The sequence below is a fragment of the Hemitrygon akajei genome, chromosome 13 (genome assembly GCF_048418815.1).
Source record: "Hemitrygon akajei chromosome 13, sHemAka1.3, whole genome shotgun sequence".
NCBI classification, from domain to species: Eukaryota; Metazoa; Chordata; class Chondrichthyes; order Myliobatiformes; family Dasyatidae; genus Hemitrygon; species Hemitrygon akajei.
In genome coordinates this window covers 8,852,501-9,081,119 of record NC_133136.1, presented here as the reverse complement: position 1 = coordinate 9,081,119, position 228,619 = coordinate 8,852,501, and the positions used below count along the sequence as shown (strand labels likewise).

General features: G+C 43.4%; 1 protein-coding gene across 5 annotated transcripts; it reads right to left on the bottom strand.

Moving 5' to 3' along the window:
* Positions 1–8,775: 8,775 nt before the first annotated feature.
* Positions 8,776–172,020, bottom strand: rab27b (RAB27B, member RAS oncogene family). 5 transcript variants are annotated; one of them, XM_073064106.1, is made up of 7 exons: positions 171,572–172,020; positions 125,326–125,486; positions 56,561–56,732; positions 40,341–40,426; positions 32,858–32,961; positions 22,067–22,190; positions 8,776–16,239 (listed from the first exon to the last, which is right to left on the bottom strand). In XM_073064106.1, the coding sequence occupies exons 3-7, from the start codon at positions 56,711–56,713 to the stop codon at positions 16,050–16,052; spliced, it is 657 nt and encodes a 218-aa protein (XP_072920207.1). In that variant the 5' UTR covers positions 56,714–56,732; positions 125,326–125,486; positions 171,572–172,020; the 3' UTR covers positions 8,776–16,049. The 5 variants fall into 5 exon arrangements, with proteins under 5 accessions (XP_072920207.1, XP_072920206.1, XP_072920208.1 ...); XM_073064105.1 differs by having other exon boundaries at positions 125,336–125,486; positions 171,572–172,017; XM_073064107.1 differs by lacking the exon at positions 125,326–125,486 and having other exon boundaries at positions 171,572–172,019.
* Between the last annotated feature and the right edge of the window lie 56,599 nt (positions 172,021–228,619).

The following is a 228,619-nucleotide window of genomic DNA, read 5'->3' as shown; positions in this document are numbered from 1 at the left end:
GAACTGGAGGGATGGGTTAGTAAATTTGATGATGACACAAAGGTTGGAGGTGTTGTGGATAGTGTGGAGGGCTGTCAGAAGTTACAGTGGGACATTAATAGGATGCAAAACTGGGCTAAGAAGTGGCAGATAGAGTTCAACACAAATAAGTGTGAAGGGGTTCATTTTGGTAGGTCAAATATGATGGCAGAATATAATATTAATGGTAGAACTTGACAGTGTGGAGGATCAGAGGAATCTTGAAGTACGTGTCCATAGGACACAAAGCTGCTGCACACGTTGGCTGTGTGGTTAAGAAGGCAGATGGTGCATTGGCCTTCATCAACCTTGGGATTGTGTTCAACAGCTGAGAGTTAATGTTATAGCTGTATAGGACCCTGGTCAGACCCCACTTGGAGTACAGTGCTCAGTTCTGGTCACCTCACTACAGGAAGGATGTGGAAACCATAGAAAGGGTGCAGAGGAGATTAACAAGGGTGTTGCCTGGATTGGGGAGTATGCCTTATGAGAATAGGTTGAGTGAACTCGGCCTATTTTCCTTGGAGTGATGAAGGATGAGACGTGACCTGATAGAGGTGTATAAGATGATGAGAGGCATTGATCATGTGGATAGTCAGAGGCTTTTTCCCAGGGCTGAAATGAATAGCATGAGAGTGCACAGTTTTAAGGTGCTTGTAAGTAGGTACTGAGGAGATGTCAGGGGTAAGATTTTTATGCAGAGGGTGGTAAGTGCATGGAATGGGCTGCCAGTGATGGTGGTGGAGGTGGATATGATATGGCATTTTAAGAGACTCCAGGAGAGGTACACGGAGCTTAAAAAAATAGAGGGCTATGGGTAACCCTAGATAAGTACGTGTTCGGCACAGCATTGTGGGTCGAAGAGCCTGTATTCTGCTGTAGGTTTTCTATGTTTCTATGTTTCTAAATTGCTATGCAGATTAATTGGGTTAAAAAAAGGTGTATGGTGCATTGGCCTCCAATAGCCAGAGGATTAAGCTCGAAAGCCATGAGATTATGTTGCAGCTCTACAAAATGCTAATTAGACTACTCTTGGAATAATGTGTTTAGCTCTGTTATCCTTACTATAGGAAGGAGTGGAAGCTTTAGAGAGGGTGCAGAGGAGATCTACCAGATTCTGCCTGGATTAGAGAGCTTTCCTTATTTGGAAAGGTTGAGTGAGTGTACGCATAACTAGGACTTGTGATGTCTGCCTGCTGCTCATGCATCCATCCATCATGTACTCCCCTGGCTTCACATGATCCTGATCGGTGGAGGGGGGGAGTGGCTCCACAGGTGCTACACCTTGCCCAAGGGTGACTTAGGGGCTAGCCAAGGGAAGGAGCACCTTACACCTCCTTTGGTTGAGATGTATCTCCACCCTGCCACCCATAGGGAAAGTTCAGTGCACATGAACCATGATGTTTATGAGGTAGATTGTGAGGTCAAGAGTTCATTCATATAAGAGGTCTGTTCAAAGAGTCCAATAGAAGGACAGGGGTGTGGGAGGTAGAAGCGGTCCTTAAGCCTGATGGCACCTGCTTTCAAGCTTTTGTATCTTCTCAAGCAAACACGAGGAAATCTGCAGATGCTGGAAATTCAAGCAACGCACACAAAATGCTGGTGGAACACAGCAGGCCAGGCAGCATCTATAGGGAGAAGCACTGTCGATGTTTTGGGCCGAGACCCTTCATCAGGACTAACATTCTGCCCGGTTGGAGAGAGGACAAGCGAATATATCTGGGGTTCGTGGGGTTTTTGATTTCTGTGGCAGTGAGAAGACTAGGCTGAGTCCACTGAGGGGAGGTTGGTTTCTGTGATGTACTGAACTGTGTCCAAATGTTTTTGCACTTCCTTACAGAACAGTTGCCAGATCAACCCATGATGCTTACAGATAGAATATTTTCCACAGTGCAGTGAAAAAAATTGGTAAGCATTGATGGTGATGTGTCAAATTTGCTGAGGAAGTAGAGGGTAAGCTTTCTTGGCCATAGCATCCACATATTTGAACCAGGACAGGCTATTGATGATGCTGATTCCTGGGAACTTGAAGGAGCTGATTATTGACTTCAGGAGAAGGAAACCAGAGGTCCAGGATTGAGTCTTCATCAGAGGATCAGAAGTGGAAAGGAGCAGCAACTTTAACTTCCTTGGTGCTATTATCTTGGGGGAACTGTCCTCAGCCCAGCACATAGAAACCATGGCAGTGCCTCTATTTCCTTAGGAGTTTGCAAAGATTCGACATGACATCTTAAACTTTGACAAACTTCTATTGATTTGTAGTGGATGGTATATTGACTGGCTGCATCATAGTATGGTATAGATACACCAATGGCCTTGAATGGAAAATTCTGCAAATTGTAGTGCATCACAGTTAAAGCCCTCCCCACCAATGACCACACCTACATGAATGCTATCACAGCCAAACAGCGTCCATCATCAGCAACCTCCAGCACTCAGGGCTTGTTCTCTTCTCACTGCTGCCATCAGGAAGAAGGTACAAGAGCCTCAGGACTCACACCATCAGATTCAGGAACAGTTACTATCCCTCTTCCATTAGGCTCTTGAACCAAAGGGGATCATTTCACTCAAAATTCACTTGCCACATTATTGAAATGTTCCAACAACCGATGGATTCACTTTCAAGGTCTCTTCATCTCATGCCCTAAATATCTATTGCATAATTATTACTATTATTTCTTTCTTTCTGTATTTGCACAATTTGTTCTCTTTTGTACTGTAGTTGAACACCCAAGTTGGTGCGGTCTTACATTGACTCTATAGATTTGTTGAGTATGCCCACAAAAAATTAATCTTAGAATTGCATATGGTGACATATATGAGTTTTGATAATGAATTTACTTGGAAGTTTTGAGCTCTCACCCCTCACAAGCACAATGTTGTTAATGTGAACAGGAGCATGTGCACCACAACCCTTTCTGAAATCAATGACTGGATTGCAATGAAGGTAAATTAAACCAGCAGGAGTGTTGATGTCACCGCGAGTGCAGAAGGACAAGGGGTTGCTGGTAGTTAGGGAGAGGAGCTCAGCGGTTCATCAATATCTACAGCTCTGAGTCTGAATCTATCCACGCCAGTTGTGTTGCCCAGTGAGCGAAACCCATTTGCCTGTATTTAGCCTCAGCCCTCTTCACCCCTCCTATCCATATACTTACCCAGATGACTTGCGTCAGGAGTCATGACACAGTGGGGTCAAAGACTGAGGCAGCTGGTGATTTCAATGAAGTGAGGATGCTTTCTGAAGATTAAAGATTTCTAAAGATTAGTATTGCTTGTCAAATGTATATCAAAACTACAGTGAAATATGTCATTTACATGTACAACCAGCACAGTCCAAGGATGTGCTGAGGGCTGCCTGAAAGTGTAGCATGCCCACAACTTAGTAACAGAGTGGTCAGCACATTTATTTTACAGTAATCAACGTCCAGGGTTCATTCCCGCCCTGTCTGTATGAGTTTGTGCATTCTCCTCATGACTCTGTGGCTTTCCTCCCACATTCCAAACGTTAAGGCTAAGGTTAGTGAGTCGTGGGCGTGCTATGTTGGCTCTGGAAGTGTGCCCAAACTCGCAGACTGTCCCCAAAATCTTCAGACTTTGTTGGTCGTTGATGCAACATGACGCATTTCACTGTATGTTTTGATGTTTCAATACACCTTTGAAAAATAAATAAATCTAATCTAGCCAGTATATCTTTGGAATGTGGGAGGAAATATGGGTTGGAACACATGCGGTTATGGGAGAATGTATAAACTCCCTAGGACACCAGCGGCAAATTGAACCTGTGTCACTGGTGATATAAAGTGTAACACTAACTGATACACTATTCTTTGATCTGTGTTCTGTGTTGAAGCAATGAGTTTCTTCGCACATTACAACAAACGATGGGATTCATAAAATGTAAAACTGATGTCCCGGCAGGAGATTTTAAATCATGTTTGATTCATTACTTTCAGCATGATGTGCTCTGGTTGGATCAGTCAGGTGGATTGAAACCTTTTGATCCAGAATATGTCAGCGAGAAACTAAAGAACACTGTGCACTTTAATCGTCACGTGTAGTGTATGCCTCGGGAAATAATACCTCGCACCAGCAAGTGCTCTATCTCATCTTCCAATGGACAGACATCATCAGAAAGTCAGTGTAAGTATTTTGAGACATTTGTGGCATGCTTTATCGTTATGATTTACACATTAAACAAGGATATGCTAATATGTCGAGCAACTGACCACGTTTGTCTGATCTTCATAGTATTTCAAGCAGTGACAGATTTTTTCATTACATACTTGAAAGTAAAACATTGGCACACCAGTTCAGGTCATTTAGCCCAACAACGCGATTAGGGTGGAGCTTAGGAGATGATGGCACCTAAAGGCGACTCCTTTGCTTGCATTTTCAGAAACAGCTTTATTTCTACCTTTAATACTTTTGTTTTTCCCTTTCAGGGTTCTTTCGAGGACCCTGACCTGGAGTTAATCGCTGACTTTGGTTCTTTGTGGGAGTGGGGCCCGCTCTTGGGGACTCAGGAGTGGCCGCTATTCGATATACCAAGGACGTGGCCTAGAAGACCAGCGTGCCTTTAGGGTTCCGGGATTTTGTGGCTCTGAAAGCAAGCGGACTTGAGGTCAGTGCCTCTGTAGGAAGCTGGTGTGTCGTGGGAGAACACGGAAGATTGAAAGCAGTGAGCCCAGAGACACGAGATCTTTGGGCAGAGAGCTCAGAAAAAGGGAAACAACAGACTTTTAACATCGTAAATCAGCAAGTTGTTTGTTATGTCTCCCTTCTCGCTGTGGAGCGGAGACACCTCTTTTTTCCTTATTAGGGAGAGAGAGAACCTGTGGTATGTCAAATTACTGGGTGAACGAATAGTCTTTGGGGTACTGCATGTCTGCCTTTATTGATATGCTTTGCTGCACGCTTGAGTGCTCGGTGGGGGGTGCTGATGCTTTCTTTTGCTGGTGGGGGAGGGGGGTTCATTGCTTTTTTGCTCCTTACGCATGGGAGGGGGGAGCTTTGGGGCTCTAAGATTTAACTGTCATTCATTCTTTGGGACACTCATCTATTTTCGAGGATGGTTGCAAAGAAAAGCATTTCAGGATGTATATTGTATACATTTCTCTGACATTAAATGTACCTTTGAAACATGCTGATCTTTTAACCTACTCTTAGGTCAGTCTAACCCTCCCTTCCCACATACCCTCCATTTTTCTATCATCCATGTTCCTATCTCTTAAATGTCTCTAATATTTCTGGCTCTACCACCACCCTTGACAGGGCATTCCATGCACCCACCACTCTCTGTGTAAAAATCTAACACCTCCCCCCCCCCCCACTTTCTTTCAATCACTCTAAAGTGATAAGACCATAAAACATTGGTGCAGGACTAGGCGATTCAGCCCATCGAGTCTGCTCTGCCATTTCATCATAGCTGATCCATTTTCACTCTCAACCCCACTTACCTGGCTTCTCCTCATACCCTTTCACACCCTGATGAATCAAGAGTCTTTCAATCTCTGCCTTAAATACATCCAGTAACCCGGCCTGCAAGTGTGGAACGAGCTCTCAGCAGAAGTTGTGGATGCAGACCTGATTTCAACATTTAGGCGGAATTGTGCACATGCGTCGGCCGTGCAAGCAGCCTGTTACAGTCGCTCCGACTAGTTTTCAGTCTATCTGTCTGTCTGTCTGTCTGAATTTTAATAGGTACTGGGCTATGGAGGTCTATGGTCCAGGTACAGATTGATGGGACTAGGCAGGTTAATTGCTTGGCACAGACTAGATGGTCCAAAGGGACTGTTTCTGTATTGCAGTGTGCTTTAATTCTAGTGTATGATTCTAATAAAGGTTTCGCATTACTTTTCCTAATTGCTGAACAGTAGCTGTTACTGAACCTGGTGGTGTGGGTCTTCAGGCTTCCATCATTCCTGCCCAATGGTAGCAGTGAGAAGATGGCATGGACCAGATGGTAGGGATCTGTGGTGATAGATGCCAGTTTCCTGAGGAAGTACCTCATAGAGATGCTTAGAAACATGAGTTACTTAGCAGAATAATAGCTCGCCATGGACCAGATGTGCCAAATGATAGATGTGTCAGGAGTCCTGACGAAGGGTCTCGGCCCGAAATGGCGACAGTTCTTCTCCCTATAGAGGCTGCCTGGCCTGCTGTGTTCCACCAGCATTTTGTGTGTGTTGCTTGAATTTCCAGCATCTGCAGATTTCCTCGTGAGATGTGCCAAATGGTCGGTTTTTCTGCTCTGACAGTCTATGACTCTATAAAGGCAATCTTCAGACAACAATATGTTGTAGTCAGTGGGTCATTAGGTCATAAGAGCATAGTAACCTTCGAATTAGAAACTGGAGTTTGCCGTTTAACCCTTCATTTCAGCCAAAGGATGGTGAATCTGTGGAATTTGTTGCCATAGATTAGCAGGCTGTGGTGGCCATGTCAATTGGTGTATTTAAGGCAGACATTGATAGGTTCTTGATTGCAATGGGGTTAACGGTTATGGGAAGAATGTGGGAGAGTGCAGTTGACAGAAAAAAATGGCAATGATTGAACAGCAGAGCAGACTCAATGGGCTGAATGGCCTAATGCCACTCCTATAATTTATGATCCTATGATCTTTGAGTCTGCTCTGTCATTCATAAACATCATAACTTATTTCTGTCTGGAATAAGACATAGGAGCCATCAAGCATTCCACAAGACCATAAGATATAGGAGCAGAATTTGGCCATTTGGCCCATCAAATCTGCTCTGCTATTTCATCATGGCTGATCTATTTTTCCTCTCAGCCCCAATCTCCTGCCTTCTCCCCAATCAAGAATCTATTAACATCTCCCTTAAATATGCATAAAGCCAGAGTTAAGATGGTGCTCAATGGTGACTGCTTTGGCTTCATCTACATAAACAGCTTAATTTCTACCTTTGATGTCTCTTCTTTTCCCTTTCAGGATGGATGGGGTTCTTTTGAAGACCCTGACCTGGACTTACACTCAGACTTCTGTCCTTTGCAGTGTTGGGATCCAGGGGCTCATGACTAGCTGCTTCTTGATACCCCAAGGGTGCAGCCTGGAAGACTGGCGCACCTTCGGGGTTTCGCGGTCCTGTGGACGGGCTGATTCTAAGCTGGTGCTGCTAACCGAAGCATCTCAGGAGAAAACAGAGCATTGGGAACAGCAGATCAGCTGTCAGTGGCTCTGTACTCAGTGAATCATGCTCCATCTCTCTCCCTCTTGTCAGTGGGGAAGAGATTGTTGCCGATCCTCAGAGAGGAGCACTCGGGGGAAAAAAAGCAGTGTGACAGACTTTTAACACTGTAAATCAGCGAGTTGTCCTCTTAGGTCTCCCCTTCTGCTGTGAAAGGGGACATGTCTTTCTTCCTTTATTAGGGAGAAAGTGCCTGTGGTGTGTCGAATAGTTAGGCGGACAATTAGTTTTTGTCGTACTGCAGATAAGGGTCTTTCACGGGGGCTTTGCTATTGCTTGCTTGGTAGTGGTGAATGCTGATGCTTTTTTGGCAGAAGTGGGTTGGAGTGGGGGAGGCTCATTGCTTTGTTACTGCTTGTGTGTACGAGGGAGCAGAGGGGGGGCTTTGGGGTTCCAATATTTTAATTATCACTCATTCTTTGGGGCACTCTTCTGTTTTCATGGATATCTGTGAAGAACAAGAGCATCAGGGTGTATATTGCATACATTTATCTGATAGTAAATGGACCTATTGAACTACTGATGACTTGGCCTCCACAGCCACCTGAGACAATGAATTCCCACAGATTCACCATACTCTGGCTAAAGAAATTCCTCCTCGTCTCCATTCTAAAAGGATGCCCCTCTATTCTGAGGTTGTGTCCTCTGCTCCTAGGCTCTCCCACCAAAGGAAACATCCTTTCCACTTCCATTCTGTCAAGGCCTTTCAGCATTCGACAGGTGTCAATTAAGTCACCTCTCATTCTTCTGAATTCTAATGAACACAAGTCCAAAGCCAACAAATGTTCTTCACATGACAATCCTGGAATCTTCTTTGTGAACCTCCTTTGAACCCTCTCCAGTGTCAGAAAATCCTTTCTAAGATAAGGGGCCCAAAACTGCTCACAATACTCCAAGTGCAGTCTGACCAATGCTTCATAAAGCCACAGCATCACATCCTTGCTTATCACTACCATAGATTTCATTGAGAATATGTTTGAGGAGATGCTTTGTGGAAGAGGAGGTAATGTGAGAGAGTATATATTGAATGGAAGGATACTGAACTGTGGGACAGGGTATGATTAACCTATCCTTTAGCTCTCCTTTATTCTTCTAAGTTCCAGCAAATACAGGCCCAGTGCCTTCAAACACTCCTATACATTAACCCTTTCATTCCCCCAATCAATCTTGTGAACCTCCTCTCCAAAGGCAGCACCTTTTCTAAGGGGTCCAAAACAGCGCATAATACTCCAAGTGCAGTCTGACCAATGCTTTATAAAGCCTCAGCATTACACCTTTGCTCCAGAGGAGAATTAAACTATTCAGCCTATCCATTCTGTTCCATACCTGACACCACGGTAGTGTAGTGGTTAGCACAATGCTATTACAGCTTGGGACATTCCGGAGTTTAGAGTTCAATTCTGGCGCTGTTCTTTAAGGAGTCTCTGTACGTCCTCCCCTTGGAGTGTGTGGGGTTTCTCCAGGTCCTCTTGTTTCCTCCCACAGTCCAATAACCTTTGACATTCTGTGCATCATCACTAACCAGAAATCAAGCAACACTGTAACAAAGAGGTTTAGGATAAAGTTGTTTTTATTCCTTTTCATCCATTTAAATATTTGCATTTAATAAGGAATATGGAAGATATCGTAAAAGGAAATGATGTGGAAGCTAAGCAGAGCTCAACAGTACAAAGCAGGTGAATATGTCGAAAATGGGTCCGAGTGCTATGTTTGTCAAGCATTTCCAATGAGGATACATTCATTGACGTTTCTCTCTGTGTTACAAGAAACAACTCCCATACATTCATGAGTTTCTCTGGTGTATATCCATTAGATACTAAAGTGATACCTTAATATATCAAGTGTTTATGTCACATTTTTATATTGTATCACATTTTTGTATCACTCTGGCTGGTTGGTTGAAGACTAACTTAATGTAAATCTTACATTGTAAAATCGATAAAGGGCCCACAGTTCCAAAACTTGCAAAGCTCAAGTAGAAGACAGAAGCTAAAAAATGAGAGAAGAATAGCAACTGAGAGTTGATGTCTCAGAAAAAAATGAAGAAATAACAGAACCAACAAAATATAATCACAAGAGTTTCTTCAGATGCTGAAAATCCAGAATAATGCACACAAAATGCTGGAGCAACTCAGCAGGTCAGACAACATCGAGGGAAAGGAATTTTGCTGGTATAGCCCTGATGATGTTGCGGCCTGAAATGTTGATGTCTTGTTTCAAGACCCCTCATCAGGACTTTACTAACAAGACACAATACATTCTGCAGATGCTGGAAATTCAAAACAGCACACACAAAATGTTGGAGGAACTCAGCAGGTCAGGCAGCATCTATGGAGAGGAATAAGTAGTTGACATTTCAGGCCGAGACACTTCATCAACACTGGAAAGGAAAGGGTAAAATGTCAGAATTAAAAGTGGGGGGAGAGGGGAGGGAGTACAAACTAGATGGTGAGAGGTGAAGAAGGGTGTCGGCCTGAAATGTTGACTGTTTATTCATTTCCATAGATGCTGCCTGACCTGCTGAGTTCCTCTAGAATTGTGTGTGTGTTGCAAATTATAGATGAAGCCAGGTGGGTGGGGAAGGAAGGGGGGCAATGTAAGAAGCTGGGTGGTGATAGGTGGAAAAGGTAAAAGGCTGGAGAAGGGATCTGATAGGAGAAGAGAGTGGACCATGGGGGGAAATAGAAGTAGAAGGGGCACCGGTGAGAAGGGGCAGTTGAGGATAAAGGGTAAGAGGCCAGAGTGGGAACTGAAGAAGGGGGAAGGGGAAGAACACTAACTTCTTATCGGATTGTGCACTTGGTGTCTGCCTTGCTTACAAGCTTCATTCATACATTTGCCATTTGTCAAGTTTATGGGAGCTTTCAACTTACCTTCAAATAGCGAGATCATATCTGAAATCACAGCATAGTATGTAGCATAATGCGGTGAGATGTTATCTACATATCTTCAATATAAAGTAGTCCCTGCTTGGAAAGTCACTGATGTCTGAGCTGACAGATGGGCTCAACAACAGATTACTTGATGATCCAAGTTCTGATGAAAAGGCATTGACCTGATTGGATAATTCTGTTTCCCTATAAAAACCGTGAATGATCTGCCTGAGGTCCCATCATGTTCAAGAACAGTTATTACTCGACAACCATCAGTCTGCTGACCTAGAGTAACTAACTTCACTCACCTCAATGTTGAGCTGATTCTACAACCTACAGGCTCACTTTCAAGGCCTCTTTACAACTCGTCCTCAGTGTTTTTATTTGCACAATTTGTCTTCTTTTGCACATTGGTTGGTTGTCAGTCTTGGCTTATGTATAGTTATCTCATAAATTCTATTGTATTTCTTTTATTTCCTGTAAGTGCCTACAAGTAATGAATCTTCAGATAATATATGGTAGGATATATATACACTATCTTCCTCTGGCTTTTTACCTCTTCATTTCCCGTCTTGATGAAGGGGCTTGGCCACAGATGCTGCCTGACCTGCTGAGTTCCTCCACCATTTTGTGTATGGTACTTTGATACTAACTTTAATTTTGATTCTGAATATTTCTACAATTCTCTGATTTTCAGCATCTATAGATTTTGCTTTTCAACTACATGATTGTTAGCCTGAGCAACCAACATCAGTTAACAGTGATGCAGAGATAATTGATCAGGATTTCAAGTGTTAGTTGGCGGGATCAATAATGGCTTGACCTCCACAGCAGTCTGCAGCAGTGGTTTCCACAGATTCACTACCCTCTGCTTAAAGAGATTCTTCCTCATCTCATTTCTAAGTGGATGACCCTCTATTCTGAGGCTGCGTCCTCTGGTCAGTTCTCCCAGGCAGTTTCAACATAGCGGCCATATTAAAGCTTCCCTAAAAGCAATATTGTTATTATTAACACAAGAGATTTTGCAGATGCTGGAAGCCCAGAGAAACACACACAAAACATTGGAGGAGCTCAGCAGGTCTACAGTATATTCATTTCTATAGATGCTACCTGACCTGCTGAATTCCTCCAGCATTTTGTGTGTGTTGTTATTATTAAAGTTTGTAAGTTCAGCTTTCAAAGTACATTTATTATGAAAGTATGTATACCATATACAACCTTGGGATTTGCTTTCTTGCAGGCACTCACAAAAAGAATGCAATAGAATCCATGAAAAACCCCACACAAAGAAAACGTCTGATGTGTGGATAACAAGATCAAATATTACATATGAAAATTACACTTTCTGGAATGATGGTCTGAGAAAGGCAGTTTGTACCTGTATGCTCATACAGGTACAAACTGTATAGTTGTATGTATGTATATAGTTGTATGTATACAACTATACATACCTGTACCTGTAGAGTCATTTGCTAGATAATCTACATGGGCCAGAAAATAATATTTAAAAAAATTCGTTATTGGGTTTGATGTTTAATGGACTTTTTCAATTTATTGAAAAGAATGTCCTCAGATAGTGTCAATGACTCTCCAGACTGCACTGTTTCTAAAGATTAGCTTTATTTGTCACATGTGCAGCTAAACATACCGTGAAATGCGTCACTTGCATCGGGGATGTGCTGGAGGAAGCCTGTCAGTGTCATCACACTTCCAGTGCCAACATAGCATGCCCACAACTTTCTTATCCTAACCCGTACTTCTTTAGAATGTGGGAGGAAACCTACACCATTGCTGGGAGTACGTGCAAACTCCTTACAGACAGTGGTGTGAATTCAGCCCTGGGCTTACAGCTGGAACTGACCAATTTACTTGTTAGTGTATTTATCTATTATATAAGCAGAAGTGACAGAAATTCTAAATTGTTCTTTCCCATTTGGGCAGCGACCAATGAAAATGGAAAAAAAAACCCAAATGATATAAATCTAGAGGTTTCATAGACAATACAGTTCAGGAACAGACCCTTTGACCCACCTAATCTATGCTTAACCAATTAACTCAGTAATCAAATGGCCAACTAAACTAATCCCCTCTATCTACAAAATATCCTTATCTTTTAATTTTCCTCATATTTATGTGCCTATCTAAATATCTCTTAAAAGTCCCTAATGTAAACACTGCTACCACCATCCCAGGCAGCGCATTCCAGGCATCCACCAGTCTTTGTGTAAAAAATCTTGCCCCTCACATCCCCTTTGAAATGATCCCCTCTCACCTTCATTGTATGTCCTCTGATATCAGACATTGCTATCCTGAGAAAAATATACTGTCTGCACTTTCTGTGCCTCTCATCTTATAAACCTCTATCAGATCTCCCTTCAGCCTCTGCCACTCCAGAGAAAACAGCATAAGCTTGTCCAGACCCTTGATTTAGCACACACCCTCTAATCCAGGCAGCATTCTGGTAAACCTCTTCTGCACCCTCTCCAAAGCCTCAACATCCTTTCTACAGTGCAAGGACCAGAACTGAAAGTCTCCACAGGTTAGGCAGCATCTACAAAGGAGAAACTGAGATAACATCAAACTTTTTGACTGAAATATTAGCCCTGTTTCTTTTTCCACAGACACTGCCTGACCTACTGATTATTTTCCAGCATTTCCAGTGGCCTAGTTGAATGCCCTAGTGGATTATCTTTCATTGATTCTGTAATGCTTATTATTCTGAAGATTTGTTGAGTATGCCCACAAGAAACTGAATCTCAGGTTTGTATATGTTGACATATATGTAGTTTGATAATAAATTTACTTTGAAATTTAAATTTTGATTTCCTACTTTGTTATGGATGTCAGTTAGCTGCATGAATTACTCAGAAAGCAAAAATTATATCACACTGATAGAAATATGGTATTCCATTTGTTGTAGGGGAAAAATTAGTTAGGGTTAATAACTAGTAAATAGTGATGTGGGTTGAGCTAATGTGGTAACAGGAAACTGTAGACAAAAATAGAGACATGGAATGCAGCAACAATGATACCCAAGTTCATTTATCATTTTATAGCTTGCACCGATCGTTGTAACAGAAAACTGGATTTATTGTTAGACCTGTGGATATCATTTTATTCTGTAATCAGGACCTTGTCTGTTACTTTATTAAGTCTTCCTGTTGCCACCATTCTGTGCAGTGATGGGGGTGTTGTGGGGGAAAGAATAGCAAGGGCAGGTAATGACCAGTGAATAGTAAATGCTGGAGGAACACAGCAGGTCAGGCTGCATCTATGGAAGTGAATAAACAGTTGAAATTGCAGGCCGAGACCCTTCATCAGGACTGGAAAGGAAGGGGGATCCAGGGGGAAATAATAGGCAGGTGAGAAGAGGTAAGGGGCCAAAGTGGGGTTAGCAGAGGGGTAGGAATTTTTTTTTTACCAGAAGGAGAAATCAAGATTCATTGGTTGAATAGAATGTGAGTTGTGCTAGTATGACAACAGGGAACAGCAGATACAATAGAGATATGGAATGCTGCACTGACGACATCCACATTTCAAAAACTTCTTTAATCATATTATAGCATGCACCCAGTGTTGTAAAAGAAAACAGGATTTACTGATGGACCTGTGGATAATCATTTTATTCTGTAATCAGGACCTAGTCGGTGACTTAATCACGCCTTTCTGTCACCACCATTATGTAGCACCACCACTGCTGATCTCGTCAGCTGAACTCAGGTAGATCAGCTGTGACTGGTCACCTGGTGTGCACCGGTTTTTAATAAATCACCCATTATTTTGAACACCAGCTTCATGTGATCTTGCAGTTTGCTCCTGCAAATTTCTAACAAGTGGTCAATATTCCATGCAGAAAAACATCCAGATGTATAATTGAGAATGGAAAGTCAATCACTGGACAAAGTCTGCTATCCACTATGTTCTGTGCACCGAAGCTTTTGTTTGGCGAGATCAACACACAAAATACTGGAGGAAATCAGCAGGTCAGGCAGTTTTTCTATGGAGTGTATAAACAATCGGCGTTTCAGGCTGAGGCCCTTCTTCAGGACTGGAAAAGAAAGCAGAAGAAGCCAGAATAAGAAGGTGGGGGGCACGGGAAGGAGTACAAGCTGGCAGGCGATAGGTCAGGCCAATTGATGGGAAGGTGGGTGAGTAGGGGAGGATAGATGAAGTGAAAAGCTGGGAGGTGAAGGTGGAAGAGGTAAAGGGCTGAACAGGAAGGAATTGGATAGCAGAGGAGAGTGGGCCATGGAAGAAAAGGAAGTAGGAGGGGCACCAGAAGCAGGCTATGAAGGGAGCCAGAATGAAGAATAGAAAGAAAAAGAGTGAAGGGAGAAGGGGGTTAAAATAAGGCATTTGGAGACATCAACGTTCATGCCGTCAGGTTGGAGGCTACCCAGACTGAATGCGGGCTTTGCTTCTCCAGCCTGAGAGTGGCTTCATTGTGGCTAACTTCTGGATGTCTTACAGGTATTGCAAGATGGAAACTTCACAATAATTGTGATCTTTCCACTGAGGTGAAATGCTCCAATCACATTTACCACCTCCCCAACTGAGGAGGGATGATTGGAGGTCAAAGCTTTTTGTTAAGAGGGAGCTAAGGGATGAAAAATATTGATTACACTTCTGAAGAAAGCACTATATCTAGAAAGAACAGGAAAACTCAGAATATCCATGTGATCATGGATATTTCCTCAGTCATTTGATTGAATTGTAATTTACCCTCAGTGGCCACTTTATTAGGTACACCAGTACACTTGCTCAATAATGCAAGTAACTAATCAGTCAATCACGTGGCAGCAACTCAATGCATAAAAGCATGCAGACATGATCAAGAGGTTCAGTTGTTGTTCAGACCAAACATCAGAATGGGGAAGAAATGTGATCTAAGTGACTTTGACTGTGGAATAATTTTTGGTGCCAGATGTGGTGGTTTGAGTATCTCAGAAGCTGCTGATCTTCTGGGATTTTCACACACAACAGTCTCCAGAGCTTACAGAGAATGGTGTGAAAAACAAAACAAAAATCCAGTGAGTAACGGTTCTGTGAGTGAAAAAGCCTTGTTAATGAGAGAGATCAGAGGAGAATGGCCAGACTGGTTCAAGCTGACAGGAAGGCAACAGTAACTCAAGTAACCACACGTTACAACAGTGGTTTGCAGAAGAGCTTCTCTGAATGTACAACTCATCGAACCTTGAAGTGGATGGGCTACAGCAGCAGAAGACCACACTGGTTCTACTCCTGTGGCCAGTTTATTAGGTATTTATTTATTTAGAGATACAGCATGGAATAGGCCCTTCCTAGCTAATGACCCCACCACTCAGTAACCCACCCCCCTACTTAACACTAGCCCAATCACAGGACAATTTATAATGACCAATTAACCTACTAAAAGGTACATTTTTGGGTTGTGGGAGGAAACCGGATCACCTGGAGGAATGTAAGAATGTAAGATCTCTTTACAGATGAATTGAAATCTGAATTCCAGAACGCCCTGGGCTGCATGAGCTTTGCACTAACCGCTACACCACTGAGGTGCCCAATGAGGTACACTCCTGTACCTATTAAAGTGGCCACTGTGTGGATTTTGCAAGTGAATTGGCCTTTGTAACTTGCTGGCCTTCCTTTTCACTCTTGAGCCATAAGAAAATTCAAGTTTCTTGTAATTATTTGGCAATATCAGTATTTGGCAGGAAGCATCTCTGTGCTATTATTATGGCTGGGGTGGATAATCTTGTGTAGTGAGGTATACATTTATAGATAAACTCTTCCAATTAAAATACTCAATTGTCATTTTCTGCAATACCTAAATAGTCTTATCTACATCAATATCCCCTAGTTACAGTGAAGATGACCGGCACAAGTGTTTAAAAAAAAACAATGAGATAGGAAAATAAACTTTCTGGAGAACCATTTACATGCAAAACTTCTTTAGCTGGGATGACCCGTGCTTCTAGCAGGCACACTTTTTGTCGTTTGGATTGGCATCTTCAAGTTTCTGGCCTGAGCTTCCAGTGACTGATTCAGGTATTTGGCTCTTGTCAACACACTCCTCCATGCGTTTCATTATTAAGTCCAGCAAGGCAATTACAGAGTCATCAATGCCGGTCCCGGTAGCAGCACTCGTTTCATAGTATGGAATCCTGTGGAATGAAGAGAAGATCAGGTGAGCTTCCACTTTTCTTGTGAGAGGCTGGATAAATTGGGCCTCTCTAGACCGTCAGAGGCTAAGGGAAGATCCGTTAGATGTTAACAAGATTATGAGAGGCATTGATAGAATGAACTGAGTATCTGTTTCCCAGGGTTGAAATGTCTAATACCAGAGGGCATGCATTGAATGTGAGAGCGGGTAGGTTCAAGGGAAAGGTGAGGGGTAAGAGTTTTACTCAGAGAGTGGTGGATACCTTGCATGCCTTGCCTGGTATGGTGTGTTATGAGTGATGAACAGACCTGATGGACAATGGGGTGAAGGGTTAACCATTCCCAACCCCACCTCCTGAGAACCACGAACTATTACTGTTGTTATGCTGACCATGAGAAAGAGAGACGAAAAACAGGCAAGAACATCTGCGACAGATAAGAGAGAGAGGGAAATTGCTGATTAACTGTATTATGACTTCTGCAAGGGTTATTTATCTTCTACTATTTTGCTCATAAACATTCCTCAGTGGCCTGATTTGATGGACACAGTCATTCAGAATTGATGGATAGCTGAGACCCTGTTAGTAGGGATAAAAAGACAGGTCTGGAGAGACACCCTCCAGACACACCAGTGGACACTGATTGAAAGTTGGAACCCATAAGAAAGGTGGGGGCTTCGGAGACCGAACCAGGAGATCGGTCAGTAAAGCTCATAGTGTTACAGCAGGGCTGGTGGGGGCTTGTGTGTGTGTGTCCACTCATGCCAGAGTGACGAGTCCACCACAGAAGAACGGTCTGGCTGAAGACCAGAGGGGTCATAACTGAATGACCACAACGATACGACGGATTAAGAAAGCAAAGGAAGGTTTGGCTGTTGTAGCTGTTACATCTCACTCTCGCTCTCTCTCTCTCTCTCTCTCTCTCTCTCTCCAACAATTACAACTCAACAAGCATAACTACCTCAGCACTCATGAACTGAACTTTATATTCTGTGACAATTCATTTACCCCAGACATCGATAGAGCTTGTTTATTATTGATTATTATTATTATTCCTACACTTTTAGGTTTATTACTGCTACCTTGTGTTATATGTATATTTGCATTATTGATATGGTTTTGCTTATTTTTATTAATAAACACCTTTAGTTTGGTACCACCAGACTCCAACGGATACTTATATCTCTGCTGGTCTGACACCCAGTTACGGGGTACGTAACAGGTGATAGAGGCAAATATATTAGAGGCTTTTAGGAGACGTTTGGACAGACATGTGGATGTAAGGAAGGCGAAGGGATACGGATGTGGTTTCACAGGAGGGATTAATGTTTGGGTGTTCTTGATTTGTTTTTTAGCTGGCTTGGCACAACATAGTGGGCCAAATGGCCTGTTTTTCTACTGTACTATTCTATGTTGTATGTTCTAAACAAAATGTACAAGGAAAAGAAATAAAATAGCAAAGATTTATTTATTATTTCATCAAGTGGAGGCCCAATCTGTTCTCAATCAAAGTTGAAAATGCAAAGTAAATTTCAAAGTTCAAATTCAATTTACTATCAAAGAATGTACACTTGATGGACACTTTATAAGACCAGACATAGAAACAGAATTAGGCCATTTGGCCCATTGAGTCTGCTCCGCCATTTCATAATGGCTGATCCATTTCCCTCTTAGCACCAATCTCCTGCCTTCTCCCCGAGTCCCTTCAGGCCCCGAATAATCAAGAATCTATTAACCTCTGCCTTAAATATACATAATGACTTGGCCTCCAAAGTTGCCTGTGGCAACAAATTCCACAGACTCACCACTCATTATAAGGTACAAATATCTGATCAGCCAAGCATGTGGTAGCAACTCATTACACAAATGCACACAGACATGGTCAAGAGGTTCAGTTGTTGTTCAGATTAAACATCAGAATGGAGAAGAAATGAGATCTGAGTGACTTTGACTGTGGAAAGATTGTTGGTGCCAGATGGGGTAGAGTATCTCAGAAACTGCTGATTTCCATTGTTATGGGGTTTTGATTTTGCTTTAGATTAGAATAAAATATACCTTTCCAATATTATGGTTAACTTACTGTACATAGATATGGGGATTTCAACCTTGTTTCTGTTTCCATAATATCATAATATATTTTGGAAACAGTCTATGCATGTAATTAATAAAAAAATTGAAAAAGGAACTGCTGATCTCCTGGCTCTTCATGCACAACATTTTCTAAAGGTTACAGAGAATGTGGCGAAAAACAAATAACATCCAGTGAGCAGCAGTTCTGAGGGCAAAAACACTTTGTTAATGAGAGAGGTCAGAGCGGAATGGCCAGGCTGACAGGAAGGCAGCAGTATCTCAAATAACCGCACAATGCAGAGGAGCATCTCTGAATGCACAACATGTCAAACCTTGAAGTGGACGCTCTACTGCAGCAAAAGACTACATACCTGCACACACAAACAGTGGCCACTCCAATAGGTATTTAATAAATTGACAACTGAGTGTATGCCACTATATTCCATCCTGAGATTCATTTTTTGCAGCTGTTCACAACAGAAGGAAGAAATACAACAAAATCAACGAATAAAAATTCAGCTGCAGAACTTGCCCTGGTGTCGCTCGATTCCTCTCACTTTCTCTTTATTCTGTGCATAGCCGTGGGAACTGACATGGGCTCACAACAAGCCTGTCTCATTGTTAGAGATGTGGAGTGGAGTCCTGTCCCGCCAATAAGATGGAGTTTTGACTTCACAATCGACCTCAGGATGGCCCTGCACTTTATTGTCTAACTGTATTGTACTTTCTCCGTAAGTATAACACTTTATCAAGGATTAGCTTTATTTTCCATATACATATTTTCCATAATGTGGATTAGAAATTTACCAAGGTGTGTAGTTCAGGGTGTGAAATGCAACAAAAAAAAACCCAAAATTCAATAATTACAAATAATAATGGTTTATATAAAAATTAAAGTTAGGTTAAAGGATTTATTTGTAATAAACTTTACATAACTACATAAGTACCAGAATGTATTTAGAATGTGGGGTATTTTGGGTGTCCAGGGAGGGGTAGCACCTCTGGTAAAGGGGCTTGTTGTGTCCATTCCAGGGCAGCCCACTCATCTTTGGTCCCCACTGGATACTCAGCTCTCAACTGTGGTTCCAATGCATGTGACAGTGGCCATACCATGGTACACCGCTTCAGCAGGCAGGCTAAACCACATCAGAGTAGCTGGCGGCCTCACACTCTGGTAAGATAGCCACATGCCTGTGCAAGCATGTGGTCAGCTCTGGTGGACTGGGTGGGTGAGATCTCCAATGAGGATGCAGAGCTGGGCTGTAAAGTGGCAGATGGAGTTCAACCTGGGAAAGTTTGAAGTAATTCACTTTGGGACATCGAACCTAAAGGCAGAATACAGGGTTAATGGTAGGATTCTTAGCAGTGTGGAGGAACTGAGGGATCTGGCGGGGTCCATGTCCTTAAAGTTACCAAGGAAATTGGGGTGACTCGGTAGCATAGTGGTCAGCACAATGCTTTACACTACAGGCGACCCAGGTTCAATTTCCTCCACTGCCTGTCAGGGGTTTGTACATTCTCCCCGGTTTTCCTCCGGGTGCTCAGGTTTCCTCCCACAATCCAAACATGTACCGGTTGGTAGGCAAATTGTCCCATGATTAGGCTAGGATTAAATCAAGGGATTTCTGGGCGGTGTGGCTCGAAGGGTCAATTCTGTGCTGTATCTCAATAAATCAATAAATAAAATGGTGGTGCTGGATAAGTAAAAACCAATCTAATGACTATGTGGTGACACTAGCTGGTTCCCCCAGCACATTCCTGGATGGTTATAAACACGAACCACTGCTTTCACTGTACTTTTTGATGTATGTGTGATAAATAAATCTGAATCTGAATCTCATTGAAACCTATCAAATATTGAAAGGCCTAGATAGACTGGAGGTGGAGAGGATATTTCCTATGGTGGGTGAGTCTGGGACAGAGGACACAGCCTCAGAAGAGAGGGACATCCATTTAGAACAGAGACAAGGAGGAATTTCTTTAGTCAGAGAGTGCCATAGACGGCTGTGGAGGCCAAGTCACTGGGTACAGTCGGCCCTGCTTATCCGTAGATTCCATATGCGCAGATTCAACCAACCGCGGATTGGGAAAACCCGGAAGTTCTCTCTCCAGCACTCGTTGCTTGAGCATGTACAGACTATTTTTTCTTGTCATTATTCCCTAAACAATACAGTATAACAACTATTTACATAGCATTTACATTGCATTAAGTATTATAAGTAATCTAGAAATGACTTAAAAGTACAGGCAGTCCCCGGGTTATGAATGAGTTCCATTCCTGAGTCCATCTTAAAGGCGGATTTGAAGTTGGAACAGGTACATCTGGTATTATTTAGCGTCAGTTAGTCAAATGTTTTTCTTAGTATATAGTACATATTTTACCTTTCTATGCATATAAAACACTTAAGAAACATACGTATTTCAATAATTTAACCACTGCGTTGCTTAGTAATAATTGTAGCTTTCATTGGGGCAGGGCCTTTCACATTCTCCATTAAAATTGTCCCGATCATTGACCAACTGTAGCATAACGTTTTTCCAATGACCGATGGCGTTTCACCTCTTTCCGATTGCTTAATTACTTCTACCTTATTTTCAATCACGATCGTGATTATTTTTGTGAACAGAAACACTGCGGATTCAGAGCTGCGCCGCCAGGTTCGAATGTCCATCGCACAGAGACAGGTTAAATAAAGTCCGGGATTCTGCTGGGTCCTAAAGACCACCGCACTGATCCATGTTAAATAAGGGACTTGAGCATCCGCGAATTTTGGTATCCGCGGGGGGTCCCAGAACCAATCCCCCGCAGATAAGGAGGGCCGACTGTATATTTAAAGCAGAGGTTGATAGATTCTTGATGAGTCAGGGTGTCAAAGGTTAGGGGGAGAAAGCAGGAGAATGGGGTTGAGAGGGATAATAAATCAGCCATGATGGAATGGTGGTGCATATTCGATGGGCCAAATAGCCTAATTCTTAAAATGAAATGGTCATTTGAATCTCATCCTGCCTGAGCCCCCAGAGAGTGACAGACAGACTGACAGACATACTTTATTGATCCCGAGGGAAATTGGGTTTCGTTACAGCTGCACCAACCAAGAATAGTGAAGAAATATAGCAATATAAAACCTTAAATAATTAAATAATAATAAGTTAATCATGCCAAGTGGAAATGTCCAGGACCAGCCTATTGGCTCATGGTGTCTGACACTCCGAGGGAGGAGTTGTAAAGTTTGATGGCCACAGGTAGGAATTACTTCCTATGACACTCAGTGTTGCATCTCAGTGGAATGAGTCTCTCACTGAACGTACTCCTGTGCCTAACCAGTACATTATGGAGTGGATGGGAGTCATTGTCCAAGATGGCATGCAACTTGGACAGCATCCTCTTTTCAGACACCACCGTCAGAGAGTCCAGTTCCATACCCACAACATCACTGGCCTTACGAATGAGTTTGTTGATTCTGTTGGTGTCTGCTACCCTCAGCCTGCTGCCCCAGCACACAACAGCAAACATGACAGCACTGGCCACCACAGACTCGAAGAACACCCTCAGTATCGTCCAGCAGATGTTAAAAGACCTCAGTCTCCTCAGGAAATAGAGATGGCTCTGACCCTTCTTGTAGACAGCCTCAGTGTTCTTTGACCAGTCCAGTTCATTGTCAATTCATATCCCCAGGTATTTGTAATCCTCCACTATGTCCACATTACCAAAATAATACCAAAATACCAAAATAAAAAGCTTTAGTGAGCAAATACTCACCCGTATTTTTCTGCTAGCTCTTTCGCTTGTTTCTCCTCTACCTCCCTCTGATCGGATAAATCTGCTTTGTTCCCGATTAGCACCACATCAGGATTCTCACAGTATGCATTTGCTTGGAGCTGACCTGAATAAAAGCAGCATTAAAAATGTCAATAACTCAAGAAACCTGGAGGTGGCAGTAAAGAGTCTGAGATGCTTTGAAGCAGGAAGCTCAAGCACTGAGAGCAGTAAGTTTAAAAAGCAACCCACGCAAATTGCCGGAGGAACTCAGCAGGTTTCAGTCGACGTTTCAGCCCTTCTTTAGGACTGGAAAGGAAGGGGAAGTTGCCAGAATAAAAAGGTGGGGGGAGAGGAAGGTGGATAGCTAGAAGGTGATAGGTGAAGCCAGTTGGGTGGGAAAGGTAAAGGTCTGGAGAGGAAGGAATATACTGGGAGTGGAGAGTGGACATTGGGAGAAAGGGAAGGAGGAGGGGGACCAGAACAGCTGATAGGCAGGGGAGGAGAAGGTAAGAGGTAAGGAGAGGGGGTGATGCAGAGTGGGGAATTGAAGAAGAGGGGAGGGGGAGGAGTTAAATTACCAGAAGCTGGAGACGTCTATGTGCAGGTTGGAGGCTACTCAGACAGAATATCTGTTGCTCCTCCAAGCTGATAGATAGATAGATAGATAGATAGATACTTTATTCATCCCCAAGGGGAAATTCAATGTTCCTCCAGTATGATATCACATAAACACAAGACAGACCAAGACTAACTGACCAAAAAAAATCACATAATTATAACATACAGTTACAACAGTGCAAAGCAATACCATAATTTGATAAGAGCAGACCATGGGCACGGTAAAAAAAAGTCTCAAAGTCCCAGATAGCCCGTCATCTCACGCAGATGGCAGAAGGAAGAAACCTCCAACGTGGCAAAACTTCCCGATGCAGCCTCTGGAAGCACCCGAGCACAGCCAACTGTGAGTCCGTCCGAAAACTTCCGACAACTTCGTGCCTCCGACCAGCCCTCCGACACCGAGCACCGAGCACCATCTCTGCCGAGTGCTTCAACCCCGGCTCCGGCCACCAAGCAACAGGCAAAGCCGAGGATTCGGGGCCTTCCTCTCTGGAGATCTCTCCGATCGCTCAGTAGCAGCGTCAGCAGCACAGGCATGTCAGAAGTTTCGCCAGATGTTCCTCCGTGCTTCACACATCCGTCTCAATCAAATCAGGATTGTGCACGGCCCCTACTTACAGATAACGGATATTCCTTACTGGAGTGGCCGCTGCGCCCTGCGTCGTCGCGCCGCCATCTTGATGTGACCTCATGATGGTACAATATGACATATCAGAGTGGAAATGGGGACTGAAATCTTGTGTTTGGTGGATGGAGTAAAGGTGTTCGACCAAGCGATCCCCAATCTATGTTGGGTCTCACCCATGTAGAAACAGTACAAATGTCCAGTGTCCATTTCACTTCATAGATGTTGCCTGACCTGCCGAGCCCCTCCAGCAATTTGTGTTTTGCTTCAGACTTACAGTATCTTTTGCAGCCTCACAATATATGTGCATCAGTGCATCTGCTTTTCACCATAGGATACAATTTCTGGAACTTCCAGTTTAATGGCAATTAGGTGGAAAGTGTTTTACAACATAAAAACATAAGAATACAAAATAATAAGAAAACAAAGACCATAAGATATAGGAGCAGAAGTACATCATTCGGCCCATCGAGTCTGCTCTGCCATTCAATCATGGGCTGATCCAATTCTTCCAGTCATCCCCACTCCCCTGCCTTCTCCCAAAACCCTTTGATGCCCTGGCTAATCAAGAACCTATCTATCTCTGCCTGAAATACACCCAATGACTTGGCTTCCACAGCTGCTCATGGCAACAAATTCCACAGATTTACCACCCTCTGACTAAAGTAATTTCTCCACATCTCTGTTCTAAATGGACGTCCTTCAATCATGAAGTTGTGCCCTCTTGTCCTGGATCCCCCTACCATGGGAAATAAGTTTGCCAAATCTAATCTGTTCTGGCCTTTTAACAGTCAGAATGTTTCTATGAGATTCTCCCTCATTCTGCTGAACTCCAGGGAGTACAGCCCAAGAGCTGCCAGATGTTCCTGATATGGTAACCTTCTCATTCCTGAAATTATTCTCAGGAATCTTCTCTAAACACTCTCCAATGTCAGTATACCCTTTCTAAAACAAAGAGCCCAAACCTGCACACAATACTCTAATTGTGGTCTCACGAGTGCCTTATAGAACCTCAACATCACATCCCTGCTCTTATACAAGTATCTGGGAGTACAGTTAGATGAGAAGCTAGACTGGACTGCCAACACAGATGCCTTGTGCAGGAAGGCACAGAGTCGACTGTACTTCCTTAGAAGGTTGGCGTCATTCAATGTCTGTAGTGAGATGCTGAAGATGTTCTATAGGTCAGTTGTGGAGAGCGCCCTCTTCTTCGTGGTGGCGTGTTGGGGAGGAAGCATTAAGAAGAGGGATGCCTCACGTCTTAATAAGCTGGTAAGGAAGGTGGGCTCTGTCGTGGGCAAAGTACTGGAGAGTTTAACATCGGTAGCTGAGCGAAGGGCGCTGAGTAGGCTACGGTCAATTATGGAAAACTCTGAACATCCTCTACATAGCACCATCCAGAGACAGAGAAGCAGTTTCAGCGACAGGTTACTATCGATGCAATGCTCCTCAGACAGGATGAAGAGGGTAATGCTTTTTGAGATAGTGATTTAGATGCATATCATATTTTTTACTGAGTTAAGTATTGTATGTAATTAGTTTTGCTACAATAAGTGTATGGGACATTGGAAAAAAAAGTTGAATTTCCCCATGGGGATGAATAAAGTATCTATCTATCTATCTATCTATCTATCTATGAAATGAATGCCAACATTGCATTTGCTTTCTTCACCACCGACTCAACCTGGAGGTTAACCTTTAGGGCATCCTGCACAAGGACTCCAAAGTCCCTTTGCATCTCTACATTTTGAATTCTCTCCCCATCTAAATAATAGTCTGCCCGTTTATTTCTTCCACCAAAGTGCATGACCATACACTTTCCAACATTGTATTTCATTTGCCACTTCTTTGCCCATTCCCCTAAACTCTCTGCAGGCTCTCTGTTTCCTCAACACGACCTGCTCCTCCACCTACCTTTGTATCATTGGCAAATTTAGCCACAAATCTATTAATCCCATAGTCCAAATCATTGACATACAACATAAAAAGCAGTAGTCCCAACACCGACCCCTGTAGAACTCCACTGGTAACCAGCAGCCAGCCAGAATAGGATCCTTTTATTCCCACTGTCAGTTTTCTGCCAACCAAACAATGCTCCACCCATGCTAGTAACTTCCCTGTAATTCCATGGGCTCTTATCTTGCTACGCAGCCTCATGTGTAGCACCTTGTCAAAGGCCTTCTGGAAATCTAAGTATACCACATCTACTGCATCTCCTTTGTCTACCCTGCTTGTAATTTCCTCAAAAAATTACAGTAGGTTAGTCAGGTAGGATTTTCCTATCAGGAAACCATAGAACCATAGAACATTACAGCACAGAAACAGGTCCTTTTGGCCCTTCTTGGCTGTGCTACACCATTTTTCTGCCTAGTCCCACTGACCTGCACCTGGGCCATATCCCTCCAAGCCCCTCTCATCCATATACCTGTCCAAGTTTTTCTTAAATGTCAAAAGTGAGCCCGCATTCACCACTTCATCTGGCAGCTCATTCCACACTCCCACCACTCTCTGCGTGAAGAAGCCCCCCCCCCATGTTCCCTTTAAACTTTTCCCCCTTCATCCTTAACCCATGACCTCTGGTTTTTTTCTCCCTTAGCCTGAGTGGAAAAAGCCTGCTTACATTCACTCTATCTATACCCATCATAATTTTATTCACCTCTATCAAATCACCCCTCATTCTCCTACGCTCCAGGGAATAAAGTCCTAACCTATTCAACCTTTCTCTGTAACTCAGTTTCTCAAGTCCCGGCAACATCCTTGTAAACCTTCTCTGCACTCTTTCAACCTTATTAATATCCTTCCTGTAATTAGGTGACCAAAACTGCACACAATACTCCAAATTTGGTCTCACCAATGCCTTATACAACCTCACCATTACATTCCAACTCTTACACTCAATACTTTGATTTATAAAGGCCAATGTACCAAAAGTATCCTGCTAGTATCCCTTTCCAGTCCACTTTGGCAAGTGTCCCTCTCATGCCATTTTAATTTCCTTTATTCCACTAAAATACCGACACATTGGAATTTAGTTTCTCCTTCTCAAATTTCAAAGTGAACTCAATCATATTGTGATCACTTTGATCATATCGTGGGACAGGAGTGGGCCATTCGACCCATCAAGTCTGCCCCACTATTCAACGCAATTAGGTTTGATCTGATCTCCACCTCATCTCCTTTTCTGTGTTATAGCTGTCAATTTGAACATTAGAACATTACAGCACAGTACAGGCCCTTTGGCCCATATAGTTTTGACAACCTTTGAGCTACTTCAAGATCTTTTTAATCCATCCCTTCCACAAAACCCTCCATGTGCCTATCTAAGAGTTTCTTTAATTTCCCTAATGTATCTGCCTCTACCACCACCCCTGTCAGGGTATTCCATACATCCACCACTCTCTGTGAAAAGAAAACTTACTTCCGGCACCCTCCCCATCATAGTATCCTTAAAATTATGCTCTCTCCTATCAGCCATTTCTGCCTGGGAAAAGGGATTGTCTATCCACTAGATCTATCATCTTGTACACCTCTATCAAGTCACCTGTCATCTTCCTTCACTTCATGAAAGAACCTTTATACTTTACTTTATTGTTACCAAACAATTGATACTAGAGCGTACAATCATCACAGTGATATTTGATTCTGCGCTTCGTGCTCCCTGAAGTACAAATCAAAGTAAATATAGTATAATAAAAATTTTAATTATAAATCATAATTAGAAAGTGGAAAAGGGAAAGTAAGGTAGTGCAAGTCAGGTCTGGATATTTGGAAGGTACGGCCCAGATCCAGGTCAGGATCCGTTCAGCAGTCTTATCACAGTTGGAAAGAAGCTGTTCCCAAATCTGGCCGTACGAATTTTCATGCTCCTGAACCATCTCCCGGAGGGAAGAGGGACAAAAATATATATTATATATATAATTATAATATAATTAGAATATATAATATAATTAATATATAATTATACCTTACAGCATAATACAGGCCCTTCAGATCAAATTGTTGTTCCGATCTTCCCCAATCTTTCTAAAAATGAACTTGTCTTCTCAACCTCTCTCAAACTTGGCCTGCCCTCAGACCAGGAATGGAGACATTTTGTTTGTACAGTTGTAAAAGGTCTATCTGGCTTGATTAGCATCTTCAGAGGAGGATACTGCCCCACCTGATCTAGCTTTGCATCTAACTTCAGTGTTACACGGCTGACTCAGTGCCCTTGAGGAGACTGCATGCTGGTTCTAACCACTGCCTTGACAGGCTTACCAGCATTCCAACAACTAAATAATAAATACTATGTCAGCTATTTGTCTGCAGTACACAGGACATATGTAGTCAGAATCAGAATCAGGTTTATTATCACCGGCATGTGACGTGAAATTTGTTAACTTAGCAGCAGCAGTTCAATGCAATGCATAATCAAGCATAGAGTGAAAAAAAACAATAAATAAAATAAAATATAATAATAAATGAACAAGTAAATTAATTGCATATATTGAATAGATTATTTGAAACTGTGTAAAAACAGAAATACTGTATATTAAAAAAAGTGTCCAAAGCTTCAATGTCCATTTAGGAATTGGATGGCAGAGGGGAAGAAGCTGTTCCTGAATCACTGAGTGTGTGCCTTCAGGCTCACCCATGGTACAAGATTTCCACGTGTTCAAAGTAAATTTTTATTATCAAAGTTCATATATGTCATCATATACTATCTTGATATTCCTTATCTTGTAGCCATTCACAGTAAAGAAATACAATAGAATTAATGTAAAACTACACACAAAGACTGAAACCGTATGTGCAAAAGACTAACAGTGCAAATATGAATAAGTAAATAAATATTACTGAGAACACGAGTTGTAGAGTCCATGAAAGTGAGTCCATAGGTTGTGGAATCAGTTCAGAATAGAGGTGAGTGAAATTATCCACGCTGGTTCAGCAGTCTGATGATTGTAGGGTAATAACTGTTCCTGAACCTGGTTTTTCAGGTCATAAGGCCATAAGATATAGCAGCAGAATGATGCCATTTGGCCCATCGAGTCTGCTCCATCATTTCATCATGGCTGATCCAATTTTCCTCTCAGGCCCGATCTCCTGCCTTCTCCCCATATTCCTTCATGTGCTTAGCCAATCAAGAATCTATCAATCTCTGCCTTAAGTATACATAAAGACTTGGCTTCCAATTGGCTTGTGGCAAAGAATTCCACAGATTAACTACACTCTGGCTAAAGAAATTCCTCCTCATCTCTATTCTAAAAGGATGCCTCTCTATTCTAGGACTGTGTCCTCTGGTTTTAGACTCTCTCACCATAGGAAACATCCTCGTCACATCTACTCTATCAAGACCTTTCAGCATTTGATAGATTTCAATGAGGTCACTCCCCATTCTTCTGAATTTTAGTGAATGCAGATCCAGGGCCATCAAACGCCCTTCATATGACAAACCATTCAATCCTGAAATCATTTTAATGAACTTCCTTTGAACCCTCTCCCGTGTCAGCACATCCTTTCTAAGGCAAAGGGCCCAAACCTGCTCACAATACTCCAAGTGAGGCCTCACCAGTGCTTTATAAAGTCTCAACATTATGTCCTTGCTTTTATATTCCTGTCCCCTTGAAATTAATATTGCATTTGCCTTCCTCACCACACACTCAACTTGCAATTAACCTTTAGGGAATCCCGCATAAGGACTCCGAAGTCCCTTTGCACTTCTGTTTTTTGTACTTTAGTCAACCATTTCATTTCTTCTACCAAACTGCATAACCATACACTTCTTGACACTGTATTCCATCTGCCACTTCTTTGCCCATTCTTCTAATCTGTCTAAGTCCTTCTGTAGCCTCCCTACTTCCTCAAATCTAACTGCCCTTCCACCTACCTTCATATCGTCTGCAAAGTTTGCAACAAAGACATCAATTCCGACATGCAAATTATTAACATATAACATAAAGAGAATCAGAGCCCTGTGGAGCATCACCAGTCACCGGCAGTCCATCAGAAAATGCTCCCTTTATTCCCACTCTGTGCCTCTTGCCAATCAGCCAAAGCTTTACCCATGCTAGAATTTTTCCTGTGATAACCTAAGGCTCTCCTGTCTCTGGCCTGATGGAAGCAGTGAGGAAAGAGCATGGCCTGGATGGTGTGGGTCCCTGATAATTGATGCTGCTTTCTCGTGGCACTACTCCTTGAAGAGGTGCTCAACAGTAAGGAGGGCTTTGCCTGTGATGGACTGGGATTCTACACCAGGCTGTGACAATTCTGTGGAATTTTTCCATTACCATAAAGCTGCAATAATGACTGGCTGACATAGGGGTGCGTTTCAACCTGAAAGATGGGAACTCAGAGAAAGCAAGCCTTGAAATTATCCAGCGAACACTACTCGTGATGAGGGTTCACAGACTGAAACGGTGACTGTTTACTCCCCTCCCTCGATGCTGCCTGAACCATTGAGGTTCTCCAGCATTTCCAGCATCTGCAGAATCTCCTGTGATTATTGATACGTTTTGTATCTTCAAACTAATTCAAAGGAAGACACGGGAGTCCGAAATGCAGGTCTAACTTTATGTTTACTTTAAGTGAGGTGCGCACATACCACCGGGTAGCATGACGTCGTGTGCAATTTACATGAATTATTTTAATGAATAAGAATACTGATTCAACAAGATAACAAGATTACTCAAATATTACTGAAATGATAAATATACAACATTTATAATTACCAATGAACTTTGTTTCATTAGCTTGCATTAGGACAGGATTCTTTCGCATGATTGACGATATTCCCATTTTTATAATGGGCATTGTTAAGGACTGCATGCATTCTGAATGATTGTACATACTTTAAAGCTGCTCATTATAGCCTTTTCTTAAAAATGGTGACGTCTTCATCATAAACAAGAGAAAATCTGCCGATGCTGGAAATCCAAGCAACCCACACTAAACTGCCGGAGGAACTCAGCAGCCAGGCAGCATCCATGGAAAAGAGCACAGTCAACATTTCGGGCTGAAACCCTTCAATCATTATTGAATGCATACAGGCTTTTTCCCCTCAGGCCGGGTGAGACTAGAACAATGGGTAGACACAAAAAATGCTGGAGGAACTCAGAAAGTCAGGCTACAAATATTCCTGATGAAGCATCTCAGCCCGAAACTTCGACTGTTTATTCCTTTCTATTGATGCTGCCTGACTTGCTGAGTTCCTCCTGCATTTTGTGTGTGTTGTTGCGTACAAGACTGTGAAAGAAATAGGGGGGTTATGGTCCTGTGTAGGAGGGAATGGTTCGATTTTTCATGAAGTGGGTTAAAAGGTCAGTACAACATTGTGGGCTGAAAGGCCTGTACTGTTCTATGTTCTAATAAATGAAATGCCAAATAAGTACCAGTAGATCATAGGTAAAGCCCTCCTAACCATTGTGCACATCTGTCATAGGAAAGCAGATTCCATCATCAGGTACACAACCCAGGCCATGCTCTCTTCTCGCTGTTACCATCAAGTCGAGGGAACAGAGCCTCAGGACTCAAGCCACCAAGTTCAGGAATACTGTAGTTATTACCCCTCAATCATTAGGCTCTTGAATCACTCAACTTCACTTGCCCTATCAGTGAAATGTTCCCACAACCAATGGACTCACTTTCAAGGACTCTTCACCTCAGTTCTCCAAATTTATTGCTTATTTATTTATATTTGCATTTGCACAATTTGTTGCTTTCTGTACTCTGGCTGACCATCTAGTTTTTCCATTCATCCTGTTATTATTCTATAATTCATTGAGTATGCCCACAAGAAAATAAATCTCAGAGTTGTATATGGTGGCGTATATGTACTTTGATAATAACGCTTACTTTGAACTTTCAACCAGTTAAACCGTGACCTCTGTCATCTGGCAACCAATCGGTTTCCTAGTTTGCTTCAATTTCATGAGTATCAACATTAGCTTTCGTCACAACCCCAGAGTCTTCTGTGTGGTTTGCACACCCCTGTAGGCAGGCTGTGGAATGGACTTGGCAATCACGCTCATGAATAGCAATGCTCCAGCCCACTCATCTTTCATTGTAGTGGTATTTAACTCCCTTCGTCTCATTCCAGTCTTGTCGTTTATGATGGGCTTCATGAAAACTATACAATGGTCTCAACAAAGGCTTGCAGAGTTCCTCCAATGTTTTGTGTGTGTTGCTCTGGATTTCCAGCATCTGCAGAATATCTTGTGCTTATACAAATGCGCTCTGTTATCTCCTTTCATAGTTGCCTCTTCAAAGAATTCGATGTGCTCATCAGGCAAGACATACACTTGATGAAGCTCTGTGTAATCAACGGGAAGCAATGCACTTCTTCCATCCCAGTTATCAGTCTAACAATATCCTCATGACAGAATGAATGATTGAATGCCTCCACTTTCTGAGGAGGCTGCAGAGAGCTGGACTATGCCCATCTTTGCTCAGTTCATTCTGCCGATGCGCAGTAGAGAGCTTTCTAACAAGCATCCTCTTATGGTATGGAAGCTGCGCCGCAGTGGACAGAAAGGCTCTGTAACAAGTAGTCAAATCAGCTCAACAAATCACAAACACCGTACCAGCACATCACTTTAAAACTTTGGAAGCTTATGGTTAGGACATCTGCAAGATTTCTACTAACTTGTTTAAAGACAATAAGACATAGGAGCAGAATTAGGCCATTTGACCCATTGAGACTGCTCTGCTATTCAAACATGGTGATTTATTTTATTTTATCATTTATTTATTGAGATAGTGTGGAGTAGGCCCTTCCGGCCCTTCAAACTGTGCCTCCCAGCAATCTCCCAATTTAAATTAGCCTAATCACGGGGCAATTTACAATAACCAATTAACCTACCAACCGGTGTGTCTTAGGACTGTGGGAGGAAACCGGAGCACCCAAAGGAAACCTACATGGTCATGGGGAGAACGTACAAGCACCTTACAGGCAGCGGCGAGAATTGAACCCGGGTTGCTTGGTATTGTAAAGTGTGGTGCTAATCATCATGCTACCATGTCCCTCAAAACACCATTCTCCTGTCTGCTCCTTGTAACCATTGGTGCTCTTACCTAGCCTATCAACCTATCAACCACTGCCTTACTTGAACTCCACAGCTGTCTGTGTCAACGAATTCCACAGATTCACCACCATCTGGCTAAAGAAATTCCTCCTCATCTCTGCTCTAAAGGGATGTGCCAAGTGACAATCATCTGGCCTTGTTGATCACTTACTCTTCAGTAATATATTCTTCATTACTGTTGCTTACGTTAATTTTGATGTGTGTTTGCCCTTTGGGATGACAAGCTATACATTCCATGCAGTGGCCATCTGCACACCAGTTTGTGAGTACGGATTAACACATGGTGTTTAAACAATGAAGTTATGAAGTTTCCAAAAGTACATTGATGGAAAATTCCAACTCACAATTACCTAAAGCATGCACACTTATAATTTCTCAGAATTCTTACATTTCTCAATGTAGAGGGACAGGTTATTTGAGTTTCCAATACACTCCACCCTTTGAAAACATAATTTCAATCAGAAAAATTTGAGTTCTGTAACTTACTTATCCAGTTCCTCACATTCAGGAAACTCTGCTGACTTGTCAGGTCAAAGACCAGTAAAAATCCCATTGCATCTCTGAAGAAGGCTGTGGTAAGACTTCGAAACCTACCGGAACAAAATAGATGCCACACCAATTCAAAAATGCATACCTAAGTTATGTAAACAACAGTTACATCTATCACTGCAGCCAACCATAGAAGAATGCCAAGTATACAGTACGCTGTTTTAAGAACCAGCTCCTCCCTACAATGACAAATGCTTTCTTGGAATTAAGATAAGGGATCCCAGAAAAATTTGGATGATTCACATTCAATGATTTGTTATTTAGGAACAGTTTCTTCCCCTTCACCATTTCTGAATGGTCCACAAACCCATCAACATTACTTTGATATTCCTTTAGTTAGCACTATTCATTTACTTTTTGATTTATGTTGAACAATTAATTTCATAACAGTTATTACCCTTTGAGCAACAGGCTCCTGAATTAGCATGGATAACTTCACTCAACACTGAACTGATTCCACACCCTATGTCACTTTCAAGGGCTCTACAACTCATGTTCTCACTATTACTTATTTACATTTTTTTTTTGATTTACACAGTTTGTCTTTTGCACATTAATTGTCAGTCTTATGCGTAGTTTTATGTAAATATATAAATTATATATAATTGGGCACCACAGTAGCATTGCGGTTAGCACAACGCTATTACATCTCGGGATGTCAGAGTTTGGAGTTCAATTCCGGTGTCCTCTGTAAGGAGTCTCGGGATGTCCTCCCTGTGGAGGAACCCAGGGAGTAGGTTTTCCCTGGGTGCTCCAGTTTCCATCCACAGTTCAACGACATACTGGGTGGGTTAGTTTGTCATTGTAAGTTGTCCTGTGATTAGGTTAAGGTTAAATGGGTTATTGGGGGGTTGCTGGGGTGATGCATCTCAAAGGGCTGGAAGGGTCTATTCTGTGCTGTGTCTCTAAATAAAGAAAGAAATATATTTTATAATTTCTAAACTTCTAAGTTAATTTATCATCAAAGTATAGGTATGTTACCAAACTTGTTTTCTTATTGAGATTTATTTTCTTGCAGGCATTCACAGTAAAATAATGAAATACAATAGAATCAAAGAAAAGCGCAACACAAAGACTGACAAACAGGCAAGTGCAAAAGAAACTCGCACAAAATGCTGGAGGAACCCAGCAGGCCAGGCAGCATCGGGCCCGAAACGTCAACTGTATTTTTTTCCACAGATGCTGCCTGGCCTGCTGGGTTCCTCCAGAATTTTGAGTGCGTTGCTCCGATTTCCAGCATCTGCATATTTTCTCTTGTTTGTACTGTGCAAAGAAGACGATATGTACAAATATAAAAACTATACTAAATAAATAACATGAGTTGTAGAGTCCTTGAAAGTGAGTGCGTAGGTGTGGAATCAGCTCAGTGTGGAGGTGAGTGAAGTTACCCACTCTGGCTCAGACATCCGATGGTTGAAGAGTAGTAACTCCCATAAATACCTGGACGGAAGTGAATCTCAGGGTAGTACACAGTGAAATATAGGTACTTTGATAATAAATTAATTTTGATTCTAATCTGAGTTCAGTAACACATGAAGGGGAGAAAATAGAATTCTGTTCATCGTGAAGAAATGGTTACAAATTATAATAGGCCTTCATTTATACTACAAGACTAAGAGGGAACACCCTGTTAAGTATGTGTTTAGGTTTCAGTTTAAGCAATTTAATCATACAGAACTCATGAATGTGCTCAAAGCAAAACATTTCTTGATTAGCTTGTCAGCAGTGAATAGCGGACCAATAGGAGCTTGAAGGGGACATCCTGCTGTTTGCTCATTATCTCACTCTAAAACCAATGACACACATTTGTACAAAAACACCATTTTCCAAACGTTGTAATTCAGAAAGAAACACAGAAGCAAACTGTAGAAACACACAGCTGGTCAGGTACTGAAGTAATGAGGGAGGAGTAGCTCTGAAGGGAATGGGGGGGGCGGGGGTGAAAGAGGAGTGCAGCAGGGATAGGGGATTCCATAGTTAGGGCAGCTGACAGGAGATCCTTTGGACGTGATAAAGACTCCCAGAAGGCATTTTGGCTCCCAGGTGCCAGGTTCAGGGATGTCTTGGAAAGAGTCCACAGCATTCTAAAGGGGGAGGGTGAACAGCTGGAGGTGATGGTACATACTGGTACCAATGACACAGGTAGGAAAAGGGATGAGGTCCTGAAGAGAGAATACAGGGATTTGGGTAGAAAGCTGAAAGTAGGACCTCCAGGGTAGTAATCTCTGGCTTGCTGCATGTGCCACACACCACTGAGGGCAAGAATGGGATGATTTAGCAGATGAATAGGTGCCCAAGGAACAGATGCAAGGAGCGGAGTTTCAGATTTCTGGATCATTAAGATCTCTTCTCAGGTAGGTATGCCCTGTACAAAAAGGATAGGTCACACTTGAACCTGAGGGGGACCAATATTTTTGTGGGCAGGTCTGCTAGAGCCATTGGAGAGGGTTTAAACTAATTTGGCAGGGGGATGAGAACCACAATGATAGGGCTGAAGATGAGGTAGTTGGTTTGCAAGTAGATACACTGAATAGTGAGCCTGTGAAGAAGACAGGCAAATAATGGGGCAAAATTGCAGTCAGTGGGATGAGTTGGAGTGTAACATGGGGGCAAAATCAATTGACAAAGGTGTTGTATTTTAATGTATGCAATATATGAAATAAGATAGATGATCTTGTAGTGTAGTTAGAGATTGTGTGAGCATTACTGAGTCATGGCTGAAAGAAGACCATGACTGGGAGTTTAATATCGAAGTATACACATTGAATTGGAAGGACAGGGAGGTAGGCAGAGGGGGTGGAATAGCTCTGTTGGAAAGAAAAATGAAATTAAATCCTTAGAAAGAGGTGACATAGGATAGTAAAATGTAGAATCCTGTGGACAGAGTTAAAAACCTGCAAGAATAAAAAGATCCCAATAGGAATTGTATACAGGCCTCTAAATAGTAGCTAAGATTTGGGATACAAATTACAACAGGAGATAGAAAGGCACATAAAAAGGAGCAATGTTATGATCGTCATAGGGGAAATTCAATATGCAGGTAAATTGGGACAATCAGACTGGTGCTGGATCCCAAGAGAGGCAATTTGTAAAATGCCTATAAAATAGCTTCTTAGTGTGGCTTATGGTCGAGCCATCTGCTGAATGGCAAATCTGGATTGGGTGTTGTGTAATGAACCAGATTTGATTAGGGACATCAAAGAAGAGGCTGTAATCATAATATGTTAGAATTCACCAAACGGTTTGCCATGCAGAAGATAAGGTCAGGTGTATCAGTATTACAGTGGAGAAAAGGGGTTTGCAGAGGCATGAGAGAGGAGCTGGCCAAAGTTGGTTGGAAGGGGACACTAGCAAGGATGATGTCAGAACAACAATGTCTGTTGTTTCTGGGGACAATTGGGAAGGGTGCGGAATAGGTACATCTCAAAGATGAAGAAGTATTCTAATAGGAAAATGAGGCTGCCGTGGCTGACAAAGGAAGTCAAATATAGCATGATAACAAAGGAGAGGGCATACAATTATAGTAAAAATTAAAGGCACGTTATAGATTGGAATGCTTTTTGAAAACCACAGAGGGCATCTAAAAAAGCCATAAGGGGAGGAAAAAAAATATGAAGGGAAGCTATCAAATAATATTAAAGACGATACCAAATGTTTTTTCAATTATATAAAGAGTAAAAGAGAGAAGTGAGTGGATATTGGAATGCTGGAAAATGAGGCTGGAGGTAGTAATGGGATACAAAGATATGGCAGAGAAATTAATAATTATCTTCCACGAGTCTTGACTGTGCAAGACACTAGCAGTATGCCAGAAAATCAGGTGTGTCAGGGGGCAGAAATGAGTCTTGTTGCAATTACTAAGGAGAAGGTGCTTGGGCAGTTGAAAGGTCTGGAGATAGATAAGTCACATGGACCAGGTGGACTACACCAGAAAGAGGTGGCTGAAGAGCTTGTGGAGGCACTAGTAATGATCTTTCAAGCATCAATAAATTCTGGAATGGTTCCGGAGGACTGGGAAATTGCAAATGTCACTCCACTTCAAAAAGGGAGAGAAGCAGAAGAAAGGAAATTATAGGCCAGTTAGCATGAGGTTGGAACAATTTTAGAATCCATTATTAAGGATGAGGTTATAAGGTACTTGAAGATACATGATAAAAAAAAGGCCAAAGTCAGCATGGTTTCCTTCAAGGGAAATTTTGCCTGATGAATCTGTTGGAATTTCTTGAGGAAATAATGGAAGATAAACAAAGGAGAGTCAGTGGATGTTGTTTACTTGGATTTCCGAAGGCCTTTGACAAGCCATACATGAGGCTGCTTTACAAGATCTGTTATTGCAGGAGAGATACTGGCATAGATAGAAAATTGACCGGCTGGTAGGAGGCGAAGAGTGGAAATAAAGGGAGCCTTTTCTGTTTGGCTGCAGGTGGTGAGTGGTGTTCCACAGGTTGGTTTTGGGTCTGCTTCTTTCCACCTTATACGGTATGTGAATGATTTGAACGATGGAATTGATGGTTTTGTGGCCACGCTTGTGGATAATGCAGAGATAGGTGGAGGAGCAAATAGTGTTGAGAAAGCAGGGAGTCTGAGAAGGACTGAGACAGAATGGGAGAATGGGAAAAATATGACAAATGGAATGAAGCATAGGGAAGTTACGGTCATGCACTTTCATAGAAGGAATAAAGGCACAGACTATTTTCTAAATGTGGAGCAAATTCAAATATTACAGGTGCAAAGGGACTTGGGAATCCTCATGCTGAATTTCCTAAAGATTAACTTGCAAGTTGAGTCAGTGGTGAGGAAGGCAAATGCAATGTTAGCATTCATTTTGAGAGGACTAGAATATAAAAGCAAGTATGTAATGATGAGGCTTCATAAAGCATTATTCAGGTCACACATGGAGTATTATAAGCAGTTTTGGGTCCCTTATCTAAGAAAAGATGTCCTGACATTGGAGATGATCCAGACAATGTTCACAAGAATAATTCTGGGAATGAAAGGGTTAACATTTGAGGAGTGTTTGATTGTTCTGGGCCTGTACGCGCTGGAGTTTAGAAAAATGAGGGGGAATCTTATTGAAACCTATCAAATATTGAAAGGTTTGAATAGAGTGGGTGTGGAGAGGATGTTTGTATAGTTGATGTGCCTAAGATCAGAGGGCACAGACTCAGAATAGAGAGGCATCCATTTAGAACAGAGATGAGGAGAAATTTCTTTAGCCAGAGGGTAGTGAATATGTGGAATTCATTGCAACAGGCAACTGCGGAGGCTACGTCATTAAGTAGATTTAGAGCAGAGGTTGAGAGTTGCTTGATTAGTAAAGGTATTAAAGGTTATGGGGAGAAGGCAGGAGAAGTATGTTGAAATAAATAATAAATCAGCCATGATAAAATGGCAGAACAGACCCAGCAACAAACTGCCAGTTTCTGCTCCTCTATCTTATGAATGGTCCTTCATCAGAAATGAAACAAGGTTGGTTAATTGGTTTACTCTTGTCACAATGAAAAGCTTGTTTTACACACCAACATTCAAAGTTCAAACTACATTTATTATCAAACTAAATATACTAACATGAGATTCATTTTTGTAGGCATTCACAATAAAAAAATGGAAATACAATAGAATCTGTGAAAATCTACACAAAAACAAAGACTGCCAAACAACCAATGTGCAAAAGAAGATAAACTATTTACAAACATCGCCGCTATACGTTCTTCCCCACACTTTAAAGTTATACCTTTCTGCCCTGGAGAAAAAGCCTCTTACTGTCCACTCGGTCTGTGACTCTTATCATCTCGTACACTTTGACCAATGGACCTCTCATCTTCCTTTTCTCCAATGAGAAAAGACCTAGATCTTAGATAGATAGATGTGGAAGCTATGGAGAGGGTGCAGAGGAGATTTACCAGGATGTTGCCTGGTTTGGAGAACAAGTCATATGAAGCAAGGTTAGCAGAGCTGGGACTTTTCTCTTTGGAGCATAGACAAATGAGAGGGGACTTGATAGAAGTCTACAAGATTATGAGAGGCATAGATAGGGTGGATAGTCAGTACCCGTTTCCCAGGGCACCAACAGCAAACACCAGAGGGCTTATGTACAAAATTAAGGGAGGGATGTTTAGGGGAGACATCAGGGGTAAGTTTTTTACACAGAGGGTTGTGAGTGCCTGGAATGACTTGCCAGGGATGGTGGTGGAGGCTAAAACATTAGGGGTATTTAAGAGCCTCTTGGATAGGCACATGGATGAAAGAAAAATAGAGGGTTATGGGGTAGTGTGAAGTTAGTACTTTTTTTAAAGGATTATATGGGTCAGTACAACATGGAGGGCTGAATGGCCTGTACTGTGCTGTAGTGTTCTATGGTTCTATCACTCAACCTATCCTCATGGGACATGCTTTCTAATCGAAACATCATTAGGATGCTATGGTAGTGTAGTGGTTAGCACGGTGTTGTTGCAGCTCGGTGCATTGGAGTTCAGAATTCATTTCTGGCCTCCTCGGTAAGAAAGTTTGTATGTTCTTCCCATGTGCACATGGGTTTCTCCTGGGTGCTCCAAAGATGTACCGGTTAGTATGTTAATTGGTCATCGTGATTAGACCAGGATTAAATTGATTGCAGGATGATGCAGCTCAGTGGGCCGGTTGGGCCTGTTCTGTGCTGTATCTCTAAATAAATTAATAAAATAAACATTACCCTGGGTCTTGATCTAAACCCTTCAACTAATGAAGGCCAACACACCATATGCCTTCTTAACTACCCTATCAACTTGTACTGCAACTTTGAGGGATCTCCTCCCCACTGCCAAGAATTCTGCCTTTAACCCTGATTTCTGCCTTCAACTTTGACACTCCAGGTTTCACGGATTGAACTACAACTGCTACTTCTCAGCCCAGCTCTGCATCCTATAAACATCCCTTTGAAACCCTTGACAACCCCCTAGATTATCCAAATCACTACCAACTTTCATGATGTCTGCAAACTACAAATCTACAAGAAAGCAGCATCCATCATCAAGGATCCCAACAGCCCAGCCGATGCACTTTTCTTACTGCTGCCATCAGGAAAGAGGTAGAGGAGCCTCAGGACCCACACCACCAGGTTCAGTTACTACCACTCCACCACCGGGCTCCTGAACCAATGTGGTTAACTTCACTCACCTCAACACTGAACTGATTCCACAATCTATGGCCACCCTTTTAAGGGCTCCACAACTCGCATTCTCAATATGGATCTCCAGGTTGTATAATATATACATACTTTGATAATAAATGTACTTTGAACTTTGAACAGTCCAGAGCTCTGGTTAACATTATGAGACATGGTTATGTCTTTGTCTAATGGCCTCTGTCTTAGTTTGAGAAAAGTAAATCAATCATTGTACAGAATATAAGGTAACTCCAAAATTATTATCTGAAACATTACCTTTCCTGCCCAGCTGTATCCCACAGCTGGAGATGGATTCTAAGCGGGTTTCCTGTTTTATCATTTGAGCCTCCCACGTGGTGTACCTAAAATGTAAATAAAATCTTTCAGTGGTTTTAATTTGGCAGGTCAAAGATGGCTTGTTGCAGACAACTATTGAAATAAATAATTATCCACATCAACCTATAATTATTAAACACAAGAGATTCTGCAAATGCTGGAAATCCAGAGCATCACATACAAATAGAGGAACTCAGCAGGTTAGACAGCATCTGTCAATATCATCATTATGAGCCATGTCATATAATGTGGTCTTTCCATGACCATGATTGTTCTTGGAAATGTTTTCAACAGCAGTGGTTTGCCATTGCTTTCTTCTAGGCAGTGTCTTTACAAGACAGGTCACCCCAGCCTTTATCAATACTCTTCAGAGATTGTCTGCCTGGCATCAGTGGTTGCATAACCAGGACTTGTGATATGCACCGGCTGCTCATACGACCATCCACCACCTGTTGCCATGGCTTCATGTGACCCTGATCGGGGGGATAAGCAGGTGCTACACCTTGCCCACGGGTGACCTGCAGGTTAATAGAGGGACAGAGTGCCTTACACTTTCTTTCATAGAGACATACCTCCACCCACCATCCATCTATGGAAATGTAAAAATAGTTGGCATTTTGGGCTGAAACTCTTCAACAGGACTGAAAAGGAAGGGGCCAGAATAAAAAAGGTAGGAGAGAAGGAGTACAAGCTAGAAGGTGACAGGTGAAATCTGGTAAGAGGGAAGGGGGGCTGGAGGGAGGAATGAAGTAAGAAGCTGGGAGGTGATAGATGGAAAAGGTAAAAAGGCTGAAGAAGGAGGAATCTGATAGGAGACTAGAATGAATCATGGGAGAAAGGGAAGGAGGAGGGCATCAGAGGGAGGTGATGGGCAGGTGAGGAAAAGAGGGAGGACAGTATGGGGAATAGAAAAAGAGAGAAAGGGAAGGGGTAGAAGTTATTGGAAGTCAGATAAATTGGTGTTCATACCATATGGTTGGAGGCTACCCAGACGGAAAATGAAGAGCTTCCTTTCCAACCTGAAGGCATGAATATCAATCGTAATTGTAGGGGAGGCTGTGGATTGATATGTCAGAATTGGAACCATCATATTTGTAGCCTGGAGATATTGGATGAAAAATGCAGAGACTGCAGGGGAACATTTCCTGTTGGAGTATTTCCGTTTAACCCAGAAGACGGTGCAGTAAAATCAATATCCCCATCCTACTGCCAGAGCAATACTCAGGCTCATTGCAAATTCCTGCACATCTCCCTCATCTGCCTTTGCCCCACCACGACCCCATTCCCGACTGCAGTATTCCTACCACCAGTCACAGACCCATTCTTCTCCTTACCCACCAGATTGACAGCTTTCCTGTCTGTCCCTATTGGCAAGATGGCTCCCTGTGCTGCTGAAGGTCTAGCCACATGCTAATGATGTACAACTCTCAGGATGATTCTGATCAATGATCACAGTTCATGCAGATCCATTCCCACACCTCTATGGCTTAGTTATGTAAACTTTCTTAAAGCAATCTGCAACATCCTTTCTCCTTAAACAGACATTTCAAACAGATTCATCTGTGGAAATACCACAGTAATTTTGGAGAGTTACTACATTGAGTGAAAGGGAGAAGACACTTCCAATAGAAAAATGGATGGCAATCTAAAAGGGAGTGGTTAGATTGATTTTGCAGTAGGTTAAAGGTCAGCGCCACATCATGGGCTGAAGGGCCTGCGCTGTTCTGTAATGGTCAATGTTCTAGAACATAGAACATACAACTTACAGCATACAACAGTACAGCATATTACAGACCATTTGGTCCATAACATTGTGCTGACCTTTCCAAGAGCGAATCTAACCCTTCCCTCCCACATAACCCACCATTTGTCTATCATCCACGTGCTTATTTAACAGTTGATTAATGTACCTGCCTTTATTACCATCCCTGGCAGTGTGTTCCACGCACCCACCACTCTGTACAAAATCTACCTTTGACATCCTCATATACTTTCCTCCAATCACCTTAAAATGGTATTGTATTAACTATTTCCACCCTTGGAAAAAGTTCCTGACTACACACTTGATCATGTTTTATGAACAGCTTTTTCCCCTCTGCCATTTGTTACATCTTGTAACTCCAAAACATATAATTAATTGAAAGGAAAGCAAAGGAGTCCAAAGTGTGCATCTAACTTTACGTTTTCTTTAAGTGGGTGTACATGGTAACGTGATGACGCATGCAATTCATGTATTTATATATTTAACCTGGAATGAATAACTTAAACAAACAAGAATGCTTAATCAACTATATTTACAATATTACTCAAATATTAAATACACAACACTCCTCCCTGCTTAGTTACAATCTCTAATTCAATAGAGAATGCATCTCAACTATATACACAACATACTATATAATATAACTATTATACAGATATCCACAGCATAGTAAATTTCAAATTGTCCAATTCAGGACTAAAGATTTAATCACTGTAAAGGCTTTCTTACTCATGTTGGATAATGTCTTTCCTGACAAGGGAGGTTACTCTGCTTGGCAGGTGAGACGTATGGATGTGAGGACAATCTCAGGTTCTGGGGCATCCTCAGTGGTAGTTCTAGCAGCTGATTCTGAGACTGCAAGAAATTGTTTGTACAGCTCTGGACACCTTTCTTCTCCTTTTCAACTTCTTGTCTTTCTTTTTCTCACCTTTTTCTTCTTCTAGTGAATGTCTCAGCATTTGCTAATTTCTCAAGAATTTAGGCCTTGTTTATCCTCTTCCACTCCTGTAGGACTAAAGTCATCTTCCTTTTTCATTTCCTTTATGTACTTTCTATTGATCGTGGGAAGGTACTTTTAGTTCACTGGAGTATTCTGTTCTTAATCCTCTTACTGCTCCCTCTATGATCTGATCTCTTCCCTTGGCGTCCTCATCCACAACATCATGTGACAAATCCTCTGTTTTCATATCTCCACAGTGAATGACTCTTCATCTCATGTTCTTGATATTTCTTGCTTATTTATTATTATTATTTGTTTGTTTATTTTTTTTCTCAGCTCAAGCTGGTATAACCTGAACTACAGGCACAGCCAAACACACTCATTTGTCAATTGCTAGGAACTTTCGGACAGTTCTAGTGGAGTTTAGTATTGCGGCTTTCTGAAAATTTACATAGATATTGCTGTGTAGTCCTAATTGTTGAATGCTATTGCGTAGTGACTTTGGGATGACACCAGTTGTAGATGTTACTATTGGGACATGTTCATTATCATTATTACTTATTCTTTTTCTTTCACTTTGTCTTTTGCAAACTGGTGGTCTGCTCTGTTGGTGCAGACTTTCATTGATTTTGCTATGGTTATGGAGGTACATGATAAAATAGGCCATAGTCAGCATGATTTCCTCAAAGGAAAATCTTGCCTGACAAATCTGTTGGAATTCTTTGAAGAAGTAACAAGTAGGATAGACAAAGGAGAATCGGTTGATGTTATGTAGTTGGATTTTCAGAAGGCCTTCAACAATATGCCACACATAAGGCTGCCTAACAAGCTATGAGCCCATGGTATTACAGGTAAGATTCCAGCATGGATAAAGCAGTGGCTGATTGGCAGGAGGCAAAGAGTGGGAAGAAAGGAGCCTTTTCTGACTGGCTGCTGGTGACTAGTGGTGTTCCACAGGGGTCTGTGTTGGGACTGATTCTTTTTAGGTTATATGTCAATAATTTGAATAACGGCTTTGTTGCAAAGTTTGCAGGTAATATGAAGACAGGTGGAGGGGCAGGTAGGTTTGAGGAAGTAGAGAAGTTACAGAAGGACTTGGAAAGGTTAGGAAAATGGGCAAAGAAATGGCAGATGGAATACAGTATCTTTGGTAGAAAAAATGAAAAGGTTGATTATTTACTAAATGAAGAGAAAATACAAACAACTGAGATGCAAAAGGACTTGGGAGTCCTTGTGCAGGATTCCCCAAAGGTTTATTTACAGGTTGAGTCTGTGGTGAAAAAGGCAAATGAAATATTAGCATTCATTTCAAGAGGACTAGAATATAAAAGCAAGGAGGTCATGTTGAAACTTCATAAAGCACTGATGAGGCCTCATTTGTAGTACTGTGAGCAGGTTAGGACTCGTTATCTTAGAAAAGATGTACTGAAACTGGTGAGAGTTCAAAGGAGGTTGATGGCTTGTCATATGAAGAACATCTGTTGGCTCTGGGCCTGTATTCAATAAAATTCAGTAGAATGACGGGTGATCTCATTGAAACCTATTGAGTGGTGAAAGGTCTGGATAGAGCCTGAAGACACACAGTCAGTGATTCAGGAACAGCTTCTTCTCATCTGCCAACTGATTTCTGAATGGATATTGAAACCATAAACAGTATCTCACAACTTTTTAATTTCTGTTTTTCCACTACTTATTATTGCATTGTACTGCTCCCACAAAGTTAACAAATTTCACAGCATTTGCTGGAGTTATTAAACTTGATTCTGAACCAGCCTGGCCATTCTCCTCTGACATCTTTCATTAACAAGGCATTAACAAGGTGTAGTGTTAGCCTACTGTTCCAATGACCTAGGTTCAATTCTGATGCTGTTCGTGAGGAATTCATACATTCTCCCCATGGTTTCCTCCCACATTCCAAACAGGTACAGGTTAGTAGGTTAATTGTTCACATGGGTGTCGCTGGCTCTTTGGGCCTGAAGAGCCTGTTACTGTGCTGTATCTAAGATTAGATAAGATTAGCTTTGAAAAAGGATCTAGTGCTTTTATATGAAGAATAAACTCCTCTCAGGCTTCCAGCCGGGTACAGGAATTCATTTTAACAGATGTTTTGATGACAAACTCTGCCACCTTCATCAGGGTTGATGCCTGGGCATGTCTAGTCCGGTGGTACTTGTACCCCTGTCGTGTCTCCCTTCTGATTGGTTAGTCCTCATCCAATCAGGTTTCTGCTGTCCCACCTTGTTTACAATGGAATTCCAGTTCTTACAAATACAAAAAGAAAAATACTGTATATTTAAAAAAAAAGTGAGGTAGTGTCTAAAGATTCAATGTCCATTTAGGAATCGTATGGCAGAGGGGAAGAAGCTGTTCCTGAATCACTGAGTGTGTGCCTTCAGGCTTCTGAACCTCCTTCCTGATGGTAACAGTGAGAAAAGGGCATGTCCTCGGCACTGGGGATCCTTAATAATGGACGCTGCCTTTCTGAGACACTGCTCCCTGATAATGTCCCGGGTACTTTGTAGGCTGGTACCCAAGATAGAGTTGACTAGATTTACAACCATCTGCAGCTTCTTTCGGTGCTGTGCAGTAGCCCCTCCATACCAGACAGTGATGCAGCCTGTCAGAATGCTCTCCACGGTACATTACAAAAGTTTTTGAGTGTATTTGTTGACATGCCAAATCTCTTCAAACTCCTAATTAAGTACAGCTGCTGTCTTGCCTTCTTTATAACTACATTGATATGTTGGGGCCAGGTTAGATCCTCAGAGATCTTGACACCCAGGAACTTGAAACTGCTCACTCTCTCCACTTCTGATCCCTCTATGAGGATTGGGATGTGCTCCTTTGTCTCACCCTTCCTGAAGTTCACAATCAGCTCTTTCGTCTTACTGATGTTGAGTGTCAGGTTGTTGCTGTGACACCACTCTACTAGTTGGCATATCTCACTCCTGTACGCCCTCTCGTCACCACCCGAGATTCTACCAACAATGGTTGTATCAGCAAATTTATAAATGGTATCTGACCTATGCCTAGCCACACAGCCATGTGTATATAGAGTAGAGCAGTGGGCTAAGCACACACCCCTGAGGTGTGCCAATGTTGATCATCAGCAAGGAGGATATGTTTTCATCAATCCACCACAAATTATGGTCTTCCGGTTAGGAAGTCGAGGATCCAGTTGCAGAGGGAGGTACAGAGGCCCAGGTTCTGCAACTTCTCAGTCAGGATTGTGGGAATGATGGTATTAAATGCTGAGTTATAGTCGATGAACAGCATCCTGATGCAGGTGTTTGTGTTGTCTGGATGGTCTAAAGCTGTGTGGAGAGCCATTGAGATTGCATCTGCCGTTGACCTATTGTGGTGATAAGTAAATTGTAATGGGTCCAGGTCCTGCTGAGGCAGGAGTTCAGTCTCGTCATGACCAACCTCTTAAAGCATTTCATCACTGTCGATGTGAGTGCTACTGGGCGGAAGTCATTAAGTCATTATTCTTCTTAGGCATTGGTATAATTGTTGCCTTTTTGAAGCAAGTGGGAACTTTCGCCCATTGCAGTGAGAGGTTGAAAATGTCCTTGAATTCTCCTGCTAGTTTGTTGATACAGGTTTTCAGAGCCTTACCAGGTACTCCATCGGGACCTTCTGCCTTGCGAGGGTTCACTCTCTTTAATGACAGCCTAACATCGGCCTCTGAGACAGAGATCACAGGGTCATCAGGTGCAGCAGAGATCTTCACAGCTGTAGTTGTGTTCTCCCTTTCAAAGCGTGCACAGAAGGTGTTGAGTTCATCTGGTAGTGAAGTATCGCTGCCATTCATGCTATTGGGTTTCGCTTTGAGGGGAGCAATGTCTTGCAGACCCTGCCAGAGTTGCCATGCATCCAATGCCACCTTGAACCTCGTTTAAAATTGTCTTTGTTAAAACTCTTTTCCTCTAGTTTTACTTCAATGGTTTCCTTTACTATATGATCCCAAAGGTCATTCGTGCAGCACAGTAGTTTTGTGCCAATAAAGTCAATCCTATGGCCATTGTGAATGCAATGTTCTACTCACACCAGTTTCTCTGGGTAACCCAAGTGGATACACCTCCTGCTCTCCTTGATGTGGGTTTCCACCGTGCATCCTGTCTGGCTTTTGGGACTGCCCTGGTGGAAGGCAGCCATTGAAATAAAACCAGTACATGGCTGAATGCCTGAGAAGAGTTTATTCTTCAAGATTAGCTTTATTTGCCACATATGCATTGAAACATCAAAACCCACAGTGAGATGCAATGTCTGCATCAAATCAAATCAGTAAGAATTGTACTAGGCACCCCACAAGTATTTCCATGCTCCTGCTGCCAACAGAGCTAACTAACCCCAACTGTACGTCTTTGGTAGGAAACCCGAGCATCCAGAGGAAACCCATGCTGTTAAGGGTAGAAAGTTCAAAATGCTTACAGGCAGCAGTGGGAATTTGACCCCGATCTGTGATGACTTGATGCTGTAAAGCCGAGGTGTCGAACTCAATTGCACATGGGGCCAAAACTCAAAGCACACTTTAGGTCGCGGGCCGAACAGGATAAACATTTATTGAACACACTAAAACTAAACATTTTTTGAACATAAATATGAATAAAAACAGACAGGAATATTATTCCAGAAAAAATAAACTAAAACTTTAAATAACTTAAATATTTTGCTCTCCATAAAAATATCTCCTGTCAGTATTATACAAGTTAGAAATATGAGCATGCTGCAAAAAAACCCTGAAAATATAAATAAAATTTGTGCTTTTCAGCAAAAGTTAAAACAACAACAAATCAAAACACTCAGTTTTCTTTGCTCTTATGCCGTTTTGTCAGAGCTGGATGCTTGGCATCTTTTCTTGGCAATAAGTTCGTTTAGGTTTGGTGTAAGGTTCTGTGTTGTGGAGATTCTCAGGATGGACTGCAGGTGTTCATCAGTGAGACGACTCCTGTGTGATGTTTTGTTAATCTTCATCACCGAGAAAAGCTTCTCACACAGATATGTGCTACCAAACATGCACAAGGTTCGATCCGCATGTAGACGAAGCTGAGGCATTGCTTCAGGAATGGAGCGAATAAACTGTACGGGCCCTGCAGTGTCGTACTTTGCCTTTGTGTCCCATTACACTGCAGCTCTATCAGCTCCATCTGAATCTGTACAGGTGCAGTTTCCACGTCGACGGCAAATGGGTTGCAAAGCAGCACGAAATTAATTTTTTGTGCTTCAAAGTCACCAAAGCGCCGTGCGAACTCAGTGCGAAGTGCGCTCAGTTTATCAGCAAAGTGCGCATTTGGGAACATCATTGCACCGACCTGGTTCAACATTACTTGGCAACAGGGAAAATGAGGCAAGTTGCACTGGTGCATTTGTGTCTCCCATAAGAGCAGCTTCACTTGAAATGCCTTCACTGCATCATACATGTCAGTGATCATGCGGTCACGTCCCTGGAGCTGAAGGTTTAAGACGCCTATCGGCAGCTGTTGTGCTGCATTATGGGATCTGTAGTTTGTGTGTTATCAGTGCTTCATATCGCCGGGCCATTAATAATTAAAATAATAGATCTATCTAAAATGATCTCGCGGGCCGGATATAATTGTACGCCGGGCCGGATATGGCCCGCGGGCCTTGTGTTTGACACCTATGCTGTAAAGTAAAGCGCTAACTGCCACAAGTCTAAAAGCAGAGAGAAAATGTGGCAGAGGTAAACAATAAAATGCAAAATCATAGCGAGGCAGATTGTGAGATCAAGAGTCCATCTTATCATACTGGGGAGCAATTCAACAGTCAGGTAACGGTGGGACAGAAGCTGTCCTTGAGCCGAGAATTATATATATACTTCAAGGCTTTTGTATCTTCTGTCCACAGTTTTTCTCTCGGGGTTGGGGAATCAAGAACTAGATTAATATCGGTACTGGGAGTTAGTTTTCTCATTTTTATTGATTTATTCATTCATTCATTTATTTAGATGTAGCATGGAATAGGTCCTTCTGGATCTTTATGCCACCCAGCAGTCCCACAGTTTAATCCTAGTTACATTACGGGACAATTAACAATGACCAATTTACCTACTAATCAGCACATTTTTGGACTATGGGAGGAAACCTGGAGGAAACACAAGCTGTCATGGGGAGAATGTACAAACTCCTTTCAGACAGCTGCAGGAATTGAACCTGGGTTGCCCGTACTGTAAAGCGTTGTGCTAACCACTACACTACCATGCTGCCCTTTATTATTGTCTCACACACACTGTGAAAAGCTTGTCTTGCACACTGTTCATATAGACCAATTCATTACACCGCACATTGAACTAGAATAAGGCAAAACAAGAACAGAATTCAGAATAAAGTGGAAAAGTGCAGTGCAGGTAAACAATAAAGTACAAGACCATAACAAGGTAGATTGTGAGGTCAAAAGTCCAACTTGTCGTACAGCATCCGGACGGTAGTTGTTGCAGACCCCCTCCCCAGTAATTGCTAGGCAGAAAACAAGTGGTATTATGGTTGACAGCACATTTCTGCAGCTTTGATGGACTCAGGGTCTGGACTATGTACGCGGTATATTTTATAGATAGCTGTGTTTTACTGATATCCTGTATGTGCTTGCTATCTTGTATGTGCGAGGACTAGGCCTCCCGTTCTGGTGTCGCCTATTTACAGCCAAGAGAGAGGCATCAGAGCTGTGGTACGCTACCAGGGGCGTTGTGGCACGGTATTCAGGCTGGAGTTGGTGCTACCCCCCCCCCCCCCCCCCAGTGTTTGCTTGGCAGAAGACGAGCCCCGTTGTGGTTGTCGGCAGGTTTCTGCCACTTGGGTCAGGACTTTTTAATTGCACGGCTGTATCTTAATGAAATCGTTATGCGCTTGCTATCTCGTATGTGCTTTGTGCTGTGTGACTGTTGGTAATGTGCTCTGCACCTGGGCCCGGAGCAAACACTGTCTCATTTGGCTGCATTCATGAGTATTCATATATGGCAGAATGACAATTAAACGTGAATTCAATTGAAGAGGTCCAGTCAAGAGTATGACAACTGGGTTATTAATGATTAAAAATTAATTTTCAGTGCAGGCTTATAGCAAGGTAAATGCCTGTGCTAATATAAAGCTCACATGGATTGTGAATAGAACAAACTTTATGCAGTGTGTAATGGTTGTGAACACCTTATGATGAAATTCACCATGGGTAACGTCAGGAGATTTCTTATGGTTTTCCAGGTATAGACATCTACACTACATCACATTCTCTTCTGGGAGCTTTATGTAAACTGAGACAGGAAAATGTCTCAATTCACATTCATATTTTAAAATAACCATACTGATGTTCTTTAAGGTAGTCATAACCCAAGGGAGTAATGAGGATAAGATCCCATTATCTATTAAATGCTCCCAATGGAGTGCATCTCAAATAGCCTCTCATAAGCAAGAGCAGCTCCCGGCCTTCACGTGTGGCTTAGCTACTAAGCCCAATGGAACCATCTCTACTGACTGGAGAAGGGGAAAAGGTGGGCTACTGGGGCTTTAAAACCAGCATCACCTTAAAACCAGTGGCTTTGGCCAAATGGGGGTCATCAGGATATGGCTGGCAGCTCATTGAGGAGAGGGAAATCTCTGATCTCAAACCTCTGCTGCCTTGCAGCTATACCCACTCATGGGAAAGGCTTCGGGAGGAAACCCCAATGAAGAATCTGCAGCTGAATCACCCAAGGAAGCCCAATGTTGAGTTCAATGCTGAATGGTAACTTCTGTGATGCCAGTGGTGCCAAACTGTATCGATCGCTGCCGCTTCTTTGAACTCATCAGCTGCGTGGAGAGAGGGAGCCTGCTGCCAGGGCAACAGCTTGCTCTCTATATCATTTTACCCTGGCTTGTGTATTAAATATAGAAGTGAGGTGCAGCATCCATAGTGGACTTCATCCAACAGAGGACCTCTCTCAAAACTGTACTGAAATATTTGAGGCCTGGCAACCTTTTATTCAATATTTTCATATGATTTGATTTATTGCTCTTCCAGTTACTTTCTCGAAACGTTGGATTTGATAAGAAAGTCTCTCTTTTTTCTTGCTTTCACTCCCAGTATGAGCTGCCCAGTTCCTTTTTTTTTCCATTTTGTTTTTTTTTGTTTACTGGGGTTTTTTATGTACATAAAAATTATAAAAGTTTCTTTATCTTATTTCTTCTTTTCATGGAATGATAAGAGGAAAATCAATGAGCTTAATCTTTATTATATACTATTAGATTAATACTATGTACAGTCTTGATAATGTTTATTTTACCTTTTATATAAACTTATCGATATAGATATTTGAGATAATTCTCCTCTTGTCTATATATATGTACTTTTTTTCTAATGAATAAAGAGATTGATAAAGAAAAGAAAATAAATATTTGAGGCCATCTATCCAAAGAATTATGGGAGAGCAAGATTTGCATTGCAAATTTGGGAATAATGGAAGTTCTTCTATTACCATTTCTTAGGGATAACGAGGCAAATTGTTATGGCATTGATATAATCCATGTTCCATGAATGGATAAAAAGGGCCACAGCTGACAGAGTCCTGAGCACCATAGACTATTTTATAAATGCAGAGAAAATTAAAAAATCTGATGTGCACTCCTTCTGCACAATTACCTAATGGTTAATTTGCAGGTTGAGTTGGTGGTGAGGAAGGCAACTGCAATATTAGCATTCATTTCGAGAGGATTAGAATACAAAAGCAAGGATATAACATTGAAGCTTTATAAGGTGCTGGTGAGGCCTCATTTAAGACCATAAGATATAGGAGCAGAGCCAGGCTATTCGGCCCATCGAATCTGCTCTGCCATTCAATCATGGCTGATCCAATTCTTCCAGTCATCCCCACTCCCCTGCCTTCTCCCCATACCCTTTCATGCCCTGGCTAATCAAGAACAGATTTCTGCCTTAAATGCGCTCAATGTCTTGGCCTCTACAGCCGCTCGTGGCAACAAATTCCACAGAGTTGCCACCCTCTGAGTAAAGTAATTTCTCCACATCCCAGTTCTAAATGGACGTCCTTCAATCCTGAAGTTGTGCCCTCTTGTCCTAGAATCCCCTACCATGGGAAATAACTTTGCCATATCTAATCTGTTCAGGCCTTTTAACATTCAGAATGTTTCTATGAGATCCCCCCCTCATTCTCCTGAACTCCAGGGAATACAGCCCAAGAGCTGCCAGACATTCCTCATACAGTAACCCTTTCATTCCTGGAATCATTCTTGTGAATCTTCTCTGAATCCTCTCCAATGTCAGTATATCCTTTCTAAAATAAGGAGCCCAAAACTTCACACAACACTCTGATTGTGGTTTCACGAGTGCCTTAGAGCCTCAGCATCACATCCCTGCTCTTATACTCTATACCTCTAGAAATGAATGCCAACATTGGATTTGCTTTCTTCATAACCGACTCAACCTAAAGGTTAACCTTTAGGGTATCTTGCATAAGGACTCCCAAGTCCCTTTGTATCTCTACATTTTGAATTCTCTCCCCATCTAAATAATAGTCTGCCAGTTTATGTCTTCCACAAAAATGCATGACTATACACTATCCAACATTGTATTTCATTTGCTACTTCTTAACCCATTGCCCTAAACCAGCTAAGTCTCTCTGCAGGCTCTCTGTTTCCTCAACACTACCTGCTCCTCCACCTATCTTTGTAGCATTGGCAAATTTAGCCACAAATTCATTAATCCCATAGACCAAATCATTGACATACATCGTAAAAAGCAGCAGTCCCAACACCGACCTCTGTGGAACTCCACTGGTAACCAGCAGCCAACCAGAATAGGATCCCTTCATTCCCACTCTCTGTTTTCTGCCAACTAGCCAATGCTCCACCCATGTTAGTCTGAAAATCCAAATACACTACATCTATTACATCTCCTTTGTCTACCCTGTTTGTAATTTCCTCAAAAAATTGCAGTAGGTTAGTCAGGCAGGATTTTCCTTTCAGGAAACCATGCTGGCTTTGGCCTATTTTGTCAGATGCCTTCAGGTACTCCATAATCTCATCCCTAACGATTGATTCCAACAACTTCCCAACCACTGATGTCAGGTTGACAGACCTACAGATTTCTTTCTGCTGCCTCCCACCCTTCTTAAATAGCAGAGTAACATTTGCAATTTTCCAGTCATCTGGTACAATGCCAGAATCTATCAATTCTTGAAAGATCATTGTTAGAGCCTTTGCAATCTCTGAAGCTACTTCCTTCAGAACCTAAGGGTGCATTCCATCAGGTCCAGGAGATTTCCCCACCCTCAGACCATTATGCTTCCTTGGCACATTCTCAGTCATAATTTTCGCTGCACATACTTCACCTTCCTGACATTCCAGAATGTCCAAATGTCAGGTATACTGCAGATGTCTTTTCCATTGTGAAGACTGATGCAAAATACACATTCAGTTCCTCTGCCATCTCTGCATTTCTCATTATGATATCTCCCATGTCATTTTCTATTGGTCCTATATCTACTCTCAACTTTCTTTTACCCTTTATATATTTATATACTCCAAATATATTTGGAATATTGTGAGTAGATTGTGGCGCATTATCTAAGAAAGGATGTGCTGACATTGGAAAGGGTTCAAAGAAGGTTCACAAAAAATGATTCTGGGATTGAAAAGCTTATCATATGAGGAGTGTTTGTTGGCTCTGGGCCTGTACTCACTGGAATTCAGAAGTATGAGGGGTGACCTCATTGAAACCGATCAAATATTGAAAGGCCTAGATAGAGTGGATGTGGAGAGGATTTTTCCTGTCATGAGTGAATCTGGGACTAGAGGGCACAGGCTCAGGAACAGAGGGGTGTCAATATAAAACAGAGATAAGGAAGAATTTCTTCAGCCAGAGGATAGTGAATCTGTGGAATTCATTGTCGGTGATGGCTGTGGAAGCCAAATCATTGAGTATATTTAAAGAGGAGGTTGATAAGTTCTTGATTAGTCAGGGTGTCAAAGGTTACGGGGAGAAGGCAGAAGAATGGGGTTGAGAGGGATAATAAATCATCCGTGATGGAATGGCGGAGCAGACTCGATGGGCTGAATGGCGTAATTGTCCTATGGTCTATTTCCAACAAGAGTCTAAATACCAACTGTGGCCATTCACTGAGGTTAAGACTCTCATCTTTTGTTCTTTCTTGTCCAATTTTATAAGCAGCGAGTGTTGAACCATCTTTCTGGACACTGCCAATTATCAGAGAACATAGATCAATATAGCACTGCATAGGCCATTCCGCCCACAATATTTTGCCAACCTTGTGAACTACTTTAAGAACAGTCTCACCTTTCCCTCCCACATAGCCCTTCATATTTTCTTTCATCCATGTGCCTGTCTAAGAGGTTCTTAAATGCCCCTTTTGTACCTGTGTTTACCACCACCCCTGGCAGCATGCTCCACCAACATCCTCTGTGTAAATAAATCTATCTCCAACATTCCTTCTATGCTTTCCTCCCAACACCTTAAAATTATGCCCTCCTGTATTACCAATTTCAGCCCTGGGAAAATGTCTGTTATTTCTTATTTTAACTTAAGAGTTTTTTTTAATATATTGCAATGCTATGCTGCGCAAAACAACCAACTTCACAATTTCAGTGATAATAAACCAGATTCTGATTCCGATTCCCAGTCCTTTCTGCTTGCAAACCCCTCGATACCCTTAGTGAATGATCACCTTTCCCTGTTCTGAAAGCTCCCTGTAGACCAGTCCAGTCAATCCCACCCCTTTTCCATTACACCTAACCTAAATAATGCTCTTCCTCAGCTTATACAATAGAACATTAACCCGGCACAGCATCGTAGCGATTAGCATAATGCTTTATAACATGAGCTCTGTGTTCAATTCCCGCCATTGTCTGTGAGGGGCTTGTCCACTTTCTTTGTGACAGCATGATTTCCTCCGGGTGCTCGAGTTTCCTCCCACATTCCAAAGACATACGGGTTAGAGTTAGTGAGTTGTGAATCATGACGACACTTGCAGGTTGCCCCAGCACATCCTTGGTCTGTGTTGGTCATTGATGCAAACAATGCATATGATTCTATGTTTTGATGTTTATGTGACAAATGAAGATAATCTTTAATTTTTAACCCGGTTGTAAAACCTGATTGATTCTGTTTCCTCCATTTTTATAAGCAATGGTTCTTGGACCACTTTTTAGTGTAGTTTCGATCTGTCTGTGTACTGTCTAATTAGTTGACAATCTTATGATAAAATCAAAATATAGCTTTTTTTTGTCATTTACTTGAAGATATAGCACAGAACAATGAGCTGCCTTGCACAGTTATGCACCTATTTAAACCTAGCTTAATCATGGGGCAATTTACAACTACCAATTAACCTACAAACCAGTATGTCTTTGGACCATGGGAGGAAATCAGAGCACCTGAAAGAAACTCACTTGCTTATGGAAAGATGTACAAACTCCTTACAGAGGATATTGGAATTGAACTCTGAACCTCGATGCCCTGAGCTGTAATAGCATGATGCTAACTGTTACGCTACCATGGCCCCTCAAGTACATTTAGTTACATCTTCCTTCTTTAATCTAGATTTTGGCATTTCAGGTTGAGTATTCCTTAACAGAAATTCCAAAATCAGAAAACATTCAAAATCCGAAATTCTGTTGAGCACCGACATGTGATCACAAATGGAAAATTCCACAAGGTGCTGGAAAAGTTCCCAGGCAAAGCACAGGTATGAAGTGATATGAAGATCTCGATCGTGTATTGAAAGAGTGGATTCATCAGTGTCAGAGTGAGCACGTGCCACATAGTGGTATGCTGATCATGAAACAAGCAAACATCTATCACGATGCAACGAAACTGAAAGTAATTGTGAATATTCAACAGGATGGTTGCAAAACTTTAAGAAAAGGCACGGCATTAAATTTTTAAAGATTTGTGGTGATAAAATGACTGCTGATCATGAAGCAGCAGAGAAATTTAGTGATGAGTTTGCCAAGATCATTGCTGATGAGAGTCTAGCACACCGAACAGCTGTTCTGTACATACTGTATGTGTGATGAACAAGTGTAAGAGAAAGACTGCTGACCAGAAGCACATAAATTCAGAAACAGAAATGATAGCGATCCCAAGCTATCTCATTATATAGTGCCCATTAAAAACTACTCACTCCCCTTGGAAGTTTTCTTTTTTTTTTACAACATTGAATCACGGTGAATTTAATTTGGCTTTCTTTGACACTGATCAACAGAAAAAGACTTATCGAGTCAAAGTGAAAACGAAGCTTTACAAAGTGATCTAAATTAATTACAAATATAGAACACTTTGTAGAGATTTGTTTTCATGGAGGTGGGTGTGAATACTTTTTATAGGCACTGTATATTTCAAAATCCAGAAAATTTCAAAATCCTAAGCACTTCTGGTCCTAAGCATTTCAGATATTCGATTACACCTGGAACAGTGGGAAAATAAGCAATTACTTACCAGTCTCTTTTCCCGGAAGTCAATCCCGACTGTGGTGACAAACTTGGGGTTGAATTTATTCTCTGTGTACCTATAGAGAAAGGTGGTCTTGCCAACCCCTGTATCTCCGAGAGCTAGAAGCTTGATCAGATAATCGTAGTCCCCATCAGTCATAGTGCTAGCCTCGTTAATCCTGTACAAAGCAAGTCAGAAAGTACTGGTGTTGAGAAACAGAATACTTCAATGCAAGACAGAACATTCATTCTTTAGCATTCATCCTTATATTCATTAATAAATACGATGGATTTGATTCATAGGGACACATCAGGACCAGTACATTTTGGCCCAACTAAACAGCTGCCAAAATTAGCTGAAGCTTCATGGAAAGAGTTTTAAAAAAAGTGATAAACTACTCTCGAACTGAGAAACAACTTCTGTGTTTAAATAAAATAGAAAACAAGTTAAAATGCTACCAATACCTCTACAGTACTATAAAACTGTGCATTAGGTTCTAATAGTTATTGAGGAAAGAATTCATTCGCTGTGTTCTTTTGATTGACTGTAAATGAACAAAATCAGTGCAGACTCCTGGTGCAGAAATGGACTGCCTACATACAATGCCTTTGCATCCTCCAAACCTTCATTTTCATTGTAACATTCGAGATGACATGGAGGAAGGTAGAAGATTGGGTTTGGGAGGGAAAATGATGGAATGGCAGGTGGGCCAGATGAGCTAATTCTGCTCCTATATCTTATAGTCTAACAGTCAAAGATTCAGGAATAGCTTCTTCTCCTCTACCATCAGATTTCTGAATGGATGTAAGACTTATGAACACCACCTCACTGCTTTTTTTTCTCTCTTTTTGCACTATTTCTATAACCTTTTTTAAATATAAATATAGTAAATGTAATTTACAGTTTTTATTATATGTATTGCAATGTACTGCTGCAATGCATAACAACAACATTTCATGAGATATGCTGATATTAAACCTGATTCTGTTTCTGATTGTCAATACCTTTGTAATTCCTAACTTGTTGAAGTAGTGAAATCATTTCATTTTCACTCCTGGCCATTTCTGGCATCTCCAAGCCTGAAAGCTTGAAACCACAGTGAGCAAAACGGTTCTGAATTGCCTTGTTGCTTATTTCTCGCCAACCATCGGTGGCAATCATCACTGTGTTTTGAACTCAAAGACACATAGCTGAAGCTGTTTAAAAACTGATCACTCTAAGCTTGGTGTAGTGTTTAACAGTCACACACATGCACACAACAAACGTTAGTTAGAAACTGTTCAGCACCAGTCTCCTGCCCCAGTTAAGCAGCATAATAGTCCAAATAAATGAAGGAAAGCCCGGATATTTTCTCTATTTAGTTTTTTGTTCTTTTAAGAGATCTCCCAAATAAATGACTGCCCCAATTAACCAATTATCTGGAATCCACTGTAATTACAAATTTCACTTGCTGACAAAGATATACGGTCACTTGCCCTAGGAGCTACAATTTTTTTCAGATAGAGGAGAGGGCATGGTACACCCTGCCAGGGATGGTGGTAGAGGCAGAATAGGAGGGGGTGATGTCAGTGGTCAGGGTTTTACACAGAGTGGTGGGTGCATGGCTTGTCGGGGTAAGGCACACCTGAGAACGTGAGCTGGGGTGAGGCACACTGAGAACGTGAGCTGGGGTGAGGCACACCTGAGAACGTGAGCTGGGGTGAGGCATACTGAGAACGTGAGCTGGGGTGAGGCACACTGAGAACGTGAGCTGGGGTGAGGCATACTGAGAACGTGAGCTGGGGTGAGGCACACCTGAGAACGTGAGCTGGGGTGAGGCACACCTGAGAACGTGAGCTGGGGCGAGGCATACTGAGAACGTGAGCTGGGGTGAGGCATACTGAGAACGTGAGCTGGGGTGAGGCACACTGAGAACGTGAGCTGGGGTGAGGCACACCTGAGAACGTGAGCTGGGGTGAGGCATACTGAGAACATGAGCTGTAGAAACCAGGAAAGCGAGTCCACAGGTTGTGGAATCAGTTTAGTGTGAGTGAAGTTATCCATGCTGGTTAAGGAGCCTGATGGGTCAGGGGTAATAACTGTTCCTGAACCTGGTGGTGAGCGTTCTGAGGTTCCCGTACCAACTTGCTGATGGCACCGTGCCTCAGTGGTGGGGGTCCCTGATGATGGATGCTATCTTCCTGTGCCAGTGCTCCCTGTAGATGTCCTATTGCTGCAGGGTTTATTTTTACATACTTCTTTGAACAAAGTTATAACATCAGTAGTTCTCCAATTATATGCCTCAATTCCCTCAAAATGGGGGTGTAACATTATTTCTCTCTCCATAAACGATTCACATCTTAATTTCTTTATCCATTTTGCCCCCAAACTCTCTGAGCCAGGTCTTTGACTGATTGTGGCGAGCCACTTCCTAGCGCACTCGAACCGGCTCACAAATAGCCAGCGCGCCGGCACAAAGGCCAGTCCCAAAAGGGCGCCAGGTCTGCTTCACCAACAAAGGGAAAAGCCCCGGCGGGACTGAGAATACGTGCCCCCTACAGCATCTGCGCCCGGGGAGGGTGGGATCAGGGAGGCTTTAAAGCAAGGCCACGAAGTTCGAATAAAATCTTTTTTAACTGCAGTTTACCAACTCCATGTCGTTATTTCAGCGCTGCGTGTAGCACACCGCTACAATTGGTGACCCCGATGGCCCAAACGATATTTGGACCAGAGATGAACGACGCCGCATCTGTTCATGCAGTTTCATTAAAACTGCCAAGCTTCTGGACGCTGCGACCTCACCTATGGTTCCAGCAAGCAGAAGCCCAATTCCACGTTCGGCAGATAACTTCAGAGGACACATGTTACTACTACGTGGTGAGCTCCCTCGACCAGGAAACAGCCGCCCAGGTTGAGGAGTTCATACAGTCGCCCCCAGTGGACGGCAAATACACGGAATTCAAAGCCGTGCTAATAAGGACTTTCAGACTCTCACGGCGCGAGCGGGCTGCCCATTTACTGCACCTGGATGGTTTGGGGGACAGGCCACCGTTGGCTTTGATGAATAAGATGCTGTCCCTGGCTGGAGGACACAAGCCCTGCCTCATGTTTGAGCAGGCATTCCTGGAGCAGCTGCCTGAGGACATACGCCTGCTGCTGTCCGATGCGGATTTCAGCGACCCCCGGAAGGTGGCAGCCCGGGCGGACTTGTTGTGGAACGCCAAGAAGGAGAGTGGGGCATCCGTCACACAGATCACCAGGCCACGCTCCCAGCAGCAAACCAGACCTGGCCAGGCCACAGAGCCTGCTAACCCCAGAGGCAGGGGTGAGGAGACCAATGAACAATGCTGTTTCTACCACAGCGGTGGGGCGCAGAAGCCCGCCGCTGTCGCTCGCCCTGCAAGTTCCTGGGAAACACCAGGGCCAGCTGCCGCTGATGGCTACGGCAGCTGGCCATCGGGATAGCCTCCTGTATGTGTGGGACAAGAGGTCGGGACGCTGTTTTTTGGTCGACACCGGTGCCGAGATCAGCGTCTTACCTCCGACGGGTTACGACATCTGCAACAGGGCACCGGGTCCCACCCTGAGGGCCGTGAATGGCAGCACAGTGTGGACCTACGGCACCCGTACGGTGCAGCTACAGTTCGGCTCCAGCTGGTTCACGTGGGACTTCACACTGGCCGCCGTAGCCCAACCGCTTCTGGGTGCGGATTTTTTGCGGGCTCACAGCCTGCTGGTCGACCTGCCGAGGCAGAGGCTGGTCCACGCCGAGACCTTTCAGACGTTCTCCCTGGGAGAACGTCTCCCAGTTGCCAGCCCCTCACCTCGACTCCATCACGCTGTCCGACAACGACTTCACCAGAGTCCTGGCAGATTTCCCATCGGTTCTGGCACCGCAGTTCACGGCAGCCATGCCCCGACACGGCGTACAGCACCACATCCTGACCCAGGGACCACCCCTCCACGCCCGTGCTCGGCGGCTTCCCCCGGACAAGCTCCGACTGGCGAAGGAGGAGTTCAAGAGGATGGAGGAATTGGGGATCATACGGCGGTCGGACAGCCCATGGGCCTCCCCCCTGCACATGGTGCCCAAAGCGACAGGGGGCTGGAGACCATGCGGCGACTACCGCAGGCTGAACGAGGCTACAACACCGGACCGCTACCCTGTGCCGCACATTCAGGACTTTGCAGCAAACCTGCACAGTGCACGGATCTTCTCCAAGGTAGACCTCGTCCGAGGATACCATCAAATCCCGGTGCACCCTGAAGACATCCCCAAAACAGCACTCATCACCCCGTTCGGTCTTTTCGAGTTCCTCCGCATGCCGTTCGGCCTGAAGAATGCCGCACAGACGTTCCAGCGGTTAATGGATGTGGTGGGACGCGACCTGGACTTCGCTTTCATCTATTTGGACGACATCCTCATAGCCAACAGCAGTCGTCAGGAGCATCTGTCCCACCTCCGTCAACTCTACGCCCGAATGAGTGAATACGGTCTAACAATCAACCCGGCCAAATGCCAGTTCGGGCTTGACACCATCGACTTCCTGGGCCACAGGATTACTAAAGACGGGGCAACCCCTCTGCCTGCTAAGGTAGACGCAGTCCGCCATTTCCCCCGACCCAACACAATCAAAGGCCTTCAGGAATTCGTGGGTATGGTAAATTTCTACCACCACTTCCTCCCTTCAGCTGCCCGAATCATGCGCCCCCGTTCGCCCTGCTGTCGGGTCCGGGCAAGGACATTACCTGGGACGAGGAGTCCGCAACCGCTTTCATTACAATGAAAGAAGCCTTGGCAAATGCCGCGATGCTAGTGCACCCCAGAATGGCTGTCCCTACCGCCCTCACAGTGGACGCATCTAACACGGCAGTCGGTGGGGTACTGGAGCAGCTCATCGCGGGTCGCTGGCAACCCCTGGCGTTTTTCAGCAAACACCTGCGACCACCTGAGCTCAAATACAGTGCTTTCGACCGGGAACTGTTGGCGCTATACCTGGCAATCCGGCATTTCAGGTACTTCTTAGAAGGTAGGCCCTTCACCGCGTTCACGGACCATAAGCCGCTTACCTTTACGTTCACGAAGGTGTCCGATCCCTGGTTGTCCCGCCAGCAGCGCCATCTGTCCTACATCTCTGAATACACAACGGATGTCTGGCACGTCTCGGGTAAGGACAATGTCGTGGCGGACGCGCTCTCTCGCCCTAACATTCACGCCCTTTCCCAAGGGGTAGACTTTGAGGCGCTGGCAGAGGTGCAGCAGGCAGACGAGGAGATCCCTAGTTACAGAACCGCAGTCTCCAGTTTGCAGCTCCAGGACCTCCCTGTAGGCCCAGGTGAGAGGACCCTACTCTGTGACGTCACCACTGGCCAACCCCGCCCCATCGTCCCAGCAGCCTGGCGGCGACGCGTTTTCGACTCCATTCACAACTTAGCGCACCCCTCCATCAGGACAACCGTCCGGATGGTAGCCAACAGGTTCGTTTGGCACTGACTCCGCAAGCAGGTCAGTGAATGGGCCAGAACGTGCATGCACTGCCAGACGGCCAAGGTGCATCGGCACACCAAAGCTCTGCCGCAGCAGTTCCAACCCACCCACCAGTGTTTCGACCACATTCATGTGGATATCGTGGGCCCCCTGTCAGTGTCGCGTGGAGCGCAGCACCTCCTCACTATCGTGGACCGGTTCACAAGATGGCCAGAGGCGATTCCACTCACCGACACCACCTCCGAATCTTGCGCCCGGGCACTGATCGCCACCTGGGTGTCCTGCTTTGGTATACCGGCCCACATTACCTCTGACAGAGGCGCCCAGTTCACCTCCAGCCTGTGGTCAGCTATGGCCAGCCTTTTGGGGACACAGCTGCACCACACAACTGCTTACCACCCACAGTTGAACGGCCTGGTGGAGCGTTTCCACCGTCACCTAAAGTCGGCTCTCATGGCCCGCCTGCGAGGAGCTAACTGGGCGGACGAGCTTCCCTGGGTCCTGCTCGGCGTCCGCACGGCGCCCAAAGACGATCTGCACGCTTCGTCGGCCGAGTTGGTGTACGGCGCCCCCCGGTCATCCCCGGGGAGTTCATACCAGCCCCAAGGGGGCACGACGAAGAACCCGAAGCAGTCCTGGGCAGACTACGCGAGAGGCTCGGTGACCTGGCCCCCATACTCACTTCGCAGCATGGGCAGAACCCCACCTGCGTACCCAAAGACCTGCAGAACTGTAAGTTTGTGTTTGTACGAAGGGGCGGGCATCAGCCACCGCTGCAACGGCCCTATGAGGGGCCGTTTACAGTGATCAGGAACAATGGGTCCACGTTCGTGCTGGACGTTGGGGGGAGAGAGGAGGTTTTCACGGTGGACCGACTCAAACCGGCCCATGTGGACGTGGCGCAACCGGTCGAGTTTCCGGCACCGCGGCACAGAGGCCGACCTCCCAAACAGGGTCCGGCCCAGACTGAGGACATTGAGGGGTGTATCGCTGGCTCTGGGGGGGGGGTTCTGTGGCGACCCACTTCCTAGTGCACTCGAACCGGCTCACAAATAGCCAGCGCGCCGGCACAAAGGCCAGTTCCAAAATGGCGCCAAGTCTGCTTCACCAACAAAGGGAAAAGCCCACGCGGGACTGAGAATACGTGCCTCCTACAGCATCCGCGCGTGGGACAGAACTGTGAATACGTGCCCCCTACAGCATCCGTGCCTGGGGAGGGCGGGATCAGGGAGGCTTTAAAGCGAGGCCGCGAAGTTCGAACAAAATCTTTTTTAAATGCAGTTTACCGACTCTGTGTCGCTATTTCAGCGCTGCGTGTAGCACACCGCTACATGATAATGAGTTGCCATCCTGTCACACATTGCCTCGTTTTGCACTCTTTCTCTCTTTGATCTCCCTGTGGTCAGATACAATCGACCACAACAGGAGCACCTGAATCCTTGGGGGCATGAACTGCTACGTTGAGACTGAGGAGGCCCACCAGAAAATTGTACACTGCAGCCATATGAATGAATACGCACAGTTCGGAGGGGTGCCGCGGTAGTGTTGCAGCTAGTGCCACGCTGTCATGGCTCAGGGCATCGGAGTTTGAAGTTCAGTTCCGAGTTCATATGCTCTCCCTGTGGAACATGTGGGTTTCCTCCAGATGCTCCACTTTCCTCCCACAGTCCAAAGACATGTGGGATAGTAGATCATTGATTAGCTGGCTGGTGGTATAACGGCATCCGCACCAGACTTCAAGGCAAGTGCTCCAGGATTCGAATCTGGATGGCTCTTTGCATGCTTCCATGCTGGGTCGAGTAGCAATGATCCTGTGAGTATGAGGCTCTCCCCACTGGTCGGGGTGCCCATCAATATTGTGTAAAGCTGTCTAGGTGATGCATAAGCCAGGGCAGTATGATATGGAGAGCAAGCCGTTGCACATGCAGTAGGCTCCCCCTCTCCATGAAGCCGATGAACCCAAAGGAACAGAAAAGACCGATGATGGTTTGGCACCAATGGCTTTGCAAGGGTTGCCCGTCAGTATTGGGCTGCCTTAGCGACTCCAGCTCCGGATTTTTCCTCTGGGCTTACACCTGAAGCCTTCCCCATGAGCGGGTATGGCAGCAAGGCGGTAGAAACAGTTCCACCCGGCTTAGTAGCTAAGCCTCACATGAAGGCCAGGAGCTGGACGTGGTTGTTAGAGGCTACTTGAGATGTGTGTCATTGAAAGCATTTAATAGATAGTGAGAGCTTATCCCCCCTAAACCCAACCCCAGCTACGACAACCTTAAGGAACTTATCCTCTAATTAGGTTAGGGTTAAATCGGTGGGTTGCTGGGTGGTGTGGCACGTTGGGTCGGAAGGGTCTGTTCTGCACTGCAAAAATAATGAACTTACCTAGCAGTGTATTGCTGACATCCACAGACGGCTTCAGCCTTCAACACTCCCCTTCAGTACAAAGTGAACTTACAGAAAACTCAGCTTGAAGTGCTGATGAGTCAGGATGGCATAATATTAGCAACACTCAGTGGGCACTTTATTGCTTACAACTTGTAGCTAATAAAGCGGCCACTGAGTGTATGTTCGCGCTGTTGCCCATCTGCTTCAAGGCTTAACATCTTGTGTGTTCAGGGATGCTCTTCTGCATTACTGTTGTAACAAGTGGTTATTTGAATTCCTGTCAGCTTGAACCAGTCTGGCCATTCTCCGCTGACCACCCTCATTAACAAGGCGTTTTTGCCCAAGAACTGCTGCTCTCTAGATGTTTTTTCTTGCTTTTCACACTATTGTCTGTGAACTCTAGAGACTGTTGTGTGTGAAAATCCCAGGAAATAAACAGTTTCTGAGATATTCAAACCACCCCATCTATCATTCCACAGCCAAAGTCACTTAGATCACATTTCTTCCCCATTCTGATATTTGATCTGAACAAAAGCTGAACTTCTTGACCATATTTGGATTCTTTTATTCATTGAGTTGCTGCACTTGGTTGGCTGAATAGATATTTGCACTAATGGACAGGTGCATAGGTGCACCTAATTAAGTAGCTACTGGGTGCATATAAAGATTGTACTGTCAGCACAATACGCCAGCTTACCCACAGAATAAAACAAATCAGATTGATTTCAGATTTCCAGAGGCCGAGATAAACTGCACTTCACTTAGCCCCACAAAGCCTTGATTCTACAGGAGTGTTCCAAGTCAAGAGATCCACTCTGGTTCAATGAAGCATTGAAAATACCACAAAAGAGATAGCACCAAAACTACTAAAAATCAAGTCCATGAGCCAGTCCTCATTAGAGGACAGAGGTGGAGAGGGTCAGAAGCCTTAACTTCCTTGGCATTAACATGTCAGAGGATCTGCCTTGGGAACAGAACTGAAGTACCATCACAAAGATTCAAGATTTAAGATACAAGATTCAAGATTCTTCAGTACAAGAGTGTAAAGGAGAACAGAACTATTGCTATACCAGATCTGACACAACATAAAAAACACTATAAGCATAAAAACCACAATAAATATAAACCTAAAAGCAATCCTATAAAACACAATGTACAAATAACTGTAGACAGCGCCTCTACTTCCTTAGAAGTTTGCAAAAGTTTGGCATGTCATCAAAACTTTGACAATCTGGTATAGATGCACAGTGGAGAATATCCTGACTGGTTGTATCATGGGCTGATATGGAAACACCAATGCCCAGGAACAGAAAAGTCTACAGAGAGTGATGAATATAACCAATTCCATCACAGGAAAAGCCGTCCCATTACTGAGTACATTTACATGAAATGCTGCAAAAAGCATCCATCATCGGCGGCCTCTTACATCCAGACCAAGCTCTCCTCTCTCTACTGCCATTGGGCAGGAAGTACAGAGGTCTTAGATCTTGAGTTTCATTGTCACTTAACTTCACAAACCAAATCTGTCTGCAGCCACTCCCCCGATATGGATTATCAGCCTGTATTTTGTAAAACTTTTTAATCCCCCGATATATATATCATATATTCACTCTCATCTCTCTTTTATTCCTTACATACAGTACTTGAAAAAGCTTTTACTATCCACTGTGATATTGTTTGCTAACTTGCTTTCACATTCCATCTATTCCCTTCTAATGATTCTTCTAGTTGCTCTCTGTAGGGTTTTAAAAGTTTTGCAGTCCTCGGACTTCCCACTAATTTTGGCTTTGTTGTATGCCCTTCCTTTTGCTTTTACATTAGCTTTGATTTCCCTTGACAACCATGGTTGTACTACTTTGCCATTTGAGAATTCCTTTGTCTTTGGAATACATCTATCCTGCACCTTCCTCATTTTCCCCACAAACTCACACCATCGCTGTGCTGCTGTCATCCCTGCTGGCATCTCCTTCCAATTTACTTTAGCCAACTCTCTCTCACACCACTGTCATTTCCTTTCTATGTCAGACTTTATTTTCTCCCTATCAAATTTCAAGTTGAACTCTATCATACTGTGATCACTGTCTCCTAAGGGTTTCTTTACCTTAAGCTCCCTAACCACCTGCAGTTTATCACGTAACACCCAATCTATTTTAGCTGATCCCCTAGTAGATTCAATGACAAACTGCTCTAAAAATCCATCTCGTAGGCATTGAACAAATTCACTTTTTTGTGGTCAATTACCAACTTAATTTTCCCAGTCTACCTGCATGTTAAAATTTCCCCTGGATATCATAATATTGCCCTTTTGACATGCCTTTTCTATTTCCTATTACAAACTGTAGTCTACGTTCCAGCCACTGTTTGAAACATAGAAACATAAAATCATGGAAATCTACAGCACATTACAGGCCCTCTGGCCCTCAATGTTGTGCCAACCATGTAACCTACTCTAGAAACTGCCTAGAATTTCCTTACTGCACAGCCCTCTATTTTTCTAAGCTCCATGTACCTATCTAAGAGTCTCTTCAAAGAGCCATGTGTATCCACCTCTACCACCTTTGCTGGCAGTTTATTTCATGCACCCACCACTCTCTGTATGAAAAATTTATCCCTGACATCCCTCTTGTACCTACTTCCAAATACCTCAAAACTATGCCTCCTCATGTTAGCCATTTCTGCCCTGGGAAAAAGCCTTTTGGCTATCCACATGATCAATGCCTCTCATCATCTTATTCACCTCTATCAGGTCATCTCTCACCCTCCCTCACTCCAAGGAGAAAAGGCCAAGTTCACTCAACCTATTTGCATAAAGCATGCTCTCCAATCCAGATAACATCCTTGTAAACCTCCTCAGCATTCTCTCTATAGTATCCACATCCTTCCTGTAATGAGGTGACTAGAACTGAACACAGTACTCCAGGTGGCGTCTAAATAAGGTCTTGTATAGCTGTAACATTACATCGCACTCTTGAACTCAATCCCACAGTTGATGAAGGCCAACACGCCTTCTTATCAACACTGTCAACCTGTGCAGCAGCTTTGGGTGTCCTATGGACACAAACCCTAAGATGTTGCTAATTCTCCACACTGCCAAGAGTCTTACCATTAATACAATAATATGTCTTCAAATTTGATCTACCGAAATGAACCAATTCATACTTATCTGGGTTGAACTCCATCTGCCACTTCTCAGCCCAGTTCTGCATCCAATCGGTGTACCACTGTAACCTCTGACAACCCTCCAGACTATCCACAACGCCCCCAATTTTTGTGTCATCAGCAAATTTACTAACCCACCCTTCTACTTCCTCACCTAGGTCATTTATAAAAATCACAAAGAGGAGGGTTCCCAGAACAGATCCCTGCAGAACACCACTAGTCACCATCCTCAATGGAAAATGCAGAGCATCCACAACCACCCTTTGTCTTCTATGGTCAAGCCAATTCTGGATCCACAAAGCAAGGTCACTTTGCATCCCATGCCACCTTACTTTCTGAATGAGCCTCACATGGGAAACCTTATCAAATGCCTTACTGAAATCCATATACACTACATCCACTGCTCTACCTTCAGCAATTTTTTTGTTACATTCTCAAATAATTCAATCAGGTTCATAAGGCATGACTGCCCTTGACAAAGTCATGCTGACTATCCTTAATCAGATTATGTCTCTTCAAATGCTCATAAATCCTGCCTCTCAGGATCTTCTCTGACAACTTGCCCACCACTAAAGTAAGACTCATTGGTCTAAAATTTCCTGGGTTATTTCTACTCACTTTCTTGAACAAGGGAACAATGCTTACAAATTTCCAATTCTCTGGTACTTCTCCCATCCCTATTGATGATGCAAAGGTCATTGACAGAGGCTCAATAATCTCCTCCCTCGCTTCCCACAGTAGCGTGGGGCATATCTCATCTGGTCCCAGTGACTTATCTAACTTAATACCTTTCATAAGCTTCAGCACATCCTCTTTCTTAATGTCTATACACTCAAGCATTTCATTCCATTGTAACTCATTCCCATAATTGCCAACCACCGGTGAATACTGAAGCAAAGTATTCATTAAGTACCTCCGCTACCTCCTCCAGCTCCATGCACACATTTCCACTATCACACTTGATTGGTCCTATTCTCACGTGGCTCATCCTCTTGCTCTTCACATACCTGTAGAGTGCCTTGGGGTTTTCCTTAATCCTGCTCTCCAAGGCCTTCTCCAGGCCCCTTCAAGCTCTCCTAATTTCTAGAGCTCTAACAGTACCTAACTTCTTGAACCTTTCATAAACCTTTCTTTTCTTAATTAGATGTTCTACATCCTTTGTACACCATGGTTCTTTTACCCTGCCTCAATGGAACATACCTTTGCAGAACTCCATGCACATGTTCCCTCAACATTTGCCACATATCTGTTGTGCATTTCTCTGAGAATGTCTGCTCTCAATTTATGTTCCCAAATTCCTGCCTAAAAGCATGATATTTCCCCCACCTCCAATTAAAAGTTTTCCCAAATTGTCTGCTCCTATCTCTCTCCAGCACTGTGATAAAGGAGATAGAGTTGTGGTCGCTACCTCCAAAATGCTCTCCCACCGAGAGTTCGGACCGTTTGACCAGTCTGACCAGAAAAATGTACAGTCGACGTTTTGGGCCGAGACCCTTTGGCCAGACTGCTCGAAGTCGACTGTACCCTTTTCCATAGATGCTGCCTGGCCTGCTGAGTTCTTCTGGCATTTTGTGTGTGTTGCTCTGATTTCCAGCATCTGCAGATTTTCTCTTGTTTGTGCTCTGGAATGTCTGAACATTCATGAAGCTCTCTTTTTATACTAGTTTGGAGGCCTGTATATAATTACCATCAGGGTCCTTTTACCCTTGCAGTATCTTAACTTAACCCACAAGTATCCAATACTGTATCTTCCGATCCAATGTCACATCTTTCTAATGATTTCATGCCATTCTTTACCAGCAGAGCCACACCTCTCCCTCTGCCTGCCTCCTTCTCCCTCTGATACAATGTGTAACCTTGGAATTTCAGCTCCCAACTACAACCATCCATCAGCCATGATTCAGACGACCACAACGTCACACCTGACAATCTGTAAAAGTACAACAAAATCATCCACCTTATTTCTTATACTTTGTGCATTGAGATATAACATTTTGAGTACTGTATTTAGTACCCTTTTTGATTCTGCAACCCTAATACACTGATATTCACCCTGCTGGATATGAACTCATTTCAATTGGAAACTTGAGAGAGCTCATGAGGATTAACATTCTATTTCTAAATCAATGAGTAATTCTTGTCTCTGAGGCATTCTTCAACTATGTTAATTAAAGTACGCTGATTACTGCTGTGTGGTGTTGGCCACAAAATGAGATTTATTGAATATCTTAGATTAATATATATAACATATAACAATTACAGCACGGAAACAGGCCATCTCGGCCCTTCTAGTCCGTGCCGAATGCTTACTCTCACCTAGTCCCACCAACCTGCACTCAGCCCATAACTCTCCATTCCTTTCCTGTCCATATACCTATCCAATTCTTTTTTTAAATGACAATATCGAACCTGCCTCTACCACTTCTACTGGAAGCTCGTTCCACACAGCTACCACTCTCTGAGTAAAGAAGTTCCCCCTTGTGTTACCCCTAAACTTTTGCCCCCAGCTCTCAACTCATGTCCTCTTGTTTGAATCTCCCTGCCTCTCAATGGAAGAAGCCTATCCACCTCAACTCTATCTATCCCCCTCATAATTTTAAATACCTCTATCAAGTTCCCCCTCAACCTTCCATGCTCCAAAGAATAAAGACATAACTTGTTCAACCTTTCTCTGTAACTTAGGTGCTGAGAACACGTCTGAGAACATTAGAGAATGTCTCATGAAAATAGGCTGAGTGAGCGAAGGAGGGAAGAAGAGAGGGAGAATGAGAGGTAACTTGATAGAGGCGTACAAAATGATCAGAGGTATAGATCGAGTGGACAGACAGAGACTGTCCCAGGGTGGAAGTGGCTAATACAAGAAGGCATAATTTTAAAATATGAACAGAAGAAAATCTGCAGATGCTGGAAATCCAGAGCAACAGACACAAAATGCTGGAGGAACTCAGCAGGTCAGGCAGCATCTATGGAGAAGAATAAACAGTTGAAGTTTCGAGCCAGGGAGTGTACTGATGGTGGGTCTCAGTCTCAAACGTCAACTGTTCAAACGTCAACTGTTTACTCTTTTCCATAGATGCTGCCTGACCTGCTGAGTTCCTCCAGCATTTTGTGTTTATAATTTTAAGGTGATTGGAGGAAAGTATAAGAGGGGCGTCTGAGGCAAGTTCTTCCACACAAAGAGTGACAGGTGTTGTCCTGGCTGGTCGGATAGGTATTACATTACGGACATTTAAGAGACTCTTAGACAGGCACATAGATGACAGAATAAGTGTGCTTTGTGTGAGGGAAGGGTTAGATTTATCTTTGAGTAGGTTAAAAGGATGGCACAACATCATGGGCCGAAGGACCTGTACTGCATTATATTGCCCTTTGTTCTTCAGTTATTGTAAGTACTACTTTTTTTATTGGTTCTCAATTTAATTTTAGAAATTTTTATTATTTAGAGGTGCAGTGCGGATGAGGTCCTTCCGGCCCTCTGAGCTGCACCACCCAGTAACCAACTGGGGCACAGTTTGGCACCGGCAGCATTGAACTTAATGCAGTACTGTCTTAGATCTCCAGCTCAAGATTTGTCCTTTGCTTCACTCTTGAAGCCTTCCCCATGAGTGGGCATAGCCACAAGGCAGCGGAGGTTTGAGATCAGAGTTTTCCTTCTAGATGACCCTAGCCTACTCACAGGACAATTTACAATGACCAATTAACCTACAAACCAGTATGTCTTTGGACTGTGAGAGGAAACCGGAGCACCCAGAGGAAACCCACTTGGTTCACGGGGTGAACTTACAAACTCCTTACAGACAGCGCTGGAATTGAACTTCGAATTCCAGACTGCCCCGAGTTATAACAGCATTGCACTAACTGCTATGCAAACATGGTGCTCAACAATGTTATATCGCTTAGTCTAATAAACTCTCTCAGCATACTTTGAAGGAGCATTATGAAATAATACTTGACCCAGGCAGGTGAAGGAGCTGGTAGCACTGGGTGGATTGTTCTGTAAAATGATCAATGCACTCTGAGTGTTCAAGAGCTAACTGCTTTCAAGGGATACTCATTCACTGCTTAGCATTTGCAGTTATGCTATAGACATATCCAACTCATTTTCTACTGAGGATAATCATAAAGAGAGGTGCATTTATGAAGAGGATATTAAAGACATAAGAAGGTGTCATTGATCTCAACAAGGGATAAAATTGATGTATTTCTTTACTTTCCTGTAAATGCCTGCAAGAAAATGAATCTCAGGGTGATATATGGTGACGTATAGTGTATATTTGGTGGCCCTCCGCTGGTTGGGGTCAGCCATGGATATCGCGTACTAGCTGTCTATGTGAAAGGCAAGACAGTACGATAAGGAGAGCAAGCAGTTGTCCATGCTGTAGGCTCTCTCCGATGAATCCAAAGGAACAGCGGAGAGCAACACAGTTTGGCACCGGCAGCATTGAACTTAATGCAGTACTGTCTTAGATCTCCAGCTCAAGATTTGTCCTTTGGTTCACTCTTGAAGCCTTCCCCATGAGTGGGTGTAGCCACAAGGCAGCAGAGGTTTGAGATCAGAGTTTTCCTTCTAGATGAGTTGCAAACCAGGGCTGATGAGACCCATCTTCTTAAAGCAACTAGTTTTAAGGCTTCTTAAGGTCCCTTAAAGTTCTCATAACTGGGCAAGTAGTGTGGATAAGCTCCCACTACATATTAAATGCTTCCAAAGGTGTGTTTCTCAAATAGTTTTTGACAATGAAGTCCAGCTCCTGACTTTCACATGTGGCTTAGCTGCTAGGCCTGATAAACGGTTTCTACTTCCGGAGCAGGGCCAAAGGGAAGTAGGTAACATATGCAAACTACTTTGAACTTTCACTGGCTGGAGTCACAAGGGACTGCAGATGCAATAAGCATTCTGCTGGAGGAACTCAGTGGGTCGAGCAGCATCTGTCAGGGGGAAAGGAACTGTCGATATTTCAAGTCAAAATGCGTCATTATTGGAAGGTACAAAGGCCGGCGTAGAGAGGAGAAGCAAGTCACCAGCTTCTGCTTTGATTAAGCTATGTGTTTATAATTACAACCTCCAAAAGGACCACAACCTTGTTGTGATTTGGGGACTTGCATGCCTCAGTGACTCGGAGATCTATGCACGCTGGAGTCAGGGCTTTGTGCTTTGGCTCTTGGTGGAGTCACCCATCCAAACAGGTCAAAGGGTAGAGGCCAGAATAAGAGTGGTCCACTGGTCCTCCAGGTTTGAGGATCAGCTCAGGGCTAACAATTCTCGCTGGTCAAATAAACCTGTTACGGAAACAGCAATGAAGAATCTTTCCACATCTGACTGCAAGTGTATTCCTGAGTCTGCACCCGGGCCTTGCATTACCGACAGCAGCAAAGACAGAGAGGGAGCTACTGACATGATGAAGGAAGCCCTGAACACCACCAGAGATGAAGGACCTTCATTGCTGCCTCAAGTGCTAGCGGCGTAACAGGCAGTAATTAAGTAAGGTATAATTACAGATGTGAATAAATCTGCGGATGCTGGAAATCCAAAGCAACACACACAAAATGCTGGAGGAACTCAGCAGGTCAGGCAGCATATGTGGAAAAAAGTGAAACAGTTGACATTTTGGGCTCAGACCTTTCATCAGGACTGGGAAAAGGGGGGAAAAGATGCCAGAATAAAGAGGTAGGGGGAAAGGAAGGAGGAAAGCTAGAGATGATAGGTGAAGCCAGTTGGGTGAGAAAGGTCAAGGGTGGAAAGTAAGGAATCTGATTGGAGAGTAAGGAGTCTGATAGGAGAGGAGAGTGGGCCAAAGGAGAAAGGGAAGGAGGGGACCCAGGGGGATGTGATAGTCAGGTGAGAATCTGTCTTTTATACTCCAGTCCTGCTGAAAGGTCTCAGCCCAAAATGTTGGCTGTACTCTTTTCCATAGATGCAGCCTGGCCTGCTGAGTTCCTCCAGCATTTTGAGTGTGTTGCATCTATTTTTAATAAATTGTTTTTATCCCCTATATTTCTATAGGAGCAGAGGTTAGATTGATTTTATGCAGGTTATTTATTTGTATGTTCAGTGATTGCTAATAGGTAATTGGAGAGGGTCAGTCAATTTAAATACATTGGCATTAGTTAACCTGTACGAGGATTGGTCCTGTGACCAGCATAGAAGGCATAATAGTTCCTCTACTTTCTCAGAAGTTGGCACATGTTTGGTATGTCACTAAAAGGTTTGACAAATTTCTATAAATGCACAGTGAAGAACATCCTAACTGGCTGCATCATAGCCTGGTATGGAATCATCAATGCCCAGGACCATAAGAGGATACAGAAAATGGTCAATACAGCCCAGTCCATCTCGGACAAAGCCCTCCCCACCACTGAGTACATTTACATGGTGCACTACCACAAGACAGCACATCCATCATCAAGCCATGCTCTCTTCTTGCTACTGCCATCACAAAGCAGGTACAAAAGCCTTAGGACCAACACCACCAGGTTCAGGAACAACTATTATCCTACAACCATCAGGCTCCTGAACTGCTGTAACTCTGAACTGATTCCATGAATCATAAAGTCAAAGAAAAGCACAGCACAAAAAAAGGCCTTTTGGCCAACCTAGTCCATGCTGTAACCATGCCAGCCTACAGACTCACTTTCAAGGATTTCTTGCAATTTGTTCTCAGTATTTTTGCACAATTTATCTTCTTTTGCATAATGCTTGCCAGTGTTTTTAATGTATTTGTTGCACAAATTCTATGGTATTTCTTTATTTTGCTGTAGAAGCCTGCAAGAAAATGAAGTTTAAAATACTATATGGTAACATATATGCACTATGATGACAAATTTACTACTTTGAACTTTGAGGAAAGGATGAACAGATTCAAGTTCCTGGGTGTCAACACCTCTGAAGATCTAGCCTGAGTCATACATATTAATGCAGTTCTGACGAAGGCACACCAGTGGCTATTTTTTATTAGTGGTTTGAAGAAATTTGTATGACACCAAACCTGAGCAAATTTCTACAGATGTACCATGAAGTGCATTTTGACAGGTTGCAGAACTGGTAGCACTCATGCACAGGACTGGAAAGAGCTGCACAGGGTTGTGAACTCAGCCAACTCCATCATGGGCAGTAACCTCCCCACTATCAAGAACACCTCCATAAAGCAATACCTCAAGAAGGTGGCATCCATTACTAAGAACACTTAACATCCAAGACTTTCCCTCCTCTGATAACTACGCTCAGGGAGTGGGTAAAGGAGTCTGAAGGTACACATTCTACAATTTTGGGAACAACTTCTTCCCTTTTGCTCTCAGATTTCTGATCAAACTATGAACACTACCTCATCCTTTGTCTCCCTTGCACCGTTCATTTTCTATGTGTTTTGTTGTATCTTATAGTAATTCTGCACTGCACCAGAGTTAAAACAAATTTAATGACATACATATCAGAATCAGAATCCGGTTTAATATCACCGGCATATGTTGTGTAATTTGTTGTTATGCAGCAGCGGTACATTGCAATACACACTAAAAACTAAATTACAGTAAGAAGTACATATATATTTAAAAAGTTAAATTAAATAAGTAGTGCAAAAGAGAAAATAAAACAGTGAGGCGGTGTTCATGGGTTCTATGTACATTCAGAAATCAGATGGTAGAAGAGAAGAAACTGTTCCTGAATTGTTGAGTGTGTGTCTTCAGGCTCCTGTACGTCCCCCCTGATGGTAGCAATAAGAAGAGAGTGTGTCTTGGGGTGATGGGGGTCCTTAATGATGGATACTGCCTTTCTGAGGCATTGTTCCTTGAAGGTGTCCTGGATGTTGAGGAGGCTCTTGCCCAGAATGGAGGTGACTGAGTTCACAACTTCCTGCAGTTTATTTTGATCCTGTGCAGTGCCTCCCACTGCAACAGATGGTGATGCAGCCAGTTGGAATGGTCTCCATGGTACAGCTGTAGAAATTTGCAAGTGTCTTTGGTGACACATCAAATCTCCTCAAACTCACTGCCGTGCCTGCTTTATTAATGCATTGTTGGATCCTCAGAGACGTTGAGACCACAAACTTGAAACTGCTCACCCTCTCCACTCCTGATGCCTTGATGAGGACTGGTGTGTGTTCCCTCGTGTTACCTCATAGTTTTGATCAGCTGGCTGGCTGGTGTCACAGCAACAACCTCACACTCAATGTATAAAACATGAGTACAGTAACATTTTATATATTGTACTGTACTGCTGCCACGGAACAACAAATTTCAAAGATAATAAACTTAGTTCTGATTCTGACATAGCCTGCCAATTGTGTACGTCAGGGCTTTACCAATTTAGTCAGGAGACATGCAATTGACTCATTCTGGAACTGATTTAAATAGCACTCTTGTTCCTGGAGGCACATCCTGACTGCTAAGTAAAATATCAGTGTACGACATAAAAAAAGCTTAAAACAAGTCAATTAACCTTTATTATGTTGACTGTACTTTTGTGTACGCCCTGAGCTGAGGTATTTTGCTCTACTTTGAGACAGTAAAAGGTATTAGTTTACTTAGTGGTTTATTATTGCCATAGGTACTGATTCATAAGTTGGTAATGGGGGTAAACTCCCACGGCCTATCAAATGCTCCCAATGTCTCAAATAGCCTCTGACAACCAAGTCCAGCTCCTGATCTTCACATGTGGCTTAGCTACTAAGCCCAGAGGAACTATTTCCCCCTCCCCTATCTCTATTACTGGGCTTCGGCCCTCTCTTCCCCCCCCATTCCTGATGAAGGGTCTCAGCCCGAAACGTTGCCTACTCTTTTCTCACGGATGCTGCCTGACCTGCTGAGTTCTTCCAGCATTGTGTATGTATTCTTTGATCCACAGCATCTGCAGTTGTATTTTTGTGTTTTGAACCATTTCTACTGACAGGAGAAGAGGTAAAGTGGGTTACTGGTGCTGTAAAACCAGTCACTTTGAGCAAATGGGAGTTGTCAGCTGTGGTTACGGCTCATCTAGAAGGAAAACTCTGATCTCAAACCACCGCTGCCTTGCGGCTATACCTAGACACGGGGAAGGTTTTGGGAGTAAACCCCGAGGGAGAATTCTGGATCTGGAGTCCCTAAGGCAGTCCTACATTCAACTTAGTGCTGACTGCAACTGCTGTAATGCTGCTGGTGTCAAACTGTATCAGTCTCTGCTGTTCCTTTGGATCCAGCAGTTGTGTGGAGAGGGGAGCTTCTACAAGGGCAACAGCTTGCTCTCTATATTGTACCTCCCTGGCTTGAGTATCTAGACAACAAGGATGCAACATCCATGGTCGACTCTGAATGACAGGCTCCAGAAACTGAGGTACAGTCAAACATAGAACATAGAAATTTACAGCACATTACAGGCCCTTCAGCCCACAATGTTGTGCCGACCATGTAAACTACTCTAGAGACTGCCTAGAATTTCCCTAGCACATCGCTCTCTATTTTTCTAAGCTCCATGTATCTATCTAAGAAGCTCTTAAAAGACCCTATAGTGACTGCTTCCACCACTGCCGCCGGCAGTGCATTCCACGCACCCACCACTCTCTGTGTGAAAATATTACCCTTGACATCCCCTCAGTACCTATTCCAAAGCACCTTAAAACTATGCCCCCTCATGTTAGCCATTTCACCCCTGGGAAAAAGTCTCTGACTATCCACATGATCAATGCTCCTCATCATTTTATACACCTCTATCAGGTCACCTCTCACTCTCCATTGCTCCAAGGAGAAAAGGCCAAGTACACTCTACCTATTCCCATAAGGTATGCCTTCCAATCCAGGCAACATCCTTGTAAATCTCTTCTGCACTCTCTCTATAGTATCCACATCCTTCCTGTAATGAGGGGACCAGAACTGTACACAATATTCCAAGTGGGTCTGACCAAGGTACTGTATAGCTATAACATTACCTCACGGCTCTTGAACTCAGTCCCATGGTTGATGAATGCTAACACACCATACACCTTCTTAACAACACTGTCAACCTGCGCAGCAGCTTTGAGTGTCCTATCAACATGGATCCCAGGATCTCTCAGCTCCTCCACACTGCTAAGAGTCTTACCATTAATATTATATTCTGTCTTCATATGGGACCTACCAAAATGAACCACTTTACATTTATATGGGTTAAACTCCATCTGCCACTTCTCAGCCCAGTTCTGCATCCAATCAATGGCCCACTGTAACCTCTGACAACCCTCCACACTATCCACAACACCCCCAACCTTTGTATCATCAGCAAATTTACTAACCCATCCTTCCACTTCCTCATCCAGGTCATTTATAAAAATCACAAAGAGTAGGGTTCCCAGAACAGATCCCTGCGGAACACCACTGGTCACTGACCTCCATGCAGAATATGACCTGTCTACAATCACTCTTTGCCTTCTGTGGGCAAGCCAATTCTGGATACAAAAAGCAATGTCTCCCTGCATCCAATGCCTCCTTACCTTCTGAAGGAGCCTTGCATGGTGATCCTTATCAAATGCCTTACTGAAAGCAAAGCGAAGCAGAATTACCTGATGACCAACCATTTTAATTCCAGTTCCCATTCCCATTCCAACATGGCCTCCTTTACTACTACAATGGTGGAGCAATGCCTCATATTCTGTCTGGGTAGCCTCCACCTTGGTGGCATGAACATAATATTCTTCAACTTTCAAAAGATTTCCCCTTCCCCTTTCCTTCTTCTTCCATTCCTCACAGGCTTCCCTCTTACCTCTTCCCTTCTCATCACCTGCTTATCATCTCCCACTGGTGCCCCTCCCCTTTCCCCCATGGTCCACTCTCCTCTCCTATCAGATTCCTTCTTCTTACCTTTTCTACCTATCACCTCCTAGCTTCTCACTCCATCTCCCTTCCCCTTCCCCACCCTCCGACCTTTCTCCTCACCTGGTTTCATCATCTCCTTTTAGCTTGTACTCCTTCCCCTCCCTCTCATTTACTTATTCAGGCTTCTTCTCCCTTCATTTCCAGACCTAATGAAGGATCTCAGCACAATATGTTTTTTCCCTCTCCATCATTGCTGCATACCCTGTTGACTTCCTTTAGCATTTTATGTGCTTTGTGAGGTCAACAATCTATCTTATCGTACCAGGGAACCATTCAATGGAGAAACTCAGTAGGTCAGGCAACATGTATGGAATCGAGCAAATAGTTATGTTTCAGCCGAAACCCTTCTTCAGACTGAGAAAGAAGGGGGAAGATGCCAGAATAAAAAAGATGGGGGAGGGGAAAGAGGTTAGCTGGAGGGTGATAGGCGAAGCCAGCTGGGTGGGAAAGGTTGAGGGCAGGAGAAAAAGGAATCTGATAGGAGAGGAAATGGACCATAGGAGAAAGGGAGGGAGGAGGAATGCCAGGGGGAGAAGATAGGCAGGTGAGAAGAAGGAAATATTTAAGAGGGGAGCCAGAGTGGGGAATTGCAGAAGATGGAAGAAGAGGGAAGGCAGAAGGGAAAACTACTGGAAGTTAGAAAGGGGGAGATGATACGGGTGAGGAGAGGCAAGAGGCCAGAGTGGGGATTAGAGGAGGTGGGTGGGGATTTTTTAACTGGAAGGAGAAATTAATATTCATGCCATCAGGTTGGAGGAAACCTAGATGGAATATAAACTGTTGCTCCTCCACCCTGAGGGTGGCCTCATCTTGGCACAAGAGGTGGCCATGGACTGCATAATGTCCAGAAAAAGAGTACTTTATGATCACAGATAGAATCTGATCTACATAACAAAGAACAGAAACTTAAAACTCCACTGAGCCCACGTTGATCACTATCAATGACAGCCTCTATCTAATAAAAATGTGCAAAAATAGAACTACTGTATATTAAGAAAAGTGAGGTAGTGTCCAAGGGTTCAATGTCCATTTAGGAATCTGATGCCAGAGGGGGAGAAGCTGGTCCTGAATCACTGAGTGTGTGCCTTCAGGCTTCTGTACCTCCTACCTGATGGTACAGGCAATTGGTCTATACAGCTTCACCAGAGCCCTGTTGGCCATCCTTACCCATTCCCACGTCTCATGACATGGACATACGGTTGGTCTTGGAGCGGCCATGTGCCTACCTAAATATCTATTAGAAGTCCCTAATATGTCTGCCTCTACCACAATCCCAGGAAGGACATTCCTGGCGCCCACCACTCTCTGTGTAAAAATACTTCCTACTCTCACCTTAAATGATTGCCCTCTGGTATCATAAATTCCAGTCCTGGGAAACAGATACTCTCTGTCCACTCTGTCTATGCTTCTCATAAACTTATAGACATCTATCGGATCTCCCCTCAGCCTCTGCTGCTCCAGAGAAAACAACCCAAGATGATCCAACCTCTTGTTGTAGTACGTGCCCTCCAATCCATGCAGGACTCTGATAAACATCTTCTGCACCTCTGCAGAGCCTCAACATCCTTCCTATAATAGGGCAACCAGAACTGCATGTAATACTCCAATGTGGCCTAACTAGAGTTTTATAGAGCTGCAACATAACTTTCTGAGTTTTAAACTCAATGCTTTGACATTTACACAGGGTGTTGTTGCAGTGTTGATGTGTCCTGAGTAACTGCATCACTGCCTGGTTCGGAAATTGTACCATCTCGGATCGCAAGACCCTGCAGCGGATAGTGAGGTCAGCTGAGAAGATCATTGGGGTCTCTCTTCCATCTAGTCTCACCCATCCTCAGTGGAAAAAGCAACAGATACAAAATGCTGGAGGAACTCAGCAGGCCAGGCAGCATCTATGGAAAAGAGTAAACTGCCAACATTTTGGGCCAAGACCTTTCTTCAGGGAAAGCCCGCTGGCTTTTAGCATTGTAAGATTATTTCATCGGCAAGAATGAAGTGTGTCTTAATCATATTTCATGATCTTAAGGCTTTAGCTCTTCAAGGCATCAGCGAAGAAAGGCTTCTCTCAGAGAAAGCAAAGGAAAGAAAAGTTCATTTTTTCCCCTTCCCTTCTTTATATCTGGTCATTTAGGATTGAGGAGATGACAGGCAGAATAGTTGAATGCTCCTCTTGCGGGATGTGGGAAGGCAGTGAGATCTCCAGTGTCTCTGATAACTACAACTGTGAGAAATGCAGCCAACTGCAGATTCTAACAAACCCCGTAAAGGAGTTGAAGCTGGAACTGGATGAACTCCAGATCATTTGAGAAGCTGAGCGGGTGATAGATAGGATATATAGAGAGGTACTTACACGCTGGGTGCAGGGCACGGGAAACTGGGTGACAGTCAGGAAGGGGGAAAGCAGTTAAGGAGCCACTGCAGAGCACTCCTGTGGCCATCCCCCTCAACAACAGGCATATCACTTACTGTCAGGAGGGATGGCCTTACAGAGGAAAGTCACAGTGATCGGGTGTCTGGAACCGAGTCAGTTTCTGTGACTCAGAAAGGGAGAAGAGCCACACTGTAGTTCAAAGGTTCAAAGGTCCAATTTAATGTCAGAGAAAAGTATACAATATACATCCCGAAATGCTTTTTCTTCACAGACATCCATGAAAACAGAGAAGTGCCCCAAAGAATTAACAACAAATAAAAGTAACAACCCCAAAGTACCCCCCCCCCAGCTCCCCCCCCCCCCACGCGTAAGCAGCAGCAAGCAACGATCCCCCCCTCCTCTCACCGGCAAAAAAGATGCAAGTATCAGCACTGCCACCGGGCACTCAGCGTGAGCAAAGCCACAGAAAAAACACAGACTTGCAGTTACCCCCAGAGACTTCCTGTTACACCTGGCATTCGACATACCGCAGATTCTCTCTCTCCCTAATAAGGCAGAAAAGGGTGTCTCTGTTTTTTTCCCCAGCGAGTGGGGAGGCATAACAAACAACTCACTGGTTTACAATGTTAAAAGTCCATTATGTCACTGTTTTTGAGCTCTGTGCCTGAAAATCACATAGATCACGGGTCTTCGGTCCCACAACAGATATGCCAACGGCACACGGGTCTCCTGCGTGTCATTGACCCTCGATCTGCCCGCTTCCAGAGCCCTGAGACCTTAGGCTTCCAAATTCGAACCAGAACCAGCTGAACTCTCGGTGTGCCGAACAACGGCCAGTCCTGAAACCCCGAGAGTGGATCCCATTCCCGCAAAGAACTGAAGCCAACATGTAACTCCAGGTCAGGGTCTTCAAAAGAACCCTGAAAGGGAAAAATAAAGATACCAAAGATGGAAATAGAGCTGTTTCCGAAGATGCAAGCAAAGGAGTCGCCATTTAGCACCTAGTGATAGGGGATTGGATAGTTAGGAGAATGGACGGGAGGTTCTGTGGGCAAGAACAAGATTCCTGGATGGTATATTGCCTCCCTAGTGCCAGGGTCCGGGATATTTCGGATCAGGTCCTCACAGTCTTAAGTGGGACGATAAACAGCCCGGTCCATGTAGATACCAATGAGATGAGTAGAATGAGTGACGAGGTTCTGCACAGGGAGTTCTGTGAGTTAGGTGCTAAGTTAAAGGCCAGGACCTCCAGGGTTGTGATCTCAGAATCGCCTCCCATGCCACATGCAAGTGAGGCCAGAAACAGGACGATTATACAGTTCAATGTGTGGATAAGGAGTTGATGTAGGAGGAAGGGCATAAGATTTTTGAATCATTGGGTTCTCTTCCAAGGAAAGTGGGACCTGTACATAGGGACAATTTGCACCTGAACTGGAGCAGGACTAACATCCTAATGGAAATGTTTCTTTATGCTGCATGATGGAATTGCAGAGGGATGGGAAGCAGAGAGCCAGAACAGTTAGTGGAGAAGTTGTGGAGGCAGAATGGTAAGACAAAGTCAGGAATCAAAAGGTTGAGCATGGTGTGACTAGTGACCTGAGCTGCCTATATTTCAATGCAAGAAGTATCGTAGGAAAGGCTGATAATAGTTCGAAGATGAGGGGGCTGGATTACAAACAAAGGCAATGTGTAATGAGGAAAGGCTGTTGACAGCGCAAAATTGAAAAGGGTGAACAGAGGACTGAAGGTGCTGTATTTGAATGTGTGTAGTATACGGAATACGGAATATGAACGTGTAGCTCTGTTGCAGACTGGCAGCTATGATGTTAAGAAGTTAAGGATGGAATACAAAAGCAAGTTAGTCAATAATATTCTTCATATTCTTCTGATACATAAAGTTTAAAAGAGAGCTGAGAGTGGATAGTGGACTGCTGGAAAATGATGCTGGAGAGGTAGTAATGGGGGACAAGGAAATTAATAAGTATTTCGCATCAGTCTTCACTGTGGAAGATACTAGCAGTTTGGTTGAAGTTCCAGGTGTCAGGGGGCATGAAGTGCGTGAGTTTACCATAACTAGAGAGGAGGTTCTCAGGAAACTGAAAGGTCTGAAGGTAGATAAGTCACCTGGACCAGATGGTGTACACCCCAGGGTTCTGAAAGAGGTGGCAGAAGAGATCATGGAGCATGGTCTTTCAAGAATCAATAGATTCTGGAATGGTTCCAGAAGACTGGAAAATTGCAAATGTCACTCCACCATTCAAGAAGGCAAGAGAGGCAGAAGAAAGGAAACTATAGGCAGTTAGTCTGACCTCAGTGGTTGGGAAGGTGTTGGAGTTGATTAAGGACGAGGTCTCAGGGTACTTGGAGGCCTGTAAGATAGGCCATAGTCAGTATGTTTTCTCAAGGGAAAATCTTGCCTGACAAATCTGTTGGAATTCTTTGAAGAAATAACAAGCAGGATAAACAAAGGAGAATTGGTTGATGTTTGTACTTGGATTTTCAGAAGGCCTTTGACAAGGTGCCACACGTGAGGCTGCTTAACATGCTACAAGCCCATGGTATTACAGGAAAGATTCTAGCATGGATAAAGCAGTGGCTGATTGGCAGGAAGCAAAGAGTGGGAATAAATGGAGCCTTTTCTGGCTGGCTGCCGGTGACTAGTGGTGCTCCACAGGGGTCTGTGTTGGGACCAATTCTTTTCACGTTGTATGTCAATGATTTGGATGATGGAACTGATAGCTTTGTTGCAAAGTTGCAGACAATATGAAAATAGCTGGAGGGGCAGGTAGTTTTGAGGAAGTAGAGTGGCTACAGAAGGACAAAGACGGATTAGGACAATGGGCAAAGAAATGGCAGATGGAAACAGTATAAGGAATTGTATGGTTATGCACATTGGTTAAAGAAATGAAAGAGTTGGAGTTGACTATTTTCAAAAAATAGAAAAAATATATTTAAAAAACTGAGGTGCAAAGGGTTTTGGGAGTCCTTGTGCAGGATTCCCTGAAGGTTGAGTCTGTGGTGAGGAAGGCAAATGCATTGTTAACATTCATTTCAATAGGATTAGAATATAAAAGCAAGGATGTAATGTTGAAACTATATAAAGCACTGGTGAGGACTCACTTGGAGTATTGTGAGCAGCTTTGAGCCCTTTATCTTAGAAAGGATATGATGACACTGGAGAGGATTCAAAGGAGGTTCACAAAAATTATTCCAGGATTGAATAGCTTGTCATATGAAGAGTGTTTGATGGCTCTGGGCCGATATGACGTACAGTGGACTGAAAAGCTTGAGCATGTAGATATTTAGAAAGAGGATGTGCTGGAGCTTTTGGAAAGCATCAAGTTGGATAAGTCACCTGGACTAGATGAGATGTACCCCAGGCTATTGTGGGAAGCGAGGGAGGAGATTGCTGAGCCTCTGGCGATGACCTTTGCATCAGCAATGGGGATGGGGGAGGTTCCGGAGGATTGGAGGGTTGCGGATGTTGTTCCATTATTCAAGAAAGGGAGTAGATATAGCCCTGGAAATTATAGACTAGTGAGTCTTACTTCAGTGGTTGGTAAGTTGATGGAGAAGATCCTGAGAGGCAGGATTTATGAACATTTGGAGAGGCATAATATGATTAGGAATAGTCAGCATAGCTTTGTCAAAGGTAGGTCATGCCTTATGAGCCTGATTGAATTTTTTGAGGATGTGAAGGTAGAGCAGTAGATGAAGTGTATATGGATTTCAGCAAGGCATTTGATAAGGTACCCAATGCAAGGCTTATTGAGAAAGTAAGGAGGCATGAGATCCAAGGGGACATTGCTTTGTGAATCCAGAACTGGCTTGCCCACAGAAGGCAAAGAGTTGTTGTAGACGGGTCATATCCTGCACGGGGGTCAGTGACCAGCGGTGTGCCTCAAGGAACCGTCCTGGGACCTCTACTCTTTGTGATTTTTATAAATGAGCTGGAAGAAATCCTACCACTAACCAACAGACATGATATTTAGCCAGAGAGTGGTGAATCTGTGGAATTCTTTGCCACAAGTCTTTATGTATATTGATTGGTCTAATATATTGATTCTTGATTGGTCAGGACATGAAGGGATACGGGTAGAAGGCTGACTGGAAAACTTGATCGGCCATGATGAAATGGTGGAGCAGGCTCAATGGGACAAGTGGCCTAATTCTTCTCCTATGGTTTTGTATTTCATATGCAAAATATGCCAAATATTCCTATTCATAAATTCTGCACTCACAGATAATGGCTTTAATTAATGTGCCGACAAGGCTTCTGTGTGGGAAAATGCCATTACTGCAGATCAGGGTTTCCTAACATTTTTTTAATCCATGGATGCTTATCATTAACTGAGGGGTCTGTGGATCCCAGGTTGGGAACCCCTGGTGCAGAGGGACAAAGATAATGTTAATGCTACAGCTCTATAAAAGGCTGGTCAGACCACACTTGGAACATTGTGTGCAGTTTAGTCACACCATTATAGGATGGATGTAGAGGAGATTTACCAGGTTGCTGCCTAGATTATTATGATTGGTTGAATGAGCTAGAGCTTTTCTGTTTTTAGCCAAAGGTGGGTGAGAGGCAACTTGATAGAAGTGTACAAGATAAGAGACAGATTGGGCGGACAGCCAAAGACTCTTTCTCAGGGTGGATATGGCTATTACCAGGGGACATAATTTTAAGGTGATTGGAAGAAAGCAAAGGTGGGAGGTCAGCGATAAGTTTTTTTACCCAGACAGTGGTCAGTGCTTGGAGTACAATTTTAAGGGTGATGGTAGAGACAGATACCATCTGCCTCTACAAATCTCTGGTGAGACCGCACCTCATTATAGGAAGGATGTGGAAGCTATGGAGAGGGTGCAGAGCAGATTTACCAGGATGTTGCCTGGTTTGGAGAACAAGTCATATGTAGCAAGGTTAGCAGAGCTGGGACTTTTCTCTTTGGAGCGTAGAAGAATTGGAGGGGACTTGATAGAGGTCTACAAGATTATGAGAGGCATAGATAGGGTGGATAGTCAGTACCTGTTTCCCAGGGCACCAATAGCAAATACCAGAGGGCATATGTACAAATTAAGGGAGGGAAGTTTAGGGGAGACATCTGGGGTAAGTTTTTTTACACAGAGGGTTGTGAGTGCCTGGAATGACTTGCCAGGGATGGTGGTGGAGGCTAAAACATTAGTGGTTTTAAGAGCCTCTTGGACAGGCACATGGATGAAAGAAAAATAGAGGGCTATGGGGTAGTGTGAGTTTAGTACTTTTTTTTAAAGGATTATATGGGTCAGCACAACATGGAGGGCTGAAGGGCCTGTACTGTGCTGTAGTGTTCTATGGTTCTATGGTTCTATACATTAGGGACATTTAAGAGACTCTCAGATAGATTCATGGGTGACAGGAAAATGGAGGGTTGTGTCAGAGGGAAGGGTTAGATTGATCTTACAGTTTCTATAGATCATAATCTATACATGTAGAAACTTCTATAGCTGCACAGTTGAGAGGAGTTTGACTGGTTCATCATTGGCTCGGTATGGCAACACCAATGCACAAGAATGGGAAAGCTTACAAAATGTGTTGGATGCAGCCTCATCCATCACAGGTAAAGCCCCACCCCACCCCCCCACCACCACTGAGTACATTTCCCAGGAACACTGCCACAAGAAAGCAGCATCCACCATCAACAAAATGATGATGCAAGAAAATTAATGTTTGTGTTGTATATGCTGGCATATGCATACTTAGATAATAAATTAACTTTGAAATTTAAACACCCTGCAAGGGTTGGTGGTAGAGACAGATACATTAGGGATGTTTAAGAATCTCATTGATTCACACATGGATGAAAGCAAAATGGAGGGCTATGTGTGAGGGCAGGGTCAAATTGATCTTGGAATAGTTTCTAACTTTTATTTAAGTATATTACAAAATACATTATAGAGGCCCGTAATTATTTGTGATCTGGTTTGGCACATTTTAGAGGCTGTACATTGTGTACATTGAGTAAACAGTCGACGTTTCAGACACAGACCCTCCATCAGGACTGTAAAGGGAGGGGAAAGAAGGCAGAATGAGGTGAGAGAAGGGAAGGAGTACAAGCCTGAAGGTGATAGGTGAGACCAGGTAAGGGGGAAGGTGGGGGCTGAAGTAAAAAGCTGGGAGCAGATAGGTGGAAAAGGTAAAGGGCTGAAGAAGAAGGAATCTGATTTGAGAGGAGAGTGTATCATGGGAGAAAGGGAAAGAGGAGGAGCACCAGAGGGAGGTGATGGGCAGTTGAGGAGAAGTGAAGGGGTAAGAGGTGAGCCAGAATGGGGAATGGAAAAAGAGAGAAGGGAGAGGTAGGATAGATGTTGCAAGGAAGAAATGGTGAAACCCTCAGCTGTGAGAAGTGTTGCTTGGAACTGCGGCCTAACTGGGCTGGTGAGTGCGATTCATTACTGGGGACAGGCAGTGCCTTCCTCATGTGTTGGCAGACTGCCCAGATCAGACAACCACTCCTACCACTAACCACTAGACATGATAGAACCAGCTGCCTTTCCCTTCTATGCATCTATTCACAGTTTGAGCAGAACCAAATGGCAAGACACCACCTACCCTGACAGACTCCAGGGCACCTAAATCTATAGTCACCGTCATAAACCTAAGATCAGTCTTCCAGAGGGTGAATCCACAGAAAGTGCTGTGAAATTTGGTGTTATGCAGCAGCAGTACATTGCAATACATAATAATAAAAACTATAAATTAAAATAAGTTTATGTATAGTACTGTGCAAAAAGTCTTAGGGTATATACATAGCTAGCGTGTCTAAGACTTTTGCACAGTTCTGTAACTTCCTTTATTTCACTGTAACTGCTGCCGCAAAAAAAACAAATTTCGTGATACATGTGAGTGATGATAAACCTGATTCTGATACGGGTCTCTATTGTGGACTGAGAGTGGGAAGGGGGCAGGGAGAGGGGAGGGAACGAGAAGCACTAGAGAGGCCTTTTGCAATGATCAAAAAATTAGTTGTTTGGAATCAAATGACCTCGCCTGGTGTCTCAGGGCTGAGTGTATCTGCTCCCGTGCCATCCACCACCCCTGGCACTCCTCCTCTGCCACCTGTCCCACACCCCTCCCGTGGCACTCCACCCTCGCCATTTCCAACATCCTTTGCTCCCGTCAGATTTACAAACTCACCCTTTGCTCCATGTTGACAAATACAGTTCAGCTCAGAAGTCTTAGGCACCCTAGTTACATATATGTGCCTAAGGCTTTTGCACAGTACTACATATATAAAAAAAAATTAAATTGATTAAATAATGCAAAAAGAGAGGGAAAATATAGTGAGCTACTGTACATGGATTCTCTGTCCGTTCAGAAATCCAATGGTGGACGGGAAGAAGCTGTTCCTAAAATGTTGAATGTGTGTCTTCAGGCTCCTGTACCTCCTCCTTGACAGTAGCAATGAGAATTGGACATGTCCTGAATGATGGGGGTCCTTAATAATGGATACCTTTTTGAGATATCACTTGATAGAAAACAAAATGAGATAACATGCCTCAGTGACTGCTGCCCAGTGGCTCTGACACCTACCATCATGAAGTGCTTCGAGACGCTGGTCATGGCACACATCAGCTCCAGCCTCCCAGACAGCACATGGCAAACTGTGTACCAGAGAAACAGGTCTAATGTGAATACCATCTCCCTGGCCCTACACTCATCTCTGGCGTATCAGGACAGTAAAGTCATCTATGTCAGACTACTGTTCATTGACTACATTACTGTGATTCCAAGCAATGTCATCACCTAACTCCAGACCCTGAAAGTTAATGCCTCCTTCTACAACTAAATGTTTGCCTTCCTGACCACTGACCACACTCAGAAATGTTAGCCAACAACATCTCTGCAAGATTATTCCCAACACTGGCACTGCACAAGGTTGTGAGCTCAGCCCCCTAGCTCTACGCTCTGTACACGCATGACTGTGTGGCCAGATTCTGCTGCAACTCCATCTACTAGTTTACAGATGAGACCACTGTAGTGGGCTGAATCTCAAATAATGATGAGTTGGTGTACAGGAAGGAGATAGAGAGCCTAGTGACATCATGTCATGACAATAATCTGTCACTCAATGTCAACAAAACAAAAGAGATGGTCATTGACATCTGGAGGACGGGAAGTGCACATGCTTTTGTCTATATCAACTGTGTTGAGGTTAAGAGTGTCAAGAATTTCATTTTCTAGGTGTGAATAATCGCACCAACAGCATGTCCAGGTTCAACCACATTGCCAAGAAAGCTCACCAACACCTCTCCTTCCTCAGGATACTAACGGAATTCAGCACGTCCCTGTCTACCTTTACCGATTTTATCAGTGCACCTTAGAAAGTAGAATGTCTGGATGCATAATGGCTTGTACGGCGACTGCTCTGCATGTGGCCGCAAGGAATTGCAGAGAGTTGTGGACACATCACGGGAACCATCCTCCTGTCTATTGACTCTGACTATCTTTCTTGCCCTCAGTAAAGCAGCTAGTATGTTCGAAGACCCACCCTGGACATTCTCTCCTATTGGAAAAAGATACAAAAGCCTGAAAGCATGCACCAGGCTCCAGGACAGCTCCATAGCATTGTTAACAGACCCTTGAACAGACCTCATGTATGACAAGGCCTCACAAGACCCTTGCCCTCACAATAAACCTCATTATGATGTTGCACTCTGCATGGCACTTTTTTGGTTTCTAATAATACAAACCGAACTAGGTTCATCTCAACAGCTCACCAACAGAATCACTGAAATGTGAACAGGCGACATGGTAGCTTAGCGGTAGTGCGACACTATTACAGCTCAGGCTGTTGGAGTTCAGAGTCAATCCCGGTGTCTCCTGTAAACACGTTTGTATGTTCCTGCCCTTGTGTGTGGGTTTCCTCCGGCTGCTCCGGTTTCCTCCCACAGTCCAAAGACATACGGGTTAGTAGTTTAATTGGTCATTGTAACTTGTCCTGTAATTAGGCTTGGGTTGGGTTGGTGGGTTGCTTGCTGGCATGGCTTGAAGGTCTGGAAAGCTCTGTTGTGCACCGTATCTTTGAATAAAATAGATAAAAATAAACTATACGGAAGCCAACCCTCCTGCCCAGCAAATTTGCACCAGCCATTAACTGGAATTGGTTTATTATTGTCATATGTTCTGAGACGGCGTAAAGCTTGTCTTGAAGTACAGACCATACTTTCCATGTAATAAGAAACAGACAGAGCTTCTGGAATTAGAACCCTCTCTGGTAACTTAAGCCCCTGTTCACTGATCTGTGTGTTTCTTCTATTTAAGTCCATCACCTTCACTGGGGCAAAGGCTGCTGACAGCAGCTCACCACAGTCCTCCGTCTTGGGCCATTGGCCCTGTGGCTTCCGCTTTCACCACATGACTTCATACATCTTCTAGGCGAAGATCCTTCTTCTCTCAGGGAGGAGGTCTTTGGAGCTTCTGTTGATGCTCCTTTAGCTCTGGGTTTTAATGGGGTGAGATGCTAGCCGTATGCTCAACTCTCATGCTTTTGCAGCCAGACTTGGACCCATCCTTAGCAGAGTTTGATCTGTGCACTACTGGTCCTTAAAGCTGGCGCGAGCTCCTGCCTCGTCCATCGTGCAGTCACCCCAACAGTGAACTACCGAGGCAGTGGGGAGAGGTTACTGTGAGGCCTGGGGCAAGCACTGAAATGTGATTGCCCACTGCTGCACCTTCGTGGGCAATGCCGGAGACTGACAGAGCCAGAGTGCCCAGGAACTGTGGTCTGGGCTATCTTCCCAGATAGTGACACTCAGCTCTCACCAGTGGCTCCAAATTGCTGTCTGCATGCAACAATTGCCACATCCTGGTACACCGTGTTGACAGGTGGGCTAAACCAGGTGAGGGTAGCCAGTGAACCTCATACCCCAGTGACAGAGACGCATGCCTCTTCTCTTATTTCAGATTTCCAGCAACAGTGGTGTGCTTTTCAATTTCACAAAAACGGTTTACTGACACTTTAATTACAAGGGTAAAATCTGCAGTATACGAAGTCTGCAGTAAAGTAATGCCATTTAAAAGAACTTTGGACATGTATGTGAATAGGAAAGGTTTATAGGGATCTGGGTTAAACATAGGCAAATGGGCAACACACACAAAATGCTGCTGGAACTCAGTAGGTTAGGCTGCATCTATGGAAAGGAATAAGGGTCCTTAGCAACGATCCTTCCCAACTGCCCAACAATCTTTTTGACCCTCTATCATCAGGCAGGAGGTCCCGGAGCATTAGGACAAGAACTGTTAGGATGGGAAACAGCTTCTTCCACCAGGCCGTAAGACTACTGAACTCCTGCCACCACCCAGGTCTCATTACATATGAAGCACCAGTGGAAATACCTGTATACTGTTTACTTATTAATTAGTATTGTATATGTGCCTTATTATTTGTTAATTTATCTGTGGTAATATTACTTTATGCGTATTGTTTGCAAGTTATATGTACTTGTGCTCCTTGATCTGGAGGAACGATGTTTCATTTGGTGGTATACGTGTGTATGGATGAATGACAATAATGTGAACTTGAATAAGTAGCCGATGTTTCGGGCCGAGACCCTTCATCAGGGCAATGTGACTAGCTTAGGTAGGCAACTTGTTCAGCATAGATGGGCCAAAGGGCCTGTTTTCTAAGCTGTATATGTGCCTGACTCTAAATGCTGCCAACAGCATATCACTGTTAACCATATAACAATTACAGCATTGAAACAGGCCATCGCGGTCCTTCTAGTCCGTGCCGAACTGTTCTTTTGAAGATTAATGCATTTTTGGCATTGAATAAGGAAGCATCAAACTGCATTAAATCTGGTTTGGCAACTCTTGTGTGCTTACACTAAAAAATGTCCCACCCTTCTATCATGTACATTCCATCTGATACTTAACAATGAAACAGAAAGTCATTAAAAAGTAATCTCGCAGCTGATTGTCACATACACTGCAGGAACAGTGCACATTTCTCTGAAATTTAGATTTGCACATGATTGTTGGAGAGAATTTATTCCGGCTGCTTCCAGATAATCCGTAGCATCTATCACATTTATTCAGAAGGTCCCTGATACAAAACTAAATGACCAGAACTATGAGACCCATTTGTAAAGAGCTTTTTTGAAACAACCCACGCAGTTTTTCAATAGACTTAGAGTAAAATTTTCACGACATTGATAGTTGATTGAAAGCATAACAATCCCACTACTTCCTCAGGAGGCTAAAGAAATTTAGCATGATCCTTACCAATTTTTACCTTCTGTTCCTCCCAGCAACCCACCGATTTCACCCTAGCCTCATTACGGAACAATTTACTATGACCGATTATCCTGCTGTCTCCGGAATGTGGGAAGAACCTGGAGCACCCAGAGGAAACCACTACACTACCGTAGCATGAGGAAAATAACACGGGAAAGGAACCCATAACAAGAAGAGAAAGCAAAATGACAACCAACACAAGAAAATGTGTGATTTTATCACCAGTAGGTTGCACCCATACTTGTGTAAATACTCTGATTTTAAGACTGATTAGAACTTAGAACACAGAACAGTACAGCACAGCTGACCCAGGATGTTGTGCTGACCTTTAACCTCTTCCAAGTTCAATCTAACCCTTCTCTCCCACATAGCCCTCCATTTTTCTATCACCCTTCTAAGGGGCATTTAAATACCCCTAACGTATCTGCCTCTGCCACCACACCCAGCAGCATTCCACGCACTCACCACTCAGTACAAAACCTACCTTTGGCTTTCCTAGAATCATCTTAAAATTATGCACTCTCAAAATGGCCATTTTCATCCTGGATAAAGTTGCTGGCTGTCCACTCTGTGTTTTAGTAACAGCTTTTGCCCTGCACCATCAGATTTCTGAATGGACAATGAAACCATAAACACGTTGGATTCCTTCTTCTCCAGCCCTTGCCTTTTGCCACACACCTAGCTTCACCTATTGCCTTCCAGTGAGCCTCTTTTCCCTCCCCCCACCTTTTTATTTAGGCATCTTTCCCCTTCCTTCTCAGTCCTGATGACGGGTCTCAGCCCAAAACGTTGACAATTCCTGTTCATAGATACTGCCTGACCTGCTGAGTTCCTGCAGTATTTTGTGTCTGTTGCTTTGAATTTCCAGCATCTGCAGATTTTCTCCTGTTTATGATTCTCTTTTTGATCTCTTCTTGCATTACTTATTTAACTTTTTACACACAGTATATAGTTCTTATTATAATTTATAGTATTGTAATTGCATTGTACTGCAATACATGATACTGTGCCAGCCTTTCAACCTATTCAAGTATCAATCTAACTTTTCTCTCTCGTGTTACGTGTTCTTCCTGAATGAATACTGTGTTTTTGCATTATTAAGTAAGCCATACACAAGTTAAGGCCTGTCAGATTTCAAAGTGCTCTGATTTAAGTTCAGATTCTTTCTAAATTGCACAGCTTTCAACTAATCATGGAAGATCACCACTTTGGGCACAGAAGAATCCACAGACACACCAACAGTGCTACACATTAATCAGTAAATATTGTAAAGAGGTGTGCAGGGCTTCCTGAAGCAACAGCTGGTTCAGTCCCTCAAGTGAAACTTTACACAGGTAGAAACAAGTCTTCCACACACAAAAAAATATTTTAACGGCCCATGTGGGTGCGAGTTCAGAGCAAACTGGCTGTCCCAGCAGAAATATCAACAACCTTCGGGATATTTAAGATAAAGACTTACTTACCGTGTCTAGGATCACTCTTGTTCGTTTGCTTGTCACTCTGTGAGTGGGAGAAGTGTAAGAGCCCCGCCCCAGACCGGGCAGTGATCGCTACCTGACTGCACAAAGGGGAGGTGTGGCCTGCTGTGGCTGCAATTTGAGAAATTTACCCAGGGCCAATTTTTTTTTAAAAAAGAACTAAGGTAAATTAACCTGAGTGAAGAAAGCCAAGTACGAGTTGAATATTTCTTCAAATATTTGGGCAATGTTGCCCACCCAAACCTTGCCACAATAAATTAAGAACCCAGGTGTTTAGATAAAATGTAAAGATTAGCTAATAGTCATATGTACATCAGCACATAAGGGACATTTAAGAGACACTTAGATAGGACCATATGATATAGGAGTTAGGCCCCTTGGCTCATTAAGTCTGTTCTGCCATTTCATCATGGCTAATCTATTTTCCCCTCAGCCCCAATTTCCTGCCTTCTCTCCCATTTCCCTTCATGCCTTGACTAATCAAGAACCTATCAACCTCTGCCTTACGTATACCCAATGACTTGGCCTCCACAGCTACCACAGGCAACAAATGCCACAAAGTCACTGCTCTCTGGCTAAAGAAATTCCTCCTCATCTCCATTCTAAAAGGGAAGGGTTAAATTGATTGTAGATCAGGTTATATATTTGGTACAACATTGTGGGCTGAGGAGCCTTTACTATGCTGTAGAGTTCTGGGCACCACGGTACCGGTCAGTGCAACATGTTGATTTGCTATTTATTTGTAGGTGAATCTTTTGCATGACAATGGTAGCATAGCGGTTAGTATGACACTATTACAGCACAGGGTGTCAGAGTTCGGAGTTCAATTCCGGTGCCATCAGTAAGGAGTTTGAACGTCCTCCCAGTGACTGCACGGCCAATGTTCCCTCTAAGGTGCGCAAATATGCTCATGCACACATCTTTTGCTACTAGTGTACAAAGGAATTTAAGCTGCACCCAGAAGGTTGTCACCCTCTACCTCATTGGCATGTTAAGTATATTTCACCATCGTACACAATCACATTTCCTTTTTCAGTGTCTGATATGGACGGTGTTGACAACATGGAGTTTGCAATGATTTGTCTGCAGATTTTAGAACTGGTTTATTTGTACTGTTTTTATTGAAGACATTATTGTTGTGCCGTGCAGTTGTCACTGGGCAAAAAACTGCACAGCACAATGCATTTACACACACTGGTCACTGTATATTAGAGGGATCATAGCACATGGGTTACCTCCGGATGCTCCGGTTTCCTCCCACACTCCAAAGACGTACCAGTTAGTAGATTAATTGGTCGTTGTAAATTGTCCTGTGATTAGGCTGTTGTTAAATAGGTGGGTTGCTGAGTGTGGGGCTTATTGGGCCAGAAGGGTCTGTTCCACACTGTATCTCTGAATAAATAAATAAGTACATTCCATGTTCAATGTAACATCAAACCATAGAGTGAAATATGTCGTTTGCATCAATGACCAACAGAGTCCAGGGATGTGCTGCGAGCAACCAACAAGTCTACTCACCATGCTTCCGACATGTCTAAAACTTGCCAGCCCTAACCCATGCACCTCTGGAATGTGGAAGAAAGCGGAGCACCAGGAGGAAACTCGCTCAGTCAGGGCGAGAACATACACGTTCTTTACTGACAGTGGTGGGAATAAACCCAGGTCACTGAATTGAATTGAATTGACTTTATTACTTACATCCTTCATATACATAGGAGTAAAAATCTTTACGTTTCGTCTCTGTCTAAATCTGCAATTTGCAATTATAGCAATTTATAATAAACATTATGCACAACAGGACAGTAAATATAACATAGAAATACAGTTGCATCAGCATGAATTAATCAGTCCGATGGCCTGGTGGAAGAAGCTGTCCCACAGCCTGTTGGTCCTGAATTTTATGCTGCGGTACTGTTTCCCAGATGGTAGCAGCTGGAACAGGTTGTGGTTGGGGTGACTCAGTTCTCCAATGATCCTTTGGGCCCTTTTTACACACCTGTCTTAGTAAATGTCCTGAACAGTGGGGAGTTCACAACTACAGATACGCTGGGCTGTCCACACCACTCTCCGCAGAGTCCTGTGATTCAGGGAAGTACAGTTCCCATACCAGGCAGTGATGCAGCCAGTCAGGATGCTCTCAATTGTGTCCCTGTAGAAAGTTCTTAGAACCTGGAGGGGCCATACCGAAGTTCTTCAACCGTCTGAGGTGGAAGAGACACTGCTGTGCCTTTTTCACCACACAGCCAGTATGTACAGACGATGTGAGATCCTTGGTGATGAGCATGCAGAGGAGCTTAAAGCTCTCAACCCCAGATCCATTGATGCCTGTCTCCATACCTCCTGTAATCCACAACAAGCTCCTTTGTTTTTGCAACATTGAGGGAGAGGTTGTTTTCTTGACACAACTGTCAGGGTGATGACTTCCTCTCTGGCCGTGTAATGTTTTATGCTTACTGCTACACTATATTGCTACCCTATAACTGATTAGAATTTTTATCATTGGGATCATTTAACAAAATGGTTTACATTTTTGCTACAACTCAAGAGCCCGCAAGACACTTGATTTCCCATTCAGATTCATTTGTTTATCGTGTTTTATGTGATTTCACATGTACATGAAAAATATAGAGTGAAAGCTGTTGTTTGCATTTACAACCAACACAACTGAAGCATGTGCTGGGGGCTGCCGGCTAATGCTCCCACATATTCCAACACCAACATAACACACACACAATCTTCATCAGAAGAATTGAAAGTTCCAAGAGACAGTTGGTGAGACGGAGTTTGTGAGAGGGAGTTTGTGAAAGAGAGGGTTTTTGAGAGAGATTGTGAGAGTTTGTGAAAGGGAGTTTGTGAGAGACAGTTTCTGAGAGAGAGGTTCTGAGAGAGAATTTGCGAGGGAGAGTTTTTGGGAGAGAGTTTGTGTGAGAGTTTCAGAGGAAGTTTGTAAAAGGGAGCTGAGGGTCAGAGAGGGAGAGATTTTGAGAGAGATTGTGCAAGGGAGTTTGTGAGAGAGTTTGTAAGAGAGATTTTGAGAGATGGAGATTGTAAGAGAGAGAGTTTGAAAATGAGATTTTGTGAGAGATTGTGTGAGGTGGTTTATTGGAGTGTGTGTGAGAGAGAGAGATTGTGAAGGAGAGGGATTATGAGAGTCCATTTGTGAGAGAGCTAGTAAGGGAGATTGTGAGAGATTGCTGTGAAAGATTGTAAGAGAGAATTTGTGCGAGTTTGTGAAAGAAAGTTAGTGAAAGAGGGTTTCTGAGATAGATTTTTTGAGAGAGTTTGTATGAGACAGCATATGAGAGAGAGTGTGAGACACAATTTCTGAGAGTTAGTGAGGAAGTTTGTGAGAATTTGTGTGTGTTTGTGAGAGAGAGTTTGTGAGACAGGTTTGTGAGTCAGGATTCGTGAGACAGGGTTTGTGAGATATGGTTTGTGAGATTGGGTTTGTGAGATAGGGTTTGTGAGAGAGAGTGTTTGTGAGAGACTGAGAGACAGTTTGTGAGACAGAGTGTGTGAGACGGTGTTTTTCAGTTGTAGCTTGTGGGAGAAAGCCTGTGGGAGAGCATATGAGTGGGGGTTTGTAAGTGGGAGTTTGTGAGAGGGAGTTTCTGAGAGAGAAATTGCGAGGGAGAGTTTTTGGGAGAGAGTTTGTGTGAGAGTTTGAGAGGAAGTTTGTAAGTGGGAGCTTCTGAGAATTTCTGAGGGTCAGAGAGAGGCAGAGATTTTGAAAGCGTTTTTGAAAGGGTGATTGTGAGAGGGAGTTTGTGAAAGGGAGTTCGTGAGAGAGAGTTTATGAGAGGGGCCTCATTAGAGGGGGCTCGTAAGAAGGGACTCGTAAGAGGGAGCTCATCAGAGGGGACTGGTGAGCGAGAGTTTGTGAGGGAGAATTTGTGGGGGAGAGTTTGAGAGGGAGAGTTTGCAAGAGGGAGTTTGCGAGAGCGGTTCTCGTGAGAGCGGGCTGGTGAGTGTGAGTTTCTGAGGCAGAGTGTGAAGGAGAGTATGTGAGGGAGAGTGTGTGTGGGAGAGTGTCTGAGAGAGTTTGAGAGAGATTTTGAGAGAGGGTTTGTGAGAAGGAGTTTGTGAGAGTGGGCTTATGAGAGTGTTTGTGAGAGAGAGAGGTAGTGTGAGAAAGGGATCGTGAGAGTTCATTTGTGAGAGAGTTAGTGAGGGAGTTTGTGAGAGAGTTAGTGAGGGAGTTTGTGAGAGTGCTGTGAGAGAATGTGGGAGAGAGAATTTGTGAGAGTTTATGAGAGAAAGTTAATGAGAGAGGGTTTCTGAGATAGGTTTTCTGAGAGTTTGCATGAGACAGCATATGAGAGACTGTGAGATACAATTTGTGAGAGAGAATTTGTGTATGTTTGAGCAAGAGTTTGTGAGAGAGAGAGAGAGTTTGTGAGACAGGGTTTGTGAGAGAGAGTTTGAAAGAGAGCATTTGTGAAAGGCTGAGAGAGATTTTGTGAGAGACGGATTGTGAGACAGAGTTTGTAAAACAGAGTGTGTGAGACGGTGTTTGTGAGATGTAGCTTGTGGGAGAGAGTGTATGAGTGGCCGGGTTTGTAAGTGGGAGTTTGTGAGAGATAGTTTCTGAGAGAGAGGTTCTAAGAAAGAATTTGCAAGGGAGAGTCTTCGGGAGAGAGTTTGTGTGAAAGTTTGAATGAGAGTTTGAGAGGAAGTTTGTAAAAGAGCTTATGAGAATTTCTGAGGGTCAGAGAGAGACAGAGAGTTTGAGAGAGTTTTTCAAAGGGTGTTTGTGAAAGGGATTTTACGAGAGGGAGTTTGTGAGGGAGAGTTTGTGAGAGAGTTTCTGACAGAGAATTTGCAAAGGAGAGTTTTTGGCAGAGAGTTTGTGTGAGAGTTTGAGAGGAAGTTTGTAAAAGAGAGCTTGTGTGAGAGAGATTGTGAAAGTTTCTGAGGGTCAGAGAGAGACAGATTTTGAGAACGTTTTTGTAAGGGAGTTTGTGAGAGGGAATTTGTGAGAGGGGCTCTCGTGAGGGGGCTTGTGAGAGGGGTCTTGTGAGCGGGGGCTCGTGAACGGAAGCTTGTGGGTGGGGGCTTAAGACGGAGAGTGCATCAGGGAGAGTGCGTGAGGGAGAGTTTATGAGAGGAAGTTTGGGAGAGGAAGCTTGTGAGAGCAGTTGTGTGTGAGAGCTTCAGAGAGTTTGAGAGTCTGAGAAAGTTTCAGAATCAGAATCAGGTTTATTATCACCGGCATGTGATGTGAAATCTGTTAACTTAGCAGCGGCAGTTCAATGCAATACATAATCCAGCAGAGAAAATAAAAGATAAATAAAATTTAAAAAAACAAACAAGTAAATCAATTACATAGATTGAATAGATTTTAAAAACATGCAAAAACAGAAGTACTGTATGTTAAAAAAAGGTGAGGTAGTGTCCAAAGATTCAATATCCATGTAGGAATCAGATGGCAGAGGGGAAGAAGCTGTTCCTGAATTGCTGAGTGTGTGCCTTCAGGCTTCTGTACCTCCTACCTGATGGTAACAGTGAGAAAAGAGCATGCCCTATATGCTGAACATATTTAATATTGCATGCTGCCTTTCTGAGACACTACTCCCTAAAGATATCCTGGGTACTTTGTAGGCTAGTATCCAAGATGGAATTGACTAGATTTACAAACTTCTGCAGCTTCTTTCAGTCCTGTGCAGTAACCCCCTCATACCAGACAGTGATGCAGCCTGTCAGAATGCTCTTCACAGTACAACTACAGATTTTCTTGAGTGTATTTGTTGACTTGCTAAATCTTCTCAAACTCCTATAGCCGCTGTCTTGCGTCTTTATAACTACATCGATATGTTGGGACCAGGTTAGATCCTCAGAGATCTTGACACCCAGGAACTTGAAGCTGCTCACTCTCTCCACTTCTGATCCCTCTATGAGGATTAATAGGTGCTCCTTTGTCTTACCCTTCCTGAAGTCCACAATCAGCTCTTTTGTCTTACTGATGTTGAGTGTCAGGTTGTTGCTGCGACACCACTCCACTAGTTGGTATATCTTGCTCCTGTACACCCTCTTGTCTCCATCTGAGATTCTACCAACAATGATTGTATTTATGGATGGTATTTGAGCTATGCCTAGCCACACAATCATGGGTGAGTCATAGAGAGTAGAGCAGTGGGCTAAGTACACACCCCTGAAGTGCATCAGTGTAGATCGCCAGTGAGGAGGAGATGTTGTCACCAATCCACACAGGTTGTAGTCTTGCAGTTAGGAAGTTGAGGATCCAATTGCAGAGGGAGGTACAGAGGCCCAGGTTCTGCAACTTCTCAATCAGGATTGTGGGAATGAGGGTATTAAATGTGAATTTTAGTCAATGAACAGCATTCTAACGTAGGTGTTTGTGTTGTCCAGGTGGTCTAAAGCCATGTGGAGAGCCATTGAGATTGCGTCTGCCATTGACCTATTGTGACAATAGGCAAATTGCAATGGGTCCAGGTCCTTGCTGAGGCAGGAGTTCAGTCTAGTCATGACCAACCTCTCAAAACATTTCATCATGGTCAATGTGAGTACTACCGGGCAATAGTCATTAAGGCAGCCCACATTATTCTTCTTAGGCACTGGTATAATTGTTGCCTTTTTGAAGCAAGTGGGAACTTCCACCCATAGCAGTGAGAGGTTGGAAATGTCCTTGAAAACTCCCACTAGTTGGTTGGCACAGGCTTTCAGATCCCTACCAGGTACTCCATCAGGACCTTCTGCTTTGCGAGGGTTCACTCTCTTTAAAGACAGTCTAACATCGGCCTCTGAGACAGAGATCACAGGGTCATCAGGTGCAGCAGGGATCTTCACAGCTGTAGTTGTGTTCTCCCTTTCAAAGTGTGCACAGAAGTCCTTGAGTTCATCTGGTAGCGAAGTATTGCTGCCATTCATGTTATTGGGTTTTGCTTTGTAGGAAGTAATGTCTTGCAGACCCTGTCAGAGTTGCCATGCATCCGATGTCACCTCCAACCTCATTCAAAATTGTCTCCTCTCCCTTGAAATAGCCCTCCGCAAATCATACCTGATTTTCTGGTACAGGCCTGGGTTGGCGGACTTGACAGATCTAGCCCTCAGCAGATGACGTATCTCCTGGTTCATCCATGGCTTTTGGTTTGGGAATGCACAGTAAGTCTTTGTGGGCACACACTCATCCACACAGGTTTTAATGAAGTCGGTAACAACTGCAGCATACTCATCCAGGTTTGAAGATGAATCTCTGAATACAGTCCAGTCCACCAATTCAATGCAGTCCTGTAGGCACTCCTGTGTTTCCCTTGTCCATACCTTCTTGGTTCTCACTGCTGGTGCTGCAGTCTTCAGTCTCTGCCTATACTCGGGGAGTAGAAGTACAGTCAGGTGATCAGTCTTCCTGAAGTGAGGGAGTGGAACAGCACGGTAGGCATTCTTGATGGTGGTGTAGCAATGGTCCAGTATGTTGTTTCCTCTGGTATTGCAAGTGATCTGTTGATGGTAGTTGCTCAGTGATTTTTTCAGACTGGACTGTTTAAACTCTCCCAAAACGATGGTGAAGGCGTTAGGGTGCGCTGTTTCGTGCATATTGATCCCATTGCTCAGATCATCTAAAGCCTGCTTGACATTGGCCTGAGGTGGAATGTAAACTGCTACCAAAATGACCCCAGAGAGTTCTTTACTCACAAAGAGATGGCACTTTACTGCTAGATATTCCAGGTTTGTGAGAGTTTATCAGAGATTATGAGAGGAAGTTTGTGAGAGACAGTTTCTGTGAGAGTTTGAAAGACCATTTGGGCAAGCATTTGTGAGAGAGAAACTGTGTGTGTGAAGGTAAGTTTGTGACAGAGAGTTTATGAGGTAGAGATTGCGAGAGCAAATCTGTGTGTGAGTGTGAAGGAAAGATTGTGAGACAGAGTTTGTGAGGGAGAGATAGTGTGAATTTTGTGATATTGTTTGTGAGAGAGCATTTGTATGAGAGAGTGATTGTGAGAGTATATTTGTCAGAATTTCTGGAAGAGAATCTTTGTGTGAAGGGAAGTTTGTGAGAGTTTACGAGGGAGATTTTGCAAGGGTGAGTTTGCGAGGGAGTGTTTGAGAGGGAGTGTTTGAGGGAGAGTTTGCAAGGGAGATTTTGTAAGAGATTTGTGAGAGAGTTTGTGAGAGAATTTTTGAAGGGGAGTTTGTGATGGAGAGTTTGTGAGAGATCATTTGAGAGAGAGTTTGTGAGAGAATACGTGAGAGAGAGAGTTTGTGAGAGTGTATGTGAGAGAATTTCTGAGAGTTTATGAGAGGGAGTTTGTGAGAGAGGGTTTGTGAAAGAGGGTTTGTGAGACAGATTGCAAGAAAGGGATTGCGAGACAGGGTTTGTGAGGGAGCACTTGTGAGTCAGTGTTTGTGAGGGAGCGTTTATGAGAGTGCTTATTGAAGAATGTTTGTAAGAGAGATTTTGTGAGAGGTCATTTTAAGAGAGAGAGAGTTTTTGAGGGAGGTTGTGTCAGAGAGATTATGTGAGTCTCAGTTTCTGAGAGTTTACGAAAGTGATTGTGAGAGAATTTGTGTGTGTGTGAGGAAGAGTTTGTGAGAGAGTTTGAGAGACAGCGTTTGTGAGGGTGAGCTTGGGAGAGAGTTTGTGAGAGAGAGAGGTTCAAAGAGAATTTGTGAGAGAGAGTTTGAAAGAGAATTTCTAATAGAGAGAGTTTAAAAGAGAGTTTGTGAGAGTGTCTGTGAGAGAGAGAGTTTGAAAAAGAGATTGTCAGAGAGCTTGTGAGAGAATTTATGAACGTGTGTGAGGGAAAGAGCATGTTAGAGTTTGAGAGAAGTAAATTTTTATTATTTTGTTATTTTCCCTTCCTCTTTCTTGTGTTACTAGTGTGACCAAAATTGCCAGCTATTTTACTCACACAAATAATTGGTGTGACCACTCACCAGCTGGTGTGAACCCTGTGTCAACGCCCAAATGTTCCCAGGGAAGGATTTCATCAAGTTAGACAGCAAAGTTGTTGGGAATCAAATGACTTTGCCTAGTATTTCAGGGATGGGTGTGTCTGCACACATGCCAAGCCCCTCACCGCCCCGGCACCTCTTCTCTGTCACCTGTCCCTCACCCCTCCCACAGTGTTCCGCCCTCACCGTTCCCAACCTCCTTTGCTCCACCCCACTCTCCGCTCCACCTTGACAAATAAAGTACTGTGCAGTTTGGGCTCTCTAGCTATATATCTGAGCCCAAAGCTTTTGCACAGTATTGTTTTAAGCATTGCAAAAAGAGAACAAAGTAGTGAGGTAGTGTTCAAGGGTTCATTGTCCATTGATGGTGGAAGGGAAGAACTGTCCTTAAAATGCTGAGTGTGTGTCTTCAGGTTCCTGTACCTCCCCCCTGATGGTGGCAATGAGAAGAGGACATGTCCTGGTTGGTGGGGGTCCTTAATAATGGATTCTGCCTTTTAGGGCAATCGCATTTTGAAGATGTCTTTGGTACTAGGGAGGCTAATGTCCGTGATGGATTCTAATAAGTAAATTTACATGGTTCTATCACTTCAATTATCAAAAAGTATTTCAGTGATCGGAATGCTGACATTTGCCCCGGCCAGATTTCTGGTTATGAGATTTGTAAAACCCATTGTGATAGTGGCAACCAGGTACATCCATACTGATTAAATTACCTCTATTTTGGAGGAACAATCAGACCAGACATGAATCCCATTACTGAACACAAATAGACAGTGAGCAGCGCAGCAACTAATTACGTCTCATTAAGACGAGCAGAAAATCAAAACAGCAGCTTGGTTTGCGTGGATGCGATGAAACACCAAATCACCAATCTCTCGTCTCCATGCAGTATCAAATCTTAACTTGCAGATGGATGTTTTTACCTTTCGTATTAAAAGTACACAAGATTGACCTTCAGGAATGGGAGCATGATAATGCAGGCTGTATATTCCCCTACATGGATGCTGCCTGAACTGCTGATACTTCCAGCTGTTTGTGTGTGTCACTCTGGATTTCCAGCATCTGCAGAATCTCCTGTGTTTATAAATTTATTTATTTATTTTTGTTTAGGATGATGCGTGGAGCAGGCCCGTCCTGCCCTTCAAGCCACGCCACAACCCCGATTAACCCTAACCTGATCAGGGGACAATTTACAATGACTAAGTAACCTACCCAGTACATCTTTTGACTGTGGGACGAAACCGGAGGACCCGGGGGAAACCCATTCATTCCACGGACAGGAGGTCCAGACTCCTTACGGAACAATGCCGGAACTGAACTCTGAATTCTGGAATGCCCAGAGCTGTAATAGCATTGTGCTAACAGTTATGCTACCATGGCACCCAGTTCTGACAAGGATAGAGGAACAGAGCGAGCACTCCTCTGTTGATTTCTCTAGGCACCAAAACAGATAAACAAGGTGTCTAGCAAGGCATGTGGCTACCTAACACTTCTTGGCAGAAGCACAGAATTCAAGAGCAAAAAGTTCATGATGAAACCATGATATACTCTAGCGTATGGCATACAGGTTCCTTAAGGTTGTTATACTTTTACTTCAATTTACTTTATTGTCACCAAACAATTGATACTAGAGCGTACAATCATCACAGCGATATTTGATTCTGCGCTTCGCACTCCCTGAAATACAAATCGAAGTAAATATAATAAAAATTTAAATTATAAATCATAATTAGAAAATAGAAAAGGGAAAGTAATGTAGTGCAAGTCAGGTCCGGATATTTGGAAGGTACGGCCCAGATCTGGGTCAGGATCTGTTCAGCAGTCTTATCACAGTTGGAAAGAAGCTGTTCCCGAATCAGGCTGTCCGAATCCTCAAGCTCCTGAACCTTCCCCCGGAGGGAAGAGGGACAAAAAGTGTGTTGGCTGGGTGAGTCTTGTCCTTGATTATCCTGACAGCACTGCTCCGATAGCGTGCAGTGTGAAGTGAGTCCAAGGATGGAAGATTGGTTTGTGTGATGTGCTGGGCTGTGTTCACGATCTTCTGCAGCTTCTTCCGGTCTTGGACAGGACAAATTCCATACCAGGTTGTGATGCACCCTAGAAGAATGCTTTCTACGTTGCATCTATGAAAATTAGTGAGGGTTTTAGGGGACAGGCCAAATTTCTTCAGCTTATAGCCTGGGGTGATAATGGGGATAAGCTCCCACTACCAAGATATTAGTGTACAAGATATTAAGAGGAATAGACAAGAGTGGACAGCCAGCGCCTTTTCCCCAGGGCACCACTGGTCAGTACAAGAGGACATGGCTTTAAGGTAAGGGGAGGGAAGTTCAAGGGGGATATTAGTGGAAGGTTTTTCACTCAGAGAGTGGTTGGTGCGTGGAATGCACTGCCTGAGTCAGTGGTGGAGGCAGATACACTAGTGAAGTTTAAAAGACTACTGGACAGGTATATGGAGGAATTTAAGGTGGGGGGTTATATGGGAGGCAGGGTTTGAGGGTTGGCACAACATTGTGGGCCGAAGGGCCTGTAATGTGCTGTACTATTCTATGTTCTATGTTCTACCTACTAAATGTTCCCAATGGTGTGCAACTCAAATTGCCTCTAATACTCAAGTCCGGCTCCCGGCCTTCATGAGTGGCTTAGTTACTAAGCCCAGCAGAACTGTTTCTACTGACAGAAGAAGGGGTGAAGGTGGTTTACTGGTGGCTTAGAACCAGTCACTTCATCAGCTCATCAGCCGTGGTTGGCAGTTACTACCCCCTCAACCATCAAGCTCTTCGAATAAAAGGGGATACTACACTCACTTGCCCCATCATTCAAGTGTCTCCCACAACCAATGATCTCTCTTTAAGGACTCTTTATCTCATTACCTTATGTTATAACATAGAACTTAGAAATCTACATCACATGACAGACCCTTCGGCCCACAATGTTGTGCCGATCATGTAACCTACTCTAGAAACTGCTATAATTTCCCTAGCACATCACCCTCTATTTCTCTAAGCTCCATGTGTCTATCTAAGAAGCTCTTAAAAGACCCTATTATGACTGCTTCCACCACTGCCGCTGGCAGTGCATTCCACGCACTCACCACTCTCTGTGTGAGAAACTTACCCCTGACATCCCCTCAGTACATAATTCCAAGCACCTGAAAACTATTCCCCCTCATGCTAGCCATTTCAGCCCTGGAAAAAAGCCTCTGGATATCCAGACAATCAATGCCCCTCATCATCTTATACACCTCTATTAGGGCACCTCTACTCCTCCATCGCTCCAAGGAGAAAAGGCCAAGTTTACTTAACCTATTCTCATAAGGTACGGCCTCCAATCCAGGCAACATCTTGGAAATCTTCTCTGTATTCTCTATAGTAACCACATCCTTCCTGTAGTGAGGAGACCAGAACTGTACACAGTATTCCAAGTGGGGTCTGACCAATATCTTATATAGCTGTAACATTACCTCTCGGCTCTTGGACTCAGTCCCACAATTGATGAATGCCAACACACCATAAGCCTTCTAAACAACACTGCCAACAAGCGCAGTGTCCTATCGACACGGACCCCAGGATCTCTCAGATCCTCCACACTGCCAAGAGTTTTACCTTTAATATTCTGTCTTCAAATTTGACCTACCAAAATGAACCACTTCACACTTATCTAGGTTGGTCCATCTGCCACTTCTCAGCCCCAACCTTTGTGTTATCAGCAAACTTACTAACCCACCCTTCTACTTCCTCATCCAGGTCATTTATAAAAATCACGAAGAGGAGCGGTCCCAGAACAGATCCCTGCAGAACACCACTAGTCACTGATCTCAATGCAGAACACGAACTATCTACAACTACACTTTGCCTTCTGTAGGGAAGCCAGTTCTGAATTCACAATGCAAGATCTCCTTGGATCCCATGCCTCCTTACTTTCTGAAGGAGCCCTGCATGGGGTACCTTATCAAATGCTTTACTGAAATCCAAATACACTATATCCACTGCTCTATCTTCATCAATGTGTTTTGTTACATCCTCAAAGAATTCATTCACGCTTGTAAGGCACGACCTGCCCTTGACAAAGTCAGGCTGACTATTCCTGATCAGATTATGTCTCTCCAAATGCTCATAAATCCTGCCTCTCAGGATCTTCTCCGACAACTTGCCCACCACTGACATCAGACTCACTGGTCTGTAATTTCCTGGGTTATCTCCACTCCCTGTTTGAACAAGGGAACAACATTTGCAATGCTCCAATCTTCTGGTACCTCTCCCATTCTTATTGATGATGCAAAGATCATTGCAAGAGGCTCAGCACCTCCTCCTTGCTTCCCACAGTAGCCTGGGGTATCACTCATCCGGTCCCGGTGACTTATCTAACTTGATGCTTTCCAAAAGTTCCAGCACATCCTCCTTTTTAATGTCTATCTGCTCAGGCAGTTCAGTCTACTGTAAGACATCCCCACAATTGCCAAGGTCTTTTTCCCTGGTGAATACTGAAGCAAAGTGTTCATTAAGTACCTCTGGCGCATCCTCGGACTCTGTGCAAACTTTTCCACTATCACACCTGATTGGTCCTTTTCTCACACGGCTCATCCTTTTGCTCTTCACATATTTGTAGAATGCCTTGGGGTTTTCCTTAATCCTGCTCACCAAGGCCCTTCTGGCTCTCTTAATTCCATTCTTAAAACTCCTTCCTAGCTACCCTGTAATTTTCTAGAGCTCTAACAGTACCTTGTTTCTTAAACCTTTCTTAAACTTTTCTTCTTAACTAGATTTTCTACATCCTTTGTATGCCCTGGTTCTTTAACCCTACCATCCTCTACACATCAACACTGTTTGAGTATTGTTGTTTAAACCGTACTGTCTTCACATATCTATTTTATTCTACTTATTGAGATGCCACACGAAACAGGCCTTTCCGGCCCTTCAAACCATGCTGCTCAGCAACCCCTGATTTAATCCCAGCCTACTCATGTGATAACTTCCAATAACCAACTAATCTGGTATGTCTTTGGACTGGGGGAGGAAACCAGGAAACCCACGTGGTCACAGGAAGAACGAACAAACTCCTTTCAGGCAGCAGCGGGAATTGAACCCGGGTCACCAGTACTGTAAAGCGTTGTGCTAACCACCACGCTGTTGAGCAACCCAATTTGACCAACGTGCAATACTTCACATTTCATCAGGTTAAACTCCATGGGTGAGGTTTTAATTATGCTGGCTGCCCTACCAAGGCAAAGAGAAGTGTAGGAAGGGTTTATGGAAGGGAGGCTTGTTTTTGTGATGTGCTGAGCTGTGTCCACCACTCTTTTGCGATCACAGGCAGAGCAGTTGCTGTACTAAGCCATGATACATCCCAGTAGAGCTTCTTCTAAATGTTGCTCATCAGGAATGATCATGGATGCATCTCTTGAGAGGAGCTTAGAGCACTGTGAAAAGATCTGTGCCCCTTATAGAAGAAAGGATGTGCTGGTATTGGAAAGGGTCCAGAGAAGTTTCATGAGAATGATCCCTGGGTTGAAAGAGTTAGCATTGAGTAACGTTTGATGGCTCTGGGTCTGTACTTGCTGGTGTTTAGAAGAGTGAGGGGGATCTCATTGAAATCTATCAACGATTGAAGGGCCTAGATAGAGTGGATGTAGAGAGGATGTTTCCAACATTGGGAGAGTCAGCTCCTTTTTTTAAAAAAAAGATTACTTAGACTAAATCTTAACTTCAAAAACTACCTTAGATAACTTTAGATCAGCAAAAACACTCACAAAATGCTAGAGGAACTCAGCATTTCAGATAGCATCTATGGATGAGAATAAGCAGTCGACATTTTGAGCATAGACCATAAAACTATAAGACAAAGGAGCAGAATTGAGCTGTTCAGCCCATTGAGTCTGCTTCACCATTTCATCGTGGCTGATCCATTTGACCTCTCAGCTCCAATCTCCTGACTTCTTCCTGCTTTCCTTCATGCCTTGACTAATCAATCTCTGTCTTAAATAAACCCAATGACTTTAGCCTCTACAGCTACTTGTGGCAACAAATTCCATAGATTCACCACTGATAAAAGAAATTCCTACTAATCTCTGTTCTAAATGGACATCCCACTATTCTGAGGCTGTGTTGGCTGTTCTCAGACTCTCCCACCAAAGAAAACATCCTTTCCACATCCATTCTATCAAGGCACTCAACATTCAATAGGTTTCATAGAAACATAGAAAACCTACAGCACAATACAAGCCCTTTGGCCTACAAAGTTGTGCTGAACATGACCCTACCTTAGAAGTTACTAGGCTTACTCGTAGCCCTCTATTTTTCTAAGCTCCATGTACCTATCCAAAAGTCTCTTAAAAGACCCTATCATATATGCCTCCAGCACCGTTGCCGGCAGCCTATTCCACACACTCACCACTCTCATCATAAAAAAAAACTTACCCCTGACATCTCTTCTGTACCTACTCCCCAGCACCTTAAACCTGTGTCCTCTTGTGGCAACCATTTCAGCCTTGGGAAAAAGCCTCTGACTACCCACACGATCAATGCCTCTCATCATCTTATACATCTCTATCAGGTCACCTCTCGTCCACTGTCGTTCCAAGGAGAAAAGGCCAAGTTCACTCAACCTATTCTCATAAGGCATGCTCCCCAAACCAGGCAACATCCCTGTAAATCTCCTCTGCACCCTTTCTATGACTTCCATATCCTTCCTGTAATGAGGCGACCAGAAATGAGTACAGTACTCCAAGTGGGGTCTGACCGGGGTCCTATACAGCTGCAACATTACCTCTCAGCTCCTAAATTGAATTCCACGATTGATGAAGGCCAATACACTGTACACCTTCTTAACCACAGAGTCAACCTGCGCAGCTGCTTTGAGCATCCTATGGACTCAGACCCCAAGATCCCTCTGATCCTCCACACTGCCAAGTGTCTTACTATTAATACTATATTCTGCCATCATATTTAACCTACCAAAATGAACCACCTCACACTTATCTGGGTTGAACTCCATCTGCCACTTCTTAGCCCAGTTTTGCATCCTATCAATGTCTCGCTGTAACCTCTGACAGTCCTCCACACTATCCACAACACCTCCAACCTTTGTGTCATCAGCAAACTTACTAACCCATCCCTCTACTTCCTCATCCAGGTCATTTATAAAAATCACAAAGAGTAAGGGTCCCAGAACAGACCCCTGAGGCACTCCACCGGTCACTGATCTTCATGCAGAATATGACCCATCTACAAGCACTCTGCAATGAGATTTCAATGAGCTTACAATGACATTTCCCCTCATTCTTCTGAATTCCAGTGAGTACAGGCCCAGAACCATCAACTCCTCATTGACAAGCCTCTCAATTCAGGAATCATTTTCTTGATCTTGCTTTGAACCCTCTCTAATTTTAGCACATCCTCTCTTAAAGGGCCTAAAACACCTCAGAATACTTCAAGTGAGGCCTCACCAGTGCGTTAAGGAAGAGATTGATAGATTCTTGATTGAACACGATACGAAAGGTTACGGGGAGAAGGCCAGAGAATGGGGCTGAGGAGGGGAAGAAAAGAATCAGTCATGATTGAATAGCAGAGCAGACTCGATGGATCAAATGGCCTACTTCTGCTCCTATGTCTTATGGTCTTATAAAGCCTCAACATTACATCCTTGCTTTTATATTCTAGTTAAAGGTGAGAAGCTCCCCCTCACTTCTCACAAAGCATAACCCTTTGTCAGGGCTGTAAATGATAATGACAATATCCAGTTGTGTTTAGATAGCTCTCAGAGTTTTTCTGCCTTCCTAGGATGTAAAATAGGATCTAAAGGGAACTAACTACCTCTTTATATAATTTAACAATTGGTCTGAAAAGGAAAGAAATTAATTAAAATTAGGAAGTCTTTGAATTCTGTCAGTTATCCTTTGGTTAAACTTATAGACAAAGGAAGTTATGCAATATACCTAATCCACAGCAGTTCATGAAGAAATGCAGGTTAGAGGATGAGTCATGATATCAGTATGCAAAACAGTTACTGGCTGGATAGTGCAACATGATTCACTGTCAAAAGAATTGGGAGTTCTCAGAAAACTTGATTTCAAACAAAGAGCCAATTTATAACAATATGACCTGAATGAGAAATCAAGTTTTGAGTTTACACTGATCACGACCTCCAGCATCTGTCAAATCGCTTGTGTTTAAGGTGCAATGTAATGTTTCCAAGAGGAAAAAAAGTGCAGAGAATCCAGATTCCCGGCAAACTGAATTGTATTTGTTGTGTGGAGTCACTCGGTTCTGTCTGTGCATGTGCCACACAACCAGTCACTGAGCTCTCTGTAAATAATGCTGATCTTGTGTACGTTGATTTCTTTTTCCGGTTGACAAAACATCATGGGATGGCATTCCTGCAGGAATTCTGCTGATCTATCGCTACTAATTGAATGGGAATCCGGAAGAACCCCTTGAAAAGAAAATGTATGTTTATTTCATTCAGGGTCACAAGGAGTCCTTCTAGGTGAGGTGACACATCACCTGAGAAGATTATCTACTGCATCCGATGTTCCCAGTGCCGTCTTGCCTACATCAGTGATACCCGATGCAGGTTGAAGTACTGCTTTGGTGAGCATCTTCGCTCTATCCGCTGCATCAAGCACAATATCCTGGTGGCTGCCCATTTTAATTCTACTTCCCATTCCCATTCTGGCATATCAATTCATGGCTTCCTCTACTGCCACAATGAGGCTAGACTCAGGGTGGAGGAGCAACTCCTCATATTCCTTCAGGGTAGCCTCCAAACGATGGCATGAATATTGATTTCTACTTTCCATAAATGTTTTTCCTCCCCCTCCCCTGTTCCTCTGTTCCCCACTGTGGCCTTATATCTCTTCTCACCTGCCTGTCACTTCCCTCTGGATCCCCTCCTCCTTCCCTTTCTCCTATGACCACTCTTCTCTCCTATCATCTCCAGTCATTTACTTTTCCTACCCATCTGTCTTCCCCTATCACCTTCCAGCTAGCTTCCTTCCACTCACCCCACCTTTCTATTCTGACGTCTTGCCCCTTTTTATTCAGACATGAAGAAGCGTTTTGGCTGGAAACCTTGAGTGTTTATTCATTTCCACAGATGCTACCTGACTTGCTGAGTTCCTCCAGAATTTTGTCTGTGTTGCTTGGATTTCCAGCTTCTACAAATTTTCTCGAGTTCATGAAATACATCGTTTGTGTCAATTACCAACACAGTCTGAGGATGTGCTGGGTGCAGCCCACAAGTGTAGCCATGTTTCAGGCACCAACATAGCATGCCCACGTTTAATAACCCTAATCCATTCGTCTTTGGAATGCGAGTGGAAATTGGAGCACTCGGATGAAACGCACACCGTCACGGGGAAAAAGTACAAACCCCTATCAGACAATGATAGGAACTGAACCCAAATCACTGTTCGCTGGGTAATCTCCAATCTGATGGCATGAACATCGATTTCTCTAGCTTCCAGTAATTTCTCACCCTCCCTGCGCTCTCTTCTTCCATTCTGCCTCCCTTCTTACCCCTCTTCCTTTCGTCAACTGTCCATTACCTCCCTCTGGTTCCCTCCTCTTTCCCTTTCTCCCATGGGCCACGCCCCTCTCCTGTCAGATTCCTTCTTCTGCAGCCATTAACCACTTTCACCTATCCCTTCCCAGCTTCTTACTTCATGCCTCCTCCCACACCCATCCTCCTTCCCACTCACCTATCATCCTCCCCCTCAGCCCAGCTTCCTACACTGGCTTCTACTCCCTTCTTTTCCAGTCTTGATGAAGGGTCTCGACACAAAACTTTGACTTTTTATTCCTCTCCATGGATGCTACCTGACCAAGTTCCTTCAGCATTTTGTGACCCTTGCTCTGAATTTCAAGCATCTGCAGAATCTTAAGTGTTAATAAGAAAGAATTACTGTACTGGTGAGAAAATGTGGTTATCTAGCAATTAGACATTCTGACAGTTCCAGTCACTTCCTGTATTTGGCAGGCTGAAAAGATATAAAGTAATAAATGCCCAAGCCTATTGCATTTTGACTAATCAAACTCAGGAATGCACTACACAATAAAGGAGGTGGGTAGGGCTTAAAATACTTCCAAAGCCACACCACCAGAGGTTATTACCTCTCAGCCATCAGGCTGTCAAACCAGAGGGGATAACTTCACTTAATTTCACTCACCCCTGCACTGAACTGTTCTGCAACCTATGGATTAACTTTCAGGATTCTTAATCTTATGTTCTCAATATTTACTGCCTATTTATTTCTTCTTATTGTTATTTCTTTCTTTCTCTTACAGTTTGTATTTGCTCAGTTTCTTGTTTTTTTGCCCATTGCTGTTTGTCCATCTTGTCGGGTGCGATTTTTCATTGATCCTGTTGTGTTTCCTGTTAATGGCCACAAGAGAATGTTCCTCTGGGTTGTATATGGTGGCATCTATATACTTGGATAATAAATTTGCTTTGAACGCTGAAGTAGTGGGCGGAGAAAGGAAGTTGAAGAACCACACATCTAATATAGTCAATGTTAAAACCAGCATCATCTGAAATGTGAGAGCTGTAAAACACTAACACCTGCGTCTGTCAAACTTGGCTTTCTGCTGACAGCCTCTGTGTCACCAAATTTAGCCTCATACTTGCAATGGTTGGTGGGAGACCCTCGCTTCTGTAACTGGGCTGAACCCATAGGATTCTGACTCAGGGGTGAACACTATATCAAGAGCAAGAAGGGGGGGGGGGGAATGATGGAGGGAGAGGGGGAGGGAGGCATGCTCAGAGAAACAGAGGGAGAGAGAAAGAGAGAGTTGGACAGAGAGAGACAGACACAGAAAAAAAGAGAGAAAGGGTGAGAGAGAAGGGTGACATAGAAACAGACACAAACAGAGACAGCAAGAGAGAGAGTGATAGACATACAGAGTGAAAAAGAGACAGAGCTGTAATTGAAATCAATTCACAATTGCTATCAATTAACAAAAGAGGTTCTGCAGATGCTGACAATCTTGAGCAACAAACACAGAGTGCTGCAGGAACTCAGCAGATCAGGCAGCATCTATGGTGGAAATAAACAGTTGATGTTTCAGGCTAATACCCTTGATCAGGACTGGAAAGGAAAGGGGCAGAAGCCAAAATGAGGAGGTGGCAGTGAGGGGTGGAGCACAAGCTGGCAGGTGATAGGTGAGACCAGTTGAGGGAGAGGATGCGTGGGTGGAGAAGAGGGTAATGAAGTAAGAAGCCAGGAAGGGGTAGGTGGAAGCAGTAAAGGGCTGAAGAAGAAGGAATCTGATAGGAGGCGCTAGTGGATCATGGGAGAAAGGGAAGGAGGATGGCCACCAGAGGGACTAAAATGCAGGTGAAGAAAAGAAAAGGGGTAGAGTGGAACCAACTGGCCACTCCCATTCTGGTTCCGCTCTTTCCTCTTTTCCTCGGCTGCCCATCACCCCACTTTGGTTTCCCTCCGCCTTCTTTTTTTTCCATAGACCATCGTCCTCTCCTATCAGACTAAACACTCCACTTGAAAGTTTGGGGCTATAATTAGATCTCAGGACAGACATAAAATACATTTCTGGTAACTAGAGAGAGACTGCAGGTACCAGAATCTGTAACAAAAGTCTAGGCTGTTGGATGAACTCAACTGGTGAAGGCAGCGTGTGTGGCGGGAATTTTCAGTCAACGTTTCAAGTTGAGCTGCTTTCCTTTGGATCCCAGCAGCTCATCTTTTCTTTCCTCCTTTTGCTTTTATCCAGTACTCGGGATAAAGGCATATTTATACCCAAGCTGTAGTGGAGTTGAGGTTTAGAAAAGTTGTTTTCAAATTCTGAGCAACACACACACACAAAATGCTGGAGGGACTCAGCAGGTCAAGCAACATTTGTGGTGAAACTCCTTGGGTTTTGGCCCAAAACATCAACAGTTCATTCTTCTTCATTGATGCTGTCTGACCTGTTGAGCTCCTTCAGCAATTTGTGTGTGATGTTCAAGATTTCAACCATCTATGGAATCTCTTGTACTTATGTTTTCAAATTCTATTTCTTAGGGGCATCAGCTTGGAACTTTAAATTTTCTCTAAACCACCATCATTTTATGCTGTTGTATACTTAGACGTATCTTTAGTACTTTCAAAATATCTGACATTTCACGTTGTCAGAAAAATTGCTGCGATGTCTTGTTTAAAATATTGCTTTGATTCTTGTCAAGCAAGCTTAAATTTGCATAAAATGTTTAAGCTAGAGATTTTAAAAAACAATGCCCTGTTGAGTGCAGTCCTCAGTAGCCAATCACGTGTAAACATATGTACATATCCCGGCACAAGGCTCGTTCTACCAGTCTTATCACATAGTGACTCAGATAGGATCAATTACACCGGACCAGAGAGGAAACTCAACTTTAATGAGGTTAATTCTATAAAAATTTACAATATACACTTAGTGGCCAATTTATTAGGTATGGGGTACCTAATAAAGCGGCCACTGAATACAGTTCTATATGTTCGTGGTCTTCTGCTGCTGTAGCCTATCCACTGCACACCACTACCTTAATGTGAGGTTATTTAAATTACTGTCATCTTCCTGTCACCTTGAATTTATCTGGCAATTTTCCTCTGACCTCTCTCATTACCAAGGGAAAATGCTGACCATAGGGAACATTGAGGAACTAGAGAGGGAGTATGCAGGTTGGAGAACCTTGAAAGCCTTCTTTGATTTCCCGGTTCACTGGTGGGAAGCCACCAAGGGGAACATCAAGAAGTTCTTCATCCACAAGGGTATCCAGAAAGTAAGGCAGGGGCAGAGGGAACTGCGTAAACTCCAGACACAGTTGCAGCAACTCCTCCTTCTGCAGTCGAAGAGGGTGGATGTCAGGGAGGAATTTCAAGAAGTGAAAGGCCGGCAAGCCCAGCACTTCATCGCCAGATTCTTCAAGATCATCTTCTGATTAAGGGTCCAAACCATGGAGCAGGACGAGACGTGCTCACGCTTCTTCTTCCAAAAGGTGCGCGGGAGAGCTCTGTGATCCACAACCTTAAAGAAGAGTATGACTCAGTCACATCCTCACAGACATACATACTGAGGATCTGCAGGTCTTTCTATACCGGTCTGTATGATGAGAAAACCACAGACTCCACAGCCTCCCGCAACTTCCAGTCGTCTATCATGCAGATCTTAGACGACGGCAAGCGGGAGAGTCTGGAGCAGCCACTGACCCTGAACGAGCTGACTGGCTCCATCCATTCCTTTGAGTCGGGTAGGACTCCCGGAAGCGACGGTTTACCGGTCGAGTTGTATTCGGCTCTGTGGAACCGGATGGGCCCCAACCTGCTGTAAGTGTACAACGCTACACTCCTGGCAGGCAGCATTTCTGAGTCCATGAGGAAGGGCATCATCACCCTCTTCTATAAGCAGAAGGGGGAAAGGGAGGACATTAGGAACTGGAGGCCCATCTCTCTCCTGAATGTGGACTACAAGATCCTGTCCAAGACTATCGCCAACAGGGTCAAGTCTGCTCTGGAACAAGTGATCCACCCGGACCAAACCTGTGCTGTACCGGGCAGGAAGATCTCGGACAGCCTTGAGCCTTGTGCTGCTGAGGGACACCATCGCCTGTGTGCAGGACGGGGGGGGGGGGGGGGGGGGGGTGGACGCCTGCCTGGTCAGCTTGGACCAGGAGAAAGCCTTTGACAGGATATCGCACACGTACATGGCGGATGTACTCTCCAAAATGGGATTTGGGGAGGGAATCCGGAATTGGACCAAACTGCTCTACACAGACATCTGTAGCACAGTCCAGGTCAATGGGTGGGAAACAGACAGCTTCCCCACCAGGTCTGGAGTCAGGCAGGGCTGCCCTCTCTCCCCTGCCTTGTTCGTGTGCTGCATAGAACCCTTTGCCGAAGCCATCAGGAGGGATGGGGGCATAAGAGGGGTGACGCTGCCAGGCAGTGGAGGGACACAAGTCAAAACCTCCCTGTACATGGACGATGTCACCGTCTTCTGCTCCGATCCGAGGTCAGTTCACAGGCTGATCAGCATCTGCGAACAGTTCGAGCAGGCGTCGGGGGCCAGGGTCAACCGCACGAAGAGCGAAGCCATGCTCTTCAGCAACTGGCCCGACCGATCCAGCGTCCCCTCCACCATCAGGTCTGATCACCTGAAGGTGTTGGCGATCTGGTTCGGAGGGGCTGAGGCGTTCAACAAGAACTGGCGGGAGCGAACTGCCAAGGTCAAACAGAAACTGGGGCTGTGGGGAGGGTGCTCCCTTTCGATACCGGGCAAGAACCTGGTCATCAGGTGTGAGGTGCTTTCAGGGCTGCTGTATTTGGCGCAAGTATGGCCTGTCCTCCACTCCTTCAGCTCGGAAATCACCTCAGCCATCTTCAGATTCGTCTGGGGATCCAAGATGGAGCAGGTCAAATGGGCCACCATGCACAAGTCCCTGAACAATGGGGGCAAAAACATTCCCAATGTCACCCTCACCCTGATGCCCAGCTTCGTGTGTGGCTGCATCAGGTTGTGTGTGGATCCCAGGTACACGGGCACCAAGTACCACTATGTGCCCAGGTTCTACCTGTCGCCCTGGCTATGAAGGATGGGTCTGGCCCCACTCCCACGCAATGCCCCAGTCAGCTGGTCGTTGCCACCATTCCTGTCCTCCATAGAAAAGTTCTTCCAGGTCAACGCCTTTGACCACAGGGCCATCAGGCAGTGGTCAGCACGTAAGGTCCTGCAGGCACTGCAGGAGAAGGACGTGATGGACACAGTGGGGTGGTTCCCTGAGCAGACTGTCCAGTTCATCTGGCAAAATGCCTCATCGCCAGACCTCACCAACAGGCACCAAGACCTCGCCTGGCTGGCAGTGAGAGGGGCCCTCCCAGTCCGATCCCTCCTGTACGCCCAGAACATCGTCTCCACACCCCGCTGCCCACGGGAGGACTGCAGTGAGGAGGAGTCAGTGACCCACCTCTTTGCACACTGTGAGTTCACGGAGAAGGTGTGGAGGAGGATGAAAGGGCTAGTGTCACACTTCATCCCCAGCAGCTGCATAACAGAGGACTCTCTGATCTACGGGCTGTTCCCAGGGACGCGCACGGAAACCAACATCCGGTACTGCTGGCAGATCATCAACTTGGTGAAAGACGCTCTTTGGTCGGCCCGAAACTTAATGGTCTACCAGCACATGGAGATGTCGGTGGGAGGATGCTGCCGACTGGCACATTCTCGGCTGCAGGAGTACGTGCTGAGGGACGCACTGAAACTCGGTGCAGCCACCGCAAGGGCCCCGTGGAGAACGACTACGGTTTAGGGTTCTTCTCCCGCAGGAGTGGGAGGGGTCTGGTGGAGAGGAGTATACCCCTCAACAATGGTGTGTAAAGATGAAACAACAGAGTGCCACATGAATGGCAAAAAGTGTGGAACTGTATAGAATATAGTGGAAATGTCTGTAATGGATTAACAGTCATTGAATGGTTTATTGTACATAATTTTATTTTTGAATAAAGTATATTTTGCTGATAAAAAAAATTCTCCCACAGAACTGCCTCTCACGAGATTATTTTTTTTCTTTTTATCACCATTCTCTGTAAACTCTAGAGACAGTTGTGTGTGAAAATCCCTGGAGATCAGCAGTTTCCAAGATTCTCACATCTGCCACCTACAATAATCCCATTAGTCTTCCCCAATCTAAAGATTTGCCTGAACAACTGTCTGCATGTTTTTATGCATTGAGTTGTTGCAACACATGATTGGCTGATCAGATATTTGCATTAATGAAGAGGTGTGCAGATGTACCTAATAAATGGTCACTGACCTTAGGAGCAGAAATAGGCTTTGGCCTATCCAGTCTGCTCCACCATTCAATCATGACTGATTTACCATCCCTCACAACCCTATTCTCCTGCCCTCTTCCCATTGCCTTTGACACCCTGACTAATCAAGAACCTATTAACCTCTGGTTTAAGTATACTCAATGACTTGGCCCCCAGAGCTATCTGTGGCAATGGCAAAGCAAAACTGTTTCCTTGTTAATACTATGTAAATACTGTATGTAAATATGTTTGATACAATATCTGTACAGGCAAGCTCAACACTATGGGTGGGGGTGGTACAGCACTGTAGATTAGCAAATAGCTCAAGGCCTTACAGTACAAGCGATTGATTGGGCTTCAATTTCCCACCATTGTCTGTACGCAGTTTGTTCATTTTCCACGTGAATGTGTCAGCTTCCTCTGGGTGCTTTGGCTTCCTCCCATCTTCCAAAAATGAACAGGTTAGGGTTAGTGAGTGGTTGGCTTTCTATATTGGTGCTGGAAGGCATAGGGACACATTTGCAAACTGCAAGTCTTGTCGGGAGTGAGTATTGTTTGAGGTAGTGAGGTATCGCAGGAGCCGGAGCTGTTTCAAAGCTGCAAGTCTCATCGGGAGTGAGTCTTGAGCTGATAAAAAGAAAGGAGGTGTAAGCGGAGCAGCTATTGTTGGAGTAGGGCAGTGTTAGAGTGGCCCGGCATGGGCGAGAACAGGCTTTGGCTCAACAGGCTTGGCAAGCACAGGCAGATGGTCTAATTAAGTTTCTAGTCCAAAGTTTTTTTAAGTACATAGCTAGTGTGCTGAGAATGGATCCACCTTGTGTGAGGTGTGGGACATTTAGGACTTCCTGTCTCCCTGATAACTGCAACTGCACAAAGTGCTCTGACCTGCAGCTCCTTAGAGACTGAGCTTTGGCTCATACAGGAAAATGAAGAGGTGATATATCAGAGCTACGGGGAGGTATTCAGCCCCAAGTTATAACAGGCAGGTACCTGGGTGACTGTCAGGAAAGGAAATGGGAATAGTCAGCTAATGCAGAGTACACTGTGGCCATTTCCCTCAATAATATGTAAGTATAACCTTTGGCTACAGTTGAGAGGGTACGACCTGCCAGGGAGAAGCCACAGTGAGCAGGTCTCTGGCACTGAGTCAGGTTCTGTGGGCTCAGAAGGGAAGGAGGGAGTAGTGATAGGGGATTCTATAATTAGGGGAACAGACAGGAGATTCTGTGCAACAGACTGCTGGAGAAACTCAGCAGGTCAGGCTGCATCCATGGAAATAAATAAACAGTTGAGCTTTTGAGCTGAGACCCGTCTTTAGCACTGTAAAGAAAAGGGGAAGTCACCAGAGTTGTATACGGTGACAATGTTTACTTTGAACATCAATAAATGATTTGCAAAAAAACATATGTAAGCTTACCTTTCCTCATGAATTCAATGACTGAGTTCACTCTGTTTCAAGTTGACAGGAACAGCAGAAAATGTTTGATGGCTTTGGTCCTGTACTCACTGGAGTTTAGGAGAGGGGGGATTTCATTGAAACTATCGAATATTGAAAGGCCAAGATAGAATGGATGTGAAGAGGGTGTTTCTTATTATGGGTGAGTCTAGGACCAGAGGGCACAGCCTCAGAATAGAGGGAAGTCCATTTGGAACAGAGATGAGGAGGAACTTCTTTAGCCAGAGGCTGGTGAATCTGTGAAATTCCTTACCACAGACAGTTATTGAGTCATGTTATTGAGTATATTTAAAGCAGAGGTTGATAGGTTCTTGAATAGTAAGGATGCCAAAGGTTACAGGGAGAAGGCAGGAGAATGGGTTGAAAAGGATAATAAATCAGCCATGAAGGAATGACGGAACAGATTTGATGGGCCAAATGGCCTAATTCTGCTTCTATGCCTTACAGTCTTTCGGTGTAAATTTAGCTCAAGATAAAGGCCACAAGATCCATCAAGATTATGTAGATGTTGAATGACTAAGCTACCCAGAAGCTGACTATCAAATTAACAACAATTTAAGATTACAGTTAAGATTACACACTGCTTTTTGAAATAGGAAGTGAAAACCTATACAGAAATATTCTATCTTATGCAACTGAGGCAGAAATACATTTAGGAACTGCAACTTCTTAAGAAATCTAGGACTGAAACTTGTCCATCAAAATTAAAGATCTCTCCTTGAATCAGTCAACACGATTCACTCACTGCAGATGGAGTAAACAACTGGTGTAAAAATTTTAAAAATGCATGTAACCTGTTCTCATCACTACAATCAGGAAGGAAATATAGGGGGCTGAAGAAATACACTGAACGTTTTAGGAACATCTTCCCCTCTGCCATCAGATTTCTGAACAGTCTGCAACCCCATGAACACTACCTCACTGTTTTGCACTCTTTTTGCCCCACTTAAAGGGATGGCACAGTAGTGTAGCAGTCAACACAGTCACTTCACAACGTCAGCAATCATCCATTGGGATTAGGCTTCTGCCACTGCTGTGTGTTCACCTTGTGACGATGTGGGTTTCCTCCGACTGCCCCAGTTTCCAGTCACATTCCAAAGACGTATGGTTAAGGCTAGAGAGATGCAGGCATACTATATTGGCACTGAAAGCATGGCACGGCCCAGCACATCTTTGGGTTGAGTTGGTCATTGAAGCAAACAACACGTTTCAATGTGACAAATAAAGGTAATCTTTATTAACTTTTAATCTTTTTAAAATTTTTCTTATTGTAATTTATAGTATTTTTATATATTACTGCCTCACAACAATAAACTTCATGACATATGTTAAAGTTCAAAGTTAATTTTATTAACCATTTTCTTGTGGGCATACTCAGCATATCTAGGGTATAGAGAGGGTAAATTCAAGCAAGCTTTTTCCACTGAGGTTGGGAAGGACTACAACCAGAGGTCATGGGTTAAGGGAGAAAGGTGAGAAATTTAAGGGGGACATGAAGGGAAACTTCTTCACTCAGAGGGTTGTGAGAGTGTGGAATGAACAGCCAGCACGTGGTGCATGGAAGCTCAATTTCAACGTTTATGTGAAGTTTGGATAGGTACATGGATAGTAGGGATAGAAAGAGCTAAGTTCTTAGTGCAGGTTAATGGGAGTAGGCAGTTTAAATGTTTTTGGCATGCACCAGATGGGCCAAAGGGCCTGTTTCTGTGCTGTACTTCTCTATGACTCTATAAATCTAAATAGTAACCATAACAGGATCAATGAAAGCTTAACATACACACATACTCTGACAATGTTTAAACAATCTAGAGTGTAGAAGAAGCCAAACTGTGCAAATGCAAATATAAATAATGAGAACATGAGATAAAGAATCCTTAAAGTGGTTGTGGGAATATTTCAATGATAGGGAAAAATAAGTGTAGTTATCCCCTTCTGTTCAAGACTGATAAACCTTATTCAGATTCTGATTCGGGAGGTCTCAACCAATTTGCTCTTTTTATCTTAATCAATCTGACGTACAGCTGATGATTCAATACTGGTTCACAGTTGAGCTCACTCTGTATCCACACACATACAATGCTTAAACAAACTACAGCTCAGCAGCAGAGCAATGGAGCAAAGGGCCACGTGCTCACCTCTCAGGTTGGAGAAGCAGCACCTCATACTCTGTCTGGATAGCCTCCAACCTCATGGCGTGAACAGCAATTTGCCTAACTTCTGACAATTTCTGTCTACTACCTGTTCTCTTCTTTACTGTTGCTCATTCTGGCTTCTCTCTTACCCCTTCTCTTCTCTTCACCTGTCCATCACCTCCCTCAGGTGCCTCAGGTATTTTCTTATAACAAGTATCATAACACTTAGCTGCTTTAATAGCTAAAAAAAAAACAATTTTGAATGTATGCAGTGACTGCCCATTGATTGCAGGCATTTAAAAATAGTTCAAAAGCCTTTGACTGCAATGAGGCTCCATAGAGTCAACTTGTTCCACAGAAGTTAAGTACTGTTGGGAAATCCAAGTGAAATATATTTACCTTCATTCATCAGGCATAAATCTCACTTGGAACTCATTAGCAGTGTGGAGGAACAGAGAGATTTTAGGGTCAATGTCCATAGATCTCCCAAAGTTTCCATGCAAGTTGATAATGTAGCTTAGAAGGTGTATGGTCTGTGGCAAACATGAGAAAATCTGCAGATGCTGGAGGTGAGCCCTGATGAAGGGTCTCGGCCTGAAATGCCAGCTGTTTCCTCTTTTCCGGAGATGCTGCCTGGCCTGCTGAGTTCCCCTAGCAACTTGTATTCTGTGTTGGCCATCATCAGTTAGGGGATTTAGTTCAACAACCACAAGTTGTGCTCAGTTCTGGTCACCTCACTACAGGAAGGATGTGGAAACCATAGAAAGGGTGCAGAGGAGATTTACAAGCATGTTACCTGCATTGGGGAGCATGCCTTATGAGAATAGGTTGAGTGAACTTGGCCTTTTTTCCTTGGAGAAATGGAGGATAAGAGATGACCTAATAGAGGTGTATAAGATGATGAGAGGCATTGATCGTGTGGATAGTCAGAGACCTTTTCCCAGGGCTGAAGTGTCTAACACAAGAGGACACAGTTTTAAGGTGTTTGGAAGCAGGTATGGAGGAGATATAAGGGATAACTTTTTTTACGCAGAAGGTGGTGAGCGTGTGGAATGGACTACTGGCAACGGTGGTAGAGGCAGATACGATAGGGTCTTTTAAGAGATTTCTGGTACATGCAGCTTACAAAAATAAAGGGCTATGGTTAACCCTAGGTAATTTCTAGAAGTAAATACCAGTTCAGCACAGCATTGTGGGCGGAAGGGCCTGTATTGTGCTGTAGGTTTTCTATGTTTCTATGTTTCTAAGTTAGTATTGCAGCTCTGTAAAACCCTGGTTAGACCACACTTTGAATATTGTTCTCAATTCTGGTCACCTCATTATAGGAAGGATATGGAAGCTTTAGAGAAGGTGCAGAGGAGATTGATCAGGCTGCTGCCTGGATTAGAGAGCATGTCTTATCAGGATAGCTTGACCAAGCTTGGGCTTTTCTCTATGGAGTGAAGAAAGTTGAGAGGCAATTTGAAAGATGATGACAAAGATGATGAAAGAAGACAATGATAAGAGGCATAGATCGAGTAGACAGCCCGAGTCTTTTTCCCAGGGCATAAATGGCTAATACCAGGGGCATAAATTAAGGTTAATGGAGGAAAATATAGGAGTGTTGTCAGGGGAAAGTTTTTTTACACAGAGTGGTGGTCAAGACAAATACATTAGGAGCAGTTAAGAGACTCTTAGGTAGGCACATGGATGATAATAAATGGAAGGCTATGTGGAAGTGAAGTATTAGATTGATCTTAGAGTAAGTTATAAGGTTGGCACAGCATCATAGGCCGAAGGACCTGAATCAAAGTGGCAGGGTCCAAGTCACAGAGTGTATTGTAGAGACTGAACCCAATGTTTGGACAATGATTTAAGTGCCGGGCCAAATCAGAAAGGTCGGGTACAGGCCAAATTGAGGCAGCGAGATCCAGGCCCCAGAGCATATTGAAACAACTAAAACCCAATGTCTGGATGATAATTTAGATGCCGGCCCAGATTTAAATGTCAAGGCCCAAGGCGAAGGACAGGCCAATTCAGTTCGCTGCTCCACTCTGTAATGAACTAAGCATTTAGGGACGGACTCGCTCTGGACCTCAGTTCAAAACGTTATTTTTTTGCATCATCGTTTGCATGATTTGTTTTTTCTCGCTGTTTCAAATGGTAATTTTTATGGGCTCTTTTGGGTTTTTTTTATTTTGTGGCTGCCTGTTAGGAGATGAACCTTAAGGTTGCATAATGTATACTTACTTCGAACTTTGAGCTGTATTGTATGTTCTATGTTCTACAGTAATACCAGTACCTGCACACCGTGCTTTCATTCCAGGTGACATTGTTCAATATGCTTTCTGAACCAGCAGATTTGATCAGCAACATTCAAGCATTCAGTAAAAAAAATGTCCTCAATAATGTTGAATAACATTTAGCCCATGAATTGACTTTTGCACTGTTTACTTTTTCAATATTAGCCTCAGTTTTCTCAAAAGACTAAGCCAGAATTTAATATCCTCTGATCGGTGTTTGGCCTTACAACCTGGATGCGTGAGGTGCAGCCAGTTCCTCTGTATAAACACAAGAGATTCTGCAGATGTTGGAAATCCAGAGCAGCACACATATTGTGGAGTGAGGAGAACAACAAAAAATGGTGTGGTGAGGAGAGGCAAGGAGTGACAGCGTAGCCAGTATTAGAGATTGGGAAAAGAGAGAGGGGAGAGGGGGAGAAACTACCAGAAATTAGGGAACTCAATGTTCATGCTAACAGTCCCTTCAGCCCATCTAGTCTGTGCCGAACTATTTAAACTGCCTACTCCCATTGACCTGCACCCGGACCATAGCCCTGCATGCCTTTACCATCGATGTACCCATCCAAATCTTCTCTTAAGTGTTGAAATAGGTAAGAACATTTTCCCCTGGAGTTTAGGAGAATGAAGGGAGATTTGTTAGAGGCATAGGTATACAAAGTTATGTGGGGCATAGGTAGGGTTAATGCAAGAGGCTTTCCCACTGAAGCTGGGTGAGATTAAAACCAGAGGTCATGGTTTAAGGGTAAAACGTGAAGTATTTAAGGGGGGGGGTCTTCTTCACGCAGAGGGTGCTGTGAGTGTGGAATGAGCTGCCAGCGGTAGTGGTGGATGTGGGTTCAACTGCAGCAAATAAGAGAAGTACACGGGTGGGAGGGCTATGATCCAAGTTCAGGACAATGGGGCCAGGCAGGATAATAATTTGGCACAGACTAAATGGGCTGAAGGGCCTGTTTCTTTGCGATAGTTCTCAATGACACTATTAGAACCTTTTGCACAATTTTCATAGAACTACATTCAACTAGGGAATGGTTGACTGACATAGAAAGGCCAACTTGGTATTAGCACACAATTCCCACACTGTACAGCATTCAAAATGACAAAGATTCTGAAAATCGGTATGGAGTCTGACCAGATGACAAAACTACAGCCTTTACAAATGCATGCAGCTCATTAACACTCGCTGAACAGGCTGACCTCAGACAATAGCTCAGCTATTATCAGCGATTGCCAATAATGCACCAAAAACACTTTAAAAAGACTTACAGTTACTTACTGTCACAGACGTACAATTGATCGTCAGCATCCAAATCCTGCTTAGCGAGTCTGGTTCAACACAATGCTGAGCCTTCAGTCAGAAATAATGAAGGAAGAGCCATTCAAGGAAGATAAAGAGCCAAGATGACTCCCTCTGGATTTCCAACCAACTGTAAAACAACCACTTATTCACATCAGCAGTTAGAGACAGGAAACTCCAGTTTGCAGCATCAGATCTTATCACCTTCTGGTTCTGTTTCAATGTGGCAAGATATAACGCGTACAAATTCGGGTGTTTGTTTGATATGGTTGCAACAAGTAGACAAAAGGCCATATAACCTCACCACTACGAAACTAAGAATTACATTATTTATCCACTATGGCCCCTCGCCACTTCTCCTCACCTGCTTATCACCTTCCCCTGGTGTCCCTGCTCCTTCCTTTTCTCCCATGATGCACTTTCCTCTCCTATCAGATTCCTTCTTCTCCAGCTCTTTACCTTTTCCATCTAACACCTCCCAGCTTCTTACTTCATCATCCCTCCCCAACCTCCTTACTTCACCTATCACCTCAGCAGGCCAGGCAGCATCTATGGAAAAGAGTAAACAGTCGACGTTTTAGGCCAAGACCCTTTATCAGGATTAGAGGAGGGCCGAAACCCTCCATTCCTGATGAAGAGTCTCAACCCAAAACATCAACTTTTTAATCTTTTCCATAGATGCTGCCGGGCCTGCTCCAGCATGTTGCTTGTGTGGCATATGGCTTTCCAGCAGCTGCAGATTTTCTCTTGTTTGTGATTCACCTATCAGTTCCTTCACCTCCCATCACCTTCTTATTCTGGCATCTTTCCCCTTCCTTTCCAGTCCTGATGAAGGGTCTCAGCCCGAAACATCGACTTTCTATTCCTCTCCATAGATGCTGCCTGGCCTACTGAGGTCCCCCATCATTTTGTGTGAGTTGCTCTGGATTTCCAGCATCTGCAGGATCTCTTGTGTAGTTACGTATGAGCCCTTCCCATTTCACGTACATCAATTCACTGGGAAAACTCCAACTACAGATACTTGACCTCACTCCTCAATAACTTTCCTCGATTTATCCCAATTCCAAGATCTTGGAATGGTTTTCCATATTTAGAAATGCACACAGATAGCTACACTTCCTAGAATGTAGAATGCCACAGCACAAGAGCAGGCCCTTCGGCCCACAATGTTGTGGTAGCCAAATGTCCAATTATACTAATCCTTTCTACTAAACGATGTCAATATCAAGTTCAAGTTTATTGTCATTAAACTGTACACATGGATACCACCAAACAAGACAACGTTTCTTTGGATCAAGGTGCAAAGCACAGTGTATATAACACATAAAATAATATTATCGCAAATAAATTAACGAACTATAAAGTGCAAAAACGATACAGGTCAGAAAGTAAACAGTATAATGCCACTGGCGCTTCATACGTGATGAGACCTGGGTGGTGGCAGGGAATTCAGTTGTCTCACGGCCCGGAGAAGAAGCTGTTTTCCATCCTATCAGTTCTTGTCCTAATGCTTGTCCTTCCTGCTTGACGGTAGGGGGTCAAAGAGATTGTGGGATGGTTGGGAGGGATCATTGACAATTAGATGAGGAGTCCAAAATTGTTCACAATACTCAAGGTGGGAGTTCACCATAGCCTTATAAAGCCTCAGCAACACTTCCCTGCTCTTGTATTCTAGACCTCTTGAAAGGAAGCCCCTATTGGATCTCCTCTCGGTCTTTGTCACTCCAGAAGAAACAGTTCAAATCCGCCCAACCTTTCCATAATTTCCTTTCCAATTTCCTACAATATTTTTATTTTATGTCTTACTTTGAATGATATTCAAGTATTATTCATGATTCTCTTGTAATTCATGCTCAGAACATGGGCATCACTGGCAGGGTTGATATTCCATGTCCCCCTTTGATTTCCTTAAAGAACATGACAAGCCTCCATCATGGACCACAGTAGTCTGCGTGATGAAGACATTATCATAATGTGTTCAGGGAGAGATTTACAGTCTGTGCGGATCAGAAATCATATCTACTTCCCACTGACAATCAACACCAGTGCACCTCAAGGATGCCTGCTGCTCTACTCTCTATACTCATGACTCTGTGGCTAGGCATAGCTCAAGCACCATCTATAAATTCACTGATGATACAACAATTGTTGGCAGATTCTCAGACGGTGACACGGGGGGGGGGGGGGGGGGGGGGGGTGTGTGTGTGTGTGTGTGTGTGTGTGTGTGTGTGTGTGTGTGTGTGTGTGTGTGTGTGTGTGTGTGTGTGTGTGTGTGTGTGTGTGTGTGTGTGTGTGTGTGCGCGTCCTTAGCTCCTGGTGGAGTCGTCAGGGCGCCATCATGAGAAGCTTTTTGCACTGATCTTTTTGCTGATCGCTCATCGCAGGGCGTGTCCTGGGCGTCTGAAGCCTGGCGGAGTCCATCCCTCTCCAGGTTGAGAGGCGTGCAGGTGTGAGATAAATTGGCTGGTTGAGTGGCGTTGCAACAACACCCTTGAACTCAGTGCCAGTAAAACCAAGAAACTGATTGCAGGTTTCAGGAAAGGGAAGCCACTATAGTTCTCATCGAAGGGTAAGCAGTGGAAAGGGTGAGCAGTTTCAAATTCCTTGGTTCCATATCTCTAAAGATCTCTCTGGCTGCAATATATTGATGTAATTATGAAGAAGGAACCCCAGTGGCTATATTTAATTAGGAGTTTGAGAAGATTCTGTATGTTACCAAAGACTCTAACAAATTTCTATAGATGTACCTGGAGAGTGTTCTAACTGATTGCATCACCGTCTATATGGAGACACCAATGCACAGGATCGGAAAAAGCTGTAGAGGGTCGTAGACTCAATCAGCTCCATCATGGGCATGGAGAATAACTTCAAAAGGTAATGCCTCTAAAAGGCATCTTCCACCATGAAGGACCCTCACCATCCACAACATACTCTTGCCTCATTACTACCATCAGTGAGGAGGTGCAGCAGTATGTAGATCCACAGTCAGTGTTTTAGAAACAGCTTCTTCCCTCCATCATCAGATTTCTGGGTGGTCCATGAATCCATGAACACTAACTCCCTATTTTGCTCCCTATTTGTTTGTTTATTTATTATATATTCTTATTATAATTTTTCATTACTTTTATGTCTTGCTTTGTACTGCAGACGCAAAACAAACAAATTTCACAACATATGTCAGTAATAATAAACCTGACTCTGACTCTGATTTCCAGGATTTTAATAGATAGATAGATAGATAGATACTTTATTCATCCCCATGGGGAAATTCAACATTTTTTTCCAATGTCCCATACACTTGTTGTAGCAAAAATACAGATCTTTGTCCAACTCAGAAGTGTAAATAGCTTGGTGCGGAGGTTGGAAGTGATGCCTTTCCTTCCTTTGTCCTGGAGGAAGCTATGACTGTTGTCAAGAAATTCATAGTAAGTTGTCCTCTTTGTATCTATATTCTATGTGCTTTAATTCAGTCTATTTTACCTAATCTAACCTCATAGTTAGAATTTTCCAGTCTCAACAACATTCTGGTAGATCTCCGCTGCAATCTCTCCACTGCAATCACACCTTTCCAGTGACTCGAGGACCAAAACTGTTTACTGTGACAAAGCTATTTTAAAATTCAGTGGCCACTTTATTAGATACATCTGTACAACTGCTCGTTAATGCACTTGTCTAATCAGCCAATCATGTCGCAACAGCTCAATGCATAAAAACATGTAGACAAGGTCACAAGATTCAGTTGGTGAAGAAATGTGATCTAAGTGACTTTGACCATGGGAATAATTGTTGGCGCTAGATGGGGTGGTTTGAGTATATCAGAAACTGCTGATCTTCTGGGATTTCCACACACGACTATTTCTAGAGGTTACAGAGACTGGTGCCGAAAATCAGCCAGTGGGCAACAATTCTGTGAGCAAAAACATCTTCTTAATGAGTTTGGTCAGAGGAGAATGGCCACACTGGTTCAAGCTGACAGGAAGGTGACAGTAACTCAATATCTACATGTTACAACAGTGCGGTGAGGAAGAGCATCTCTGAATGCAAAGCATGTCAAAACTTAAAGTGGATGGGCTACAGCAACAGAAGGCTACAAACAAACACTCAGTGGTCACTTTATTAGCTACAGGAGGCAGTTAATAAAGTGATCACTGCATATGAAGCACCCTCTTGTGTTCTTGAATTCTATGCCTTGACTAATAACAGACATAATCCCATATGTTCTTCTGATCACCTTATTGACATGTCTCCTCATCTTTAAGTGTCTATGGACATTTCTTCTGTTCCTCCACAGTACTCAATATCCTTCCATTTATAGTGTAGTCCCTTAGCTTGCTGCATATATACACATGCCATAGGTTAAAGGTGAAATATTTAAGGAGAGCATGGGGGGGGGGGAGGATCTTCTTCACTCAGAGGGAGGCATGAGTGTGGAACAAGCTGCCAGCAGAAGTGGTGCACGTGGGGTTAATTTCAACATTTAAAACAAGTTTGGATAAGTACATGGATGGGAGGGGTATGGAGGGTTCTGGCCCTGGTGTGGATCCATAGGCAGCATAATAGTTTGATGCTGACTAGATGGGCTGAATGGCCTGTCTCTATATTATAATGTTCTATGATTCTATGGCATCCCTAGATGCATTTTTCCAGATTAAATTCTGCTGAACTGACCAGACCATCTACTTGTTCCTTCAGTTTGAATTTTTCCTTTTCACTGCAAGGTTCCACTTTCATTCATAAACTTCTTTATCAGAGTCGCTAAATATATCTGCACTGCACTTCCTCTGTACTGTAGCACTCTATTCTGCTTTCAGCAAATGATTTTACCTGAGTGTTGTAATGAAATGATCTGCATGGACAGTAATTTTCTCTCCTTCATACAATTACCTCAATGATTTGGATGATGGAATTAATAGCTTTGTTGTAAAGTTTGCAGAAAATAGGTAGATGGAGGGACAGGTAGCTTTCAGGAAGTAGAGAGGCTACAGAAGGACTTAAAATGGATTAAGAGAATGGGCAAAGAAATGACAGATGGAATACAGTGTTGAGTAGAGTATGGTGATGCACTTTGCTGGAAGAAATGAAAGGGATGACAATTTTCTCAATGGAGAAAAAATACCTCCACAGAAGAGATCCCAATTATCCGAGAACCTGAAGCTCTGCCCCCTGCACCAGCTTCTCAGCCATGCATTTATCTGCTAAATCATCCTGTTTCTACCCTCACCGGCACGTGGTACAGGCAGGTCCAGAAATTACTACCCAGGATGTCCTGCTTGTCAGCTTTTTACCTAGTTCTCTAAATTCTCTTTTCAGGACCTCATTACTTTTCCTTCCTACGTCATTGGTACCAATATGTACCAAAACATCTGGCTGCTCCCCCTCCCTCTCCAAAATGTTGTGGACATGATCCAAGCCATCCCTGACCCTGGCACCTGAGAGGGAACATACCATCCGGGTGTCCTGTTCACAACCACAGAATCTCCTGTCTGTTCCCCTCACTATTGAGTCCCCTATCACTACCGCTCCCTTCTTCTCTCTCTTTCCCTTCTGCACCACGGGCCCATGCTCAGTGCCTGCAACCCGGTCACCATGGCATTCTCCCAGGAGGTCATCCCCCACAAAAGTATCATAGTGGTATACTTGTTTTTGAGGGGAATGGCCACAGGGGTGCTCTGCTCTAACTGCCTATTTCCATTTCTCCTGATGGTCACCCAGCTTCTTGCCTTCATTCTTCATACTTACTATTTACTTATTACTTCTAAGTTATTTCAATAATCATTGTCATTTTCTAACAAGTAATAAAATGGGTTGTTGCTGGATATAGAGCCCTGCTATTGTCAAATCAATTGTTCCTCCAAAGTGAGCATTTCCCTGGAATTCACAATGATGGTCAATCCTTAACTGGAGTTCAGTTCACTTCAGTAAAGCAGGAACTTGAATCAGAATCAGCTTTATTGTCACTGATATACAGTAAAAAATGTTGTTTTGCAGAACCAGTACAGTTAATGTTGTCACAGCTATTGTGGGGGCAGTGGAGTTAAGCTTCTAGTGTTGATTAAATGCTCCCAATGGTTTATGTCTCAAACAGCCTCTGATAACCAAGTCCAGCTCCTGGCTTTCATGGGTGGCTTAGCTACTAAGCTCGACTGAACCATTTCTACTGACAGAAGGGGGGCAAAGGCGGGTTACAGGTACTTTAAAACCAGTTGCTTCAGGCCGTGGCTGGCAGATTATCTAGGAGAAGAAAATTCTGATCTCAAACCTCTGTGGTCTTGCAATTATTCCCACTCATGGATAAACCCTAAAGGTTGATTTATACTTGTGCGTGGCATCTACGCCGTAGGTACCGCGTACCCTACGCCGTACCTACACCATACCCTAAACCGTAGGAGGACGTGTACCTCCCCCAAAAATTAACTCACACGTCGCAGCAATGCAAGCCGCAACAACTGTGATTGGTCCGCTTGGTAGCATCTCATTTCCGGTTGCTTCTTCTCCACCATGTCTGTACACCGATGCAAAATAGATGAACCAAATCATCAAATTTACCTGCCGACATGCGAAAATGTTTGAAATGTATTTCCTCGTCCATGTTTCCATGAAGAAACTCAACACAGTGGCATAGAAACCCCACCGCCAACTCGCATTTTGGCGCACACCAATGCATGCTCGCTAAGGCGTAGAGCGACACAGAAGTGAAAATCAGGACTACGGCATAGGCTATGGTGTAGCCCGTACACACAAGTATAAATCAGCCTTAAAGGCAGTCTTACGTTGAGTTCAGTGCTGACTGGCAACTCCTATAATGTAGCTGCTGTTCCTTTGCATTCATCATCTGTGTGGAGATGGGGAGCCAGTTGCATGGGAAACAGTTTGCTCTCCGTATCATACTGCCCTGGCTTGTGTATCTCGTAGACTGATGGGATGCAGCACTCATAGTTGACCTCCACTAATGGAGAGCCTCAAAAATCCAAACAGCAAAGTGATAATCCTCAGACACTCTGCTGTCTTTAGAAATGATGAGTTTATAAATGTTGAGAAATCTGCTGGTAATTAATATAATTCTTCCTCCTTGGAATGTATATATTCTGTGCCTTCCGAATTGCTTCTAGAAATTCTAGCCATTGTTGCTCCGCTGTCATCCCTGCCAGTGTTCTTTTCCAATCAATTCTGGCCAACTCCTCTCTCATGCCTCTGTAATTCCCTTTACGGCCCTGAGATACTGATACGTCTGACTTCATCTCTTTCTCAAATTTCAGGGTGAATTTGATCATGTTATGATCATTTTCCCTTGGGGGGTTTTTACCTTAAGCTCTCTAATCAATTCCAGTTAATTGCAAAACACCCGATCCAAAATAGCTGATCCCCCCATGGGCTCAACCACGAGCTGCTCTAAAAAGCCATTCCATAGTTATTTTAGAAATTCCATCCCCCTCCTTGGGATTCAGCACCAACCTGATTTTCCCAATCTACCTGCATACTGAAATCCCGATTGTAACATTGCCCTTCTGGCATGCATTTTCTATCTCCCCTTGTAACTTGTAGAGCACATCCTTAATACTGTTGGGGGTCTGGATACAACTCCCAACAGGACCTTTTACCCTTGCAGTTCCTTAGCTCTATCCACAATGATTCAACACCTTCCGACCCCATGTCACCTCTTTCTAATGATTTAATTTCATTTTTTTACCAACAGAGCCATACCACCACCTTCTCCTTCCTGCCTGTCCTTTCAATATCATGTGTATCCTTGGACATTAAGCTCCTAGCTATAATCTTCTTTCAGCCATCTCTCAGTGATGTCTAGAACATCACACCTGCCAATCTGTTCCTGTGCTACAAGTTCATCCATCATTTTCTGTATACTGCATGCATTCAAATTTGAGTCCTTTAGTCCTTTATCCACTCTTTTTGATTTTGTCTGCCTTCTATGTTGCAACTAATCCTGTTGACTGCAATTTTGCCCAGTCATCAGCCTCTCCTTGCTGGGAATCTCACTACACATTGCTTCTGTTTGTAAACCAACTACCTCATCTTCAGCACTCTCACTCCAGTTCCCATCCCCCCTGCCAAATTAGTTTAAACCCACCCAAACAACTCTATCCAACCTGTTTCCAAGAATATTGGAACCCCTCGGGTTCAGGGGTAACCTGTCCCTTTTGTAAAAGTCATACCTTCCCCAAAAGAGATGCTAATGATTCATAAATCTGAACCCCTGCCCCCTGCACCAGTTTCTCAGCCACACATTCACCTGCCAAATCATCCTATTCTTACCCTCACTGGCACGTGGCACAGGCAGCAATCCAGAGATTACTACCCTGGTGGTCCTGCTTCTCAGTTTCTACCAAACTCCCAAAAATCTCTCTGCAGGACCTCCTCACCTTGTTACTGGCACAGTATGTACCAAGACTTCTGGCTGCTCACCGTCGCCCTTGAAAATGCCATGGATACGATCTGAGACATCCCTGATCCTGGGACCAGAGAGGCAACATATTATCCAGGTGTCTCTATTGTGCCCACAGAATCTCATCTCTGTTCCTCTGACTGTGGAATCTCTTATCAACACTGCCGTCCTCCTCAACTCTCTGCTCTTTTGAGCCACAGCTCCAGACTCAGTGCCAGAGACCCGGTCACTGCAGCTCCCCCGAAAGGTCACCCCTTCAATAGTATCTAAAGTTAAATATTTATTATTGAGGGGAATGGCCACAGGTGTACCCTGCACTAGTGTGTATTTCCCCCCTCCGCCTGACAGACACTCAGTTGCCTGTCTCCTGTAATCTAGGGGTAACTATCTCCCTGTAGCTCTTCCTCATTCTCCCGTAAGATTCGAATGTCATTGAGCTGGAGCTCCAGTTCCTTGATAAGTTCTATTAGGAGGGGCAGCTCAGTGCACCTGGTGCAAATGTGTTTATCTGGGAGCGTGGACATCTCCCAGACATCCCACATCCCTCAGACAGCACAAAACACTGACCCGGAGCCATTCTCACTGTACTATGCACTAAAAGATCAGGAATAAACAACTAACAGCACAGAGAGAGTAATGATGAATAAACTCTTCTCAGCTTCAAGCCAGGTACAGGTATCAATTATAACCAGCATTTCAATGACAAACACTGCCATCCTCAAGAAAATGGCAGAGTTTGTCATTGAAACGTCAGTTATTATCGATTCCTGTACCTGGCTTGAAGCCTGATGTGAGTTTATTCATCATAAATGCTGGGAAAGCACAAAATCCATTTTCACAGAAAGAGTTACTTACAAGACAATCTACCTCGTCCAAAACTGATCTCTCCTAAGCCTGATGAGCCAAAGACAATAGACAGTAGGTGCAGGAGTAGGCCATTCATCCCTTCTAGCCAGCACCGCCATTCACTGTGATCATGGCTGATCATACACAGTGAGTACCCCGTTCCTGCCCTCTCCCCATATCCCTTGACCCCACTATCTATAAGAGCTCTATCTAACTCTCTCTTGAATGCATCCAGAGACTTGGCCTCCACTGCCTTCTGGGGCAGAGCATTCCACATATCTGCCACTCTCTGGGTGAAAAAGTTTTTCCACATCTCTGTTCTAAATGGCCTACCCTTTATTCTTAAACTGTGGTCTCTAGTTCTGGACTCACCCATCAGCGGGAACATGCTTCCTGCCTCCAGTGTGTCCAATCCCTTAATAATCTTATATGCTGCAGAAGGACCTCTTTACCCCTATACTCAATTCCTCTTGTTATAAAGGCCAGCATGCCATTAGCTTTCTTCACTGCCTGCTGTACCTGCATGCTTGCTTTCATTGACTGATGTACAAGAACACCTAGATCTCATTGTACTTCCCCTTTTCCTAACTTGACTCCAAAGTCTGGCACATTCACAGGAATGGTCATTAAAGAATTGCCGCTCTGCTTGCACCTGTGCCATTTGTATTAGCTCTTTCTAATGAATCTCTCCTGCTGATTGGTCGCCCCTCAACTCAAAGAATCTGCCACAAAACACTTCCTCTAAAATCTCGCTCGCCAACCTGATTAAAAAGGAGCTCTTTTCATGAACCATTGGTGTGGATTGTCTAACTCAACTTCAGGCTCTGTTCTTCCTCCCTGCTGGCAGTGATGAGAAGAGTGAGTGTCCAAGGTAGTGGTGAGGAGGTTCTTAATAATGGATGTTGTCATTTAGAGGCATCACCCTTTGATGATGTCCTCAATGGTGAGATTTTTCATCTGGTAGTACTTTTTCACCTGCTCATGGTGGCCTCCAACTTTTTGCTAGACAGCCCTAACTGGGACTTGTAGAAGTTTCACAGTCTTTGAGTCATGCTTTTACTCAGCTCCAGTTTGCTGTAGATGTGTAGTGACAGCAGATTGCTGTACTTCATTCTGCGGCTGTGCCATTGCCAAATGTTGCAAAATTCTCACTAACCTTTCATTTTCCTGGCAACCATCAGCCTTCTTAACTTCTTTCTCCTGAACAGACTTGCGAGCAGCGTCAGGCTGAGACCGAAGGAAAAGGAATACTGAAAACTCTGATCAGGCCAGGCAGTTCTGTCATGGACCATCCCAAGACCAGCTGTGAAAGAAGGAGGCTTGGCCATGGAGTTAGCGACCCCATCCTGTAAAGTCCCAGTGCTGCAGAAACGCCAACAGAAGCTCTAAAGATTTCATCCCTGAGAAAGGACGGATCTTTGCTTAGAAGATGAGCTACACCTGGAGAGCAGGTGAAAGAATGGCCTAGGACTGAGGACCCTTGAGCTGCTGTCGACAGCCTGCATCCCAGTAGGGGTGATTGGCTTAAGAAGAAGAACACTGACTCCAGCTCGGATTCCGCACCGCACCACTTCCAGTGGAGCGCACGGACTCTGATGCGTCTCTCCTGGGTTGCAGGCAACCCCGTGACTTGAGGCCTAATCCTCACTGCGACTGAGGCCACGCAGCTCCTCCACCAACCAATCAACCAGTGAGTCGGGCTTGCAGTGTTCCATATTAAAAATGCCCAACGGGATCTTGCAATCACAAGAAAAGCAACTAAGATGATCAATCGCTGTTAGACTGCGCACTTCCTTCGTGCACCGACACCTCTCTGACACAAACAGCATGATCCACACCAATTCCAGCAGTTTCTCCACCAACGAGCAACTCACTGATGGGATGGACCTACAGTATTTTAAGTTCTTAATGTCCAACATGTTCTTGTGATCATTTAAAAAGACAGTAACGCTTTTGGTTGACCCTTTAAAAGCCGTTGCAATGGAATGCACCACCATCTTACTGGAAGGATGAGGAGGGTTTGATGGCTCTAAGCCTGTCCTCTCTAGAGTTTGGAAGAATGAAGGGGTATTCAGTGAAACTTATTGAATATTGAAAAGCCTATAGATGTGGAGAGGATGCTTCATTTAGTGGGGGAGTCTAGGATTAGAGTGCTCAGCCTCAGTATAGAAGGATGTCCCTTTAGAATGGAGATGCAGAGGAATTTCTTTAACCAGAGCATGGTGAATCTGTGGAATTCATCACAACAGATGGCTGTGGAAGCCTTGGTTAATAGGTTCTTCATTCATCACGGCATTTAAGATTACACTAGATAGCAGGAGAATGGAGTTGAAAGGAAATAATAGAGCAGACTTGGCTATTGCCTTATTCTGCAGCTGTATCTTATGGTCTTATGGTCCAATTATGTAATAGCATGCCCCCATTGTTGTAATAGAAAATAGGATTTGCTGTTAGACCTGTGGATAATCACTTTACTCTGTAATCAGGACCTGGCCTGGTTATTTAATTAAGTCTTTCTGCGGTCACCATTGACATATCAAAATGTTGTTTAAATGATAATTACATCAAATAAAATGTAAAAGTTGTGCCAAATTCAGTTTGGACTAGTTTCCTGGTGTGCACCAGTTTTTTAAAAGAAATAGCCCATTATTTTGAACACCATCATCCGCAAAATCTTCCCATTTACTTCACCCAGTTCCAAAGTTTTTATGCACTTCTCCATAGTAAAAATAGAGGAGAAATATTCATTGAGGGCCTTACTTGTCTCTTGTGGCTTCACACAAGGATGCTCCCTTTGGTCTTCGAGGGGCCCTATTCTCCCTTAATATGCTTATAAAATCTCTTTGGAGGAAGGGAAGGAGGAGGGGCACCAGGGGAGGTGATGAAAATGTGATGAGAAGGGGTAAGAGTGGGGAGGATATCAGGGTTAGAAATGCAATGCCAGAGATGCAGTGAGAGCAGAGTCAACTGTAGCACTGAAGAGAGAGCTGAGTAAGGATCTGAAAGGAAACCGTATATAAAAGGTTGGTCAAATCTCCCTAGAGCATCAGAGGCTGAGGGAGACCTGACAGATTTTCAAAAGTTATTAGAGGCACAGATAGTTAATCTGCATGGCATGGTAATGGTGTGGCTAGGACAGCACTTTGCAGTACCAGTGACGCAGGCTCAACTCCCACCGCTGCCTGTAAGGAGTTTGTATGTTCTCCCCAAAGTGCTGCTGCTTATCTGGACCAATTTCAGCATGGTGGTCAGGAAATTCAGCATCTAGTTGCAGAATAGCAACACCCTTCACACTTCAGTTCCCATAGCAACACATTTTGATAGTTGCAAAAACATAGCTTAACCCTTCAAGTGCTTATATTAGAGATCACGCCCACACAGAAACCAATAATGTCATTTTCTGCAGAGTTACACAGCAAACCCCATCTGTCCCGAAGAAGGGTCTCAGTCTGAAACGTCGGGTGTTTACTTATTTTTATAGATGCTGCTGACTTCCTCCAGCACTTTGTGGGTGAACCCATTTAAGCTGTTCTGTGACTCGGATTCAGATTCAGGTTTATTTATCACATGCACACTGAAACCCAAAGTGAATGTGGTCATTTGTGTTAGCAACCAACACACCCAAGGATGTGCTGGAGGCAGTCCACAAGTGTTCTGGCACCAACATAGCATGCCCACAACGTTCAACCAAACAACACAAGCAACAACAACAAAACAGCAACAAAGCAAGCCTTTTTCCCAGACCTCCCACCCACACAATCTAGCGCCAACATAGAATGCCACCATGCCTGGCAGAACGACACAAGGCACAAGTGACGGAACAACAACTGCAGAGGAAGCTCTCTTCTTCCCTGGATGGTTCTCTAACCCCAGCACACGGCGTCTTCAGCTTCCAGACTCCAATGGACTCATCCATTCACAGACATTAGGCCTTTGACCTTATCAATGTCACACACAATCCCAGGACAAATATTTTTCTAAGAAAAGTTTTACGGTATTCCTGAAAGTGAGTCCCATCATCGTCGTCCTGCTACCAAACAGGCAAACAGAATGCAGCTACGCATCGCATCTGAGTGGAAGGCATCTCTGGTGTTCTAACACTAAAGATTACAGTGACAAAATGGCTTCACTTCCAGATGAGCTCTCTATGCTCACCTTGACCGTCAAAACAGAGAAGAACCTTCACAAACTCCCACAGCCCCCAGTCAGCCCGTGATTTCAGTCTGAGGCTGACGTGAGAGTCTCCTTCAGGAGGGTGAGCCCACAGAAAGCATCCAGCCCAGAAGGGGTATCTGGCCAGGTACTAAAGAACTATGCTGATCAATTGGCTGGAGTATTCACTGAGATCTTTAACTTCTCACTTCTGCAGTCTGGGACAACCCACCTGCTTCAAGCAGGCTTCTGTTATAAGGTGCCTAAGAAGAACGTGGTAACCTGCCTCAATGACTATCACCCACAGTGATGAAGTGTTCTGAAAAGCTGGTGATGAAACATATCAACTCCTGCTGGAAAAGTGATTTGGATCCACTCTAATTTGCCACCCAGTGCAACAGGTCCAAAGAAAATGCTATTTTGTTGGCTCTTCACTCAACCGTGGACAGCATAGGCACTCTTTCAAGATGCTGTTTATTGACTTCAGCTCAGCATTCAATACTATCATCCCCTCAAAACTAATCATAAGCTTCAAGACCTTGGCCTCAATGTTCCTAGTGCAATTGGATCCTTGATTTGCTCACTTGCAGACCCTAGTCCATCTAGATTGGTGAAAGCATCTCCTCCACCATCTCCATCAGCATAGGTGCACCACAAGGCTGTGTACTTAGCCCCCTGCTCTACCCACTTTACACTTACGACAGTGTGGCTAAACACAGCTTATTTACTGAATCAAACGTGATGACAACTTACCATAAAGGAGGGAGATTGAAAATCTGGCTGAGTGGTGCCACAACAACGACCTCTTACTCTATTCAACTCATCCTCTTGACTGCAATTTAACCCTCTCATCAAGGGGATGTGACAATGAAATTATTGTTCAAAGTTCAAAGTAAATTTATTATCAAAATGTCACCATATACAACCCTGAGATTCATTTTCTTACAGACATTCTAAATCAATCCAATAACCCTAATAGAATCAATGAAAGACCACACCAACAGGGTGGACATCCATTGCGCAAAAAACAACAAACTATACAAATACAAAAAGAAAGATAAAAATAAATAATACAACTACTACTAATAATAATGTATAAATAAATAAATAGGTGATGAATATAAAGAACATGAGATAAACAGTCCTTGAAAATGAGTCCATAGGTTGTGGGAACAGTTCAGTGATGGAACCAGTGAAGTTATTCCCTTTGGTTCAAGAGCTTGATGGTTGATGGGTAATAACTGTTCCTGAACCTGATGGTGTGGGACCTGAGGCTCCTGCAATTTTTTCCTGATAGCAGCGGTGAGGAGAGACAACGACCTGGGTGGCGAGGGTCTTTAATGATGGATACTGCGTTCCTGCAACCAAACTTTGCGTAGATGTACTCAATCATGATGGTTTTACCCATGATGGACTGGGCCTTATCCACTACTTTTTGTAGAATTTTTCATTCAAGGACATAAGTGTATCCATACCAAGCTGTGATGCAGCCAGTCAATATACTCTCCACCACACATCCATAGAAATTTGTCAAAGGCTGCATCACTGTCAGGTGTGGAGGGTCTACTGCACAGGACCGAAAGAGGCTACAGAGGGTTGTAAACCTAGTCAGCTCCATTTTGGGTACTAGCAAACGAAGTACCCAGGACATCTTCAGGGAGTGGTGTCTCAGAAAAGCAGTGTCCATTATTAAGGACCCCCAACACCCAGGGCATGCCCTTTTCTCACTGTTACCATCAGGTAGGAGGTACACAAGCCTGCAGGCATACACTCAGTGATTCAGGAACAGCTTCTTCCCCTCTGCCATCCGATTCCTAAATGGACATTGACTCTTTGGACCCTTCCTCATTTTTTTTAATATACAGTATTTCTGTTTTTTGCACTTTTAAAAAATCTATTCAATATAGGTATACTGTAATTGATTTACTTGTTTATTTATTTTTTTATTTTATTCTTTTTTTTGTATTTTTATGTATTGCATTGAATTGCTGCTGCTAAGTTAACAAATTTCACGTCACATGCCGGTGATAATAAACCTGATTCTGAAGTTTTAGATGTCCTGCTGAATATCTGCAAACTTTAAAGGAAGTAGATTCACTAGTGTGCTTTCGTTTTAATTACACTTATGTGCTGGGCCCAGGATAGGTCCTTTGAAATAATAACAATGAATTTAAAGTTGCTGACCCTCTCTACCTCTGATCCTCCGATGAGGACTGGCTCATGGACCTCCAATTTCCTCCTCTTGAAGTCAATAATCAGCTCCTTGGCTTTGTTGACATTCAGTGAGAGTTTGTTGTTGTAGCAAGGATGTAATGTTGAGGCTTTATAAAGCATTGGTGAGGCCTCACTTGGAGTATTGTGAACAGTTTTGGGCCCTTTATCTTAGAAAGGGTGTGCTGAAACTGGAGAGGGTTCAAAGGAAGTTCACAAAAATGATGCCAGGATTGAATGGCTTGACATATGAAATCATTTGATGGCTCTGGGCCTGTATTCACTGGAATTCAGAAGAATGAGGGGTGACCTCATTGAAATCTATCAAATGATGAAAGACCTTGATAGAGTGGATGTAGAGAGGTTGTTTCCTATGGTGGAAGGGTCTAGGACCAGAGTCTCAGAATAGAGGGACATCCTTTTAGGATGGCGATAAGGAGAAATTTCTTTAACCAGGGAGTGGTGTATCAGTGGAATTGAATGCCACAGGTGGTTGTGGAGGCCAAGTCTTCATATGTGTTTAAGGCAAAGGTTGATAGATTCTTGTTTGGTCAGGGCATGAAGAGATATGGGAGAAGGCAAGAGATTTAGGCTGAGAGGAAAATTAGTTCAGTCATGATGAAATGGCAGAGCAGACTTGATGAGCCAAATGGCCTAATTCTGCTCCCATATCTTATGGTCTACCTGTGGTCAGAAGGGTGAAGTAGGTTCAGTCATGAAAACACTGTGTGACTTTCAACTGATGATGATGGCATCCATTAGTCTTGGGAGACCATGGATCAGTGCCTGGAAAGTCTTGCGAGTGTCGTCTCCAGGATGTAGGCCTGGGCAAGGTTGAATGGAACACCGGCAGTCTCCCCTCTCCACGACACTGATGTTGTCCAAGGGAAGGGCAAGGGCCGATACAGCTTGGCACCAGTGACGTCGCAGGAGTTGCAAGAGCGAGGTTGAAGGCAACGTCGGACTGCCTCAGGGACTCCAGCTCCGGATTTATCCTCAGGGTTTACTCCCGAAGCCTTTCCCATGAGTGGGTATGACCACAAGGCAGTGGAGGTTTGAAATCAGAGTTTTCCCTCTCTTATATGGACTGCCTTCCCAGGCCGATGAGCTCCATCTACCCGAAGCAGTGGTTTTAAGGCGCCAGGACCCGCCTTTGCCCCTTCTCCTGGGATTCCGCCGGGCTTAGAGGATAAGTCACACAAGAAGGCCAGGAGTTGGACTTGGTTGTCAGAGGCTATTTGAGGTATATGCCGTGAGGAGGACTTTTAGGTAGTGGGAGCTTGTCCTCACTACCACTCCTCGGCTTGACAACCTTGGACTTTCAACTAGAGTTATTATTTACATTCAAAATTCAAAGTAAATTTATTGTCAATGTACATATATGCCACCACATACAACCATGAGATACATTTTCTTGCAGGCATTTCACAGTAGATACAAAGAAACACAATAGATTCAATGAAAATCTAAGCACAAAGGAAGACTGACAAACAACTAATCTGCAAAAGAACACAACTGATCAAATACAAAAAACACAAACAATAATAATGACAATTATAAGTTAATAATTTATCATTATTATTACCTTGGGGGGTACAAAGGTAGTGTATCAGATAGAACGATGCTATTACTGTTCGAGGCATTGGAATTTGGAGTTCAATTCCAGCATTCTCTGTAAGGAGTTTGTATTGTTCTTCCTGTGATCACGTAGGTTTCCTCCAGGTTCCCTGGTTTCCTCCCACATTTCAAAGACATAGCAGTTAGTAAGTTAATTGGTCATTGTGAATTACCCTGCAATAAATAGATGGGTAGCGGCTCGTTGGTCAGGAGGAGCCTGTTCCACACTGTATCATTGAGTAGATAGATACAGTACTGTACAAATGTCTTAGCACATATATATAGCAAGGTGCCTAAAATTTTGCACAGTACTGTATTTGTCAATGTGGAGTGGTGAGCAAGTTTGTAAGTCTGGTGGGATCAAAGGATGTTGGGAATGGTGAGGATGGAGTGCCATGGGATGGGTGTGGCAGAGGAGGAGTGCTGGGGCAGGGCATGGCACAGGTGCAGACACACCCAGCCCTGAGGCACCAGGTAAGGTCATTTAATTCCAAACACATGGTTTATTAATCATTACAGAATGTCTCTTTGGTGTTTCCCACTCCCTCACCTCTCCCTTCTGCTTTTTCCAACAATGATCCCCCTCTCCCTGCCCCCTTCCCACACTTAGTCCACAATAGAGGCCCATATCAGAATCAGGTTTATCATCACTCACATATGTCATGAAATTTGTTTTTTTCTTGCAGCAGTACAGTAAAATAGATAAAATCACTAGTGTACTGTGTAAACGTCTTAGGCACCCTAGCTATATATGTATATATATATGTGACTTTTGCACAATACTGGAGATAAACAGATAGATAGATAAATAATACTGAGAGCATGAGTTGTAAATTCCTTGAAAGTGAGTTCATAGTTTGTGGAATCAGTTCAGCATTATGCGACTATTTCAAACTGTTCGAGCACTGAGCTGGAGCCTGTATCATTGCCAAAACACACTGCAAGGCAATTTCTAGAGCCATCCTGCAGCATTGCAACAACTCTACAGATATGCAGAGGGACATTTTACAGTGATTAAAAAAAAATTCAGCAAAGCAATAAAACAGTGGGATTGTAACAGGGACATTAATTAATAATCCAAAGTAACTCCTGCTGAACTGCGGCCAATCTGGCAGCCATTCCAATGAAATACAATACATGACATCATGAGCTGTCTGGTTTTGTAAATATCACAGCACATTCGCAGATAATCTTATTTATTTAGAGATACGGCGTGGAGAAGGCCCTTCTGTCCCAACAAGCTGTGCGGCTCAGCAACCCATCCATTTAGCCCTAGCCTAATCACAGGACTATTTAAAACATATATGTCAAACTCAAGGCCCACGGGCCAAATCCGGCCCACGGTGGAATTATCTTTGGCCCGCGAGATAATATCTAATTACTATTAAAGCTGGCCCCAGTAATCGAAGCGCCTATGGCGTATGATATGGCTAATGCCGAGTTTATTCAGGTACCAGGTTTTCCGGGTTTTTAGTGTTTATTCGGCAGTCTTCTTCATAAGATACGGAATTTGTAAAGTGAAACACTTTGTAGTTATAGCAGAGACTGAGACACATGAGAGCAGGCTGAAAAAACGGAGGCAATGAAAGCTGCGTTCGCACGCGTCCGACTGATCCGGCCCGCATGAAGCTGCATTTTGCTCAATCCGGCCCGTGACCTAAAATGAGTTTGACACCCCTGATTTAAAATGACCAATTACAAGGATGTTGCCGGGCCTGAAAGACCTGAGTTATAAAGAAAGATTGAACAGGTTCAGACTTTATTCTTAGAACGTGGAAGATTAAGAGGAGATTTGATAAAAGCTATACAAAATTATGAGGGGTACAGATAGGGTAAATGCAAGGAGGCTTTTTCCACGAAGGTTGGGTGATACTACAACCAGAGGTCATGGGTTAAGGGTGAAAGGTGAAAAGTTTAAGGGAAACAAGACAGGGTACTTCTTCACTCAGAGGGTGGTGAGAGTGTGGAACGAGTTGCCAGCATGAGTGGTGCAGATGAGCTCGGTTTCGACGTTTGAGAGAAGTCTGGATAGTTACATGGATGCTAGGGGTATGGAGGGCTGTGGTTCCAGTGTGATGGGAGTAAGGAGTTTAAATGGTTCGACACAGACTAGATACTAAAGGGCTGATGCACCATCAATAACTCACGCTGAGACGTAGGAAGCGAGATATCGGCTTTTATTGACTGGAAGAATAAACAACACTACATCCTGGGGAAAATGAGGGAGAGCAGCAGCCCACAGTCGCCTTTATACAGGGGTCTGTGGGAGGAGCCACAGGAGCAGTCAGACAGGTATATCTAGTTCACCACAAGGGCCTGTTTCTCTGCTGCATTTACTATGACTCCATGGATCTATGACCTAGTAACCCGTACGTCTTTGGAATGTTGGGGTTGGGGTAGGGGGAGACAGGAGCACTCAGAGAAAACCCACAAGCACACAGGATGAATGTACAAACGTTCTTACAGAGGATGCCAGAATTGAACTTCGAACTCCGATATCCCAAGCTGCAACAGCACCAGGCTAACCACTACGCTATTGTAACGCCCTCTGAAATCTAAGTTCATGAACTACACTCGAATAACAAACATGGATATTGGAATAAATGTTTGAAAAGCAAGAGGATTAAACAGTTCCAGAGAAAAAGAAAACAAAGATTAAAAAAATTAAAGATTAGCTTTATTTTTCATGCAGTGAAATGTAACATGAAGGGTCTCGATTGTTTATCCCCCTCCATAGATGTTGCCGGACCAGCTGAGTTCCTTCAGTATTTTGTGCGTGTTATACTGCCAAATGTGTCATTTGTGTCAATGATTAACACACTCTTTGGATTGTGCTCAGTATTGCAAGACATGCCAAATACCTTCTTCTGTGTGGTCAGCCTGCTAACACCACAACAGCATTAACTCTTCTTCAAACTTTTCTAAAATATTTAAGGAATGCCGGGCTATGGGCTTCATAGGTGTTACTGCTGATAGTATCCAAGTTTCTCACCTAACTAGTCAGTCATCTGACTAAATTGTAGATATAGACAATCAGTAGGCCTCTTAACCAGAGGCGTTAATTAATTACAGAGTTATAGTATTACAGCAAATATTGTTATAGATCTGCAGCTGATGTTGGAATCAAAATAATATTTCCCTCTAAGGCATGCAAACCCAACGCAATCCTCTCCCTCTCCCATGAGAGATCAGTTAAAAGAATGGAACACAAAGTTCAAAGTAAAAATTATTATTACAGTACATAACATGCCACAACGTACAACCTGAGAATCTTTTTCTGCAGGCACATTCAGCAAATCTATCGGACAGTAACTGTAAACAGGATTAAAGGACAACATACTTGGCAAATTCAGATATAAATAAATAGCCATAAATAGCAAGCCTGAAATAACAAGGAAAAAAGTCCTTAAATGAGTGTAGTTATTTCCTTTTGTTCAAGAGCCTGATGGTTGAGGGATAGTAACTGTCCTTGAACCCAGTGGGAGTCCTGAGGCTCTTATACCTTCTACCTGATGGCAGCAGCAAGAAAAGAGCATGGCCTGCGAGGAGAGGACTTTTGATGATGGGTGTTGCTTTTCTGTGGAAACGTTTCATGCAGATGTGCTCAATGGTTGGGAGGATTTTACCCGTGATGTACCCAGACAAAATGCTGGTGTGCAGAGTGAAGATGCTCCACAAGGCGGTCCTCAAATCTAAGTTGGGTCTCCCTCATGTAGAGGAGGCCAAGCAGGGAGAACCAAGCACAACAGATGACCCTGACAGACCCGCAGGTGAAGTGTCACCTCACCTGGAAGGACTGTTTGGGTCTGCAGGAAAACAACGGGAGACTGTTTATTCCTCTCCAGAGATGCTGCCTGATCTGCTGAATTTCCCAGCATTTTGTGTATGTTGCTCTGAATTTCCCACACCTGCAGAATCTCTAGTGTTTAAGATGCCTCTCATTATGAGTTTGAACCATCCACTGTTGAACGATTTATATTCATGTTATTCTGCAGATGTGCAGTAGAGGGCATCCTAACCAGCTGCGTCAATGCAGTGGAAACTGCACTGTGTGGTCGTGAAGGCTCTACAACAGATGGGCAAAACTGCCTAGTGCATCGCTCACATCAAACTACTCACCACCAAGGACATAGATAGAGAAAGGTGACAGAAAAGGGCCAGTAACATCATGAAGGATCTCACCCACCCTGCTCATGGACTGTTTGTCCCACTCCCATCAGGAAGGAGGTTACCAAGCATCCGCACCAGGACCAGCAGACTCAAAAACACTTACTTTCCCCAAGCAGTAAGGCTGATCAACACCTCCACCCACTAACCCAACCACCACTACTTTATCATTTCCTGTCAGTCACCTTATGTACAGGTGCCTGTACCTAGAATCCTGTGCCTAGAATCACTTTATGGGCATACAATAGATCGAAGTACATAATCTTATGTATTTATATTTATTGTTTTTTATTATTGTTGTGTTTTTTATCTCGTGTTTTTTTTGTGCTGCATCGGATCCGGAGTAACAATTATTTTGCTCTCCTGCCACTTCAGCACAGAAAATGACATTAAACAATATTGAATCGTGAATGCTGTATCATGTAGATAACAAAGTGGGATGAACGAGTGTGGGATGAATCAAATCTCACAAAAGACCATGCAGGAATGGATATGAGTAAGTATCAGCAGTCACACCTTCAGATGCATGTTGCTTTCAGCAAAATTATTTTAAAATCAATTTTGTCCCCTTTCTATATTCAGCTCAGTACATCACAGAAATCATTCTCTTTGCTTGCAGATTAAGTAGCTAGTAGACGGTTTATTTCCCTCCATAGTTGCTGTCTGACCTGCTGAATTCCTCCTACATTTTGTGTGCTTTGCTCAAGATTTCCGACTTCTACAGGTACATAAACGGCGTCTCTGGAAGGAGGTAATAAGTCAAGGAAGGGTACGATACCTTTTCAGTATTCTGCTCTCAGCATATTTTGGATTTCAAATTTTAATTGATTTAAGTATTTTTCATAAATATTATCCTTGAAGCACTCATTATATCCTGTGCCATGAGCCAGTGGTTGAACATAGAAGTAGAACATTACAGCACAGTACAGGCCCTTTGGCCCATGATGTGCCGAACTTTTAATCTACTCTAAAATCAACTCAACTCTTCTCTCATACATCATTCATTTGTATTGTGCTGTGTCGTATGATGTGGGCGATCATGGACTTCCCATGACCACAATTGTTCTTGACAAATTTATCTACAGAGCTGGTATGCTTTCCCAGCCATTATCAACACTCTTCAGTGGTCACATAACCAGGACTTGTGATGTGCACCGGTTTCTCATACGACCATCCACCACCTGCTCCCCGGCTTCATGTGATCCGGATTGGCAGGGGAGCTAAGCCGGTGCTACACCAGGCCCAAGGGTGACCTGTAGGTCAGTGGAGGGAAGGAGTGCCTTACAACTCCTTTGGGGGAGATGTGTCTCCGCCCCTCCACCCATGCAAAACTACAGTACTTGAGAAAGAAAACAGTCTCCTCATCTACATTAAATAGGTAATGGATGTATTCATAATAAAATATCATTTACAAGAATAAACCATTTAATTCCTTTTCATTCTTTAAATACATAGTCAATGCTTTCCATACTGTTCTATTACATTCCTACACATCTTCTCTGCTGAAACTCATGTAGTCCCCTGGGGTGGTATACTAGCTCCTACAGTAATTAAGGGGCTGCTTCCCCCATCTGGTCCCTCCCTCTCTGGTAGGGGAAGAACGGTACGATCTACTCCCTCCCCATATACTTAAGCAGCATCCCTTAGATCCAGAATCTCCATCTGTAGGGATCATATCCAATATATCCAATCTGTCAGGACCCCTCTGGGTCTTGATAACTGATTTCCACAATGGGCAGGGCCCACAATCAAACTGGTGATCAACACCTTCCGCTTCTCAATGCATCAGAATGTCTACACCTACGGCACTGAGCAAAAATCTTAGGCACCCGCAAAAAAAATCTGTAAGGTGAAAATGATTTCAAAATAAGGAAATGAGAAGTTTCTAAATATCAAAAGATTAACTATAAAGAGCAGTGAGGCGCTAAATCAAATCGATATCTGGTGTGGCTACCTTTGGTGCGTCAGTTCTCTTAGGTACACTGTCGTGCAGTTTTATAAGAAAACTCAGCTGGTCGGTTGTTCCAAGCATTTTGGAGAACTTGCACAGTACTGTATAAACTCAGTGGCTACTTTATTAGGTACATCTGCTTGTTAATCCAAACATTTTATTTATTTATTTATTGACCTACCTCATGGAGTAGGCCCTTCCATCCACACTGCCCAGCAATTCCCTAATTTTACCCCGGCTTAATCACATTACAATGTACAATGACCAATTAACCTATCAACTGGTACGTCTTTTGCACCCGACGCAAACCCACGTGACCATCGGCAGGACGTACAAATTCCTGACAGGTAGCAGTGGGAATTGATCCCAGGAGGCCTGTACTGTGGAAAGGGTTGTGTTGACTATTATGCTAACATGCCACCCCAGAAATCTAATCAGCCAATCATCTGGCAGCAACTCAATGCAGACATGGTCAAGAGGTTCAGCGGTTGTTCAGACCAAACATCAGAATGGGGAAGAAATGTGATCTAAGTGTGGAGTGGTTGTCGGAGCCAGACAGGTTGGTTTGAGTATCTCAGAAACTGTTAATCTCCCAGAATTTTTATGCACAACAGTTTTAGAATTTACAGAGAATGGCGTGAAAAGCAAAAAAAAAACACATCCAGCGAGCAGCAGTTCTGTGGGTGAAAATGCTTTAATGAGAAAGGTCAAAGGAGAATGGCCAGACTGGTTCAAACTAACAGGAACTAACCACCTGTTAAACAGTGGTTGTAGAAGAGCACTTCTGAATGCACAAACCTTGAAGCACATGGGGGACAGCAGCAGAAGGCCATAAACACACTCCCAGTGGCTACTTCATTAGGTACAGGCGACAACTAATAAAGTGGCTACTGAGTGTAATTTTGTGATGCTCTCATTGTTGGATTCATCCAAAACAAAGATATTAAGAAATGTATTATCCTTAACATTGCCCAAAATTTATCAGTACAGCTTACTAAAACATCTTTAATCTCTTCCGGTACTTGTGTTTCTAATGAAAAAGTCTTTAACGAAAATACTGGTTACTCATTACTGGTTATATCACGTCAGTTTGTAAAGTGAGGGAACAACTGTACTTGTTTAAAGATAACACCAGTTCTCTTTTCCTTTCCTGCACTGTTTTGGCTTTAACTGTTGGTGAATTGGAATCAGAATCAGGTTTAATTATCACTAGTGAGCGGTCTTCTACACTCCATCCACCAGAAAAAGCGGGATCTCCCAGAGGCCACCTATTTTAATTCCACTTCCCATTCCAACATGTCAGTCCATGGTCTCCTCTACTGCTGCGATGAGGCCACTCTCAGGCTGGAGGAGCAACAATGTATATTCCATCTGAGTAGCCTCCAACCTGATGACACAAACATGCCCTCCCCCTCCTTCGCCTAGGGATAATAAATGGGAGGAATGACAGTCAGACCAGGCCTCGTGCCGCAGGGTTTCCTGTTGTAGCTGCCCAGGGGAGGAGATGTCGGAGGCAGTGTGGCACTGCGTCCTTGCTGGGTTAGATGCCGGACCCGCCAATTAGTGCTCCCTCCAGTGCTCGCTTGGTGAAAGACAGGCTGGATTCTGTTTATCCGTGGTTGCATTCTTTTTTAGCACATGTTGATGAGACGCTGCGGGCTTGCTAACAACAGCCGTGCACCATCAATCTACAGGGCATGAGTCATGGGGACTTGGGCTCTATTATTTCTTGTGTGTCTGTCTGCTTACTCCTGTCTTATATGTGATAAATATGCCTCGTGCTGTGTATAACTGTTGGTACTGTGCTTTGCACCTTGGCCCCAGAGGAACGCTGTTTCATTTGGATGTATCAAAGGATGTTCATGTATGGTTGAATGACAATTCAAAGAAACTCTGAAGAAAGATAAGCAACACGCACAAAATGCTGGAGGAATTCAGCAGGCCGGGCAGAATGGAAAAGAGTACATAGCTGACGTTTCTGGTCGAGACTCCTGATGAAGGGTCTGGGCCCAAAACGTTGACTGTTTACTCTTTTCCATAGATGCTGCCTGGCCTGTTGAGTTCCTCCAGCATTTTGTGCATTTTGCTTATCTTTCTTCAGAGTTTCTTTGAATTGTCATTTGCTTGGATTTACAGCATCTGCAGATTTTCTTGTGTCGGAAGAGAAACAGTCGTTTTTGCTCTTAGGGTAAAATTGAATGAATTATTCTATACTGGAGAGCACACATTTAGTGTGAGAGGAGGTAAGTTCAAACAAGATGTGGTGAGTGCATGGAGTGTGTTGGCTGGGGTGGTGGAAGAGCCAGATACTTCAGGGACTTTAGATAGGCACATGAATGTGAGAAGAATAGAAGGATATTGACATTGTGTAGGCAGAGGGGATTCATTTCATTGACCATTTGATCACTAATTTAATTGTTGCTGCAGTTGTTCCTTTCCACGCCTTGTGGCGCATCAGGCAGCAACCTTGCCATTTCTGTAGCACTTTTCTGCTTTTTGCAAGGCCAAATTGCTAGCTTGACACTCCACCCAGCACAGATCGAAAGCATGAAAGGAACCAGCGGATTCGAACCCAGGACCACTCGCCTTGAAGCCCAGTGCGGGTGCCACTGCACCACCAGCTGGCTACTAATTGGAATGGTTCAGCACCACGTTTGAGCTGAAGGGCCTTTCCTGTGCTGCGCTGTTCTATGTTCTATAACTATATGAATACAGTGGATTCCCGTTAATTAGGCCATCAGCTCACCCGGGTGGCTACTTACTTGGGGTAACTCTTAAAGAACAAAAACTAACTGAGAGAATGGCCTGAATTCCCTTTATTTATTTGGGACATGATGCCACTTAATTGAAGCTGGAGACCATTGTTGAACAGTTTCTAACTAAAATCAGACACGTACACTTACATCGCCATTAGACACCACACCATGCTTAAAGTGTACAATTTTTAAATAGCATCAGTTGCTTCTGCTTGTGTTCAAAATCATTGAGATTTGTCACTGAAAGTTGGTGAGGAATAAGCAGAAAGATAATTCAAAACTGTTTTGCTCACTGTGGTTTCAAGCATTCAGACTTGGAGATGTCAGAAATGGCCAGGAACGAAAATGAAACAATTTCGCTACTTCAACAAGTTAGGCACTAGGAAAAATTTGTTACAATGAAAATGAATATTTGGAGGATGCAATCGTCAATGGTGTAGTATAAAGACTGTCCATTATCTACACTAGGTGCCTTCACTGATTTTGTTCATTTACAGTCAATCTAAAGAGCACAGCAACGTACACAGGATCATCTCCTCCGTTGATAACTGTTAGAAACTAATGTAATCAGGTGACCCTTGAATATAATTTTTTATTGTTAAAGTGCACTTATGTATTCACCTTGGTAATGCTAAAAGAGCTGCCTGTGCCCTTAAGAGAAAATGGTGACGCCATATTATACAGGTGGAGTAAAACGAAGAGTCGTCCATGAAAGAATGATGTTCGAATACTTTTCCCAGATCTCGTGAGGAAGTGTGAATAATAATTGATAATAGCCATGTAAATTCATTTATAGTTGTTTGTAAATCTAGAATATCGGTAATTTGACATGTTTTACATGTGGATGCTTAAGATTTTCTTTGACATCAGTGGTGGGTAAATTAATGGAAAGTATTCTTAGAGATGGTATATATAATTACCTGGATAGACAGGGTCTGATTAGGAACAGTCAACATGGATTTGTGCATGGAAGGTCATGTTTGACAAATCCTATTGAATTTTTTGAAGAAGTTACTAGGAAAGTTGACGAGGGTAAAGCAGTGGATGTTGTCTACATGGGCTTCAGTAAGACCTTTGACAAGGTTCCACACAGAAGGTTAGTTAGGAAGGTTCAATCATTAGGTATTAAAATTGAAGTAGTAAAATGGATTCAACAGTGGTTGGATGGGAGATGCCAGAGAGTAGTGGTGGATAACTGTTTGTCAGGTTGGAGGCCAGTGACTAGTGGTGTGCCTCAGGGATCTGTACTGGGTCCGATGTTGTTTGTCATATGCATTAATGATCTGGATGATGGGGTGGTAAATTGGATTAGTAAGTATGCAGATGATACTAAGATAGACAATAGATGATAGACAATAGGTGCAGGAGTAGGCCATTCGGCCCTTCTAGCCAGCACCACCATTCACTGTGATCATGGCTGATCATACATGATCAGTACCCCGTTCCTGCCCTCTCCCCATATCCCTTGACCCCGCTATCTATAAGAGCTCTATCTAACTCTCTCTTGAATGCATCCAGAGACTTGGCCTTCATTGGCTTCTGGGGCAGAGCATTCCACATATCCACCACTCTCTGGGTGAAAAAGTTTTTCCGCATCTCTGTTCTAAATGGCCTACCCCTTATTCTTAAACTGTGGCCTCTAGTTCTGGACTCATCCATCAGCGGGAACATGCTTCCGGCCTCCAGCGTGTCCAATCCCTTAATAATCTTATATGTCTCAATCAGATCCCCTCTCATCCTTCTAAATTCCAGTGTATACAATCCCAGTCGCTCCAATCTTTCAACATATGACAGTTCCGCCATTCCGGGAATTAACCTTGTGAACCTACGCTGCACTCCCTCAACAGCAAAAATGTCCTTCCTCAAATTTGGAGACCAAAACTGCACACAATACTCCAGGTGGGGTCTCACCAGGGCCCTGTACAGCTGCAGAAGGACCTCTTTACTCCTATACTCAATTCCTCTTGTTATAAAGGCCAGCATGCCATTAGCTTTCTTCACTGCCTGCTGTACCTGCATGCTTGCTTTCATTAACTGATGTAAAAGACAGATGGCATTGTGGATAATGAAGTATTTTTTCAAAACCTACAGAGAGATTTAGGCCAGTTAGAAGAGTGGGCTGAAAGATGGCAGATGGAGTTTAATGCTGCTAAGTGTGAGGTGCTACATTTTGGTAGGACTAATCAAAATAGGACATACATGGTAAATGGTAGGGCATTGAAGAATGCAGTAGAACAGAGTGATCTAGGAATAATGGTGCATAGTTCCCTGAAGGTGGAATCTCATGTGGATAGGGTGGTGAAGAAAGCTTTTGGTATGCTGGCCTTTATAAATCAGAGCATTGAGTATAGGAGTTGGGATGTAATGTTAAAATTGTACAAGGCTTTGGTAAGGCCAAATTTGGAGTATTGTGTACAGTTCTGGTCACCGAATTATAGGAAAGATGTCAACAAAATAAAGAGAGTACAGAGAAGATTTACTAGAATGTTACCTGGGTTTGAGCATCTAAGTTACAGGGAAAGGTTTAACAAGATAGGTCTTTATTCTTTGGAGCGTAGAAGATTGAGGGGGGACTTGATAGAGGTATTTAAAATTATGAGGGGGATAGATAGAGTTGACGAGGTGTGGTGAACTACATATACCTGTCTGGACACGCCCCCCCCGCTGACTGCTCCTGTGGCTCCTGCCACAGACCCCTGTATAAAGGCGATTGGAGGCACTGCTCCTCCCTCAGTCTCCAGGATGTTGTGTGATGGTCTCTTGCTGCTGACAGTGCTTTCTTCCAGCTAATAAAAGCCTATCTCTCGTCTCACGTCTCCGAGAGTTACTGATGGTACATCATGTGGATAGGCTTTTTCCATTGAGAGTAGGGGAGATTCAAAGAAGAGGACATGATTTGAGAGTCAGGGGGCAAAAGTTTAGGGGTAACACGAGGGGGAACTTCTTTACTCAGAGAGTGGTAGCTGTGTGGAACGAGCTTCCAGTAGAAGTGGTAGAGGCAGGTTCGATATTGTCATTTAAAGTAAAATTGGATAGGTATATGGACAGGAAAGGAATGGAGGGTTATGGGCTGACTTCAGATCGGTGGGACTAGGTGACAGTAAGCGTTCGGCATGGAATAGAGGGCTGAGATGGCCTGTTTCCGTGCTGTAATCGTTATATGGTTATAGTTTCGCGAGTAAGTTGATCAGCGCTGGATTGCTTGATTGTGAAGTTCCTTAATCGGCCTACTAGGTTAGTCTTTTTAGTAGTTCATCTGCAAGGCAATTTATTGTAAAAGTTTATTTGTCTTTCTTTATTGTTTTATGACTGAATGTGAATGCAACAGAGTAATGTGAACGTGTTAATCTCTGTTCACGCAGTGTGAGTGAGGAGAACTCATTTCTAGCTCTAGCCTATACTGTATGTGTTTGGAAGTTAAGCACGTGTGTGCCAAATATGAGTATATCTCTTAGTTGGATAAGATGTGCTTATTCATATTTTTGATGTTGTGTATAAGGTACAGCCTTAGTGGGATTCTGACATTGTATTTTTTTTTACAATTTCTATACTGCATATGTAACAGGGGTGTGGTCCAAATTTAAACTGAGATTGTAATAGTGGGAAAACACACAAAATGCTGGTGGAACGCAACAGGCCAGGCAGCAGCTATAGGAAGAAGCATAGTCGATGTTTCGGGCTGAGATCCTTCGTCAGGACTAACGGAAAAAAGAGATATTAAGAGATTTGAAAGTGGGAAGGGGAGGGGGAAATCCGAAATGATAGGAGAAGACAGGAGGGAGAGAGATGAAGCTAAGAGCTGGGAAGTTGATTGGCAAAAGGGATAAAAGGCTGGAGAAGGGCGAGTATCATAGGACGGGAGGCCTTGGAAGGAAGAAAGGGGGAAGGGAGCACCAGAGGAAGATGGAGAACAGGCAAGGAGTTATTGTGAGAGGGACAGAGAGAGAGAGAAAAAATATACACATAAATAAATAAATAGGGATGGGGTCAGAAGGGGAGGAGGGGCATTAACAGAAGTTAGAGAAATCAATGTTCATGCCATCAGGTAGGAGGCTACCCAAACGGAATATAAGGTGTTGTTCCTCCAACCTGAGTGTAGCTTCATCTCAACAGTACAGGAGACCATGGATTGACATATCAGAATGGGAATGGGACGTGGAATTAAAATGTCTTCAGCAAAACAGTCTCCCAGTCTGCGTCGGGTCTCACCAATATTTAGAAGGCTGCACCGGACACAGTATAGCACACCAGCTGAAAGGACTGATTTCTAGCTCACTTCACCAGCTGAAAGGTGAGGTGTCACCTCACCTGGAAGGACTGTCTGGGGCCCTGAATAGTTGTGAAGGGGAGGAAGTGTAAGGGCAGGTGTAGCACTTGTTCCACTTACAAGGGTAAGTGCCGAGACGGAGATCGGTGGGAAGGGATGGAGGGGACGAATGGACAAGGGAGTCGCGTAGGGAACGATCCCTGCGGAAAGCGGGGGGGGGGGGGGAGGGAAAGGTGTGCTTGGTGGTGCGATCCCGTTGGAGATGGCGGAAGTTACGGAGAATTATATGTTGGACACAGAGGCTGGTGGGGTGGTAGGTGAGGACAAGAGGAACCCTATCCCAAGTGGGGTGGCAGGCGGATGGGGTGAGAGCAGATGTGCGTGAAATGGGAGAGATGTGTTTGAGGGCAGAGTTGATGGTGGAGGAAGGGAAGCCCCTTTGTTTAAAAAAGGAAGACATCTCTTTTGTCCTGGAATAAAAAGCCTCATTCTGAAAGCAGACTGGGAGACCGTTTCACTGAACACCTATGCTCTGTCCGCCAGAGAAAGCAAGATTTCCCAGTGGCCACACATTTTAATTCTACGTCCCATTCCCATTCTGATATGTCAATCCATGGCCTCCTGTACTGACAAGATGAAGCCACACTCAGATTGGAGGAACAACACCTTATATTCCGTCTGGATAGCCTCCAACCTGATGGCATGAACATTGATTTCTCTAACTTCCATTAATGCCGCTCCTCCCCTTCTTACCCCATCCCTATTTATTTATTTATTTATTTATTTATTTATTTATTCTCTCTTTCCCTCTCACAATAACTTCTTGCCTGTTCTCCATCTTCCTCTGGTGCTCTCCTCTCCCTTTCTTTCTTCCAAGGCCTTCCGTCCTATGATACTCCCCCTTCTCTAGCATTGTATCCCTTTTGCCAATCAACTTTCCAGCTCTTAGCTTCATCCCTCCCCCTCCAGTCTTCTCCTATCATTTCGGGTCTCCCCCTCCCCCTCCCACTTTCAAATCCTTTACTATCTCTTTTTTCCGTTAGTCTTGATGAAGGGTCTCAACCTATAGATGCTGCTTGGCCTGCTGCGTTCCACCAGTATTTTGTGTGTGGTGCTTGAATTTCCAGCATCTGCAGAATTTTTTGTGTTTGCGGTTGTAATAGTGGGAATTGTTTTTTAAAATTTATTTTGTCGTTTTTATTTTTAAACCCTCTTTCTGCCATAAAACATCTAAAACAGATAAAGGAATTTAAGACCCAAAAAAGTATTTGTTGCCCTCATGTGTATTTTTCCCAGGCTACAAAACTAATACATAGTTTTATATCACTGTAGTAGTATTCACAAACGAGAAAATCTGCAGATGCTGGAAATCAAAGTAATTCACACAAAATGTTGGAGGAACTCAGCAGTTCAGGCAGTATCTATGGGAAAGACTAAACTGTCATTGTTTTGGCCTGAAATGTCAACAGTTTAATCTTTTCCATAGCTGCTGCCTGGTCTGCTGAGTTCCTCCAGCATTTTGTGTGTATTACTGAAGTAATATTAATAGAGTTCTAACTTGTTCCGTATTTCATTTAAATACATAATTTGTTACTTAGTTAAAAGGTAGCATGTCTATTTTCTACCTTTTTAACTATTCCATGAAACTTTGGGTATTTGGGGCCCTGGGACACCAGGCAAGGTCATTTGAATCCAAATGATTAGTTTATTGATCATTACAGAATGTCTCTCTGGTGCTTCCTGCTTCCTCCCCTCTCCCTTCCCCTTTTCCCAACCATGATTCCCCTCTCCCTTCCCTTTTCCCAACTATGATTTCCCTCTTCCTGTCCCCTTCCCACTCTCAGTCCACAATAGAGACCCATATCAGAATCAGGTTTATCATCACTCATGTATAAATTAGTTCAGAGATGAGGTGAATGAAATTAACCACTCCGGTTCAAGATTCTGATGGTTGTAGGGTAACAACTGTTCCTGAACCTACTGATTTGAGACCTAAGGCTCCTTCACCTCCTGCCCGATGGTAGTAGCGAGAAGACAGCATGGCCTAGATGGTGGGCGTCTAAAAGGTGGTGGATTTTTAATGTAAATATGCAGCACAGATCTAAGAAATCTTCTATAGCCTCTTGAGAAAACAGTTTAATGTCACATTTGAAAGATGACATCGACTGTTGAGTGTTCAATGATGTACTTAATGTCAAACTGGATTATGTGCTCAAGTTTATGAAATGGGATTTTAACTCAGAACTTCTCCACTTAAAATCAAAATGCAGCCAACACACAAACATTTATCCCGTCAAATCCAGTGATTAGTGAAGCTCAAAAATCACAGCTTAATTGCCAGGTCACCACCAATCCCTGTCCACCACTATCCTCAGTAGTGGAAAAAGTAGGTATCAATGAATTACTGGGTAAAACAGCGAGATTAACTTATATTTCTTCACAGTGGATCCCATGTTACTGTGTCTCCATTCTGCTTTGCAACAGCTAGACATCCACAAGATATACAGTACGTCAGGCTTCTGTTCATGGATTAGAGCTCAGCATTCAATACAATCACCTCGTCAATATCGATAACCAAAATTCAAAAACTGGGCCTCTGTATCTGTCTCTGCAGTTGGAACCTTGACTTCCTAATTTTCAGGAGCCTTAGGTCCCACAACACCTGTTTCAGGGACATGGTTACCCCTCAACCATAATGCTCCTGAACTAGTGGATAACTTCACTCACCTCAACTCTGAACTGATTCCACAGCTAATTGACTCACTTTCAAAGACTCTGCAACTTATGCGCTCAGTATTATTTATTTATTTATATTCTTTGCCGTCATAATTTGTCCTCTTTTGCATATTGGATGTTTGTCAGTCATTGTTCTGTATACTCTAAACTCTAACGTATGTCTTTATTTAAATAACTGCAAGAAAATGAATCTCAAAATAGTATATGGTGACTTATATATAGTTTGATAGCAAATTAACTTCAAAATTTTTAATTTTCTTTGAACTTTGAGCATGGGCATCACTGGCAAAGTTGGTATTCCTTGTCCCCCGTTGAGTTTCTGATAGAAGGCATCTTGGACAACAGTAGTGTGTGTGATGAATATATTATCGTAATGTTTTTAAGAAGAGATTTCCAGTCAGTGCAGATCAGAAAAAACATCTCCTCCTTGCTGATATCCACACAGGGGCACCTCAAAGATATGAAATTAGCTCACTACTTTACTCTCTTTACACTCATGATGCTAACCACAACTCAAATGCCATTTTAAAATATGCAGATGGCCCTACTGTTTATGGCAGAATCTTAGATGGTGACAAAGAGGTGTACAGGAGTGAGGTGCATCAACTGGTTTTGTTTGGTCATGTGAATAACCTCGTACTGAATATCAGCAAGACCAAGGAACAGATTGAGGACATCAAGAAGGGGAAGTCAGGAGAACACACACCATTCTTCATTGAGGAGTCAATGATAGAAAGGGTGAGCAGTTTCAAATTCATCCCACAGAATCTGTCCTGGGCCCTAATGCGCAATCTGAAAGAAGGCACACAAGCCACTCTACTTCATTAGGAGTTTCAGGAAGATTGGTATCTCACCAAAGGCTCTTCAGATTTCTAAGATGTACTGCAGAGAGCATTCTGACTGGTTTCATTCCCGTCTGATATGGAGGCTCCGATGCACAGGATCACAAGAGGCTTAGCCAGCTCCATCACAGGCGTTACGCACCCTACTATCGAGGGCATTTCGTGAGGTGGTGCCTCCATCATCAATTACCCTTACCAACCAGGACATGCCCTCTTCTCATTTCTACCATCTCAGAAAAAGTACAGGAACCTGAAGACCCTTAAAGAGCGATTCAGGAACAACTTCTTCCCCTCCACCATCAGATTTCTGAATGGCCACGAACCCATGAACTCACCATTCCTCTTTTACACTATTTATTTATGTTTATGGTTTATCATAATTGAATAACTTTGCATTGTACTGCTGCAACAAAGCAACAAACCTCATGATAAATGTCAGTGATAATAAACTTGGTTCTGATGTTGAAATGGACATTGCCAATGGGGCTTTTATTTTATTTATTTAGAGATACCAAGCAGAACTGACTCTTCCAGCCCAACGAGCCACACACTACAACCCACCAACTTAATCCTAGCCTAATCACGGGGCAATTTACAATGATTAATTAACCTATTAACTGGTATGTCTTGGGACTGAGAGAGGAAACTGGAGCACCCGGAGGAAACCCACGTGCAATCAGGGAGAACATACAAGCTCCTTACAGACGGTGCCAGAATTGAACTCCAAACTCTGAAGCCTTGAGCTGTAATAGTGTTGTGCTAACTGCTACGCTACGGTGGCATATCTGGCAAAATCAAATTACTGCAGACACTGCAATAAGAAGGGAAAATGCTGAAAACACTCAGCAATTCAGTAGAGAGAAAAATAAAATACTTCAGGACAGAGACCTTTAAGCTGAGTTTCGCAAACTTTCTGAATCCTCTGGCTGCCTTAAGAAAGCAATGATGGGGTGTGGGAGCTGCAGAAACAGTCATAGCTCTCTGGTCCACCACGTCCATTCCCACCTTTCTGCCCATCTACTCTCCCATCCCCGCACATTAGGATCATGTCATTCCATACCCTGCCTATTTAACGTCTCTCCACTAAAGCCCTCCATTGGTCGGGGTCATTCATGGTTGGTGCACCCTAGCTGTCTCGATATACAAGCCACATCAGTACAAAACGGGAGAAACCTGTTCCCAGTGCAGCGGGCTCCCCCCCCCACCCCCCCAACGCGGCTGATGAATCTAAAGCAATGCAAATGACACATTTCACTGTACATGTGATAAATAATCAGAGTTCAGTGCTACACGGCCTCCCTACCACATTATGACCACGAAACAAAGAAGCAGTGTTAGGCCATACAGCCTATCATGATCTCTCCACTAAACCACATGTCTGCACTTACGTGTTCCAGATGTGGAGTAATGTTTAGGAACAGAAGCAAAGCCACATGGATCCCCAAGGAGACTTCATCTTTTATTAAGTCACAAACACGAAGTAAAGAGCTGGGAAGTTGATTGGAGAAAGAGATAAAAGGCTGCAGAAGGGGGAATCTGATAGGAGAGGACAGAAGGCCATGGAAGAAAGGGAAGGAGGAGGAGCACCAGAGGGAGGCGATGGGAAGGTAAGGAGAAAAGGTGTGAGAGGGAAACAGGAATGGGGAACGGTGAATACGGTGAGGGGGCAATTAATGAAGGTTCAAGAAATTGATGTTTATGGCATCAGATGTCTCGGGTCGCAAGACCTTGCAGTGCATAGTGAGGTCAGCTGAGAAGACCATCAGGCTCTCTCTTCCTGCTATTACAGACATTTACACCACACACTGCACCCGCAAAGCAAACAGCATTGTGAAGGACCCCACGCACCCCTCATACAAACTCTTCTCCCTCCTGCCATCTGGCAAAAGGTACTGAAGCACTCGGGCTCTCACGACCAGACTGTGCAACAGTTTCTTCCCCCAAGCCATCAGACTCCTCAATACCCAGAGTCTAGACTGACATCTACATCATTTATTATTATATTGTAATTAGTCCCCTACTGTGCCTATTGTCTTATTTATTAATTATTGTACTGCCCTGCACTGTTTTGTGCACTTTATGTAGTCCTGTGCAGGTCTGTAGTCCAGTGCAGTTTTTATGTTGTTTTACATAGTCTAGTGTAGTCTTGTGCTGTCTCACATAGTCTAGTGTAGTTTTGTGTTGTTTCACGTAGCACCAGGGTCCTGGAGTAACGTTGTTTCGTTTTTACTGTGTACTGTACCAGCACTTTACGGTCGAAATGACAATAAACTTGACTTGACTTGACTTCATCAGGTTGGGGGCTACCCAGCTGGAATATTTAATAAGTTCTTGGCTCTTCCTGAGGCTTCAGTTTGTACTAATATCAAATATCAATTTCCTTCAGAATCCTTCATAACCAGATATTTTCTAGTTCATCTAAACGCCACTAAGAACAACATGTGCAAAAGCATATCTTAACTCCATGCCCAAAAGATCCAAGACCATAAGACATAGGAGCAGAATTAGGCCATTCAGCTCATCGAGTCTGCTCCACAAGTCCATCATGGCTGATTTATTCAAACCCATTCTCCTGCCTTCTCCCCATAACCTATGGCATCCTGACTAATCAAGAACATATCAACCTCCACTTCAAATATACCCAATGACCTGGCCTCCACAGCCATTAGTGGCAATGAACTCCACAGACTGACAACCCTCTGGCAAAAGAAACTCCTTCTCAGCTCTGTTCTAAAGAATATGCTTCTACTCTGATGTTTGCCCTCTGGTCCTACACTCCCCCACTCTATTTCGTCCTTTCAATATTCAGTAGGTTTCAGTGAGATTCCCATCATTCTTCTAAACTCCTAAAGAGAGTAATGCCTAGAGCAATCAAATGCTAGATCTGAGCTGCTGCCATAAATCTATAACTCTGATTGTCTTCACAACAAATTACTCACATATGCTTTTCCTCTCTCAGTCTCTCAGTACACTCCCACTCCAAGAAAGTCTCTGCATTTTTACAATATGATGCTGATTAACGGATCCTTGTGCAGTACTTGGCCCGTTCCCTTTAGACTGAAAGTAAGATCTCTCTCATTTATATTGTCTGATAGCTTAAGAGATGAATGATATGGTTGAGTCTACAAAGTTAAACAATCCCATGTGTTTAATAGTCTTTCCTTTGGAATCGTAGAGCACTTCAGCATAAAACAGACCAATTAGCCCATCTATTCCATGCCAAACTATTAGTCCCAAAAACCTGCAAAGTGAGTATTGTGAACAGTTTTTGGCTTCTCATCTAAGAAAAGATGCACTGGCACGGGAGAGGGCTAAGAGGAGGTTCACAAGGATGATTCCTGGAATGAAAAGGTTATCATATGAGGAATGTTTGAAGGCTCTGGGCCTTTACTCACTGGAATTTAGATGGATGAGGGGGAACTTCATTAAAACCTTTCAAATGTTGAAAGGCCTAGACAGAGTATATGTAGAAAGGATGTTTCCCATGGTAGAGGAATCTAGGACAAGAAGGTACAGCCTCAGGATAGAGGGGTGTCCATTTAAAACAGAGAGACAAAGAAATTTATTTAGCCAGAGGGTGGTAAATTTGTGGAATTTGTTACCACATGCAGCTGTAGAGGCTAGATCGTTGGGTGTATTTAGAGCAGAGAATGATAGATTATTGATTGGCCACGGCATCAAATGTTACAGGGAGAAGGCTAGGGAGTAGGGCTGAGGAGGGGAAAAAATAGGATCAGTCACGATTGAATAGTGGAGCACTCAATGGGCCAAGTAGCCTAATTCTGCTCCTATGTCTTCTAGTCTATGGTCTTATTCCTGCAATTCAGGAATTGAAGAGATTGTCTGAGCATTTTCAGTTCAATGATGGGCTTAATAAGGCACTGAGAGATAATTTAGTTTGTGGAATCTTACAAGAAAGCATTCAAAAGTGGCTCCCAACTGAAACACAACTTACATTTAAGAGAGCAGTTGAAATTGCTGTATCAATGGAAACAGCAGACAGAGACAAAATTGAGTTGCAGTTCGGGAATGAAGGTGAGCATGAACAAAAATTGCAACATCTAAGCAGAAAGTGGCCTGGCTGAACAAATTGTGCTACTGTTATGGAAGGAGCTCACATACACCAGACCAATACAGATTTAAGGGTGAAACTTCCAGAAAATGCAACAAGGACACATACAAAGAGCATGAGAGTCAGAGAAAAATAAATGGACTGCACAAGGAAGACAAAAAGCTAAAAAGTCAAGTTGCAGTTTCAAAAAGAGCATATATCTTCATGCTGTTGATGAAAAATCTGATAATGATGAGAGGAGAGTGACATAGGACCGAGTAGTCTCAAGATTTACAATGTGAAAATTAACAATAGAAAAGCAATATAACTTATGATGAAGATGAACAGCAAATTAATTAAAATGGAATTATACTCAGGTTCAGCTGTTTCAGTCATTCCACAAAATAAGTTTGAATGGCATTTCAAAGACACTGAATCGAAGCCAGCAAATATCCAACTAAGAACTTGCATACATTTCTGTGGGAATGACATTCATAACAGTGAAATACAATAACCAACAAGCCACGTTGAGCATGGATGTGGTAAAAATAGGAGGACCAGCTTTGGGCAGACATGAGTGGCTGAGACAACTACAACTTGTTTGAAGATCCATCTGCCATTTGCATGCCACATCCTCTGCAACAGAGTTAACTGAAAGTGAATTAGGAAAGGTATTGGACGATGCCACAACTCTCTCCATGCTGTAAACCATGAACTATTGCCAACAGAGGACAAACAGATGTTGCTGCCAACTTCTATGCCTCTCGTTGGAAAGCAAATTGGACCAAGGATGGACCATGCTGCTCAGAGGGATTGTGAAAATGATGAAAGCAGTAGTCCGGCTACAACAGTTTTGTGAACAACGTATCTGAGAAAGATTACGATATGTTAATCAAGCAGTTACTTGAAAAATGGGGTTTGGTTTTAAGCTGGAAGAGAGCTTAATGAGCGTCAGGAAAGTTGCAAGCATTCAGCTTTTGTGAGAATAAAGAACCAGAATCTACTCAGATTTCATTCAAGTTATTGCACGAACTTCAAGTGGGAGACAAAACACTGCTGGTAAAAGTAGATGCAAAGACCAAAGCTCAGCCGGATGAAAGGAGACCAAAACAAAGGAGCCAAAAAAGGGGTTTCATCAGATATTGTTGTGGATGCTGAAACCAAGAGGAGAGATCAGTTCGTAAGGGGAGCAATAGAAGGATTAATAACAGAAAACTCCTGTGAGTTAAATGCACCTTCCCAAGATCAAGATGCACAAACTAAGAGAAGAAATAAAAGAAGAAAGTTGTCCAGAGCTGTCAGAACCACTTTCTGCTGTATCAGAGTCAACTCCTTCAACCACCACGGTGGAGGTCCCAGAACCTGAGATTGTTTTTACAGCCACAAGTCCCACTTGCCAAGCAGAGTGGTGCCCTTTTTCAGGAAAGACATTATCCTACAAGAGTAAGGAAGCATCCATAGCTATTAAACTTTTAGGCTTGAATGCGACAATTTAAAAATTGACTATGCTGTGGGATGTCTGCATATAGTACTTGCTTTACATTGTATATTGTGTATATAGTTGTAACTTCTGAGTTGGAGTTTATAGCTAAGCAGGGAGGAGGGTTGTATATTTAGTATTTCAGTAACATTTGAACAATATTGTAAATATATTGCTTGATTAAGCATTCTTGTTTATTTAAATAATTCATTACAGTTTACATGTAAAGTATCTGAATTGCATATGTCATAATGCTACCATGTGATACATGCGCCTAAAGAACAAAGTTAAATTCACATCTCTCCGCTCTCTTTGTCATGATGTGCACTTGCAAAGACTGAACACAAATGAGTAGAAAAGACAGACTCCCATGTGGAGACAGCAACCAGGGATGACTCATAAGAGTTCAAACAAAACATTGGTGGCTTGGCAGAGCAACACCACGAGATGTATCATTGTCAAAGCTAGGACCCCATGAAAAGCACTAATTGGGCATCCATTTTTTTAAAAATATCACAGAATGTGGAAAACCCGTGCCAGTCAAAGTAAACTAAACAAGATAAAACAGAAATTTGTCAGGGATTAACAACTCTCGTTAAAGCAACAATAAACCAATACAGGTGCTCTAGAAACCTCATTGCCCAATACTCTCTAGCTCCCCATACAGGCCCAAAGAACTCATTACCCTCTTCTTTTCCTTTGAATTAGTTTTAATGTTTTGGAGTTACAAAACATAACATATTACATGTAGACTGCATTTCCTTCATCAACATTCCTGAAAACCTCCTCAAATAACTCTATTGATTGGTTAAACACAACCTACCACACACAAAAACATGTTGACTATCCCTCATTAGCATGTCTTTCCAAATGCTTATATATATGGTCCCTTAGAATACCATCAAATAACTTAGCCACTACTGACTTCAGGCTCACTGACCTGTAATTTCCCGGCTTATTCCTAGAGCCTTTTTTAAACAATAGAACAATATTAGCCATTCTCCAATCCTCCACAGCTCACCCTTGGTTAAAGACATTTTAAATATCTCAGCAATGGCCCATGCAGTTTCTGCACTGGTCACCCATGAGGTCTGAGAAAACACCTTGTCAGGCACTGGATATTTATCTGCTCTCATTTACCACAAGGCACATAAATGATCATAGAATATAGAACAGTTCATCACAGATATCTCTGAGGAGTGTCACCTCATCATGGTGGAAAAGCTTGTGAGTTCCTCAGATCCCAAGAATGATGCCGTCTGGATCTTACTCCTGGTAGGGTCATCCATGGGATAAGGTCAAGGAGGAGCTCTGACCAGCGGCCAATCCAGACATCAAAAGTTCGGAGAGGAGGAGACTTCAATCTGGTTCACAGCCCAAGGCTAATAGGCAGGAGCAGTTTGCAGCAGCATAATAGAGCTTTGACCAGTGGCCAATCGGCATTTGGGATTGATTAGTAAGAGCAAATTAAAGGAAGGCTGGACCATTGTCTGAGTGGACATAGTCAGAGTGGTGGTATTAAGGCTTTAGCTCCTCAAAGCTTTAGACTTGACTCAGAGAAAGCAAAAGAAAGAAAAGCCCAGGTTTCTCCTTCTCTTCTTTATATCCTCTCAGCTAGGTAGAGATGCCAGGCAGGATAGTTGAATGATCCTCACGCAGGATCTGTGAAAGCAGGGAGACCTCCAGTGTCCCTGACCACTACAAATGTAAGAAGTGCATCCAGCTGCAGCTTCTAAATAACTGCGTTAAGAAGTTGGAGCTGGAACTGGATGAACTCCAGAGGATGAGGGGGTGATAGATAGGACACATAGAAAGGTAGTTACACCAAAGGTGCAGGACACAGGAAACTGGGTGGCAGTCAGGAAAGAAAGGGAAAGGGGTTAAGGAGCCAGTGCAGAGTACCTCTGCGGCAATCACCCTCACCAACAGGTACATCACTTTGGATACTGTCAAAGTGGATAAACTTACAGAGGAAAGTCACAGTGGGTCGGGTCTCTGACACAGAATCTGCCTCTGTGACTTAGAAGGAAAGGGGAAGAAGAGGCATGCTGTGATGATAGAGGATTCCTTAGTAAGGAGAATGGACAGGACAGGCAAGAACGAGATTCCTGGATGGTATGTTGCCTCCCAGGTGCCAGGGTCCAGATTATCTTGGATCAAGTCCAAATCATTCTTCAGTGGGAGGGTGAACAGCCAGAAGTTGTGGTCCATGTATGTTGTGGACCAATGACATGGGTAGGATGAGTGATGAGTTTCTGCATAGGGAGTTCATAGGGAGTTTAGGGAGGTAGGTGCTAATTTAAAGGGCAGGACATGCAGGGCTGTGATCTCAGGCTTGATACCCATGCCACGTGCTAGTGAGACTACAGTTAGGAAGGTTATACAGTTTAATACGTGGCTAAGGAGGGCATAAGATTTTTTGGATAATTAAGCTCTCTTCCGTGGAAGGTGGGACGTGTACAGAAGGGACGGTTTGTATCTGAAGTAGAGTGGGACTAATACCCTAATGGGAAGGTTTGCTAATGCTGCATAGTGGGGTTTAAACTAGAGTTGCAGGGCGATGGGAACCAGAGTCCCAGGACAGTTAGTGGAGAGGTTGTGGAGACAAATGTCGGTAAGACGTCAGACAAAGTTAGGGCTCAAAAGAATGAGCATAGTGCGACGAAATGGGAAAGGGTGAATACAGGACTGAAGGTATTGTATCTGAATGTGAGCAGTACATAAAATAAGGTAGATGAACTTGTAGCACAGTTGCAGGTTGTCAGGTATGATGTTGCAGCCATCCCTGAACCATGGCTGAAAGAAGATTATAGCTGGGAGCTTAATGTCCACGGAAACGGGAAAGTACAGCCAGGAAGGCAGAATGGGTGGTGTTGGAAAAGAATGAAATCAAATCATGAGAAAGAGGTGACATAGGGATGGTATGTGTTGAATCATTGTGGCTAGAGCTAAGGAACTGCAAGAGTAAAAAGACCCTGTTGGGAATTGTATACAGGCCTCCCAGTAGTAAGGACGTGGCCTACAAATTTTAACAGCAGAGAGAAAATTCATGCCAAAAGGGAAATGTTAAAACAGTTGTGAGGGATTTCAATATGCAGGTAGATTGGGAAAATCAGGTTGGTGCTGGATTCCAGGAGGAGGAATTTCTAGGGTGCCTACAAGATGGCTTTTTAGAACAGCTCATGGTTGAGTGCACTAGAGGATCAGCTATTCAGGTTTGGGTGTTGTGCAATGAGCCACAATTAATTACAGAGCTTAAGGTAAACGAACCTTAGGGGCAAGTGATCATAATATGATCAAATTCACCCTGAAATTTGAGAAAGGGGAAGCTAAAGTCAAATGTATCAGTATTACAATGTTGTAAAGGGAATTACAGAGTCATGAGAGAGGAGTTGGTCAGAATAGATTGGAAAAGGACACTGGTTGGGATGATGGCAGAGCAGCAATTTCTGGAAGGAATTCAGAAGACACAGGATATATACATCCCAAAGATGAAGTATTCTAAAGGCAAGATGATACAACCATGGCTAACAAGAGAAATCAAAGCCAACATAAAAGCCAAAGAGAGCATATAATAGCAAAGATTACTGGGAAATTAGAAGATTGGAAAGCTCTTAAAAACTAACAGAAGGCAAGTGAAAAAGTCATTAAGAAGGTAAAGATGGAATACGAAAGTAAGCTAACCAATAATATTAAAGAGGATACCAAAAGTTTCTTCACATACATAACGTGTAAAAGAGAGATGAGAGTGGACATCAGACTGCTGGAAAACGATGCTGGAAAGGTAGTGATGGGGGACAATGAAATAGTGGACAAACTGAATAAGTATTTTGCATCAGTCTTCACTGTGAAAGACATTAGCAGTATGGTGGAAGTTCCAGGTGTCAGGGGGCATGAAGTGTGTGGTTACCATAACTAGAGAGAAGGTTCTTGGGAAACTGAAAAGTCTGAAGGTAGAAAAGTCACCTGCACCATATGGTGTACATGCCAGAGTTCTGAAAGAGGTGGCTGAAGAGATTGAGGAAGCATTAGTAATGATCTTTCAAGAAGCACTGGATTCTGGAATGGTTCCAGAAGACTGGAAAATTGCAAGTGTCACTCCAGTCTTCAAGAAGGGAGAGAGGCAGAAGAAAGGAAACTACAGGTCAGTTAGTCTGACCTCAGTGGTTGGGAAGATGGTGATTATTAAGAGTTGATTATTAAGGATGAGGTCTCAGGGTACTTGGAGGCACAGGACAAAATAGGCCATAGTCAGCATGGTTTCCTCAAGGAAAGACTTGCCTGAAAAATCTGTTAGCATTTTTTGAGGAAGTAACAAGCAAGATAGATAAAGGAGAATTGGTTGATGTTTGTACTTGGATTTTCAGGAAGGCCTTTGACAAGGTGCCACGCCAGGCTGCTTAACAAGCTACGAGCCCATGGTATTCCAGGAAGTATTCTAGCATGGATAAAGCAGTGGCTGATTGGCAGGAGGCAAAGAGTGGGAAGAAAGGGAACCTTTTCTGACTGTCTGCCTGCCTGTGAATAGTGGTGCTCTACAGGGGTCAGTGTTGGGACTGATTATTTTTATGTTATATGTCAATAATTTGGATGATGGAATTGATGACTTTGTTGCAAAGTTTACAGACAATCCGAAGAGAGGCAGATGGCAAGTAGCTTTGCAGAAGTACAGAGGATACAGAAGGACTTAAACAGATTAGGCGGATGAGCAAAGAAATGGCAGGTGGAATACGGTGTCAGAAAGTGTATGGTCATGCACTTTGGTGGAAGAAATGAAAGGGTTAACTATTTTCTTTTAAAAAAAGTACAAAAAACTGAGGCGCAAAGGAACTTGGGAGTCCTCATACAGGATTCGCTAATGGTTAATTTGCAGGTTGAGTCAATGGTGAGGAAGGCAAATGCAATGTTAACATTCATTTCAAGAGGACTAGAATATAAAAGCAAGGATGTAATGTTGAAACTTTATAAAGCACTGGTGAGGCCTCACCTGGTGTATTGTGAGCAGATTTGGGCCCCTTATCTTAGAAAGGATCTTCTGAAACTGGAGAGGGTTCAAAGGAGGTTCATGAAAATGATTCCAGGATTGAATGGTTTGTCATATGAAGAGTGTTGATGGCTCTGGGCCTGTAATCACTGTAATTCAGAAGAATGAGGGGTAACCTCAATGAAACCGAACGAATGGTGAAAGGCCTTGATAGAGTGCACGTGGAGATGATGTTTCCTTTGGTGGGTGAGTCCAAGACCAAAGGATACAGCCTCAGAATAGAGGGGCATCTTTTTAGAACTGAGTTGAGGAGGAATTTCTTTAGCCAGAGTGTGGTGAATCTGTGGAATTCATTGCTACAGGCAGTTGTGGAGGCCAAGCCTTTATGTATATTTATGGAAGGGGAGAAGGCAGGAGACTGGGACTGAGAGGAAAAATGGATCAGCCATGATGAAATGGCAGTGCAGACTTGATGGGCCAAATGGCCTAAGCCTGCCCCTATATTTTCTGGTCAAAGAGCAATACAACCGAGGTTTCAATGTGGAGGTAGAGGAAGGTGATAACACATCATAAAGATGGTGAATGAAGAGGAAAGGCTGCAGGCAGTCATCTTGCATTCCATGCCACTGGACCCTAACCCCAAATTGGTTAAGGTCTGTGCATCAGCATCCCCGTTAAACAAAGTAATACACATGCATTCACCATTAAGTGCAACCCCTTAGGAGAACATGGTACTTGACTCAAGTGATTGCACTATTTGTACTACATCACAGTAAGGCCCTTTGGTCCTAATTTTTGAGCTGACCCTTTAACCTACTCCGAGATCAATCTAACCCATCTCTCTCATATAGTACTCAATTTTTCTGTCACCCATGTGCCGATCTAAGAGTCTCTAGCTCCACTGCTAGCAACACACTCCACGCACCCATCACCCTGTGTAAAAAAAAACCTCTGACATCCCCTATACTTTCCTTCAATCATCTCCTCCTATTAACTAAAAAATCTCCACCTGGCCACTCCTATCATCTGTACACTTCTATCAAGTCTCCTCTCATCCTTCTGCTCCTAAGGGGAAAAAACCTGAGCGTGTTCAACCTATCCCATAAGGCATGCTCTGTAAAACAGGCAGCACCCTGATAAATCTGCTCCGCGCCTCCTCTAAAGCTTCCACATCCTTCCTATAATGAGGTGACCAGAACTGAAGACGGTATTCTCACCGGAGATACCCTCGCAGTTTTCACCTCTACCATTAACGTTTTTGAACCCGGGTGACTGGCGTCTCTCTAACGAGGGTTTGCCGTTGTAAATCACATCTGCAACACTGAGGGTTTTTTTTACTAGTTTTGGGAACCTCATAAACGGTGCTTTCTGCCTGGTCTCCCTCCACCAGGCGCATGCAACGTTGAACAAGCGACAAGCTAGGCATTAAAGCTTCGAGATACGAGAGCAATGGATAGACTAACTTCAGAAAGGCTGACTCCTGGAGTAGATTGGAGTCCAACACTTCGCAAAACACAAAGCACAATAGAATTCTTCTCCAGTGGGGCTGAGTGTTCAAAAAAATCAGGTTAACGTCCTAAAAGCTAAAATGGATAGACCTTGGGTCCCTAATAAATCTCAATGTTCCTAATACATCTTAACTTGTTCTACAGAGAAATGCAAATGATTGCGTTGCAAACAGCTTGAAATAAAAGCGATATAAAAACCCAAAAGCAGACACCGTGAAGAAAAATTATTTTTTAAATTTTTTTTACCGATATTCACGGCTGATGGATCCTTAGATAATAAATTCTCGCACCATTCCTCTGCCTGTCTTCAGCGCTGATGTCAACAAATACATAGCACGGTTTGCATCCAGTTTTTGTACCGGCAGTCATAGAGAGAGAGAGAGAGAGAGAGATGGGGGGAGGGAGAGAGGGAGGAAAAGGGAGAGAGAGGAGAGGGAGAAGGAGAGGGAGGAGGAGAGGGATAGAGGAGGGGGAAAGAGGAGCGAGAGAGAGAGATTGGGGAGAGAGGGAGATGGGGAGCAGGGGTAGAGAGGGAGAGGAAGGAGAGAGATAGAAGAGTGTGTGTGTGAGAGAGAGAGAGAGAGACTCCTCGCCAGGTCGATCGATTTAACAGCAGAGAAGCCAAACACAACACGGATGGGAAGGAGGCGATCTTGCTCGTGTGCGAGCGCCTGTTCCCTCCTCCTCTCGATGATAACCCGGCGTCCAGCGCTGCTCACAAAGCCCTGCTCCCTGGCGACAGAGCACACTTGCGACCCCCAGGTCCTAACGCTGATACTGTTAAGAGCAAAAGCAACGACACACTCTCCCTCGCTTCCTATTGCAGTGTCGTTCTGCAACAATGGAGCAATTTGAAAGCACTGGTTTTGCGCTAAGCGCCACGGGTTTAATTGGTAACTTGGTTCATTGTTGTCACATGTACCCAAATCATCATCGAGGATCACCACCACCCAGGCGATGCTCTTTTCTCATTGCTGCCGTTAGAAAGGAGGTCCTCAGGACCCACTTTAGCAGGTTCAGGAAGATTTATCACCCCTCAAGCATCATGCTCCTTGAACCTGAAGAGATAACTTCACTCCATTTCACCCTCCCCGACACTGAACTGTTCCCAGACCTATGGACTCACTTTTAATAACTTTTCATCTCATGTTCTCAATATTTATTATTCATTTATCCTCCCCCCCCCCCCTTTATTCTTCTAGTATTTGCGCAATTTGTTGTCTTTTGCACATTGGTTGTTAGTCCGTCCTGTTTGGTACAATTTTTCATAGATTCTATTGTGTTTCTTTGTATTCACCGTGAACTTTGAAAAATTTAGTTCTGCATGACACCCACACAGATCATGTTATCACATCACGATATCCAGCTGCAATCTTTAAGAGAAGTTTGGATAAGTACTTGGATGGAAGAGACCTGCAGGGTTCTAGTCCAGGTGTGGGCCGACAGGACCAGGCGGAATAACAGTTTGGTATTGGGGCAAAACGCCTTGTTAAGTTATGACTATAACGGGATTGAGGTACAAGGGAGAACAATAACAGAATGCAAAACAGTGTTACAGAGTCGGACAACAAGGCCCAAGACTATGACAAGGCTTAGCGTGGGATCGGGAATCGATCTAGCTGTACTAGAGGACCGTTCTCAGTTTACCCCGCTGCCTCAGCCCTAAACATTGGCTGTTCACTTCCTTCCACAGACGCTACCTGACCTGCTGAATTCCTCCAGCATTTTGAGTGCATAGAAAATAGACTAGGTCTGTGAGGCACTAACTACAGGTCATCCTCTTGCTGTGTGTATTCAATGTGTAGTTAGTAACTAATGCAACTTTTAGACTCCTCCTCAGATGGACGGCAATGAACTCATTTCCGGAAGAGAATTTCAATGTATGTGCATTGCTGTATCATAGGATGAGCTCAAAAAATGAGTCTACTTGTCTCCAGTCTAAATGTTTTCACAGGCCCTTTGACACATGATATTGTGCTGACCTTTTAACCTATTGTAAGATCCATCTCACACTTCCCTCCCACACATTTTTCTTTCTTCACTTTTAAATCAAGGAGTCTCTAAAATGCTGCTGATGGATCCTCTCCACCACAACCCCAGTAGGGCTTTCTACCACTCTCTGTGTGTAAACAACTTGCCCCTGCCACCCCCTATACCACCATCATCATTAAGTGCCATGTCATATGACATGGGTGATCATGCTCTTTCCATGACCATGATTGTTCATGTCAAATTTTTCTACAGAAGGGGTTTGACATTGCTTTCTGCTGGGCAATGTCTTAATCCCTGCCATTATCAATACTCCTCAGAGATTGCCTGCCTGATGTCAGTGGTTGCATAACCTGGACTTGTGATATGCACCAGCTACTCATCCTTTTTGTTTACTTTAGTCAGAGGCTGGTATTTCTGTGGAATTTGTTGCCACGAGCCGCGGTGGAGGCCAAGTTATTGGGTTCATTTAAGGAAGAGATAGATAGGTTCTTGATTAGCCAGGGCACCAAAGGGTATGGGTGAAGGCAGGGGAGTGGGGATGACTGGAAGAATTGGATCAGCCCATGTTTGAATGGTGGAGCAGACTCAATGGGCTGAATGGCCTACTTCTGCTCCTATATCTTATAGTCTTATGGTCTTATGACCATCCACCACCTGCTCCCAAGGCTTCACATGACCCTGAGTAGGGGCTAAGCAGATGTTATATCTTGTCTAAGAATGACTTGCAGTCTAGCGGAGGGAAGGAGCACCTTACACAAATTAGGTAGAGACGCATCTCCACTCCACCACATAATTTTAAATTAGATCCCCTCATATTATCAATAGTATGTTTACTCAGAGAGCAAAGACCAGTTTCCCCAACAGATCCATTTTTTGTGTTCTTTTGCTCCCAGCCCACACCCTCTCCTTTCTGTCTACCTGACCTGTATGTGTTTGACCCTTGAACTCGACTCCTTATGTCAGTAACCTTTTTTGATTAAAATTTGTTACATGTGCAATGAAACAGCAAAATATATGGTGAAGTACATCAGTTTGCATCAATGACAATCACAGTCCAAGGATGTGCTGGTGGCAGCCCATCAGTGTTACCATGCTTCTGGCAACAACATAGCAAGCCCCCTACTTTCTAACCCTAACGCACAATCAACCTCAGCTAAAATTCTGAATTGGGGCATTAACTTTCAAAGATAAGAGGTGACATTATTCAACCCATAATGTTATGCTGAGCTTTTAACCTCCTCTACGATCAATCTAATCCTTCCCACCCACATAGCCCTCCGTTTTTCTTTCATCTATGTCCCTTTGTAAGAGTCTCTTAAATGTCTCTAATGTATCTCCCTCTAATACCACCCCTGGCAGTGTGTTCCACGCACCCACCATCTCTGTGCAATAATCTTACCTCTGACATCCCCTGTATACTTTCTTCCGATCACCATAAAGTTGTGCCCCCTCATGTTAACCATTTCCACCTTGAGAAAAGTCACTGGCCGTCTACTCGATCTATGCCTCTTATTATCCTGTACACTTTGATCAAGTCACCTCACGTCTTAATAAGCTGATAAGGAAGGCGGGCTCTGTCGTGGGCAAAGTACTGGAGAGTTTAACATCGGTAGCTGAGCGAAGGGCGCTGAGTAGGCTACGGTCAATTATGGAAAACCCTGAACATCCTCTACATAGCACCATCCAGAGACAGAGAAGCAGTTTCAGCGACAGGTTACTGTCGATGCAATGCTCCTCAGACAGGATGAAGAGGTCAATACTCCCCAATGCCATTAGGCTTTACAATTCAACTGCCAGGACTTAAGAACTTTTTTAAAGCTATTATTAATGCTTTTTGAGTTAGTGATTTAGTTTTTGCTACAACAAGTGTATGGGACATTGGAAAAAATGTTGAATTTCCCCATGGGGATGAATAAAGTATCTATCTATCTATCTATCATCCTGAGCAGCATGCACGAAATGCTGGAGGAACTCAACAGAGTCAGCCAGAATCTATGCAGGGAATAAACAATCTTCCTTCACTCAATAGGAGAAATCTCTAGCTTGCTCAACGTGAAACGTCAACAGTTCCTTTCCTCCTACTGATGAGGCTTAACACATTAAGTTCCTCCAGCAGGTTATATGCGGAATGACCAGTGATTAGCATGGTGCATGACTTTAAAATTCAAAGTTGAAAGTGAATTTATTATCAAAGTACATGTATGTCACCATATGAGATTCATTTTCTTGCAGGCAGACTCAATAAATCCATTGAATAATAACCATAACAGAATCAATGAAAGGCTGCACCAACTTGTATATTCAACAAGAGTTCAAAAGACACAAACTGTGCAGATACAAAAACAGAGAAATAATAATAATTAAAAAATAAACAATATATATTGAGAACATGAGATGAAGAGTTCTTGAAAGTCATGAGCAAGTGAAGTTATCCCCTTTGGTTCAAGAGCCTGATGGATGAGGGGTAATAACTGCTCCTGAATCTGGTGGTGTGAGTCCAGAGGCTCCTTTAACTCCTTCCTGATGGCAGTAGTGAGAAGAGGGCATGTCCAGGGTGGTGGGTTCCCTGATGATGGATGCTGCTTTCTAGGAAATGAGAGTGGAAACAGGACCGCTAGAAAATGAGGCAGGAGAAATAATAATGGGGGGACAAGGAGATGGCTGATGAACTAAATGAGTATTTTGTGTCAGTTTTCACTGTGGGGGACACTAGCAGTATGTCTGATGTTCCAGTGTGTGAGGGAAGAGAAGTTGGTATAGTTACTATTAAAAGAGAGAAGGTGCTCAATAAGCTGAAAGAACTAAAGGTACATAAGTCACCCAGATCAGATGAACTGCATCCTAGGGTTCTGAAAGAGGTAGTGTTAGTGATTGTGGTGGCATTAGAAATTATCTTTCAGAAATCATTGGGCTCTGGCATTGGTGCCAGAGGGCTGGACAATTGCAAATGCTACTCCACTCTTTAAGAAAGAAGGAAGGCAGAAGAAAGGAGATTATAGACCCGTTAGCCTGATCTCAGTGGTTGGGAAGATGTTAGAGTCAATTGTTAAGGATGAGGTAATGGAGTACTTGGTGATACAGGACAAGTTAGTACAAAGTCAGCATGGTTTCCTTCAGGGAAAATCCTGCCTGACAAACCTGTTGGAATTCTTTGAGGAGATTACAAGTAGGATAGATAAAGGGGATGTAGTGGATGCTGTATATTTGGACTTTCAGTAGGCCTTTGATAAGGTACCACACATGAGGCTGCTTACCAAGTTAAGAGCCCAAGGTATTACAGGAAAGGTACTAACATGGTTAGAGTATTGGCTGATTGGTAGGAGGCAGCGAGTGGGAATAAAAGGATCCTTTACTGGTTGTCTGCCAGTGACTAGTGGTGTTCCACCAGGGTCAGTGTTGGGACCACTTCTTTTTATGTTGTGAATGATTTGGATGATGGAATAGATGGTTTTGTTGCCAAGTTTGCAGATGATATGAAGATTGGTGGAGGGACAGGTAGTGTTGAGGAAACAGGTAGGATGCAGAAAGACTTAGACAGATTAGGAGAATGGGCAAGAAAGTGGCAATTGAAAAACAATGTTGGAAAATGCATGGTCATGCACCTTGGTAGTAGAAATAAATGTGTGAACTATTTTCCAAATGGGGAAAAAATCCAGGAATCTAAGATGTAAAAGGACTTGGGAGTCTTTGTGCCGAATACCCTGAAGGTTAACTTGCAGGTTGAGTTGCTGGTGAGGATCGCAAATGCCATGTTAGCATTCATTTCAAGAGATCTAGAATACAAGAGCAAGGATGTGATGCTGAGGCTTTAATAGGCACTGCTGTGGCTTCACATTGAGTATTGTGAACAGTTTCGGGCTGTTCATTTTAGAAAAGATATGCTGGCATTAGAGAGGGTCCAGAGGAGATTTACAAGATTCCAAGAATTAAAGGGTAAACACGAGGAAATCTGCAGATGCTGGAAATTCAAACACACACAAAATGCTGGTGGAACACAGCAGGCCAGGCAGCATCTATAAGGAGAAGCACTGTCGACGTTTTGGGCCGAGACCCTTCGTCAGGACTAACTGAAAGGAGAGATACTAAGAGATTTGAAAGTAGTGGGGGGAGGGGGAAATGCGAAATGATAGGAGAAGACCGGAGGGGGTGGGATGAAGCTAAGAGCTGGAAAGGTGATTGGCGAAAGTGATACAGACCTGGAGAAGGGAAAGGATCATGGGATGGGAGGCTTCGGGAGAAAGAAAGGTGGGGGGGGTGGGGGGAAGCACCAGAGGGAGATGGAGAACAGGCAGAGTGATGGGCAGAAAGAGAGAAAAAAAACCAGCAACTACATATGTCAGGGATGGGGTAAGAAGGGAAGGAGGGGCATTAACGGAAATTAGAGAAGTCAATGTTCATGCCATCAGGTTGGAGGCTACACAGCCGGTATATAAGGTGTTGTTCCTCCAACCTGAGTTTGGATTCATTTTGACAGTAGAGGAGGCCATGGATAGACATATTAGAATAGGAATGGGACATGGAATTAAAATGTGTGGCCACTGGGAGATCCTGCTTTCTCTGGCGGACCGAGCGTAGGTGTTCAGCGAAATGGTCTCCCAGTCTGCGTTGGGTCTCACCAATATATAAAAGGCTACACTGGGAGCACCGAACGCAGTATACCACACCAGCCGACTCATGGGTGAAGTGTCGCCTCACCGGGAAGGACTGTCTGGGGCCCTGAATGGTGGTGAGGGAGGAAGTGTAAGGGCAGGTGTAGCACTTGTTCCGTTTACAAGGATAAGTGCCAGGAGGGAGATCGGTGGGAAGGGATGGGGGGGGACAAGTGGACAAGGGAGTCGCGTAGGGAGCGATCCCTGCGGAAAGCAGAAAGAGTGGGGGAGGGAAAGATGTGCTGGGTAGTGGGATCCCGTTGGAGGTGGCGGAAGTTACGGAGAATTATACGTTGGACCTGGAGGTTGGTGGGGTGGTAGGTGAGGACAAGGGGAACCCTATCCTGAGTGGGGTGGCGGGTGGATGGGGTGAGTGCAGATGTGCGGGAAATGGGAGAGATGCGTTTGAGAGCAGAGTTGATGGTGGAAGAAGGGAAGCCCCTTTGTTTAAAAAAGGAAGACATCACCTTCGTCCTGGAATGAAAAGCCTCATCCTGAGAGCAGATGCGGTGGAGACGGAGGAATTGTGAGAAGGGGATAGCATTTTTGCAAGAGACAAGGTGGGAAGAGGAATAGTCCAGGTAGCTTTGAGAATCTGTAGGATTATAGTAGATATCAGTAGATAAGCCGTCTCCAGAGATGGAGACAGAAAGATCAAGAAAGGGGAAGGAGGTGTTGGAAATGGCCCAGGTAAATTTGAGGCCAGGGTGAAAGTTGGAGGCAAAGTCAATGAAGTCAACGAGCTCAGCATGCGTGCAGGAGGCAGCGCCAATGCAGTCGTCAATATAGCGAAGGAAAAGAGGGGGACAGATACCCGTATAGACTTGGAACATGGACTGTTCCACAAAGCCAACAAAAAGGCAGGCATAACTGGGACCCATACAGGTGCCCATGGCTACACCCTTGGTTTGGAGGAAGTGGGAGGAGCCAAAGGAGAAATTATTGAGAGTAAGAACTAATTCCGCTAGACGGAGGAGAGTGGTGGTAGAGGGGAATTGCTTAGGTCTGGAATCCAGAAAGAAGCGAAGAGCTTTGAGACCATCCCAGTGGGGAATGGAGGTATATAGGGACTGGACGTCCATGGTGAAAATAAGGCGGTGGGGGCCAGGGAACTTAAAATCATTGAAAAAATTCAAAGCGTGAGAATTGTCATGAACATAGGTGGGAAGAGATTGAACAAGGGGGGATAAGACAGTTCAAGGTATGCAGAAAGAATTAAAGGGTTATCATAGGAGGAACATTTGATGGTTCTGGGTCTGTATTCGCTGGAATTCAGAAGGATGAGGGGGGATCTCATTGAAAGCATTCAAATGTTGAAAGGCCTAGACAGAGTAGATGTGAAAAGGATGTTTCCAAGATGGGAGAGTCTAGGACAAGAGTGCATAGCCTCAGGATAGGAGGGGGGGGGCGCCCTTTCAAAACAGAGATGCAGAGAAATTTCTTTAGCAAGAGGGTGGTGAATTTGTGGAGATTGTTGCCACATGCAGCTGTGCAGGCCAGGTCGTTGAGTGTATTTAAGACAGAGACTGATAGGTTCTTGATTGGTCATGGCATCAAAGATTATGGGGAGAAGGCCAGGAACTGGGGTTGAGGAGGAGAGAAAAAAAAAGGAACAGCCATGATTGAATGGTGGAGCAGACTTGATGGGCCAAAATGACCTATTTCTGCTACTATATCTTATGGTCTTATGGTCTTCTCGAAAGAAGAAAAAACATATATAGCCCAACACCCAGAGCAAATGTCCATCAATGGTACAAGTCTCCAGGCAGTGTACAGATGCACGCAGTCCAGCCTGTCATTCCACTGCTCAAATATGGGAGTGCAGCACCGAAGGGAGTGGAAGGACCCCAGCTGAGCTCAACCTGGTCTGCAGCAGCTGGCAAACCCAAGGCTTCCTTCAAGTAGCCTGACTAATTTGAAACATGTAAACTTCAGCTTTAAATATACCCAATAACTTGGCCTCCACAGCCATTTGTGGCAATGAGTACCACAGATTCATCACCCTCTGACTAATTAAGTTCCTCCTCATTTCTGTTCTAAAGGCATATCCTTCTATTCTAAGACTGTACCTTTTGGTTGTAAACTCCCCTACTGTCAGAAACATCCTTCCCACATCCACTCTATCTGTGTGAAAGTCTGAGGTATATAGTTAAGGTGCCCAAGACTTTTGGACAGGTCTGTAGTTCTTTTAATATATTGCACTGTACTGCTGCTGCAGAAAAAAATCATGACATATGTGACTGATCCTGATTCTGATATGGGTCTCTATTGTGGACTGAGAGTGGGAAATGGCAGGGTGAAGGGAATCATGGTTGGGAAAAGGGCAAGGGAGAGGAGAAGGAGCAGAAAGCAGCAGATCATGATCATAACCTAATTGTTTGGATTCAAGTGACTTTGACTGGTTTCTCAGGGCTGGGTATGTTGTACTTTTTGTGACCATTAAGTAAAACTGCACTGTTTCTTGGCTGCTAAATATTTTTAAAGATTAACTTTAAATTGTCACATGTACATCAAAACGTACAAGGGGTGATTGATAAGTTCATGGCCTAAGGTAGAAGGAGTCAATTTTAGAAAACCTAGCACATTTATTTTTCAACATAGTCCCCTCCTACATTTACACACTTAGTCCAGCGGTTGTGGAGCATGCGGATCTTGGACCTCCAGAAAGTGTCCGTAACAAGGGTGATTGATAAGTTTGTGGCCTAAGGTAGAAGGAGATGAGTTATACAGCTCTCTTTACATGCACGTGCATTTCAACTCTTTGAGTGATTATGCAGAAAATGTGAAGTTAATAACTCATCTCCTTCTACCTTGGGCCACGAACTTATCAATCACCCCGATGAGTTATTAACTTCAAACTTTCTGTATAATCACTCAGAGTTGACCTGCATGTGCATGTAACGAGAGTTGTATAATTCATCTCCTTCTACCTTAGGCCACAAACTTATCAATCACACGTGGTACAGTTAACTATGTCGTTTTCATCAACAACCAAAACAATCTAAGGATGTGCTGGGGGCAGCCCACCAGCGTCGCCATGCATCTGGCACCTACATAGCATGCCCACAGCTCACTAAAGGTGACTTGTTTAACAGTGTTGATGAGTAGAGTGATCTTGTAGTGCAAGTTCGTAGCCCTTGAAAGTGGCTACACAGGTTGATAGGGTTGTTAAGAAAGCATATGCCATGCATTGAGGCATTGAGTTCAAAAGTCAGGAAGTTATGTAGCAGTTTTATAAAACTCTAGTTGGGCCGCATCAAGAGTATTGCATACAGTTTTCATCATCCCACTAAGGAGTTGAAGCTTTGGAGAGGGTGCAGAAAAATATTACCAGGATCCTGCCTGGATCAGAGGGCAAGAGGTTGGACAAACTTGGCTGGTTTTCTCTGGAGCGACAGAGCCTGCGCAGAGCTCTGATAGAGGTTTATAAGATTATGAGAGGCATAGAGAGAGTAGACAGACGGTATCTTTTTCCCAGGATTGAAATATCTGATACCAGAGCTCATGCAGTTAAGGTGAGAGGGGGTAATTTCAAAGAAGATCTGAGGGGCAATTTTTTTACATAGAAAGTGGTAGATGCCTGGGCTGGTAGTAGATCTAGATATATTAGGGACTTCTAGGAGACATTTCGATAGGTACAAGAATGTGAGGAAAGTGGAAGGATATGAACATTGTGTAGGCAGAAGAGATTAATTTTGTTGGCCTTTTAATTACTAATCTAATTGGTTCAGCTCAACATTGTACAAGGCCTTGGTGAGACTGCACCTAGAGTATTGTGTGCAGTTTTGGTCTCCTAATCTGAGGAAAGACATTCTTGCCATAGAGGGAGTACAAAGAAGGTTCCCCAGATTGATTCTTGGGATGGCAGGACTTTCATATGAAGAAAGACTGGATCGACTAGGCTTATACTCACTGGAATTTAGAAGATTGAGGGGGGATCTTATTGAAATGTATAAAATTCTAAAGGGATTGGACATGCTAGATGCAGGAAGATTGTTTCCGATGTTGGGGAAGTCCAGAACGAGGGGTCACAGTTTAAGGATAAAGGGGAAGCCTTTTAGGACCGAGATGAGGAAAAACTTCTTCACACAGAGAGTGGTGAATCTGTGGAATTCTCTGCCACAGGAAACAGTTGAGGCCAGTTCATTGGCTATATTTAAGAGGAAGTTAGATATGGCCCTTGTGGCTAAAGGGATCAAGGGGTACGGAGAAAAAGCAGGTACAGGGTTCTGAGTTGGATGATCAGCCATGATCATACTGAATGGCGGTGCAGGCTCGAAGGGCCGAATGGCCTACTCCTGCACCTATTTTCTATGTTTCTATTGTAGACTGAAGGCCACTTCACGTGATGCAGTGTTCTGTGTTCTATGCAACCCTAATGGCACGTCTTTGGAATGTGGGAGGAAACTGGAGCACCCAGAGGAGATGCACATGGTCACGGGGAGAACATACAATCTCATTTCTATTGCTGGCAACTGATGTCTGGTTCTAATTTAAAGCAAAAGAAGCTGATGACAACGTTAAGAGTTTCTGAACTATCTAGCAGTTTTCACACAGAAACTTACATTCATATTTTCTTTTGAGATTCTTACATGAGAAATTAGAAATTAGTCCCAATAATTTAAATATCACCATGCCTGCAAACTGTACTGCATCAGTAAATCCATATTAAGATGAACTTTATTTTTTATATATATGTATTATATGTACTTTTCAATATGCATGCAGTGAGGTGTGTTGCTTGTATCAACAACAACACAGTCCAAAGATGTGCTGGGGGCAGCCCGCAAATGTCACCAGGCTTCTGGTGCTAACATAGCATGCCCACAACTCACTAACCTTAACCTGTACACCTTTCAGACTGTGGAAGGAAACTGGAGCACCCAGAGGAAACTTGTGCGGTTATGGGGAGAATGTGCTATCTCCTTACAGACAGCGCAGGAATCGAACCCTAATTGCTGATACTGTAAAGCATTGCACTAACTGCTACACTACAATGCCATATCCCTGGCAAAGCCATTCTAACGTACTCGAATGTTCTCATGCCTGCATCGGTGATTCTATATCTAACTGCATAACCGTGCAGAGCTGCAGTGGTTAGTACAATTGGTCTACAGTGCCAGTGACTGGGGTTCATACCTGCTGCTGACAGTAATGAGCCTGTATATTCTCTGTGTCATCATGTGGGTTTTATCCGAATGCTCCAGTTTCCTCCCACAGTCCAAAGCCGTGCTGATTAGGGTTAGTAAATTGTGGTCATGCTATGAAATTTACAGGCTGCCTCCAGCACTATCCTTGCTAATTTTGACACAAGCAACACATTTCACTGTATGTTTCATTGCAGATGTGACAAATAAAGCTAATCTTTAATCTTTAGCTTTCTAGCATTGTGCAAACAAGATGATAATTCTCACTAAAGGCACAGGTATATGATATTTCCAATTATTTGTAAGAGTTGTGCAGTATTTATAATTTCAAGTGAATCATCATACTTGCAGGAAACTTAGTTTCATCTGTTGCATTAAATATTTATCTTTACGTGAACACATAATGCTATGTAAAAGCTAAATCCAGCTGGGATTTGGCTAAGGCTGCCATGCCCACAAGGATCTTTGAAAATCCCACTGAATCCCTGGGGAGATTATAATGGGAAAATGAATCTGCTCCTCCTTGAGGATTAAGCCTCCAGCATGTCTTCATCAGTTATAACTGCTCTTCTTTCAGTCCGTTTCCTTGGTATTCAGTGCAGACTTCAGTCTCCTCTCTCATCATTTATGAAGTGCCAGTTAGCACCTGTGTATCTTCTGTTTGCCATTTTATCAGACATATGAGCTTCATCAAACTTACTTTATTCAGATTCATTTATTTATTGCCGTAATGGAAATGCTCTTCATAGATGCTGCCTGACCTTCTGAGCTTCTCCATCATTTTGTGTGTGTTACTCTGGATTGGTGTGTCAAATGGTTGTTGTGATTCATCTAGTGTGGTAGTGTGGTGACTAGTGCTTGTCGGTCTCGCTTTCAGCTTCCTCTGCTGGCTAGCAGTCTTGCAAAAAGGGGGGCTGAATGCGTAAGTCTGTCCCTGCCAGCACATAGCCTCTCCAACAGCCAGTCTCCTGTCCTGCCTCCTCGCTGGCAACACACGGAAACTGAATTCCTTTTGGACTCAGGCTGGACTACAGAGGATGGAGAGGAGGTCTGGCCCCTGCACACATAGCACACAGCCACACCGGCATGTGGGCACATCCTGGTGCTTGTGAATTTACCCAGCTATGGGTAAATAGCCCCACTACCTTGTGGGCAGCCTCGGGAGAGAAGAAGACTATAGGAATAAACCCAGAGAGAAAATCTGAAGTGGAGCCCCTAAGGCAGCTGGACATCACTGAACATCCTTCTGACAGTTCCTGCAGCCAAGCTGGTGCTAAATGTATTGCTTCTCTTTCCTTTGGAGTACAGCAGTGAGGCTGAGAGGAGGATCTTGATGACTGGGCATCCCAATATCTTCATTCCTTCCGCCCAGGCTTGTGCCCTGGAGTACTCCAGTGCCACAATTTCCATTGTCTTTTGAGACAGCTGGAAGCCATCATCATCATCATTACTCTGGATTTCCAGCATCTGAAGAATCTCACACAAAATGCTGGAGGAACTCATCAGGTCAGGCAGCATCTATGGAAATGAATAAACAGTCAACATAAGACAATAACACCATAAGACATTGGAGCAGAATTAAGCCACTCAGTCCATTGGATCTGCTCTGCCATTCCATCATGGCTGACCTGGGATCCCACTCAACCCTATACACTTGCCTTCTCACCATATCCTTTGATGCCCTGACCAATCAGGAAACAATCAACTTCAGCCTTAAAAAAACCCACGGATTTGGTCTCCACCACAGTCTGTGGCAGACCATTCCACAGATTCACTACTCTCCTGCTAAAAAAATTCCTCCTTACCGCTGTTCTAAAGGGTTGACTTAAATTTTGAGGCAGTGCCCTCTTGTTCTGGATGCCCCCACCATAGGAAACGTCCTCTCCACATCCACCCTATCCAGTCCTTTCAACATTCAGTAATTTTCAATGAGATCCCCCCACATTCTTCTAAATTCCAGTGAGTACAGGCCCAAAGCTGTCAAATGTTCCTCAAATGTTAACTCCTTCATTCCCAGAATCATCATCGTGAACCTCCTCTGGACTCTCTTCAATGACAACATATCCTTTCTGAGATACGGAGCCTAAGACTGTTGATGATTGTCCAAGTGCGGCCTGATTACTGTCTTATAAAGGCTCAACATTACGTCCTTGCTTCTTCAGGACTGAGAAGGAAAGGAGAAGATGCCAGATTAAACGGGGGGGGGGGGGGGGGGGGGGGGGATGGAAAGAGATACTAGATGAAGCCAGGTGGGTGGTATCTTCCCCCTTTCTTCTCAGTTCTGAAGAAGGGTCTCAGTCCAAAGCATCAACTATTTACTCTTTTCCATAGGTGCTGCCTGGCCTGCTGAGTTCTTCTAGCAATTTGCATGTGTTACTCAAGATTTTCAGTATCTTCAGACTTCCTCAAGTTACTGAAGAACCTCTTGTGTTTTTGATAATAATTTCTTTTTTGTTCTAATAATCCATGTGGAAATTGATATTCGCAAATGCAAAAACCATTTGGAAAATCAATACACTTTAGATATTTTTTTCAACCCTCAGATTCACCAGGTTTCTATTTATGCTTTGCAATAAGTGCATTCAAAGATGCTGCACGTACTCAGTGGCCCCGTCGTCATGGCAACAAGCTGGCTTGGTTAGCGTGTGCCTCACAAGCTGAAAAGAGCAACAAAGCTACTATTTTCTGAATTACTTTTTAAAAAATCACTATCTTGCAGTATGAGTCATGATACTTTCCTATGTGTATTTTAGCTTCCCACTATTGTTGAAAGCATTTTGCTTGATGTCATACCACAAATTGCTAGACATACTCAGCCAGTCCGGCAGCATCTGTGGAGAGAGAAAGAAAATTAATAATTTCAGGTTGATAATCTTTTCACCAGCGCTAGGAAACTTTTTAAGTTGCAGAGGATGGGGAGGGGTTGGAACATCTGTAATAAATGGCTACCATTGGTGAATCAGTGGAATGTCTGCAGGTCATATCTCAAATAATGATGAGTCTGAGTACAGGAAGTTTATGAAGAACTTAGTAACATGGAGTCACAATGTCAATGTGAGATGAGAAACTGCTACGTTCTGGTTTTCACTGAAACATGGCTAAACAACAACACACATGACTTGTCGTTTCACCTCGACGGGGGGGGGGGGGGCCAACACTATTCCATGCAGATAGGTACTCTCTGTCAGGGAAATACAAAGGAGGTGAACTCTGTCTACATCAACAAAGGTTGGTGCATGAACTCTTTTGTAGTTAGGAGTCACTTTTCTGTGGCAATTGGCCATCTTACAATTAAATGCCAGCCACATTGCCTGCCCTGGAGCACTAATGCCAAGGACACACAGGGAGGGCATTAATTATACACTTAATCACAGCTCTATCAAGTCACCTCTCATCCTCCTTCACTTCTTCAGATCAGAAATGGAAAGAGTGAGCAATTTCAAGTTCCTGTGTGTCAATTTCTCTGAGGACCTATCCTTGGCCCAACATATCAATGCCGCTATGAAGAAGGTACAACAGCATCAATATTTTATTAGGAGTTTGAGGATACTCGCATATTTTTACAGATGTACCATGGAGAGCACTCTAACTGGCTGTAACACCATCTGGTATGATGGGGTGGTGGGGGGCGCGGGGGGTGGCTACTGCACAGGATTGAAATAAGCTGCAGAACACTGCAAACTCAGACAACTCTGTCATGGGCACTAGCCTCCCCACCATCCAGGACATATTCAAAAGGTGATGCCTCAAAAAGGCGGCATCCATCATTAAGGACCCCCCATCACCCAGGACATGTCCTCTTATTATTGCTACCATCAAGGAGGAGGAACAGGAGCCTGAAAACACACACTCAACAATTCAGGAACAGCTTTTTTCCCTCTGCCATCTGATTTCTGAATGGATGTTGAACACTAACTTCTGCCTTTTTTGTAATATTTATTCTAATTCAACTACTTAATATATATGTATACTTATAGTATTTCACATTTTTCTATTATTATGTATTACATTGTACTGCTGCCACAAAGCCAACAGATTTCACACCATATGTTACTGATATTAAACCTGCATCTGATTCTAAGTCCAAAGAGAAAAGCCGGTGCTCATTCACCCACAAGGGAAGCTTTTCAATGTGAAAATAATAAACCAATTTACAACTATATTCTTTAAAAAAGGAGACTAACAGTGTAAACAGTGCTCTGGGAATGGTCTCACTATTGTTCTATCTAACTGAAACATGACTCTCTGGATCTGTATTCAATTGTATTGTCAACAGTTTTGGGCTCCTTATCTCAGAAAGGATGTATTACCATTGGAGAGAGTCTAGAAGAGGTTCACGTGGATGATTCCGGGATTGATAGATTCCTGATTGGTTGGGGCATCAAAGGATGTGGCAAGAAGGCAGGTGTATGGGATTGAGTGGGATCCAGAATCAGCCATGATGGAATGGCAGGGAAGACTCCAAGGGCTGAATGGCCTAATTCTGCTCCTACTTCTTATGAACTTATGGTCTTAATTGTTGGTTATCCTAATTATTCATTCATTGTACCTACATACTGATTGTAGTGGCATAACTAATCCAAAATCAAAACAAAATAATTGATGCTTACCTGCAACCATATGAAAGCTCCAGTGATTGCTCCAAAAGTTGAACCCTTTAGTTGATCCTTATCAGCAATTATCAAACATACAATTAAGGATTATTGAGTGTTATTCAGCAGTCAGCAAAGATATCACCTCCACCGGTCCCAAACTACAAACTGCCACAAAATAAGCCAGAACTTAATCCTTTTGCATTTACCATGCTCCCCACTCATAACTAGTTACCATAATAAACCTCACAACATCGAATACAAAGCAGATAGAAAACAGATACATGGCTCCTACACTGGTGTTGGCCAGTGACACTCAAGACACCTCTGCATCTCAGAGCTCTTCAAACTCCCACCATTTAAATCATTTTATTTTTATTTTTCTGCCAAATTTCTGCAAGGGATTTTGTCTGCCAACCTGAAAAAGGCAACTGTCTTGTGACAAGACGTGAAGGCACCACAGGTCATTACCACTGATAACTACGGTAGAGTACTGTAAAAGGTGGCAGATGACACATACACTTCATAATAGAAACTCGTCATTGAGTTGTCGTGTTTATTGTAGAGATGGTGTCAGATGTAATGACGTCAGGGTAAAGCCATGGCTTTTGGTTTGCTCGTAATGGAAGCAAAGGGCTGCGGCTTTTGTTAAGCCCATAAAATGACTCTCGCATAATTTGTTCACAAAATGTGACATTGGTGACCCCAACACTCTCGGACGATTCCAGGCTTTCTCAATGACATGTCGCTTTGAAGCTGCCAGAGTTCTGGGAGCAGCATACTACGGCGTGGTTTGCACAGGCGGAAGTCCAGTTTGCGCTACGAGGTATCATCACAGACAATATCACCTTTTATTCTGTTGTAGCACTGTTAAGTGGTTCCACAGCAGCTGGAGTGGTGAGTCTACTTGAAGATCCGCCTGTGCATGATAAATATGTCACTGCAAACTCACCTTTTACAGACTTTGGGACTGTCTGAGTCTGACCACACCCAACAGTTCCTCTCCTTGCCCAGCCTGGGTGATGGTGGTCCTTTGGAGCTAATAGACCACATGCTGTCTCACCTGACAAAACATTTTCATAAGACATAGGAGCTGAATTGAGCCATTCAGCCCATCAAGTCTTCCTAATGATGTCCTTATGCCCATTATTACCCTTGTTTTATTTTTAAAGAATGCTTTATACAACACAAACACAAGAAAATCTGGAGGTGCAGGAAATCCAAAGCAACACACACACAATGCTGGAGGAACTCAGCAAGCCAGGCAGTATCAATGAAAAAGAGTAAATAATCGACATTTCCTCTTTATGTAACAAGTGCCTGGTATAGTCTGTATAACCCTTGCTAAAACACCCGTGAAGGACTATAGGGAGCATGCTAAAATGGCTGATAGCCTACACCCAGCCAGACAGAGGTGCATCATTCTTCTTCCTCCCCCTGTCGCAATAAGCCCTGTCTGTAGAGCCTCTGGGAGGCTCATGCCTGTGGCTCCAAACCAGACAACAGTGGGTCTATGTTTTCACTATGCAGGCCTTGACACAAAAGCCAAGAAGTGCCGACCAGCATGCAACTTCGACAGCGCCAGAGCATCGGGACATCAGAGGTCTGTACACACTGTGCGCTCCAGCGGCCAGGGTCATCTCTTGTTCATTACGGACACCCTTTCGGGGCAATGCTTCCTGTGTGACTCGAGCGTGCAAGTGAGTCTGCCGCCAGCATCGCCCATTGACTACAGGCAGAGATGCATGCGAGAGCAGCCGTCTCTGTTGCAATCCCATCCCATCATGGCACACACCACTCTTGGGTTCCAGAAGACCTATGTTCTTCTTGTTCATTTTTGTCCACCATGATGCACATCAACACCCTCTTAAGCTCCCTTATGATGGCCTACCTGTGTTTTGGAACAGGGCAAAAAGTCTTTTATCTTAGATAGGAAGGGTAAACCTGAATGTATTTCTGTAGATCGCCTTAAACTGGCCCTCCAAGAACTGGATGGTAGCACTACCATACCCCCTGCATCACAGCACAACCATATACGTGTCAGCATGCCCGTGGACGAACCAGAGGCAGCTGCTGTAATCCAACAAGGTACATAGGACCCAAGCTGGATGGCTCGTACAAGTTCCAGACTCACAATGCCAGTTTTGGCGAATTCTGGGGCCGTCTGTGTAAGGTGACAGAAGACGCATATTGTTCATAAAAGAAACTGTTCTACGTAATTCACCAACACCGTCACTGAGTTGTTGTGTTGTCCTTAAGAGACCGTGTCTGACGAGATGACATCGGTATAAGACAACTGCATTTGGGGTTTTTTTCAGAATGGAAATAAAGGGCTGTGAATTTATTAAGCACATGAAAAAGGGACTCTCAAATGTTTTATTCACAAAACCGTACATTACAAACTAGGTATCGTTCATTAGTTTACGTACCTGGGGTCCATCGTCAATGACAATGTTTCCTCGGGTGCAGAAATGGGTAAAGCACATTGGGAAGGCTGCAACAACTCTCGTCTGCCTCTCCACACAAGTTTGGGAGAACTCCAAACTCTCAGTCAAAACGAAGATGGCAGTTTACAACACTTACAAGACCTGGATGACATACACCAAGCAGGAGAGAAGGCTCAATACCTCCCATTTAAGGTGCGTTCATTGCACCTTGGGCATCTCCAGTGCCGAGGTTCTCTCCCATGCCAGCCTCTCTAACGGGTACACCCTACTCAGGCTATGCTGGCTGGGCCATGTCTGCCGCCTGCAGGATGTCCACATCCCGAAAGGTATCCTCTACAGTGAGCTGGCTTCAGGCAAGGGAACATCCTTGCGCTGCAAGGAGGTCTAGAAGCAGGACATGAAAGCACTGGACATCAACAATGCAACCAACCACACCAGGCGCAGAAGCAACACCTTAAGTCAGGCAAAGAAAAATTCCTGAAAGCGGCAGAAGACAAAGAGGCCCATAGAAAGGAACACTGCATTTCTAGCAGAGCTGAGACCAGTTATAGAAGTAACCTTTGCGACACAGACTGTCAGTCTCACATTGGTCTCATCAGCCACAGATGGCGCTGCATCAACAGTGTAGATAGCTAGGACACAACATCCAACAGAGGGCCTGTGTGTCCTGCCTAAATGAATAATTTCACATAATCCCATTTGTCAGATGCTTGGCTAATATCCTTTATTTTAACTGCCTTAGACAACTCCATTTACCTTTCCACCTATCAGTGCACCATCATCAAATTTACTGGCTTTAACTGTGGTTCCTTCATCAACGTCATTTATACAAACTATAAAATATTAACACACACAAAATGCTGGGGGAACAGCAGGTCAGGTAGCATTTATGGAAAAGAGTAAACAGTCGACATTTCAGGCTGAGACCCTTCATCAGGACTGAGAAGGAAGGTGCAAGATGATAGAATAAAAAAGATAGAGGGAGGAAAAGTTTTGTGTAATAAATATTTCAATAATATTTGAGCCATCTTGTGTATAGGTATATATATATATATATATATATGTGTGTGTGTGTGTGTGTGTGTGTGTGTGTGTGTGTGTGTGTGTGTGTGTGTGTGTGTGTGTGTGTGTGTGTGTGTGTGGGTGTGTGTGTGTGGGTGTGTGTGTGTGTGTGTGTGTGCGTGTGTGGTTTAAACATTCATGTCTGTTTAATTAATTACGGGTTATCTGTAAAAAATCGTTAATTGCATATGTCACCATGCTACCATGTGATACATGCGTGCCTTCTAACTGGAAGTTAGACCTGTATTCCCAGACTACTATGTTTTCCTTTGAATATGTTTAATGTGTTGAAGTACCAAAACTTAACAGGAGGGAGGCTAGCCGGAAGGCGATAAGTGAAGCCAAGTGGGTGGGAAAGGTAACCGAACGGAGAGGAAGGAATCGGGTAGGAGAGAAGAGTGGACCAAAGGAGAAAGGAAAGGAAGAGGGGACTCAGAGAAGTGAGATGCAGGTGAGAAGAGGTGAAATGTCAGAATGGGGAATAGAGAAAGGGGAAAGGGTGGGAGGAAATGTATTTATGGAAGGAGAAATCGATATTCATGCCATCAGGTTAGAGGGTGCCCAGATGGAATGCAAGGTGTTGCTCCTCCAGCCTGTGGGTGGCCTCTTCTTGGCACAAGAGGAGGCCGTGGGCTGACACATAGGACTGGGAATGGGAATCAGAGGCACAAGAGGAGTCTTTCCCACCTGCCTGGCTTCGCCTATAACCTTCCAGCTAACCTCCTTCCCCTCCCCCCACCTGTTTATTTTAGCACCTTCTCTTTCCTTTCCAGTCCTGAAGAAGAGTCTCAGTCTGAAATGTCAATTATTTATTCAATTGCACAGACGCTGCCTGACCTGCTGAGTTCCTCCAGCATTTTGTGTGTGTTGCTCTGGATTTCCAGCATCTGCAGAATTTCTGGAGTTTATAAATAGTTAATCCTGTGTTACTCATCCCAGACATAGAAACTTGTTTGCTTCTCCAATCGGGAAATAGCTAGTTCCTACAAGATCTCAAATTCCTGTTAGCCAATGAGATTATCTATCAGCACCAAAATGTTCCCACACACACTGAGTTAATGTGTAGGATTGATTGTAAGACCATAAAACCATTAGGTATAGGAGCAGAAGTAGGCCAATCAGCCCATCAAGTCTGCTTCACCATTCAATCATGGAATCCAATTCTTCTTGTCACCCCACTCCCCTGCCTTCTCCCATACCCCTTGATGCCCTGGCTAATCAAGAACCTATCTATCTCTGCCTTAAATGCACCCAATGACTTGGCCTCCATAGCTACTCATGGCAACAAATTCCACAGATATACCACCCTCTGACTAAAGTAATTTCTTCGCATCTCAATTCTAAATGGACGTCCTTCAATCATGAAGTTGTGCCCTCTTGTCCTGGATTCCCCTACCATGGGAAATAACTTTGCTAAATCTAATCTGTTCAGGCCTTTTAACATTCAAAATGTTTCTATAAGATTCCCCCTCATTCTCCTGAACTCCAGGGAATACAGCCCAAGAGCTGCCAGACATTCCTCATACAGTAACCCTTTCATTCCTGGAATCATTCTCGTGAATCTTCTCTGAATCCTCTCCAATGTCAGTATATCTTTTCTAAAATAAGGAGCCCAAAGCTGGACACTATACTCTAATTGTTGTCTCACAAGTGCCTTGTAGAGCCTCAACATCACATCCCTGCTCTTATATTATATACTTGTAGAAATGAATGCCAACATTGCATTTGCCTTCTTCACCACCGACTCAACCTGGAGGTTAACCTTTAGGGTATTTTGCACAAGGACTCCCAAGTCCCTTTGCATCTCTGCATTTTGAATTCTCTCCCCATCTAAATAATAGTCTGCCCGTTTATTTCTTCCACTAAAGTGCATGACCATACACTTCCCAACATTGTATTTCATTTGCCACTTCTTTGCCCATTCCCCTAAACTATCTAAGTCTCTCTGCAGGCTCTCTGTTTCCTCAACACTACTCGCTCCTCCACCTATTTCTATATCAACGGCAAATTTAGCCACAAATTCATTAATCCCATAGTCCAAATCATTGACATACATAGCAAAAAGCGGTGGTCCCAACATGAACCCCTGTGGAACTCCACTGGTAACCAGCAGCCTGCCACAATAGGATCCCTTTATTCCCACTCACTGTTTACTGCCAACCAGCCAATGCTCCACCCATGCTAGTAACTTCCCTGTAATTCCATGGGTTCTCATCTTGCTAAGCAGCCTCATGAGCAGTACCTTGTCAAAGGCCTTCTGAAAATCTAAATACACCACACCTAATACACCTCCTTTGTCTACCCTGCTTGTAATTTCCTCAGAGAACTGCAGTTGTTTGATCAAGTTTGAGATTCCTTTCAGGAAACCATGCTGGCTTTGGCCTATCTTGTCATGTGCCTCCAGCCACTCCGTAATCTCATCCCTGACTATCAATTCCAACAATTTCACTACTACTGATGTCAGGCTAACAGGTCTATAGTTTCCTTTCTGCTGCCTCTCACCCTTCTTAAATAGTGGAGTAACATTTGCAATTTTCCAGTCATCTGGTACAATGCCAGAGTCTGTCGATTCTTGAAAGATCATTGTTCATGCCTCCACTATCTCTCCAGCTACTTCCCTCAGAACCCGAGGGTACATTTCATCAGGTCCAGGAGATTTAACCACCCTCAAACCATTCAGCTTCCTGAGCACCTTCTCAGTCGTAATTTTCACTGCACTTACTTTACTTCCCTGACACTTTTGAATATCCAGTATACTGCACATCTTCCACTGTGAAGACTGATGCAAAATATGCATTCAGTTCCTCTGCCATCTCTGCGTCTCTCATTACAATATCTCCAGCATCATTTTCTATTGTTCTGATATCTACCCTCAACTCTCTTTTACCCTTTATATACTTCCTTTCATAATTCATCTTCTCCTTCCTAATGACATTCTTAGTTTCCTTCTGCAAGTTTTTTAAAGTTCCCAATCCTCTATTTTCCCACTAGCTTTGGCTTCCTTGTATGCTCTCTCCTTTGCTTTTACCTGTCAGCCATGGTGGTGTCCTTCTTCCATTCACAAATTTCTTCTTATTTGGAATTTATCTGTCTTGCACTTCCCTCATTTTTTAACCATATAACATATAACAATTACAGTACGGAAACAGGCCATCTCAGCCCTTCTAGTCTGTGCCAACACTTGCACTCACCTAGTCCCACTGGCCTGCACTCAGCCCATAACCCTCCATTCCTTTCCTGTCCATATACCTATCCAATTTTACTTTAAATGACAATATCAAACCTGGCTCTACTGCTAGTTTTTTGCAGAAACTCCAGTCATTGCTGCTCTGCTGTCCTTCCTGCTAGTGTCTTTTTCCAGTCAACCTTGGCCAGTTCCCCTCTCATGCCATTATGATTTATTTTATTCCACTGAAACACAGACACATTGGAATTTATTTTCTCTTCCTGAAATTTCAAAGTGAGCTCGATCATATTGTGATCACAGTTCCCCAAGAGTTCCTTAACCTTAAGCTTTCTTATCACCTCAGATCATTGCACAACACATAATCCAGCAAAGCCGATCCCCTAGTGGGCTCAACAACAAGCTGTTCTAAATCCGTTAGACATTCTACAAATACTCTTTCTTGAGGTCCAGTACTGGCCTGGTTTTCCCAATCAACTTTCATGTTAAAATCCCCAACAATTATCATAACATTGCCCTTCTGACACGTCTTTTCTATCTCCTGCTGTAATTTGTAATCCACATTCCAGCTGCTGTTTGGAGGCCTGTATATAACTGCCATTAACCATATAACCATATAACAATTACAGCATGGAAACAGGCCATCTCAGCCCTTCTAGTCCGTGCCGACGTTTACACTCACCTAGTCCCACTGGCCCGCACTCAGCCCATAACCCTCCATTCCTTTCCTGTCTATATACTTATCCAATTTTACTTTAAATGACAATACCGAACCTGCCTCTACCACTTCTACTGGAAGTGGTAGTACATTAGGGTCCTTTTACACTTGTAATTTCTTAACTCAACCCATAGAGACTCTATACCTTCCGATCCTATGTAATCCCTTCATAATGATTTCATATTATTTCTTACACACAGGGCCACACCACTTCCTCTGCATACTAACCTATCTTTCCGATACACCGTATATCCTTGGATGTTCAGCCCCCAATGGTAGCCATCCTTCAGCCACAACATCATACTTGCCAATCTGTAGCTGAATCTCAAGATCGCCCATTTTATTTCTTACGCTGTGTGCATTAAAATATAACATTTTCATTCCAGTATTTGTTGCTTTCTGTTTTAACTGCACCACGCTTCTATTGCCCTGTAATTCATCCCACTGGTTGTGATTATGCCTCATTTCCTGCCTGTCCCTTCTATTACACAAAGTACACTGCAGCTGCTGGGGTCAAAGCAACATGCACAACACGCTGGAGGAACTCAGCAGGTTGGGCAGCATCCGTTGAAACAAGCAGTCAACGTCTTGGGCCGAGACCCTTCGTTAGGACTGAAGAGGGAGGGGGCAGGAGCACTATAAAGAAGGTGGGGGGAGGGTGGGAAGGAGAAGACTGGTAGGTGCCAGGTGAAAACCCAGTAAGAGGAAAGATCAAGGGGTCGGGGAAGGGAAGCAGGAAAGTTGGCACCTTAGAAGCTTTTTGTATGACGCATGGCTCCGGGGTTGAACACCTGATGGGTCCTTTCTTTTTCTCACTTTTTCTTGCTTTAGTAGGGTTTTTTTTTTCTTTTTTTGTGTCACCATATTTTTCAATCCTTAATACTGTTTCTTTTCTCTTTTGAGACATTGTAAGTGTTACTTACTTCGATGTACTCTTGTATTTTGGATAATAATAATAATAAAAAGATTTGAAAAGAAAGAAAGGAAAGGTGAAGAAAGAATGTAAGGGGAAAGCAATAGGGGTAGTAGAAGAAAGCAGAATCACGACAGGGGAGACATTCCCATTCGGACACTTCAATTCTGCTTCACATTCCCATTCATATATGTCCATACATGGCCTCCTCTACTGCCATGATGAGGCCAAACTCAGGTTGGAGGAGCAACACCTCATACACCGTCTGGGTAGTCTCCAACCCCTTGGCATGAACGTTGAATTCTCCAACTTCCAGTAATTCCCTCCCCATCCCTTCCCCCATCCCAGTTTCACTCTGCCTCCTCTTCTAGCTGCCTATCACCTCTCTCATGATTCTGCCTTCTACTACTACCCATTGTGCTTTCCCCTTACATCCCTTCCTCACCTCTCCTGCCTATCCCCTCCCTGCTTCCCCTCCCCCACCCTTTGATCTTTCCTCTTACTGGGTTTTCACCTGGCACCTACCAGCCTTCTCCTTCCCACCCTCCCCCCACCTTCTTTATAGGGCCCCTGCCCCCTCCCTCTTCAGTCCTGACGAAGGGTCTCGGCCTGAGACGTTGACTGCTCATTTCCACGGATGCTGCCCAACCTGCTGAGTTCCTCCAGCGTGTTGTGTGTGTTCTTTCTATAATCTCTGTTGCACGCTATCTTTGATATGTTTCTGTTTTCCCCCTCCTCCGCTCTATCGTTCCAGTTCCTATCCCCCCCTGCCAAATTATTTTAAACCCTCCTGAACAGCACTACTAAACCTGCCTTTTAGGCTATTGGACCCTTTTGGGTTCAGGTGTAACCCGTCCTTTTTGTACAGGTCGTACCTCCCCTAGAAGGCCCAATGATCCAGGAACCTGAAGCCCTGCCCCCTGCACCAGTCTCTCAGCCACGAATTAACATGCCTGTTCATGCTATTCTTGTGCTCATTAGCCCGTGGCACAGGCAGCAATCCTGAGATTACTACCCTGGAGGTCGTGCTTTTCAGCTTCCTACCCAACTCCCTGAATTCTCTCTTTAGGACTTCCTCACTTTTTCTACTTACGTCATTGGTTCTGATGTATACCAAGACTTCTGGCTGTTTACTAACGATTACTGAGGGGGATGGCCACAGGGGTGCTCTCTACGATCTGAGCTCTTCCCATCTCTTCCCTGACAGTCACCGAATTACCTAACTCCTGCAGCCTCGGGTGACTAACCCCTTGAGGCTCTGATCTATCTCCTCCTGCTACAAGGCGTCAGTCACCGCAAGGCTGCAGGTTTATGAATTGATTATACAGTGTTCAATAAAATCTGTATCTCACGAATAACCTTGGCACAAAGAAATGAAAGCAGAAATTATCTGATTGGATTTTAGTGTCCTTATTGTGCAAACAGATATGCTAAATAAATTTTACAAGCCACTGTCTTTTCCGTCCTTCTATTAAGACAAAGAATGAAGTTTGCAAAATTTGCTTTAGTGCCAAGATATACAAAAATACCTAATGACACCATTGAATGAGTCCCATGTCTTTGAGTTACTTCATTGTCATCGTTCGAATTTTCCATGGAAGCTTCTATTTGAGTAGTCTTTCCACAATAATGAAGTACAGCGTTATACACACACAAAACATTGGAAGAACTCAGCAGGTCAGGCAGCATCTATGGCGAGGGATAAAGAGCCAGTGTTTTGGGCTGAGAAGTGTTGACTGTTTATTCTTCTCCATAGTTGCTGCCTGACCTGCTGAGTTTCTCCAGCACTTTGTCAGAATCAGAATCAAGTTTAATATCACTGGCATATGTCATGAAAATTGTTAATTTTGGGGCAGCAGTACAATGAAATACATGATAAATATAAAAAATGAATATATATGTCTATTAAATAATAAAGTTAAAATAAGTAGTGCAAAAATAGAAGTAAAAAAGAGTAGTGAGGTAGTGTTCATGGGCTCAATGTCCATTTAGAAATCAGATGGTAGAGGGGAAGAAGCTGTTTCTGAATCACTGAGTGTGCCTTCAAGCTTCTGTACCTCTTACCTGATGGTAACAATGAGAAGAGGGCATATTCTGGGTGGTGGGCATCCTTAATGATGTACACCACCTTCCTAAGGCACTGTTCCTTGAAGATGTCTTAGATCAAAAGATAGTATCCATGATGGAGCTGACAACTTTTACAAGTTTATGAAATTTACTTCAATCTTGTTCAGTGACCCTGCCCCCCATACCAGACGGTGATGCAGCCAGTCAGATACTCTCCACTGTACATTTGTAGAAGTTTTGGAGTGTTTTAGTTGTCAAACCAAATCTCCTCAAACTCCTAATGAAATATAACCACTGTCTTGCCTTCTTTATAGCTGCATCAATGTGTCCATATTGTGTGTATTACTCTGGATTTTCAGCAACTGCAGAATCTCTTCTGTTTATGAAATGCACAGTTATTTTCTGTTAATATTCATCTGCTTAGATAGGTTTCATGTCAACAGTAAATTATACTAACGCAGAATAATTCTATGTTATTCAGAATTGAGCACTGCTTCCCAACTAAATTCAGAAAAAGATTCAAGATTGTTTATTGTCATTCTTCAGTACACAGACAAAAGGGGAACAAAATGATTGTTACTCCGGATCCAAGGCAGCATATAAAGACACACCGACAATAAGCATAAAGCACACAATAAAAACACAATATAAACATAAAAACAATCCTATAAAACAAGTAAGTGTATGAGTGAACTACGAAGAGATGGTTAGGATGCACACTTTGTAGGTACTCTAAAGTTCTCCCTTCTCCAAGAATCGTCACGTTGTTGTAGTGAAGAGGCTTGTGAGTTACTGAGAAACTGAGAGCAATACCATCTGGAGTTTAGCATCTGGCACTTAGCTCCTGGTAGGGTCACCCATGGCGGTAAGGTTAAGGGAGAGATTCCAGACAAAAAGCAATGCAACCAAGACCTCAACAACAGAGCTGGCGGAAGGTGACGACACACCAGAATGGCAGTGAAAGCAGAGGAAGGCTGCAGCAGTGAAGGGTCTCCAGTTGTCTTGCATTTCATGCCACTGGACCCTGACCCTGATCTGTCAATGACTGTGTGGTGGCTGCCCGTGCATCAGCTTCACCACGTTAAACAAAGTCGTGCACAGGCGTTCTCCATTAACGGAATCACACTACTCTGTGGCCATTTAACTGAGTACCTCCTATACCTAATAAAGTGGCTACTGCGTATATGTTTGTGGTCTTCTGTTGCTGTAGCCCATCCACTTCGAGGTTCGACATGTTGTGCATTCAGAGATGCTCTTCTGCACATCACAGTTGTAATATGCCGTTGTTTGAATTACTGTCACCTTCCTCTCAGCTTGAACCAATCTAGCCATTCTCCTCTGATCTCTCTCATTAACAAGGCAATTTCACCCACAGAACTGTGGCTCACTGGATGTTTTTTTTTGCTTTTCGCACCATTCTCTGTAAACTCTAGACAATATTGTATGCAAAAATCCCAGGAGATCAGGAGTTTCTGAAATACTCAAATCACCCTGTCAGGCACCAACAATCATTCCATAGTCAAAGTGACTTAGATCACATTTCTTCCTCATCTGAATGTTTGATCTGACCATGCTTTTATGCATTGAGTTGCTGTTTGATGACTGGCTGATTAGATATTTGCATTAATGAGCAGGTGTACAGGTGTACCTAATAAAGTGCCCACTCAGTACATTTGGCTCTTAGAGTTTACAAAACAGGACTGGAAACAGATCATGTAGTCCTACAGCACAGAAACAGGCCCTTCAGCCCACTGAGACTGTGCTAGAAAACCAACTACCCATTATGCCATACTTATGCTGAACCCATTATAGTGTCTGACATTCCTATCAACACCTCCACCATCTCACTTCAGATTTCACCATTCACCCTCACAGCAGTGATGAACTGTTCTGGCAAATTAACCAACTACCTTTGATCTCAAGGAATTGCCACTGAAGAAGATTACAGAAAACAATTAACAATGGGTTTTGTTGTTGCAGTATGAGAATTTGGCACGCACGCGCGCGCGCGCACACACACACGGCAGTAATGAAGGTACTCAATCTCTATCTGCCCTTAGAATGATTCTGTTGTGTATTTAATATTTCAATAATACTTTAGTAATCTTGTGTATATAAGTTGATGAAACATTTTTGTTCATTTAAGGGTTATATGTAAAAATACAATAATTGTACACGTCATCATGCTACCACGTGATACATGCACGCCTTGCTTAAAGTAAAAGATGAAGCTAGACCTGCATTTCTGACTCCCGTGTCTTCCTTTAATTAGCTTAATGTTTAGAAGTTACAAAACATTACAGTTTCTTCATTGCAGTTTCCATAACAATTTCCATGACCAGTCGGTGTTGTTAGCTCTGAGCTGAGCCCCGGAACCTGGAGGACTGATGAAACACCCTGTCTGACATGGGTGACTCTACCAAAAGCCAAAGCATAAAGCCTTGGCTCCAGACAACATAGCCCTCCGAGTCTTTGAGGTATGCAAGCCTCCAAACCCTATGACAAATTTGTGGAATTGTGGCTGAATGTTGTTGAAAATTCATCAGTCTTGAAACTCAGGACATAGAACACTACAGCACAGCACAGCCCTTCAGCCCACGATGTTGTACCAACCTTTTAACCTACTCTATGGTCAATCTAACCCTTCCCTCCTACATAACCCTCCATTTTTTCTATCATCCATGTGCCTATCTTAGACTCTCTTAAATGTCCCTAATGAATCTGCCTCTACCATCTCCTCTGGCAGGGTGTTTCATGCACCCACCAATCTGATACCCCCCCCCCCATACTTTCCTCCATTCACCTTAAAATTACAACCCCTCATATCTAGCCATTTAGTAATAATAATAAGTACTTTATTAATCCCAAGTGGGAAATGATTTAATTACTGCAGAAATGTTTAAAAACAAGCATTGCAATAATAATAAATAATAACATTAAATAATAATAAAATACAGAAAAATATACACAATAATAATTTACCAAAGTGCAATAATAATGTACAAAATAATAAAACAGAGACTATTGTACTATGATCTGTGTTCTGTTGCACAGAGATGAACTGTTGTATATGTTTATAGCATTTGGTGGAAAAGATTTTCCTTGTGACAGTGAAGCTGAATGAGTCTGTTCGAACAGGTCTGCTGCTTATTCAGTAGGTCATGGAGAAGATGTGCCAGGTTGTCCCAAATGGATAAGAGTTTGTTTAGTGACTTCCTCTCCAACACTAGCTCAAAAGAGTCTGGATTGTAACCAATGGCGAATCCAGCCTTCTTGATGAGCTTATTTAGTCTCTTTGCATCGCCAGCACTGATGCTGCTCCCCCAACGTGAAATCGCAAAGAAGACTGCACTCGCTACAACAGACTGGTAAAAATCTCCAGGATCCTGCTGTGCACATTGAAGGATATCACCTTCCTGAGAAAATGGAGTCTGCTCATCCCCTTCTTGTAAACAGCCTTGGTGTTAGTTTTTTCATCTGTAGTGCCCTGGTTCATATTTTTACTGTTATGCTGTATGTATTTCATTTTGGCAGTTCTATAAAGTCAGCTTGATTGGGTTATTGTTGAAGATAAAAGATGAGGAGAAATGTGTACTATTCAATTAGGATGGTCAAATGAAGCGGAGGTTCTCTGGTAAGGGACACTAAGGTTGGGTTTGGAGCTTTTGTTCGAGAGGAAATGAAGAGAAAAGATGCAGGAGAAAAGAGGGTGAGGGATTCGACCCAGAGCAGGACCTTGACTGATGGAAGCCACGGGTGAGATTGATTGATGATCAGTAACTACGAAGACACTGTGAGTTCCAACTTGTGCACATTAGACTGTTTGATTAAAATGGGGCCTTTTCTTTTTTTTGTTCTTTTCTTTACTAATCCTACTAACCCTTTAGTCAAATTAAGAATCACAAAGGTAATGTTTTAATCGTATGCAGTGTACTGTCTGTTATTTCGTGGCGCTAATTTGTAATAGGATAGTGAATTACACAGCATCCACACAAACTGGGGTTTGGGGTGAGAGAGCATCTCAATCTCACAAGTTTGGTGGGGCCAGAGGTTGTCTTCCCTAGACTCATGCACAGGCAAGGAAACCAGGAAGTTTCACACAGTAAGAAAAAGTCTTTGGTTGGCCACACTATTTATGAGTCTTGTTAAATCTCCTCTGCACACTCGTACTTTCTGAGATTGACACAAATGTTAGAATGGTTAGCGAGTCACCATTACATCTTGGAGCATTAGAATTTGGAGATCAATTCAGACATCATCTGTAAGGAGTTCCTATGTCCTCCTCGTGAACGTTAATGTTTCCTCCTGGTGCTCAGCTTTCCTCCTATAATCCAAAGACATACTGATTGGCAGGTAATTGGTCATTGTAACTTGTCCTCTGCTTAGGCTAGGGGTAAATGGGTGGATTGCAGGGTGGCACTGAATCTTGAAACAAAATGAAATGAAATTAAATTAAAATTGAATACTACCTTCTCTCTCCAGGGTATCTGCAGCTATAGTAAAATTGATTGCTCATAAGATTTTTTAAGTATTTGCTATGTTGTTAAGTAGCACCTTTATTTTTCTTTAAGAGTTTGCAAAGATTCAGCATGACATCTAAAACTTTGACAAACTTCCATAGATATGTAGTAAAGAGTATATTGACTGACTGACGTGCTCTCTTCTCACTGCTGCCATCAGGAAGAAGGTGCAGGAGCCTCAGGACTCACACCACCAGGTTCAGAAACAGTTATTACCCTTCAACCATCAGACACTTGCACCAGAGGGGATAACTTCACTCAACTTTGTTTGCCCCATCATTGAAATGTTCTCACAACCTATAGACTCACTCTTAATATTTATTGCTTATTTATTTGTTATTATTTTTTGTATTTGCATAGATAGTGTCTTTTGCGCATTGGTTGAATGATCAGTCTTTCAGTGGTTCCATTATGATTATTACTTGATTTTGAATTTATTGAGTATGCCCACGAGAAAATGAATCTCAGCATTGTATATGGTGACTTTGATATTAAACTTACTTTGTACTTTGAACTTTATAAATGCTCACAAGATGTATATCATTCACCTGGGAGCACCAACAAAATGCTGGAGGAACTCAGCACTCAAATTCCTCTAGCATTTTGAGCACGTTGCTTTGGATCTCCAGCATCTGCAGATTTTCTTGTGTTTGTGATCATTCAGCTGGTGCCTGGTTTGATCATGGAGTCATTGCTTTTTTGCCAGAGCTCCAAAAGTCAAAAAGACGGTTGAATCTGAAGTTGAGGGAACCCTTGTCAGCTTGGAGACCAGATCCCTTCAATAGTTTAAGGCCAGTTTTTAAAAGATTTACAAATAACTTCAAACAAAATTTATAACCATTAGACTGTGAGACCGTAAGACATGAGAGCAGAACTGAGCTATCCTTTCCATATCCATTCTGTCTTGGCCTTTCAGTATTTGACAGGTGTCAATGAGTTTCCCCCTACATACTTCTAAGCACAAACAAGTACAGCCCCACACCCTACAGTTACATAAAGTGCCTATAAAAAGTACTCACCCTCCAGAAGTTTTCATGTTTTATTGTTTTACAACATTGATTCACAATGAATTTAATTTGTTTTTTTTTGACACTGATCAACAGAAGCAGACTCTTTTGTGTCAAAGTGAAAACAGATCTCTACAAAGTGATCTAAATTAATTACAAATATAAAACACAAAATAATTGATTGCATAAGTATTCACTTCCTTCAAGTCAGAATTTAGTTGATGCATTTTGGCAGCAATTACAGCCTTGAGTCTGTGTGAGTAGGTCTCTATCAGCTTTGCACATCTGGACACTACAATTTTTCCCCATTCTTCTATACAAAACTGCTCAAGATCTGTCAGATTGCATGGGGATCATGAGTGAACAGCCCATTTCATGTCCAGCCACAAATTCTCAGTGGGACTAAGGTCTGGACTCTGACTTGGCAACTCCAGGACATTAACTTTGTTGTTTTAAGCCATTCCTGTGTAGCTTTGGCTTTATGCTTGGGGTCATTGTCTTGTTGGGAAACAAATCTTCCCCCGAGTCACAGTTCTCTTACAGACTGCATCAGGTTTTCTCCAGGATTTCCCTGTATTTTGCTGTATTCATTTTACCCTCTACCTTCACAAGCCTTCCAGGGCCTGCTTCAGTGAAGCATCCTCACAGCATGATGCAGTCACCACCATGCTTACGCCAAACATAACATTTAGTCTGGTGGCCAAAAAGCTCAATTTTGGTATCATCAGACCATAGAATCCTTCTTCCAGCTGATTTCAGACACTCCCTCATTCCTTTTGGAAAATTCTAGCTGAGATTTCATGTGAGTATTTTTCAACAATGGCATTCTCTTTGCCACGCTTCCATGAAGCTGTGACTGGTAAAACACCTGGGCAACACGAGGCAGTTTCTCTTTTACCTCAGATGGTTGAACAAGTTTGGTATGGGCCTCCAAATCCTAAGAATTTGTACAGGGGCACAATTGAGAGCATCCTCACTGGCTGCATCACTGCCTGGTATGGGAACTGTACTTCCCTCAATCGTAGGACTCTGCAGAGAGTGGCGCAGTCAGCCCAGTGCACCTGTAGATGTGAACTTCCCACTATTCAGGACATTTACAAAGACAGGTGTGTAAAAAGGGCCCGAAAGATCATTGGGGACCTGAGTCACCCCAACCACAAACTGCTCCAGCTGCTACCATCGGGGAAACAGTACTGCAGCATAATAGCCAGGACCAACAGGCTCTGGGACAGCTTCTTCCATCAGGCCATCAGACTGATTAATTAATACTGATACAATATATTTCTATGCTATATTGACTGTCCTGTTGTACATACTATTTGTTACAAATTATTATAAATTGTACATTGCGCATTTAGATGGAGATGTAACGTAAAGATTTTTAATCCTCATATACATAAAGGATGTAAGTAATAAAGTCAATTCAATTCAAATTCAATTGTTGTATGCACAGTCTCTCTCATCTCAGCAACTGAAGCTTGTAACTCCTCCAGAGTTGTCATAGGTCTCTTGGTGGCCTCCCTCACTAGTCCCCTCTTGTGCAGTCACTCAGTTTTTGAAGACGGCCTGCTCTAGGCAGATTTACAGCTGTGCCATATTCTTTCAATTTCTTGATGATTAACTTAACTGCACCCCAAGGGATATTCAGTGACTTAGAAATTTTCTTGTATCCATTTCCTGACTTGTGCTTTTCAATAACCTTTTCACAGAGTTGCTTGGAGTGTTCTTTTGTCTTCATGGTGTAGTTTTTGCCAAGGTACTGACTCACTAGCAGTTAGACCTTCCAGATATAGGAATATTTTTACTACAGCCAATTGAAACACCTTGACTGCACACAGGTCTCCAACAACAGATCTCCTTTTAACTAATTATGTGACTTCTAAAACCAATTGGCTGCACCAGTGATGATTCGGTGTGTCATATTAAAGGGGGGGGGGGGGGTGAATACTTATACAATCAATTATTTTGTGTTTTATATTTGTAATCAATTTAGGTCACTGTGTAGAGATCTGTTTTCACTTTGACATGAAAGTTTTTCTCTGTTGATCAAGGTCAAAAAGGCCAAATTAAATCCATTGTGATTCAATGTTGTAAAACAATAAAACATGAAAACTTCCAAGGGGGTGAATACTTTTGATAGGCACTTTATATATGGGAGAAAGAAGAATCACACACACACACATAAAATATATATATATACATATATATCTACAGTATATCTATTTATCTATCTATATATAGTTATATATGTACATTTTATATTTCTTTATTTTTATATAATCCTTTATTCATTATAATTGTTGAGTGTTGTTCTTCATTGCATGTCACACCAACACACCACAGCAAATTCATAATACATATTTGTAAATCTATATGGCAAATAAAGTTGATCCTTAACTCTAAAACAAGCTGGTGTGTCATACCAGCGTGGGTGAGTGGTGAAACTCTGATCTGATATATGACGCATTCTGTCTGCACTAGGGATTGAAAGTAAGGGCTGTTTGTGGTTCTCAGAGCTTCTCATTGCTTCAATGTCAATTTATTACGCAGAGCTAAGAGATGATTGCAATTAATATTAATAATGGGATTCTCCTCAACAGAGGCTGGAAAATAAATATGCAAGATCTTAAACACACCAAAACCCTTGGGATTAGGATTACTAATACAACAGCCAAATTAGTAGATTGAGCAAACTTCCTGACAGCATCTTTATAAATGATGCACCACAGGAGGGTCGAACTGATTCAGTAGTTTGCACTGGCTGGTTAAATTGGCCAGGACCATAAACAAAACAGGAGTTGTAATGAACTCAGGCAAAAGAATCGTGATCTGCTTACTCTGATTCAATGTTCCACGCTGTATCCCTGAATAAATAAAATCTTCACACCTATACAATGATATCAGAATCAAGACCAGGTTTGTCATCACTGACAGTGGGCTGTAAAATTGGTTGTTTGTGACAGCAGTACAGTGCAATACATAACAAATTAGTATAAAGTACAATAAGCAATATAAATAATAAATAAAGAGTGCAGAGGAAAGGAATAGTGAAATGGTGTTCATGGACTGTTCATAAATCTGATGGCAGAGAGGAAGAAGCTGTACTTAAATCATTGAATATGCATTTTCAGGCTCCTGCACCTCCTCCCTGATGGCAGTAATGAGAAGGAAGCATGTCCTGGGTGGTGAGAATCCTTAATGCTGGATGTCTCCTTCTTGTGGCACCACTACGTTAGATATAGATCTGCAGTCATACTGTAAGAATGTTCAAGATACAAGGAAATACAAAGGTGATGGGTGTGTCTGCACAGGATGATGCATACTGTATCTGATTCTCTCTGCGTCAGTCTGTAATTGAATCAGAATCAGAATCATTGGCATATGTGATGAAGTTTGTTGTTATGTGGCAGCAGTACAATGAAATACATAATAATAACTGTAAATTACAGTAAGTTAAAATAAATTAGTGCAAAAAGAGAAAAAGTACTGAGGCAGTGTTCAGGGGTTCAATGTCCATTCAGAAATTCGATGACGAAGGGTCTCGGCCCGAAACGTCGACAGTGCTTCTCCCTATAGATGCTGCCTGGCCTGCTGTGTTCCACCAGCATTTTGTGTGTGTTGTTTGAATTTCCAGCATCTGCAGATTTCCTCGTGTTTGGAGTTTCTGTTCTTATTTTTTCCTCTTTTTCTTTGTAGTTTATGTTTTTTTTTAATGGTGGGTTGCCATTGTCTTCAGTTTGGTCACAATGCTGTACGAAAGGTGACATCAAAACTGGAAAGAGTGCAGTCTATGTTCCTTGCAATTTTTTTACAGCTATACATGTCATGATCCTATGGGCCTCTGTGATTTGCCATAGAGCATTTGTCTTCTTGGTTTCTTGAGCATCTGTATGTATGTACTAATTGTTGGAGTTGTTAAGCCCTGGTACTTTCTGTTTAATTTTGTCAAGTTAATTATGACTGGCATGTGTTTCCTACATTCGTTGATTATTTAAAGGGCACTCTTGTTTAGCGCTGTAGTGGAGTCCTTGTGTGCATGGAACTTTAAATTTTTTTTGTAATATGCATACTATCAGTATTCATATCAGAAAGTTGAAATTTGAAAAACCACATATTTTGATTTTATTTACTAATTGAAGGGTATGATTAAATGCAGTTTTGTAAACTTTTTCTAGCTGCGTGGCAACGAAGGCTATGTGCACGGGAGCATTTCAGTTACTGTGCCACCATGTATCCCTGAAGTTTAGAGGGAACAGTAAGTGCAGAGGAGATTTACGAGGATGTTGTTTAGAATTGAAGGACTAAGTTACGGAGAGTGGCTGAGTAGGTTGGAACTTTTTTCATTGGGGAGCAGGAGAATGAGGAATAGTGTTAGAGCGATGTATAAAACCATGAGAGGTATGGGTAGTGTGACTGCACACTGCCTTTATCCTGGGATTGAGGAACCTGGAGCTAGAATGCATAAGCTTAAGGTGGAAGGAAAAGATTCCATAGGAGCCTGAGGGGTTCCTTTTTCACTGGGCAATGCTCAGTATATGGAACGAACTGCCAGAGGAAGAGATCCAGGCAGGTTCATTAGTAACATTTAAAAAGGTACTTAGAGGGATATGAACCAAGATTCTGTAAGATTGTTATAACTAGCAGTGGTAGTGGGGATAAGCTCCCACTTCCTATTAAATGCTTCCAATGGCTTGCGACACAAATAGCCTCTGACAACCAAGTCCAGCTCTTGGCCTTCACGTATGGCTTAGTCACTAAATCTGGTGAAACCATTTCTACTGGCAGGAAAAGTGGCAAAGGCATGTTATTAGTGCCTTAAAACCAGTCTCTTGGGGCAGATTGGGTTAGTCAGCCATGGTTGGCAGCTTATCTAGGAGAAGTAAAACTCTGATCTCAACTTTTGGCTATACCCGTTCATGCGGAAGGCTTTAAGAGTAAATCCTAAGAGAAAAATATGGAGTTGGGGTCCCTAAGGCAGTCCTATGCTGAGTTCAACATTGACTGGCAACCCCTGCGACTACACTAATGCCAAATGGTATCAGTCTCTGCCGTTCCTTTGGATTCATCAGCTGCATGGAGAGGGGGATCCTGCTATGTAGGCAACAGCTTGCTCTCCATATCGTACTGTCCAGGCTTGCGTATCAGGAGTAGAACTGCACTATTTGATGCTCTTGATAACCAGCAGTGTTTCACAATCATAGAGAAGCCACAAAGGGCGAACAATCGCACCTTTTTGTTGGACCTCGAATGGCCGCCGTGACTATGCATGTCACCATCTTACTGGAAATATGTATAAGATAGTAAGAACATAAGAAATAGGGGCAGGAGTAGGCCATCCGGCTCATCGAGCCTCCCCACCATTCAATCAGATTGTGGCTGATCTGTCCGTAAACTCAGCTCCATCTACCTGCCTTTTCCCCATAACCCTTAATTCCCTCACAATGTAAAAACCGATCTAACTGTATCTTAAATATATTTAGTGAAGAAGCCTCAACTGCTTCCCAGGGCAAAGAATTCCACAGATTCACCACTCTCTGGAAAAACAGTTTCTTCTCATCTCTGTCCTAAATCTTCTCCCCTGAATCTTGAGGCAATGTCTCCTAGTTCTAGTCTCACCTACCAATGGAAACAACTTTCCTACTTCTATCTTATCTATCCCCTTCAAAATTGTGTATGTTTCTATAAGGTCCCCCCTCATTCTTCTGAATTCCAGAGAGTATAGTCCCAGGCAACTCAATCTCTCCTCATAGGTTAGGCCCTTCATCTCTGGAATCAACCTGGTGAACCTCCTCTGCACTGCCTCCAAAGCCAGTATATCCTTCCTCAATCTGGAGACCAGAGCTGCACACAGTACTCCAGGTGTGGCCTCACCAGTACCCTGCATAGTTGCAGGATGACCTCCCTGCTCTTGAATTCAATCCCTTTAGTAATGAAGGCCAACATTCCATTTGCCTTTTTAATAACCTGTTGTACCTGCAAGCCAACTTTTTGTGATTCATGAACAAGCACTCCCAAGTCCCTCTGCACAACAGCATGCTGCAATCTTTCACCATTTAAATAATAATCTGCTCTTCTATTATTCCTTCCAAAGTGGATGATCTCACATTTACCAACATTGTATTCCATCTGCCAGACCTTGGCCCAATCACTTAACCTATCTATATCCCTCTGCAGACTCTCCACATCCTCTGTACAATTTACTTTTCCACTCAGTTTAGTGTCATCAGCAAATTTTGCTACGCTACACTCAGTCCCCTTTTCCAAATCATCAATGTAAATTGTAAACAGCTGCAGGCCCAGCACCGACCCCTGCGACACCCCACTCACCACTGACTGCCAACTGGAGAAACACCCATTTATACCAACCCTGTGCCTTCTATTGGTTAACCAATCTACTATCCTTGCCAATACACTTCCTCTGACTCCATGCATCTGTATCTTACTTATAACTCTCTTGTGCGGCACCTTGTCAAACGCCTTCTGGAAATCCAAGTATACGACACCCACCTGTTCCCTCTATCCACTACACTCGTTATGTCCTCAAAGAACTCCAGTAAGTTTGTCAAACAGGACCTGCCCTTTCTGAATCCCTGCTGCGTCTGGCTAACGGAACTACACCTTTCTAAATGTTTCGCTATTTCTTCCTTAATGACAGCTTCAAGCATTTTCCCAACTACAGATGTTAAGCTAACTGGACTATAGTTGCAACATGAGGAAATCTGCAGATGCTGGAAATTCAAACAACACACACAAAATGCTGGTGGAATACAGCAGGCCAGGCAGCATCTATAAGGAGAAGCACTGTCAATGTTTCAAGCCAAGACCCTTCGTCAGGACGTCAGTTCCACCAGCATTTTGTGTGTGTTGTTTGGACTATAGTTGCCCGTCTTTTGCCTATATTCTTTTTTGAAAAGTGGCGTGACTTTTGCTGTCTTCCAATCCACCAGGACCTGCCCAGAGTCTAGAGAATTTTGGTAAATGATTACGAACGCATCTACTATAACCTCCGCCAATTCCCTCAGTACCCTGGGATGCATCCCATCAGGACCAGGGGATTTAACTACCTTCAGGCCCTCTAGTTTGCTCATCACTATCTCTTTAGTGACAGCAATTTTATTGAGGTCCTCACCTCCCATTTGGTCCCACCTAACATCATTCTTTGGCATGTTAGACATGTCCTCCACCATGAAGACCGACACAAAATCATAAGAGCCATTGATTGAGTGGACAGCCAGAGACTTTTTCCCAAAGTGGGTATGGATAATATGATAGGGCATCATTTGAAAAGTGATTAGAGGAAAATATATGAGGGGATGTCAGAGGTAAGTTTTTTTACACAGAGAGTGGTGGGTGCATGGAACACCCTGCCATGTGATAGAGACAGATAGGTTGGGGGCATTTATGAAACTCTTAAGTAAGCACATTGTCGATAGAAAAATAGAGGGCTATATAGAAGGCAAGGGTTAGATTGATCTTAGAGTAGGTTGAATGGTTGTTATAACATCATGGGTCAAAGGGCCTGTACTGTGATACAATGTTCTGTTCTCTGTTCTATTATATTAATTTGGTAGATTTCTATAAGTCCACTCAATGATTCACTCATGAAACCAGGGAACTGGAGGCTATTAACAGAACAAAATTGCCTCATATTGTTGAATAGTATAATTTGTCAGACTATATGGATATCTATATGCATAGCTCTGAATACACACCCTATAATTCTTCCATTGATATAGTATTTCCATGTTAACCCTAGTACAACATTCCCTCTATTTTTTTTTTAACAGCTGCATGGACCAACCATTGCCCTGAGCAGAAAATTTTTATATGGCCTGAAAACTGGGTGGTAAATTAAATGTTTTATTTTTGGAATACGCACATCAAACAATCACAAACCACAACTCACAACAGAAGTAACCAAAGTCAGGCAGTCAATACAACTGACAGGCACAATGGCCAAAGTAAAATGTTTTGACTAGGTGGCGTCAGTGTTCAGTGTCTGACAGTTTATTAAAAATGAGCTATTGACTTCCATTCTGTGTTTCTTGTTACAATTTGTAACAGTGTTGTAACTTGACACACTGACAATGTAAATACTTTGAAACTCTAAAATGTTTCAAAGTAAAGGTTGTGGTATGCTTATTATTTGGAAAATTTATGGATTATATGCAATTACACAATTATAGTATTGCACAACTGTATTAACATACATTTCAAAATTATATTAACATGATATAAAAGAAAATTCCATCTGCATAGCAACAAAGCCTACGTGCATAGGAGAATGTCAGATGCTTGCTTAGGATACATATGGGCTCAGCTTTGAAGGAACAGTGCCCTAGCACCACCCATAATTAAACTAATTGTACATATACTGTACCAAGATGTCAATGAATACTACTTTCTATTACTGTAATTAACATCCTCATCTTGGTAAGAGCGGTAAAAATTTATGAGGGTGTTTGCATAAAATTGGATTTAAGGAAGGACTTCCTCAGATCGGAAAGCCCCAGGATAAATGCATTTGCCACTAGAAGACAGTTCCTTCAGAAATGCAAATTGGTCAATTGGTTTACTATTGTCACGTGTTCTGAGGTATACGTGGTCTTGCATACCATCCATAGAGATCAATTTGTAACACAGTACATTGAAATAGTACGGGGAAAAACAGTAACAGATGCTGAATAAAGTGTAACAGCTACAACTAAAGTGTAATCTCCCGTACATAATAAAATAGCCTCTGGGTGTACGTTCATGGTCTTCTGCTGCTGCTGTAGCCCATCAACTTCAAGGTTCAATGCATTGTGAGTTCAGAGATGCTCTTCTGCACAACACTGTGGTAATGTATGCTTATTTGAGTTACTGTCCTCTTCCTGTCAGCTTGAACCAGTCAGACCATTCTTCTCTGATCTCTGTCGTTAACAAGACATTTTCGCCCAGAGAACTGCCTCTCATTGGATTTTTTTTTGTTTTTCACACCATTCTCTGTAAAATCTAGAGACTATTGTGTATGAAAATCCCCAGGAGATCAGTGTTTTCTGAGATACTCAAACCATCCTGTCCGTCCACGGTCATTCCACAGTCAGAATCATTTGGATCACGTTTCTTTCCCATTCTGATTTTTGGTCTGAACAACAACTGAAACTCTTGACCATGTCTGCATGCTTGTATGCATTGAGTGCTGCCACATGAATTGAGCATTGGAAATGACTTACTTCCTCTGAGATCTGAGACGGTCAATGTGGAACCTGAAGACGTACTATTGGGTCATCAAGCGTGTCTCATGAGTGGGTGAGTAGTTTCCTTATGAGAAAAAGTTGAGTAAGTTGGGTTTCTCTCTTTGGAGCAATGGACGATGAGGTGTGACTTGACAGAGGTATGTACAGTACAGTGCAAAAGTCTCAGGCACATACGAGGGGTGATTGATAAGTTTGTGGCCTAAAGTAGAAGGAGATGAGTATTAACTTCAAAATTTCTGCATAGTCACTCAAAGAGTTGACCTGCATGTGCATGTAATGAGAGCTGTATAACTCATCTCCGTCTACCTTAGGCCACAAACTTATCAATCACTCATCTGTGGACACTTTCTGGAGGTCCAAGATCCGTATGCTCCATGTCCTCTGGACTAAGTGTGTAAATGTAGGAGGGGATTATGTTGAAAAATAAATGTGCTAGGTTTTCTAAAGTTGACTCCTTCCACCTTAGGCCATGAACTTATCAATCACCCCTCATATATATAGCTTGGTTGCTTAAGAGTTTTCACCCAGCATCATCAAAGACCCCACCTACACCAGTCATTCTCTCTTCTCCACTCTCCCATCAGGCAGAGGATACAAAAACCTGAAAGCATGTACCACCATGCTCAAGGACAGCTTAATCCTGCTGTTTTAAGACTAGGCAAGGACTCCGTAGATGGAATATTAACCTCATAATCCATCTATCTACGAACCTGCACCTTAGTGTTTACCTGCCCTGCACTCTCTCTGTAGCTGTTACACTTTATTCTGCATTGTTCCCTTCAATGAATTGTTTAATGAATTCTCTCTTTGGAGCAATGGATGATGAGGTGTGACTTGACAGAGGTATATACAGTACAGTGCAAAAGTCTCAGGCACATACGAGGGGTGATTGATAAGTTTGTGGCCTTTCTCTGTATCTCAGTACAATACAATAACAAACCAATACTAATACTAGAGAGAAAACTATGGCCCAATATTATAAAACCCTGCATCAATAATCATTTAAAATGCATTCATCAATGGGATGTCTGCATTGCTGGAAAACCAACATTTAATGCTTCTACCTACATCTTTTCACCATGGGAGAACACTGGAACACGTGGAGGAAACCCATGTGGTCACAGGGACAATATCCAAACTTCTTATAGACTGTGGCATAATTGAACCCAGGTTGCTGGCACGATGAAGTGTTTTGCTATCTGCTATGCTGCCATGCAGCCTTTGTTTTGTTTCACCTTGTTCTACCTCACTGTACTGTATGATGATCTGATCTGTATGAACAGTATGCAAGACAAGCTTTCGACTATATCTCACTACATGTGACAATAATAAACTAATTCCTATTCCAAATCCAACTCCAAAATCAGTTAAAGACAGTTGAAGTACATGGATTATGATACATGGAGGTTCAAGTCAAGTCATCTCAAGTCATTCATTGTCATTTAACTATATACATGTACTTAATATATATAACCATATAATGTATATAGAGATAGACAATAGACAATAGGTGCAGGAGTAGGCCATTTGGCCCTTCGAGCCAGCACCGCCATTCAGTGTGATCATGGCTGATCATCCACAATCAGTACCCCGTTCCTGCCTTCTCCCCACATCCACAGTCGACTGTACTTCCTTAGAAGGTTGGCGTCATTCAATGTCTGCAGTGAGATGCTGAAGATGTTCTATAGGTCAGTTGTTGAGAGCGCCCTCTTCTTTGTGGTGGCGTGTTGGGGAGGAAGCATTAAGAAGAAGGACGCCTCACGTCTTAATAAGCTGATAAGGAAGGCGGGCTCTGTCGTGGGCAAAGTACTGGAGAGTTTAACATCGGTAGCTGAGCGAAGGGCGCTGAGTAGGCTACGGTCAATTATGGAAAACCCTGAACATCCTCTACATAGCACCATCCAGAGACAGAGAAGCAGTTTCAGCGACAGGTTACTGTCGATGCAATGCTCCTCAGACAGGATGAAGAGGTCAATACTCCCCAATGCCATTAGGCTTTACAATTCAACTGCCAGGACTTAAGAACTTTTTTAAAGCTATTATTAATGCTTTTGAGTTAGTGATTTAGATGCATATCATATTATTACTGAGTTAAGTATTGTATGTAATGAGTTTTTGCTACAACAAGTGTATGGGACATTGGAAAAATGTTGAATTTCCCCATGGGGATGAATAAAGTATCTATCTATCTATCTATCTATCTATCTATCTTGACTCCGCTATCTTTAAGAGCTCTATCTAACTCTTTCTTGAAAGCATCCAGAGAATTGGCCTCCACTGCCTTCTGAGGCAGAGCATTCCATAGATCCACAACTCTCTGGGTGAGGAAGTTTTTCCTGAACTCCGTTCTAAATGGCCTACCCCTTATTCTTAAACTGTGGGCTCTAGTTCTGGACTCCCCCAACATCGGGAACATGTTTCCTGCCTCTAGCGTGTCCAATCCCTTAATAATCTTATATGTTTCAATCAGATCCCCTCTCATCCTTCTAAATTCCAGTGTATACAAGCCCAGTCGCTCCAATATTTCAACATATGACAGTCCCGCCATCCCGGGAATCAACCTCGCGAACCTGCACTGCACTCCCTCAATAGCAAGTATGTCCTTCCTCAAATTTGGAGACCAAAACTGAACATAATACTCCAGGTGTGGTCTCACCAGGGCCCTGTACAACTGCAGAAGGACCTCTTTGCTCCTATACTCAACTCCCTTTGTTATGAAGGCCAACATGCCATTAGCTTTCTTCACTGCTTGCTGTACCTGCATGCTTACTTTCAGTGACTGATGAACAAGGTCACCTAGATCTCATTGTACTTCCCCTTTTCCTAACTTGACACCAGTCAGATAGTAATCTGCCTTCCTGTTCTTGCCACCAAAGTGGATAACCTCACATTTATCCACATTAAACTGCATCTGCCATGCATTTGCCCACTCACCCAACCTGTCCAAGTGACCTTGCATTCTCATAACATCCTCCTCACATTTCACACTGCCATCCAGCTTTGTGTCATCTGCAAATTTGCTAATGTTACTTTTAATCCCTTCATCTAAATCATTAATGTAAATTAAGATGAGACAATGTTTCTCCAAACCAGGACAAAAATTATTCCAGGACTGAAAGGCTCATCATATCAGGACTGAATGATAGCTCTGGGCCTCGACTCACTGGAATTCCAAAGAATGAGGGGGGATCTCATTGAAACTCATCGAATGATGAAAAGCCTCAATGGAGTAGATGTGGAGAGGATGCTTCCTATGGCAGAAGGAGTCTGGGACCAGAGGACAAATTCTTGGAATACAGGTGTATCCTTTTAGAACAGAGATGAGGAATGTTTTTAGCCAGAAGTTGGTGAATCTGAGGAAGTCATTGCCGCAGATGGCTGTGGAGACCAAGTCATTGGGTATACAGCGCCTATAAAAAATATTTGCACCCAGCCCTGTAGGAAGTTATCATGTTTTATTGTTTTACTACATTGAACCACAGTGCATTTAATTTGGCTTTTGTGACACTGATCATCAGAAAATTTTTTGTGTCAAAGTGAAAACAGATCTCTACAAGTGATTTAAATTAATTACAAATAGAAAACACAAAATAATTGATTGCATAAGTATTCACCCCACTTTAATAAGACACACCAAATCATCACTGGTGCAGCCAACTGGTTTTGGAAGTCACATAATTAGTTAAATGGAGATATGTTTTTGCAGACTGTGTGCAGTCAAGGGGTTTCAACTGATTGCAGTAAGAATACACCTGTATCTGGGAGGCCCAACTGCTGGTGAGTCAGTATCCTGGCAAAAACTACACCATGAAGACAAAAGAACACTCCAGGCAACTCTGCAAAAAGACTATTGAAAAGCACAAGTCAGGAGATGGATACAAGGAAATTTCCAAGTCACTGAATATCCCTTAGAGTACAGTTAAGTCAATCATCATGAAATGGAAAGAATATGGCACAGCTGTAAATCTGCCCAGAGCAAGCTGTGCTGAAAAAATGAGTGATGGTACAAGAAAGGAACTAGTGAGGGAGGCCACCAAGAGACCTATGACAACTCTAGAGGAGTTACAAGCTTCAGTGGCTGAGATGGGAGAGACTGAACATACAACAACTGTTGCCCGGATGCTTCACCAGTCACAGCTTTATGGGAGAGTGGCAAAGAGAAAGACACTGTTGAAAAAAACTCACATGAAATATCAGCTAGATTTTGCCAGAAAGTATGTGAGAGACTCTGAAGTCAGCTGGAAGAAGGTTCTATGGTCTGATGATACCAAAATTGAGAATAAATGATATGTATGGCATAAGCCAAACACGACACATCATCAAAAACACATCATTCCTACTGTGAAACATAGTGGTGGCTGGATCATGCTATGGGGATGCTTCACTGCAGTAGGCACTGGAAGGCTTGTGAAGTCAGAGGGTGAAATGAATGCAACAGAATACAGCTAAATCCTGATGCAGTCTGCAAGAGAACTGTGTCTTGGGGGAAGATTTGTTTTCCAGCAAGACAATAACCCCAAGCATAAAGCCAAAGCTACGCAGGAATGGCTAAAAACACCAAAGCTAATGTCCTGGAGTAGGCACATCACTGTAAAGACCTCAATCCAATCAAGAATTTGTGGCTGGACTTCAAAAGGGCTGTTCACTCACGATCCCAATGCAATCTGACAAAGCTTGAGCAGTTTTCTAAAGAATGGGGAAAAATTGCAATGTCCAGGTGCTCAAAGCTGTTGAAGACCTATCCACACAGCTGTAGTTGCTGTAAAAGGTACATCTACTAAATACTGACTTGAAGGGGGTGAATACTTATGCAATCAGTTATTTTGAGTTTTATATTTGTAATTAATTTAGTTGAATTTGCAGAGATTTGTTTTCACCTTGTAAATCCACTGTGATACAATGTTTTAAAACAATAAAGCATGAAAGCCTCCAAGAAGTGAGGGTGATTACATTTTATAGATACTATATTTAAGGCGGAGGTTGATAGTTTCATTAACATCAATATGTCTGGGGTTGAGAGGATATTCCGCATCACTGAGGACCTCACGTGGTCTGTGCACACCAGCTGTGTGGTGAAAAAGGCACAACTGCACCTCTTTTACCTCAGACAGTAGAGGAAGTTTGGTATGGGCCCCCATATCCTAAGAACTTCCTACAGGGACACAATTGAGAGCATCCTAACTGGCTACATCACTGCCTGGTATGGCAACTGTACCACACTCAATCGCAGGATTCTGCAGAGAGTGGTGTGGACAGCCCAAACACCTGTAGTTGTGAATTTCCCATGAATCAGGACATTTACAAGGACAGCTGTGTAAAAAGGTCCCGTAGGATCATTTGGGGCCCAAGCCATCCCAACCACAATCTATTCCAGCTGCTACCATCTGGGAAATAGTACCCCAGCATAAAAGCCATGACCAATAGGCTCCAGGACAGCTTCTTCCACCAGGCCATCAGACTGATTTGAGTATATTACATTGACTGTACTATTTACTATAAATTCCTATGATTGCACATTGCACATTTAGATGGAGACGTAACGTGAAGATTTTTACCTCTCAGGTATGTGAAGGATGTAAGAAATAAAGTCAATTCAATTCAATTCATTTAGTCAGGGCATGAAAGGATACAGTGGTGAGCATTTGGTCATAATGACAGATGGTTGACCTCAACAACCATTTTATTGTGATAAACACAAAACAGAACAGGCACCATGACCAGGAGAGTGAACCCAATCAGTCTCACAGAGACGGGGAAAGTGTCCAGCACACACCCCGGTTACAGTTAGAGTGACCCACAAATACACAAGCAAATAACTGTATAACCCAAGCTAAAATGCAACTGGAACTTCCCACCATAATCCCACAAAAACAAGAGCAATGAACAGTACTGGTCATTAGAAAAACAGGGGCAGGGTGTTGACCACGTCCCCACCCAGAACATCACACTGCTCCCACCTAAGGGATCAGCCATCCCCATCAACCCCAGAATCTATAGCAAAGTCCAAAAGTCCCAGTGCGTCCTGACACTACCGCCTGTTTGTGTGAGGCAAGAGGCAGGTCACTCGGAGTATCACTTCCTTCCTTCAGCCTCGCTGGGTTAGTGGTGGATAAGGACTGACACGGTCCCAGCTGGTCCTGGTGCAGCACAACTGCCTTCCGACGCTCAGGCAACTGCACCCGATATACCACATCAGAGATGCAGTCGAGCACCTCTCCCAGCCCCCTCCAATGGCTTCCAAGTCTGGGGGATAGTCCATTCTTCTGAGAGAGGCAGTACACCCATACTGGCGCCCCCACCATGTCCTGCAGCATTGGCACCCCAGCTGGTGGCCCAGTCCCTTCTGGGACTTGCAAGCATCGCAGCCGTGCACAAACAGCTCCACGTCCTGCCTGCACCCGGGCCAGTAGAAGAATTCACGCAGTCTGCCCAACGTCTTTGCAACTCCGAAATGGCCGGCCCCCACCAGTCCGTGCACCGGCCGCAGAACTGTGGCGCAGAGCCTGTGGGGGACCACCAGCTGCAGGAGATGTCTGTCACCATCGGACAGTAACCCTTCGCGCACCTCCAGCATTCCCCATAGGGCCTTGGTCTCTGGGCCCAGGGCGGAGACCTCTGCCCACTCTGGCCTTCATCCCACAGTCAGCCATTCCCTCACCCGGGCCAGCACAGAATCGCTCACCTGTTCGCTGCTCAGCTGCTGGTCCATGGTGGGGTGGTCATTGCTGGCTGTCACCAGAAGTGCCATCACTGTCACTTGCCTATGTTTCAGCTGTATTGCGGTGGGCCACTGCCGGGTTTGCTGCACTGCTGTGGGCCGCTGTGAAAACGGTGGTGGTTGCTGCCCCGGGTGAGACTGCTTCCTGGAGCTGCCCTGCCAGAGAGCCACGGCTTCAGCACCAAGTTAGAGTGTTACCCCCGACACATCCACACGGGCCCCCAGCGGGACAGCAGGTCCAGGCCAAGGATGTCAGTGAGCCATACCTCATGCTCCACTGCATTTTCCCCACTGAGATGCGCAGCCTCCCCTTCCCTCGCATCACTGCACAGTCACCGGCGACCGTAGCTAACTGGACCGCTGTCATTGTCCACCCAGGTGGGGATGGCTGGTCCGTGTTGAGAAGAACACCAGGATGGATGATGGTGATGGTTGACCCCGTGTCCACCAACGTACGGCATCCAATGCCCTCCACCACGCAGTCCACGTGTCAGCCTTGCTCTTCACCCTAATGGCCCACCCAGAGGGGCAGCAATGGAGGGATTCTGCTGGAGGCTCGGTGTGGTGCTGCCTGATCGGCATTTCCCGATGGCTGCGCCGAGCTGTTGGGTGTTGCCGGTGCGGGGGCAGTCCCAGGCCAAATGACCTGCCTGACCGCACCAGTAGCAGAGATTGTTTCATGGCCCGTGGTGGGGTTGGCGCGGCACTGGTCGGACCTGTCTCACAGGCTCCCCCTCGTCAGTTTCCTCTTGTGCCTCGGTGACATAAGCCCGGGCTCATGGCGTGGGGGGTGACGCTGGAACATCTTGAGGGCTAAAATTGCTTCTGCCCTCTCCGTCTCGGCCAGTGTTGTATCCGGGGAGATTCAGGGTAGACCTTGAGGCACAAATAGTTGAGGCCCTTTGATCTTCCTCTTGCTCAAGTGGCGTCTGCCATGGTGCCCATACTCCCATGGCTATGGCATCTTGGGTTCTCTGGTGTAGGTCGCTACGGAGGCGAGTGATGCGCTCTGCTCCCCTCCCCCCGGGTTGGGGAGCCTGGGTACTGGCATGGTACCAAAGGACTGGAAAATTGCAAATATCATTTCACTCTTTAAGAAGGGAAGAACACAAAAGAGGGGAAATTGTAGGCCAGTTAGCCTAATCTCAGTGGCTGGGAAAGTGTTGAAGTTCATTATTAAGGATGAGTTTTCAGGGTACTTGGAGACTAATGATAAAATAAGTCAAGGTCAGCATGGTTTCTGTAAAGGGAAATTCTTCGTGAAAGTACCAAGCAGGGTGGACAAAGGAGAGGTAGCAGATGTCATTTACTTAGATTTTCAGAGAGCATTTGATAAGGTGCCACACATGAGGCTGCTTAAGATAAAATCCTATGGTGTTACAGGAAAGATACTGGCACGAATAGAAGAATGGCTGACAGGCAGGAGGCAGTGAGTGAGAATAAAGGGGGCTTTTTCTGTTTGGCTACCAGTGACTAGTGGTTTTCCTCAGGGGTCAGTATTGGGACCGCTACTTTTCACATTGTTTGTCAATGATTTGATTAATGGGATCGATGGCTTTGTGGCAAAGTTTGCAGATGATACAAAGATAGGTGGAGGGGTAGGCAGTGTTGAGGAGGCAATGTGATTGCAGCAGAACTTGGACAGATAGTAAGAAAGGGGAAAAAGTGGCAGATGGAATACAGCGTTGGGAAATATATGATAATACATTTTGCTAAAAGGAACAATAGTGCAGACTATTATCTAAATGGGGAGAAAATTCAAACATCAGAGGTGCAGAGGGACTTAGGAGTCCTCATGCAAGACTCCCAGGAGGTTAATTCACAGGTTGAGTCTGTGGTAAAGAAGGTAAATGTAATGTTGGCACTTATTTCAAAGGGAATAGAATATATTAACAAGGAGATAATGCCGAAGCTTTATAAGACACTAGTCAGGCTGTATTTGGAGTATTATCAACAAGTTGCGCCCCTTATCTCAGAAAGGATGTGTTGTCATTGGAGAGAGTCCAGAGGAGGTTCACCAGGATGATTCCAGGAAAAAAGGTGTAAACATATGAGGAGCATTTGGCAGCTTTGGGCCTGTACTCACTGGAATTTAGAAGAATGATGGGGGTATCTCATTGAAACCTTCTGTATGTTGAAAGGACTAGATAGGGTGGATGTGGGGAGGATGTTTCCTATGGTGCTGGTATCCAGAACTAGAGGGCACAGCCTTAAAATTAAGTGGTGACCTTTTAGAAAAGAAGCAAGGAGGAATTGTTTTAACCAAAGAGTGGTGCATCTCTTGAATGGTCCACCACAGACTGTGGTGAAGGCCAAGTCTGGTGGAAGTTGATAGCTTCCTGATTGGTCAGGGCATCAAAGGATAGGGTGAGAAAGCAGGTGCATGGGGTTGAGTGGAATCCGGGATCAGCTTTGATTGAATGGTGGCGCAGACTCAATCGGCTGAATGGCCTAATTCTGTTCCTGTGTCTCATTGTCTCATGGTCTTATGGTCTAAGAACAGTTTCAGAGTTGTATACTTTGATAATCAATAAACCTGTGAACTGAAGACATATTGGGTGGTCAAACGTGGTTGATGAGTGGATGAGTAATTTCCTATGAGAAAATGTTAAGCTTCAGCTTTTCTCTTTGCCATGAAGGATGATGTGGTGTGACTTAATAGAGGTGTATGATTATGAACAGCATAGACAGAGTGGTCAGCTAGCACCCTTTTTCCCTTGGTGGTAATGACTAACACTGGAGTTCACTCTTGAGTGAAGGTGAGTTTAAGAAGATGTCAGAGGTAGTTTTTTCACACAGGGAGTGGTAAGAGCATAGAATATACTGCCAGTGATAGTGGTAGAGACAGATACAATAGGAACATTTAGAAACTGAGATAGACACTTGGATGTCAGAAAATGGAAGGTCATGGACTATGTAAGAGGGAAGATTGTATAGAAGGTTAAAAGATTGACATAACACCATAAGCTGAAGGGTCTGTAATGTGTTCTATGTTCTATTATCTGCTCCTTCAGCCATTTGCTGCTACCATCAGGAAGGTTCAAGAGCCTCAGGACTCAGGAACAGTCAATACCCCTCAGCCATCAAGCTTTTGAACTAAAGGTGAAAACTTCACTCAGTTTCATAGTTCCATCATTGAAATATTCCCTCAACCTATGGACTCACTTTCAAGGACTCTTCATCTCATGTTCTTGATATTTATTGCTATTTACTTATATTTGCACTTGCACAATTTGTTGTCTTCTGCACTCTGGTTGAACAGTCTAGTTGGGCAGTATTTCAGAAATTCTGTTACAGTTACTATTATATAGATCTTCTGAGTATGTCCATAAGAAAATGAATCTCAGGGTTCTATATGGTGACATATATATGTTCAAATTTTACTTTGAACTTTGAACAATTACCTCAAGGTTCTGAATGCTCCTTGAACAACCACGTGTAGATTTCCAGAGGTCAGAAGGGATGCTGTGTTTCCTCAAGGAAATTTTGAATATATCCTTGTCTCTGTTCTAGTCTGCCTGATAATCTCTTGTTATGACAGAACTCCAGAACAAATTTAAAAACATTTCTACCCTGGGAAAAAGGTGTCTACTCTATCCATGCTTCTTATCATCTTATACACCTCTATAAAGTCACCCAGACTATAACGCCATAAGATATAGGAGCAGAATTAGGCCATTTGGCCCATCGAGTCTGCTCCACCATTTAATCATGGCTGATCCTTTTTTTTCCCCAGCCTTTTCCCCGTAACTTTTGTTGCCATGTCCAATCAAAAACCTATCAATCTCTGCCATAAATACACCCCAATGAACAAACTCCACAAATTCACCACCCTCTGGCTTAAGAAATTTCTCTACTTCTCTGTTTTGAATGGATGCCCCTCTATCCTGAGGCTGTGCCCTCTTGTCCTAGACTCTCCGACCATGGGAAACATCCTTTCCACATCTACTCGGTCTAGGCCTTTCAACCTTCGAAAGGTTTCAATGAGATCCCCCCTCATCCTTCCAAATTCCAGCGAGTACAGACCCAGAGCCACCAAATGTTCCTTCTATGATAACCATTTAATTCCTGCAATCATCCTTGTTAAATTCATCTGGACCCTCTCCAATGCCAGCACATCTCTTCTAAGAAGCCCAAAACTGTACACAATACTCAAGGCGAGGCCTCACCAGTGCCTTATAAAGCCTCAGCATCACATCCTTGCTCGTGTATTCCAAACCTCTTGAAATGAATGCTAACACTGTATTTGCTGTCCTCACCATCAACTCAACCTGCAAGTTAACCTTTAGGGTGTTCTGCACAAGTATTTCCAAATCCCTTTGCACCTTAGATTATTGGACTTTCCCCCCATTTGGAAAATAGTCTGCACATTTATTTCAACTACCAAAGTTTATGACTGTGCATTTTCCAACATTATATTTCATTTGCCATTTTCTTGCCCATTCTCTTAATCTGTCTAAGTCCATCTGCATCCCACCTGTTTCCTCAACACTACCTGCTCCACATCTCCTTTGCTCCAAAGACAAAAGTCCTGGTTCATTCAACTTATCCTCATAATACTTCACCTCAAATCCAGGCAGCATCCTCTTAGATCTCCCCTGCACCCTCTCTGAGTTCCATATTCTTCCCATAATGAGGCAACCAGAACTGAACACAATACTCTAAGTGTGGTCTAACCAGAGTTATATAAGGCTGCAACTTTACCTCATGGCTTTTGAACTCAATCCCTGACTAATGAAGGACAATCCACCACGTGCCTTCTTCACAATCCTATGAATTTGCACAGCAACGTTGATGGATCTTTACTTAGTGGCCGCTTTATTAGATACATCTGTATACCCACACATTAATGCAAATATATAATTAGCCAATTATAGAAACATAGAAAACCTACAGCACAATACAGGGCCTTTGGCCCACAATACGGGGCCGAACATGTCCTTACTTTAGAAATTACCTCTGGTACCCATAGCTCTCTATTTTTCTAAGCTCCATGTACCTATCCAAAAGTCTCTTAAAAGACCCTATTGTATCCGCTTCCACCGACGTTGCAGGCAGCCCAATCCACGCACTCACCACTCTCTGTGTAAAAAACTTACCCCGACATCTCCTCTGTACCTACTTCCAAGCACCTTAAAACTGTGCCCTCTCATGCTAGCCATTTCAGCCCTGGGAAAAAGCCTCCGACTATCCACACGATCATTGCTTCTCATCATCTTATACACCTCTATCAGGTCACCTCTCATCCACTGTTGCTCCAAGGAGAAAAGGCAGAGTTCACTCAACCTATTCTCATAAGGCATGCTCCCCAATCCAGGCAACATCCTTGTAAGTCTCCTCTGCACCCTTTCTATGGTTTCCACATCCTTCCTGTAGTGAGGTGACCAGAACTGAGCACAGTACTCAAAGTGGGGTCTGACCAGGATCCTATACAGCTGCAACATCACCTCTTGGCTCTTAAACTCAATCCTACAATTGATGAAGGCCAATACACCGTATGCCTTCTTAACCACAGAGTCAACCTGCACAGCGGTTTTGAGTGTCCTATGGACTCGGACGCCAAGATCCCTCTGATCCTCCACACTACCAAGAGTCTTACCATTAATACTATATTCTGCCATCATATTTGACCTACCAAATTGAATCACTTCACATTTACCTGGGTTGAACTCCATCTGCCACTTCTCAGCCCAGTTTTGCATCCTATTGATATCCCGCTGTAACCTCTGACAGCCCTCCACACTATACAGAACACTCCCAATGTTTGTGTCATCAGCAAATTTACTAACCCATCCCTCCACTTTCTCATAAAATTCACTTCCTTTATAAAATTCACGAAGAGGAGGGGTCCCAGAACAGATCCCTGAGGCACACCACTGGTCACCGACATCCATGCAGAATATGGCCCGTCTACAACCACTCTTTGCCTTCAGTGGGCAAGCCAATTCTGGATTGACATAACAATGTTCCCTTGGATCCCATTCCTCCTTACTTTCTCAATAAGCCTTGCACAGGGTACCTTATCAAAAGCCTTGCTGAAATCCATATACACTACATCTACTGCTCTACCTTCATCAATGTGTTTAGTCACATCCTCAAAAATTTCAGTCAGGCTCATAAGGCACAACCTGCCTTTCACAAAGCCATGCTGACCATTCCTAATCATATTATGCCTCTCCAAGTGTTCATAAATCCTGCCTCTCAGGATCTTCTCCATCAACTTACCAACAACTGAAGTAGGACTCACAGGTCTGTAATTTCCTGGGCTATCCCTACTCTCTTTCTTGAGTAAGGGAACAACATCCGCAATCGTGCAATCCTCCGGAACCTCTCCCATCCCCATTGATTATGCAAAGATCATTGCCAGAGGCTCCTCCTTTGCTTTCCAAAGTAGCCTGGGTTATATCTCATCCAGTCCCTGTGACTTATCCAACTTGATGCTTTCCAAAATCTCCAGCACATCCTCTTTCTTAATGCCTATATGCTCAACTTTACAGTCCACTATAAGTCATCCCTATAATCGCCAAGATCCTTCTCTGCAGTGAATACTGAAGCAAAGTATTCATTAAGTACTTCTGCTGTCTCCTCCAGTTCCATAGGCACTTTTCCACTGTCACACTTGATTGGTCCTATTCTCTCACATCTTATCCAGTTGCTCTTCATGTACTTGTAGAGTACCTTGGGGTTTTCCTTAATCCTGCTCACCAAGGCCTTCTCATGGCCCCATATGGCTCTCCTAATTTCATTTTTAAGCTCCTTCCTGCTAGCCTTATAATTTTCTAGATCTCTATCATTACCTTGTTTTTTGAACCTTTCGTAAGCTTTTCTTTTCTTCTTGACTGTCAAGCAACTCAACAGCCTTTGTGCACCACAGTTCCTGTACCCTACCATCCTTTCTCTGTTTCATTGGAACATACCTATGCAGAACGCCACGCATATATCCCCTGAACATTTGCTACATTTCTGCCGTACATTTCTCTGCGAACATCTGTTCCCATTTTATGTTTCCAAGTTCCTGCTTCATATTTCCTCTTACTCCAATTAAACGCTTTCCTAACTTGTTTGTTCCTATCCCTCTCCAATGCTATGTTAAAGGGGATAGATTTCAGATCACTGTCTCCAAAATGCTCTCCCACTGAGAGACCTGACACCTGACCAGGTTCATTTCGCAATGCCAGATCAAGTACAGCCTCTCCTCTTGTAGGCTTTTCTACGTATTGTGTCAAGAAACCTTCCTGAACACACCTAACAAACTCCATCCCATCTGCACCCCCTCGAGGGAGATGCTTTTCAATATTGGGGAAATTAAAATCTCCCATCACGAAAATCCCGTTATTGCTGCAGCATTCTGGAATCTGTCTCTCTATCTGCTCCTCGATGTCCCTGTTACTATTGGGTGGTATGTATATAAAAAACACCCAGTAAAGATATTGACCCATTTCTGGTTTCTAAGTTCATGTGGCAGCAACTCAGTGTATAATAACATGCAGACACGGTCAGGCAATTCAGTTGCTGTTAGGAGCAAACATTGGAATAGTGATGAAATGTGACCTAAGAGACTTTGACCATGGAAGGATTGCTGGTTCCAGAGGTTTGAGTACCTCAGAAGCTGCTGATCTCCTGGGATTTTCATGCACAGCAGTCTCTAGAGTTTATAGAGATTGGTGCAAAAACAAAAAGCATCCACTGGGTGACAGATCTGTGGGAATAAACACTTTGTGAATGAGAGAGGTCAGAGCAAAAAGACCAGACTGGTTCAAGTAGACAAGAAGGTGTCTATTTAGGTATCTTATGGCTAGGGGAATCAAGGGATATAGGGACAAGGCAGGAACCGGGTATTGATAGTAGATGATCAGCCATGATCTCAAAATGGCAGTGCAGGCTCGAAGGGCCGAATGGTCTACTTCTGCACCTATTGTCTATTGTCTATCTATTGTCTATTGTCTATCTATTGTCTATTGTCTATTGACAGTAACTCAAATAACCACATATTACTACAGGGGTGTGCAGACAAACATCTCTGAACACACAACACTTTGAACCTTGAAGTAGATGGGCCACAACAGCAGAAGACCACAGGCATACACTCAGTAGCCACTTTATTAGGTAAAGGAGTTGAATTTCCCCATGGGGATGAATAAAGTATCTATCTATCTATCTAATAATGTCTCACTGAGTCTATGGGTGTGGACCCATAGAATAAACAATAACATGAAAATTCCTTGGCTGTTTGAAGTTTATTCCTGAATTTTATCTAGGTGTTTCTAAATTAATGGGTTATTTCAATTGCCAAAGAATTGCAAATAGTCTGGAAGTCTTGTTGAATCATCAGCAGACATCTAAATTTCAGATCTTAGACAAAGACATCCATAGGTTCAGTATTAAATTTACCCATGTAAAACACAAGCATCCCTGACTGATTTCACCATGCACCATGCATTAAATGATGAGATTTTGTATATTTTATATTTCCCTTCAGAATTTAACAATGTCCAGTTTTGCAAAAACATTCATTCTGACTCTGTCAGTCTCTCTGTAATTCTCCGTTGAAGGAAAAATATGAAACCTCTTTTGAATGGTTAGCTTTCTGGAACCATTAATTATTCAAATAGTCTAATCCTCCAAGGGATACCAACTCTTCTCTCATGGAAATATGACCAACTTCTGAAAAATTATGATTCTAGTTAATTCAGGAGGTATCACTTTAGAATATTACATCACCAGTTATAAGTCCATGTGAATTTAATAAGGCACACTAAAATATGGCTAACAAGATCCATAGGATCTATACTAAGGGACTTTATATTTACTGGAAATCTCGGCGTGACTGGGTTGGAAAGCTTTGTCTGTTCTACAAAGTTATAAATTTTAAAGGATTTTCACTTTCTTTAGAACATTCCGGGTTCATGGCTGTCAGTCCTGCACAGGCAGTTACCGCTCAGACTCCACCCAGCAAACAGGAGTCACCTGCCACTCATTTTCAATTCAGCACCTGCAGCCTATTTACACCCATCTCCCATCCTCATCATTGAACCAGCC

Coding starts and splice junctions, on each gene's coding strand:
- rab27b (XM_073064106.1), bottom strand. CDS start 56,713: ATGACTGATGGGGACTACGATTATCTGATCAAGCTTCTAGCTCTCGGA. Junction 22,191..32,857: donor GAATGTGAGGAACTGGATAA/GTAAGTTACAGA, acceptor GCTTTTATTCAG/GTCAGCTCCAAGCAAATGCA. Junction 16,240..22,066: donor GAGCTAGCAGAAAAATACGG/GTGAGTATTTGC, acceptor TTCATTCCACAG/GATTCCATACTATGAAACGA.